We start from the raw sequence: 277,333 nt of genomic DNA, 5'->3' as shown, positions 1-277,333 counted from the left end.
AACTAGGCCCCTTAGGAACATTCGATGTCATCTTGGTTAGCAACTCCAGTGTAGATTTGGCCCTGACGGACCTTTGAGATAATTGTATGTGTGGGGTACAGAGATGAGGTAGTCATTCGAATGTTAAACACTATTATATACACATACATGCAACTTATTATGTGACTTGTTAAGCACATTTTTACTCCTGAACTTATTTATGCTTGCCATAAGAAAAGGGGTTGAATACCTGTTGACTTAAGACATTTCAGCTTTTCATTTTTGAATTTGTAAACATGTTTAAAACATGTAATTCCACTTTGACATTATGGGGTAGTGTGTAGGCCAGTGACACAAAATCTCAATGTAATCCTTTTTAAATTCAGGCTGTAACACAACAAAATGTGGAAAAAGTCAAGAAGTGTGAATACTTTCTGAAGGCATTGTATACCCATCTCCATCCCAGAAGACAGGCCAGAAAAAAGCTAAAAACGTGGGGAATGGGGAGAACTTAGAGCGAGAAAGACTGACGAAATAAGCTGGGTGATTAGTCGTTTTATTGGGTTATCCTTCCTGATGAAAGGCCTGATGGAAGATGTTAAATACACAGACTTAACGCAGAGCCATTCATGAATCCTGTTGTAATTAGTTGCTACGATCCAGACCTGAGCCAACGGTCGTGGACAACCACCTTAACGGGCCAAGTATGTGAACATGATAGAAAATGTCTCACTGTCACTTGGAGACAAACCCCCCTTGAGACAATGACAGCGGAGTGACTGATGTCCTTTGAGCTAGAACTACACATAGGCCCATATAGTAGGGAATGGGGACAGTCCAGTGGTAGGAGGGATTTGGGGAAAGGAAGAGAACCCATGGTAATGTACAGGCAGTTAGCGAAGCAGGGCATGCCAAGCGGTCGAAGAGACACAGTGAACCCTGAGAAGTCAGGTCACGTTCAAATGTGGTTACTTAGTGAGGTCGGTTGTCAGTCATGGTACACTGTGTCTGTGAAAGCACACCGTGCTCTCCGCTCTCTCCTCGCTCCCATGCCGCCTCTCTGCTAAGGCTACTTACTCGGCGGGAGAGCGGCCCGTCTCCGTTGGCTTGGCTGGATGAGTACAGATTGACATACTCTCCCTCCCCACCTTCCTTGTTAGCGCTTTCGCTCTACGGGGGAAAGAGGACAGCAAAGAGAATGACAAATGCTAGGAAAAAGCAATAAATGTGGTTCCTTTTTTTGTATACTCCGAAAACTTCTCGAAACTAGCTGGACAAAACAAACAAGTACCTATATAATCTCAAATGAAACAACTAAAAACCAATTGTTCCGATCACCACAGCATACACAGGGCTACAGACTTGTTTTTTTTACCTAGGGTTTGGCCTTTTTTCAAGGATAAGAACATCACGTTCCCCACATTGAAACAGCCCTTTGCTAACAATGTTTATACCCTACTCCAGATCTGTACTCTTCTTCAATAGCAAACACCCCCCCTCCCCACCATCAAACGCAATCCCATTTTATTTTCGCACAGTGCCTAACGCTTGTCACGACACACAGCTAGGGCTCACCAAAGAGGTTTGATGAGTGTCAGAGAAAGAAGAGTCAGTGGGAAGACAGATGGCAAGAGAGCCACCAGAGCTGTCCAGCGAGCCGTTGGCCACCAGCACAGGGTCAGGGCTGCCACTGCCCGGGGCCGCTAGGTCCATGCTCTGTGATTGGTGGACAATTGGAGAGTGGGAAGAGACAGATGAGAGAAGATATGTAATGGAAGATTGACAGAGAGGCGCAAAGTCCTGAGAATAGGACCGGAGAACTGTCTTATGCTGAGAGAGCAAGGGTGAGAAAAGAGAAGGAAGGAGAAAGAGCTACTTGAGAGATCTACAAGGGCAAATAATTGAGAGAGAAAAAAAGAATTGAGAGAGAAGCATTGGCATACTTGCCATCAGAGAACAATATGACTATCTGACTGGTCAGGTAGTGACTAGCATTCCTAATCCAACTCAGTCTCTTCAAAATTACATTTTCACAAAATGTGCTTGTTGTAACTTGTAACAGATCTGTTGAATATGCCATGCATTTGGGTTTAATTGAAACCAAGTCAAAATGGTGCAACAAGGATCAATGGTTCTTCAGCTAGAACAAGTCAATTGTCCTCATCATTGCTCCAAAACTAGAAAGATTAGACAAAGAAGAATACTGAACATTAATTTGATACGGTTGTATCATAATGGTTCTGGATTGTGTTCAAGCCCCAGTTTTAAAGGAATGATATCCGCTGATTCAAATAACACATTTCACAAACTCTGGACGAAAACACACATTTTCAACGGCATGCTTTCTCTCTGACAGAGATTGTCATTTGGAGTGTGTAAACATTAAGGGGTCAGGCAGAGAGTGAAGAATGAAAGTGTGTTTGCCAGTGTGTGTGTTTTTTGCCCAATATACTCCATTATCAGTAGCTGAACACGTCTACAATGGCTAATAAAATAACTTTTTGTATTGGTGTCATTACTTCTAAAGCAGAAGCATAGTCAAGGGTTCAACTAGTATTGGTTTTCTTTTCAAATACTTCCGATGCACTTGATCGAGCTTGCCTGACACTGTGGGACCAATGAAATAGTCCCCAAAGTGCAAAACACCCATCTGGCTTTCCAGGCAGCATACTGTAGATACAGATTAAGTCAACATAGTCTCATCTCTATGCCAGACAGGCTTAATGAAAAGCTCAATTAAAATGTAACTTTTATTTGATTTAGCACCGCATTTTGCCCCCAACTTTCCAGGTTAAATAAAACGTTTTAGAAAGAAAACAAATAATATTTAAAGCCAAGTCTGCTGTAGAGAGTGAGAAAAGCAGAGAATCAGACAGGCACTCACCATGGGGGTGGTCAGGGAGGCCTGGCGGCTCAGGAAGGAGTTAGAGACTGACATGCTGAGAGCAGCCCCCGTCTCCTCCTCCACCACCGCAGCCTGCGACTGCTGAAGGTGGCAGGAGAGAGAGGACGAGGACGAGGAGGAGGAAGAGGCAGAGTGGGAGGCCTGGAAGGGGGGAAAAGGAGAGCGTGAGGGAAGAAGAAAGTAGAGAGAGAGGAGCAGAGAGAAAGTGCAGTGGGAGATGTTAGTTAGTCTACGCAGATAGTTAAGCCCAAACTAGAAGAAGCAGAAAACAATAGGCTTGATGGACTAAAAGAATGCTACGGCAGACAAAGCATTAACATAGAGACACACCAAGCCTTTCTAATGTTCTACTGTTACCTCTGTGTTATGAATCGCTCTGATGGAGGGTGGGCTTTCCAGAAAGAAAAAAGAATGAGATATGATGAGTGCAATGGAAAATGAAGCAAAAAAACCCCTGAAGAGATTGGACAGTAAATCAAATGCAAATGTAAACACTTAATATCATGACAAAAGGGGAAAAGCCATAGAGAACGTTCTCTATCTCAGTCATGGCAATTGCAGTGAGTAGGGAGGGAATGGAAATGTCAGACCCGAGACCACATGTAGCCGACAGTGAGCAACAACACAAGCTGTACCAGAGAGAGCTACACCCAAATTAAGATTTATCGACCACACAATGTATTGTACTGTATATACTACCAAAGAACTACTGTTGCCGTGCAACAAGCTGTGCAGCCTGGCCTCAGAGCCATATGAAACATCCTATGTATTTCTGAGCAGCTCCAAGATGTACGATACCTACTAATGGTCTAGTTACTTTAGACGGAAACAAAAGTAGGGAAGTTGGTTGGGGAGGATGGGTGGACGTAATTCGTGACCATCTAGCAATCCAAAGGTTGTGTGCGTGTTCGAGTCGTGACGGGGACAACTGTAGCATTTTAGCTAACCCTTATTCAAAACTTAAGGGAAATTCCACTCAAAAGTATTTTGGTATTTTATTCATTAGTCCACTGTTGATACAGTCCCAAAATGTTCTGCATGCCAGCAGTCAAGTTTTTAAGATATTGGACTTTCAAGAAGCAAAGTGTCACCGGCCACATCATCATGATGATGCATATTTTTTTTTTTATGCATCTTATGATGCAAAACGCATCATCATGATGATGTGGCCAGTGACAATGCTGGAAACTACTTCACATCCTAGTCGGGAACTCAGACATTTCCGACTTGCTGATTTGTTGAACGTGGCACGTGTATAACTACAACCAGTTACCATGTCGGAAATGTCAGAGTTTCCTAGTTCCGACTAGCGCATGAAGGTGGCATGTATCAACAGTGGACTAAAGGAAAAAATACTAAAATATAATTTTGGAGTGGAGTTTCCCTTTAACCCATTTCACCTAAGGTTTTACATAAATTATCCTAACCTTTGTCGTTAGTTCCCCTAAACGCCTACATACATTCTCCCCATAATTCTCCTTTATTGTTAAGGCGCAACAAGCAACCTGGTCTCAGAGAAATAGTATAATACTATACGTGCTCCAAGACAAATTATAAGGTACATCATTAAATTCGTATGCTATTGTAAGACCAGCTAAGACGCTTGATACGTCCTATAATTCATATGATATTTTATGATCGCTATTCCATTCATAATGCAACCTAACGTAATATATCATACTAAATAGTGTTACAGATTTACGTACAGAATAATATGAATTGCCCAGAGACCACGTTGAACTATGCCTACATACAGTGCAAAGCACATGACTGGCCTAAATGGAAATAACTAGCTACTGTATCAGCTTTGTACCAGAAGTAGGTGGACTTTCTGCTCAGGTAGAAGTGTATTAATTCTGGCAATCAGAAAGTACAGTCGTGGTCAAAAGTTTTGAGAATGACACAAATATAAATTTTCACAAAGTCTGCTGCCTCAGTTTTTATGATGGCAATTTGCATATACTCCAGAATGTTATGAAGAGTGATCAGATGAATTGCAATTAATTGCAAAGTCCCTCTTTGCCATGAAAATGAACTTAATCCCCAAAAAACATTTCCACTGCATTTCAGCCCTGCCACAAAAGGACCAGCTGACATCATGTCAGTGATTCTCTCGTTAACACAGGTGAGTGTTGACGAGGACAAGGCTGGAGATCACTCCGTCATGCTGATTGAGTTAGAATAACAGACTGGAAGCTTTAAAAGGAGGGTGGTGCTTGAAATCACTGTTCTTCCTCTGTTAACCATGGTTACCTGCAAGGAAACACGTGCCGTCATCATTACTTTGAACAAAAAGGGCTTCACAGGCAAGGATATTGCTGCTAGTAAGATTGCACCTAAATCAACCATTTATCGGATCATCAAGAACTTCAAGGAGAGCTTGCTCAGGAATGGCAGCAGGCAGGTGTGAGTGCATCTGCACGCACAGTGAGGCGAAGACTTTTGGAAGATGGCCGGTGTCAAGAAGGGCAGCGAGGAAGCCACTTCTCTCCAGGAAAAACATCAGGGACAGACTGATATTCTGCAAAAGGTACAGGGATTGGACTGCTGAGGACTGGGGTAAAGTCATTTTCTCTGATGAATCCCCTTTCCGATTGTTTGGGGCATCCGGGAAAAAGCTTGTCCGGAGAAGACAAGGTGAGCGCTACCATCAGTCCTGTGTCATGCCAACAGTAAAGCATCCTGAGACCATTCATGTGTGGTGTTGTTCTCAGCCAAAGGAGTAGGCTCACTCACAATTTTGCCTAAGAACACAGCCATGAATAAAGAATGGTACTAACACATCCTCTGAGAGAAACTTCTCCCAACCATCCAAGAACAGTTTGGTGACAACCAATGCCTTTTCCAGCATGATGGAGCACCTTGCCATAAGGCAAAAGTGACAACTAAGTGGCTCGGGGAACAAAACATCGACATTTTGGGTCCATGGCCAGGAAACTCCCCAGACCTTAAACCCATTGAGAACTTGTGGTCAATCCTCAAGAGGCAGGTGGACAAACAAAAACCCACAAATTCTGACAAACTCCAATCATTGATTATGCAAGAATGGGCTGCCATCAGTCAGGATGTGGCCCAGAAGTTAATTGACAGCATGCCAGGGCGGATTGCAGAGGTCTTGAAAAAGAAGGGTCAACACTGCAAATATTGACTCTTTGCATAAACGTAATGTAATTGTCAATAAAAGCCTTTGACACTTTTGGAATGCTTGTAATTATACTTCAGTATACCATAGTAACATCTGACAAAAATATCTAAAAACACTGAAGCAGCAAACTTTGTGAAGACCAATACTTGTGTCATTCTCAAAACTTTTGACCACGACTGTACACAATGTGGACATGACTGTTAACAACAGCCAGCACAGAAACACAAACACCCTTTTCTCTCCCTCCCTACATCCAGGGGCGCAACCCCCCCAGTTTTATCATTGGAATGTGATACAGAACGAGGCAACGGTGTGCTTTAGGACCATGCAGACGCCTCCGAGTGGTCGGGTAGGCTGTTTGGAGTGTTTATCAGACTGGATACATTTTTTATTTTTGTCCCCCCCCCCCCACTTCTAAAACCAAAGTTGCACCCCTGCCTATATCTATAGCTTAAGTTCAAACCAATCCTTGTTTATTTCCCTGCTCCCCAGAGGATTCTGTGATTCGTCTTAATCCTCATCCAATATGAACTTGGCATGCAGTAATGCACAAGGCCAAATATCAGGAAAAAATGTTACATTTTCGTTTCTCACATTTTGATCAGCTTTAGATATGTTTAAAAATATCCGTAATCATGGATAAACCTTGAGCATAGATTGACTCATTTATATCGGGTTCATATTTTTTATTCTGGCAGAGCAAATTACTTTTTCCAACCATGAATGTCTGGTAGGGAGATTATGGCATTGACTTTAATCTGGGAAGTGAACTTCTACAGCCTTGCAGAGGCCTGAAATAAACATAACAATGGCCAAACTGATGAAAACAAAGTTAAGTACTGTGGTGGGATGTAAGATGAGACATCATGGAGGACAAGTCTGTACAAAAGGACAATCGTCTTCTGCCATCGGGGTAAAAAAAACATGTGACTGAGAAATTGTAGTAATTTGTACCATTGCACTGATTGTATTTGTTGTTAAATATGTTTTTTTTTTCCTGATGCAGAAGGTAGCCTACCGGTTAGAGCGTTGGGCCAGTAACCGAAAGGTCGCTGGTTCGAATACCCGAGCCGACAAGGTGATAAATCGGCTAAAGTGCACTAGTTTGCTCCAGGGGCGCCGTACTACTATGGCTGATCCTGTAAAGCAACACATTTCACTGCACCTATCTGGTGTATGTGACAATAAAACATATTTTTTTCCTCTGTATTGAAGTAGGGTTTGGAGATGTGTTACCACTAGAGTCTGCTTGTCATTTGGATGTTCAGGACTTTCAACACCCTGCTTTTCTTCATCTATTGTTATTGGATGGGCTAAAACATAATGGACTCACTCACCACTCAATCCTACACACTTGGTGCAATATATGATAAGAAAATTAGTTTCCTGAAATGTATATGTATTGGGCCAAAATCCATGGATGTGGGTGAACAGGATGTGTGGATGGGCTGGTGTACTGTATGCTGTAACACTGGTGAGTGTGAGGCCTCAGGGTGTCTTCAGTGTGTGAGGTGAGGGGCTGTAGCTTACCAGCTGCCTCTGTTTGGGTGGCAGTGCCGGGGGTGGGAGGGGCTCGTGAACAGAGTCGCTGCTGCTAAACGAGTCGTTGAAGCCATATACTTCCTGGAAGCGCTTGTTGCGTTGCTCATAGATGCTCTCGCTCTGCGGCATCTGGTAGAAAACCGAGGGCTGGGGCTCCGAGTAGTCCTCCACAAACTGCATGTACTTCAGTACTGTGTGGGTGAGAAGTACGCATATGCACACACAGACACAGACCCCCCAAAAATCAGGGCATATTACAATGACAATGCGCTTGCAGATGATAATGACAGTGTTCTTCAGAGTATCCCAAACAGTATAAAACATTGTTATGGTGCTTAGATGAGGAGCGGTTTTTAATCTACATGTCAAACTTTGGTTTAAACGGAGCACTTCACTTCCAATCCTGTAAATTATAACATTGTAAAAAATGAATGTTGAATGAACAATGGTCACGGTGTGTATAAAATACAATTTTAAAACAAGAAAATCGTATTTTGGGGGAGATGACAATGCTAGCCCTGTAGAAACCCTGACCATTTAGTCATTAGAACAGTGCTCAGCTGTTGGAAATCTAAATAAACAGGCCAGGGGAGGCACAAGTGCAGCCAAACCTGCTGGTCCTGGCTTTAAGCTCTTTATAAAGCTACTGAACATATCGAATGTGCTGATTACTACATAGTTATGGCCACCCATCCCCTGAGAGGGACATTCAGCACAAGCTCATTTCCTGCACGGCCACTCCTCTTTTCACTGACATATTCCATCAACAAAGGCATTATTTCATGTGAGCTCACAGGGCTGGCATAAGTGAAACCTCCAGGCCTCCATGTGTGTGTGTCTGTGTGTCCACAGCTAGGAGCCCTGCCATCAGTGTGCACACACCCACACCCACCACACACGCACAGGGCCAGTTCTATTTAATTCTGTGGTTTTATCATTCTAGCACAGCAGTAGGCCTCCATGTGCTTTACAGACATACCTAAGGGGCCTAGTCCGCTGTGCCTCTACATCTGCATTGCTTGCTGTTTGGGTTTTTAGGGTGGGTTTCTGTATAGCACTTTGTGACATCTGCTGATGTAAAAAGGGCTTTATAAATACATTTGATTGAATTTGATTGATATTTGGAGCTTGAATTTGAAAACCCTAAGTTTCTAAATCCTGGTAACAGTAGAGTTTGTATAAGGCTTTTTATGAATCCTCTCTCTCTCCCCCTGACATCAGATACTCACTGTGACGGCTCTTCTTCTCTGGGAGTGGCGGTGGACTCTGAGGTACGTCTGTCGTCTCGCTGGCGCTGAACTCGGACACAAACCCCCCGGCGGCATTGCACAGGGGCGAGATGTTGGACGTGAACAGGGGGAAGGGGGGCACAGGCGGTAGGTCCTCCTCCATGAGGTTGTCGTACTGGGATGGGTGGCGCTCAAAGGAGACGCGCCAGGAGGAGCCCGAGTAGGAGCTTTCGGAAAAGCCCGAGCAGGCGCCACCTCGCCGCTTCTTTTCCGGCAGGGCAGGGGGTGGCGGGGCGGGAGTCATGCGGGAGTAGAGGGGGGACACGGAGGAGCCCTGGAAGGATGGCTGGGGGGAGGGGAGGCTGAAGTGGGGCTGTGCCAGCGGCGGGCCGGGGCCAGGGCAGGGGGAGGAAGACTCACTGTGGAACTCGGGCAGGGGGCTGAGGCACCCCCCCACCGGCACAGGAGTCATGTGCTCCAGGCTGGACAGGTCCTGGTGCAGGAAGTCGTAGTCCGGGTCGTAGTGGTCTGTGGTGTCTGTGGAGGGGAGTAGGGGGAGAGAGAAAGAGACAGGGGGGGACAGGTGAGTCACCACACAGAGCATTGAAAACAAAGCCACACTGTCACTTTGGCATAAAGGGCACTTTTCTCTACAAACCCCACTCTGAACAACAGGAGCACAACAAACACATTGGCAGAATCTATTTTGATTGGGGGGGAATTGGGATTTCATTCCCAATTCCCCCCCATCTTATCGCCCTGACAACCCTCACTCTCTTGTCCCCGGTCCCAGAAGGTGTCAGCTGTGGTATTACAGCTTAAGACTTTTTGAGGCTGCATCTCAATACCGTCGCATGGCTTCCTCTCCTCAACAAATTCCCAGTAGGCATCCACCATATTGCTCTCCTCCCTGCTATCCTGTTTCAAGACTGATGCAGATGAAGGAGAGGAGGCCGCTTAAAAGACTATTGAGATGCAGCCTCTGTGAAGTCTTGTCTCTTTGCTCACAGGATGGTGGTCACAGCTCGTAAGCAAAGCTCTGTGCTGTTGGAGGTGGCAGGAACAGGAAGCTCCTGCCTGCGTGTGTCGACTCATTACACGCATCAGCAGCAGGCTTGTTTCCACACACTGTGGCTGCCACATCAAGACAACCTATGGTGATCCCGTGGTGACAGCGGTGCTCCTAATCAAAGAGACAGGCCTCTCCTGCTGGGATCATAGTGGCTCCTCTCGAACCAGGCCTCTGTGAAGCCAGTGCAGGAACATGTAACTCATATGTGTTTGTGTTGTGTGTGAGTTTCATGTGTGTCTGTGTTAGGGATGGGCATTTGAAATGTTTTGACTGTTCGAGTACTTGCATGAAAAAAATAAAAATAATTACAACACAAGGCCCGCACTGGATGTTTTTTTGTGCATTTATCTATATGTCATAAGATCACAACAAAGCGTAATTTATCATAACCATAACAGATAACAAATCCTAATTGCCTCAATAAAAAAGCAAGTGCCATGTAAGATTAATTTATTGAAACCGTAATATCAACTTGTTATTGTATTATATCGTGGAACACAATCTTCAAAAAGGCTGTAACCTCAGCAGTGGCGCTTGCTTGTAGAAACCTATGGCTGTGCAATGGCATAGCCTTGTTTTGTTAATTTAGCAGACAGACGCTCTTATTTCCAGAGCCCTTATCACAGTCAAGACACACCTATTTTATAGTTTTAAAAAACATGACGTAATCTAACAGAATAAAATAGAAACACACTATTTTTCCAAGTGAATAAAGGTATTAGTTTGAAGTGATGAGCATCTCATGCCTGGAGCAGTTACAGTATTCTCAGAGTGACATTTGAAACGGGGCTCAATTTGGTTGAGTTGAAAGAAGAAAATAAATCTGGGTTACAAACCAACATTTGTCTTCTTTTCGATATACAGACGTTCGATTTAGTTTATTCTGCCTCTTCTTTGGAATTTTCAAAATGAACAATTCCACATTGAACACTGCATGTGATGAATTACGGCCACGAAATCTGTTTGGTGAGTAGGCATATGCTTAATGATTCTGATGAAAATACGCTCTTTATCAAACTAATGTTTTTGCATATTGTCAGTGTGGAACCTGTCTATGTTTAGGGGGGTTATAGTCTAGGCTAACCAACTCTAAATGGCATTAGCAGTTCGCAAAGTAGCTTAAGCGTAAAATAGACGCGACGCAATTATTCAAAAACTGTAGCTCGGTGTTGGAACACATATTTTCCTACTTCAATCAACCAGTCCATTTTGGATTTGTGATGAAACTGTCATCATTTGGCAAGGAATGTAGATTATGTAACCCATCAGTTAGATATATTTTTTATAGGCATTTACAGTGGGGGAAAAAAATATTTAGTCAGCCACCAATTGTGCAAGTTCTCCCACTTAAAAAGATGTGAGAGGCCTGTAATTTTCATCATAGGTACACGTCAACTATGACAGACAAATTGAGGAAAGAAATTCCAGAAAATCACATTGTAGGATTTTTAATGAATTTATTAGCAAATTATGGTGGAAAATAAGTATTTGGTCACCTACAAACAAGCAAGATTTCTGGCTCTCACAGACCTGTAACTTCTTCTTTAAGAGGCTCCTCTGTCCTCCACTCGTTACCTGTATTAATGGCACCTGTTGAACTTGTTATCAGTATAAAAGACACCTGTCCACAACCTCAAACAGTCACACTCCAAACTCCACTATGGCCAAGACCAAAGAGCTGTCAAAGGACACCAGAAACAAAATTGTAGACCTGCACCAGGCTGGGAAGACTGAATCTGCAATAGGTAAGCAGCTTGGTTTGAAGAAATCAACTGTGGGAGCAATTATTAGGAAATGGAAGACATACAAGACCACTGATAATCTCCCTCGATCTTGGGCTCCACGCAAGATCTCACCCCGTGGGGTCAAAATGATCACAAGAACGGTGAGCAAAAATCCCAGAACCACACGGGGGGACCTAGTGAATGACCTGCAGAGAGCTGGGACCAAAGTAACAAAGCCTACCATCAGTAACACACTACGCCACCAGGGACTCAAATCCTGCAGTGCCAGATGTGTCCCCCTGCTTAAGCCAGTACATGTCCAGGCCCGTCTGAAGTTTGCTAGAGTGCATTTGGATGATCCAGAAGAGGATTGGGAGAATGTCATATGGTCAGATGAAACCAAAATATAACTTTTTGGTAAAAACTAAACTCGTCGTGTTTGGAGGACAAAGAATGCTGAGTTGCATCCAAAGAACACCATACCTACTGTGAAGCATGGGGGTGGAAACATCATGCTTTGGGGCTGTTTTTCTGCAAAGGGACCAGGACGACTGATCCGTGTAAAGGAAAGAATGAATGGGGCCATGTATCGTGAGATTTTGAGTGAAAACCTCCTTCCATCAGCAAGGGCATTGAAGATAATAATATAATATGTAATAATATGCCATTTAGCAGACGCTTTTATCCAAAGCGACTTACAGTCATGCGTGCATACATTTTTGTGTATGGGTGGTCCCGGGGATCGAACCCACTACCTTGGCGTTACAAGCGCCGTGCTCTACCAGCTGAGCTACAGAGGACCACCCATACATGAAGATGAAACGTGGCTGGGTCTTTCAGCATGACAATGATCCCAAACACACCGCCCGGGCAACGAAGGAGTGGCTTTGTAAGAAGCATTTCAAGGTCCTGGAGTGGCCTAGCCAGTCTCCAGATCTCAACCCCATAGAAAATCTTTGGAGGGAGTTGAAAGTCTGTGTTGCCCAGCGACAGCCCCAAAACATCACCGCTCTAGAGGAGATCTGCATGGAGGAATAGGCCAAAATACCAGCAACAGTGTGTGAAAACCTTGTGAAGACTTACAGAAAACGTTTGACCTGTGTCATTGCCAACAAAGGGTATATAACAAAGTATTGAGAAACTTTTGTTATTGACCAAATACTTATTTTCCACCATAATTTGCAAATAAATTCATTAAAAATCCTACAATGTGATTTTCTGGAATGTTTTTCCTCAATTTGTCTGTCATAGTTGACGTGTACCTATGATGAAAATTACAGGCCTCTCTCATCTTTTGAAGTGGGAGAACTTGCACAATTGGTGGCTGACTAAATACTTTTTTCCCCCACTGTATTTCAATAGGCCTAGCGGGAGCTTGTGTGCGCACTCAGCACGCATGTGTGGAGGGAGCGGTTGGAATGCAATTGAGTGAATGAGACACGAAATGCACATGTACAAATGGAACACGAGTCAAAGCAAATTAACGTTGTCTTAAAGACAACATTTTACTTGCCCGGGCAGCCACAAAGCACCTTCCACTAAATAGTTGTACAGTATTTGAAGGAAAAAAATTGATCTCTGGTTAAAGATCGAGCTTTGACGTCCGTTTGAGTACTCATGCCCAACCGTAGTCTGTGTGTGTCAGGCTCTCACCCAGAGTCTCACTGCTGGTGTTGCGTGAGCACTGCCCACTGTCCACTGTCCAGGACAGCTGCTCGTCGGACTTGCTCAGCTTGCCCATGCTATTGCAGGGGGATAGGCGCGGCGACTCCCCTCCGTAGTAATGGCTGCCCCCAGAGAAGCGCCGCTGCAGTGCATCCACCTCGTACTCCTGCCAACCAGAGAGCGGTGACCAGACCCGTTTTATTAGCATTTGTTGAAAAATACATAATAGCCCCCAAAAAAGAAAGAGTGCAAGAAATGGCTGATATATGTCTCACGACGGTGTAAAACATAGCACAATCCAAAATGGCACCTTATTCCCTATGGGGCCTGGTCAAAAGTAGTGCACTATATTGAATATGGTGCCATTACTGACACAGCCCCAGCGTGTGTGTGCAGCTGCTCCTTCCTGGAGCCACTGTACCTGTTTGTGGAGGCCGACAGCCATGGGAGGACTGGAGCCACTGTACCGGTTTGTGGAGGCCGAAACCCATGGGAGGACTGGAGCCACTGTACCTGTTTGTGGAGGCCGAAACCCATGGGAGGACTGGAGCCACTGTACCTGTTTGTGGAGGCCGATGTCCATGGAAGTCTGGAGCCACTGTACCTGTTTGTGGAGGCCGATGTCCATGGAAGTCTGGAGCCACTGTACCTGTTTGTGGAGGCCGATGCCCATGGAAGTCTGGAGCCACTGTACCTGTTTGTGGAGGCCGATGCCCATGGGAAGACTGGAGCCACTGTACCTGTTTGTGGAGGCCGATGCCCATGGGAAGACTGGAGCCACTGTACCTGTTTGTGGAGGCCGATGCCCATGGGAAGACTGGAGCCACTGGTGGCGCGGCTCATGGGGGCCACTACTGCCACCCGGGTGGGGGAGGGGGCAGACTGGCGCTTCTTTGGAGGGAGAGCAGGAGGACTGGAGGGGGAGAAGAAGGGGACATCATTTAAATGAGGCAGGGTACAATGTCCAGTGTTCAATGTCCATCAATGCCAAGTATTCCAAAAGCCAAGCATGCAGTCCTAGCCGCAGTACACTGACTGATCCACTTCTTCTGTGTGTCCTGTGTAGTATGTACTGTGTAGTATGTCTGGTGAAGGAAAATACTGCACTGACACTGGCCTGGGTGGGTTGAGAGATAATATACAATATCTGACACTTTCCGAGAGCCTTCTGAAGTAGCATCACTATGGAAAAACGTGTAGTGCACGGGTCACTGCCTGGCTGCTTTTTCCCCCTCCACAAACAGATAGCGGTGGAGAGAGCAGCAGCTACTTAACTGTTTCCACACCGCAGTGCACACAGATGGCCCAATGACAAGATGGAATGTGCAGGGCAGGCAGCCGTGGTGGTGAGGAGGTGGAGGATATCCTCTCTGCCATTTAGGGAGTAGGGTGGGGGTGAGGGGGGCAAGGAAAGCCCCCAGGGAAGAGAAAAAATAATAATAATTAAGACAAAAATAGAACAAGGACAAAATCTGCAGTGTGCCCTTGCGTAAGACACACAGACTGCTGCCGATAGCTACCCGCACCTGCTGCTGGCAAGGTGAAATTCAGAGCGCTACCCGCACCTGCTGCTGGCAAGGTGAAATTCAGAGAGCTACCCGCACCTGCTGCTGGCAAGGTGAAATTCAGAGAGCTACCCGCAACTGCTGCTGGCAAGGTGAAATTCAGAGAGCTACCCGCACCTGCTGCTGGCCAGGTGAAATTCAGAGAGCTACCTGCAACTGCTGCTGGCCAGGTGAAATTCAGAGAGCTACCCGCACCTGCTGCTGGCCAGGTGAAATTCAGAGAGCTACCTGCAACTGCTGCTGGCAAGGTGAAATTCAGAGAGCTACCCGCACCTGCTGCTGGCCAGGTGAAATTCAGAGAGCTACCTGCAACTGCTGCTGGCAAGGTGAAATTCAGAGAGCTACCCGCTCCTGCTGCTGGCAAGGTAAAATTCAGAGAGCTACTGTTCGGAGCACAAGGAAAGACAGAGAGCCTTTTAGAATTTATAAGTGTCTGGATGTGCTGCTTTCCAGTGTGTTTGTGGTGGGCTCTGGAATCTGGTCCATTTCCATTCCTTGTCGTCATTCTCTGGCTGTAAACTCGCAAGCCTCTGCCGAGCCCAGTTTCTCCCAAAAGAAAAGCGCCTCAGAGACGGTGCCGTGACAGTTCTCTCACCAGAGGAAGTCTAATTTCTGACACCTCCCTTTATTACACCCTTCAAAGACATTAAAGCTTTCTAAAGAATCAAGACTACTTATAACACACTGTTTCCCAGCTACTGTACTTCTGTCTTCTTGTAAAGAGACAAGCGGCAAGCACATTGGCCTGTAATCCAAGGACATTCAACGTGATGAGTGGTATACAATGAGCGTTTCTTTTGTTGATAAATTGGTGTGGGCTAAGGCTTCAACAGAGCTGTGTGCTGCGCTATTGGCAGGCCTAACAAGTATACTAGTACAGCAGCGGTATGGATTTGTTTAAAGTTCCCTCCTCATTCTAATTGAGTAGGTTGATGAATGTTCAAGGTAATGTTGTTGGAGTAATACTCGGGCAGATATTAATGTCCCACACTCTTGTTGTCCCATCATGCTTTGCGGCCTCCCTGCCTCCCATGTTGTGGCTCATCCTGTTTGTCAATTTGTAAGTCGCTCTGGATAAGAGCGTCTGCTAAATGATGTAAATGTAAATGTATACAGAGTTGGGGACTTGAGTCAGTGGCTAAACAGTGATTTGCGACTTGGCTACTGCATTTACTTCAGTTCAGACTTGACCCTGACTTGTGCTGTGACTGAGAGCAGTCAATGAAAATATGATCTTATGAAGGGTTAACTTTTCCCATTCCGAAGCAGTTTATTAAGTCTGAATGCAATGGTGTCCTGTGTGGATCATGATATTGATATGCAGCTCTGACTCTGTGCCATTTAACATTGTGCCATCTGAAGAAAGAGAGGAGAGATACTTGAGACTTGACTTGGACTTGCCTGAAGCGACTTATTGACATGTCTGGGCCAGTGATAGAGGGGGGCTCCATTGATGAACTACTGTATTGTATTGAAGCTATGAAACTGACACTATCTCCATGAAATGAGCTCTTACTTGTGTTCAGCCATCTTGAGACCAGGGAGAGGGGGTTTTGGCGGGGCAACCACCTCTTCCTCCTCTCCAGTGGGTTCAGTCAGGACTTCCGTAGATTGGGCCGTGGCTGAGCTCTTGTCCAGACTCTCTTTCTCATTGGCAGGCGGGTCGGCAGCACTGTGGGTATGGAAGTTGTTTACTGATGTTGTTTACATCTTGTACAATTACCATCAAATCACAAGTATCTGATATGTTCAGTACATATATATGAGAGAATGAGGTTAGTGGAGGAGTGTATTGATGTCCTCCGTGGCTCACTCACCTCTCGGGTGGGGTGGCCGGTGGCACTGGTTTGACAGGAGACGTGGGGGAAGGATGCTCCTGTTTCTCTATGGTCAGTTTCACCAGCTCCTGTGGACAATCACCGTGTGCAGTTAATAAATGCTAGCCAACTTCACAGCCATTTTCACCATCTCTTACCCAGAGTACTAAGTACTCGGCTAGCTACTGTTTCCCCAAAAAACATAAGGTGCATTAAATGGTACACATCCTTTGTGACGTCTCACATTTCATGTTTACTTGTTTTCTGGTATGCTAACGTTACCTTAACACCGCCGAGCACTGCCTTGATCACAGTGGTGACGGTCTGGTATGCTAACATTACCTTAACACCGTCAAGCACTGCCTTGATCACAGTGGTGACGGTCTGGTAAGCTAACGTTACCTTAACACCGTCAAGCACTGCCTTGATCACAGTGGTGACGGTCTGGTATGCTAACGTTACCTTAACACCGTCAAGCACTGCCTTGATCACAGTGGTGACGGTAACGATGGTTTCTTTATCTTCCAGGTTGACCCCCTCCAGCATGACTTGGTCAGACCAACGGATGAGATTGCCCAGACTCTGGTACACACGGTTCAGACAGGAGGACACCGCTGAGCTGTGAACACCCAAGAGGAAAGATGAGGCTAACAGACTGACAAAAACACTCCATGGTTGGTTGGCGATTCTGTATCAGTCTTTGAAGGTTCCTTTATCATTTCAACCTTAAAACTAATATAATCAGCAACCTTAAATTACATTTGGCTGGACCTCATCTCGTGACAGTTGAAGCGTTGTCTAAAAACCCTCAATGGGCCAGCAAGCTCCAGATACAGTGCATTCGGAGAGTATTCAGACCCCTTCCCTTTTTCCACATTTTGTTACGTTACAGCCTTCTTCTAAAATGGATTAAAAAAAGAAAAATCCCATCAATCTACACACAATACCCTATAATGACAAAGCAAAAACATTTGTTTTTAGACATTTTTGCAAATGTATTAAAAATAAAAACAGAAATACCCTGTTTACATAAGTATTCAGACCCTTTGCTATGAGACTCGAAATTGAGCTCAGGTGCATCCTGTTTCCATTGATCATCCTTGAGATGTTTCTACAACTTGATTGGAGTCCACCTGTGGTAAATTCAATTGATTGGACATGATTTGGAAAGGCACACACCTGTCTATATAAGGTCCCACAATTGACAGTGCATGTTAGAGCAAAAACCAAGCCATGAGGTCAAAGGAATTGTCTCTAGAGCTCTGAGACAGGATTGCATCGAGGCACAGATCTGGGGAAGGGTACCAAAAAATGTCTGCAGGATTGAAGGTCCCCAAGAACACAGTGGCCTCCATCATTCTTAAATGGAAGAAGTTTGGATCCACCAAGACTCTTCCTAGAGCTGGCCGCCCGGCCAAACTGAGCAATCGGGGAGAAGGGCCTTGGTCAGGGAGGTGACCAAGAACCCGATGGTCACTCTGACAGAGCTCCAGAGTTCCTCTGTGGAGATGGAAGAACCTTCCAGAAGGCCAACCATCTCTGCAGCACCATCAATCAGGCCTTTATGGTAGTGGTCAGACGGAAGTCACTCCTCAGTAAAAGGCATGACAGCCCGCTTGGAGTTTGCCAAAAGGCACCTAAAGGACTCTCAGACCATGAGAAACAAGATTCTCTTGTCTGATGAAACCAAGATTTAACTCTTTGGCCTAAACGCCAAGCGTCACGTCTGGAGGAAACCTGGCACCATCCCTACGGTGAAGAATGGTGGTGGCAGCATCATACTGTGGGGATGTTTTTCAGTGGCAGGGACTGGGAGACTAGTCAGGATCGAGGGAAAGATGAACGGAGCAAAGTACAGAGAGATCCCTTGATGAAAACCTGCTCCAGAGTGCTCAGGAACTCACACTGGGGCGAAGGTTCACCTACCAACAAGACAACGACCCTAAGCACACAGCCAAGACAATGCAGGAGTGGCTTCAGGACAAGTCTCTGAATTTCCTTGAGTGGCCCAGCCAGAGCCCGGACTTGAACCCGATCTAACATCTCTGGAGAGACCTGAAAATAGCTGTGCAGCGACGCTCCCCATCCAACCTGACAGAGCTTGAGAGGATCTGCAGAGAAGAATGGGAGAAACTTCCCAAATACAGGTGTGCTAAGCTTGTAGTGTCATACCAAAAAAGACTCAAGGCTGTAATCGCTGCCAAAGGTGCTTCAACAAAGTACTGAGTAAAGGGTCTGAATACTTATGTAAATGTGATATTTCCGTTTTTAATTTTTAATACATTTGCTAAAATTTCTAAAAACTTGATTTTGCATTGTCATTATGTGGTATTGTGTGTAGATTGATGATGGGGAAAAAACAATTTAATCAATTTTAGAATAAGGCTGTAACGTAACAAAACGTGGAAAAAGTCAAGGGGTCTGAATACTTTCAGAATGCACTGTATATCTCCTGGGCCAGACTCACCTGTGCTGGATCCTTGGGTCCACTTGGACTAAAGGCAGGACGGCCTCCAGGACCTTACTGGCAGAGCCTGGTAACATCTCCAGCACCTTCTTGTCCACCGCCATCTTGTCAATGATGGTCTTGAAGTAACGCAAGGCACTGACCACATCTTTCTCGTGCTCCTCTAACCGACTCAGACTCTGCAAAAGTAAGCCAACGTGAGAGCAATCGTGAACTTGGTGGCATGGCATTACTTTCATTAATGGCATCTTGGTCGTGTGATTATTGCATAATATGAGGCTTTGTTTGTCACTCTGCCTTCACAGTCTCACTCTGTTTCTTGTAGGATATAAATCAACAACTAATTGCAATTTATGAGATGGGCACAGCAAAAGCTTGAGGCCTATGTAGAGGGAGAAATACAGACATTAAACACACCTTGTTAGCAGATTTCTCCGCAGTCTTGACGCCATGTTCTAAAGGCGGCTTACTGACTTTCTTTGAGGGTGTCCTTTTGATTTTGGGAGAGAGGAACTTGTCCATAAGCTTCATGGTGAAGGAAGACAAATGGGAGCGTTGGGAGTCTGCGGATGAGAATGGGAAAGAGAAAGAGGCAGAGTTAAGAGAAGAACCTCTAATCTTCATAATCTACAGAGAGCGTGAATTGAGAGAACCCTAGATAGAAAGTCACTTTTGGAGACACCACACGTCAAACTATGGAAGTTTCATTTAATGTTACATGATAGCTGATACTTAAACACAACCTCTCACAACTGCATTTGTTCAGAACTTAGGCCTATAAGAAATAATAAGCATGTAAATTCTGAAGAACAATCAATATAAGAGATCCTCTGAATTAGTAAAAAATAATGTGGGCATTAGTGTTCCTAAAAAGTGCATTTTTGTCAGAGTGAGATAGATAGCCCTACCTCACCAACAAACTACACATACAGTGGGGAGAACAAGTATTTGATACACTGCCGATTTTGCAGGTTTTCCTACTTACAAAGCATGTAGAGGTCTGTAATTTTTTTCATAGGTACACTTCAACTGTGAGAGACGGAATCTAAAACAAAAATCCAGAAAATCACATTGTATGATTTTTAAGTCATTCATTTGCATTTTATTGCATGACATAAGTATTTGATCACCTACCAACCAGTAAGAATTCCGGCTCTCACAGACCTGTTAGTTTTTAAGAAGCCCTCCTGTTCTCCACTCATTACCTGTATTAACTGCACCTGTTTGAACTCGTTACCTGTATAAAAGACACCTGTCCACACACTCAATCAAACAGACTCCAACCTCTCCACAATGGCCAAGACTGAGTAAGGACATCAGGGATAAAATTGTAGACCTGCACAAGGCTGGGATGGGCTACAGGACAATAGGCAAGCAGCTTGGTGAGAAGGCAACAACTGTTGGCGCAATTATTAGAAAATGGAAGAAGTTCAAGATGACGGTCAATCACCCTCGGTCTGGGGCTCCATGCAAGATCTCACCTCGTGGGGCATCAATGATCATGAGGAAGGTGAGGGATCAGCCCAGAACTACACGGCAGGACCTGGTCAATGACCTGAAGAGAGCTGGGACCACAGTCTCAAAGAAAACCATTAGTAACACACTACGCCGTCATGGATTAAAATCCTGCAGCGCACGCAAGGTCCCCCTGCTCAAGCCAGCGCATGTCTAGGCCCGTCTGAAGTTTGCCAATGACCATCTGGATGATCCAGAGGAGGAATGGGAGAAGGTCATGTGGTCTGATGAGACAAAAATATAGCTTTTTGGTCTAAACTCCACTCGCCATGTTTGGAGGAAGAAGAAGGATGAGTACAACCCCAAGAACACCATCCCAACCGTGAAGCATGGAGGTGGAAACATCATTCTTTGGGGATGCTTTTCTGCAAAGGGGACAGGACGACTGCACCGTATTGAGGGGAGGATGGATGGGGCCATGTATCGCGATATCTTGGCCAACAACCTCCTTCCCTCAGTAAGAGCATTGAAGATGGGTCGTGGCTGGGTCTTCCAGCATGACAACGACCCGAAACACACAGCCAGGGCAACTAAGGAGTGGCTCCTTAAGAAGCATCTCATGGTCCTGGAGTGGCCTAGCCAGTCTCCAGACCTGAACCCAATAGAAAATCTTTGGAGGGAGCTGAAAGTCCGTATTGCCCAGCGACAGCCCCGAAACCTGAAGGATCTGGAGAAGGTCTGTATGGAGGAGTGGGCCAAAATCCCTGCTGCAGTGTGTGCAAACCTGGTCAAGACCTACAGGAAACGTATGATCTCTGTAATTGCAAACAAAGGTTTCTGTACCAAATATTAAGTTCTGCTTTTCTGATGTATCAAATCCTTATGTCATGCAATAAAATGCAAATTAATTACTTAAAAATCATACAATGTGATTTTCTGGATGCTTTTCTGATGTATCAAATCCTTATGTCATGCAATAAAATGCAAATTAATTACTTAAAAATCATACAATGTGATTTTCTGGATTTTGTCTCTCGCAGTTGAAGTGTACCTATGATAAAAATTACAGACCTCTACATGCTTTGTAGGTAGGAAAACCTGAAAAATCGGCAGTGTATCAAATACTTGTTCTCCCCACTGTATTAGCCTTAACTGCATAATGAGTGAGAGCATTGTAATCTGTCCTCATAAAAAACAAAAAAAACATGTACTGTACTTCAACTGTAGATAAATAATGGTTACCCATAAAACCTAAAATAGAGTACATTAAATAAATCTGCCCGTTTTTCATTGGCAACTGCATCAAGGCCATGGCCCAAATGAATCATTTAGCAACCTGTACAGACAAAGGCGCTGGGACACATCAGCTTTATGAGAGAACCTTCTGCGGAATGATGTGTTGCACATGGGACTCTTTATTAGCGAGTGTTTAAGTGGTGACTTAACACACTACATGACAAAAGGCGTACCCTCAGTCTTGCTCACTGTTATGAGAGCAGCGATTCCCCACACCCCCAACACCCCAGAAGCTGGATAGACCACTGCTATGGCAACTAGCAGTTTATTTACTGTACCACATGTTTTCTCATGATCTCCAAACAATCTGGCTCCCATCACGGCCCTCTAAGGGTTGACTGCAGGCGGTGCTGCACTGTGCATGCCTGTGTGACCGATTGTGTTCAAAACCCGCCAACCCGGACTTCTGTGTGCCACAAGACTGTTAGCCCGCTGACCTTAAAGGGATACTTCAGGGTTATGGCAATGAAGCCATTTATCTACTTCCCCAGAGTCCGATGAACTCGTGGATACCATTTTTATGTCTCTGCGTGCAGTTTGAAGGAAGTTGCTAACTACAGTTAGTGGATTGTGGCAGTGGCTACGTAAACAAACCCAAAAATGTGGATTATAGTCTCTCCTTTTCCATAGACTGCTAACAAGGTAAGGAAATAAATACACTGACCAAATATAAACGTAACATGTAAAGTGTTGGTCCCATATTTCATGAGCTGAAATAAAATATCCCCGAAAATGTCCATACACACAAAAAAACGTATTTCTCTCAGATTTGGTCCACAAATCTCTTTACATCCCTGTTAGTGAGCATTTCTCCTTTACCAAGATAATCCATCCACCTGACAGGTGTAGCATATCAAGAAGTTGATTAAACAGCATGATCATTACACAGGTGCACCTTGTGCTGGGGACAATAAAAGGACACTCAAAAATGTGCAGTTTTGTCACACAACACAATGCCACAGATGTATCAAGTTGAGGGATCGTGCAATTGGCATGCTGACTGCAGGAATGTCAACCAGAACTGTTGCCAGAGAATTTAATGTTCATTTTTCTACCATAAGCCGCCTCCAACATCATTTTAGAGAATTTGGCAGTGCGTCCAACCGGCCTCACAACCGCAGACCACGTGTAACCGTGCCAGCCCAGGACCTCCACATCCGGCTTCTTCACCTGCGGGATCGCTGAGACCAGCCACCAGCTAATGAAACTGTGGGTTTGCACAACCGAAGAATTTCTGCACAAACTGTCAGAAACCGTCTCAGGGAAGCTCACCTGCGTGCTCGTCATCCTCACCTGACTGTAATTTGGCGTCGTAACTGACTTCAGTGGGCAAATGCTCACCTTCGATGGCCACTGGCATGCTGGAGAAGTGTGCTCTTCACAGATGAATCTCGGTTTCAACTGTACCGGACAGATGGCAGACCAAGTGTATGGCGTCGTGTGGGCGAGCGGTTTGCTGATGTCAACATGGTGAACAGACTGCCCCATGGTGGCGGTGGGGTTATGGTATGGGCAGGCAGGCATAAGCAACGGACAACAAACACAATTGCATTTTATCGATGGCTATTCAATGCACAGAGATACCGTGACGAGATCCTGAGGCCCATTGTCGTGCCATTCATCCGCCGCCATCACCTCATGTTTCAGCATGATAATGCACAGCCCCATATCGCAAGGCTCTGTACACATTTCCTGGAAGCTGAAAATGTCACCGTTCTTCTATGGCCTGCATACTCACCAGACGTCACCCATTGAGCATGTTTGGGATGCCAATATCCAGCAACTTCACACAGCCATTGAAGAGGAGTGGGACATTCCACAGGCCACAATCAACAGCCTGATCAACTCTATGCGAAGGAGATGTGTCACGCTGCATGAGGCAAATGGTGGTCACACCAGATACTGACTGGTTTTCTTATCCATGCCCCTACCTTTTAAAAAAGGTATCTGTGACCAACAGATGCATATCTGTATTCCCAGTCATGGGAAATGTGTAGATTAGGGCCTAATACATTTATTTAGATTGACTGATTTTCAGTAAAATCTTTTAAATTGTTGCATGTTGCATTTATACTGTATTTTTGTTCAGTGTATGTTGCCTAAGTTTGTAATTTAAGTGAGCTTTCCCTATAAAACCAGCCTATTAAACAGAACTGAAATATGATTTGACTAAAAACTAAAGTGAACAGAGGGGCTTAATGCGCTAAGCCACATTATGCATTAGTGAAGCTAATTCGGAAGGCACTAGTTGTACACAGCACAGCATTCAAAACACCTCAGGTAGCCTATACAGGATACAGCCCATTTCCCCTTCTCTGCAAGGTAGTGAAGATTTGCAGAGAAACTGAAAACAAAAGCTTGATGCTGCTGGCATACCCATTTAAAATGGTTGAAAGAGGGGGGTTGAAACTGGATATTGAGTACATAAACAAACACCAATTATTGCTCTTCCGTTGTGTACAGAAGCATGGGACTCTTGCCAGGGATAGGAGCTGTCAATGGCTTTAGAGAGAGGATCAGCAGGCTTCACAACTGGGGGTGAAACACTGCCAATAGAGTCAATGAGGAGGAATGCTGTCTGGATGTCCATTCACTGCTCATCTCATCCACTGTTTGCTGTGAATTCCTGGCTGTGCCCATCAGTCTCTGGGGATGTGCCACCCTTCCGCTAAAACAGGCAGGTTGTTGTGATTGTGACTGCCTGCTGCCAGCAGTGAACAAAATGAATGAGTTTCCAGAATAGAGTCACAACCAGTCATTGTCTGACTAACTAGGTTGCAGACCTGAGGACAGACGGTGTGGAGTGCTGCACACCACACACCGCAACAGTCTGCCCTTGGAGACGCCCGTGGCAACAGCTTGTCTGCTCAACTCAAGTCTTGCCTGAGCAGCAGCGGCCTTACATTCACCGGAGTTCGGACACACGTGTCCAATGGTAGACAGGCATCATGCGGAAAGGAGGACAACGCAGTGAACCTTGCTAATGCACACTAGGCCTCCAGAAGAAATCAATCAAATCTATTGCTGTCATATCATTTCTCCATTCAGCAATAAGAGTGATCATCAGGACAGGGGGACACAAATGTGGGTGTGAATAAAGACTGTACTCCCAGTCCCACTGCAATAACTGTACACTATTATTTCAGTCAAGACTTATAAACAGCTTATACACTGGCAGGTAGCCTAGCGGTTAGCACGTTGGGCCAGTAAACAAAAGGTTGGTAGTTCGAATCCCTGAGCCGACTAGATGAAAAGTCTATCGATCAGCCCTTGAGCACTTAACCCTATTTAACCCTAATTGCTCTAGGGTCGCGGTCAGTAATGGCTGATCTACCTATCTGGCTGGCCGGACCTAACTATCTGGCCAGCCGCCCTTGAGCACTTAACTCTAATTGCTCCAGGGTAGCCGTCAATAATGGCTGATCCCATGCCGTGACCCCACTCTCTGAGGGTGTCTCAGGGGGAGGGGGATATGCAAAAAACACATTTCCATTTCACACCACACACTTGTACAGGTTACACATGTGTGAAACAGGTCAAATATAAGCACCCCCTATTTTACCTAGCCTAAACATTGAGTTGCTCATTGATTTAAGCGGTGTAGACGGATTGAAGCAATACAAAAAGGTCTATGTTTGCTACTCACATCTACTGCCAGCAACATCTACGGCACACCCTGTCATCAAGTAGGCTAATACACAGAGTTGTAAGAAACAAAAACAATTGAGCAGTGCTTGAGTTACTAAGAAAATGTATACATTGATCGTGAGCGACAGAATTGATCCATCTATGGACATTCAACAACAAATGAGGTCAAGATAAAATAGAAAAACAACTAGGGAACAATAAAGAGGAAGTAGAAAATGGTGCCTTCATGTCAGCGTTAACTTAAACAGAACAGGCAGATGGCCAAATTCAGGACCAATGTTTTGGTCTCCTCTGTATAACACAACATTTTGCTCCTACTTTACACAAACACCATGACATTGAAATGCCAAAAGGAGCCTGTGTGTATATGTGTGTGTTCTGACTGCTCTCCTTGCCCGAAGCTGTCTGGTGTTGTTGAATGTGGTGTTAACAGCTGGCTACTGTGGATGACAGGCTATTCCTCTCAGCAACACTCAATAAAACCCACTTCCTTGACATGTCCCACTGCTCCACAAGCTATAAAGGGTCACTTTGCTCTCAGGTCATCAAGCACCCTGACTATTAAACCAAAAGATAACCTAGCATATATGGCCAAGGCATCAGTCCTCAACATTGTTAGGGCTGAACCATTTCCCTTCCTGTAACAGATACATTTAGACATTAGCCTACTTAGCCTGTTTTAGAACGTACCCCTCCTACTCATTACTTCCTCTTCTATTTCAAAACTAATTTAACTAAAACACAATGCTACTGGAACTTGGGTTAGTTCTTCAATTACTAATTTGAGTATAGAGAATTACTGTTCCTAACTACTTTTAACAACATGGTATGACTGCTATGCATCCATCTGCAACAGCCAGTCCAGCTAGCTTGAGAATAACATTTACATGAGCAAGAGGGTACAGTAACCACTCCCCTGTTTGCTCGGTCTCTGTGTAAGGGTGGTTCTCCACCATGGTTGTAAAGAAAGGCAAGGCCAGAACAGGCATGGTGGTAGCCAACAAATCCGACCCGCTTGCTTACAGCTGCACTAGGGTCGGACAGCATTCCTGTGTATATTAAGACACCGTGGAGGCGGCGCCAGATATTGCTCGGAAAAAAACATATGAGAAATGCGTTGTACTCCGAATTGTCCCATTATCCCAACTGCTACACAAATCAATCAATCAAATCAAATTTGATTTGTCACATGCTTCATAAACAACAGGTGTAGACTAACAGTGGAATGCTTACTTACGGGGCCATCCCAACAATGCAGAGAGAAAAATAGAGAAATAATAGAAAGATAAGAACACAAGGAATAAATACCCAATGAGTAACGATAACTTGGCTTTATACACAAGGTACCAGTACCGAGTAGATGTGCGGGGGTACGAGGTAAATGACGTAAATATGTACATATGGGTAGGGGTGAAGTGACTAGGCAACAGGATAGATAATAAGCAGTAGCAGCAGCGTATGTGATGAGTCAAAAGAGTTAGTGTAAATAGACGATAGTCTGGGTAGCTATTTGGTTAACTATTTAGCAGTCTTTAACCATTTTTAGGGCCTTCCTCTGACACCGCCTATTATAGAGGTCTTAGGTGGCAGGGAGCTCGGCCCCAGTGATGTACTGGGCCACACGCACTTCCCTTTGTAGTGCCTCTGTCAGATGCCATGCAGTTGCCATACCAAGCGGTGATGCAGCCAGTCAATGTTTTGAGGATCTGAGGGCCCATGACAAATCTTTTCAGCCTCCTGTGTGTGGACAATGTTAATTCCTTAGACTTGACGCTCTCGACCCGCTCCACTACAGCCCCGTTGATGTGGATGGCGGCATACTCTGCCCTCCGTTTCCTACACCAAGAAGATTGAACGACTGCTAGTTTTTAACAACTGCTATTCTAGCATTCATCATCATGCTAGACCCTACATCTAGACCGTTCTGGGAGGGAGAGGAGGACATGATGTAGGGCCAGCGGTTAGAGTATTGGGCAAGTAACCAAAATATCGCTGGTTCGAATACCCGAGCCAACAAGGGGAAGTTGAAGTGCCATTGAGCAAGACACTTAACCCTTATTTACTCCAGGGGTGCCGTACTACTATGGCTGACCCTGTAAAACAACACATTTCACTGCACCTATCTGGTGGTGTATGTGACAATAAAGCATTTTTATTTTATTTTTAATTGCTTGCAGTAGCAACAGCAGCCATTATCGAATGGCACGTCGCGTTGAACAACAAAGGAGCTGATTGGCTGACACTGCCATTCCAAAATGGCTGCTGTGGCTTCTGCTACCTAGCATGAGGACGAAAAGGACAGTTATCAGGAAAACATAGCAGTCGTTCAATCTTCTCAGTGTGACAGTTGGGATAATGGGACAATTCGGAGTACAACACATTTCTCATCCCTGGATTGAGGTATGTTTTCCGAGCCATATCTTCCGCCGGTTCCGTGGTGTCTTAATATACACAGGAATGCTGTCCGACCCTAGCGCAGCTGTAAGCAAGCAGGTCAGATTTGCTGTCTAGCATGACTGAGTCAGTGTTCTCACTGTGTTAGTAGGTCTCAGCCCAAAACAACCACAAATATAGGTCACGCATAATGATGCATCAGAGGTTATCAGGACCCATATCCACAAAGCGTCTCAGAGTAGGCGGTCTGATCTGGCCTTTAGTTCATAATTAATATAAGTGTATGGACAGGTCCTAGATCAGCAATCCTACTCTGAGACACTTTGTGGATACGGCCCTTGACCAAGAGGAACTGCAGAGAACTAGTGGGAGGGATACTGAAGATGAAGGTAAATTGTAAAAAAATCTGCCACAACAAAGACATAGCCTCTATAGTTTTCTCTCCGTGGGAGGATGTGTCTGCCTGAAATAAGCCTACGACTAGTATCAAGCATCATTGCTACAAGAGAAAACACATATACAATAGGGCCTCAGACTGTTCCAAACTGATCTGCCGGCTCTGGTAACATTTAGCCTGCAAAACATAAAAATGACATCATTTAAAATAAAACAGTACAGCAAATCTAATTCCCCCCATCTGTGTAGCCTAGCCCATTTGGAATCGCTAGCTAGTTGGGCGGTATGCTAGTAGCTTCCCTTGTGCAAGTGATGAAACTCCCCCTGAGACTTGAAGTAAGCTAGTTGTTTCCCTTGTGCCGCAAGGGCCAAGGCTTTTTTGGAGTGATAGGTAACGCTGCTTTGTGAGTGCATAGTGTTGATGTGCAGAAGGTCCCTGGTTCGAGCCCAGAGGGTCAGGATCTACTCTGTATGGCAGCCAGTAGGCCTACCTCTGACAACCACTACTGGGAAGCTCTTAATATGCACTCCTTGATAGCCAACACTAATTTTGTATCAATCTAAAAGGAATGTGTTGCCAATGGCCTCATTTGAACACCACTGTAATTACAGATCCAATGAGTCCACAGTCATTCAACCAACACCAACCAGCTACCACAGATCAGAACAACAGCACACACTCCACAATGACATCCTGATCCTACCACTTCTAGTTCACCATGAACCAGTAGTGGACAACACCTCCTGAGATTAGTGCTGGCCCTGCCATTTAGAATTCCAGATGTTTTGAGATTTTCATTTCTAAACCCGCAACAACCCAACAGAGAGCAAAATCAATAGGCCTGAAGAATTCTCTCTGAAACATTATAAACTTTAATCTGATCATTCCTGAATCGCAAGGCAGGTATGAGTAACACAGTTTCTCATAAACACACCCAACTCATTTGAAGGTGGCAAAAAAGATGGGTTGACTAGACTCTGGTCCTTAGCAGTCTCAACTAGCTCTAGTGTCAACTCACTAAAGAACACATACATATTGGCAACAAATGGGGACACTTGACTGAAGTAGGTTGAAGTGACTCTCTTCAGCCAAAGAGGGTGTAGGGAGGTTTTCAGTGAACTATGACTCACACTAGTTCTCAGAACCCATGAGAAGGGCAAGACTCACACACTGTGAATGAGACAAAGTACTTGGTAATAACCAACCATGACAGCTATTGGCTGTTTATCATAGGGATGGAGAAAACTCTACTACATTGCTAGCCAGACCCTATGTATCAGGTAGCCTAGACTGAATGACGGCTACTGTCACTGTTTGTGTATTTTAAAAGTAACAGTGACTAGCACACTAGATTATGAGGTAGATATAATTAGCTAGCTACCTTGTTAACCTGCCCGAAGTAGCTAGCTAACTTTACTGTCAATACTGTCAAAACAATATTCTATTCGGTCTCCAGCGGACTGTACTATAGCTAACATTACTTAGCTCGATAGCTAGCTATCTTAGCTAGCTAGTTCGCTAGACATTCTATAAATTCGCCACCAGCTCTTTTCAGAATAAAAAAAAAGCTAGCTAGTAGGTAGCTAGATAACTAATTAAATGCGAATATATATATATATATATATATATATATATATATATATATATATATATATATATATATATATATATTGCAACATTGGAACAAAATACGAAAGTTGTGTTTTTTCATTTCAACAACGTTAGATAGCCAGGCTAGCATGTAGCTAGGTAATCTAGCCAATGCTTGCTAGCTAGCAATCTAACGTTGTCTGGCTAATGTTAGGTAGTTAAACACTGACTGAATGTTAAGCCAATATTGACTAGGTAGTAGCTAACGTTGCGACAAAAGGTGAACGTTTGGTGGGTGATGCGGCCGTATTTCTAGTTAGAACAAGACAGGCAGACAAATCCCAGACTAGCATGTAGCTAGAGGTTGTCACTAGTTAACATAGCCAAAAAGTCATAATTATGGCTAAACCCCGCCCATTTATACAATTTCTCTTCTTAAAATCAGATTTTCAACCTAACCGTAATAACCCTAACCTTAACCACACTGCTACCCTTATGCCTAACCTTGAATTAAGACCAAAATGTAATTTTGTTGTGGCCAATTTTGACTTTGTGGCTGTGGAATCTGAATTTGTAGCTGTATTATTTAGTGGAAACCCTAGCTCGCTGGCGTTAGCTATGTAGTCCAGTCTAGCCGAGCTTACCTGGTTTACTCTCTATTTTCCCCGACATTTCGAAGCAGAGACGGTATCTTCGAACAAATGAAATCCAGGGAGGTATTTTGTCCTTTTATTCTCTTTTAATCCCACATCCTTTAGCCAAAGCAATTGATCTCGGACCGTTCCGATGCAAATACAACAACCAGCAATTCCGCTATCCCAGCCAGCCAGACCCGGACGATGAGAGAATGATGATGATGGGCAGACTAGCAGCCAGCATCAAACAACTCGGTTCGGTATCATAATCAATACCTCCCCCTTGTGGCTGGAATGAAAAACTGTTAGTGCACGCGACGAAAAGTGTGCCCTCCGGTGATGGATTTAGTAGAACAGTCAGATTCATGAGAGAGAGGGAGAGAGACGTTATTGACTGTGTTTTTAATCATAATACAATTGGGTTGATGCATGTTTTAGTATAGGAAATAGGAGAGAAAATAGAAATATTACATATTATTATGGATTTAGTGGAGTATGCAGCTCATGTTATTTCGTATTTAAAGTAAAAACTGTCAGATCCCCCCACTAATCCCCAACATTTTCCATCAGAAAACATTTTTTAATTTCAGGATACAAGACCTATCAGTAAAGGCAAAATATGGGCTATTTCCTGCTATTCAACAGTAATTTCAATTGATTATATTGTTGTGACCTTTGTACAGCTAGCGACCTTGTCCAGATGTTCAGACCTGTAAATGTTAAGCGGTTGGGCTAACAGCAGCAGTGACCTTAAACTCCTGGCCGGACCTATCCCTGAACTTGTACATTGGTGTCAGAAGTGGGATGGCACCCTGGTGAGGCCATCGAGAGTCTGTCCCAAAGGTATGGGCGCGAGGGTCTCGAGTGTGGAACGCACTCTCCGAAGGAAGCAGGTAGAGTAGCGACCTTGGTAGAAAACCTAGCAACCTCATCAAGAGGTTAGGACCTCTTGGGTTAGCTGAAAGCCACAGGGACATTTAACATATTGTATTGTATTTGTGCTACTATTTTTGCTGTGGCTACTTGGCAGGATGAAACTATGAGAAAAGGAACTCCATTCCATTGTAGCCCTTTTCTTTATCATTCAATTCCTATAGGTCCTCCAGAAGAGGTGACTGATGTAGCTCAGTTGGTAGAGCTGGTAGCTCAGGGATGTAGCTCAGTTGGTAGAGCATGGTGTTTGCAACGCCAGGGTTGTGGGTTTGATTCCCACGGGGGGCCAGTATGAAAAAAATAAAAAAATAAAAAAAGAATGTATGTAAGTGGCTCTGGATAGGAGCGTCTGCTAAATGACTAAAATGTAAATGTAAATGATAAGTCTAGAAATGATTTTGGTTTATGAAAAGGCAAAATATTCCTCATTCCTCATAAAAATCAATGGGTATACCATTAAATTAAATCACATTTTATTTGTCACATGCGCTGAATACAACAGGTAGTGCTTACTTACAAGCCATTAACCAACAATTAAGAAAATAAGAGTTAAGAAAATCTTTACTAAAGTAAAAATAATACATATTATTTTTTAAATGAAATCTCTTTTTGCACAAAGTGTTTTTTTAAATCATCACATACACTGCCGCTACTGTTTATTATCTATCCTGTTGCCTAGTCACTTTATTCCTAGTTATACACTGAGTGTAGAAAACATTATGAACACCTGCTCTTTCCATGACAGTCTGACCAGGTGAATCCTGGTGAAAGCTATGATTCCTTATTGATATCACTTGTTAAATCCACTTAAATCAGTGTAGATGAAGTGGAGGAGACAGGTTAAATAAGGAGTTTTAATCCTTGAGACAACTGAGACTGCTGGGTTTTTCACGCTCAACAGTTTCCCGTGTGCTCAATTACCTTGTACCCCTGCACATCAACTTGGTACTGGTACCCCGTGTATATAGCCAAGTTATTGTTACTCATTGTGTATTTATTATTACTTTTGTTACAACTTTTCTATAATTTCTCTATTTTCTTTTTCTTTGCATTGTTGGGAAGGGCCCGTAAGCAAGCATTTCACTGTTAGTCTACACCTGTTGTTTACGAAGCATGTGACGAATAGAATTTGATTTGAAATCAGCAGGAAATCTGACAGATCAATCAAGTCCATTCTTGAAGAGATTGCAGGATGGTTGGGCAGGGATGCACTACCTCTGCTCAGGGAAACAGATATATCCTATAGCCTATTATGTCAATTTGAAGTGATCTCCAAAAGCAACTCTATACCACAAGCTGAGAATATTCCTTTTGTTAAACCCAGTTGTTCAGTGGACATTGGTGGCCACTAGATGGCCATCTATCTCTATCGTCAACTAGTTGCTCAACAAGATGATTGAATTGACGCACAGGAGCAGGTGAGTTTCCTTCTACAACATATTTGTTTTTATGTATATTTTATTGAACCAGGAAAGTTGCATCAAGACTGACATCTCTTTAAGTGAACCCTTCAAGAAAAGCAGCATATAAATACACAATATTTTTAAAGTCCTCAGATTGTACTCCCATTCTGTACATCGTAGAATGTGACCAATAATGACCTCACTTAAAGATATGGCTACCTATCTGATTATTGAGATTTGAGTTAAGAGAAAATGATTACTTGATGGTTGAGGTGAGGGTGAGGAAGTGTTCCGTTGAGACAACACACAACTTTCATCTTTATGTTTGTTGGGGTGTGTTAAAAACATTGACAGCCACACTAACTGCCAGAGAGCAGACAGGCAGACACACACACACACACACACACACACACACACACACACACACACACACACACACACACACACACACACACACACACACACACACGTGAGGACTTTCCTTTTTCAATGATTAATATTACAATACCTATTAACACTGCTGTTTCTGAGTATTCCTTCCCATGTGTTTTGTTGACCTTATATTTCTGCTGTAACGATCACAACTACAATTTGGTAGATGGGTTCTGAACAACATTCCTACATACTGTAGAGAAGGCTTGTTTAATAAATGTATTGATCTGTTTTAGAGGGAGGTACTGTATCTGCCATATGGTGTAGTTGCTAATTAGGTCCTACTGCTGGCAATGAGTTATTGGACGGGGTGAAACACAAAACCTAAAGACCCAGACATCAAAGTGGGTTTACTGTGGGTTTAACATGGCTCATAGCCATCTCATCAATAAAACTACAACAGTATCATCATTTGTTCAGGAGCCAAGTAGGTTTGATAACATATTAGTAATTCATTATTCATAAAAAAAAGGTTTTCAGTTGCAGATTTATTTGCTGTTATCCTTATTTTTTTTAAATGAAAAGTCCCCTGGTTGCCTTAAAGTCTATGGGCATCTAGTTAACAGCAAGAAGGACAAAACAAACAATACCCAGTGTTGAGCGAGTGGTCCAATTCATTAACAGTTTCACTAACAGCTCTGTGAATAACAAACACACTATCCTCCCCTCTCCAAGGAACCCATACAAACGGCATCAGGAGCTCAGTATGGGCTGCATGTGTTCAGCTGAAATATAAATTATAGTACAGTCGTGGTCAAAAGTTTTGAGAATGACACAAGTATTGGTCTTCACAAAGTTCGCTGCTTCAGTGTTATGAGATATTTTTGTCAGATGTTACTATGGTATACTGAAGTATAATTACAAGCATTCCATAAGTGTCAAAGGTTTTTATTGACAATTACATTAAGTTTATGCAAAGAGTCAATATTTGCAGTGTTGACCCTTCTTTTTCAAGACCTCTGCAATCCGCCCTGGCATGCTGTCAATTAACTTCTGGGCCACATCCTGACTGATAGCAGCCCATTCTTGCATAATCAATGCTTGGAGTTTGTCAGAATTTGTGGGGTTTTGTTTGTCCACCCGCCTCTTGAGGATCGACCACAAGTTCTCAATGGGATTAAGGTCTGGGGAGTTTCCTGGCCATGGACCCAAAATGTCGATGTTTTGTTCCCCGAGCCACTTAGTTATCACTTTTGCCTTATGGCAAGGTGCTCCATCATGCTGGAAAAGGCATTGGTCATCACCAAACTGTTCTTGGATGGTTGGGAGAAGTTGCTCTCGGAGGATGTGTTGGTACCATTCTTTATTCATGGCTGTGTTCTTAGGCAAAATTGTGAGTGAGCCCACTCCCTTGGCTGAGAAGCAACCCCACACATGAATGGTCTCAGGATGCTTTACTGTTGGCATGACACAGGACTGATGGTAGCGCTCACCTTGTCTTCTCCGGACAAGGTGTTTTCTGGATGCCCCAAACAATCAGAAAGGGGATTCATCAGAGAAAATGGCTTTACCCCAGTCCTCAGCAGTCCAATCCCTGTACCTTTCGCAGAATATCAGTCTGTCCCTAATGTTTTTCCTGGAGAGAAGTGGCTTCTTTGCTGCCCTTCTTGACACCAGGCCATCCTCCAAAAGTATTTGCCTCACTGTGGGTGCAGATGCACTCACACCTGCCTGCTGCCATTCCTGAGCAAGCTCTGCACTGGTGGTGCCCCGATCCCGCAGCTGAATCAACTTTAGGAGACGGTCCTGGCGCTTGCTGGACTTTCTTGGGTGCCCTGACGCCTTCTTCACAACAATTGAACCTCTCTCCTTGAAGTTCTTGATGATCTGAAAAATGGTTGATTTAGGTGCAATCTTACTAGCAGCAATATCCTTGCCTATGAAGCCCTTTTTGTGCAAAGCAATGATGACGGCACGTGTTTCCTTGCAGGTAACCATGGTTAACAGAGGAAGAACAATGATTTCAAGCACCGCCCTCTTTTTAAAGCTTCCAGTCTGTTATTCTAACTCAATCAGCATGACAGAGTGATCTCCAGCCTTGTCCTCGTCAACACTCTCACCTGTGTTATCGAGAGAATCACTGACATGATGGCAGCTGGTCCTTTTGTGGCAGGGCTGAAATGCAGTGGAAATGTTTTTTGGGGATTAAGTTCATTTTCATGGCAAAGGGGGACTTTGCAATTAATTGCAATTAATCTGATCACTCTTCATGACATTCTGGAGTATATGCAAATTGCCATCATCAAAACTGAGGCAGCAAACTTTGTGAAAATTAGTATTTGAGTCATTCTCAAAACTTTTGACCACGACTGTATACTTTATTTGTTATTTTTATTTATTTTTTTGTCATTTAGCAGACGCTCTTATCCAGAGCGACTTACAGGAGCAATTAGGGTTAAGTGCCTTGGGGATTAGAACCAGCGACCTTTCGCTTACTGGCACAACGCTCTTAACCACTAAGCTACCTACTCAGTCTGTACATTTCTCACTGCCTCAGTCTATTTATTATCAAAGACCAAATGTACATTCCTGAGAGAGAGGGAGGGAAGGAGGGAGAGAAGTGTGTGTGTGGGTGTGGGGGGGGGGGGGGGGGGCATGCATTTATGAAAAGTGAGAATCATGCTTTTCCATTTTGTGTGGGGTAAAAATGTGACATGCAGAGCAATCTGTCCAGAAAGACTTCCTAAATCAACACCTTCTGACAGGCCATGTTTAATGTATACCCAACCCACTACACCACTGGGTGGGCAACAAAGGTGTGTTTGCGGCTTTACACAAACACGACTTGAGGTTTACACACCCATTCAATCAAATCAATCAATCAAATGTATTTATAAAGCCCTTTTTACAGCAGCAGATGTCACAAAGTGCTATATAGAAACCCAGCCTAAAACCCCAAACAGCAAGTAATGAAGATGGAGAAGCACGGTGGCTAGGAAAAACTCCCTAGAAAGGAAGGAACCTTAGAAGAAACCTAGATAGGGACCAGGCTCTGAGGGGTGGCCAGTCCTCTTCTGGCTGTGCCGGTGGAGATTATAAGAGTACATGGCCATTAAGGCCAGATTGTTCTTCAAGATGTTCAAATGTTAATAGATGACCAACAGGGTCAAATAATAATCACAGTGGTTGTAGAGGATGCAACAGGTCAGTACCTCAGGAGTATATGTCAGTTACAGTGCCTTGCAAAAGTATTCATCCCCCTTGGCGTTTTTCCTATTTTGTTGCATTACAACCTGTAATTTAAATGGATTTTTATTTGGATTTCATGTCATGGACATTCACAAAATAGTCAAAATTGGTGAAGTGAAATGAAAAAAATAACTTGTTTCAAAAAAGTCTAAAAAATAAATAACGGAAAAGTGGTGTGTGCATATGTATTCACCTCCTTTGCTATGAAGCCCCTAAATAAGATCTGGTGCAACCAATTACCTTCAGAAGTCACATAATTAGTTAAATAAAGTCCACCTGTGTGCAATCTAAGTGCCACATGATCTGTCACATGATCTCAGTATTTATACACCTGTTCTGAAAGGCCCCAGAGTCTGCAACACCACTAAGCAAGGGGCACAACCAAGCAAGCGGCACCATGAAGACCAAGGAGGTCTCCAAACAGGTCAGGGACAAAGTTGTGGAGAAGTACAGATCAGGGTTGGGTTATAAAAAAATATCAGAAACTTTGAACATCCCACGGACCACTTTAAGCCGTACACTCCACAGAGCTGGACTTTACGGAAGAGTGGCCAGAAAAAAAGCCATTGCTTAAAGAAAAAAATAAGCAAACATGTTTGATGTTCGCCAAAAGGCATGTGGGAGACTCTCCAAACATATGGAAGAAGGTTCTCTGGTCAGATGAGACTAAAATTGAGCTTTTTGGCCATCAAGGAAAACGCTATGTCTGGCGCAAACCCAACACCTCTCATCACTCCGAAAACACAATCCCCACAGTGAAGCATGGTGGTGGCAGCATCATGCTGTGGGGATGTTTTTCATCGGCAGGGACTGGGAAACTGGTCAGAATTGAAGGAATGATGGATGGCGCTAAATACAGGGCAATTCTTGAGGGAAACCTGTTTCAGTCTTCCAGAGATTTGAGACTGGGACGGAGGTTCACCTTCCAGCAGGACAATGACCCTAAGCATACTGCTAAAGCAACACTTGAGTGGTTTAAGGGGAAACATTTAAATGTCTTGGAATGGCATAGTCAAAGCCCAGACCTCAATCCAATTGAGAATCTGTGGTATGACTTAAAGATTGCTGTACACCAGCGGAACCCATCCAACTTGAAGGAGCTGGAGCAGTTTTGCCTTGAAGAATGGGCAAAAATCCCAGTGGCTAGATGTGCCAAGCTTATAGAGACATTCCCCAAGAGACTTGCAGCTGTAATTGCTGCAAAAGGTGTCTCTACAAAATATTGACTTTGGGGGGGTGAATAGTTATGCACGCTCAAGTTTTTTTTTATTTTATTTTTTTAACTTATTTCTTGTTTGTTTCACAAAAAATCTTCAAAGTGGTAGGCATGTGTAAATCAAATGATACAAACCCCCCAAAAATCAATTTTAATTCCAGGTTGTAAGGCAACAAAATAGGAAAAATGCCAAGGGGGGTGAATACTTTTGCAAGCCACTGTAGCTTTTCATAGCTGAGCATCAGAGGTCGAGACAGCAGGTGCGGTAGAGAGAGAGAGAGAGAGAGTCGAAAACAGCAGGTCTGGGACAAGGTAGCACGTCTGGTGAACAGGTCAGGGTTCCATAGCCGCAGGTAGAACAGTTGAAACGAGCAGCAGCACGGCCAGGTGGACTGGGGACAGCCAGGAGTGATCAGGCCAGGTAGTCCTGAGGAGGGGAGGGAGAGAGAGAGAATTAGAAGGGGCATACTTAAATTCACACAGGACACCAGATAAGATAGGATAATTACACCAGATATAACAGACTGACCCTAGCCCCCCGGCACATAGACTATTGCAGCATAGATACTGGAGGCTGAGACGGGGGGGGGGGGGGGTCAGGGGACACTGTGGCCCCGTCCAACGATACCCCCGGACAGGGCCAACCAGGCAGGATATAACCCCACCTACTTTGCCAAAGCACAGCCTCCACACCACTAGAGGGATATCAACAGACCACCAACTTACTACCCTGAGACAAGGCTGAGTATATCCCACGAAGATCTCCTCCACCGCACAAGTCTGAGGGGCGCAAAACCGGACAGGAAGATCATGTCAGTGACTCAAACCACTCAAGTGATGCACCCCTCCTAGGGACGGCATGGAAGAGCACTAGTAAGCCAGTGACTCAGCCCCCGTAATAGGGTCAGAGGCAGAGAATCCCAGTGGAGAGAGGGGAGCCAGCCAGGCAGAGACAGCAAGGGTGGTTCATCGCGCCAGTGCCTTGCCGTTCACCTTCGCACCCCTGGGACAGACTACACTCAATCATAGCACCTACTGAAGAGACGAGTCTTCATGGATAGGCAGACCATTCCATGAAAATTGAGCTCTATAGGAGAAAGCCCTGCCTCCAGCTGTTTGCTTAGAAATTCTAGGGACAAAAAGGAGGCCTGCGTCTTGTGACCGTAGCGTACGTGTAGGTATGTACAGCAGGACCAAATTGGAGAGATAGGTAGGAGCAAGCACATCTAATGCTTTGTTAGCAGTAAAACCTTGAAATCAGCCCTAGCCTTAACAGGAACAGAGGCTAGCACTGGAGTATTATGATCAAATTTGTTGGTTCTAGACAACATTCTAGCAGCCATGTTTAGCACTAACTGAAGCTTATTTAGTGCTTTATCCGGGTAGCCGGAGAGTAGAGCATTGCAGTAGTCTAATCTAGAAGTGACAAAAGCATTGTTTAGCTTTGCTGCATCATTTTTGGACAAAAAGTTTCAAATATTTTGCAATGTTACGAAGATGGAAAGAAGCTGTCCTTGAAATATTCTTGATATGTTCGTCAAAAGAGAGATCAGGGTCCAGAGTAACTCAGCGGTCCTTCACAGTTTTATTTGAGACAACTGTATAACCATCAATATTAATTGTCAGATCCAACAGCAGATCTCTTTGTTTCTTGGGACCTAGAACTAGCATCTCTGTTTTGTCCGAGTTTAAAAGTAAAAAATGTGCCGCTATCCACTTCCTTATGTCTGAAACACAGGCTTCCAGGGTAGGCAATTTTGGGGCTTCACCATGTTTCATCGAAATGTACAGCTGTGTGTCGTCCGCATAGCAGTGAAAGTTTACATTGTGAATGACATCACCAAGAGGTAGAATATATAGTGAAAAGAATAGTGGTCCTAAAACGGAACCTTGAGGAACACCAAAAGTTACAATTGATTTGTCAGAGGACAAACCACCCACAGAGACGAACTTATATATTTCTGACAGATAAAGATCTAAACCAGGCAAGAACTTGTCTGTGTAGACCAATTAGGGTTTCCAATCTCTCCAAAAGAATGTGGTGATTGATGGTGTCAAAAGCAGTACTAAGCTCAAGGAGCACGAGAACAGATGCAGAGCCTTGGTCTGACGCCATTAAAAGGTCATTTACCACCTTCATGACTGCAGTCTCAGTGCTATGATGGGGTCTTAAACCAGACTGAAGCGTTTCGTATACATGAATTGTCTTCAGGAAGGCAGTGACAGCTTTTTCAGATTTTTTTGAGAGGAATGGGAGATTCGATATAGGCCGATAGTTTTTTTTTTTTATATCCGGGGCAAGGTTTTGCTTTTTCAAGAGAGGCTTTATTACTCAAAGATGTAATAAGAGAAACACTGTCAGCCATTCCCATATAAATGACATGACGATAAGGTACTGTAATGTATCTTCATGTTACCTATACATTGACACATTACCCGCCAATATCCTCTGTCATACCACATGAACGATCTCAGTTGGATCATTTAGGCTGTGGTTACTGTGTTCAAGTTGTTCTATGGAAAAGTGACATCAACGACAGTAACTATAGGAGCTGTGCTCTAATCTGCATTTTAAATGGAAGAGGTTTGAAAAAGATGCCCACTCTTCCAACCTTGGCAAAGGTCACTTCTAACACTGAAGTGGGACTATGGCTGTCAAAGTACATAGACAGCTGGGCCAAACCACTCATCCATCACGAGCTACCACGTCTACTTTGCACACCCCGATAACAGGGGAATTAGGAACAAGTCCAGAGATCAATACATTATTTAAGAGGCAGCATGCAGATTAGTGATAAAAATGTATGAGTATCCCCCACCCCTCCCCATCCCCCCACCTCTCTCTCATTCTCTGTCTCACTCTCTCTCTTTCTGCCCCTCTCCCCTCAAAATTCTGTAAAATGTTAAATCCGCCCCAGGCCTGAGAGATGCACCGTTCCCATCTATTATTGACACAGACCTTGACAAGTCTTCCATGAAAGAGCAGAGAAAAGAAGAAGGCATCTCATCCCAGGCCCCTGTCAGCGGGTCACGCGGTTTTATTTCAGGTGACAGGCCTTGTGATTCAATAAAAACGTATTGATGGTGAGCTACTATCCCCTCCACATCTATGCTCTGACCCCCTCCCCCCTCTCTGTTTGCTGGTCCATTCCCAATACTATTCTTTGCCCATCGCCTACCCTTGCTTGATGCTTCAATCTGTATGCACTTTGACTGTGTATCCTTGAGGAAATGCAGTCTATCCTGGAACAAGAAGAACACATCCCTCATTAATGTAGTCTACAGGAAGGGCGTGCAGCGGTAGTGTCTCTAGGACCATGACCAAGCACACAGCAGAGGCCACAGTCCTAAACAGGCTTTTCCCCCCCGAGGTAAAGGAAAAGATACAAGACAACATGCTTAAAGAGTGATTACATGGGATCTGATACGGGAAGCGGAGTGGGTCCTTTCAGCGATGCAGGAGAAAGATGGAAGCAGTTAGACTAGGGCAGGGGAGTAGCACATCTGCAATGCATCGCGTTTAGAGCAAGCCATGTGGAGCAGGACAGAGGCGTGGTGTTTAAAGACATGCTCTTTAACTTTCTGGCTCCTGATAAATTGAGGATAATTAAGACCTTGGAGAGTGGCCCCTCAAAGATCCATTATTTATCCATGTCCATATTACAAGCAGAATGTATCGCTACACACAAAAAAAAAAACGTCTTACATCATACATCATTAAGATTGGTGCACTGGTAGAGCAGACTTATTTTAAGAGCCAAGTGCTCGATGAGACATGATCTGATGAGAGGTGAGGGATGTCTCTACATTACAGCACAGGCAGCTGGTGATTTAAACAGTTGTGGAGGATGATGGAGACACTGATGCAACAAGGGATAAAGGAGCTATTTAGAGGCTGAAAAGCAATGGGTTTATGTTGCTCGGTCAATTCTCTCAGCAGTAGCTAATACAACATAATAATAAGTTAATATGCTACTTATGACAACATACTTATGAAAGAACAGAGATACTTGAAGTGTATGCTACTTGCAGTAATGACCAGCCATACATGGCTGACAAAGTGTGCACTCACAGTCATAGAATTCTATGAATTGCAGGAGTACTGATGTAAAAAATACATTTGTATGATGTATCTTTAAAGGAAAACAGCTTGAAAGATATTCAAATAGATTTCCCATCAAAAGGAATTTCTAATATCCCTCCCTCATTGGAATGCATGGTGTAGTGCGCTCTATTTTCTTTCTGCTTACATATTTAGTGGGAATATGACAGCTAGCATATCGCTCCCAAAGTAATGAGGAAAGCCGGGATAAATATTCACACATTAATAAAAGAATGATGAAGCATTTTCTTCCAAATGAATTTAGATGCAGTATGTTCTTACATAAACTGAAATCAACTGGGTGTTGGGTGGTATCTGATTACAGAAATTAGCAGTGTTGACATTTCTTTCATCCCTGTAGTTTAAGTGGTTTCTTACCTCAAGGTATGAATTTATTAATGATTCAAATGTATATACTTTTTCTTGTAAGAAGAAAGTATTTTAAAGTAGTGCTTAATGATGCTCAAACCTTCAGGACATCACAACTTCCTTGACAAATAGTATTCCACATTCCATGATAATCTTGCTCCTCTTTGAATAGAGGTCAATCAATTTATTTTGTGAACAGGCACATACAGTAGGTTAGTATCCTGGCCATGCACTTCCCCCACTCTAAGTAGGGGCCTTCAAACAGCAGAGAAATCTAAAATCAAACGCATTTAGGCATCATTTAAGAACGGCCCCTGGAGTGATCTGCTCATCTCTAATGAAGGTTAGACTTTCATGCAAATTAAAGAAGCTATGCTCCTGTTAGAGAAGTTAGATCAGAAATGAATCTACACGTTTCCCGCTGAGTTCAAATTGCAGAATGCAACAGTGTAAAAGCGCATGTTTGTAATTGGTTGCCCATCTGTTGTATGGTAATTAGCTGCCTCTTATTACTGACCGTCTGTGTATAATGACAGTATATAGTAAAATTATAGTAATACAACAATGTTGAATGATAATTAACTGCTACGTCCAAACAAGGGTGTGATCATGTGATTTGTGCTTTACATTAGATTTGTTTCAGAAACCAAAAGCATTCTTAAGATGACATTGGTTGATTGAAATTGTGTCTGTATTCCAAAGCCAATAAAAAATAAATGCTGCATATTACATAACGGTATACAAGGTTTTCTGAACACACTTAATGTAATAATTGGTAATCACCTCTTACTTGATGATGTTGATAGATTAAATCATTTTGATTTGCAATTTCTAGTCATTGTAAAATGTCTGTTAGTAAAGATGCCTTTTGTCCAATGTCTTTGTGAACATGGTCTCTATGAAGCTGACACAAATCAAAGAGAAATCAAGTCTCTGGTCTGTCACTGAGAAAAAAGATAATACAGCGAAAAAGTAATAGAATTTGATAATGAGCCTCAAATAAACATTGAATGCATTATTCATTTTGAGTGAAGGTTATATATGATCATGCTCAACTAAATACGATTTCATCAAGTAAAATTATTGAATTCCATGAAATCTATCAGACCATCATATCCATTCCATTCCATGAGAGCTGGCTGAGTAGGGTAGAGCAGGGCTACCTTGCCCATTGAAACTGTATACATTAGGTGCATGTCGCCTTTGGGGTAGGGGGGATCAGAAGTGTCATGCACCAATTAAGCGATGGCCAAATTAGATCTTTGAATATATACGCAAAACAAACAATATCTTCTATAAGTGGATACAATTGAGGAGGCCTTTGGCCCTCAGTTTCAAAAGACATCATGCCCCTGTGAAGACAAGTCTATGTGCTACAGCGTAGGCACTGCATCTGTGGATCTCATCCCCAATCCATTTCATCCCCAATCCATTTCATCCCCAATCCACACAGCGTCTGAGGATCTGATCTGAGGGTTTATATGTGGCAAATTTAACGTGAGCTGAGCTCCACCTTTTCTGCAGGAATGTCTTTGTGTAGAAGAACAGACGTTCTCTGCATGTGTTTGAAGAGTCTACACCCCCCTGGCCCTGCGAGACACAGATGGTCGTAGGGATACTGATTAGTCCGGAATGTGGATTGAGCGGCCCTCTCTCCCCGGCTATGATTTTATCCAACAGGGTCTCACGATTTTCATTTAAAAAGAGAATGTGTGGGGTACAGTTGCCTGGCAGCCAGCGCTGGTTATTCCTCGGCTGTTTTTATTTGGGATCTGATATAACGTCTTTTGGTACAGTATTGGTTAATGTCCTTGATCTCATATAGAGAGGACAAAGACATGCCATGTAATATAATAAATATAATATAATATGCCACTTAGCAGACGCTTTTATCCAAAGCGACTTACAGTCATGCGTGCATATATTTTTGTGTATGGGTGGTCCCGGGGATCGAACCCACTACCCTGGCGTTACAAGCGCCGTGCTCTACCAGCTGAGCTATGTGTTATTGATGTCACGGGTGAGTGACAGAAGGTCTGCGTGCAAAGATAGATTGGGGGCCACTGTTGCTAATCTTAGAAGGGTATGTGAAGGTATGGCCTGGCTAGGGTGCCACACGATACCAAGTATGTGGATCCTATGGTAGTAGATGAGTGACACTCAATAATGGTTGGCAACTGTGGGACAGAAGTAGCTCGGAGAGCATAATATAAACTGAGAGATTTTCTATGGAAGTCATTCAGATGACAAGAGTATACGCCCGTACCGCCTGTCATTGAATCCTGTACTGTAAACATTAACTAATGACTGAATCAACTCTCCACGTGAGTGGTCGAATACTCTCTTGCATCCTGAACTTCTCGATACCAGAAACTCATCATAACAGGATCTTTCTCCAAGATTAATTCCTCGCTTTCCTCTTCCTGCCTGTCAGTTCAGGGATTAAAGTAAAACATTTTAACAGAGCTGTGCTCTCTGGGAGCAGGCCGTGTTGTGGAAAAGATTGAGTAACACCATTCCTCTGAGAGTTTAAAAAAAGGACTAATGTATTGCCCCCAAACTATCAGTGCATGTCTGAGAGTAATGCACTTGGCAAACCCAAAAGCCACTGTCTACAGTATATCCCTTGATTTTGCAACATGTAATTTAGTGGCATGGTACATTTTACCACATGGCAAGTGGTCAATGAAACCTGCTTGAAACCCCCAAATAATTTGTAAGTATCATGTATCTCAGATTTTTTTATATAAATTCAACTGTCTATAGTAAAACAAATTATTTACTTTGTTGGAATTGGAAAATGAAAACACCAAACCCTCTGAAGGAACAGAAATATAGGCCCAGAGTTGGAGGGTGGGTGACTGGGAGGTTTTGAACTTGGGGCCAGTTTCTCACGGCACTGCTAGCTTCCCGGGCTATAGCCGGCTGCCAGCTGCAGCATGCATTGATTGGCTGATAAAGCACAAATGTATTAGCCGGCCCTCATTAGCATCCTGTTAGGGATGACCTATACCTACTGAGCCCTACCACGATCTGACTCCAATGGATTAACAAGCAGCACAATTCTGCCAGGGACAGAAAATCCGTTAACACTTGTCAGAGAGCCCAACATTAATACAATTCACATCATTAACCCTCTATGGACCCCACAGTAGCACTTTCAAACTGCAACTCAGATGCAAACATCTATTTTAATATTAGCATTTAATTACATTATCAATCAGTCTTCTGACCTCAGTGACCTGCTAATCTCCAATCCAGATTTCAAGGTGTGTTTACCACCGGGGGCTGTAGCTGCCCTGACTGTGCTGCCTTTAATGCTCTGCCAGGCTATTGATATACTGTAGCTGAATTCACTTTAGAGGCTTCAACCAGCCAGGAAATGCTTGTTCCCAGAAGGAAGAGAATGGAGGAATATATTGTACATCGATTATAGTACTTTTTCGATGCTATTCTAGTTTCCTTGTTTTGTTTAGTAGGAACTAGGGACAACAAATAGTATTCAATTGTCACAATAGGGCCCAATTTCCAGTCCTCCAAATCTGTAAGCCTATGTGTTTTTGCCGTAGTTTAATGAACTGATAGGGACTCTAATTTAAACACAATTATCAATTAATTAGAAGACTGCTGCCCGGTGCCCACTGAAAACTTCTAGGAATAAAGCATTCTTCAAATTCAATTCTGTAAAATATCACACTAAAGCACTGTTTCCAAATATAGAAACTGACATTACAGCACTTATTCATAACTGTACATTTGCATAGATATATTAAAATGACAGCGTTGAAGGTACAATGCCCTGGAGATTATATTTCATTGGATGACTATAATGAATATTTTAATACGTGGGGTTCATCAGGGCAGTACATCTCTCGCTGTTTATTGCAAACGTATTCTGTGATTATCCTGTCCAATCATATCGTTATGCTTTTCTTCTTTATTTCTCTCCCAGCCCTACAACTTAATCATAGGCATAACATTTACACAGTATAAAGTTTAAGAACTTCATCATAAATCTATATACTGCATATTTACCATTACAAACACGTATTGGTGAGTTCCAACTACTGGGCAATGTACCAACGGTATCAATGATATGGCATGTACATTAGTGAATGTCATTTGATTTGATTTGTTTAGCCAGGAAAGTCCACTCAGTAACAATTCCCACTGTTTTCCAGGGAATCCTGGGTTGCACATAAAAGTGAATGTGATTGTAAGACCACCTGCGGCCAACTGCTGGGCTAGATTTGCCTCAGCAGAACTACTGTTGAGTAGAAACACTTTCCCTTTCTCCCTAATCCTGTGCATCTTGTACTTTACTTTTGTTTCTCTCTATGAAAGATTCACCATCTGTTATGGAATGGGATACAATTCTATTTATATCCAGGAGCCAGTAGAGCATCTGATTCAGAGAGCTTTCAGGGCTGTTGTATCACCAGCTTTGGTGCCTCGCTATTCCCCAGCCAAGAGCACGACCCATAACAAAGGGGTTGAATAATTGACTCAAGACATTTCAGCTTTTCATTTTTAATTAACTTGTAAAGATTTCTAAAAACATAATTCCACTTTGACATTATGGGGTATTGCGTGTAGGCCAATGACACAAAATCTCAATTTAATCAATTTAAAATTCAGGCTGTAACACAACAAAATGTGGAAAAAGTCAAGGGGTGTGAATACTTTCTGAAGGCACTGTATGAAGTTTGTATGTGAAAACCATTCCTAAGATGCATACTTTCCGTTTTTCAAAACTCACTTCACCCGCGCATGAGGGAGGCTTGCGCTGCTGGTGCACGTGCATATCAAATACACCGCTGGAACTCCGATTAAGCTGTTTACATGTCCTAATAATTCGAAACATTTCTCAGAAAACCAGGTGTTTTAATCTGCGTATGCTTACTTTGATTATGACCTTATGCTGAAGATAAGCAGAGTAAGGTGTTTACATGACCAATGCCATACTCTGCCTACTGCCATAATCAGTTTAATATCAGATTATTAGTAAGCATGCAAACATACGGAGGGCCAGTGATATGTACTGCTTGCTTAGGTTCTTCAGACTGTTGCATCACAATTTTAAATGCCATTCAAATGTGTCACTGTATCTTTCTATTCAAACATGCTGATATACAATCATTACTGTGGTGTGGTTTGGACAGGTTCACAGTTCGTGAGCTTTCCGTGACCAGAGAGGGCAGGACTCAAGTGGTGGAGTGCTGCTGATAACACAGTGCTAGTTGGGGATATGGTGGTGGAGCCGAAGAACAGATGGGAGGTGGATGTGGCCTCCACTGCTGAGGCCGATCCTGGTGTACGCACCTCCTACATACGCCTAGGGCTGTGAGAATGGAGCCTGTCCAGACAACTCCTGGCATCGAGAGGAACTCATCACCATCTGTCTCCCGGGACAACGACTGACCTCCCTTACACAGACCTCCTTCCACCTCCCCTCTCTCTCTACTCAGTAATGCAGGCAGAATGGGAGACCATGGGAAAAAAGTCTCCACTGTAATTAAGAAATGTCAGGGTGTCTGTTCAATAGGTTTTTGACAACCTTTACATCGACTTAGCCTCTTTTATCATGCTGTCAGTTTCCATTTTCATGACAAGGGGAAACTTGATTAAACGAGGGAACACGTCTTGTCTGTGTACAATGTCAACATTTTCTTCCTTAACACACATTATAGTGTGTATTTGGATAGTGAATCCTGTGAGGATAATTGAGTAGTCTTAACGACTAGCGTGCGCCCTGAAAACTGTGCAGGCCCCTAACTAACTTTGCATCCACCCAGAGGAGGCTTACGGCACAGGGCACAGTTGGCTCTGCAGACACCAGTCATTCAGCAGCGTTGCTATACACCTTACACCCCGCTCTCTTGGTCTTCTTTCACACTCCCGACACCAGCACTCGTTATCAATCATAAGCAAGGAAACAGGGGGAGGCTAATGGAAATATAGTGGTGGGATAAAACAAGAATTATAATATATTGTGGAAAAAATTCATTAGGTACCCAAGAAGTGTCTATCCATTATGAAGTTAAGCTCTGGATGTTTGAGTAAAGAAAAAAGCTAGAATCTATGAATGTAGCTCTTTATACCAGCTGTGGCTTGAGGAGTTTCAAGAGCACACCTTGGTGGTAGGAGGGATTCATACAGGCATCAGTCAACCCCACAGGAATACTGGATGTGTGAGAGAATGTAATATTAATCATAAATGGTTACCCGTGTGAGAACCTCCTTTAGCCAGCTGCATACATCTTTGGGGCAAAACAGACAGGGTTGGCTTTGAATCATAGGATTATTGATAACATGTAAACTACATCTCCAAATGTTTATTGAAAACATAAATACATTTACACAATAAGCACTTGTCTCTCAAATACACTGTATATACAAAAGTATGCAGACACCCCTTCAAATTAGTGGATTTGGCTATTTCAGCCACACCCGTTGCTGACAGGTGTCCAAAATCGAGCACACAGCCATGCAATCTCCATAGACAAACATTGTCAGTAGAATGGCCTTACTGAAGAGCTCAGTGACTTCCAACGTGGCACCGTCATAGGATGCCACCTTTCTAAGAACAGAGCTTCATGAAATGGGTTTCCATGGCCGAGCAGCCGCACACAAGCCTAAGATCACCATGCGCAATGCCAAGCGTCGGCTGGAGTGGTGTAAAGCTCGCTGCCATTAGACTCTGGAGCAGTGGAAATGTGTCCTCTGGAGTAATGAATCATGCTTCACCATCTGGCAGTCCGATGGATGAATCTGGGTTTGGCGGATGCCAGGAGAATGCTACCTGCCCCAATGCATAGTGCCAACTGTAAAGTTAGGTGGAGGAGGAATAATGGTCTGGGGCTGTTTTTCATGGTTCAGGCTTGGCGCCTTAGTTCCAGTGAAGGGAAATCTTAACGCTACAGCATACAATTACATTCTAGACGATTCTGTACTTACAACTTTGTGGCAACAGTTTGAGGAAGGCCCTTTCCTGGTTCAGCATGACAATGCCCCTGTGCACAAGGCGAGGTCCATAAAGAAATGGTTTGTCCAGATAAGTGTAGAAGAACTTGACTGGCCTGCACAGAGCCCTGACCTTTACCCCATCGAACACCTTTGGGATGAAATGGAACGCCGACTGCGAGCCAGGCCTAATCGTCAAACATCAGTGGCCAACCTCACTAACACTCGTGGCTGAATGGAAGCAAGTCCCCGCAGCAATGTTCCAACATCTAGCGGAAAGCCCCAGAAGGGTGGAGGCTGTTATAGCAGCAAAGGGGGGACCAACTCCATATTAATGCCCATGATGTTGGAATGAGATGTTGGTCATGTAGTGTACATCGTTAAAGTTGTTAGTTTGCTAGCTAATGAATTTGAGCCATATTATCATAGCGTTGCATAAGTCAAAACACCTCAAAACAAGAACATTAAACTAGGCGTAATTGGCAGAGAGGTTTGGAACTCTTATTGGTCTATTAAAGGGAAACTTCACCGCTAGACACTATTTGGGGTCTTTTTCCCCAGTCTCCCTACATAATTCTCAGTGATGATCGGGTTTTTCAGACATAACTATGCACTATAGCTGTATTTTTTTTATTTTAGTGCAGGGAGAGTTCAACCAACGACGTTATTGGTTGATTGAGCCTGCTGTCTGATATAAAAATGAATGTAGTCATGTTTTGTAGCAATTGTTGTGGCCTTTCTGTTTCGCCGATTGCACGATCACGCTAGCAGTGAGTAGATATGGTTGTCCTTGTTCAATAGAGCCATTGGACTTGTCTCATCGATGTTCCCATCTGCCAGGACATTACAGGATATCTAGGTTCATTTCCCCTTGCTTTGGAAAGACTACAGGTGGACAGGAGCCCTACTTCTTTGTTCCCACCAGGCTTTTCAAAATGGGGGTGGTACTAGTTTACAGGTTCTATCCGAGATTGCTAAATAATTAGCTACAATGGCTGCTTCTGATGATTCCTCTTACCAAGAAGAGCTGGATGACCTTTTATTTATTTGTTATGTTCTTTTACATAGGAACATACAACCCTATTTATTTGAAACGGAATACACTGAAGAGGAGTTGAGACAGCAAGAAAAAGTAATTGCGAGACCAGCAAGCAGCGGCGGTAGCCTAGAGCAGCGGTTCCCTTTTTTAACAGGATTACCTAAAATATTCCAGCTTCACTAGAGAAGTATTCTTCTGGTGTTCAGTCAGACAAACGTTAGATGCAACACTAGCTAGTGCAAACTATCATATACTGTACCATTTCATGTTTTCATTATCAGAGTGAGTCTGTTTTCCAAACATAAAATGACATTCACATACTCATACTCAAGTGTAGCTACCCAGTGTTCCAGCGTCTGGTCTAATGGTAACGTGACGAGTCCAGACTAAACAATGCCCCCAGAGGCAGGGGTTCCATCCCCAGGTCCACCACTTGCCACTTTCTTCAGTGTATCCCACTCATCTCTCCATCGTGTTCCGGTATATCCTAATAAAACAACAAAACAGTGTAGCTGCCCAGGAGGACATAGAGCGGGCCTTTTCTTCAAAACCTCTGATTAGGGCCCGGTGGCTATTTTACACAGCCAAATAAACTGGAGGGAAGGGGTGTGTGGAGCTTCTCTGAACGGAGCACTGACCGCTTCCCGTGGACGGACAGACACACAGTCCTGCCCTATGGAGGAGACGGGCACTAACACTTATGCTGTTACCACCATCATCATTATTATTCATTTTCTGCTTCATCCGACTGGCTCTTCCGGTGGCTGATTCTACATCGTAAACATAAACAAAATCAATAATTCAGAGCTGGAAAGCCAGAAAGAGACATGTACAGAGGTGACAAAGCACGATGCCCGTACTGTACTGGGGAGGTTACTAAACAATGGCCCATTCCACCTTCACGCTTCATGCAATCTCAACCTCTCACGTAAACTCATTGTTTTTTCAAAAGTGTGCAACAAAGTTTTTAGTTTGGAGAGAGTGTTGTGTGCAGCCTCTTCATGACTTAAAATACCTTGGTTCAGTATTTCAGTTTTGCATATGGTGTAAAACATTTACACTACATTTGACTGTGAACTGTATGTCTTTGAGAATGAGCCAAGGATCCTTGATAACAACTGCTGTTCAGTCACAAAGAGCCCCACGAATGATGAAATGAATGGGTAATGTCTAATCTGAAAGTTGACAAGACCTTTTCCTCCATCCTCCAGAAGCTTGAGATAACGGCTACAATTTAACAAATTCTGTACTTTATTTAGACAATGGTTATAAAAAATAAAAAAAAGATTATTTTGAAAGTGTACAAAAAGGCAGGCGCCTAATTCTACAGATTTAGCATCTTAATTTGAGCCAGTTTGCAACAGCAGGAAAATAATCCTGCAGCAACAGGAAACTGAAATTATGTGTTTTATAATTTATGGAAATGTTTGTCAAACTTCTAAATGGAAATTACAAACTTCAGAAGCCTTTTTAAACCTCAAATACAAAGTGTTGCAGTAGGTGATGAAACTAAGATATTACATCTGTACAAAATTAGCAATTCCCTTCGCTTGCCATCTAAATACATATGGGTCATGACCTACTTACAGAAGTCGACTTTTTAACTCCCATCTCACAAAAAAGCCTTTTTCCTCCACATATCCACAGCATAGATCATGAAATACGAAACCCAGCTCCTGTATAAAAGGGACCAATTACAACACAATGCCAAAAACCTGCACAAGATTTGGGGCATAAATATGTTCGCTCTACCTTTGATGCAAAATAACCTTTTATTTTGTTATTTGGAGAGTGGGTGGAACAGAAAAAAAAAGGTTCCGCACAACCAGGGGACTGGAGTAGGAGGACTGAACCATTTCCTATATGGCAAACATTTGGACAGCTGTGTGAGATTGAGTAACAGGTAGACTCATTCATATGACATCATCATACACAACGGTGGCAGTCTTGGCAGATTTGAATTCTGATGTTGATGTCTGTAAACTGGAATTCCCCCTACTTACTGGATCCATCTCCATCCCAGTTGGCTGCCTAATGCCTATTCAACCAGGAGGAGGACTACCAGGCATGACAGTCTATAAATCACTGTGTTGTTGCTCTACATGCACAATGTAGACAGAGGTTGAAGAGAAGGTGAAGTCTTGCCATGCTCTTATCTTATCAGATGAGTTGTCAGAGCAGCTTCCAATGGAACCTTTCCCCACCGTTTCCTCATTGCCTACACGTGTCGTGGAAGGCCTCCAGGGTACGAAAGTCTCTCCAGGTTGGGGGAAGTCCTTCCTGCAGGAACTTTCCACAGCGCTGACACGGGGTCTGGAACAGCTTGATGTAGCTTCTTAGCCAGGTCTGCCGAGGAGAGGACAAAAGGGACATTCAGGCAGGAGGACAGGGACATTAAGGCAGCAGGACAGTGATATACAGTACCAGTCAAAAGTTTGGACTCATTCAAGGGTTCTTTATTTTCACAATATTTTACATTGTAGAATAATAGTGAAGACATCAAAACTATGAAATAACACATATGGAATCATGTGGTAACCCAAAAAGTGTTAAACAAATGAAAATATATTTTATATTTGAGATTCTTCAAATAGCCACCCTTTTCCTTGATGACAGCTTTGCACACTCTTGGCATTCACTCCTCCAGCTTCACCTGGAATGCTTTTCCAACAGTCTTGAAGGAGTTCCCACATATGCTGAGCACTTGATGGCTGCTTTTCCTTCACTCTGCCGTCCGACTCATCCCAAACCATCTCAATTGGGTTGAGGTTGGGGGATTGTGGAGGCCAGGTCATCTGATGCAGCACTCCATCACTCTCCTTCTTGCTCAAATAGCCCTTACACAGCCTGGAGGTGTGTTGGGTCATTGTCCTGTTGAAAAACAAATGATAGTCCCACTAAGCCCAAATCAGATGGGATGATGTATCGCTGCAGAATGCTGTTGTAGCTATGCTGGTTAAGTGTGCCTTGAATTCTAAATAAATCACAGACAGACAGTGTCACTAGCAAAGCACCCCCACACCATAACACCTCCTCCGCCATGCTTTACGGTGGGAATTACACATGCAGAGATCACCCGTTCACCCACACAGCGTCTCACAAAGCCATGGCAGTTTGAACCAAAAATCTCTAATTTGGACTCCAGACCAAAGGACAAATTTCCACCGGTCTAATGTTCATTGCTCGTGTTTCTTGGCCCAAGCAGGTCTCTTCTTCTTATTGGTGTCCTTTAGTAGTGGTTTCTTTGCAGAAATTCGACCATGAAGGACTGATTCACACATTCCCCTCTGAACAGTTGATGTTGAGATGTGTCTGTTACTTGAACTCTGTGAAGCATTTATTTGGGCTGCAATTTCTGATTCTGGTAACTCTAATGAACTTATCCTCTGCAGCAGAGGTAACTCTGGGTCTTCCATTCCTGTGGCGGTCCTCATGAGAGCCAGTTTCATCATAACACTTGACGGTTTTTGCGACTGCACTTGAAGAAACGTTCAAAGTTCTTGAAATGTCCCGTATTGACTGACCTTCATGTCTTAAAGTAATGATGGACTGTCGTTTCTCTTTGCTTATTTGAGCTGTTCATCCCATAATATGGACTTGGTCTTTTACCAAATAGGGCTATCTTCTGTATACCATCCCTACCTTGTCACAACACAACTGATTGGCTCAAACGCATTAAGAAGGAAATAAATTCCACAAATTAACTTTTAAGAAGGCACACCTGTGAATTTAAATGCATTCCAGGTGAATACCTCATGAACCTGGTTGAGAGAATGCCAAGAGTGTGCAAAGCTGTCATCAAGGAAAAGGGTGGCTATTTAAAGAATCTCAAATAAAAAATATATTTTGATTTAACACTTTTTTGGTTACTACATGATTCCATGTGTTATTTCATAGTTTTGATGTCTTCACTATTATTCTACAATGTAAAACATAAAAATTAAATAAAAATATTACCATTGAATGAGTAGGTGTCCAAACTTTTGACTGGTAGTGTTTTTGTCAGGAGGTTCACCAATAGACTGATTCTAGTAAAACATCACATTTTGAATCAAAACTCAATGATGGGCCACTACAATGAGCATATGTGCTGACAATGGTGAGAGACAGAGTGAGAGAGACCCAATGTGGGACCTGCGGTTGATCCACCCAGGGGGGTGATATTTGGGCCCCCGCTCTCTCTCCCAGCTCGACAGTGTGCTCCAGCCAGCCACACAGCCAGACCTCCCTCTCAGTCACACACCTAGCAGAACCATCAATCTACAGGATTAAAACCCAGCTCCTCGATTCATCACCAGCCAGGGTAATGATCACCACCCTCACTGGGCAGCGTGAGAAAATACCCATTACAACAATCTCATGTTAGCTCTGCAACCAGAAGGCTACAGTTATGCGTAAGTAGAGAGAACTGTATCTGCAAAGCCTATGGAATAGCAACTGAGAAACAGGTGCAGAAAAGCCATATTTGTTTGACTGATTTAGTGGCTACTTAAGACGGGACTTAGGCCAACTGTTCCTTTAAACAGGATTGATTGCAGACATACAGTACCTTCAGAAAGTACTCACACCCCTTTACTTTTTCCACTTTGCTCAGCTGTGAAGTGGTAGGCTGCACAAGCTCAGAGAATGGGACCGCCGAATGCTGAAGCGTGTAAAAATCGTCTGTCCTCGGTTGCAACACTCACTACCGAGTTCCAAACTGCCTCTGGAAGCAACAGAGGCAGACTGTTCATCGGGAGCACAACAACTGTTCAGCACAACAACTGTTCATCGGGAGCTTCATGAAATGGGTTTCCATGGCCGAGCAGCCGCACACAAGACTAAGATCAAGCGTCGGCTGGAGTGGTGTAAAGCTCGCCGCCATTAGACTCTGGAGCAGTGGAAACACATTCTCTGTAGTGATGAACAACGCTTCACCATCTGGCAGTCCGATGGATTAATCTGGGTTTGGCGGATGCCAGGAGAATGGTACCTGCCCAAATGCATAGTGCCAACTCTAACGTTTGGTGGAGGCTGTTTTTCATGGTTCGGGCTAGACCGTAAGTTCCAGTGAAGGGAAATCTTAACGCTACAGCATACAATAACATTCTAGACGATTGTGTGCTTCCAACTTTGTGGCAACAGCTTGGGGAAGGCCCTTTCCTGTTCCAGCATGACAATGCCCCCGTGCACAAAGCGAGGTCCATACAGAAATGGTTTGTCGAGATCGGTGTGGAAGAACTTAACTGGCCTGCACAGAGCCCTGACCTCAACCCCATCGAACAAATGTGGGATAAATTAGAATGCCGACTGCGAGCCAGGCCTAATCGCCCAACATCAGTGCCCTACTTCACTAATGCTCTTGCGGCTGAATGGAAGCAAGTCCCAGCAGCAATGTTCCAACATCTAGTGGGAAGAAAAAAAAAAATAGTGGAAAACCTTCCCAGAAGAGTGGAGAATGTTATAGCAGCAAAGGGGGGACCAACTCCATATTAATGCCCATGATTTTGGAATGAGATGTTTGACGAGCAGGTGTCCACATACTTTTGGTCATTTTGTGTATTTATGCTTGCCATAACAAAATGGTTGAATATTTGACTCAAGACATCTCAGCTTTTCATTTTTAATTAATGTATAAACATTCCTAAAAATAATTCCACTTTGACATTATGGGGTATTGTGTGTAGATCAGGGACACAAAATCTAAATTTAATCCATTTTAAATTCAGGCTGCAACACAACCAAATGTGGAAAAAGTCAAGAGCTGTGGATACTTTCTGAAGGCAGGTGTGAGTGCATCTGCACGCACAGTGAGGCGAAGACATTTGGAGGATGGCCTGGTGTCAAGAAGGGCAGCAAAGAAGCCACTTCTCTCCAGGAAAAACATCAGGTACAGACTGATATTCTGCAAAAAGGTACAGGCATTGGACTGCCGAGGACTGGGGTAAAGTCATTTTCTCTGATGAATCCCCTTTCCGATTGTTTGGGGCATCTGGAAAACACCTTGTCCGGAGAAGACAAGGTGAGCGCTACCATCAGTCCTGTGTCATGCCAACAGTAAAGCATCCTGAGACCATTAATGTGTGGGGTTGTTCTCAGCCAAGGGAGTGGGCTCACTCACAATTTTGCCTAAGAACACAGCCATGAATAAAGAATGATACCAACACATCCTCCGAGAGCAACTTTTCCAACCATCCAAGAACAGTTTGGTGACGACCAATGCCTTTTCCAGCATGATGGAGAACCTTGCCATAAGGCAAAAGTGATAACTAAGTGGCTCGGGGAACAAAACATCGACATTTTGGGTCCATGGTCAGGAAACTCCCCAGACCTTAATCCCATTGAGAACTTGTGGTCGATCCTCAAGAGGCGGGTGGACAAACAAAAACCCACAAATTCTGACAAACTCCAAGCATTGATTATGCAAGAATGGGCTGCCATCAGTCAGGATGTTGCCCAGAAGTTAATTGACAGCATGCCAAGGTGGATTGCAGAGGTCTTGAAAAAGAAGGGTCAACACTGCAAATATTGACTCTTTGCATAAACTTACTGTAATTGTCAATAAAAGCCATTGACACTTATGGAATGCTTGTAATTATATTTAAGTATACCATAGTAACAACAAAAATATCTCATAACACTGAAGCAGCTAACTTTGTGAAGACCAATACTTGTGTAATTCTCAACTTTTGACCACGACTGTACATACCCAGCCATCACCTGTGTCTCAAGATGTCTTGAGACATTGCTGTTTTGAAGATGTGTCTTAGGATGTCTTAAGACACATTTCTAAGACGTCTGTTGAGACGCAACTTGTCTCTCAAGATGTCTCAAAACACGACTTGTGTCTCAAGACATCTCAAAACACCCAATGCCATTTTGTGGCATGTCTTGAAGACATGCAATGCTATGTCTCAAGACACTATCGTAATTTAATACCATGCTTTGAGACACCACTTAGACAGCACCTGACATTTCATGTACTGTATACTGAACAATAATATAAACGTAACATGCAACAATTTCAAAGATTTTACTGAGTTACAGTTCATATATGGAAATCAGTCAATTGAAATAAATTAATTAGGCCCTAATCTATGGATTTCACATGACTTGGAATACAGATATGCATCTGTTGGTCACAGATACCTTAAAAAAAAAAAAAGGGGAGTGGATCAGAAAACCCAGTCAGTATCTGGTGTGACCACCATTTGCCTCATGCAGCGCGACACATTTGTATTTGTATTTATTATGGATCCCCATTAGCTGCTGCCAAGGCAGCAGCTACTCTTCCTGGGGTCCAGCAAAATTAAGGCAGTTTTACATTTGAAAAACATTACAATACATTCATAACAGATTTCACAACATTAAGTGTGCCCCCTCAGGCCTCTACTCTACTACCACATATCTATAACACAAAATCCATGTGTACATGTGTGTATAGTGCATATGTTATTGTGTGTTTGTATGCATGTGTCTATATTTGTGTTGCTTCACAGTCCCCGCTGTTCCATAAGGTGTATTTCTATCTGTTTTTTTAAATCTAATTTTACTGCTGGCATTAGTTACTTGATGTGGAATAGAGTTCCATTTAGTCATGGCTCTATATAGTACTGTGCGCCTCCCATAGTCTGTTCTGGACTTGGGGACTGTGAAGGGACCTCTGGTGGCATGTCTTGTGGGGTATGCATGGGTGTCTGAGTACTGTGTGCCAGTAGTTCAAACAGACAGCTCGGTGCATTCAACATGTCAATACCTCTCAAAAATAAAAGTAGTGATGAAGTCAACATCTCCTTCGCATACAGTTGATCAGGCTGTTGATTGTGGCCTGTGGAATGTTGTCCCACTCCTCTTCAATGGCTGTGCAAAGGTGCTGGATATTGGCGGGAACTGGAACACACGGTTGTACACGTCGATCAAGAGCATCCCAAACATGCTCAATGGGTGACATGTCTGGTGAGTATGCAGGCCATGGAAGAACTGGGACATTTTCAGCTTCCAGGAATTGTGTACAGCTCCTTATGACATTGGGCTGTGCATTATCATGCTGTAACATGAGGTGATGGCGGCGGATGAATGGCACGACATTGGCCTTCGGATCTCAGCACGGTATCTCTGTGCATTCAAATTGCCATCAATAAAATAACATTGTTTTCATTGTCAATAGCTTATGCCTACTCATACCATAACCCCACCTCCACCATGGGGCACTCTGTTCACAACGTTGACATCAGAAAAACGCTCGCCCACACGACGCCATACACGTGGTCTGCGGTTGTGAGGCCGGTTGAAACGTATGGCCAAATTCTCTAAAACGACGTTGGAGGTGGCTTATGGTAGAGAAATGAACATTACATTCTCTGGCAAACAGCTCTGGTGGACATTCCTGCAGTCAGCATGCCAATTACACGCTCCCTCAAAACTTGAGACATCTGTGACATTGTGTTGTGTGACAAAACTGCACATTTTAGAGGGGCCTATTATTGTCCCCAGCACAAGGTGCACCTGTGTAATGATCATGCGGTTTAATCATCTTCTTGATATGCCACACCTGTCAGGTGGATGGATTATCTTGGCAAAGGTGAAATACTCACTAACAGGGATGTAAACAAATTTGTGCACAACATTTGAGAGAAATAAGCTTTTTGTGCGTATGGAACATTTCTGGGATCTTTTATTTCAGCTCAAGAAACATGGGACCAACACTTTACATGTTGCATTTATATTTTTGTTCAGTGTACATATATTATTGAATAATAAATGGTGTCTCAAAGCATGGTATTAAATTGCACAAAATGGCATTGGGTGTCTTGAGACGTCTTGAGAGACAAGTCGTGTCTCAAGACACCTAATGTCATTTTGTGCCATGTCTTGAAGACATGCAATGCTATGTCTCAAGACACTTACGCAATTTAATACCATGCTTTGAGACACCATTTAGACAGCACCTGACATTTCATGTACAGCGCATTCGGAAAGTATTCAGACCCCTTGACTTTTTCCACATTGTATTACGTTACAGCCTTATTAAAAAATGGATTAAATTTTTATTTTTTTCTCCTCATCAATCTACACACAATACCCCATAATGACGAGGCAGAAAAAGGTTTTAAGAAACTTTTGCAAATGAATATATATATATATATACAGTACCAGTCAAAAGTTTGGACACACGTACTCATTCAAGGGTTTTTCTTTATTTGTACTATTTTTTACATTGTAGAATAATAGAGAAGACATCAAAACTATGAAATAACACATATGGAATCATGTAGTAACCAAAAAAAGTGTTAAACAAATCAAAATACATTTTATATTTGAGATTCTTCAAATAGCCACCCTTTGCCTTGATGACAGCTTTGCACACTCTTGGCATTCTCTCAACCAGCTTCACCTGGAATGCTTTTTCAACAGTCTTGAAGGAGTTCCCACATATGCTGAGCACTTGATGGCTGCTTTTCCTTCACTCTGCCGTCCGACTCATCCCAAACCATCTCAATTGGGTTGAGGTCAAGGGATTGTGGAGGCCAGGTCATCTGATGCAGCACTCCATCACTCTCCTTCTTGGTCAAATAGCCCTTACACAGCCTGGAGTTGTGTTGGGTCATTGTCCTGTTGAAAAACAAATGATAGTCCCACTTAGCCCAAACCAGATGGGACAGCAAACCAAAAATCTCCAATTTGGACTCTAGACAAAAGGACATATTTCCACCGGTCTAATGTCCATTGCTCTTTTTTCTTGGCCCAAGCATGTCTCTTCTTCTTATTGGTGTCCTTTAGTAGTGGTTTCTTAGCAGCAATTCGATCATGAAGGCCTGATTCACACAGTCCCCTCTGAACAGCTGATGTTGAGATGTGTCTATGAATTGAACTCTGCAATTTCTGAGGCTGGTAACTCTGATGAACTTATCCTCTGCAGCAGAGGTAACTCTGGGTCTTCCATTCCTGTGGCAGTCCTCATGAGAGCCAGTTTCATCATTGCGCTTGATAGTTTTTGCGACTGCACTTGAAGAAACGGTCAAAGTTCTTGAAAGTTTCTGTATTGACTGACCTTCATGTCTTAAAGTAATGATGGACTGTCGTTTCTCTTTGCTTATTTGAGCTGTTCTTGCCATAATATGGACTTGGTCTTTTACCAAATAGGGCTATCCTCTGTATACCCCCCTACCTTGTCACAACACAACTGATTGGCTCAAACGCATTAAGAAGGAAAGAAATTCCACAAATTAACTTTTAAGAAGGCACACCTGTTAATTGAAATGCATTCCAGGTGAATACCTTATGAAGCTGGTTGAGAGAATGCCAAGTGTGCAAAGCTGTCATCAAGGCAAAGGGTGGCTATTTGAAGAATCTCAAATATATTTTGATTTGTTTAACACTTTTTTGGTTACTACATGATTCCATGTGTTATTTCATAGTTTTGATGTCTTCACTATTATTCTACAATGTAAAAAATAGTAAAAATAAAGAAAAAACCTTGAATGAGTAGGTGTGTCTAAACTTTTGACTGGTACTGTGTGTGTGTGTATATACAGTGGGGAGAACAAGTATTTGATACACTGTCGATTTTGCAGGTTTTCCTACTTACAAAGCACGTAGAGGTCTGTAATTTCTATCATAGGTACACTTCAACTGTGAGAGACGGAATCTAAAACAAAAATCCAGAAAATCACATTGTATGATTTTTAAGTAATTAATTTGCATTTTATTGCATGACATAAGTATTTGATACATCAGAAAAGCAGAACTTGGTACAGAAACCTTTGTTTGCAAATACAGAGATCATACGTTTCCTGTAGGTCTTGACCAGGTTTGCACACACTGCAGCAGGGATTTTGGCCCACTCCTCCATACAGACCTTCTCCAGATCCTTCAGGTTTCGGGGCTGTCGCTGGGCAATACGGACTTTCAGCTCCCTCCAAAGATTTTCTATTGGGTTCAGGTCTGGAGACTGGCTAGGCCACTCCAGGACCTTGAGATGCTTCTTACGGAGCCACTCCTTAGTTGCCCTGGCTGTGTGTTTCGGGTCGTTGTCATGCTGGAAGACCCAGCCACGACCCATCTTCAATGCACTTACTGAGGGAAGGAGGTTGTTGGCCAAGATCTCGCGATACATGGCCCCATCCATCCTCCCCTCAATACGGTGCAGTCGTCCTGTCCCCTTTGCAGAAAAGCATACCCAAAGAATGATGTTTCCACCTCCATGCTTCACGGTTGGGATGCTGTTCTTGGGGTTGTACTCATCCTTCTTCTTCCTCCAAACACGGCAAGTGGAGTTTAGACCAAAAAGCTCTATTTTTGTCTCATCAGACCACATGACCTTCTCCCATTCCTCCACTGGATCATCCAGATGGTCATTGGCAAACTTCAGACGGGCCTGGACATGCGCTGGCTTGAGCAGGGGGACCTTGCGTGCGCTGCAGGATTTTAATCCATGACGTCTTGGTGTGTTACTAATGGTTTTCTTTGAGACTGTGGTCCCAGCTCTCTTCAGGTCATTGACCAGGTCCTGCCGTGTAGTTCTGGGCTGATCCCTTACCTTCCTCATGATCATTGATGCCCCACGAGGTGAGATCTTGCATGGAGCCCCAGACCGAGGGTGATTGACCGTCATCTTGAACTTCTTCCATTTTCTAATAATTGTGCCAACAGTTGTTGCCTTCTCACCAAGCTGCTTGCCTACTGTCCTGTAGCCCATCCCAGCCTTGTGTAGGTCTACAATTTTATCCCTGATGTCCTTACACAGCTCTCTGGTCTTGGCCATTGTGGAGAGGTTGGAGTCTGTTTGATTGAGAGTGTGGACAGGTGTCTTTTATACAGGTAACGAGTTCAAACAGGTGCAGTTAATACAGGTAATGAGTGGAGAACAGGAGGGCTTCTTAAAGAAAAAAGAACAGGTCTGTGAGAGCCGGAATTCATACTGGTTGGTAGGTGATCAAATACTTATGTCATGCAATAAAATGCAAATGAATTACTTAAAAATCATACAATGTGATTTTCTGGATTTTTGTTTTAGATTCTGTCTCTCACAGTTGAAGTGTACCTATGATAAAAAATTACAGACCTCTACATGCTTTGTAAGTAGGAAAACCTGCAAAATCGGCAGTGTATCAAATACTTTTTCTCCCCACTGTGTGTGTATATATATATATATATATATATATATATATATATATATATATATATATATATATATATATAAAAAATCTAATAACATTTACATTAGTATTCAGACCCTTTACTCAGTAATTTGTTGAAGCACCTTTGGCAGCGATTACAGCCTTGAGTCTTCTTGGGTATGACGCTACAAGCTTGGCATAACTGTATTTGGGGAGTTTCTCCCATTCTTCTCTGCAGATCCTCTCAAGCTCTGTAAGGTTGGATGGGGAGCGTCGCTGCACAGCTATTTTCAGGTCTCTACAGAGATGTTTGATTGGGTTCAAATCCGGGCTCTGGCTCGGCCAGTCAAGGGCATTCAGGGACTTGTCCCAAAGCCACTCCTGCGTTGTCTTGGCTGTATTTACCTGATTTGTTGGATATTTAACAATTATTTACTTAACAGTAAGACATTTCTGTTCTACTAATGCTGTGTTTCATGGTCTCCACTCTAACTCCCTGCAGCTAATCTGGGCGTATGGTCACTAGAGATAGCTTGAGCTTGAGCTGACAATTGATTCACAGCCTGCATTCCATAAGAAATATGTGGTGTATGTTTAACCAGATAGAGATAGCTTGGAGGAACAGAACAAAGGCCTCAGTATTCCTAATTATCCTGGCATCTGGGAAACTAAGACGAGGTGGGGTTAAAAATAACACCAGAGGCAGACGACCAGGAGATGAACCCAAAGTGGATAATGGTGCCCCCAATCTGCATGGAAGGGGTGGAACCAGCCATAAGAATTTTGAGGTCTCCTATATCAGACCTGTTTTTTCATTATTAGTTAAGCCTCTGCAACACATTTTAGAGTGTGGGGTCGACAGCTTAATTATTGCAATAATTAATCGATGTTAAATAAAGATGATTGCTTGAATAGTTGTCTAAGTCTCTCTCAGTACTAACATTTCCACGCCAACCTTCGCCCCAGTCTGAGGTCCTGAGCGCTCTGGAGCAGGTTTTCATCAAGGGTCTCTATGTACTTTGCGCCGTTCATCTTTCCCTCGACTCTGACTAGTCTCCAAGTCCCTGCCGCTGAAAAACAACCCCACAGCATGATGCTGCCACTACCATGCTTCACCGTAGGGATGGTGCCAGTTTTCCTCCAGACGTGATGCTTGGCATTCAGGCCAAAGAGTTCAATCTTGGTTTCATCAGACCAAAGAATCTTGTTTCTCATGGTCTGAGAGTCCTTTAGGTGCCTTTTGGCAAACTCCAAGAGGGCTGTCATGCGAATTTTCCTGGCCACTCTACCATAAAGACCTGATTGGTGGAGTTCTGCAGATATGGTTGTCCTTCTGGATGGTTCTCCCATCTCCACAGAGGAACTCTGGAGCTCTGTCAGTGACCATCGGGCTTCTTGGTCACCACCCTGACCAAGGCCCTTCTCCCCCGATTGCTCAGTTTGGCCGGGCGGCCAGCTCTAGGAAGAGTCTTGGTGGTTTCAAATTTCTTCCATTTAATAATGATGGAGGCCACTGTGTTCTTGGTGCACACATTTTTTTTCGTACCCTTCCCCAGATCTGTGCCTCAACACAATCCAGTCTCGGAGCTCTACAGACAATTCCTTCGACCTCATGGCTTGGTTTTTGCTCTGACATGCACTGTCAACTGTGAGACCTTATATAAACAGGTGTGTGCCTTTCCAAATAATGTCCAATCATTTGATTTTACCACAGGTGGTCTCCAATCAAGTTGTAGAAACATCTCAAGGATGATCAATGGAAACAGGATGCACCTGAGCTCAATTTTGAGTCTCATAGCAAAGGGTCTGAATACTTACATAAATAAAATCAGTTTAACTTTTTTTAAATACATTTGCTAAATTTCCAAAAACCTGTTTTGGCTTTGTCATTATGGGGTATTGATGAGATATATATATTTTGGTATCAATTTTTGAATAAGTCTGTAACGTAACTAAATGTGGAAAAAGGGAAGGGGTCTGAATACTTTCCGAATGCACTGTACATATATTACTGAATAATGATGATAATAATAATACTTTTAAAAAAAAATACATTTTTCATCAAAAATAATTATAATGAAAACCACTGAGAATTTGTATATTGATATTCAATAGAATGAGAGAGTGAGAGGAGAGAGAGAGAAAGAGAAGGCTACCTACTGCCTAGAGAGATATCTCTCTGGTTGGACAGTCTCATGAACAGCCTTCTCAGTGTCCAGGCCACTCTTTTACAATTTAATTCAAAGCACAAAAGGCAAACAAAACATAATTAAAATATATGTTAGGATCACTCTGACCTGCACTCCTATTCCTGTTCATAAGAGGTTGGAATTTTGGAATGTTCAACATTACAAATTCATGGAACATTCTTCAGTCAACTGACAGTTGACGGAAGACCAGTGTTGCCAACTTAGCGACTTTGTCGCTATATTTAGCGAGTATTCATACCCCTCTAGCGACACATTTTCAAAAAAATCAACTTGCGACAAATCTAGCGACTTTTTCTGGTGTTATTGGAGACTCTGACGTGAAAGCACATATCGTTCTTACTCTTCTCAACGAGCAGCGGGTGCTGCCGTGGGCCCCACCCCCGTCCCAAAGCACTCACAGGCGGCCCAGTCCTCGCGCAGCAGTCCCTCCCAGCTGCAGTCAGAGCAGATGTTCACCCCTCCGCATCCAGACTGCAAATGAATCGCGTATGCGGGAAGCCGCCGCTGGCTAATCCCGCCTTGGCTTATGTTAAATTGCGTCATTCGAATCTGGTATCAGAACAGAATTTAACCATTCAGGGCGGGATGTAAATGTAAAATGTTCTTTGTCTAAAATAAATCACTGCATTTGACTCACACAGCCTCAGTCACTTACTCACCTCGTCCACTGTGCGTGTGCCTCTCTGTGACATAAGCTAAACATCTAGCTGGCTAGCTCATCATGTCTCAGTCTAAACTGTACACTCAAAAATAAAGAAAGGAGTGGGAATCAAACCCTGAATTCAAAGGCTGGTTGAAGCCGTTTATTGGCAATGATACACGGGCATACTGCCTGTATTGTAAGGCTGATTTCTACGCCAAACTTAGTGATGTAAAAAACACATGAAAACTCAAAAACATACTCAAAAGGCAAAGCCTTATAACAGTTCCACCCAAAACAAGCTGCCATTTATGGTTAAAAAAATTGACTCTGCAAAAAAAGCTGAGGCCCCCATGGCATTAGCTATCGCTGAACACTGGTCCATGCTGGCATGTGATCACATTGGAGAAGCATGTAGACCTGCTTTCTCAGACGCCACTGCTGCTACCCACTTCAAAGTGCACAGAAATGATTAATGGTGTTCTAGCACCATACTTTCTGAAAAAGTTGGTCACAGATGTGGGTGACAAGCGTTTCAGCCTCCTCCTCAATGAGTCCACGGATGTAAGTGTTTCTAAGTACCTGGGGGTTGTGATAAGGTACTTTAGTGACACCAAGCTGACAATTGTATCAACATTTCTGGGGCTTGTTGAGTTGGAAGGAAGAGATGCCAAATCTATAATAAATAATAATAATATGTCATTTAGCAGACGCTTTTATCCATAATGTGTGCATATATATTTTACGTATGGGTGGTCCCGGGGATCGAACCCATTACCCTGGCGTTACAAGCGCCATGCTCTACCAATTGAGCTACAGAGGCCTTGCTGTTGTGGCTTTCCTCGAGAAGTGTTGTCTTAAAAAATAGAAACTCCTGGGGATATGGACTGACAATGCCTCTTTTATGACGGGGATTAATAATGGGGTCCATAAAGTGCTGAAGGAGGAATATGGCCTCAAAGATCTGGTTCTTATTCGCTGTGTGTGCCACTCTCTGCAGCTTGCTGTAAGTCATGCTTCCAATGACACCATCCCCCGTAGTGTGGAGTACTTGGTACGAGAGACTTATAGCTGGTTTTCAGTGTCTCCAAAGCGCAGGGAGGCCTATAAGGCCATATATGAGACCATCAACTGTGGGGAGTAACCTTTACTGATAACCAAGGTGTGTGCCACACATTGGCTCTCCATTGAACCCGCGGTTTCACGCATTTTGGACCAGTGGGAGGAGCTTAGGCTGCATTTCGCAGTCACCAAGTCCAGTGAACACTGCTACATGGCTGAGGTTTTATACTCCATGTACAGTGATCCTCAAAACATACAGTGGGGGAAAAAAGTATTTAGTCAGCCACCAATTGTGCAAGTTCTCCCACTTAAAAAGATGAGAGAGGCCTGTAATTTTCATCATAGGTACACATCAACTATGACAGACAAAATGAGAAAAAAAAATCCAGAAAATCACATTGTAGGATTTTTAATGAATTTATTTGCAAATTATGGTGGAAAATAAGTATTTGGTCACCTTCAAACAAGCAAGATTTCTGGCTCTCACAGACCTGTAACCATCAAGGCTTTTGAGGGAGAGCAAGTAGATCCTCTTAAGCTACTTGACAGCTTGGTTAGCCTGATCAAGACTGTGAGCAGAGGGTGATGAATCCACTGGCAAATGTTGATGTACTCAAAGGGTCAATAGATGGATACATCAGTCCCAAACCGTACCTTGGTTACCTTTTTGAGTCAAAGGAAGCTGAGCGCCACCTTGCGCCTGAGGATGAAAACAATGTCCGAAAGCGGTGTGTAGACTTCACCATCTCCCTCACTAATGAGTTGAGGGTGAGACTGCCGGACAACATTGAAGCATTGCAGTACGTGTCAGTTTTCAATGTTGAGGAAACTCTAAAGCACAATAAGAGCCCTGGAGAAATAGAAAAAATAGCCAAGCTCCTTGGCTACTCCCCTGCAGAGATAGACAAGATTGTCCAGCAATGGCGTGCCATCCATCTTAGTAAATGGAATGAGACAAAACACACACTGGGCTTCTGGAGTGAGATTTGGAAGTTCAGGGATGCAGCTGATATCAACCCGTTTCAAGAACTTGCCATGGCTGCTGTGTCTGTGTTGTCCTTGCCACACTCGAATGCTGAAGTCGAGAGAGTATTCAGCCAGATGAGTGTGGTAAAAAGCAAACTTAGAAATCGGATGTCCTTGCAGACCCTTAACTCCATCCTGTACATTCTATATGGACTCAAGCTGTCTTGTGAGGCTTGCTATGAGCACCAGCTGCCTGATAATGTTTTGCAGCTTTTTGCCACATCAGCTGCTTACTCATTTAAGTCAACTCCCTCAGTTGCTGAACCTGCCATAGAGAGCCTTGACCAAAATGATGATGACCCACTCTTTCTGTGAACCAGCACAGCCTGTGTGTGTGTGGAGGGGTGTCTGAAAAAACAACAACGAACCTGAATTAGGGCCAGACTAGTTACCATCATTTTCTCACATTGCCATTGACAGTTTTTTCTATTGTCTCTTTTTGGTCCATTTAGATTGTTAATGCAGATTGTTTACACTTTTTTTATTTTTTATGTTATGGTTAAAAATGTTCATGTTTTACTGTGACTTGTTGTAGGCTCCTAAATGGACCATAAGATTAAAAACCAAACCAAACTTAAGAAAACTAAACTAAAAATGTTTTTTAAATTAAAATAAAATAAAAAATAAGTAACTCCGCCAGTGTCTCTCTTGGGTCACTTTTGCAGGTCCCAAGCCCGGATAAAGGAGGAGGGTTGGAATTGTGACATAAAAAAAAACCAAGAATCGACAGAAGAAAGTTCATTTGTAGTTCTAAACATATTTAGGGTGTTTTTTACTCACTTTGTCTCTCCCACGACATTATTCCTCTCTCCTACAGCATCCATCACAATTACATGCACATGGCACATAATGCAAATTAGGCAATGACGTCATTTAGCGACTTCTAGCGACTTTTCGGACAGCCAATAGCTACTTTCCTTATTGAGGAGTTGGCAACACTGCGCAAGACTCAAAGCAACAGTCTGTCAAACCTGGAGGATTTACAAACTGTTTTTCAACTTGAGGTAAGCAAGCAAAGCATTTGAATGTATGTTAGTCCAGAATAATATTTTGTCAATATGAAGAAATATGTTATTGACATCTTGTTTTAGCACTACCAACATTTTATATTGAAGACTCTGCTTAGCTAGCTAACAACTGCCATTAACTATCTTAGCTAAATTAGCTAGCAAGTAGGCCTCCAGTTTAAAAATAACTCAAAATGCAGGTTGTTTCAGTTGACTATATAGTCCATGGCGATCAGAGAGAGGGGAAGGGATCATGTCAAATGTTTCAACTTCAATGATATCTCAGCCCCATCAACACCTTTATCTTAAGAGGTCTCATCTTTATTATGCAGTGTTATTAAATATAGACAGTACATGTTATGTAAAATATATCCCCAACATAAATTATAGAGAAATGTCTGGAGCATTTATAGATTTTTTTGTGTTGTCTTATTGATCAGGGATGTCAACTACACATGCTGCAGAGTAGATTGGATTTATTTCGATTTGATGAGGTAATTTATGACTATGTATGTATCTAAAACAAATTAAACATGAGGTTTGATAGTTATTGTGTAATGAACGCAGCCCATTTTTCTTTTGTCAGGATACGAGGATTCGAGACAGCATGTCAGCAAATAGCAAAGTCAGAACACTGCATTGCAAAAAAGAACATACACATTTCTTCCCATGAGAACAGACATAGTGCTTAACTGATTCATTCTATTTTCACACTGGATAAAGTCCTATCTGGTGTCAAACATTAAGCCCTCATGGACGGTAGGGCTTTCTGCTTAAGGTGAGCTATTTATAATTGAAGTACAAGAAAATAGCAGGATAGATGTGATTTTGTTATTGATGTTACTGTATTTATTACATGATAGCTAATGCATTTTTTATTTCCTGTTATCATTTCATAATGAAGCTTTGTATGTTTGTTCTTTAGCATCATGATGAATAGACAGTGATTTACTTTTGTAGTTTGTCTGCAGATTTGACATCAAAACAATAAAGATGGGGTCCTACCTCGCCACCAATATTGAGCCGTACCCCACAGCAAGCCTGAAGGTGAGCTATTTTATACTCTGTGATACAGTGGTGCTGGTGAACTGTGGTGGAACTGTTCTCCATGTTTTACTGCAATGTTATACATTAGTGTATATACAGCAAACTCGATGGTGTTTATTTTTCCTACAGAGAACCCCAGGTTTACTTGGAGGGGAAACCTCAGACTCCTTAACAGATGGGGTCCTCTGTCAGGGTGTGAAGAGCTCATCCAAGAAGACCAGGTCCTTGTGTTGTCCCCCACTGGCATCATGGAAACAAAGACCTTTTGGGAATTGGAACTAGATCTACAGGTACACATTGGCACTTCTGTGAACTTTGTGACAACAAGACTGCCCACCAGCATGCAAACATGGTGTTCCTCAGGAACTTACATTCTCATGAAGAGTAGTATCACTGTAGTATCAATCTGTACATTTTGCTTCCTATCATGACCATCTATTTCTATGAATCTGTACATTTTGCGATTGCCCATCTATTCTATCTGCACATTTACATAATGAGAAATAATCCCATACTTAAATGTACTATTGTATTTCACTGTTCTTAAGTCCTTACTCTAGCACATCAGAGGTATGCTGCAAGTGTTGAAGTTCTGTAAATAAATATATTTAACAGTTTTAAACAGTTTTTTTGTCAAGTTTGTGCTAGGAATGAGTAAGTGATTGCCAAATCACTACAAGACAAACATGGAATCAATAAGTAAACACCTAAACCATATAAATACTATTTATAGTGCCTTGAAACATCTCATTCATTCTAAGATTGTCTTAAGACGTCTTGAGACCGTCTATAGACGCACCTTAAACATGTCTTGACTTTTTAAGACATGTCTTAAGACGTCTCAGGACATGGTGATGGCTGGGTATGTAGTGATAATCTCTTTCTGGACAGAGTCAAGCTGTAAATGAGGACAGGTCAGTAACGGAGGCGCCCCGTTGTTGGCCCTGAAGCCGAGCCGTTGATCTGTCTGATTGAAACCCCTCCCTAAAGGACAGCGGTGCCACCCAGCCCCCACACCCCGGCCGGGCCAGATCAGAATAGTCTCCCATTGATTTCCAGCACCGGAGAGGAGCAGCTAATCAATCTCCCTCACTTCAGCACTAAGAGCATGGGTCTGCAGAGTGGACAGTCAGGCTATTTAAAGACTAAAACATCAAGATACTAATACATAACCCTGCCCCGCACTCCGGGAAGCCAGGAGTAAGAACATCCGATGGTAGCTGATACATCACGCAGTAACATTGACAAGTCTTTTGTATGCTTCCTGAGGTACCTCCTCTATAGGACTCTTTATGTGGGGACTGGCTACAAGCTTCAGTGGGAGAGGGAAGCTTTGTCCGACTCTCAACCAGTAATCCAGTAATAGGCGGACAATTTTCAACCCCCTCCTCCCCTTATCAAAAATTAGTCTCAGAGCTTTAAATCAAATGAGGCACTGTTACAGTACTGTGTGATAAGATGCCTGGACTGATTAGCAATGCCAGCGCAATCCATCGGCTATGTGTACATGGTGAAGATATAGGACAAAAGACAGAGTGGATTATCAAGTAGAGGCGCTCAGACACAGGGTGGGAGAGGGTTATGTAGAGGTTTTGCTGTGTGAATGTGCTCACCATGAAGGATCGTACCACCACGTCAGGCATCTGGGGGAGTTGGTAGTGCAGCAGAGCAGTGGTGGCGTGATCCGTAACCTTAGAGAGAAAACAGGGCTTGTAAAAACACATGAACATTTGAGAACATTCCAATTGTCTCTGCTTTTAATTCAAGATGGTTTCACGAGCAAGTAAGTATTACATAACATAATCAATACAAGCGATCAAGTAAAACAACATGTTTTCAAAGACAGAGTACTTATTACTCAACTTTTAACATAAGTAAAATAGGTCTGCTAGACTGGTGCAGGGTTGTCATTGGAGCAATACTAATCATAGCGTATACTGTATCAATCTCTCCATCAAATATTCATCCCACATGCAATTATTACGTAACTTTGATAAAGTAAGTTATTCTGTCGATGTAGCTAGTATAGTTTTATTCTGTGTCCAGTCAATATGTGCATTGCTATTACATTTTTACCATCTGGCGAAGCATGAGGGATACGGCTATTACCAGCACCTGGCAGGCATACAGTACACTACATGCACAGGGAAAACATATCAAAACAGGTGGGCGAAAAAGTATTCTCCTCAAAGATGATGTAAGGATATGACTGGGTGGTTAACAAAGATAGGCTTTGGTGACAAGTCAGACCTTGGCAGTGCAGTGACAGATGGGAGGGGAAGCTGAGGTGTGCTGCCATTCTCTCTCTCTCTCCCTCTCTCTCACTCTCACTCTCACTCACTCTCACTCTCACTCAGGGTCTGTTTGACTTAGCATTAGGATGAGATCAAGAAATAAACATACTGTGCTTTGATCAGCCAGGGGGCACAAGTGAGAATTCACTATGAAAAGAAAATTGGGTGCTCTCTTTCTATTAATGCTGGCTCCATCCCAGTCACTGGTGTGTGTGTGTGTGTGGCTTTCTGGCTGCCCATATGCTGCCATGGCGATGACGCCGCCTGATTTGGTGAGGGAGGATGAGAGGGAAGTGAGGACGACTCATAACCCCCATATGTTCGCCAGAAAGGACTGTTGCAAAGTGGTTTTAGTTTTAAATGAAATCCGACCGGAAACAGAGTACATTTTGCTATGACAGGGCTTGATTAGTGGGAGAGAAGAACACACAGCAACAGGTGGCCAAACGGGAGACACACAGAGGGTTCCACAATACGGAGACCTATATGACTACTCATGAGTTCCTCAGGTTGGGCATTGCATCCACGTCTGGGGTAAACATGGAGATAGGGTCTCACCTTTTGAAATACCTGATAGTTTGACTTCGACCAGATATCCAGCTGAGGAGAGAAAATGATAATTATTATCATATCTATGTAATTAATCGTACATTTTCAAACCCACACACATTATTTTCTTCAGTTGTATGCGATACAAATCACAGCAAAAGTGTTCATTTGGAGCATTTAGAACAATGGGATTGGAGTACACGTGTAGTCGTCATCAAGACTGACTACACCCCTCAAACTCAACTCTGGACTTCGAAGCCATTTCCACTGCATTTTTTCAATGTTCCCCTCTAATCAGGGACTGATTTAGACCTGGGACACCAGGTGTGTGCAATTAATTATCAGGTAGAAAAGAAAACTAGCACACTCTGGACCTCATAGTGTAAAAGTTGAATACCCCTGGACTACACCATCAACTTTCATTTAAGTCTATTATCTTTGTAATACCACTCACTAGCATTGTATTGATAATTTGATCAGGTCTATATTTTAAGTTCAAATGACTCCTCTCTTCTTGCTCCCCTGTTGTCCTGTGGCTTGCATCGTCCTTCAGTAAACCGGGAGAGAAGGGCAGGAGATTGTGCGAAGGTCGTCTGAACAGTTTCAAAGACAATAACAAATCAAAACACTACCCTGAATCTAATATCAAACAGGCCCGGTGTCAGCATTTATTAGAGAAATCGGATTCAATCCCCCTCTGTCCCTTTACCCACTACCGACACACAGAGACCCTTTGAAGGGAAACTAATACAGGATCGCAAATTACCCAAGAGATGCCTTCGATAGTCTTTGAAGCCCTCCTTTGATAGTGCAGTGTTCCTTTTCTTTTCCCCACTCTCTCTCTCTCTCTCTCTCTCTCTGTATGCTAGAAGGCTCAGCTTGCTGCTCCTGCCGCTTCTTACCGTATGATAATTAGTGGAGAAAATGGCAGAAATGGGGCTGTTGGAGCCTGAGGGGTGGGGATGGGAGACATCCTAAACAAAACCCTGGCTGCTGCTGTTGTGTCTGTCTAACTCATCCTAGGTGGAGCTTTGGGAATGTCTGGACTTCAAAACATTTTCCATGGAGCACATTATCTCTATAAAGTACCCTGAGTAGTTGTGGCAGTTACATATATGTGAGAGCTCGATTTGAAACACTAAATGTGTGCATGCACACGCGCGCGCGCACACACACAGTTGAGTACATCAGACAGCATTGTTCTGGCAGGAGGTCTACCATTCATTGGCATAATTAATGGTGATCAAGGTTCTCTGTGGCTTTGATGGCCTCCTAATATTGATGTCAGTTCAAAGAGTCCCCACACTCTGGCTGAGTGAGGGCGAAACACCAACACAGAGCCATGTTCCAAATTAATTAGGGATTAATGTTGAATCTGACTGAGTGGAAATTGTAGAGGAAAGCCAATGTCACCCATCCTTTACAAGCTTTTCATGTGAGAGTGCGAGAGAGGAAGCGGTCACGTAAATTATTCAGCGGTCCAACAGAAAACTGACAATGAGGAATGGAGGTCCAGACCCTGGATTGCATGGTCTTACGTTAGCAGCTGGAGACCATCAGCCCTCTAACAACATTGTTGTATAGAAGGCTATATGAGGTCATTTTGAATACATAGCCCAGAGGGACCCTTCATGGTAGCCAGGACAGTCTCAAGAAGACTGAAGTAGAGGTCTTCACAGGTCCAAGCAGTTCCTAAATCCAGACTTTAGTCTCGGATCTGGGTCGAGTCTGACACACTACATGACCAAAAGTATGTGGATCTCGACAAACTATTTCTGTATAGACCTCACTTTGTGCACAGGGGCAATTGTTATGCTGAAACAGGAAAGGGCCTTCCCCAAACTGTTGCCACAAAGTTGGAAGCACAGAATCGTCTAGAATGTCATTGTATGCTGTAGCGTTAAGATTTCCCTTCACTGGGACTAAGGGGCCTAGTCAGACTGCCAGATGGTGAAGCATGATTCATCACGCCAGAGAACGCGTTTCCACTGCTCCAAAGTGCGCGTGGTGATCTTAGGCTTGTGTGCAGCTGCTCGGCCATGGAAGCTCATTTCATGAAGCTCCCCACGAACAGTTCTTGTGCTGACGTTGCTTCCAGAGGCAATTTGGAACTCGGTAGTGAGTGTTGCAACCGAGGACAGACGGTTTTTACGCGCTACGCGCTTCAGCATTCGGCGGTCCCGTTCTGTGAGCTTGTGTAGCCTACCAATTCGCAGCTGAGCCGTTGTTGCCCCTAGATGTTTCCACTTCACAATAACAGCACTTACAGTTGACCGGGGCAGCTCTAGCAGGGCAGAAATTTGACGAATTGGCTTCTTGGAAAGGTGGCATCTTATGACGGTGCCACGTTGAAAGTCACTGAGCTCTTCAGTAAGGCCATTCTACTGCCAATGTTTGTCTATAGAGATTGCATGGATGTGTGCTCGATTTTATACACCTGTCAGCAACGGGTGTGGCTGAAATAGCCAAATCCACTAATTTGAAGGGATGTCCACATACTTTTGTATATATAGTGTCAGGCCACAGGTCTCGGGTATGTGCAATTAAAATTGATTTACTGACTGGACCCGCCCTCTGTTAATTTAATGTGAGGTGATGAGAACTGTGTGAGCTTGTTATCTGTTTCAGCCAATAGCAACTCAATAAAACGTATAGCTTATGTCCAGCTGAAACTGGTTCCGGCCACTCACCTCACGCGCGTCTGCTGCTGAGGGTGGAGAGAGAGAGTGAAAGGAGCTTTGGCCTAGGCTACTGTTGATTGCGAAGATGGAGGACATTTTTATTGAAGTAAAACAAAAGTTAGAGGAGGAAGAGTATAGTGAAAAGAAGCCAACAAGGGGAATCTCTCCCGTCAGTGGACAAAGATGAGAAGAACGTTGGCGCGGCCAAATGGACTGTATGCAACTCGCTATTCAGGTTTGATGCAATTTTCTAACTTATATTTATTATCATTTGTTTTCTCATTATTATTATTATTATTATTATTATTATTATTGTAGGCCTATTTAAGAATCTAAGCCAGTTATTTAAATATGCAAAAAGTGTTTTCATTTGTCATTTTGTTGAGACATTTTTGTTGGCTAAATTAAGTTTGAACAGTTTTTAAAAAAATTGAGTTTAAGATTAAAAGTAAGCCTGTTGTAAAATAAATATATTTAGCCTATTGCAGTCATTTGTTGGGTAGGCCTGCGGTAAGAACTCACCTTAGTTGGTAATTGCTGCAATATAAGCCTGTTAACTTTTGTGAAGGTTTAAACCAGTTCTTTAAATATGCAAAAAAAAAATGTTTCATTCTGTTGAGGCATTTTTTTTGGCCAAATTGAGTTCCAACTGTAATGTTGTGTTTGCCGGTAGGCCTACTATAGGGCTACTCGCACTCAAACCATGAAAAGGAGGGCGAAATGCAAAACTTTATTTAATGCCGCAATATAATAACCTGTTCGTATTTTCCCTATAAACAATGACGACTTACTTTTGATATTACCCTAATAAAATGAAGAACCTTTTGTAAAGGTTTGGTGTGGTATGGCTATTATTAGGCCTAGCTGACTCCGACAGTTGAACTTGAGGTGAGGAAGGATGTTTTAGGCCTACCAGAGTTACTCCTTTAATCTAACAATATAATGTTTATCTTTCAAAAAAATATTCTGATCGAAAAATATAAAAAGTATAAATTAGCTTTCTATAGGCCTATCTGTATAGCAGTGGTAGCCTATCAGACAAGGATAAAGAATGTCGGGAACATGGCGCCGGCATATCTCTTTCTTTCTCTCGGTCTCTCTAGGGCTAGGCCCAAGCTTCTCTTCCTTTATATATATATAAAAAAAAATGTAAAGTGTATATCATACAGTGGACGCCTAGGCCTATATGCATGCAATGTCCTGATGCATTTAGCGCTAAAATCTCCGACAGCTGAACCATGAGGTGGACAATTATTGTTTTAAGAAAGAAAAAAACATAAAACAATAGGCTATAAAGTTTTGAATATGCTACACATCTAAACACAACAAATATTTTTTGTATAATTTGTTATAGGCCGTTTTTAAGGACACGTAACTGTGGATCATTTGGCCAATATCGCTTGTTTATTGATGACACTAGCATGTTTTTCTCTTTTTCTACTCTCGGAACTAAACAGGTCTCTCTGATCCGAACCGGCACGGGTCTGTTTTTCCACAGGCCTTTTTTGGAACGGGTCTGACTGTCCTCGGGTCTATTCGGAAAGGGTCTCTGTTTTAAAAAGAAAATGAATTTCTGCATTTTAATTTTTTTACATTTTAGTAATTAAGCAGACGCTCTTATTCAGAGCAACTTAAAGCGGCAATTAGCGTTAAGTGCCCTTGCTCAAGGGCACATCGACAGATTTTTCACCCAGTCGGCTCCGGGATGCATATTGGGTCGGGTGGGAAAGCCACGGATCCATTTCGGAATGGATCAACATTTTTGGGACCCGTGAAGACCTCTAGACTGAAGTCCTCGTGGAAGTGTACAGATAATATGCCTAGTATGACATCTCTTGACCTGAGTGTAAAAGTAATACCTTATGTAAAGTAATACGTAATGTAAACTAATACCTTATGTAAAGTAATACCTTATGTAAAGTAATACGTAATGTAAACTAATACATTATGTAAAGTAATACCTTATGTAAAGTAATACGTAATGTAAACGAATACCTTATGTAAAGTAATACCTTACGTAAAGTAATACCTTATGTGTATTTTTGCAATGGAGAGAGGGTCGCACCTCACCATCTCATGCAGTACTTCTTAATCCAGCTGTTTGGGCACAAACCTCCCTTTTAACCCTGAACACAATACCTTGCCATCCTCGGAATACACATTTTCGTTGAATCCTCTCACGATGGTCCGGTCTATGAACAGGCTTCTCATCACCACGATGGCTTTCAACACCTTCCCCAACGTCACCTAAAGGAAGAGACAGCAGAGATGAAAAGACAATGACAAATGAAGCCCTGTTCAGTCCTCTTCTAACCAACCGCCATGCCAAAGAAATGTGCTTAGCCTTCTCTCCCCCCTTGAGTCGAAGGTTAACCTACAACCTACAGTGCTCTCCACTGGATGGCCCAATAGGCTTGTTGTACTCAACCTTTCCAGTGAATTAACCTTGGAAAAGAGCAGATACCTCTTTTCATCCGACACATGCTTGACAAACAGAATTACTGAGTTGCAAAGTCTGCCCTGTTAGATATTGACCTTGATCTTTCAAGGCTGAGCAAAGCTTACAAAGGGCTTTGACTTGAGGTCTTAGGCTATCTCTGTGTAAGAGCGGGGAGATAAGAAAAAGACAGCAGAAATTGACCTCTTTAGGTACCAGAGAGAGAGAGAGGGAGAGAGAGAGAGGGAGATAGAGAGAGAGGGAGGGAGAGAGAGGGAGAGAGAGAGATGGAAAGAGAGAGAGGGAGAGAGCGATGGAGAGAGCGAGCGATGGAAAGAGAGAGAGGGAGAGAGCGATGGAGAGAGCGAGAGAGAGCGAGAGAGAGAGCGAGAGAGAGAGAGCGAGAGAGAGAGAGAGCGAGCGAGCGAGAGAGAGAGAGAGAGAGAGAGAGCGAGCGAGAGAGAGCGAGCGAGAGAGAGAGACAGATAGAGAGAGCGAGAGAGAGAGACAGAGAGAGAGCGAGCGAGCGATGGAGAGAGAGCGAGAGAGAGAAAGGGGAAGAGGGGGAGCATGATAAGATAAAAAAAACGTGCTTTATTTGTTAAACCTGTTCCAACAACAGCAGCGTACCCAGAACAAAACAGCGGTGCTTATCGCCTGCTCTACCCAATCGGAATTATTCATCCAAGGCAGCGCTCCGGCTCAGTTGGCAAATGGGAGGGAAGACCGTCCCAGACTGACAAGGAAAGCACAGTATTTGGGAGGGCTTTTCATGACTCCACTCAAACATGAGAAAGAGGGGGTGACTGAGAAACCCCTTCGTTTTAAACAACACAGGTGGATTCAATGGCAGACTTAGCAGAATGACTTTGCATGAACTGAGCAACAACAACTTAGAGAGACAAGAAAGAAGTGGCAAAATAGGTCGCAGGTTACAAAATACACTAAATAGGCCTACACATTTTGAAATTCATTTTTCAATAAAATAAAGACCTAAATAATCGGTGGCAGGCTTTTTTTAACGTATGTTACTAGCTATTTGCCTCGATATTAGGCTATATCTACAAATAACCTATTTTCATAAATATACTATAGTGTTCACAACTCTAAATGATCTTCATCAGGCTTGGAGTCTGTTGAAAGCTTGTATGGTGGCTAGGCCTAAATGGTAACATGTTAATTACACAGTAATAGGCTAACCAATGAATTACTTACAGTTTCTTTGGTACAATTTAGTACCAGTTATAGTAGTTACCAATTGTGTTGAATTCTAACCTATCCATTTGTTGCCACATCATTTCCTGTTAATATCGTACAAACATTGTGGAAACAGTAGTGCTCCCAAGACATCGGCAATGGCCATTTCAGATGGCTCATTAAATCATTTCTTATTAAATAGCTGACCAGTTAGATGTTTTTCTAGCACTAAGTCCAATGGAAACTGATCAGAGTTTCAGTTCATAGAGGATTAGTAAGCTCTAAGCTATGGGAGAAAATGGTCATCTTACTAAGTGGTTGGTCCCTGAATTTGTGCAGTGAGGAAAATCCCCCAGCATTGTCGAACACTTCAAAAGCATTTGACTTGATGGATTGTTCTGCACACCAAAACAAGAAACAAAAGGACACTTTTTAAGTCCGGTGACAGAGAATCTAACGACCCTCCATGCATAAATGAATAAATCCCTTATAAGAAAATATCACCATTGAAAATGATTCGTTTCCCCACAGAAGACAGCCTGTTAGATGGCCTAAGAGGATCCTGTAAAAGGCTTGTCACTTCCACAGCTCTTGTAAGCCTGCTAATTGGAGAGGTGATAGGCAAACACATTTCAAGGAGCGCCTGAACCCATCGAGTGCACTTACAGTGTAGAAAGGAGAGAAACGTACTCCTGTTAAGTGTGTTAGCACAGACTAGTAAAAGATAGTGATGGTTACAAAACAGTACAAGGCTAACTAAATAATCCAAGATGGCGTAGCAGTGCGGTCGTGTACTCTAGTGTGTCCGTGTAAATAGCCTTTTTTTTTTTGTTGTTGTCTTTTTCGTATATATTTTCACTATCACACTTTTCATCCTTCTACTAAATATACTTTCCTGCAACCCGCCTCACTCAATGTGGAACGGATTCTATTATTTACTTACCTTTTATCTAGAATCACCAGTTGAAACTAGCTAGCCAGCTAACTAGCTACTTGCTATTAGCCATCGTTAGCAGTTTTCACCCAGAACATCGGATTTTCTGCCGGAATAACTGAATCACTGGACATTTAACACCGGATCATCGCAACTAGCTAGTTGCAACCGAATGGATGTTGTTGTTGGCTAATCACCACTGCCCCCGAAGCAAGCACCAGTTAGCCTTGAGCTAGCCTCGAGTCAGGCCCATCTCCCGGCTATCTACCTCTCTGTCAACCGGACGGGACCTCCTAGTGTCGACACAGAGCCTGCCGATCCATCACGACTGGTCTGCCGACGTAATCGTCTGTGGTTTCAACAGGCTTCCCGTTGCGACGACCACGAAGATCCATCTGCTAGCCCAGGCCCGCTAGCACACGCAATCAATCAGCCATGCTTCCTTCTCGCCTGTGGTGTAGCACCAATTCAACTGCTCTCGGACTCACATATTGATGTTCACTGGACCTTATGATCACTCAGCTGCACAGCTGATGCCTGCTGGACTGTTCCTTTACATGGTACCCTGTCCTGTTTATCTGTTTAGCCTCAGCCCAAACTTTCATCGCCATTACCAGTTGTTGTCTTAGCTCTCTCGAATAACACCTGTGATTGCTTTATGCCTCTCTCCCATGTCAATATGCCTTGCCTGTTGCTGCAATTGGTGCCTCCAGTGATGCTATCTCTTTCATTGTTACCCAACGCTTAGGTTTACCTCCACTGTACTCATATCCTTGTCTGTACATAATGCCCTGAATCTATTCTACAACGCCCGGAAATCTGCCCCTTTTATTCTCTGTACCCAACGCACTAGAAGACCAGTTCTTAAAGCCTTTAGCCGTATCCTTATTCTAGTCCTCCTCTGTTCCTCTGGTGATGTAGAGGTTAACCCAGGCCGTGCAGCCCCCAGTATCACTCCTACTCCCCAGGCGCTATCATTTGTTGACTTCTGTAACCGTAAAAGCCTTGGTTTTTTGCATGTTAACATCAGAAGCCTCCTCCCTAAGTTTGAGTTATTCACTGCGTTAGCACATTCCGCCAACCCTGATGTTCTAGCAGTGTCTGAATCATGGCTTAGGAAGGCCACCAAAAATTCAGAAATGTTTCCATCCCCAACTACAACATTTTCCATCTAGATAGAACTGCCAAAGGTGGTGGAGTTGCAATCTACTGTAGAGAGCCTGCAGAGCTCTATCATACTATCCAGGTCTGTGCCCAAACAGTTTGAGCTCCTACTTCTAAAAATCCACCTTTCCAGAAATAAGTCTCTCACTGTTGCTGCTTGCTACAGACCCCCCTCAGCCCCCAGCTGCGCCCTGGACACCACATGTGAATTGATTGCGCCCCATCTATCCTCAGAGTTTGTACTGCTTGGTGACCTAAACTGGGATATGCTTAACACCCCGGCCATCCTACAATCCAAACTAGATGCCCTCAATCTCACACAAATCATCAAGGAACCTACCAGGTACAACCCTAAATCCGTAAACATGGGCACCCTCATAGATATCATCCTGACTAACTTACCCTCTAAATACACCTCCGCTGTCTTCAACCAGGATCTCAGCGATCACTGCCTTATTGCCTGCGTCCGTAACGGGTCCGCGGTCAAACGATTTATTGCCTTACCTCCATAACTTGCTACATTTGCACACACTGTATATATATTTTCTGTTGTATTTTTTGTATATGTAACTATGTGTTGTTGTTTTTATCGCACTGCTTTGCTTTATCTTGGCCAGGTCGCAGTTGTAAATGAGAACTTGTTCTCAACTGGCTTACCTGGTTAAATAAAGGTTAAATAAAAATAAAAAATAAATAAAAATAACTAGGTAAAGCGACTCTTATTCATGCAGTATGATGAAAGGAGGAAAGTCTTGCTGCATGGCCAGCCAAAGTAGGATATCCCTTCTAGTCAGGTTAAACTGTGGATCAACCCAGAACCACTACTGAGAGAAGTACACACACACGTCTCTCAAAAAGTCCTTCAGAGAGATGACACACCAAAATACATTTTGAAACACTTGAATATTGCAGACATTGACGGCCCCTTTAAGTTCAACAGAGGAGCATGGATTAGAAAATCATCTGACGTGATTAAACATGTCTAGAAAATTCAGGAACATCCATTCATATTTCATGAGGGTGCCTCAGCAACACACATTTCCCCTTCCTCTCCGGTGGCCCGCTCGCTCCTCGCCAAGACAGGTGCTCAAAGGGAGAATACATTACTGACGACATGCCTTTTATAAAGGCAGGGCACTGGCTCTCTGCTCTGCTCTACCCTGGCCAGGCCCTGGACCTGAGGCTCGAGTCCACATTGACCGACTGACTGAGTACTGACTGACTAAAGCACACTGGATGGGCTACCATCTCCCATGCCTGAGAGTCACCAACCTCACTTTAGCTACAACAAATCAATCCTCCATTTTAGTAGCCTTTTCAGTAGTTTTAGTAGCCTTTTCAGTATTTATCAATTATTCTGCAAAAAGTTTGTAATTGACAACAACAAATCAATCATCATTACAGGGACGGTTCACACCGAATCAAAGTTTTGTCAGATGTTCTTGTACCTCACAAGTCAATGTGGAGCCGAGAAAAACATTTTACTTCGTCAACACTTCAATTAACTGGCTCTGTACTACGGACCGTGGGAGTACAGACTGATGTGGTGCAGCTAAAACAAAAATCGTTCCCATTGTCCGGTTTATGAGCGAATCAAGTTTCTAATCGTAAACAGATAAAATTACAGTTGACTAGAGGATGAAGAACCTGGCATGTAGATTGTAACGGTACTGTAAACAATTGGATTCCTCTAGGTTTTCTTTTCCAAGGTGAATTGACATCAACTATATTTAAATAAAGTGCTACTTACTTATTATATTAATGTAATAAAGAAATATTTCATTTGAGACCTGCAGAAGGAATATAACGGTTTCAATAGAACAGATGGCAGAGAATGTAGACCTGGCTCCACTTTAGACAACTTGTTGCAGCAATTGTCATACCTAAAAGCCTCAGTTGATACATTTGGGGGAGCAGATTGTGAATCACCTTTCACATAGTGCCTTGTTCTACTCCTAGATGCTTTGTCTCTCTGTGGAGGTCCAAACAGAGAGGGTGTGTGGAGCTCTAAAATACTACCTAGCCTACATGAACGTGGCGCTAAAATACAGACCATCTGCTAAAGGCTGTGTCTACCCAATGAAAATGGGACAGACAAAAGCCTAGCAGTGCGCTCACACACAGACGCACGTACGCTTATTTGAGCAATTGATCTGGGTCTCCTTCCCGAACAAATGTTGACAGATTATGTCGGACATATTCCCAACCACAATGGTCAGCACAAGCATAGAGTCTGAGACTTCTCTCTACACCGAGGTACTCTCCACTGAATACTTTCCTGAATGTTTCAAACGTCTTTGAAATGACTGACAAACTACTATTAAATATTTTACAAATGAGACTACCTACCTAGGCAGCTATACTTCATAAGTTTACAAAGTGCTATCCTAATGCCCAGACTAAAAGTATGACCCAGTGGGAAGAACAGAGCTCCACCTTGGACCCAGATGAGCTGGCCTAGTGTGGTTAATTAGGAAAAGGGAAAGTGCATTTCTGTCCGTGGCTGCAGCATAGGCTCACAGATGGTGGGCCGTTTTATTTAACGAGAGAGTGGGCAGCCGATCGCACACTGTAGACAGCAGAGCACACAACAAATTGGAGACGCAATTTTAAAAAAGTAACCGTTTCCAAGCAACAAGTGGGTCTGGATGAGACTGACGTCCTCCATGGTCCTGAGAGTAAAAAAAGAAAGCTGACAAGCTGAGATGGAGAACAAAACAAGATAGTGAGAGAAAGAGGGAAGTCAGCCTTGCAATAAAAGGCTCTGCTGTTTTCACATACTATAGCCTATCCGCAGCAAACATGTCAAAGACACGTAGAGGCTCATAATTCAACATCCCAAACTATTAGCCCACTGATATGTCACCACAAGGAATGATATCAAGTTTAATGATTTTGTGTGGCTCTGGGCAACACATGGTAGAAAAAACAACAATAACCTTTCCTCTTGACAGTTAATAATTTGTTCTGAAGAAAAAGTCCATTAAATCCAACGATGCCGCTGTGTGACACTAGGGGGAGTGAATTGTTGACATTGAATCTCTGTTTCTTCTTTGAACTGGTAAAAAAAAAACAGAAGTGTGAGAGGGATCACTGACTTATTTAATCACCAAAACAGGACTTATTTGCCAACCTGGCTGCCAGTCAGTCAGCTACCTGATCCTGCTTGTTGAGGGCTTGCTGAGGCTGGTTATATATTTTGATGACGACAATGTTTGTTGGTCTCCCTGTCCTGACCTCAGCGCCTGGTTCTCTCCTCCTCAGAATTAAGCCAGTCAGAGGATATCCGGTCAATATTCCACACATGGAGCGCTGCCTGCCCGCCCCGCTCCCCTTACATATCGCCCTTGGCCCAGGTGTTCAGTTCCACTCCTGCTGTAGCGACCTTGATGTGGGATTTTGTAATTTTTAATTTAGATCGATACCCCAACAAGGTCACTTTAAAATTCAATTAATGAGCCCCATGTACAGCACGCCCTGCTCCTCTCAAATGTATCAAAAGAAGCAACAACAAACAACTAGGAGCATCAAACGTGACTATCAAGATGCAGTATTCATACCCCTGAGTCAATACAGGTTAGAATCACCTTTGGTAGCGATTACAGCTGTGAGTCTTTCTGGGTGAGTCTAAAGAGATTTGCACCTCGATTGTTGGTTGTTGATCATTACTAGACAGCCATTTTCAAGTCTTGCCATTGATTTTCAAGCCAATTTAAGTCAAAACTGTAACTAGGCCACTCAGGACCATTCAATGCCATCTTGCTAAGCAACTCTAGTGTATATTTGGCCTTGTGTTTTACTTTATTGTCCTGCTGAAAGGTGAATTTGTCTCCCAGTGTCTGTCGGAAAGCAGACTGAATCAGGTTTCCCTCTAGGATTTTGCATGTGCTTAGCTCTATTCCGTTTCTTTTTATCCCAAAAAACTCCCTAGTCCTTGCCGATGACAAGCATACTCATAACATGATGCAGCCATCACCATGCTTGAAAATATGAAGTGGTACTCAGTGATGTGTTGTGTTGGTTTTGCCCCAATCATAATGCTTTGTATTCAAGACAAATGTAATTTCTTTGCCACGTTTTTTGCAGTTTTACTTTATTGTCTTATTGCAAACATGTTTTGGAATACCATTCAAAAAATCCGAGTCCGTGATGCAAAAATATTATAATTAATTGAATACATGCTCGAAAGAATACAAAAAGTGAAAGTGCAAGGTGCTAAATAAAATGAAAAGGGAACGGAGCATACGTTTCGGCCTTATGCCTTCACCAGTGCTGTACAAACAAATTAAGAAGAGAAGTCCCCACTCTAAGTCCATGCAACTTATTATGTGACTTGTTAAGCACATTTTCACTCCTGAACTTATTTAGGCTTGTCATAAAAAAAATTTAGTCGAGAAGTGGCAAATTCATTTTTTTAATGATGGTACATTAGACACCTGTCTGATTCACACCTGTCTGAGTGGATTAATCCAATGGGATGGTACACCAGTATCACCAGTAACACATTTACCGTAAATTCCCATCATTTGTAATTTACTATGTTTGTTTGGTTACGGTAATTATGTTAATGCAATATATTATTGTTACAGTTTTACCGTTGTCATTATAGGAGTGGACACGTTGTTTGCAGAGCGCACAACCTAGGCTACAAAAAGTTCTCTCTCCATTCCATTTACGAGTTGTCAATTTATTAATTGTCTTTTGTTTGGAGCGCTCCTGTCAATCTTGAGTAAGGACACACACTTTATTACGCATATACAGTGAGGGAAAAAAGTATTTGATCCCCTGCTGATTTTGTACGTTTGACCACTGACAAAGACATGATCAGTCTATAATTTGAATGGTAGGTTTATTTGAACAGTGAGAGACAGAATAACAACAACAAAATCTAGAAAAACGCATGTCAAAAATGTTATAAATTGATTTGCATTTTAATGAGGGAAATAAGTATTTGACCCCTCTGCAAAACATGACTTAGTACTTGGTGGCAAAACCCTTGTTGGCAATCACAGAGGTCAGACGTTTCTTGTAGTTGGCCACCAGCTTTGCACACATCTCAGGAGGGATTTTGTCCGACTCCTCTTTGCAGATCTTCTCCAAGTCATTAAGGTTTCGAGGCTGACGTTTGGCAACTCGAACGTTCAGCTCCCTCCACAGATTTTCTATGGGATTAAGGTCTGGAGACTGGCTAGGCCACTCCAGGACCTTAATGTGCTTCTTCTTGAGCCACCCCTTTGTTGCCTTGGCCGTGTGTTTTGGGTCATTGTCATGCTGGAATACCCATCCACGACCCATTTTCAATGCCCTGGCTGAGGGAAGGAGGTTCTCACCCAAGATTTGACAGTACATGGCCCCGTCCATCGTCCCTTTGATGCGGTGAAGTTGTCCTGTCCCCTTAGCAGAAAAACACCCCCAAAGCATAATGTTTCCACCTCCATGTTTGACGGTGGGGATGGTGTTCTTGGGGTCATAGGTACCATTCCTCCTCCTCCAAACACGGCGAGTTGAGTTGATCCCAAAGAGCTCGATTTTGGTCTCATCTGACCACAACACTTTCACCCAGTTCTCCTCTGAATCATTCAGATGTTCATTGGCAAACTTCAGGCGGCCCTGTATATGTGGTCCTCTGTAGCTCAGCTGGTAGAGCACGGCGCTTGTAATGCCAAGGTAGTGGGTTCGATCCCCGGGACCACCCATACACAAAAATGTATGCACGCATGACTGTAAGTCGCTTTGGATAAAAGCGTCTGCTAAATGGCATATTATTATATGTGCTTTCTTGAGCAGGGGGACCTTGCGGGCGCTGCAGGATTTCAGTCCTTCATGGTGTAGTGTGTTACCAATTGTTTTCTTGGTGACTATGGTCCCAGCTGCCTTGAGATCATTGACAAGATCCTCCCGTGTAGTTCTGGGCTGATTCCTCACCGTTCTCATGATCATTGCAACTCCACGAGGTGAGATCTTGCATGGAGCCCCAGGCCGAGGGAGATTGACAGTTATTTTGTGTTTCTTCCATTTGCGAATAATCGCACCAACTGTTGTCACCTTCTCACCAAGCTGCTTGGCGATGGTCTTGTAGCTCATTCCAGCCTTGTGTAGGTCTACAATCTTGTCCCTGACATCCTTGGAGAGCTCTTTGGCCTTGGTGGAGAGTTTGGAATCTGGAATTTATGCAGTAATTTTTCAGTGTAACTGCCGTTAGAGTGCAGTATAACTGCAGTACACTGCAGTTATTCTGCAATTACTGCATCCAAAATACCAGTCTACTGCAGTTTCAAAACTGTAATAGGGTTTCATTTAGATATAATTTTGATTAACCACATGACATCGATTTTGAGATATAAAGACTTTATTATAAATTAAATTAAACTGTTCCACGAAAATGTGTATATGAAAATCATTACTGGCACGCAGATCAGTAGAAATGGTACGATAACTTGGCACTCCAAATGGAAAACGTTGCCGACCGATGGTGTAGCCAATTACCGGCAACTTCTGGAGCTTAACGGCAGAATCTGTGAAGGCCAGCAGCAGCGGGAGTAGGGAACTGTTTTTTTTTTTCTGGTTAGGCTATATTGATCTCTGGCACCCTCTTTAGTAATTTTTGTTTCTTCATTTTTCATCGCATTGCTGAAAGCATCAGACAAGCTCAGCAGCCTACATATAGTTGATTTTATTCAAACACACGTTTTAAAATATCGACCAATCGATTGGTCGAAAGAACAGATGACTCTCGGTCGACTAAGATTTTTTTTTAGTTGGGGACAGCCCTATTTTGTGTAGGTCAGTGTCAGGAAATCTCAATTTAATACATTTCTAATTCAGGCTGTAACAAAATGTGGAAAAAGTCAAGGGGTGTGAATACTTTCTGAAGGCACTGTAACTAAGATGTTCGGTGTAGTATTTTTCAAGTGAAAAAAATTCCATAAACACGAGTCATCTATCGTTGAATGACAACACTTCATTGAAGAATCCCTACTGTTGACCAATTACCGACGAAGGGGCGTAGACTTCGGCTACCGAAATTAATCTTGCCTTGAGAAAATATGTTATGTGCACGAACAGCCGAAAAAGCCCTTGCCCGATACCAAAACGAACAAAAATGTCACAAAATGTCGTCATAATATATGCACGAACTGTTCCGAACGGTTTCGAATGGGAAGCCTGTGGACGCCTTTAACCTTTGCCTGCCACTGGAGGGGATTACACGCGCTGGTCCTTTCCTCTGACCTAAATAAAAATAAATAAATAAATTGGTCATTTAGCAGACACTCTTATCCAGAGCGACTTACAGGAGCAATTAGGGTTAAGTGCCTTGCTCAAGGGCACATCGACAGATTTTTCACCTAGTCGGCTTGGGGATTAGAACCAGCGACCTTTCGGTTACTGGTACAACGCTCTTAACCACTAAGCTACCTGCCGCCCGACCTCAATTAACCGCCCCAATTAACGCTGCAGTCCCTCTCGCTGCTGACGCCGTTTACAAACACAGAACGTGAGGAAGGGGGAGAGAGAGAGAAGGGGAGAACGAGAGAGAGAGGGTGGATGGGGAGAGAGAGAGTAACAACACATGCAGGGCCTTTCATTTTCTATTACAGGTTACCAGACAAGACCCATGGTGGCCTGGTAGACTTTGTTCCTCTATGCTATTGATATCCATTAGAAGAACATACGCTTGTCAGTTGTCAGTCATGTTTTACAACAGTGCACCACTCTTCTAGGATCATATAATATGAAGAAAAACAAAGGCTGATGTAGAAAGTGTAGTAGAGCATCACTAAATTCCTTCAAGGACACGCCACCCCCAACCCAAAAGGTAAGACCTTCAGTTGTGTCAATCGTAAATTCGGTGCTTTTCGAAAGCTAACCACTCTTTAAAATCGCCTGACAATGAAGTACATTGTATTCCGATGGGCGACGCAAAAATGATCGATTCCAACCAACAAAACTGTTCAAATGATCAATAACCCACTGTAAGGGATGGACATGTTATTACAACACTAACAGTCCATTAACAAATGCATCTGCAAGAAACCGACATTCGGGTTGCATGTATTTAAATGACAATGCGCTGTGCTCTTTGGAGCTCTGCTGTGCCAGTGACGGTGAGGTAATGAGGCCTGGGTGTTCTATGGAGGACAGGGCTGGGAGTTGAGCTGGATCTGGCTGGGCTGCCAGCCTGCCAACTGGGCCATCTGTGAGCCCCTGCCGGTGGGGATGGAGCAATGATTTATTTACACACTAGATGACTGACAGTGGGCGCTGTTTTAAAGCCACCGCGCCTCCATCTTGGCACTCCCACATTATTGTACAAAATATTTTGGAAGCTATAGAAATGCATTTATTAATGTCTAGATTTGTTTTTGCCATGTTTATTATATTACAGACAATGCATACTTTTATAAACATTTTTAAAAATAATACATTTCTGGGATCTTTTATTTCAGCTCATGAAACATGGGTCCAACACTTTACATGTTGCGTTTATATTTTTGCTGGAAAAACGTATGTGTTATGGCTTTACATTCCCTGCTATATCGTGGATCGAGAGTTACCTGTCTAACAGAACACTTAGGGTGTTCTATAATGGAATCCTCTGCAACATAATCCAGGTAGAGTCAGGCATTACCCAGGCCAGCTGTCTAGGCCCCTTAATTTTTTTAAATTATTTTTTTTACTAATGACCTGTAAAGCCTGTGTGTCTATGTATGCTGATGACTCAACACTATACACATCATCAACCACAACAAGTGACATCACTGCAACACTTAAAATATCAATCAAATTGTATTGTTACATGCACCGAATACAACAGGTGTAGACTTTACAATGAAATGCTAAATAATATTTGCTAAATAAAAAAGGAAATAGTAACAAAAACAATAATGAGGCTATATACAAGGAGTACTGAGTCAATGTACAGGGGTACGAGGTAGTTGAGGTAATTGAGGTAATTGAGGTTTTTTATGGCGGTTTTGGAGCAATGGCTTCTTCCTTGCTGAGCGGACTTTCAGGTTATGTCGATATATAGGACTTGTTTTACTGATATAGATACTTTTGTACCCGTTTCCTCCAGCATCTTCACAAGGTCCTTTGCTGTTGTTCTGGGATTGATTTGCACTTTTCGCACCAAAGTACGTTCATCTCTAGGAGACAGAAAGCGTCTCCTTCCGGAGCGGTATGACGGCTGCGTGGTCCCATGGTGTTTATACTTGCGTACTATTGTTTGTACAGATGAACGTGGTACCTTCAGGCGTTTGGAAATTGCTCCCGAGGATGAACCAGACTTGTGGAGTCCAACGATTTCTTTTCTGAGGTCTTGGCTGATTTCTTTTGATTTTCCCATGATGTCAAGCAAAGAGGCACTGAGTTTGAAGGTAGGCCTTGAAATACATCCACACGTACACCTACCATTGACTCAAATGATGTCAATTAGCCTATCAGAAGCTTCTAAAGCCATGACATCATTTTCTGGAATTTTCCAAGCTGTTTAAAGGCACAGTCAACTTAGTGTATGTAAACGTCTGACCCACTGGAATTGTGATACAGTGAATTATAAGTGAAATAATCTGTCTATAAACAATTGCTGGAAAGATGACTTGTGTCATGCACAAAATAGATGTCCTAACCGACTTGCCAAAACTATAGGTTTGTTAACAAACATTTGTGGAGGGGTTGAAAAACGAGTTTTAATGACTCCAACCTAGTGGCGCAGCGGTCTAAGGCACTGCATCTCAGTGCTTGAGGCGTCACTACAGACCCCCTGGTTCGATTCCAGGCTGTATCACAACCAGCCGTGATTGGGAGTCCCATAGGGCGGCACACAATTAGCCCAGCGTCGTCTGGGTTTGGCCGGTGTAGGCCGTCATTGTAAATAAGAATTTGTTCTTAACTGACTTGCCTAGTTAAATAAAGGTAAAATAAAAAAATAAAAAATAAAAACCTAAGTGTATGTAAACTTCCGACTTCAACTGTATGTGTGTGGCGTCAATATGCACGTGCGTGTGTGTGTGTGTTGGAGTGTCAGTGTAGTATGTGTGAGTGTGTGTTGGAGTGTCAGTGTAGTATGTGTGAGTGTGTGGGTAGAGTCTAGTGAGTGCATATAGCCAGTGCAAGGCAGTCAGTGGAAACCAATTAAGATAATTAAAGAAATAATAAAGGGGGTCAATGTAAATTGTCCGGGAGGCCCTTTGATTAACTGTTCAGCAGTCTTATGAATTTACAAAGAGCTGCAGTCAGTTTTAGAATTGGTGGCAAGACATGAGTTAGTCCTAAATATTTAAACAACGAATAGCATTGTATTTGTGACTAATCATTCACTAAACCGTAAACCTCAACTGAATCTTGTAATGAATAATGTGGCAATTGAGCAAGTTGAGGAGACTAAACTGCTTGGTGTAACCCTGGATTGTAAACTGTCATGGTCAAAACATATTGATGCAAAGGTAGCTTAGACGGGGAGACCTGTTCATAATAAAGCGTTGCTCTGCTTTCTTGACATCGCTATCAACAAAACAAGTCCTACAGGCCCTAGTTTTGTCACACCTGGACTACTGCCCAGTCATATGTTCAAGTGCCACAAAGAGGCACAGGCAAATTACAGTTGGCCCAGAACAGAGCAGCACGGCTGGCCCTTAAATGTACACGAAGAGCTAACATCAATAACATGCCTGTCAATCGCTCCTGGCTCAAAGTAGAGAAGAGATTTACTGCATCACTACTTGTCTTTGTGAGAGGTATTGACATGTTAAAAGTACCGAGCTGTCTGCTTAAATGACTAGCACACAGCTCAGACACCCATGCATACCCCACAAGACATGCCACCAGAGGTCTCTACACAGTCCCCAAGTCCAGAACAGACTATGGGAAACGCACAGTACTACATAGAGCCATGACTACATGGAACTCTATTCCACATCAAGTACAGTGCCTTCAGAAAGTATTCATACCCCTTGACTTATTCCACATTTTGTTGTGTTTTCTCACCCATCTACATACAATACCCCATAATGACAAAGTGAAAACATGCAATGTAGGCCTGCACTGAACACCACATAAAGGCTACTGTAGGCTATATCATAGAAATCTACATCTATTTCCATGTGAAAATGTTATGGGATTTGCTCTATTGGTTTTATTGGTAGGCCTTCATTATGCTCAAATGCTCCCCCTGGGACACCACACAGAGCGCAGAAGAACTGTCAGCCCACAGAGAGAAGCACGAGACTGAACTTCACTCAACTTTCTAGAGTTTTCCCTGTTAGTTAAATGCTATCAACTGTAATACTGTGGCAATTGTGATCGAATCAACGCAATATTAGCCACTTTCAACGCAACACAGCGAAACAAAATGTTCTATTGCGCACGACTCAGCCTGTACTCTACACAACGTTCAAGTTTGAGCTCAGCAAACCTGAAATTTCCTCAGTGTCGAAAATTTTTTGAGGGAACATTGGCCACAAGGCTACTGTCTAAAACTGTAAGGGTACAGCCTCAGTGTTCACTGTAAATGCGTACCTGAAGTTGCACAGAATTCTCACAATGTTCAAGTTTCTGCTCACAAGACCTAAAATTTGATCAGTGCCCCAAAATATTATTGGGAACATTGGTACTCAGTAATGTGTTGTATTGGATTTGCCCCAAACATAACACTTTGTATTCAGGACAAAAAGTGAATTGCTTTGCCACATTTTTTGCAGTGTTAATTTAGTAAATGTGTTGCAAACAGGATGCATGTTCTGCACAGGCTCCCTTCCTGTCAGTCTGTCAATTAGGTTAGTATTGTGGAGTAACTACAATGTTGTTGAACCATTGGCCTCATGGAGAAATCCATGAGCATTTTCCTTCCTCTCCGGCAACTGAGTTAGGAAGGACACCTGTATCTTTGTAGTGACTGGGAGTATTGATACACCATCCAAAGAGTAATTAATAACTTCACCATGCTCAAAGGGATATTCGATGTCTGCTTTTTTTTTAACCCATCTACCAATAGGTGCCCTTCTTTGCGAGGCATTTGAAAACATCCCTGGTCTTTGTGGTTGAATCTGTGTTTGAAATTCACTGCTCGACCAAGGGACCTTACAGATAATTGTATGTGGGGTACAGAGATGAGGTAGTCATTAGAGTATAGTACTGTGTAATAACGTGTTGTATTGTATATATGTTGTGGTAGTGTGCAATAATGTGTTGTATAGCAGATATGTTGTGGTAGATTATTGTGTAATAATGTGTTGTATTGTAGATATGTTGTGGTAGAGTAGCGTGTAATAATGTGTTGTATTGTAGATATATTGTGGTAGAGTAGTGTATAATAATGCGTTGTATTGTAGATATGTTGTGGTAGAGTAGTGTGTAATAATGTGTTGTATTGTAGATATGTTGTGGTAGAGTAGCGTGTAATAATGTGTTGTATTGTAGATATATTGTGGTAGAGTAGTGTATAATAATGCGTTGTATTGTAGATATGTTATGGTAGAGTAGCGTGTAATAATGTGTTGTATTGTAGATATATTGTGGTAGAGTAGTGTGTAATAATGTGTTGTATTGTAGATATATTGTGGTAGAGTAGTGTATAATAATGCGTTGTATTGTAGATATGTTGTGGTAGAGTAGTGTGTAATAATGTGTTGTATTGTAGATATATTGTGGTAGAGTAGTGTATAATAATGCGTTGTATTGTAGATATGTTGTGGTAGAGTAGTGTGTAATAATGTGTTGTATTGTAGATATGTTGTGGTAGAGTAGCGTGTAATAATGTGTTGTATTGTAGATATATTGTGGTAGAGTAGTGTATAATAATGCGTTGTATTGTAGATATGTTATGGTAGAGTAGCGTGTAATAATGTGTTGTATTGTAAAGATGTTGTGGTAGAGTAGTGTGTAATAATGTGTTGTATTGTAAAGATGTTGTGGTAGAGTAGTGTGTAATAATGTGTTGTATTGTAAAGATGTTGTGGTAGAGTAGTGTGTAATAATGTGTTGTGTGATGTACTGTTTTATTTTGTATGTAATTGCCTTAATCTTGTTTGGACCCCAGGAAGAGAAGCCTTTGCAACAGCTAATGGGGATCCATAATAAAACACAGAAATGTTGTATTTGCGAAGGCCAAAGTGCACCAGAGAGCTGACGAACTGGCGGTCATGATTAAAATGGCAAGATTGAACAGAGTGTTTTTCCTCACATCACTAAGTCAGAGAGGCACCGACCTGGTTGGGTCCTTTTTGTGGTAAGAGACGGTAAAGAACAGTAGTTGTGTAGTTCAGCAGTATGTAAGCAGCTGTAGAGCAGAGCTCCACCACACATCCCAGGGAACCATGTTAATAATTACAGGTAGTATTAATATTTAACACTTCAAGTCTTCTTTGAATCCTTAAGCATTTAGTTAAAATAAAACTCAGAGAAAAAGCAGAGCTGGGGGAGAACCTAGTGTTGGTAGGAGGACTGAAGATGTTTCTCTATAATCTACCTCTTGCATGAACAGTCGGATGTACAATACCCTTTCAACTGCACTGTACTGTACATGACAATCATTAGTCAAGGAACTTAACTGTGTTCCTCTATCATGGTTTTCTTGTCACAGAATGCACACACCATAATAGCTCCTTGGTTCTGTATTTTTGGACAGCAGTCATGGTCAGGAAGCAGCACTTGGGCAGGGCACCCTTCCTCCTGCTTTCCGATGCAGGAAAAACTGAGGACTGCGTGCATAGCTTGCATTTCAGTGTTCTTTTGTGGATATTGCTGACACCATGCAAATATCATCTTGGTCAGCATGTTTATATATTTATATTGGGAGTGGCCCTCCAAACTTAAATAATTGGTCAGATGTTGAATGTGTGAGAAGCAGTTTTGGACCAGAGGAGCGTTGGATTCCCGGTGGTGAGGAGGAATCTTACCAGAAGTACTGCTGACGTCCCGTTAGGTCGGAAGAGTTCAATCGACATGTCTGGAAACATCCTGCCGATCCTTGATATCACGTCGTCCACATACCTGGAGGAGGAGATAGAGTACATTTTTACGGTTTGAAGAAAAATAACAAAATGTTTCAAACTATATACAGATGAAGTCGGAAGTTTACATACACATAGGTTGGAGTCATTAAAACTCATTTTTCAACCACTCCACACATTTCTTGTTAACAAACTATAGTTTTGGCAAATCGGTTTGGACATCTACTTTGTGCATGGCACAAGTAATTTTCCCAACAATTGTTTACAGACAGATTATTTCACTTATAATTCACTGTATCACAATTCAAGTGGGTCAGACGTTTACATACACTAAATTGACTGTGCCTTTAAACAGCTTGGAAAATTCCAGAAAATGATGTCATGGCTTTAGAAGCTTCTGATAGGCTAATTGACATCATTTGAGTCAATTGGAGGTGTACCTGTGGATGTATTTCAAGGCCTACCTTCAAACTCAGTGCCTCTTTGCTTGACATCATGGGAAAATCAAAAGAAATCAGCCAAGACCTCAGAAAAGAAATCGTTGGACTCCACAAGTCTGGTTCATCCTTGGGAGCAATTTCCAAATGCCTGAAGGTACCACGTTCATCTGTACAAACAATAGTACGCAAGTATAAACACCATGGGACCACGCAGCTGTCATACCGCTCAGGAAGGAGACGCGTTCTGTCTCCTAGAGATGAACGTACTTTGGTGCGAAAAGTGCAAATCAATCCCAGAACAACAGCAAAGGACCTTGTGAAGATGCTGGAGGAAACAGGTACAAAAGTATCTATATCCACAGTAAAACGAGTCCTATATCGACATAACCTGAAAGGCCGCTCAGCAAGGAAGAAGCGACTGCTCCAAAACCGCCATAAAAAAGCCAGACTACGGTTTGCAACTGCACATGGGGACAAAGATTGTACTTTTTGGAGAAATGTCCTCTGGTCTGATGCAACAAAAATATAACTGTTTGGCCATAATGACCATTGTTATGTTTGGAGGAAAAAGGGGAGCGCTTGCAAGCCGAAGAACACCATCCCAACCGTGAAGCACGGGGGTGGCAGCATCATGCTGTGGGGGTGCTTTGCTGCAGGAGGGACTGGTGCACTTCAAAAAATAGATGGCATCATGAGGAAGGACAATTATGTGGATATATTGAAGCAACATCTCGAGAAATCAGTCAGGAAGTTAAAGCTTGGTCGCAAATGGGTCTTCCAAATGGACAATGACCCCAAGCATACTTCCAAAGTTGTGTCAAAATGGCTTAAGGACAACAAAGTCAAGGTATTGGAGTGGCCATCACAAAGCCCTGACCTCAATCCTATAGAAAACGTGTGGGCAGAACTGAAAAAGCGTGTGCGAGCAAGGAGGCCTACAAACCTGACTCAGTTACAAACACTAATTGAGTATACGTAAACTTCTGACCCACTGGGAATGTGATGAAAGAAATAAAAAGCTGAAATAAATCACTCTCTACTATTATTCTGACATTTCACATTCTTAAAATAAAGTGGTGATCCTAACTGACCTAAGACAGGGAATATTTACTAGGATTAAATGTCAGGAATTGTGAAAAACAGAGTTTAAATGTATTTGGCTAAGGTGTATGTACACTTCCGACTTCAACTGTATTTGAGTAACACAGATAGCATAAGAACACGGTATAATCCATGGCAAAATGTGTAGAATTGCAGGAAACTACCTTTAAAACTGTAAAATGTTCTCTCAGCCCCATAGCAAAATGTGTAGAATTGCAGGAAATGTTCTTTAAACCAACAAAATAGTGTCTCTGTGGCCTCGAAATCCGCACCATTGGCACCTACCGCTACCCCCTTAACTTTTTATTTATTTATATTTTTTATTTAACCTTTATTTAAACAGGGAGTCACATTGAGCCCTGTATACATTACAATAACAACAGAATAATAACACAACATACACGTGTATAAAACAATATCATTCAACACACAATAACAAAATAAACATATTTAATAAAAGCAAATCACATTCAACTACATAGAGGTCCTCAATCAATCATTTAAACTGCCTAAGTGGCACCAGCACATCTAACTGCAGTGAACTCTGCAGATTGTTCCACAAATTTGGAGCAAAAGAAAAAAAACACAGATTTTCCTAAATCTGTGGAGACTGAAGGTTATCTCTAGTGTTATCCATTCCTGAGAACGGGTTTGGTAATTTATGATTCTTAACTTAATTAATGAAGTTACATATGAATGGAGTTTCTGTAAGATTGCTTTGTAAATAAAAAAAAGAGAATACAGCTATCTTCTTACAGACAAAGAGGTCCATCCCATATTTTAATACAGACTAAAATGATGAGTCCTAAAATTGTTCCCTGTGATAAAACGTAATGCGGAATGGTAGACTGCGTCCAAGGGTTTCAAAACAGAGGTCGCTGCATGCACGTAAACAATATCACCAAAATCCAATACAGGGAGAAGTGTTGTTTGAACAATCTTTCTCTTATTTTCAATACTGAGGCATGATTTATTTCGATATAAAAAACCAATCTTGGATCTTAGCTTCTTCATCAGATTTTCTATATGCGTTACGAAGAACAACTAATCATCAATCCAGACACCCAGGTGCTTATATTGAGAAACAAGCTCAATTTGGGCTCCATTTGTAGTGCAAATACGCAGGTCCTCAGGGTCAACATTTCGTGACCAAGAGAACAGCATGAGCTTGGTTTTACTTGTATTTAACACTAAGATCTGTAAGTGATTTCTGAAATGAATCAAAGTCAACTTTACCGCCACTGCTGAAACAAATCATAGGGGAAACAATGGAAACCATTGATTACCATCATGAAAACATTGATTCAACTGCGCTTCAGATGTTGAATAATTTCAAGTGTAGATTTTCCAAAAGATTTGTTGAGAATAGAAAAATCAACATGTCAATAACACAGCAGTATGTTTGTCCTCCTAGGACTCTGGATTGATATACAGTTGAAGTCTGAAGTTTACATACACCTTAGCCAAATACATTTAAACTTAGTTTTTCACAATTCCTGACATTTAATCCTAGTAAAAATTCCCTGTCTTAGGTCAGTTAGGATCACCACTTTATTTTAAGAATGTGAAATGTCAGAATAATAGAGAGAATGATTTATTTCAGCTTTTATTTCTTTCATCACATTCCCAGTGTGTCAGAAGATTACGTACACCCAATTAGTATTTGGTAGCATTGCCTTTAAATTGTTTAACTTGGGTCAAACGTTTCGGGTAGCCTTCCACAAGCTTCCCACAATAAGGTGGGTGAATTTTGGCTCATTACTCCTGACAGAGCTGGTGTAACTGAGTCAGGTTTGTAGGCCTCCTTGCTCGCACCCACTTTTTCAGTTCTGCCCACAAATGTTCGATAGGATTGAGGCCAGGGCTTTGTGATGGCCACTCCAATTCCTTGACTTTGTTGTCCTTAAGCCATTTTGCCACAACTTTGGAAGTATGCTTGGAGTCATTGTCCATTTGGAAGACCCATTTGCGACCAAGCTTTAACTTCCTGACTGATGTCTCGAGATGTTGCTTCAATATATCCACATAATTGTCCTTCCTCATGATGCCATCTATTTTTTGAAGTGCACCAGTCCCTCCTGCAGCAAAGCACCCCCACAGCATGATGCTGCCACCCCCATGCTTCACGGTTGGGATGGTGTTCTTTGGCTTGCAAGCCCTTTTTCCTCCAAACATAACGATGGTCATTATGGACAAACAGTTCTATTTTTGTTTCATCAGATCAGAGGACATTTCTCCAAAAAGTACGATCTTTGTCCCCATGTGCAGTTACAAACCATAGTCGGGCTTTTTTATGGCGGTTTTGGAGCAGTCGCTTCTTCCTTGCTGAGCGGCCTTTCAGGTTATGTCGATATAGGACTCGTTTTACTGTGGATATAGATACTTTTGTACCTGTTTCCTCCAGCATCTTCACAAGGTCCTTTGCTGTTGTTCTGGGATTGATTTGCACTTTTCGCACCAAAGTACGTTCATCTCTAGGAGACAGAACGCGTCTCCTTCCTGAGCGGTATGACGGCTGCGTGGTCCCATGGTGTTTATACTTGCGTACTATTGTTTGTACAGATGAACGTGGTACCTTCAGCCATTTGGAAATTGCTCCCAAGGATGAACCACACTTGTGGAGGTCTACAATTTTTTTTCTGAGGTCTTGGCTGATTTCTTTTGATTTTCCCATGATGTCAAGCAAAGAGGCACTGAGTTTGAAGGTAGGCCTTGAAATACATCCACAGGTACACCTCAAATTGACTCAAATTATGTCAATTAGCTTATCAGAAGCTTCTAAAGCCATGACATCATTTTCTGGAATTTTCCAAGCTGTTTAAAGGCACAGTCAACTTCGTGTATGTAAACTTCTGACCCACTGGAATTGTAATACAGTGAATTATAAGTGAAATATTCTGTCTGTAAACAATTGTTGGAAAAATTACTTGTGTCATGCACAAAGTAGATGTCCTAACCGACTTACCAAAACTAGTTTGTTAACAATACATTTGTGGAGTGGTTGAAAAACTAGTTTTAATGACTCCAACCTAAATGTATGTAAACTTCCGACTTCAACTGTATTATAACAAAATCAATGGGTCCCATGCCATCTTTTGAAGTTTTGCTTCTCCCGGACTGTCCAGTTTTTATTTTGGTGAATATTAGTTCTGAAATAATATCTTATTGAAATATATAGCTCCATTATCAGCTGGTATAGCCTACAGTACATTATCATTCCATTTCATTATTTCGTTTACCTTCATTTGCTTCCACTGTAAACGCCGTCACGGCCATGTGGTTGTTACTGAGGATCATTAGTAACAGTTGATAATATTTATTTGATCATATTTGATAATATATATACATCAAATTGATCAGAAATACAGTGTAGACATTGTTAATGTTGTAAATGGCTATTGTAGCTGGAAACAGCTGATTTTTAATGGAATATCTACATAGGCGGACAGAGGCCCATTATCAGCAACCATCAGTCCTGTGTTCCAATGGCACGTTGTGTTTGCTAATCCAAGTTTATCATTTTAAAAGGCTAATAATTGATCATTAGAAAACCCTTTTGCAATTATGTTAGCACAGCTGAAAATGGTTGTGCTGATTAAAGAAGCAATAAAACTGGCCTTCTTGAGACTAGTTGATTATCTGGAGCATCAGCAATTGTGGGTTCGATTACAGGCTCAAAATGGCCAGAAACAAATAACTTTCTTCTGAAACTCGTCAGTCTATTCTTGTTCTGAGAAATTAAGGCTATTCCATGCGAGAAATTGCCAAGAAACTGAAGATCTCGTACAACGCTGTGTACTACTCCCTTCACAGAACAGCGCAAACTGGCTCTAACCAGAATAGAAAGAGGAGTGGGAGGCCCCGGTGCACAACTGAGCAAGGGGACAAATACATGAGAGTGTCTAATTTGAGAAACAGACGCCTCACAGGTCCTCAACTGGCAGCTTCATTAAATAGTACCTGCAAAACACCAGTCTCAACGTCAACAGTGAAGAGGCGACTCCGGGATGCTGACCTTCTAGGCAGAGTTGCAAAGAAAAAGCCATATCTCAGACTGGCCAATAAAAAGAAAAGATTAAGATGGGCAGTCTGAGATATGGCTTTTTCTTTGCAACTCTGCCTAGATGGTCAGCATCCCGGAGTCGCCTCTTCACTGTTAACGTTGAGAGTGGTGTTTTGCGGGTACTATTTAATGAAGCTGTGCTAACATACTTGCAAAATATTTTTCTAATGATCAATTAGCCTTTTAAAATGATAAACTTGGATTAGCAAACACAATGCGCCATTGGAACACAGGACTGATGGTTGCTGATAATGGGTCTCTGTACGACTATGTAGATATTCCATTAAAAATCACCAATCTCCAGCTACAATAGCCATTTACAACATTAACATTTATATTTTTTTCGAAAACAAGGACATTTCTAAGTGACCCAAACTTTTGAACGGTAGTGTATATATATCAAAATTATATGTAGGCTAATTAAATCGTTAAGGAGCGGAGCGCAGACCAAGCCGTAACAGTTTGAACCCGACGCATGGCACAATACTTGGCTGTGTCATCACAGTTCCATGGTTAGTGCAGGCAACAGACAAGGGTATAGCCTACTATTGTACACTATTCTCCCTATTATAATTATATGTACACTAATCTTCCAACATTACCATGGGTTAAAGAACTGAATGTGGCAATTTTCAGAATGAAAAAAACCACAGTTCTTTCTTTTGTGTTTAAAGTCTCTCCTAACCTGTTTCTTTTGCATTATGCATAAATACTTTCCTAACCCTAAATAATGTACAAGATCAGAGTATTTTTAAATCTACCAATTGGTGCTGAAACGGAGACAAATATGGATATATTTAGATGCTTTCTTTCATTGATCTCTAATATTCTGAACCCTTTCTCTCCATATATTTTAGTGAGTCTGTGGACAAAATTCCAACTAAAAGGTACACCGTATTTAAAGGGATGGCTTAAGATAAATGTACTGAAAAGCCTATTGAATGAAAACTTCCAGAGAAAATCTGTTGGCCAGCAAGTGGGAGTGTTTTCAGCAGTTGAATTACATTTATTTAGTGCGCACAAGGGAACCATGCCTGCAAAGCCTGTTACGCACCTGCACAAGCTAAGTCTGAATACCAACTACTGAGAAGTGAGTAGGAAAGGCATGTGTAAGAAAGGTGTAATTTCCTAAGTCGGAATCGGGCCCTATGTGCATTGGGTTGAACATAGGCAGTAGAGCTGTTTAATAAAGATGCAGAACCACGTCAATTGGCAGCATTGTAGGGTGCAGGCTGCCAGCCAGTTACAAGACAAGACTTGTTCTTACATCTAGCTGCTTAATAATTCATCTAGGGAGTGAAACTCATTTAACCACAACACAAAACAACACATTTTCACTGATTCAAATCAGTATTGTAAATTAACATCTCCCTAGGCGTTGGATACTTGCCATTCTGGGCTAGGAGTTCCAAGTTCCACTTTCAACCAAACCAAGTTATTTGAGCCTGACCCCCCAAAAAATCCCTAAAAAAACAGCTGCCTCCATTTCTTACCCTTGCAAGAAGAACACTTGGATCGCAGGATGTCTCCAGTCTCCATGTAAAGTCCACTTCCCTAAAACAAACCCTGCACCATGGGGACACTCAATTAGCATAGCCCTAATTACTTATTATTGAGCTGCTCCCTAAATACAAAACGAGGATGGGTTTGAGAGAGTCAAATATTTGCCTCTGTGCGTAGAAGTGGCTGCCATATCATCCTTTTGTCCTAATGAGGGCTAGGAATTGTCAGGAACTCTATTATCACAATACTTACGTTCCGATATGATATGTATTGCGATTCTGCTGCAGAGAAACAAGAGAGAGCCATGAGAAAACAAGTTTTGGAGATAAAAGTGCTGAAAACATGTTGGCACAACATTTTAAAGATTTAAAAAGAAGATGGCGTACAAGCTATAGGATGAGAAATACCAGAGTTTTGGCGCAGCTACAACTGACTAACACTAGCTAGCGTTAACTACCTAACAAAAAATAAGAAAATATATATATACTTTTTTTTACAAATCGATACTTGGAGTCACAGTATTAATATAAAATTGGTAAAAATAATATTGCGATACTCTACTGTATCAATTCCCCCCCTCTATCCCTAGTCCTAATAGGCTACTTGTAATCCTTCGGTTTCCTCTTAATCCCAATGAATACTGGGCTACACATAGAAGGGCACTGGTCTGTAGGCAAAATTAGGATATGGCATAGGGGACGTGGATGGCGGTTAGTTGAGAGAATGGGTGATATTTTTTGTCCACAAAGCAGCACTAAAGACAATAAAATTAAATAATGTATTAATTTACAATGTTTGACGCAGATATTATCTCATAACTTTTCTTAAACAATTTTGGAGATAATTATTTATGTATTCGGAATCTTTGAGCTCTGCCATGTCTGTTGTGCAGACAGCAAATGTGGCCCAGATGAGAGACAATAGTCTAAAGATGGTTCGGAGGGTTAAAGATTAAAACACAATGGCACAAAAACCAAGCTCGCTGTGGACTGTGTAGCCGAAATGTACTTACATTTTCTTGTGGGGAGAGCACCCCTGTGTTCTGATTGGCTTAAGTTGGGAAGCCATTATCAACAGCCGACGAATATTCTAAATGTTGAATTGAATTGGGAAAGTCAAACACCCCTTGCCACCTGGTCTTCAATGGTGCGGGCAGCAGGTGATTCTGGGACATCATCATGTAGCTTAGTGATCACATTGAGCAATCAAAACCAAGCAATCAAATTCAAATGCTCCAAATAGATTTTGATCAAATGCAGGGAATTTAGGCCTAACTCTATGCGAGAGCTGATTGTACATATGGATAAAAATAAAGGACTTGACTAAAAGAAAACACATGAAGATTGGATTGTCTGTGTAGCAGCTAGTCTTTTTGAAGCTACAGTATGAATACTGTATTTATCCTTCCTCTGACTACACTACCTTATGCACTCTGCTCAATATTCCTCCACTGAATAATCTTCCCATTAGTGTTCATGAGAGATGCTTTATTGAAAAATGAACGGGGCATTATATTGGTAATATAGAGAGATGAACATGGGGACCCACAGTTATCTGGACTAGTAGGGCCTGACTTAAAGGAATAGCCCCCAGAATATCTTGGTCTACAAGTCATTAAGGCTTTTTTAAATGCAAAGTTAATGAATTCTCAAAGGAAATATAGACATAGGGGAGGTTACGTTACACAGTTTAAGAATCCACTGTGAAGAGTGTCTTGAATGTTAACGCTCCAGATTACCATTAGGTGCAGCTGAGCAGGTGAAAACCTTACTCCGTCCAAAATGTATTTGAAAAGTGATCCGCGAGTACCAAGACAAAGCGGATCTAGAGACGTTTCACGACAGAAAATGATTACCAAGAAACAAAGCCTGACATTAGCCTGCCAGAGTGTTTGGAGATGGAACCAAGCATTTATTTTATATCTGCAAACAGTGCGGTTGACTATGAGGAGTGGTCAGATATTCCCTTGCTTGTGAACGCATTGCTTACTGAGATGAAAACTGATAAATCAGAGCTGTCTTACTTGCTGTTCAGTCTAATCAGGGATCACTGATGACTGAAATGTTAATACCCCTCAACTCTACTGTGCCGCAGTGCAGCAGTGGAAACAGGATGTGCCTGGCCTGACCAGCCTCTGTGTGCCATTCATTTGGCCCACAGTATGCTCGCAAATTCAAGCATCATTTAAATATTGCCCAAATAAAAAAATGTGGGCGGTGTGTGACCAAGCTTGTTATGGAAAATGTGAAGAACCATGTGACGACCCGAGCTTCATCGACAAGACAAACCATCTGGAAATGATCACCCCAGTTACAATGTGATGTCACATTTAAGATCAATGTGAAAAATAGCTTCTACATGTTTCGGAAATGTTCCTCCTCCTGTTTTGTAACCGTGTTAATATGTGAGTGGACATGGGGCCTAAGAGAGCAGTGCAGTGGGGAAGGGGATGGGGTTGGCTCCTAATAGACCTGCTTAGCCTCTATGCTGATAGGAATAGGCAAGCCCAAGCTGCCAACGACACTTTGAATCAATGCTCCAAGGACAAAGGTCTGTGTCCCAGGAGTGACAAACTGATCATCGTTGACCAACAGACGACAACCCCAGCACGAGTCCCACCAAAGTGACCTTGCATGGCTCACAGTTCGCAGGTGACCTTCCAGAAGCAGAGGCAATATCACCATATTACTACACTGAGTGTACAAAACATTAGGAACACCTTCCTACTATTGAGTTGCACCCCCTTTTGCCCTCAGAACAGCCTCAATTCGTCGGGGCATGGACTCTACAAGATGTCGAAAGCATTCCACAGGGATGCTGCCCCTGTTGTCGCCAATGCTTCCCACAGTTGTGTCAAGTTGGCTGGATGTCCTTTGGGTGGTGGACCATTCTTGATACACACGGGAAACTGTTGAGCATGAAAAACCCAGCAGCGTTACAGTTCTTGACACACTCAAACCGGTGCGCCTGGCACCTACTACCATACACCTCCCGAGTGGCGCAGTGGTCTAAGGCTGTGCCACTAGAGATCCTGGTTCGAATCCAGGCTCTGTCGTAGCCGGCCGCGACCGGGAGACCCATGGGGCGGCGCACAATTGGCCCAGCGTCGTCCAGGGTAGGGGAGGGAATGGCCGGCAGGGATGTAGCTCAGTTGGTAGAGCATGGCGTTTGCAACGCCAGGGTTGTGGGTTCGTTTCCCACGGGGGGCCAGTATAAAAAATGATGTATGCACTCACTAACTGTAAGTCGCTCTGGATAAGAGCGTCTGCTAAATGACTAAAATGTACAAATGTAATACACCGTTCAAAGGCACTTAAATCTTTTGTCTTGCCCATTCATCCTATGAATGGCACACATACACAATCCATGTCTCAAGACTTAAAAATCCTTCTTTAACCTGTCTCCTACCCTTCAACTACACTGATTGAAGTGGATTTAACAAGTGACATCAATAAGGTATCACCCCTGGATTCACCTGGTCAGTCTATGTCATTGAAAGAGCAGGTGTTCCTAATATTTTGTACACTCAGTGTATAGTGGTACCCTTCTGAATCTGATATCAGTCAGTCAGTTGGAATCACTATCAAGGTTAGTTTGACTTTAACCATACATTTGTCTTTACTTTGCTTTTAACAAAGAGAGCACAATTGCTCTAATTCGGTCACTGCGTCTCTGGATTAAACACAGACCAGCAACTCTAGCAGCTCAAAGAGATGCATGATTAACCTAAATGTGTTAACCACTTAACAATAATAATCCAGACAGGGAGGGCTAGCTAGCTGTCTAAGGGAGGGTGACTTATGCATGAGAGGAGTCAGTCAATATGTGCCAGTTTAGCTGATTACATTCAGCATGACTCCATTTAGAGGATTAATCTTCTTCACACATATGCATGACAGTGATCTGCCTCATTGATAGTGTTCTGACCGTTCAGTATTTTATTAGGATCCCCATTAGCTGTTGCAAAACATGACATAATACAGAACATGAATAGACAAGAACAGCTCAAGGACAGAAATACATCAATTTTAAAATGGTGCACATAGCTACATATCAATACATACACACAAAATATCTAGGTCAAATAGGGGAGAGGTGTTGTGCTGTGAGGTGTTGCTTTATCTGTTTTTTTAAACCAGGTTTGCTGTTCAGGTTTGATTGTGTCTGCAAATTCAGCCAAATAGAATTTTGCCTCTTCGCTTCTCTCATATGCGTCTGGAAACCCCCTTTCATACCAAAGCCACATCCCAGACAATGTCCTAGCATGAGGCCCAGCGTCGTCCAGGGTAGGGGAGGGAATGGCAGGCAGGGAGGTAGCTCAGTTGATAGAGCATGGTGTTTGCAACGCCAGGGTTGTGGGTTCGTTTCCCACGGGGGGCCAGTATGAAAATAATAATGTAAGTCGCTCTGGATAAGAGAGTCAGCTAAATGACGTAAATGTAATGAGGCATGCTAGTGAGCAGTCAGATGTATTCTATTACCTGTTAAACTCTTCAGCATCCAGTCTTGACTCCTGTATGCTAAACTCTTCTTGTGACTTGTCGGACTAATAGGCTATAAGATTGTATAACCTGGTTTCTCCATACATTGACCAGGATTGTTTTCAAGGATTAGCTCACATGACAAAGCAGATTCGACTTGAACAATCACCCTGGCCAGTCTCTAATTGCCTGCCATTGATCTAATCGCCAACAGAAATATGTCTGTTCAGGACTTGGTAGCCAGAGTGTCTGCATAAACCCAATATTATAAAATATTCTATATTCATTCACTACCATCAACATTTCTTTGGAACACTGTAATTACACAGTGCACTTTCTGGGGCATTTATGTAGCTACATACAGAAGAAACAATGCCGGAGGGTGGATGCAAAAAAAACGTAAAGGTTGTGCTGCATAATTCATGCGCTGGCTGCTCCTTTTAGAAACGGCAAATTCATCAGAACAATGACGTTTGACAGAGGAGCCGCTGGTTGGCTTCACCTTGACCCACTCTTCATCAGCTCTCTTCCTGTGCTGCACGGAGGCATTAGAGTTCCCCAAAGCTCAGAGTCACCCCGGCACAACGCAGGAAACCGGACAGCGAGAAACTGCTCAGAGAAGATATAGGCCTACAGTGACAGCCGTGCTTTCACTGTTGCCCACTATTGATATTTCCTTTTACATCCAGAGTGCAGACACTTTACTGAGCAAAGCCGGCCCTACCTCCCAAGCCAAAAACTGCTAAAGTGCCAGATGGGAAATATGGGGGGAAAATGTCACCCAAACCCAGTGAATCTGACATTTTGTGAGGATCTTTCTTTTGTTGACAAGGGGTGTGAGGGTGAACAGAAGAGAGCACCAGGTGCCATTTCCACACATTCTGTAAACCTGATCCACCAGAAGGTTGCATTGTAATAACATTATGAAAACCGAAGCCTATATCTATCAAAAGGCACTGATTAAAAAGGTGGGTGATTTCAAAAGACCAGGGTACAAAGATTATTAAGGGTACAATGCCACACTGATCAAGGACTATCCATAAGAGCCCAACACACAATGGATTTCTGTTTTTGTAGCAGCTATACCAGCTGGGGACCACGCTCTATGCCCGTGGGGGACCACTCTTTTCTCTCTCCTTCAACCACTTTCATCAACCACTGGGGACGTCGTCCCTCAGTCCATCCAACTAGACCTCCTGCATGCCCTTCCCCCACTCTCATCACTCTCCTATCAAAGCAAGAGGTCTACAGCCCCAAGATGTCCAAGACAACAAAATAAGACATTGCACAATTTTTATTAGTCACGTGATCCCTCTGGACTATGACAACTCTAAACAGAAAGAAAAATGACTGGAGGGAGATGATTCATCTCTTTCCCAACCATCAGGGAAATGTGTGAGCAGGAAGAGGAGCTATACTCACTGTGGTGGCAGAACCAGGGTACTGGGCTGGACTTTGGGTCTTCTCTTGGCAGATGCCCCCATTTGGTTAGCTGAGCGCTTGAGTGACTGCTGGTTAAGAAGACTGGACGCCAAGCCAGCATGGTACTGCAACTATATGGGGAGAAAATATCAGAAAATAATAAAAAACATGCCATGTTTTAGAACAATAACTAGGCCTAACAGGAAACATGCGGCATTAGGGAGTAAGACATGTTCAGAATATATGGTCAATGCTGAAATCCAACAGCACCATACCTTTAACAACCCACAGAACCATTGGAACCATGTGGTAGGATATGTATCTACTGTGCGCATCCTGTTAGTGGTGAGGAGGACAAGGCACTTCAGACGACACTCTATTACAGGGTGGAGATCATCCTGTGCAGCTCTAAACCACATCACATCAAGCATACATAGTGAATAGCCAAAAGCTGAGTTAGTCTGGGTCTGTGATGTCACAGCTATTAGCAACGGTAGCAACTAGATACAATATCCTTTTAGCCAGCTACATTTGTTCGCAGCGCCGCCGTTTTTCAAACAAAGTCAACACAGCAGCCATTGCTAGCTAGCCAACACGACCAGCTAGCTGTACTGTAGCAGCTAAATACAATATATTTGTGCTAGCTAGCCAACGTTTAATTATTGCTGCGTTATGAAAGGAACTAGACACGGACACGAATTATCTGTTTAGTGTGTTAACACACTATTGGTAGTTTGTTGTAACCAAGTATTGGTGCTAAACTGTGTGTTATTGGATGCTAGCATGCTAGTTAGCTATGGCGTCATAGTTAGCTAGCTGAATAAAGTAAGTTGAGTCTATTCCTTGAAACATTGAACCGCTGTAGTTCACAACAATTCTAATTTCTAAAGTGGAAGTTGGGAGAGTTTTTATTCGGGTGGTTCAGTGAAACAATTATAGTTTCTGAGGTGGAAGTTGGGTGAGTTATATTTGGGAGTTTTGGTGAGGGAGGCCCTACTCTCTCCTTTCCCAGATGTTTAGTTCATTTCATTCCGATCTCCTCTGCATTATTGTAGCCATTTGCTACAGCCTGTCAACTATGCCTCTGCCTATCCCTGTTCTCTCCTCTCCGCACAGGCTACACAAACGCCTCACACCGCGTGGCTGCTGCCTCTCTAACCTGGTGGTCCCTGCACGCACCCCACACCTGGAGTTCCAGGTCTCAGGCAGCCTCTGGAACTGCCGTTCTGCTGCCAACAAGGCTGACTTCATCCCAGCCTATGCTACCCTCCAGTCCCTCGACTTCCTGGCGCTGACGGAAACATGGATTACCACTGAAAACACTGCTACTCCTACTGCTCTCTCCTCGTCTGACCATGTGTTCTCGCATACCCCGAGAGCATCTGGTCAGAGGGGTGGTGGCACAGGAATCCTCATCTCTCCCAAGTGGACATTCTCAATTTTTCCCCTAACCCATCTGTCTATCTCCTCATTTGAATTCCATGCTGTCACAGTCACTAGCCCATTTAAGCTTAATGTCCTTGTCATCTATCGCCCTCCAAGTTCCCTTGGAGAGTTCATCAATGAGCTTGACGCCTTGATAAGTTCCTTTCCTGAGGATGGCTCACCCCTCACAGTTTTGGGGGATTTCAACCTCCCTACGTCTACATTTGACTCATTTCTCTCTGCCTCCTTCTTTCCACTCCTCTCCTCTTTTGACCTCACCCTCTCACCGTCCCCCCCTACTCACAAGGCAGGCAATACGCTTGACCTCATCTTTACTAGATGCTGCTCTTCTACTAATCTCACTGCAACTCCCCTCCATGTCTCCGACCACTACTTTGTATCCTTTTCTCTCTCGCTCTCCTCCAACACTACTCACTCTGCCCCTACACAGATGGTAATGCGCCGCCGCAACCTTCGCTCTCTCTCTCCCACTACTCTCTCCTCTTCCATCCTATCATCTCTTCCCTCTGCTCAATCCTTCTCCCTCCAATCTCCTGATTCTGCCTCCTCAACCCTCCTCTCCTCCCTTTCTGCATCCTTTGACTCTCTGTGTCCCCTATCCTCCCGGCCGGCTCGGTCCTCCCCTCCAGCTCCGTGGCTTGATGACTCATTGCGAGCTCACAGAACAGAGCTCCGGGCAGCGGAGCGGAAATGGAAGAAAACTAAACTCCCTGCCGACCTGGCATCTTTTCACTCCCTCCTCTCCATCTGTTTCTGCTGCTAAGGCCACTTTCTACCACTCTAAATTCCAAGCATCTGCCTCTAACCCTAGGAAGCTCTTTGCCACATTCTCCTCCCTGCTGAATCCCCCCCCCCCCCCACTGATGTCAACAACTACAGACCAGTATCCCTTCTTTCTTTTCTTTCCAAAACTATTGAGCGTGCCGTCTTTAGCCAACTCTCTTGCTATCTCTCTCAGAATGACCTTCTTGATCCAAACCAGTCAGGTTTCAGGACTGGTCATTCAACTGAGACTGCTCTTCTCTGTGTCACGGAGGCTCTCCGCACTGCTAAAGCTAACTCTCTCTCCTCTGCTCTTGTCCTTCTAGACCTGTCTGCTGCCTTTGATACTGTGAACCATCAGATCCTCCTCTCCACCCTCTCCGAGCTGGGCATCTCCGGCGCGGCTCACTCCTGGATTGCGTCCTACCTGACCGGTCGCTCCTACCAAGTGGCGTGGCGAGAAGCTGTCTCCGCACCACGTGCTCTCACCACTGGTGTCCCCCAGGGCTCAGTTCTAGGCCCTCTCCTATTCTCCCTATACACCAAGTCACTTGGCTCTGTCATATCCTCACATGGCCTCTCCTATCATTGCTACGCTGACGATACACAACTAATCTTCTCCTTTCCCCCTTCTGATAACCAGGTGGCGAATCGCATCTCTGCATGTCTGGCAGACATATCAGTATGGATGACGGATCACCACCTCAAGCTGAACCTTGGCAAGACGGAGCTGCTCTTCCTCCCGGGGAAGGACTGCCCGTTCCATGATCTCGCCATCACGGTTGACAACTCCGTTGTGTCCTCCTCCCAGAGTGCGAAGAGCCTTGGCGTGACCCTGGACAACACCCTGTCGTTCTCCGCTAACATCAAGACGGTGACCCGATCCTGCAGGTTCATGCTCTACAACATTCGGAGAGTACGACCCTGCCTTACACAGGAAGCGGCACAGGTCCTAATCCAGGCACTTGTCATCTCCCGTCTGGATTACTGCAACTCGCTGTTGGCTGGGCTCCCTGCCTGTGCCATTAAACCCCTACAACTCATCCAGAATGCCGCAGCCCGTCTGGTGTTCAACCTTCCCAAGTTCTCTCACGTCACCCCGCTCCTCCGCACACTCCACTGGCTTCCAGTTGAAGCTCGCATCTGTTACAAGACCATGGTGCTTGCCTATGGAGCTGTGAGGGGATCGGCACCTCTGTACCTTCAGGCTCTGATCAGTCCCTACACCCAAACGAGGGCATTGCGTTCATCCACCTCTGGCCTGCTGGCTCCCCTTCCTCTGCGGAAGCATAGTTCCCGCTCAGCCCAGTCAAAACTGTTCGCTGCTCTGGCACCCCAATGGTGGAACAAGCTCCCTCACGACGCCAGGACAGCGGAGTCACTCACCACCTTCCGGAGACATTTGAAACCCCACCTCTAAGGAATACCTGGGATAGGATAAAATAATCCTTCTACCCCCCCACCCCCCCCTAAAAAAAAAAAAAAAAAAAACATATTGTAAAGTGGTTATCCCACTGGCTATAGGGTGAATGCACCAATTTGTAAGTCGCTCTGGATAAGAGCGTCTGCTAAATGACGTAAATGTAAATGTAAATGTTATGTCACCAAACCTTGAGATACTTAAACACAGCGCCAAGGCCAACGATGTGACAGTAATGTGACAGCCGTCAGATTAAAGTTAATAAAGGTAGAAATCTGACCTTGAGTTAAGTGACACATGACAAGTTGAAAGCGGTACTGTTACTACCAGAAACACCATGTATTATAATTTGTCCTCTGTTCTAGCCTGGAGCAGCACACACAAAATCGGAAAATTCACAAGAAAACATTATTGGCAGCAGAGCAGAGAAAAATAAGAACACAAGTGAGTCATCATCAAGTTTAATTGAGACACTGTAGCCGACTGTTTTCCCAAAGCTAAAACCCAAGCCTGACAACAATCTGCTCACTTAAAAAGGAGAAATATTTGGTTTGGTAGCCCAACTATATCCTCCACTCCTGCCCACACTGCCTCCCCCTCTCCTCCTGTCGTTGGTTTGGGAGCCATGAGTGGCAAGTAAAGCAGCTCTCACTTTGATGTAGAAGCGACAGAAGCCTGTCGGCAGCGCCACTCCACGTCTGATGAAACGGCGTGAAAGAGATGGAATCTATGCAGAATACACAGGTGTTAAAATCAGCGTCCGTCCTACAGCCCAACGGCTGGTGTCAAATGTGACAGTAAAGCCTAAAGAGACCAGCAATACCTCTATTTGATATTCCCCAAAAATTTAACTCAACGGTGTCTATTTTGATCAATCTGGATTTATATAATACGGTATGTACAAGCCTGATAAACACATTACTAATTTGGTAAGAATGTACAGGTATAATTAGCATTCTTTTTTATAAGAATGCACAACAAGTATGAAAAATGTACTCACTAACTAAGTCGCTTTGGATAAGAGCGTCTACTAAATGACTAAACTGTAAAATAAGCATGTATACTGAGTGTACAAAACATTAGGAACACCTTCCTAATATTGAGTTGCACCCACTTTTGCCCTCAGAAAAGCCAACATTCGTTGGGGCGTGGACTCTACAAGGTGTCGAAAGCGTTCCACAGGGATGCTGGCCCATGTTGACTCCAATGCTTCCCACCAGTTGGCTGGTAGTGGATCTCTACTCCGAGTAGCTCGTTCCATCTCGTCCCACTGATGCTCAATTGGATTGAGATCTGGTGACTGGAAAGGCCACTGCAGTAAGCAGAATTAACTGTCATGTTCGTGGAACCATTCATGGACAATCCTAGCCTTGTGGCATGGGGCATTATCCTGCTGAAAATCTATTTGCAGATGGATACACTGCTGTCATGAAGGGATGCACCTGATTTGCGATGTTGTTCAGATATCCTGTGGCATTTAAAGGTTGCTCCACTTTTATCATGGGGCCTAATGTGTGCCATGAAAACACACCCCACACCATCAGACCACCAGCCTGTTGACACGCGGCATGATGGATGCATGTACTCATGTGGTTTTCTCCATACCCTAGTCCTCCCATCAGCGTGAAACAGCAGGAACTGGGATTCATCAGACCAGGCAATGTTTTCCAATTCTCCAGTGTCCAGTGTTTCCGTTCCTTAACCCACTGCAACAACAGTTTTTTGCTGAAAGAAGTGGAACTCTGTAAGGTCGGCGGCTGCCATACCCCATTTGTGTCAAGGTATGACAAGTTGTGCATTCTTTTATGGGTCTTTGGGCACCAATGTTGTACTGGACTGTCAGCTGACTAACTGTAGCCCGTCTGTTGCTCTATACAATTCGTGTCAACCTCCTTTGTCCTCTTCCACAAATGACCCGTTTTCGACCACATGCCCGTTGGCTGGATGTCCTTTGGGTGGTGGACCATTCTTGATACACACGGGTAAATGTTGAGTGTGAAAAACCCAGCAGCATTGCAGCTCTTGACACACTCAAACCGGTGCGCCTGGCACCTACTACCATACACCGTTCAAAGGCCCTTCAATCTTTTGTCTTGCCCATTCACCCTCTGAATGGCACACATACACAATCCATGTCTCAATTGTCTCAAGGCTTAAAAATCCTTCTTAAACCTGTCTCCTCCCCTTCATCTACACTGATTGAAGTGGATTTAACAGGTGACATCAATAAGGAATCATAGCTTTCACCTGGATTCACCTGGTCAGACTGTGTCATGGAAAGAGCAGGTGTTCATAATGTTTTTTACACTCAGTATATAATAAATGTTTTATTAGTCAACTTATACTGAACAAAAATATAAATGCAACATGTAAAGTGTTGGTCCCATGTTTCGTTTCATGAACTGAAATAAAAGATCCCAGAAATGTTCCATACGCACAAAAAGCTTATTTCTCTCAAGTTGTGCACAAATTTGTTTACATCCCTGTTAGTGAGCATTTCTCCTTTGCACGATAATCCATCCACCTGACAGGTGTGGCATATCAAGAAGCTGATTAAACAGCATGATCATTACACAGGTGACCTTGTACTGGGGACAATAAAAGGTCACTCTAAAATGTACAGTTTTGTCACACAACACAATGCCACAGATGTCTCAAGTTTTGAGGGAGCGTGCAATTGGCATACTGACTGCAGGAATGTCCACCAGAGCTGTTGCCAAGGAATTGAATTATCATTTCTATACCATAAGCTGCCTCCAACGTCGTTTTAGAGAATTTGGCAGTACGTCCAACCGGCCTCACAACCGCAGACCACGTGTGACCACGCCAGCCCAGGACCTCCACATCCGGCTTCTTCACCTGCGGGATCGTCTGAGACCAGCCACCAGCTAATGAAACGGTGGGTTTGTACAACCGAAGAATTTCGGCACAAACTGTTAGAAACAGTCTCAGGGAAGCTCATCTGCGTGCTTGTCGCCCTCACCAGGGTCTGGACTTGACTGCAGTTCAGCATTGTAACCGACTTCAGTGGGCAAATGCTCAGCTTCGATGGCCACTGGCACACTGGAGAAGTGTGCTCTTCACGGATGAATCCCGGTTTCAACTGTACCGGGCAGATATCAGGCAACGTGTATGGCATCGTGTGGTCGAGCGGTTTGCTGATGTCAATGTTGTGAACAGAGTGCCCAATGGTGGAGGTGGGGTTATGGTATGGGCAGGCAGGCAGGCATAAGCTACGGACAATGAACACAATTGCATTTTATCGATGGCAATTTTAAGAGATACCGTGAGGAGATCCTGAGGCACATTATCGTGCCATTCCTCCACCGCCATCACCTCATGTTACAGCATGATAATGCACGGCCCTATGTCGCAAGGATCTGTACACAATTCCTGGAAGCTGAAAATGTCCCAGTTCTTCTATGGCCTGCATACTCACCAGACATGTCACCCATTGAGCATGTTTGGGATGCTCTGGATCGACGTGTACGACAGCGTTTTCCAGTTCCCGCTATTATCCAGCAACTTCGCACAGCCATTGAAGAGTGGGACAGCATTCCACAGGCCACAATCAACAGCCTGATCAACTCTATGCGAAAGAGATGTGTCGTGCTGCATGAGGTAAATGGTGTTCACACCAGATACTGACTGGTCTTCTGATCCACACCCCTACTTTTTTTTATTAAGGTAGCTGTGACCAACAGATGCATATCTGAAATCCATAGATTAGGGCCTAATGAATTTATTTCAATTGACATTTCCTTATATGAACTTTAACTCAGTAAAATATTTGAAATTGTCATATGTTGCATTTATATTTTTGTTCAGTGTATAATGTTATGGGTTTCTATGCAGCAATTTCTCAACAGGTTGAAAACTGTTGATATGACAAAGCCACACTTATGATACGTTTTAATGTATCCTGCATCATAATGCAGTAGGCCTATACCAGTATGCCACAAATAATTACAGGAGGCAGGAGCCAGGAGACAATAGATCAAATCAACAGCTAGAGAGCACCATTTCTCAGGTTCTCCTGGCTGCAGTGCAAACAGGTAGCAGGTCTCACCTGGACTGATTCCGCCAGCTATCCTCCGTTACATCACCTCACTTCTTTGGGGATTCGCCACAGGGCTCATGCACAGACAGAGCACTTAAATTGGGGCTCATATAATCCCGCAGCTCATTAATTGTTATTAAAATATTCCTCCTCTTAAACTAATTAGCCAAGATGTGCAGCTATGGAGAGCAGTTCACTACGCGAGAGGCAGACTACACAGCGCTCCCCTAGCTAAGTTTAACTGACCAAAGCAGCTGTGCTAACAGGGAATTATTTTAATTGACCAAGCCTCCTCTTCGTGGCTAATGAGGCTAGTTTGTTAGGCCTGGATCGTGAAGCAGCCCGGTGTTTCAGGAGCCCAGTGAAGCTCACCTTGAATGCCAAACACACTAAATCAAATGGATAGAAATAAATAAACAACATAAAAGCTGCAGAGCAGGTAGCGTTGCTTTAGCCCAGGGCTGTTCAAATACGGTCCTCGAGGGCCGAAACACTTCTGGTTTCTGTTTCTTTTGTTGTTGTTGACAATTTGTTGTTTTTATATATTGTTTTTCTACTTCAAAAACACAAAACGCCCACTATACAAAACATGCTCCAAGGTGATGTCCTCCAAATTCTGTCAAATCTCTCAGTTGTTTGTTTAACTTTATAATATACCATATCTAAAGGGATGTAACTAGATAGTTCTGTCCTCCAGTTTATTATTGAGGGTGAATACGAAGCTTTCCAATTGATGGCTATACATTTCTCTGATATTGATCACCAATATTTACATTTCCCAACAGACATAATCGTGGAGAAGGACGAATATAAATTTCTAGACACAATGAAATGATGACACATACATTATCCCAAAATTGTGTCAGTTTGTCACAGGACATGTAATAGGGTTCCTTTGTGCTTTTTGCATCTCCAACAGAGAAGTGACATTTCTGGGTGAATTACATCCATTCTGGCAGGATTGTAGTAAGTCCTATGAATTATTAACAGTAGTTTATTTCTTAGGTTGTAGGAGCAGGTATTAGCATTTTCACATATCTGTGACCAATGGTGCTCCTCAATTTCTTCATTTAGATCCGTTTCAATTTTTTCCTTATAGGTTCTGAACCATCAAGTAGAGTTTCAATCAACCCTTGATATAACTTGGCAACCAGCTCCTTTGGCGTAGCAGCTTCTTTCAGAATGTTTTCTGCGCTAGATGTCTTAGGTTCATCCAGATTATGTTGAAGCAATTGAATACGATTTCTGAGATATAAGAACTTAAAGGAAATCAGCCTTAGATAATCCAAATCTTTCTTGTAATTAATTGAATGACAGTTGAGATCCATTATAGGAAACATGTCCAAAATGTATGATGCCACTTTGGAACCAGGACTTAAAGGTGCTGTCACTAAACACTGGAGGTAAGGTGGGGTTATTCCAAATAAGGGTGCCTGGCGATTGGTTCTTTCCACCTCATGAATGCATGTACATTTTCCCAAATACAAATGGAATTGAGAATCATTTGATTGTCTGATTTTTTTCCTTCAACACCTTGGACCCGAAGTAGTGAATATATTTTACATCACAATGTATTACTTTTGTGGCTTTGATACTCCTCTATGCACAAGGATAGCCTGCTGTCCATTGTTTAAGTGAATGGAATTGTGCATCTCAGTAACACATCTTCGTAAGAGATAGTCCAAGAACTCCAGCTTTATAGGGGAAGTGTAAAACAGTAAGTTTGACTCGAGTTCTTTCCAATCCAAATGAAGTTGGAGAGCAGGCAATTTATTTTACTTAAAAGGTTACATGGAATTGAAACTGGCAGGGCGTGGAATAAATACATCAACCTTGGTAATATATTCATTTTGATTATGCTGACCCTACCTAACATATAAATAGGGTGAGATCTCTGAAGACATCCCGCTCCGTATAAATCCTGTTCTATCTGAGTGAATCAACTTTCGTATTTCCGTTTCTATGCAACAAGCAAAATACCTTACCAATGATTTTGTAATCCACATTCAAGAGTGACACTGGGCAGACGGATTCGCATGACAATGGATCCTTATTTATTTTTAAATAGGGTGATTGTAGCCAAACATAGTGAATGGGGAAGTGAATTTCTCTCTAGAGCTGCTGTGAGCATAAGTAGCATAGGCTTTAGCAATTTGGGACGAAAGTGTCTATAACATTGTACTTGGATTTCCCATTTTGTAGATTATTGATGGCTTCCAACAAGGTGAAGATGGGTGAAAAAACAAAATAATTTAATCAATTTTGAATTCAGGCTGTATAACTGGTAAGATGGCCTTAAGGAAATTGTCTATTTCCTCCTTTGAACATTTGTTTTCGGATTAATATAGGTGTGATAAAATGTTTTAAAGACTGGATTATTCTGAAATCAATTAATTGTTATGCTACCACCTGCACTTTTACCTTGCTCAACATATTGTTGCTTGGATTTAATGGCAGCAATCTTTGCGGGTGTTTATTGCGTTATATTTGAGCTTCAAAGTGTTCAACTGTTGAAGGATGTCAGCATTTCTATCTAAACAGTTTTCTTTCTAAGTCGTGGATTTTCAGTTCTAGTATTTCTAATTCTTTATGAGTCTTATTTTTTTATGTGAAGAGTAAGACTGATTTGAGAGCTTCCCAGACAACAGTTGGGCATACTTCATTATCTACATTTATTTCCAAAAACATGTCTATCTGTGTGTTGAGATATGAGGTAAACTCCTTATCTGCAAGTAACATTGTGTTGAATCACCAGGTCTTTTTTATTGGCATAGGAGGTTTGAGCTTAAATGTGAAGGACAATGGGCTTTAGTCCATAATTATTCTAAGAAGGCATTACACACAGTCAATTTAAGAAACGTTTACACATTTTTTTAAAGTCAATTCTTGAATATGAGTTGTGGACATGAGAGTAATATGAGTATTCTCTTTCAGTTGGATGTTTATATCTCCACAGTTCACATATCAACGAGATGGGTCTGTTGTGGTTTAATACCTTAGACATGTTAGGAAGAGTATACAGTTTAGTTGATGATTTGTCTAGAGTTGCATCCTGCACACAAATAAAATCACCCCCCCATATAATATTGCCTTACATTCAGTATAAGGTCATTAATGAACTTTGGGTCATCTTCACTTGGGCAATAACAATTCAGTAAAGTGACTTTTTCTTGTGCCAGATTTCCTTTTACCATTATAAAACGTCCATTTGGGTATGTAGTAATTTATGTTTTATAAATGAGAATTTATAGTCCTCTGGATCATGAGGAGTAGGTGGAGGACAATGTCAACCTATCCCAAGCTCGCCCAAACCTTTCACTTTCTATTGCCGATAGGTGAGTTTCTTGTAAAAAACAGTTGGCATTATTATTTTTCAAATAAGAAAATAACTTAATTATTTTGGCTGGTTGAACAATTCCATTGACATTCCATCTTAAGTATTATCCACAACACGTGATACTGAGACGGGTCTTCACATATTATTTTTGGTCTCATATTGACTCCATACATTATGTAAGGCGCTGATTCACTACATAAACGGCACTAATGAAAATAGTGTTGATCAAGCCTCAAGCTTCTTAGTGGGCATGTATTCACAAGACATACAAAAATAAACAAAACAATAAATCCTTCATGTTCCTCTTTCCCCTGGTCCCTGTTGATGATTCCCGCAGGAATCTGTCCTGTACTGTTGTAGAGGTGAGAGAGCGACCTTATTGGTGCCTGTAGTGGCTATTACCTTTAAGTGTTGGTCCCATGTTTCATGAGCTGAAATAAAAGATCCAAGACATTTTCCATACGCACATCAAGCTTATTTCTCTCAAATGTTGTGCACAAATTTGTTTACATCCATGTTAGTGAGCATTTCTCCTTTGCCAAGATAATCAATCCACCTGACAGGTGTGGCATATCAAGAAGCAAATTAAACAGCATGATTATTACACAGGTGCACCTTGTGCTGGGGACAATAAAAGGCCATCCTAAAATGTGCAGTTTCACACCACTTTATATCAACTTATGTATATGCCACTTATGTCTCAAGTTTTGAGGGAGCGTGCAATTGACATGCTGAATGCAGGAATGTCCACCAGAGCTGTTGCCAGAGAAGTGAATGATACTTTCTCTACCATAAGCCACCTCCAACATCATTTTAGATAATTTGACAGTACGTCCAACCGTCCTCACTACTGCAGAACACGTGTATGGCATCGTGCGGGCGAGTGGTTTGCTGATGTCAACGTTGTGAACAAAGTGCCCCATGGTGGTAATGGGGTTATGGTACGGGCAGGAATATGCTACGGACAATGAACACAATTGCATTTTATCTATGGTAATTTGAATGCTCAAAAACAGCGTGACTAGATTCTGATGTCCATTGTGAGGCCTATTTTTTTTTAAGGTATCTATGACCAACAGATGCATATCTGTATTCCCAGTCATGTGAAATCCATAGATTAGAGCCTAATTAATTTGTTTCAATTGACTGATTTCCTCATATGAACTGTAACTCGTTAAAAATCAATGAAATTGTTGCATGTTGCGTTTATATATATTTTTTTACATCTCATTCCAAAATCATTGGCATTAATATGGAGTTGGTTCCCTTTTGCTGCTATAACAGCCTCCACTCTTCTGGGAAGGCTTTCCACTAGATGTTGGAACATTGCTGTGGGGACTTGCTTCCACTCAGCCACAAGAGCATTAGTGAGGTCGGGCACTAATGTTGGGCGATTAGGCCTGGCTCGCAGTCTGCGTTTCAATTCATCACAAAGGTGTTTGATGGGGTTGTGGTCAGGGCTCTGTGCAGGCCAGTCAAGTTCTTCTACACCGATCAACAAACCATTTCTGTATGGACCTCGCTTTGCACAGGGGCATTGTCATGCTGAAACATGTAGGAAAGGGCCTTCCCCAACAGTTGCCACAAAATTGGAAGCACAGAATCGTCTAGAATGACATTGTATGCTGTAGCGTTAAGATGTCCCTTCACTGGAACTAAGGGGCCTAGCCTGAACCATGAAAAACAGCCCCAGACCATTATTCCTCCTCCACCAAACTTTACAGTTGGCACTATGCATTCAGGCAGGTAGCATTCTCCTGGCATCCGCCAAACTCAGATTTGTCCATCAGACTGCCAGATGGTGAAGAGTGATTCATCACTCCAGAGAATGTGTTTCCACTACTCCAGAGTCCAATGGCAGCGGGCTTGACACCACTCTAGCTGACGCTTGGCATTGCGCATGGTGATCTTAGGCTTGTGTGAGGCTGCTCGGCCATGGAAACCCATTTCATCTCTTTGATATAATGCGTGTGAAACATTGTTGCATTTTAACTTTAAATTGCCGGTTATTTTGTGTGCTGAAAGTGATAAAATATGTTTGCAATTGGAAGTAATAGCTGGCTTGTTTGTTTCTTGTTGGAACTACTAAATGGTTGTTTTTCTATTGTTATGATTGGGGTCTACTGGCTTATTATTTATTTGAGTGAATGGGCAGCTTATTCTTTAACATTATTTGATGCTGTGTTTGACTGCTGTTTCTATTGGCGCTCTCTTTCAGTATGCTGAAATAGTGGAGGCAGCACGCCTGTTTTCTTTGCTCTGACTCGCAGTAACTGTCCTGAATCAATAGTTAGTCCTATGTTTGACTGTTGTCTTCTGGAACTGTTTCTGTGAAACGATGTATGGCTTTTCCGCCTTCTATCACGGTGGCGTATGAAAGCATTTCTAACGGTTTATAGATTAGCCTAAACGATGCAATTATCCCAACAAGTTGTAATATGGCTTTTCCTGGCTTGGTTCCCCCGTGATTTACACACACCACTACTGTTAGTGTCACTGTTGTGTCCATGTGCTGTCTCTGTGTGAGTTGCAGCCCAAAGCACGGCTCAGTCCGGTTTGATTTTGTCATTTTAAAAAGCATTGCTTCTCCTGCACTAGAGTCTGCCCTAGTATAGTCTGACTACACAATATAATGTTGGACGCATTAAGTGCTGCTCTGTTTCTGTTCTTTTCTTGAGTTTTGAATTTGATTTGATGTATTGGAAATGTTTTCCCCAACTGAAGGCCTAGGTCCAATAGTCACGGTTCGCCACTGGGAGGAGATGCAGGGAGTTGTGGAGGTTGGGGACCTGGACAGGCAAGGAGACAGCTGGCTCTAATTGAATGGAATGGGTAGCAGGAGACTAGAGCTTGTGTCAGAGCTGAATGGAGATAATGACCGGTTGGGTTCACACAGCTCCCTGCTGTTCCCGCTCTCTCCCACATGTGAGGCTTTTGGGATCGCTCTATAACTTGACTGAAAAAAGGGAAGAAAGGCTGTCAGAACGATAGAAAATGACATGTTTATTCAGTATTATCTTCTTTGTGAAAGAGTTCCCAAAAGATATTCACCATAATTTGCAAATAAATTCATTAAAAATCCTACAATGTGATTTTCTGGATTTTTTCCCCTCAATTTGTCTGTCATAGTCGACGTGTACCTATGATGAAAATTACAGGCCTCTCATCTTTTTAAGTGGAAGAACTTGCACAATTGGTGGCTGACTAAATACTTTTTTCCCCCACTGTGTATATATAGATATATATATATATATAGATATAGATATATATATATATATATTTAAACAAGTTCTACTGTCTCTGATTAAACAAGGAGAAGAAGCGGTGTGACAGCGCAGTCCTGTTTTAATAAAAGCCTAACCGCCAATGACTGAACAAAATGTTCCTGTTTTTTGAATCAGTAATCTTTTCACTAATAAAAAACTGGAACCTCTTATGCTGGTTATACACTACATGAAAATCTAAAATCTTAACAACTTGGACGTGCTCACATTTCGCGATTTCCTTGTCCCAAATCTTTCATTCTGTCCATCCTCAACCCCAGGACGTGGGTGCTCACATTACTCGATGATTCCCAAGTTGATCCAGCCCTGCGTTTCTCGGTTGTCGTTGGACTTTTCTTTTGCACATTATTAAGTACAGAAACATACAAAAATAAATGGAGGCGCAGAATATGGACTTAATATGAAATAATGATAACATGAAAATATATTTTTGGTTTCTGTCATGGTAGGACGCGGATGTAATATTGGTGGAGTTCATTTTGCATGGCCTGGTGCCTCGTATGATGCATTTTGCATCATATGATGCAAAACACATCATATGATGCAAAATGAAACATCATATGATGCAAATGCAACATACGGGGATGATTTTCGTAACTTCACTCTAAAAATAAAAGGTTCCTGGAGTATCCTTTAGCGGTTCTTCAAATTGAAACTGTGGGGGAACCCCTATAAGTTCTTCGAAGAACCCCTTTTAATGGGTCCTTGAATAACCTTTTGGGGTTAATTTCTGAACTACCCCCCCTCCCCTATTATTATTATTAATAATAACACGCATAACAATAACACAGTATTTTAGTTCTCAGTGTTTATTATGATTTTAGTGGCAAAGCAGAATTTAAAAAAATCGAAATATGAGGTCAACTCCCAGCAGAGCCCCAAGTCCAATAGGTATATCCTCTGGCGTGATGATGTTAATGTGTTGATGTTCTCCGTATCCATAGCCAGAATGATTTTGCAGTGCATGGTGATCAAACCGGTTTACTGTTATATTCATCAGAGGTGTAGGGAGGGTCTGTGAATCCCCAAAATAGTAATTATACAGATGATTAACAAAACATGTACACGACAGAATTCATACCTTGGATTTTGTGGTGAATGTGAATGAAAAAGACTGTTTTGATAATGGTTTTCATTCACATACCTTGTCCATAATGTAGAGGTCTATGGGATTTTCATTGAAGAGGTAAGGGAGGAGGATGGTAAATGTGATCAGCATAGCATACCAATACCAATTGACATACCTTTGCATGCCTCCTCGTCTGTATACCTGCAGACACAGACACAAAAGTGAGCAGTTCAGTCATCATCCATTTTCTGTTTTAGAAAGATTTGCACAAATATGAAAAGATAGATGGTATCATCATAAAATAATATTAATTTAGATCATACAAGGGACAAACCTTACCTTCAATTGAGGAGGTCTTTACATTTTTCAGTTAAGTGCTTGCACCTGCTGTCCTTTCAAATCGAAATGTTTCAGTTGGGCAGTTAGGTTACTGCAAAAAGAAAACCACCAACTAAGGAGGTTCCTCGATGAACCCCACCTCCTATGGGGTTCTTGGAAGAACCTTTTGGGGGACACTTTCAGTGCCAAGAACCCTAAGGTTCTCCAAAGAACTTTGAGGATCTTAGAAGAACCCTTGTTGAACCCCAGATTTTTAGAGTGTTGAAAGTTACATATCTTAAACTTGATTGCTGACAAGCAAAACATTTTGGGACTGTGTCAACAATGGACTAATGAAATAAACACCAAAATATAGTTTTTGGGTGGAGTTTTCCTTTAAGGACCAATGGAATGGTCTAAAATAATCAAACTCCACCCAACCGGGGCACCGGGCCATGTAAAAGGAACTCACCCATTGAAAAGGCAGCAGCGTTCTCTCCACAGCTCCACATTTACATTTTAGTCATTTAGCAGACGCTCTTATCCAGAGCGACTTTCCTCTACGCCATCATTGTTTTGGTTTCACATGCTGAATGCTCATTGGTTATTGGCAGCAGTCCTTACCCAATCGCGTTGTAGCACTGCTCATACTACGAGATGCATGGCCAAAATTTCTGACGTCACAAAATTATTGAGACATCCGACAGGGGTCTGGAGAATGGAACAGCCATCATCAGTGCGCCCTTGACCCGTTCAAACTACGCGAGTCCCAACGTACTGATCATAGCCCAAATTCATAGGACTTCACCCCAATCATGAAAATGTGTCTTGGACGGCAAAAACGTGACGAATTCGTGGCAAAATCGTGTAGTGTCTGTCTGGTATTACCTACAGCAACCTCTTACCAACAGCACAGAAACAACATGGGGTCGTGCACATTGGCGAGGCAACCGCTACAGGCACAGGCTAATGCAATTGACAAAGTGTGCTGTGAAAGATTATGTAATATTCCAAATTATTGGATTGCTCAAAGAAGATCGGCTGAAAATCATCATGTCCACAGGGTTCAACGCAACGTGTATGCTAGTTTTGGAAGAAAATACAATGCAAATAATAAAATAAATCCAAGATGAAAAGGTCCTTCTGAAAGCATCAGACATGAGCAGTTACAGATGAATCTGTGGTATTCAGAAAACAAATATTAGGAATCGGTTATCAAAAGGTCCCCTGCAGTCCTGAACTTTTTTAATGAGGAATTAGCAGGCGAAAGCAAACACAGGCGACTGTTCTCTAAGCTTTATAGTCCCATGTCTGAGAACTAATAAGGGATCCAAGCCAGCAAAGTTTGAACATCAAACATCTTTTCTCTGAGCAGCATATTTTCAAAAGGTCGCTGCTTTTTAAAAGTTGATTCCCCCTCCCCCCTCACAGTCCAGATCTTCCAAACTGACCAGCCATTAGTTGTGCCTTTCGCAGCAATCTGCAGACATGTGCTCCATCATTCCCGGCAGAGCAGAGCCATGGTGCGTGGAGGCAAGCTTTCTGCTCTCTGATCATAACGTGGGTAAGGGGCTGAGCCCCGTCATTCGTCTGTTTTGACAGCCTTGTTCAACAGATGATTAAGACTTACAACCTGCTGGTGGAATATCGGGACTGTGCAGAGAACACAATCATCAGCTTATTCTATTGCCATCAGGGTTTTTTGATTAGACTCGTTTACCAAGAAAGAAACTGATATAAGTAATGACATTGGGAGAGAAATGCTACACACGACACCAGTCACAAGGATCTTTACCCGTAGCAAGTGAGGTTGTTCAAAAGCCACATTACTGCATTCTAGCATTGAATTCGAATGCATGAAACTGTGTATTGAATTGAATTTCACACCAGCATTATGGAAAAGCAAGAACCTTCTCACTAATTAAACGGAATGCAAGTGAATGGAGTGTACATCTAGAGAGGGATTTTTAAAAGATAATATCAATGCGTAATTTGCTATTAGACCAATTATCAGAACGGTAGGACTAATTGTGGCTTCTTAATCTCTGAGATCATTAGCTGTCTGGGTTTGTGGCCGCTGGCCTCTTGCTTTTTAAGTGGGTAATGTAGGACTGCCGCTGTAAATGTGACCTTGAAGAAGCAAACAGGGCTGGAAGGTTTGAGGTGAAATGTAGCAATGCAGTCCGCAGGATACAGCTTAGCACTATACATCAGTAGCCTCGCCACATCTGCAGTGCCTTCAGAAAGTATTTGTAGACCTTGATTTATTCCATATTTTGTTGTTACAGCCTGAATTCAAAATTGATTAAATCGATTTTCTCACCCATCTACACAAAATACCACATAATGACAAAGTGAAAACACGTTTTTAGACATTTTTGCAAATGTATTGAAAATAAAATACAGAAATATCTCATTTACCAAAGTATTCACACCACTGAGTTAATACATGTTAGAATCACATTTGGCAGCGATTACAGCTGTGAGTTTTCTGGTTAAGTCTAAGAGCTTGCACACCTGGATTGTACAATACTTGCACATTATTATTTTTAAAATTCTTCAAGCTCTGTCAAGTTGGTTGTTGATCATTGCTAGACAGCCATTTTCAAGTCTTCCCATAGATTTCCAAGCAGATTTAAGTCGAAACTGTAAATAAGCCACTCAGGAACATTCCATGTCTTCTTGGTAAGCAACTCCATTGTATATTTGGCCTTGTGTTTTACGTTATTGTCCTGCAGAAAGGTGAATTTGTCTGTTGGAAAGCAGACAACCAGGTTTTCCTCTTCAATTTTGCCTGTGCTTAGCTCAATGCCATTTATTTTTTATCCTAAACATCTCCCTAGTCCTTGCCGATGACAAGCATACCCATAACATGATGCAGCCACCCCCATGCTTGAAAATATGAAGTGGTACTCAGTGATGCGTTGTGTTGGATTTGCCCCAAACATAACGCTTTGTATTCAGGACATAAAGCTAATTTCTTTGCCACATTTTTTGCAGTTTTACTTTAGTGCCTTGTTGCAAACAGGATGCATGTTTTGGAATATTTTTATTCTCTACAGGCTTCCTTCTTTTCACTCTGTCATTTAGGTAAGTATTATGGAGTAACTACAATGTTGTTGGGCACGTTTATTTCTTATGGCTAAATCCCCTTTAAGTAACATCAAACTAAATATGGAATTGATTAGAGGTGATTTGGACATAATTTTTCTAAACATGCTCACATGCCCCATCACTTTCAATGATTTTAAGCTAGCCGTAGCTAAAGTTAGCTGAAGTTTGTAATGGCTGTTTAAATAAAACAACCATGGATTACAGTTTTTCCTGGTCCATAGACTACTTTCAGGGTGAGAAACCATCTAACATCAAGTTGTAAAATAGTGAACTAGTCCTTTAAGTTAATTTTCTTCTGTACATTTTGTCTGTAAATCAGCCTAAACAATTGTCTCATTACAATACCATAAGACATAAAAAAAAAATTATATATATATGTATTTATATAAAGACATTGCAAACCATCTGAGCTTTACATAATCAGTCTTCCTAAAGCTGTTGTACATAATCATTGGGAATTTAATTGTGGGCAGTGATCAACACAGTTGGTTAAGAAGACAAAACAAACATTAAGAGGTATGGAGAAAGAAAAAACATCCATTGAGGCAGTTCTGAAAAGGACAACAGATAGCAGGAGACCAAATGTTTGCCATCTGTCTTTGTCTGATGAATATGCATAACCATGGGGGACAGATGTCATCAGTGAGATTGTTATCCAATTTGATTCTGATTAAGTGAATTAAGAGTTAAGAGTTACCCATTAGGAAATCCCCCCCTCTGCCCAAAATATATATTTCCCCTCACTATTCTCTACCTAATGTATACACACCTATTACTTGCACGCAAACTTAGAAATGTGTGACCTTCAGTAGTTGATACTTTACTGCAATTTGTCCACTTTCCATTTCCACTGGAAATGCCGATGGTGTATCATTTTGCATATTGTCTTTACAGGGACAACCCTAATCTCTCGTGACAGACTATTTAAATGTTAACATTTGTCAGCGACACTTTCTGAATTTGATAGGGGAAAAGTCACCAGTAAGGAAGATCACAGCGTCACTGAGTATTTTGACAAAGCATGATATAGCCTAGTGCTGACGAATCAAGGTGGTGCTTGAAGTGGAGGGGATTGTAACTGGAATTTTTGTAGTGGTTCTGTAGTGGGGAGGGGCTGAATCTGCCGGTACTGCTAAATTCAGACTAGGATAAACCCCAACCCAGATTTTCCAGGTAAATCATGACGGAAGCCACAGTAAATATTCTGCTGGAGTGGGTTTACCACTGTCAGGGGCCGATAAGCAACCGCTTAAGGCGTCAGCATGCTTCAGTTCGGCTGGCGGATAGCCGAAGTCGGCTAGGCAAACCGAACGAGTGTGCTCGCATACTCCCTTAAAAAGACCTTCACTTGAAAAATGAGAAAAATGCGGCAATAGTACTGTTTGTCCATTTTGAGACGCTGTAGTTAAATGTTGATTTCCTCAAAATAGTCAGAATTAAATCTAAGATAACTCAAGACATTTGGATGTTTTTGCCGAGATGTTAGTCGCACAATTTTACATCTAACTGAGACGTTTGGTGCAGTATTTCTCAATGAAAAAACTAATTGTCTCTTGTTGAATGACAGACATAAATGAAGAATCCCTAGGGTTGACCAATCATGGACGAAGGGGCGTACACTTCGGCTCCCGAACTTCGGCTGGCCTTGAGAAAAATGTGTGTGCCCGAAAAGCCCCCCCAAAACTTACCAAAGTCCAAAATGAACACAAACGTCACAAAACGTTGTCATAATATATGCACTAACTCTTCCAAACTGTTTCTGCTGGGAAGCATGCAGACGCCTTACCACGTCTCAGTGCTCCCTGGCTGCAGGCAGAAACCGGGGCGTGTTAATCACATTGTTATCTGTCATTAAACAGAGATGAAGTCAAGGGCCCAACAGCCAGGAGATAATTGACAATGATCTAGTGACTTCTGTGTCATGATGGAGGTAAGGAATTCCATTGATAGAGAATTTGAGAGGAAGAAAAATAAGCAAAAAAGACATCAGGGAGTAAATAAGTAACATTTTATTTTAAATGCATTTATATTATTATTACAGCAACTTTGTTGATATCCCCACAATAGCATAGGCATTGATTGAAGTTCAATATTAAATTCAAATCTCCCTACCATCATATCGAAGCCAACATGACACCAAAGTCGATGAAAATTCGCAAATCAACTTGATTGGAGGTACACAACACACTCCCTGTCGTATTGTCGTTAACCGAGAACCACATACCAGATTTTTAACTGGGACATTAGCATTAGGAAAAAAAGAAAACATTTTGGGCCGACCCAACTCAATATCTAGGCATCAGATAAGAACGAGACTACAACAGTGTCCATAAAGTGACCATTAGACTAAATAAGTTCGTAGGGGCAACAGTTTTGGTTAAATTTATGATTGAACGCTCTCACATGCTAATTTCTGTCCAAAACAACCAACAATTTGCTACCTTTTTGTAGCATTTCTGACAATGCTAACATATTTTTTAGCCAAAGCTCAGAGTTTTAACAAGGGTCGGTTGCTCAGCAACAACACAGCTGCTTGCACCAGGCTTCCCGTCATAAGAAGTATAAGTGAACAAACCTAGGCTACTGTAGATAGCTAGCTATATGGTGGTATTCAAGCTGAGGTTAACCAAAAAATGCAAATATATATTTTGATTGGCTAGGTAGCTAAAGTTAGCTTGATTGTTTAAAGTCTAGCATCTAGCATTTGTAGCTGTAACACCAGCCAGTTACAGTGAGGGAAAAAAAAGTATTTGATCCCCTGCTGATTTTGTACGTTTGCCCACTGACAAAGAAATGATCAGTCTATAATTTTAATGGTAGGTTTATTTGAACAGTGAGAGACAGAATAACAACAAAAACATCCAGAAAAAAAAAGTGTAAACATTTAATGAGGGAAATAAGTATTTGATTTCTGGCTCCCAGGTGTCTTTTATACAGGTAACGAGCTGAGATTAGGAGTACACTCTTAAAGGGAATCTCAGCTTGTTACCTGTATAAAAAAGACACCTGTCCACAGAAGCAATAAATCAATCAGATTCCAAACTCTCCACCATGGCCAAGACCAAAGAGCTACACAAGGCTGGAATGGGCTACAAGACCATCGCCAAGCAGCTTGGTGAGAAGGTGACAACAGTTGGTGCGATTATTCGCAAATGGAAGAAACACAAAATAACTGTCAATCTCCCTCGGCCTGGGGCTCCATGCAAGATCTCACCTCGTGGAGTTGCAATGATCATGAGAACGGTGAGGAATCAGCCCAGAACTACACGGGAGGATCTTGTCAATGATCTCAAGGCAGCTGGGACCATAGTCACCAAGAAAACAATTGGTAACACACTACGCCGTGAAGGACTGAAATCCTGCAGCGCCCGCAAGGTCACCCTGCTCAAGAAAGCACATATACAGGCCCGTCTGAAGTTTGCCAATGAACATCTGAATGATTCAGAGGAGAACTGGGTGAAAGTGTTGTGGTCAGATGAGACCAAAATCGAGCTCTTTGGCATCAACTCAACTCGCGTGTTTGGAGGAGGAGGAATGCTGCCTATGACCCCAAGAACACCATCCCCACCGTCAAACATGGAGGTGGAAACATTATGCTTGGGGGTGTTTTTCTGCTAAGGGGACAGGACAACTTCACCGCATCAAAGGGACGATGGACGGGGCCATGTACCGTCAAATCTTGGGTGAGAACCTCCTTCCCTCAGCCAGGGCATTGAAAATGGGTCGTGGATGGGTATTCCAGCATGACAATGATCCAAAACACACGGCAAGGCAACAAAGGAGTGGCTCAAGAAGAAGCACATTAAGGTCCTGGAGTGGCCTAGTCAGTCTCCAGACCTTAATCCCATAGAAAATCTGTGGAGGGAGCTGAAGGTTCGAGTTGCCAAATGTCAGCCTCGAAACCTTGATGACTTGGAGAAGATCTGCAAAGAGGAGTGGGAAAAATTCCCTCCTGAGATGTGTGCAAACCTGGTGGCCAACTACAAGAAACGTCTGACCTCTGTGATTGCCAACAAGGGTTTTGCCACCAAGTACTAAGTCATGTTTTGCAGAGGGGTCAAATACTTATTTCCCTCATTAAAATGCAAATCAATTTATAACATCATTTTAGACATGCGTTTTTTCTGGATTTTTTTGTCTCTCACTGTTCAAATAAACCTACCATTAAAATTATAGACTGATCATGTCTTTGTCAGTGGGCAAACGTACAAAATCAGCAGGGGATCAAATACTTATTTCCCTCTCTGTAGCTAACAAATAGGCAAAGAAAGGTGGCTAGCTATATTTAGTTATTTAAGGTTTTTACACAAATTATTTCAGCCATTAGCTAGCTAACTAGCTAGTGCCAGACAACAACAGCTGACATCGACACAGAAGCTAGCTAATGTTAGTTAGCTCATGTCCAAATGCCAGTCCTAAATATTTACGGATTAACTCAATGTTGACAATATCTCCCACAAAGCATAGCTAGCTAAGTAAAGTTCATAGTCAACACCAAACTTTGGGAAACTGCCACTCTGCTAATGTAATACATCCATACACTAGTCAACCTGGCTTGCTTAGCAATGTAGCTAACGTTACAGCCCTTACCTTATGCAATGAATCAGTCATCTGTCAATGCAATTTTCTTCTTGTCATTATAATCCAATTTGTCATTACTGTGTATTTTTACTTTACTTTTATTGGTATGTTATTATAATGTATAATAATGTTGCATAGTCACCTTCTGGTGTAAAAACCATGGAAATTTACTCAGTACTTTGTTGAAGCACCTTTGGCAGCGATTACAGCATTGAGTCTTCATGGCACACCTGTATTTGGGGCGTTTCTCCCATTCTTCTCTGCAGATCCTCTCAAATTGTTATCCAAGATGGCGTAGTAGTGCAGTTCTGTTTTTGTCGTGTGTCTGTAAATAGCCTGTAAATACCCAGTTTTTTTTGTATTTTTCGTACATATTTCCCTATCAGACTTTTCATCCTTCTACAAAATATACTTTCCTGCAACCCGCCTCACTCAATGTGGAACGGATTCTATTATTGACTTACCTTTTATCTAGAACCTCCAGTTGAAACTAGCTAGCCAGCTAACAAGCTACTTGCTATTAGCCACAGTTAGCGGTATTTCACCCAGAACATTGGATTTTTGGACATTAATCACCGGATCGCAACTAGCTAGCCGCAACCGAATGGATGTTGCTGTCTGGCTAATCACCACTGCCCCCGATGCAAGCACCAGTTAGCCTCGAGCTAGCCTAGATCCAGGCTCATATCTACCTCTAGGTCTAACGGACGGGAGTAGCCAGCTAACTAGCTACTTGCTATCAGCTACCGTTAGCGGTTTTTCACCATTGTCCGTGGCCTGCACCACTCACCAGCCAGCTCTAGTCTTGACTATTATTCGGCCAGTCTGCACAGCGCGTTATCGACCCAGAACATATCAGTTTTTCTGCAGGAATCACTGAATCACTGGACCTTTAACTCCGGATTCATCGCTACCAGCTAGCTGCAACAAAATGGACGCTGTGGTCTGGCTAATCATCCTGAGCTAGGTCCATCTCCGGGCTATCTACCTCTCTGTCAACCGGACGGGACCACCTAGTGTTGACACGGAGCCCCGCCGATCCTACACGACTGGTCTGCCGACGAAATCGCCTGATGTGGTTACGACGTCGACCACGAAGATTCCATCTGCTAGCCCCGGCCCGCTAGCACACGCTAGCCTCTTACTCGCTAGTGCTTTAGCAGCCTCCGAACTATCCTATTGCTGTTCACCGGACCTTATGATAACTCAGCTATACAGCTGATGTCTGCTGGACTGTTCCTTTTTACGGTACTACATCCTGTTTATGTTTAGCCTCAGCCCAAACATGGTTAGCTTATTGTTGTTTCGGTTATTTCTAATTGTACTATTTCACTGTAGATCCCCCAGCCCAGCTAAACCTGCCTTAGATAGCTCCTTTGTCCCACCCCCCATACACGCGGAGACCGACTCAATTGGTGCCTCCAGTGATGCTATCTCTTTCATTGTTACCCAACGCTTAGGTTTACCTCCACTTTACTCATATCCTTCCATATCCTTGTCTGTACATAATGCCCTGAATCTTTTCTACAACACCCGGAAATCTGCCCCCTTTATTCTATGTACCCAACGCACTAGAAGACCAGTTCTTAAAGCCTTTAGCCGTATCCTTATTCTAGTCCTCCTCTGTTCCTCTGGTGATGTAGAGGCTAACCCAGGCCCTGCAGCCCTCAGTATCACTCATACTCCCCAGGCGCTATCATTTGCTGACTTCTGTAATCGCAAAAGTCTTGGTTTCTTGCACGTAAATATCAGAAGTCTACTTCCTAAGTTTGAGTTATTCACTGCGTTAGCACACTCCGCCAACCCTGATGTTCTAGCAGTGTCTGAATCCTGGCTCAGGAAGGCCACCAAAAATTCTGAAATTTCCATCCCCAACTATAACATTTTCCGTCTAGATAGAACTGCCAAAGGGGATGGAGTTGCAATCTACTGTAGAGATAGCCTGCAGAGCTCTATCATACTATCCAGGTCTGTGCCCAAACAGTTTGAGCTTCTACTTCTAAAAATCCACCTTTCCAGAAATAAGTCTCTCACTGTTGCCGCTTGCTACAGACCCCCCTCAGCCCCCAGCTGTGCCCTGGACACCATATGTGAATTGATTGCCCCCCATTTATCCTCAGAGTTCGTACTGCTTGGTGACCTAAATTGGGATATGCTTAATACCCCGGCCATCCTACAATCCAAACTAGATGCCCTCAATCTCACGCAAATTATCAACGAAACTACCAGGTACAACCCTAAATCCGTAAACATGGGTACCCTCATAGATATCATCCTGACTAACATACCCTCTAAATACACCTCAGCTGTCTTCAACCAGGATCTCAGCGATCACTGCCTTATTGCCTGCGTCCGTAACGGGTCCGCGGTCAAACGACCACCCCTCATCACTGTCAAACGCTCCCTAAAACACTTTAGCGAGCAGGCCTTCCTAATTGACCTGGCCCAGGTATCCTGGATGGATATAGATCTCATTCCGTCAGTAGAGGATGCCTGGTTGTTCCTTAAAAGTAATTTCCTCTCAATCTTAAATAAACATGCCCCATTCAAAAAATATAGAACTAAGAACCGATATAGCCCCTGGTTCTCCTCAGACTTGACTGCCCTTGACCAGCACAAAAACATCCTGTGGCGTACTGCATTAGCATCAAATAGCCCCCGTGATATGCAACTTTTCAGGGAAGTTAGGAACCAATATACACAAGCAGTCAGGAAAGCAAATGCTAACTTTTTCAAACAGAAATTTGCATCCTGTAGCACTAACTCCAAAAAGTTTTGGGACACTGTAAAGTCCATGGAGAATAAGAGCACTTCCTCCCAGTTGCCCACTGCACTGAGGCTAGAAAACACTATCACCACCGATAAATCTACAATAATCGAGAATTTCAACAAGCATTTTGCTACGGCTGGCCATGCTTTCCATCTGGCTACCACTACCCCGGCCACCAACTCTGCACCCTCCGCTGCAACTTGCCCATGCCCCCCCCCCCCGCTTCTCCTTCACACAAATTCAGACAGCTGATGTTCTGAAAGAGCTGCAAAATCTGGACCCCTACAAATCAGCTGGGCTAGACAATCTGGACCCTTTCTTTCTAAAACTAGCCGCCGAAATTGTCGCAACCCCTATTACTAGTCTGTTCAACCTCTCTTTCATAACGTCTGAGATCCCCAGAGATTGGAAAGCTGCCGCGGTCATCCCCCTCTTCAAAGGGGGTGACACTCTAGATCCAAACTGCTACAGACATATATCCATCCTGCCCTGCCTTTCGAAAGTATTTGAAAGCCAAGTTAACAAACAGATCACCGACCATTTCGAATACCACCGTACCTTCTCCGCTATGCAATCCGGTTTCCGAGCTGGTCATGGGTGCACTTCAGCCACGCTCAAGGTCCTAAACGATATTATAACCGCGATTGATAATAGACAGTACTGTGCAGCCGTCTTCACCGACCTGGCCAAGGCTTTCGACTCTGTCAACCACCGCATTCTTATTGGCAGACTAAATAGCCTTGGTTTCTCAAATGACTGCCTCGCCTGGTTCACCAACTACTTCTCAGATAGAGTTCAGTGTGTCAAATCGGAGGGCCTGTTGTCTGGACCTATGGCAGTCTCTATGGGGGTGCCACAGGGTTCAATTCTTGGGCCGACACTTTTCTCTGTGTATATCAATGATGTCGCTCTTGCTGCTGGTGACTCTCAGATCCACCTCTACGCAGACAACACCATTTTGTATACATCTGGCCCTTCATTGGACACTGTGTTAACAAACCTCCAAACGAGCTTCAATGCCATACAACACTCCTTCAGTAGCCTCCAACTGCTCTTAAACACTAGTAAAACTAAATGCATGCTTTTCAATCGAACGCTGCTGGCACCCGCCCACCCGACTAGAATCACCACTCTCGACGGGTCTGACCTAGAGTATGTGGACAACTACAAATACCTAGGTGTCTGGTTAGACTGTAAACTCTCCTTCCAGACTCACATTAAGCATCTCCAATCCAAAGTTAAATCTAGAATCGGCTTCCTATTTCGGAACAAAGCCTCCTTCACTCATGCTGCCAAACATGCCCTCGTAAAACTGACTATCCTACCGATCCTTGACTTCGGCGATGTCATTTACAAAATAGCCTCCAACACTCTACTCAGCAAATTGGATGTAGTCTATCACAGTGTCATCCGTTTTGTCTCCAAAGCCCCATACACTACCCACCACTGTGACCTGTACGCTCTTGTTGGCTGGTCCTCACTACATGTTCGTCGTCAAACCCACTGGCTCCAGGCCATCTATAAATCACTGCTAGGCAAATCCCCGCCTTATCTTAGCTCATTGGTCACCATAGCAGCACCCACCCGTAGTCTGCGCTCCAGCAGGTATATCTCACTGGTCATTCCCAAAGCCAACACCTCCTTTGGCCGCCATTCCTTCCAGTTCTCTGCTGCCAATGACTGGAACGAATTGCAAAAATCTCTGAAGCTGGAGACTCTTATCTCCCTCACTAACTTTAAGCATCAGTTGTCAGAGCACCTTACCGATCACTGCACCTGTACACAGCCCATCTGAAATTAGCCCACCCAACTACCTCATCCCTATATTGTTATTTATTTTGCACCCCAGTATCTCTATTTGCACATAATCTCTTGCACATCTAGCATTCCAGTGTTAATACTATTGTAATTATTTTGCACTATAGCCTATTTATTGCCTTACCTCCATAACTTGCTACATTTGCACACACTGTATATATATTTTCTGTTGTATTTTTGACTTTATGTTTTTTTACCCCATATGTAACTCTGTGTTGTTTTTATCGCACTGCTTTGCTTTATCTTGGCCAGGTCGCAGTTGTAAATGAGAACTTGTTCTCAACTGGCTTACCTGGTTAAATAAAGGTGAAATAAAATAAATAAATGAAAAACTCAGTCAGGTTGGATGGGGAGCGTTGCTGCACAGCTATTTTCAGGTCTCTCCAGAGATGTTTGATCGGGTTCAAGTCCGGGCTCTGGCTGGGCCACTCAAGGACATTCAGAGACTTGTCCCGAAGCCACTGCTGCGTTGTCTTGGCTGTGTGCTTACGGTCGTTGTCCTGTTGGACAGTGAACCCTCGCCCCAGTCTGAGGTCCTGAGCGCTCTGGAGCAGGGTTTCCATCAAGGATCTCTCTGTACTTTGCTCCGTTCATCTTTGACTCGATCCTGTCTAGTATCCCAGTACCTGTTGCTGAAAAACATCCCCACCGCATGATGCTGCCAACACCACGCTTCACTGTAGGGATGGTGCCAGGTTTCCTCCAGACGTAACGCCTGGCATTCATGCCAAGGACTTTAATCTTGGTTTCATCAGACCAGAGAATCTTGTTTCTCAAGGTCTGAGTCTTTATGTGCCTTTTGGGAAACTACAAGTGGGCTGTCATGTGCTTTTTACTGAGCAGTGGCTTCGGTCTGGCCACTCTACCATAAAAGCCTGATTGGTGGAGTGCTGCAGAGATGGTTGTCCTTCTGGAAGGTTCTCCCATCTCCACAGAGGAACTCTAGAGCTATGTCAGAGTGACCATCGCGTTCTTGGTCACCTCCCTGACCAAGGCCTTTCTCCCACGATTGCTCAGTTTGGCCGGGCGGCCAGCTCTATGAAGAGTCTTCGTTGTTCCAAACTTCTGCCATTTAAGAATGATGGAGGCCACTGTTTTCTTGGGGACCTGCAATGCTGCAGACATTTTTTGGTACCCTTCCCCAGATCTGTGTCTCGACACAATCCTGTCTCGGAGCTCTACGGACAGTTCCTTCGACCTCATGGTTTGGTTTTTGCTCTGACATGCACTGTCAACTGTGGGACCTTCTATAGACAGGTGTGTGCCTTTCCAAATCATGTCCAATCAATTAAATTTACCACAGGTGGACTCCAATCAAGTTGTAGAAACATCTCAAGGATTATCAATGGAAACAAGATGCATCTGAGCTAAATTTCGAGTCTCATAGCAAAGGGTCTGAATACGTAAATAAGGTATCGTTTTTATTTTTTAATAAATTTGCAAAAAACTCTAAAAACCTGTTTTCAATTTGTCATTACGGGGTATTGTGTGTAGATTGAATAGTATTTTTATTTATTTAATCCACTTTAGAATAAGGCTGTAACGTAACAAAATGTGGAAAAAGTCAAGGGGTCTGAATACTTTCCGAAAGCACTGTGAGTGTACAAAACATGCTCTTTCCATGACATAGACTGACCAGGTGAATCCAAATGAAAGCTATGACCCCTTATTGATGACACCTGCCACACAAGACATTCCAGCCCTTTTAGAGCACAACAGCGGCAATATATGATATTCAGCACCACGGATAGATCACAATCAAATTACCATGAAATCTGACGTCCAGGGCCACAGAGCAGTGGACACAGTGGCTGTCTGGTGAAGTTGCAGGGAGAATCGAAACTCGTGAACATACAGTAAATATGCTACAGGAGTGATGTTACTTTTTGGATTTAAAAACCTACCAACAAAGGAAATATTGTTCTCCAGTGATTACTTGAAATACCCACATCAACACCCACATGGAATTGCATAATAAAACACAGATACACAAGTATTATAATGCAAACAGGTTTGATTGTAATTTATATTTATTATACTGCTTTAACTAAAAACAAGAGCCACAGGTTGCCGACCACTGACCTAAGAGAAAGAGGTGTGATAGAACCACTATTCAACTAAGGACTAAAATAATGTAGGCTAATGCATTGATTTAGCAGGCAATTATGATTAAGCAGTCAATAGTGATGTAGTTAACAAACCAATATATTATTTTCACTGGCATGTAGTCTTAGACACCGAAAAGTCTTTGTCACAAGCATTTTGGATTTGGATCAGAATGCTGCTTATAATACTAATAATAATACTGATTATTATCTTTCCTGTTGCTTAGTCACTTTACCCCTACCTATATGTACATAATTACCTAAATTACCTCGTACCCCTGCACATCGACTTTGTACTGGTACCCCATGTATACACTGAGTGTCCAAAACATTAGGAACACCAGCTCTATCCATGACAGACTGACCAGGTGAAAGCTATGATCCCTTTTTGAGGTCACTTGTTAAATCCACTTCAATCAGTGTAGATGAAGGGGAGGAGACAGGTTAAAGAAGGATTTTTAAGCCTTGAGACAATTGAGACATGGATTGTGTATGTGTACCATTCAGAGGGTGAATGGGCAAGACAAAAGTACCTTTGAACTGAGTATGGTAGTAGGTGCCAGGCACACCGGTTTGTGTCAAGAACTGCAACGCTGCTGGGTTTTTCACGCTCAACAGTTTCCCGTGTGTATCAAAAATGGTCCACCACCCAAAGGACATCCAGCCAACTTGACACAACTGTGGGAAGCATTGGAGTCAAGATGGGCCAGCATCCCTGTGGAACGCTTTCGACACCCTTGTAGATTGTCCATGCCCCAACAAATTGAAGCTGTTCTGAGGGCAAAAGGGAGGGGGTTGAAACTCAATATTAGGAAGCCAAGTTATCGTTACTCACTGTGTATTCCTCATGTTATTATCTTTCTATAATTGTTCTACTTTTCTCTGCATTGTTGGGGCCCATAAGTAAGCATTTCACCGTTAGTCTACACCTGTGACAAATACAATTAGATTTGGATTTTAATGTAATAGGTTTAGAAAACGTTTTATTATGTATTAATGTAGGAGCTTGTGTGCATTTTCACACAGAGAGACAGCGGTCAGAGGAGTTGGCTAATATGTAATTCACCTTGACTGGGCAAACAGGCTACCAAGTGAGATACATGGTCACCTTACATTAGAGAAATAGGAAGAAAAATATGTTTTTATTAAACATAATAGTCTAGGCCCCAGGACAAAATGGACCTTGAGCTTTCTTAAATTGAACATATCTAAAGTTGGTCTATGGTGAGTGACAAGTAGTAGCCGTGGGCTGAACATGTTTCCCTTTAATTAAATGTTTGTTTACTCATTCTTGCATATATCCTGTCTCGAAACCAGGCTGTATCATGTTTCACACTTTGTTATCATTTTATGTTTTTGAATATCCTGGAAAGCAATTCATGGAAAAACTAAAAAGAACCTGAGATTAATGACAATTCCAGAAGCATCATGTACCCTTGTTAATGACCTTGGTTTACCACTAGCTTGGGTATAGCCTACCATTTGTGCACACATGAGTCACAGCACAACTGTGCCAACTTTTTTTGTTGTTGCTTCCTCTATATTTGCGGAACTGGTAATTCTCTAATCGATTGTGTTTACATTAACATAGAGACCGCAGGAGAAAGGGTCAGCGCTGCAGTCTTGGGCCAAGTGCACGGGGAGCGTCGATACCCCTGCACCAGAGCCCCGGCCCTTCTCTGGGCCCCCTCTGGAGGCATGGGGGAGACAGAGCTAATCTCTCTCCAGACACCTCCCGCCCTTCACCAACCACACAAAACGCTATATTTTTGTTCAGTGTACATCCAAAAAGCAGTTCAACAACATCCGGAGTTCCACATGCACTGGTAATGACAAGGGAAAGTACTGTTGATGTGAGACAAACTACCATAAGAAATGAAACTTCAGAGTGGATTTGGGTGGGTGCCCTCTGCCCATGACCGTGAGGAATTAAGTTGGCGAGCAAGTCGGATACAGACATGGGAAAAGACAGCAGTGGTATGCAGCCTTAGCCGACTGATCAATAGCTGGAAAACTGCTATTGATCAACTGCTTTTATCCTCCCTTTGGGCAAAGAAAGAAACACACTGGAATGGGAGATTACATGTATTTTTTAAATTAACTTAGCAGATACTAACCGTTGATCAAGTTCGGGTGGTCACGGACCTAAAGAGGCAACGGTTCAGATAATGTATGGAATGCAGTTTTAAAATATATTCATACAAATTTTTATATCAATAATTGTATTTCTTGATATCAACAATATTATTTTCGATATCAACAATTAGATTTTTTTATATCAATAAATAGCATTTTTTATATACAAAATTGAATTATCGATATCATATATTCAACTGTTTTTATATTAAACACTGAATTATTTATATCAATAATTAGAATTATTGATATAAAAAATAGGATGATATCAAACATTCAAAATTATTGATAGATCATTCAATTTCTTATATAAAATAGCAGAATTCTGGATATATTCGCATATATTTATCATCATCACTGAAAACAAATCAGCTTTGACTGACCACTTTTTCACTGAAATGATATAACTTGCAGGCGGCAGAAGCCACTAACGTGCTGCGCTAGTTTATGCTAACTTGCTAGCTAGCAGCTTCACTACCAGTAAATGCTCGCCAGCTAGCTAGTTAGCATAAGCTGCTAGGAGTGCTAGCTACCAACCTTACTACCAGATCGTCTGAGGTAAAATACATTAAAAACATAACGTAACTTAATTGCAGTTGTAAATGTTTCCACTAGTAGCTTTAGAGTTAATGTTACTTTATAGCCTCTTAGGTCTTTTACACAGCATTTTCTGTCATATAGCTAGCTCTATTTTTAAGAGAGAGCTTTTCAATTGGCATCTCTCCCCCTGTTTTCAGTCACAGGTGGGGACTGGATTAGGTGTGAGCAGTGCAGGAGGTGGGCTCATGAGTTGGGATCCAATTTTACTGGGGATAGCTTTATTTGCAACTTATGTACAAATTAGAATTGTGCAATAGCAGAGCATAAGAGTGTTACCCCATGGGGGGGAGGGGGGGCAGTTACCCCGGTACTTTTAAAAAACACACCTTTTCTAATTTCATGAAATAACTAAAAAAGTGTCAACTGTAGCCCTTTATTTCCCTTTATAGTTTATTCGCCTAAGCATGACCTTCATCCACATACCATCAAAAAAAATTCTCTCGAAACGTTGCTTTTTTTGTGTCAGCAATTAGACATTGTTCTTAGGGTGGGGCTAGTTACCCCCTAGTACCCTATAGCCAGTGGTGGAAAAAGTACTCAGTTTTCATACAGTGGGGGAAAAAAGTATTTAGTCAGCCACCAATTGTGCAAGTTCTCCCACTTAAAAAGATGAGAGAGGCCTGTAATTTTCATCATAGGTACACGTCAACTATGACAGACAAAATGAGAAAAAATAATCCAGAAAATCACATTGTAGAATTTTTTATGAATTTATTTGCAAATTATGGTGGAAAATAAGTATTTGGTCAATAACAAAAGTTTCTCAATACTTTGTTATATACCCTTTGTTGGCAATGACACAGGTCAAACGTTTTCTGTAAGTCTTCACAAGGTTTTCACACACTGTTGCTGTTATTTTGGCCCATTCCTCCATGCAGATCTCCTCTAGAGCAGTGATGTTTTGGGGCTGTCGCTGGGCAACACGGACTTTCAACACCCTCCAAAGATTTTCTATGGGGTTGAGATCTGGAGACTGGCTGGGCCACTCCAGGACCTTGAAATGCTTCTTACGAAGCCACTCCTTCGTTGCCCGGGCGGTGTGTTTGGGATCATTGTCATGCTGAAAGACCCAGCCACGTTTCATCTTCAATGCCCTTGCTGATGGAAGGAGGTTTTCACTCAAAATCTCACGATACATGGCCCCATTCATTCTTTCCTTTACACGGATCAGTCGTCCTGGTCCCTTTGCAGAAAAACAGCCCCAAAGCATGATGTTTCCACCCCCATGCTTCACAGTAGGTATGGTGTTCTTTGGATGCAACTCAGCAATCTTTGTCCTCCAAACACGACGAGTTGAGTTTTTACCAAAAAGTTATATTTTGGTTTCATCTGACCATATGACATTCTCCCAATCCTCTTCTGGATCATCCAAATGCACTCTAGCAAACTTCAGACGGGCCTGGACATGTACTGGCTTAAGCAGGGGGACACGTCTGGCACTGCAGGATTTGAGTCCCTGGCGGCGTAGTGTGTTACTGATGGTAGTCTTTGTTACTTTGGTCCCAGCTCTGCAGGTCATTCACTAGGTCCCCCCGTGTGGTTCTGGGATTTTTGCTCACCGTTCTTGTGATCATTTTGACCCCACGGGGTGAGATCTTGCGTGGAGCCCCAGATCGAGGGAGATTATCAGTGGTCTTGTATGTCTTCCATTTCCTAATAATTGCTCCCACAGTTGATTTCTTCAAACCAAGTTGCTTACCTATTGCAGATTCAGTCTTCCCAGCCTGGTGCAGGTCTACAATTTTGTTTCTGGTGTCCTTTGACAGCTCTTTGGTCTTGGCCATAGTGGAGTTTGGAGTGTGACTGTTTGAGGTTGTGGACAGGTGTCTTTTATACTGATAAGTTCAAACAGGTGCCATTAATACAGGTAACGAGTGGAGGACAGAGGAGCCTCTTAAAGAAGAAGTTACAGGTCTGTGAGAGCCAGAAATTTTGCTTGTTTGTAGGTGACCAAATACTTATTTTCCACCATAATTTGCAAATAAATTCATTAAATATCCTACAATGTGATTTTCTGGAGAAAAAAAATCTCATTTTGTCTGTCATAGTTGACGTGTACCTATGATGAAAATTACAGGCCTCTCATCTTTTTAAGTGGGAGAACTTGCACAATTGTTGGCTGACTAAATACTTTTTTCCCCCACTGTACTTGAGTAAAAGTAAAGATACCTTAATAGAAAATGACTCAAGTAAAAGTGAAAGTCAGCCAGTAAAATTCTACTTGAGTAAAAGTCTAAAAGTATCTGGTTTTAAATATACTTAAGTACAGTGGTGGGAAAAGTACTCAATTGTCATACTTGAGTAAAAGTACAAAGTAAAAGTAAATACTACACATAGAATTCCTTATATTAAGCAAACCAGACAGCACGATAATTAAAAAATATATAAATAACAGTCAGCCAGGGGCACGCTCCAACACTCAGACATCATTTACAAACACAGTATTTGTGTTTAGTGAATCCGCCAGATCAGAGGCAGTAGGGATGACAACGTGTTATATTGATAGGTGTGTGAATTGGACCATATTGCTGTCCTGCCTGAGCATTTGAAAAGTAACAAGTACTTTTTGGTATCTGAGAAAATGTATGGAGTAAAAAGTACATTATTTTCTTTAGGAATGTAGTGGAGTAAAAGTTGTCAAAAATTTAAGTACAGATACTCCAAAAAACGACTTAAGTAGTACTTCAAAGTATTTTTCCTTAAGTACTTTACACCACTGCCTATAGCCTACCACCATTGCGTGTTCGCTCTTCTTTCAAACTACCCGTGAGTTCTATTGGCTGCTGTATTTAACATTAATCAAAAAAGAGCTTGCGCCCCTCTTCAAATTGTCTATTGGTATAAGAAATGCAACAAACAAAAAAATGTCCTGCAAGCTATTCTAGTCTAGCTTTTCCTGCATGGGCCTCGAAGAGCTAAGGAGCATTTTTTAAGGAGAGGCCAGTGGAGCACAGGTGCTTGCGTATTGTGCAAGAGACAGAAGCTATAAGTTAGAAGCGTATTATGCATAACCCATAATTATTTAGCTAAATATAAGGCTAATACTGCATTGAATGTATTACCTGAAAGAGCTAGGCTAGACATCTATATACAGGCCACTCTAAAATGTGCAGTTTGACACTGCCACCACCATGCTTAGCTGTGGGGATGTTTTTCCATCGGCAGGGACTAGGAAACTGGTCAGAATTGAAGGAATGATGGATGGCGCTAAATACAGGGAAATTCTTGAGGGAAACCTGTTTCAGTCTTCCAGAGATTTGAGACTGGGACGGAGGTTCACCTACCAGCAGGACAATGACCCTAAGCATACTACTAAAGCAACACTCGAGTGGTTTAAGGGGAAACATTTAAATGTCTTGGAATGGCCTAGTCAAAGCCCAGACCTCAATCCAATTGAGAATCTGTGTTATGACTTAAAGATTGCTGTACACCAGCGGAACCCATCCAACTTGAAGGAGCTGGAGAAGTTTTGCTTTGAAGAATGGGCAAAAATCCCAGTGGCTAGATGTGCCAAGCTTATAGAGACATACCTCAAGAGACTTGCAGCTGTAATTGCTGCAAAAGGTGGCTCTACAAAGTATTGACTTTGGGGGGGTGAAGTTATGCACGCTCAAGTTCATTTTATTGGTCTTATTTCTTGTTTGTTTCACACACAAAAAAATTGCATCTTCAAAGTGGTAGGCATGTTGTGTAAATCAAATGATACAAACCCCCCCAAAATCCATTTAAATTCCAGGTTGTAAGGCAACAAAATAGGAAAAATGCCAAGGAGGGTGAATACTTTCGCAAGCCACTGTAAGAGCAATCCACTATAAGAGCACTAGGAGGGAGTCTTGTATGCAAGGGCAATAACATTCATTGAGTTATTTTCTTCTGAAAGCCAAGTGATCAAAGGAAGCCAAAGTACCCCATGAAAATGGACATTGAACATGGGGTTCAAGATCACTTCAGGCACAAGTGTATCAGCTACTGGAGTGGGTGCCATCTGTGCATTCTCAACAGGAGAGCCCTGGACTTTTATATTAGGCTACATCAAACATTGTGACTGGCTCCATCACATGCAATCCAAAACATGGTCAGAAAACTGTCTCAGTGATACATAATAATCTTATTTCTAAAACAATATTATTACACTATGGTGACTAGGTGAGCACCCTTTTCGGAGCGAGATGTAAAGGCAACAGTCACCCTGAAATAAAAATAAGACACTGGGGACATAATATTCACGTAAGGAATGCAGTCTGTCATTGTAGGTTTTTAGCTAATACACTGGAAGCGTATCACGGATGAAACGGGAGCTACATTATCAAGTGTTTACAATGCGTTAATTGGGATAATAGTGGGGATTCAAACAAATATTTTTAAGGATGGGAGTGGCTTCACATTGACATCAAAAGGAAATACTCCACAAGATCTTTGACACAACATGAGGGAAACTGCATTGCAGAAAACCCAGTACGTACTACGATTGAATACTGGCCTTGTAGTATTTTGTCGTTTGTAGCCCAGTAGAAAAGCTTAGCCTACCTTGTTAGACCACTTGTAAGCCTGAAGGAGCTGACTGTACAGCGGAGTCTTGTCCTGAACTGGGTCCAGACTCAACAGGCCACTGTTGTGAAGGGGATGACTCTCTGAAGGTCTGCCAACCAGGGTACTGAGGCGTTCCAATTCACTACATAAGTACATAGAATAGCAGCTGTTAGAATAGGCTTGTTTTTCACTTTAACACATCCATAAAAAGACAACCGTATAGATTCACTACAAAGGAGCCATCACAATACAGAATCTGTATCCATACACATGTATCTTAATCATCTAAGATTTACTAGACTATCCAAAGAAAACATGCACATAGCAAATGCCCAATATTTTCAATTAAGAGTGCTTTTCTGTTCATATTTCACAAAACTGATGTTATTAATACTTTTGCAACAGTTCCTCGTATTTTTAAACCAGTTTTTTGTTTTAGAGGTGCACGGTTCTACAGCATTGCTAAATATGCAAAGTAGTGCACAAAACATAATCTAGATTTTACAGCATTGCTGCATATTACAGCATATTCCTTTGTGGGAGATTAACATTTATCTTAGAGTCCTTCATATCAATAGTACCTAGCTAGCGCAACAAATGGTTAAAAAAAAACAGGTTTCCATCCACCCTTTTATGTGAGTAAAGTAAGTCGGATACAAAATTTCATTTCATTTTCATTTCAGTCATTTTAGCAGACGCTCTTATCCAGAGCGACTTACAGGAGCAATCAGGGTTAAGTGCCTTGCTCAAGGGCACATCGACAGATTTTTCACCTAGTCGACTCGGGGATTAGAACCAGTGACCTTTCGGTTACTGGCACAACGCTCTTAACCACTAAGCTACCTGCCGCCCCAAAATGTCATGACAGGCCTGATGGAAACATAATTTTTGTTGGTAAACTTTCCAAATGTCTACAAAAAATAATATGCTAGACAAGGTGATATATTTTTGTGTCTGTAAAATGAATTATGCGAGAAATGTTGGTGGAAAGCTTTTATGCGCAAATATTGATATAATAACCATCATATCAAAGTAAACTTGGAGTCACGTGATGACATGTGTGGTCCTCCCACTAGACTCGTTGGGAAAGCATGCAGTTTATTAGCATGCAGTTGGTAGAGCATGGCGTTTGCAACGCCAGGGTTGTGGGTTCGATTCCCACGGGGGGGTATGAAAAAAAATAAAAAAAATAAGTATTTTTTTTATTTCACCTTTATTTAACCAGGTAAACCAGTTGAGAACAAGTTCTCATTTACAACTGCGACCTGGCCAAGATAAAGCAAAGCAGTGCGATAAAAACAACAACACAGAGTTACATATGGGGTAACAATAATGTATGCACTCACTAACTGTAAATCGCTCTGGATAAGAGCGTCTGCTAAATGACGTAAATGTAAATGTTATTAGGCTACAGACTGAATCAATTATGATGAACTTCACAGTGTGGTGAAAGTGCACGGTGATGAGCTTGATGCTACTTTCCAATAAATATTGAGGGTCTTATTCTGGTGACATGATGATCGATGCTTGCTGCCGTTTGACAAATACAAATAATCCCACTCCTTTGTCCATAATAATCTCATCATGTAGGCTATATGGCGCTGTTGGCTACAGCGCACGTGCCAATAGCAGAGTGGGCACTCACTATATAATGTAACATTCATCAATAGAGTTGAAAATGCGATGGAAACCCATTTAACTTGTATTTTTTGTAATCAGTAGATGGGAATTTAACCACAAATGTTTTTTTTACGTACACTACATCATCACGCACAGCCTTTTATTATCTTTGTAATGAAAAGCGCTATATAAATAAATATTATTATTATTAATTGCGCTTGCGCTCACACAAGCTAGGCTAACGTTACATATACACACACCATTTATATTTCAACAAGTAATGTATACTAGCTAACGTTAGCTGGACATAACTTTTTAGTAATACATTCATTCCTCACGGACTATAACTAAATAGCACGCTATCTTGTCTATTTACAGCAAATATTTCGCATATTCCTCTGTTTACAGCTAACGTTAGCTACGGCTAACGAACGTTACTCACTTCAAGTCGCGATTTACAGACTGCAGGTTATCTTGAAACTCGGTAATAAAAACCTTTTCGCGTCCTTCAAGGGTTTCTTTGTTTTTCATCCCATCTTTCAGAGAGTCAAAAACCCTTGTTACACTCGAACGAAGTGCCTGAATAGCATTTATTGCTTGAGAAAATGCTTCTAAATTCACACCGACGTTCATTGCGTCCGCCATTTTCCCCACACGCTGGAAATGTACGTCGCATAAACAACGTCAATAACTTGGAGTGCATGTAGCAAGGGAATTGTAGTTCTCTCTTCCCGTGCCCACACATGTGCTCTCGTTTGCCAACAGGTATAACATTTCCCCCTTAATCCATTTTTTTTTTAAATCATTGCTAAGTTTGCTGTCTACAAACATTGTGCATTGTGTCACTGTCTGCCTGTGACAATAATTTGGCTTCATATGACCCTGTAGAAATGTGTAGGCTCTACACCCATTGCTTTGTGTGGCCATCAGGACCATGGACAGCTCAACTTAGTGTTCCCTAAGTAAGAAGCTCCCCTAGGCTTGATGCTGTTACTTGAATTACACCCATATCCAAAAGTCGCACATTTAGGGTTAGGCTACTTTTTCGTTTTACTATCCATCTTAATTATACATTAATGCAATTGTCAACAAGGAAAAAGCATTAGCTAGCCTACATATTTTGCTAGACTTTTAGTCTACAGGCCTAGACTGTATAGCATGCATAGGCTATGCTTTTCAAGAGCCATAAAGGAACGTCAAGTTGTTTAACTGTAAACCAGTTTGCGTTAGCCTATTGGTGAGTGAAAACCAGATATCCATATCTGCCTTGAGTGACTCTTATGAGCTGTTCCTTTAAGCAGGACTGGTAGCCTGATCGACTCATGGGATCGTTATATTACTGGGCGGTAGATGAAGTTGCATACCCTCTTCACACACACGTAGTTTGCAGATCAGATTCTGATAGCCAAATATGCAGACGAAAAGAGCGCAGGAGAACAAGGGCAGTGGGGAATTTACGAAATAAGACAGTGTGTTTATGCATGGTGAAAGTGAGGTCGAGAGAGAGACAGAGAGAGAGAGAGAGAGAGAGAGAGAGAGAGGGAGAGAGAGAGAGAGAGAGAGAGAGAGAGAGACATTAAGCTATTTCCTTCTGCCCTTTGAGCGCGTAGGACAAAACTGAAATCGTAAAAAGTAGGGGAACATGAATAGACGCAGTACCACTCCTGAAAAAGTATTGAAATATAATATATTTAGAAGAAGTCGTCTGTTGCGCGTACGGGATGTATTTGGTACCATCCTAACAACGCACTGCTTTCCTCAAAAGTACCAAACAGAAGAGAAACAAACAGAAGGGGAGAGCATCTCATCTAATCCTCTTACTGAAGGGAAATACAGTTAAATACAGTAACGTTAAGCTTCTTTTTAACGACGAACCAAGGTGCAACTGCAGGCTTAGGAATGCTGAGAACACTTTTGCAAAGGGATGCACCCATGACAGAATATGAACATGCCTACCTTCTCGGAGCAATTTGGTAAGTGCCGTGCTATTCGAGTTCTTCCGTGAACATGAGGAATTGATAGTGCTTTATTTATTTATCTGTTAAAGACTAATTGCACCGTCAAAAATGTATAATGCTTATAATCTTGCAACCATGCAGTAATGACTAGCCACATATATGTATTTTTACCTTTATACATTTGGAGACAGAAATACACGTCAGAGAGCTTTAGAGGTTTGACATAGGCTGTAGTGTCAAAGTTGAGAACATCTGTCCCCCACCTATGGGAGTCCAAACATTTTCAAAGTATATAGAATTAGTCACAATGCGACATTTCTAGCGTACTTATTTGCAAATTGTAGCCTATGTTTGTCACCATCTGCCTGGGATAAATTGTCGACAGTTCCGTGACCTCTGATGGCAGAGTAAAATAGTTCAATAGTCATCCGTCTGTGGGGACATTGGATAACTTTTTCAACTTGCATTTGAGTTAGGAAAATGCATCAATTAGTGTAGTCTTATGAATATAAATTGGTTGTGAAAACAAAGTGAAGGGCTACAATATTTCAGATTTAGGCTTACACCGACATGTATTATAAAGGGTTTCAAATGCGTTCAAGTTTCTCTAATTAAAGATTGATGTTTAATTGTTAGTTGTCGTAAAAAATAAAATAAAAATAAATAATAAAAGAAGTAGCAGTAGCCTACAGTAGAGTTTTAGTGTGCCCTATTTAGTTGAAAATCTGAATGGCAATTCACCCCCCAAAAAAGCTGCCCACTGGGCACAGACATCGATTCAACGTCTATTTCACGTGGAAACCACGTTTATCATCCAGTGTGTGTTAAATAAATGATTGTCTTTTCTCCTTCTCGATATAGCCAAAGATGGAGCATGAAAACCCATTCTTTGAATGACATTAAACTCAACAAAATTTCATCAAGAGAGAGCTTCTGAGTGGACAGTGGAATATTCTAAATGGTCTAGGCTACTCATGGACATGTGACTGCTTTTATTGTGACTTACCTGGAGTGCCAAAGGTGTTTGATCTGAGCAAGATTTGCAGGTCATCAATTTCTAGCACAACAGGCACCTTTAAAGTGCCACTGTAACTATAATTTAAAGGAATGCTTTCATTGATGTAATTTCAACGTAGGACAACACATATTTCGAAACTTAAGTAAATGTAACTTATTTGGGCAGGTATAGGCTTACATTTGTTTAGACATCCAGCAGAGTTGTTAGGTTGTATCCTGCACGTGGCAGGTGTCCCAACATGAAAACAAAACGGATTCGAAGCTGATCCTCTCTGTGTGTGGACCGACTGTGGCACATCTTGCCTCCCTCCGGACACTCGGTCTTGGACCATGGATGTGGTCTCTACGAGTGCCATGCTCTCACAGGTGTTCTTTTTTCTGCACTTTGTTACTTTGACACTTGGCCAGTATGACATATGCAAGTCGCTGGTTAGTATGGATGATGGACAAACATGGGAGTTTTACGCATGCCAGCCCAAACCCATGGCTATGAAGGAGTTCATGCAAATTACGGTGGATCCCCCTGGCATCACTTGCGGCAATCCCCCGGAGAGGTTCTGTACTCTGGTAAGTTTCAGTTTTATGATTTTTACAATAGGCCTAAACTTTGTTGAAGTGTTGTCTCTATAACAGAAAACTGACATGGAAGTAGTTGTTAATTAGGATTTGGGTATGGTATCTGATCCTTTTACCTCAAGCTAATGGCAGGACAATGTTGGCATGACAATGTATCTTTTCTATGAGACAACTCAGGACAGAAGAGTTGAAACCTACTTTTAGTACTTTTTATTATAGTGAAAAATGTAAACAAAAGACTTAAAGACAATTCAAATTGAGTGTGGAATCCCAATCACTGTCTCAATAAATACACCAATATATAATATAATATAATATAATAACTTAATTATATAAAATAAACATACTCTATATTTTATATAAATATTAAATATGATTTGAATTTAATATCACTATATGAAAAATATCTAGCAGCAGCAATATACTTTGACACATTTTTTTTGCTCTGATCTGCTGTTTTCAGGGTGTAACAGAAAATCAGAAAACACTTTTTATCTTCAAAGTCGTCTGGTAATTAAATATTAGTACATTGTACACAATGTTACACAGGTTTATGAATCAATACAGTAATGTATTACCTGACGGATGCATACTAAAACACACTGAGTCTATCTCTGGTTATTTAACTAAGTAAAAATGTGTTTGATTCTCAAACAATATTATTAGATTAGGTTTGTTTTGTGTTTGTGGAACTGTGCCTTCCTACGGGACTCCCGCCTGGAGTGATACTACCCTAATTTATAATAGGGCTGGGAATTGCCAGGGACCTCATGATATGATATTATCACGATACTTAAGTGCTGATATGATATGTATTACGATTCTCACGATTCTATACATTGCAACCTGATACTGTGTTTTGATGTTCCAAACATATTGTTCACTATACTGTCTGTCTGCTGCAGAGAGACGAGAGAGAGCATGAGAAAATTAGCTTTGATCAGTCATGGAAATAGAAGTGCTAAAAATATGTTGGCTCACTATTTAAAAAGAAGATAGAGAAGAAGCTATAGGATGAAAAATACCAGAGTTTTGGCACAGGTACAGCTGACTATATATTATTTTTATTTTTAACTAATCGATACTTGGAGTCAAGAATCGTTATCGTCCCAAAATAATATTGCCATATGTAACTGTAGCGATCCCCCCCCCCCCCCCCCCCATCACTAATTTATAACAAACATTGTTTAACAGGACACACTACACTATGGGACTATGAGAGCGGCACTATCATGAGCTCATGTGAATGGTATAGGGCTACATGTACATTTATTTGTAGTATTTTGTGTTCTGTAAAGCTATAAGCTTGTATATAGAGTACCAGTCAAAAGTTTGGACACACCTACTCATTCAAGGGTTTTTCTATATTTTTACTATTTTCTACATTGTAGAATAATAGTGAAGACATCAAAACTATGAAATAACACATATGGAATCATGTAGTAACCAAAAAAGTGTTAAACAAATCAAAATATGGGGGCGCTGTTGGAAGCCAAGGATGTAGCACGCGTCTCCCTATCGCTCCTGAGTTAGTGACCAAATTTATATATTTAACTTTGCAAAACTGCATACATTTCTGTTTGCCCGGGCGTCTGAAGAGACCCATAAACAACTCAGTTCAAGTTTAATAAATTTAAATTCGTAATGACATCAACCCGACCAAAAACAGAGTCTGCAAGAGCAGGCCGCAACAAGCCTGCAACTTCTCCCGACTCACCCCCGCCACCGAACGCTGCCAATGCCGGCCCCACGGAAACACTGACTGTGGAGATGCTGCAATCCGTGATAGGCACCCTCAAAGCCGACATTTTCGGAAAAATTGACTGTCTCTCTACCAATCTCAGGTCAGAGATATCAACGATCAAAGACGAGCTTAAAAAATCTATCGAGAGTATACAGAATAAGCTCGACGCACATGGGGTGACTTTATCGGATTTGGAGCGAGGTGCTACAGACCACAGCACTCGCATTAGCGAGCTAGAGGCTAACGTCGGCTCATTGACAACTAGGGTGGCATTCCTCGATAATAGATGCGAAGATATGGAAAGTAGAATGCGGAGGAACAACATTCGTCTACTGGGAATACCGGAGGGAGTGGAGGGCCCAAGGCCCACGGAGTACATGGCCCAGCTACTTCAGGAGCTGCTCGGGCTAGAGGAGAAGCCATTGCTAGACCGGGCTCACCGCACTCTGCGTAGCCGACCCAGGGATGGAGAACCCCCACGACCATTTGTCATCAGGGTGCATTTCTTTCACGTCCGCAACGACATACTGAGAAGATCGGGAGAAGCATCCCCTCTTCTACATAAGGGTAAAAGAGTCTCGATATTTGCGGACTACACAACAGCTGTGGCTAAGAGGCGGGCTAGCTTTGGAGCTGTGAAACGCCAACTACACGCCTGCCCGGGCGTGAAGTTCGGCCTCATCTACCCTGCGGTTTTGAGACTGACTTTACCGGACGGCTCCATGCACAGATTCGAGGACCCGGCTATAGCGGCAGATTTCATCAACAAGAACGTGAAAGCGGCTGTTGTACCGCATGGTGTGTAACAAATGGTTGGCTAGCTGGTCTTCCTAGCAGGCTAGTTAGCAGGCCGAATGGGTGACTAACGAAGCCATCTTTGCTGGGTTCATCGACATATGAATGTCATTCTCTTTTTTATCTCTTTATTTCCAGCCCAGGTTTGCCGCCTCTAATGCCAATATCTGGGGGTCTGCATGGCTGTTTCAGTTTGATCATTTACCATCTGCGTCGAGGTTAAACCTCTCTTAATCGAGGATAGTTTTCCTTAGACTCTATTGGGGACCATTCTATCCATGTTTGGCTTACTCTAGTTAAATGGTCACTAATCTTAGGTAGCACAGAGTAAGAGTTATCATGCTTAGCTCTAAACTTTCTTCGTATTTAGGGTTTTGCTTGCATCTCATTTGGGGAGATGCTTCGGCAAGGGCGGGTGTGAGGGAAGGGTTTGTTCACTCTCTATTTGTATATAGTTTGTATATGTTTTTTGTGCCTCTTCGTTTGTCTTTGTTTTTTTACATTTGCGCTTTTAGGTTCAACTAAGATCTTCAGTTTACATTGTACCTTGTCCTTTACACATCCTCTCTCTCTCTTAAGATATGACTCAGCCTAGTGTAGCCCATACTGCTGGAGGGAATGGCTTTAATTTTCTTACTTGGAACTGCAGGGGCATAAATAACCCAGTTAAACGTAGTAAGGTGCTACACCATCTTCATCATTTGAAAGCTCACATCATCTTTCTCCAAGAAACTCATCTGAAGGTATCACAACACTCAAGTCTTAGGTGCAGATGGGTGGGTCAGGTGTTCCATTCCTCATTTCAGAGTAAGGCGAGAGGGGTGGCTATTTTACTTCACAGATCGGTACCTTTTACATGTTCTAAGGTGATCGCAGATCCCCATGGTAGATATATAATTGTCAGTGGTAGGCTGCTCAATACAAAGGTTCTTCTTGTTAATATCTATGCTCCTAATTGGGACAATGGTGATTTTTTCAAATCGGTTTTCTCAACACTCCCAGATATGTCCACCCATATGTTGATTTTAGGAGGTGACTTTAACTGTTGGTTAGACCCACAATTGGATCGATCCTCCACTAAACCTACCACCTTATCAACCTCAGCTAGAGTTGTTCGAACCTTTATGTCTGAATTCGCAGTCTCAGATCCTTGGAGAATGGTTAATCCAGCTGGGAAAGCATACTCTTTTTTCTCATCGGTTCACCACACTTTTATGCGCATAGACTACTTCCTTGTTGATGACCGGCTCCTCCACTCCATAACTTCATGTTCATATAACCCAATTGTTGTATCTGACCACGCCCCTGTTACTATGGAAGTAGCTTTTCAAAATGTTGACAATCAGTGACCGCCTTGGCGACTAAAAACTCAACTGCTCAGTAATGAACACTTTGTCAATTTTGTTTTGAGTCAAATCGACTTTTTCATGATTACAAATAGAACCCCAAACATCTCTGCGTCTACTCTCTGGGAAACTTTGAAAGCTTATATCAGAGGTGAAATTATCTCCTACACCGCACATGAGAACAAATTGAAAAGGAATAGGTTATCTATGCTAACACGCTGTATTGCCCAATTAGATGACATTTATGCCGTTTCACCATCCCCGGATATTTATAAGGAACGTTTAACTCTGCAAGCAGAATTTGACACACTATTAACAGACCAGGTTACTGAAATGCTTGTCAAGTCTAGGAGCACTTACTATGAACAAGGAGATAAAGCCAGTAAATTATTAGCTCACAAGTTACGTCAACAATCATCATCATCTCAGATTACAAAAATTCGTACATCATCTGGGATATCATTAGATCCTGGGGGGATCAATGAGGAGTTCAAGAGCTTTTACCAGTCTCTATATACCTCTGAAAGTAAAGCGGATACACTGGAATTGGATGATTTCTTCCACTCACTATCTGTGCCTTCGGTCAGCCGGGACTTGGTTAAAAAATTAGAGCAGCCGATCACTGTTGAAGAACTGTCTAACGCTGTCAAATCCCTTCAATCTGGGAGAAGCCCAGGGCCTGATGGCTACCCGACAGAGTTTTATAAAAAGTTTATCACCAAAATAGCCCCTATTCTAATTGAAATGTACAATGATGCATTTGTAAATGGTGCTCTCCCACATACTCTCACTCAAGCAACCATTTGTGTTATTCTTAAAAAAAACAAAGACCCTCTTGACTGTGCATCATACCGTCCAATTAGCCTGCTAAATGTGGACTATAAAATTCTAGCCAAAATTCTGGCAACGCGGCTAGAAACAGTCCTCCCATCAATTATCTCTCCGGATCAAACAGGATTTATAAAAAATAGACACTCATTCTTCAATCTCCGAAGATTATTTAATATTATATACAATCCTTCTGTCGACAATACCTCTGAAGCCATTATATCCCTGGACGCGGAGAAAGCGTTTGATCGGGTGGAATGGAAATACCTTTTTTACACTCTAAATAAATTTGGCTTTGGCTCCAAATTCATGACCTGGATAAAACTTCTGTACTCATCCCCCCAAGCCTCTGTCAGGACTAATAACACTCAATCAGATCGCTTCCCTTTGCAAAGATCGACACGTCAGGGTTGCCCTTTAAGTCCCTTACTGTTTGCCCTCGCCATAGAGCCACTTGCAATAGCACTTCGCTCCAACCCCCTCATCAAAGGCATAGTCAGATACGGGCACGAACACAAACTGTCTTTATATGCAGATGATTTATTAATATACACATCCAATCTTTCTGTCTCTGTCCCTGCTGCCCTTGCCACTTTCGCATCCTTCGGTCACTTATCAGGGTATAAACTAAATCTCAGTAAAAGTGAATTGATGCCACTTAACATGGCTGCAAAAAAAATCCCCTTTACATAACTTGCCATTTAAAATAGCTCACAGTAGTTTTATTTATCTCGGGGTACATGTCACAATTAGGTTTGAAAACCTTTTTCAAGCCAGCTTTGCTCCTCTCTTAACCCGTACTAAGGACGATTTGGAACGGTGGTCTTTGCTACACCTCTCCTTAGTTGCTAGAATTAACTCTATTAAAATGAATACTCTCCCTAAATTCTTATACCTCTATCAGTGCCTTCCAATATTTCTACCCAATACATTTTTCAAAAAGATCGACGGCCTAATTCTACCCTTTATATGGGACAAAAAGCCTCCTAGGATGCGAAAACAGCTCTTGCAGAGGCCCAAACCAGACGGCGGTCTAGCTCTACCAGATTTCAGATTCTATTATTGGGCCGCTAACCTTAGGATCATTCAGTACTGGTTGCAGAGCAGAGTGATATTCCCACCCCCAACTTGGCTGGAGATGGAGGCTGCCTCGTCTACACCGGCATCACTGTCTTCCCTCGCTCACTCCTCTATTACAGGCCCTTACTCCTCCTTCACCAATAATACATGTGTCAAAACAACATTGAAGATCTGGAATCAATTTAGGCGCCACTTTGGGTTTCAAACAACCTCTTCCTTGGCTCCGGTAGCCTCAAACCCAGCTTTTCCCCCATCTATGATTGATGGTGCTTTCTCAACATGGTCTAATCTCGGTATTAAAAGATTCAGAGATCTGTATACTAACAATACATTTAGTACGTTTCAACAATTATCAGCTAAATTTGGTCTCCCCAGACATCATTTTTTTAGGTTCTTACAAGTCCGGAGTTACGTCCGCAGCATAGATCCAGGATTCCCCAACCTTTCTGGTGGAACACAGTTCGACACATTTCTCACCCCACTTCCTAATCAGAAAGGCACATTGTCAAAAATCTATAGTCAAATTTGCTCACTACAAGCCATCTCATTAAACAATATCAAATCCTCTTGGGAGGAGGAACTGGGTGAGGAAATATCTGATGAACTATGGGAAGGGGCACTCAAAAGGGTACATAGCTCTTCTATTTGCGCTCGACACGGCCTCATCCAATGCAAACTCATTCATAGGGCCCACTGGACCAAAGCAAGACTATCAAAAATTTACAAGGATGTGAACCCTAATTGTGTTCGATGTAACCAGTCCCCTGCTAATCATGTGCACATGTTTTGGTGCTGCCCATCTCTTGTTGGTTTCTGGAAAGACATCTTTAACACACTCTCAGAATTAAGCGGCACACAGATCGAGCCAGACCCTCTCATTGCATTATTTGGAGTTTCCTTACCCACAATACAATTGACCAAAATGAATAAGGATGTAATTGCCTTTGTCACGTTGTTAGCGAGACGATTAATTTTACTTAGATGGAAATCCTCTGCAGCCCCTTCTCATGCTCTTTGGTTTAAATCTATTTTGAATTACATAAAGTTGGAGAAAATAAAACAGACACTCAATGGGTCTGTAGACAAATTCTATGCAAAGTGGGCTCCCTTCTTTTCTTATGTTAAAAGAATACATTTCCCTGCAGTTCCAGAGTGATGTATATTTATATATTGGTGATGTAAGAAGCCTGGTATGTGCATATACGACATCTCGGATGTTAAGGACGGTAATAACTGTGCTAGCTGACCTATAACAACTGGATCAAAACAGATATTTTTCCTTTTTTTTTTTTTTTTTTTTTGTGTGTTTTATCTTACTTATGTATTTAATGTCTATTTTTTCTTTCATGTCTGTCTCTCTATGTTTTGCTGTATCGTTGTCTTCAAATTGTTGTTCCATATTCATACCAAATAACTTTCAAGTGCAATTATTTACTAAATGCTGGTACTGAAAATTCAATAAACAAAGTATATAAAAAATTTTTTAAAAATAAAAGAAATATATATATATTTTATATTCTTCAAAGTAGCCACCCTTTGCCTTAATGACAGCTTTGCACACGCTTGACATTCTCTCAACCAGCTTCATGAGGTAGTCACCTGGAATGCATTTCAATTAACAGGTGTGCCTTGTTAAAAGTTCATTTGTGGAATTTCTTTCCTTCTTAATGTGTTTGAGCCAATCAGTTGTGTTGTGACAAGGTAGGGATGGTATACAGAAGATAGCCCTATTTGGTAAAAGACCAAGTCCATATTATGGCAAGAACAGCTCAAATAAGCAAAGAGAAACGACAGTTCATCATTACTTTAAGACATGAACTTTGAACGTTTCTTCAAGTGCAGTCGCAAAAACCATCAAGCGCTATGATGAAACTGGCTCTCATGAGGACCGCCCCAGGAAAGGAAGACCCAGAGTTTGCTGCAGAGGATAAGTTCATTAGAGTTAACTGCACCTCAGATTGCAGCCCAAATAAATGCTTCACAGAGTTCAAGTAACAGACACATCTCAACATCAACTGTCCAGAGGAGACTGCGTGAATCAGGCATTCATGGTCGAATTGTTGCAAAGAAACCACTACTAAAGGACACCAATAATAAGAAGAGACTTGCTTGGGCCAAGAAACACGAGCAATTAGATCGGTGGAAATCTGTCCTTTGGTCTGATAAGTCCAAATGTGAGATTCTTGGTTCCAACCGCCGTGTCTTTGTGAGACACAGAGTAGGTGAACGGATTATCTCCGCATGTGTGGTTCCCACCGTGAAGCTCGGAGGAGGAGGTGTGATGGTGTGGGGGTGCTTTGCTGGTGACACTGTCGGTTATTTATTTAGAATTCAAGGCACACTTAACCAGCATGGCTACCACAGCATTCTGCAACGATATGCCATCCCATCTGGTTTGTGCTTAGTGGGACTATCATTTGTTTTTCAACAGGACAATGACCCAAACACCTCCAGGCTGTGTAAGGGCTATTTGACCAAGAAGGAGAGTGATGGAGTGCTGCATTAGTTGACCTGGCCTCCACAATCCCCCGACCTCAACCCAATTGAGATGGTTTGGGATGAGTTGGACCGCAGAGAGAAGGAAAAGCAGCCAACAAGTGCTCAGCATATGTGGGAACTCCTTCAAGACTGTTGGAAAAGTATTCCAGGTGAATCTGGTTGAGAGAATGCCAAGAGTGTGCAAAGCTGTCATCAAGGCAAAGGGTGGCAAAGGGTGAATCTCAAATATAAAATATATTTTGATTTGTTTAACACTTTTTTGGTTACTAGATGATTCCATATGTGTTATTTATTCTACAGTGTAGAAAATAGTAAACATAAAGAAAAACCCTTGAAGGAGAAGGTGTGTCCAAACTTTTGGCTGGTACTGTATGTGTAAGCTCAGTTTTTTGGGGATGGTGCTGACAAGGGTCTAAGAGAGGCTGACAATGTTGCTGTGGGCAGCTAGTTGGCTTGATTGTAGAATAAACAGATGTATAATTTCTCCAGTTGGGCTGTACTACATGGGGACACTGTGAACTGTAGGACTACAACAAAAGGACAAATCATATTTGGAACCCATGAAGAGAGGAGGTCACAGGTCAAATAATGATCACACAGCATAACATGTACACTTTGATACTATGTTATCTGCAACTTCTGGTGATCAATTGTTATATAGCCATATACTCACTCACTCTGATTTGAGCATCTGTCTTTGTGTTTAGTGACAAGTCACTAACACTAATACAATATGTAGCATCCACCTGGTTAATGCTCACAGCAGCTTTCTTTGTGCCAGATTGCAAACCCAGGATTGGCTGTGGTAGTGGAGAGGTTTGGATGGATTGTGCCAAATTGAAAGGGGGATAATTAGAGATAGCCATGAAAACATGAGCCAGGTTGCAACATCGAGCCTAACACCCTGTCTCTTAACATGATTGATACAGGATCTTTAGAGGCCACAGGGAGTCCAGACAGACAGTCAGATTTTAAGTGTCATCCAAAGGAAGGCACCTTTTGCAGGGTTGGTAGTATTCTCATCACTACCCCGCGGGGCAATTGGATCTCCTTACACCCCCCAACAGGCCCTCTAACATCAACTCCAGCAGCAACTTGATTTTGAGGCAGTCTCTCTTCCAAGCCCTATCCAGGCCCAACCCTGCTTAGCTTCAAACGGAAGCCAGAGATGCGGCAGGGTGGTGTGGTTGTTGCCATAAGCCTACTACCGGTAGCACCAATCTGATTGTTAATGAACATTGACTAAAGTGAAAGACTTCTTAGCTTCTCTTTAGCCCCAAAGTAGTCATGAACATTTTATGAGACGTAAAGTGGACTGCTGTTGACTGTGCTGTTGAAGAATGAAGACTTAGCGTCAGTGTGCTTCTATGGCAAGAAGCCCGTTGGTAAATGACCGTTCCTCCAGTGGTCTGACCACTGACCATTTAACTTATGGAAAGGTAAACATCCCATACAGCTAGGCTACATTTACACAGGCAGCCCAATTCAGATCTTTTGCCAATTATTTGCATATCTGATACCTATCTGATCTGTTCCCTAATGTGTAAAGAGCAAAAAAACACATGGAATCAGATCTTTTGACTTCGATTTATACCACTTCCATATGTGGATCTGAATCCTGATGCAAACCCGATCCTCCATATGTGACCTCTGTCTGGACATTCAGATCAGATTTTTTGGCTCTGACGTGTTTAAAAAAATATGTGCACATGACCTGCCGTTACACACATGACCTGCCATGACAACCACCCCAAAATGTTAAGGAACAGCGACAGGAAATGAGCATTGCATCTGTGTGCTACTGCAGAGGCTACATCAGTGTGAATGAGAATATGTGTCACTTGTAAAACTGAGTGTGGACAGTCAGAAAAAAATATTGGATATACAAGATTCCAGAAATGTTCCATATGCACAAAAAGCTTATTTCTCTAAAATGTTGTGCACAAATCTGTTTACATCCCTGTAAGTGAGAATTTCTCCTTTGCCAAGATAATCCATCCACCTGACAGGTGTGGCATATCAAGAAGCTGATTGAACACCATGATCATTACACAGGTGCACCTTGTGCTGGGGACAATAAAAGGCCAATCTAAAATGTGCAGTTTTGTCACTCAACACAATGCCACAGATGTCTCAAATTTGAGGGAGCGTGCGATTGGCATGCTGACTGCAGGAATGTCCACCAGAGCTGTTGCCTGAGAATTTAATGTTCATTTCTCTACCATAAGCCGCCTCCAACGTCATTTGAGAGAATTTGGCAGTACGTCCAACCGGCCTCACAACCGCAGACCACGTGTAACCACGCTAAGCCAGGACCTCCACATCCGGCTTCTTCACCTGCGGGATCGTCTGAGACGAGCCACCCGGATAGCTGATAAAACTGTGGGTTTGCACAACTGAAGAATTTCTGCACAAACTGTCAGAAACCGTCTCAGGGAAGCTCACCTGCGTGCTCGTCCTCCTCACCTGGGTCTTGACTTGACTGCAGTTCGGCGTCGTAGCCGACTTCAGTGGGCAAATGCTCACCTTCGATGGCCATTGGCACGCTTGAGAAGTGTGCTCTTCACAGATGAACTCCGGTTTCAACTGTACCGGGCAGATGGCAGACAGTGTCGTGAGGGCGAGCGGTTTGCTGATGTCAATGTTGTGAACAGACTGCCCCATGGTGGAGTTATGGTATGGGCAGGCACATCTCTGTGGCTCAGAGGCGCCTGCAATTAAAGGGACAGTTAACAAAAAAGTTACATTAAAGGGACAGTTAACTAAAATGTTACGTTAAAGGGACAGTTAACTAAAAATTGTCTGAAACATGAGCCTTTTCTACAGTATCTGTGACCAACAGATTCTTATCTGTATTCCCAGTCATATGAAATCTATAGATTAGGGCCTAATTAATTCATTTCAATTGACTGATTTCATTATATGAACTGTCACTCAGTAAAATCTTTGAAATTGTTGCATGTTGCGTTTATATTTTAGTTTAGTTTAGAAAGAAAATCAGATCTGGGTTTTCAGGGTGGCTGTGTGAAGCGAAAGGGAAAGGGGGATATCTAGTCAGTTGTACAACTGAATGCATTCAATTGAAATGTGTCTTCCGCATTTAACCCAACTCCTCTGAATCAACACAGCCTATGCGTTGCAGATTGTAGCCTACATAAATGACATATTATGTACTTTAGATATTGAGTGCACTCAATTGACAACCTTTTGGAAAGCAACTTCATTGATTAGAATAAGCCATCCCCCTATTGAGTATGTTGGCTTTCCTTGGAAAAGTTTCCCAGCCCATGAATGATTTAGAGCAAACACTGTATCTGTCAATGTAGGCCCACAGGAGATGCCGTTGCATTTTTACTCAGTGCTTTGCCCCCCCCCCCCCCCCCCCCCCATGCATGATGTTAGCTGATGCTGGGAAGAGAACAGACTCTGTATGTAGCATTGCTTAATGAGAGGAGGAAAGAGGTAAAGTAATACTGAGAGAGGGAGGGAGGGAGGGAATTAGAATGGAGGGAATGAGGGAGGGAGGGAGCTAAGCAAAACACCAAAATCCGACCCACTTCTGATGTAATTATACACACATTGAAAGACAAAGAGAGGAGACAGACAGTGTCCATATGTGAAGTGAAGCATCACTGCCACTCTCAATCCTATGAGCTCAAATTATTATTTATCAACAGAAATGCCCTAGATTGCAGTTGTACATTTTAGAATGCAAAAACATCCGTAACTAAAAATAGCATTGCAGGTTACAACACAGCAGTGGAGTGCACTATAGAAAGGAATTCAATTTGGTACACTATTTGCAGTGTGTAATGAGAACTGTTCAGATTAGATATGTCAACACAGTGTATTTATCCTACCGGTAGAGAGGTACTGTAATGTCACAAACGTGCAGCTTTGGCCAGTTTTGTCCTAGCAGCTTCAGCCCCCCTCCTGTGCTCCCAAAGGGGAAAGATTTCATCCCATTTGGCTATGACCACATGCAATAATCTCCATCTGCCTGTTTTCATGCCACTGGAGGTCTTGGGGGATTCTCAAATTAAGTTGTTAGTGTGGTAATCATCTACTTTCACCTTTCAGGGGATTACAAGATTTTTAGGAAACCAACATGAAAAAAATATGGTTTTTAATTGATTACATTCCGATTTTGAACAGCCCTTTTACAGTGCTGTGAACATTATACAGTGTGTGTGTGTGTGTGTGTGTGTGTGTGTGTGTGTGTGTGTGAGTGCGTAGATTAAAAGACAGTAGGCTGTGGTCCATTCTGGGAAGGGTGAGGGTCTTTTCTCTCTGGTATAATTAGGCTGCTGTTTCCCAGCTGTTATATCAGCAGCCCTCTTGTGGGAGCTTCCTTCACTGTAATTAAGTCAAGCAAGAGAAGAGTGGTGACACATCTCTCCAGGTGGGTAAATAGCAGTGCTAAACACTAGCATCCCATACAGTACATGGCTCTCCATCCACACCAATGTAGTTGGGCATGTTTGTGGACTGTGGTCCTGTCCAAATCTCTGGGCTCTCCTCTCCTCTCCTCTCCTCTTCTCTTCTCTTCTCTTCTCTTCTCTTCTATTTCGGTCAGTGCAGTTCCACAGATGTCCCTCGGATTGGACTTAAAGACCATTTCTTAACAATGTCTTAACAATGTCGACTGGCTGACTGTGATTGGACTTAACAATGTCGACTGGCTGACTGTGATTGGACTTAACAATGTCGACTGGCTGACTGTGATTGGGCTTAATAATGTCGACTGGCCTCTGACTGTGTAAACAAACTGATGAGGTAATCTTCAGGGTAGGTCAGAGGTCAGTGATCCTTGGTCACACACAGTCTGAACCTCATCAACGGAGCTGCCGTAGTGCCTTACCAATGCTATTAGACTACAGCTTAAAGGGGGGATCAGTGGAGGGCTTCCACTCTAGCAGAGAGAGAAACCCCTCTGTTATCAGAATAGATAGAACGTTGGATTGTCTCAAAAACACGAGACCCGTTGGTCATTGAAAGGGGATTGAGGTGCACGATCATCTCCAGTTTGTGTGTGTGTGTGTGTGTGAGAGAGAGAGCGATCCATTCTGGGTTTGTTGACAGAATTCCCCACGGCTGTCACTGAGAAGTGGGCGAACAGTCTGCTTAGCGCTGAGCTTCTCTTTAACTGTGACAGGAATCCTGTGTGGATAATTGCTGGAGCGGTTTAGTGGAGAAAGCTACCTGGTGTAGCAGTTGGACTGGATTTGTGTGCTCTTCAGAGGGAGGCTAGCATTGTGGGCTGAAGGTAGAGGAAGCTGTGCACCTGTTGTGTGTGGTTCTCATAACGCCATGAACATACAGGGGGAAGAATGTAGCACTATCCTGTGTAAGCAGGCAATAATCCTATAAACTGGCATGCATACAACGACGCAAACACACATGCACTTTCATACTCACACACGCATTCAAAAAAGCTGTGGTTGAGGTTTTACAGTACTCTAGCCACATCACTTGAAGCCATCAGACCTAGGTTGAAATACTACACTGAACAAAAATATAAACCAGTCAGTATCTGGTATGACCACCATTTGCCTCATGCAAAGCGACACATCTCCTTCGCATAGAGTTGATCATGCTGTTGATTGTGGCCTGTGAAACGTTGTCCCACTCCTCTTCAATGGCTGTGCAAAGTTGCTGGATATTGGTGGGAACTGGAACACGCTGTCGTACACGTCGATCCAGAGCATCCCAAACATGCTCAATGGGTGATATGTCTGGTGAGTATGCAGGCCATTGAAGAACTGGGACATTTTTAGCTTACAGGAATTGTGTACAGATCCTTGCGACATGGGGATTAATCTGTGAAGAGCACACTTCTCCAGCGTGCCAGTGGCCACCAAAGGTGAGCTTTTGCTTACTGAAGTCGGTTACGACGCTGAACTGCAGTCAAGTCAAGACCCAGGTGAGCTTCCCTGAGACGGTTTCTGACAGTTTGCGCAGAAATTCTTTAGTTTGCAAACCCATAGTTTCATCAGCTGTCCGGGTGGCTCATCTCAGACGATCCCGCAGGTGAAGAAGCCGGATGTGGAGGTCCTGGGCTGGTGTGGTTACACGTGGTCTGCGGTTGTGAGGCCGGTTGGACACACTGCCAAATTCTGTAAAATGACGTTGGAGGCGGCATATGGTAGAGAAATGAACATTAAATTATCTGGCAACAGCTCTGGTGCACATTCCTGCAGTCAGCATGCCAATTGCACGCTCCCTCAAATCTTGAGACATCTGTGGCATTGTGTTGTGTGACAAAACTGCACATTTTAGAGTGGCCTTTTATTGTCCCCAGCACAAGGTGCACCTGTGTAATTATCATGATGTTTAATCAGTTTCTTGATATGCCACACCTGTCAGATGGATGGATTATCTTGGCAAAGGATAAATGCTCACTAACAGGGATGTAAACAAATTTGTGCACAAAATTTGAGAGAAATACGTTTTTTGTGCGTATGGAAAATTTCTGGGATCTTTTATTTCAGCTCATGAAACATGGGACCAACACTTTACATGTTGCGTTTATATTTTTGTTCAGTATATTTGAAATCTATCTAATACAAACTTTTTTGAGTTTTTTTGCCTGTGTGAGAGAAACATTTGTATTAGCATTACTTTAAGTTTAATATAAATGAAAGGTGCGTACAATCCTGTTACTCTGGTTGTGTAAGTTGCTGTTTTCACACAACTCTTTACCTAATTCACCACGGCTGTGCACATCTCGTGTTCTTACCCCCACCCTCTGTACTCTGAAACTCTCGTTATCCTCTATTCTAAAAACAAACAGTTCTTAGAACTTGTAGGAGAACACAGAGGACTCCGAATATTTGGCCACCTCATCCATTAGATATCTGTTGGTTAGACACATTGAGACAGTTGTGGTGGAACCAGCCATGACTAAGCATTTATAGGTCTACTATATAAGACCTCTGTTTGTTTCTGTATGTCAGAGCTCTCTGCCCAACACTCAAGAGTGTGGGGTCGACCAGCCTCATTATTGCAGGGCTCTCAACGATATCAAATAAAGATTGATTGTTTGAAGAAATGACAAAGTCTCTCACTTGATTAGAATTTCCACGACACCTGCCTGCCTGGAGTTCGAGGAAGCTGGGGTTTAGGATTTTTTTTGAATGTTCTATTGGTTCAATTGCAACAGGCAAGCTCAATCAAGCACAAATACAGTATTTGAGATGATTTGCACACACTTAATGTATTGTGAAACCTGTTGTAAAATGTATTTTAATGTTTAACATTTTTATTATAATGTATATTACTGCCTTAATTTTTGCTGGCAGCAGCTAATGGGGATCCATAATAAATACAAATACAAATTCAAATAGTATTTGAACCCAGGCCTGGAAGCCGTGTGGGTGAGGATGACTGTTGGTGACAAGAGTGTGACAGTTTGCACTCAGGCAGACCTATGTGACGTATTGACACTGGGATTTAGAGGTCAGGGATGACCATATAGCAGGCAACCCCCCTTGTTAATCCATTCAGTGTGTAATCCATCTGTGTCAGTCGAACAGTGTTACACCTCAACACTGTTGAAGCTATATCTTTTCGGACATTTAGGTATGCAACGCATCTCATTAGTCTTTCTGATGTTTTTTTGAGTGATGATGTCATTTTATTAAATGGAAACACTATGAGTACCGTTAAAACCAGAGGCAATGATTGCCCTGTATGCAGGAATCCCCAGATGGATATCCACCAAACAGAGCCCACAAAGTGTTTAATGGAGACATATGCTGAGCGTGTTAACATGTTGGGACAAGCACACAAACATGGTCTCTGGGGGATCTATTAAAAAGGTTGGCCAGATTGTTTTGGAAAATCTGTTGTTTCCAGGTTGTTTCGGTTTATTTGTTGGGGGGAAGTAGCCTGTATAAGATAATACAAATGTTACTTTTATTTTATCTGACTTGTTTCTCATTAGCAAAGGCTTCCAAAGAACCAATAAATACTACAAAAACATCATTTGCGTACTTTGAGCTGGTGGGAACCTTTAGGGAGTAATTCCTACACTCTTAAAAAAAAGGTGCTATCTAGAACCTAAAAGGGTTCTTCGGCTGTCCCCATAGGAAAACCCTTTGAAGAACCCTATTTGGTTACAGGTAGAACAATTTTGGTTCAAGGTAGAACCCTTTTTGGTTCCATGTAGAAGCCTTTCCACAGACGGTTCTACATGGAACCCAAAAGGTTTCTACTTGGGGCCAAAAAGGGTTATCCTATGGGGACAGCTGAAGAATGCTTTTGGAACCCTTTTTTCTCAGTGTATAATTCATAGACTCTATGCTGAATTAACTAAAAACTCACTCAGTATGGATTTAGAATGTTATAAAATGGTGAGATAGTAAATGTGTACTATATTCTAAAGGGGAAGGGAGTAGAACAGTGTTGTCCAACACTGACCAGTTGTCTTTTCCCCCGTCCCTCTTTCAGGAGAACCCGTACCTGTGTAGTGACGAGTGTGACGCCTCCAACCCGGACCTGGCTCACCCTCCCCAGCTGATGCAGGACCGTGAGACCAGCGGCCTCATCACCTACTGGCAGACGGTGACGTGGAGACGCTTCCCGGAGCCCCTGCTGGCCAACATCTCCCTGGCCTGGAACAAGAGCCTGGAGCTGACCGACGACATCCAGGTCACCTTTGAGTATGGCCGCCCCACCATCATGGTGCTGGACAAGTCCCTGGACAAAGGGCGCACCTGGCAGCCCTACCAGTTCTACGCTGACGACTGCATGGACGCCTTCGGCATGCCCGCCAAGCGGGTGCAGGACCTGTCAGCAACAAATGTGACTCGGGTCATCTGTACCGAGCAGTACTCTCGCTGGGTGGGCTCCAAGAACGAGAAGGTGCTGCGCTTTGAGGTGATGGCACGCTTTGCTATCTTCGCAGGGCCCAAGCTGCTCAACATGGACAGCCTGTACACACGCATGGAGAGTATGAAGGGCCTGAGGGACTTCTTCACCTTCACCAACCTGAGACTGAGGCTGCTGAGGCCGGCCCTGGGGGGAACCTACTTCCAGAGAGACAACCTCCTCAAATACTTCTACGCTGTCTCCAACATAGATGTACCAGCCAGGTAAATACACACACCCCTACTTTTCTTTGCCTTATTGGACAATATCTCTTGCAAATATATTTGAGTCAGGGTCTTTTTTTGCAGTCAAATTACAAAATGCACAGTCCTAATGTTATACTGTACAGTGTACACTGTATACAATAGTCCAGAAGGAAAGAGTGGCCAAGGTTTTGGTTTCTGATGAGGAGCTGTGCAGGAAATTGTCTGAAACACAAACCGGCTTGATACTGCCAAAGAAACGGTCACTCTTTCTGCTGACAGTCAGATCTATAGCAATCCAATCTTGGTGCTAAATTCAGTAACCTTCGCTAATATAAATATTGATAAAAATGAATGAATTAGCCCCTCCAGGCATCATTGCATTGCCCAAACCTCCGGTAATACAAGCCGTCAATCAATAGTTATTCCTGTACGTAAAAGAGCAAATTGTTTTTAAAGCGGGTTGGGGATGGGGGTAGGAGAAGTTGAGCGGTCAAATGGACACATAGAGATAAGGTAAAGAGCCCATGACTGATGTTCACTGGTTTATAATGATCAGGGAATAGGGAAATGTTAAGCTAATACCCACCGGAAAATCCTTCTTGGATATTTTGTTCATCCCTCAGTATTGAGAAGTGCTTGCAGTGTTTAAATGAAAGGGATTGGACGGCCTCCCTGATGGCCCGTGTGTGTGTGTGCCTCCCTAAATGGACTGCACACAGAGATGGAGGAGGCCCAGGGCTCTGTAATGACATCAGGCCCATCAGCACAGGGACGGAACTGCCTCCTTCTCCTCCTCCTCCTACTCCCCCTTTTCTCTACTCGTCTCCCTCTTCTCCTCCTCCTCCACCTCCTCTTCCCCTTCTCTCCTCCCCGTCCTCCTACTCCACCCCCTCCCCCTCCTCCTCCTCCTCCTCCTCCTCCTCCTCCTCCTCCTCACATTCCCCTTCCTCCTCTCCTCCACCTGCTCCTTCTCCTTCTCCACTCCCTCTTCCTCCTCCTCCTCCTCCTCCTCCTCACATTCCCCTTCCTCCTCTCCTCTCCTGCTCCTTCTCCTTCTCCACCCCCTCTTCCTCCTCCTCCTCCTCTTCTTCCTCCTCCTCCTCCTCCTCCTCCTCCTCCTCCTCACATTCCCCTTCCTACTCTCCTTCCCCTGCTCCTGCTCCTTCTCCTTCTCCACCCCCTCTTCCTCCTCCTCCTCCTCCTCCTCCTCCTCCTCCTCCTCCTCCTCACATTCCCCTTCCTCCTCTCCTCCCCCTGCTCCTGCTCCTGCTCCTTCTCCTTCTCCACCCCCTCTTCCTCCTCTTCCTCCTCCTCCTCCTCTCATTCCCCTTCCTCCTCTCCTCCCCCTGCCCCTGCTCCTTCTCCTTCTCCACCCCCTCTTCCTCCTCTTCCTCCTCCTCCTCCTCCTCACATTCCCCTTCCTCCTCTCCTCCCCCTGCTCCTCCTCCTTCTCCTTCTCCACCCCCTCTTCCTCCTCCTCCTCCTCCTCACATTCCCCTTCCTCCTCTCCTCCCCCTGCTCCTTCTCCTTCTCCACCCCCTCTTCCTCCTCTTCCTCCTCCTCCTCCTCCTCCTCCTCTCCTCCCCCTGCCCCTGCTCCTCCCTCCTTCCTCCTTCCTCTCCTCCAAGTGCTAGTTTGAAGCGGCCTCAAGGAGGAAGGACCGTAGCTTGCCTGTCCCTTCCCTGGCACAAATTATTTTGAGAAACAGCAGACTAGAGAAAACCAGATGCATCTGTTCTCCCATTCTGTCTGTGAACCTGTTAAAAGAAGGATAGAACAAGAAGAAAATAAGGAGACCATTCTCGGACCTTCACTCTGGTCACTCAGCGTGCGTGGGATCATTATTTCCCACAGCCTGAAGTGAATCTGTCTGCTTAGAAAACGACTAAACCGCACACACACAAGCCTGATATGGCAACATCTAAATAATCACCAGCTGGTGTGGATGAAGTTGAGTTGGCCGGGTACAAAATCATTATGGTGGGAAGCCTATTTGTGTCCAGAAGGCATTTGAAAACCCTTGGTTTGTATTATATAAACACTGTCTAAATTAATCATATTTTGACAATCAGGAAAAAATTAAATAAGGGGTGAAAATAGGGAAGCTGTGATGAGTGTGATGAAAGGAGTCAGGCGCAGGAGGGTAATCACCGAATACAGAGTTTATTCCTTCGTTGACACACATATGCGCTCAAATAGCGATCAACGAAACAGGCACAGGGGAAACTCTCATCCCCGGCAAATACACTGTAATGGTAGAATCCAATAATACATAGGCACAGGGGAAAATCTACCCTGGCAACAAAATGTACGAGTAGCTCCACCGAGCTATACTACTCTCACAACTAACAATCACCCACAAGGACAAGGGGGCAGAGGGAACACTTATACACAGACTAATGAGGGGATTAGAACCAGGTGTGTGTGATTGACAAGACAAGACAAATGTGATGATGATTGGGGCGGCAGTGGTTAGTAAGCCGGTGACGACGAACGCCGAAGCCTGCCCGAACAAGGAGGGGAGGCAGCCTCGGCCGAAGTCGTGACAGTACCCCCCCTTGACGTGCAGCTCCAGCAGCGCACCAACCCCGGCTTCGGGACGGCCAGGAGGACGCGGAGCAGGGCGAGCCGGATGGTGACGGTGGAAATCCCTCAGGGAGGGATCGAGGATATCCCTCACCGGGACCCAGCACCGTTCCACCGGACCGTACCCCTCCCACTCCACAAGGTACTGAAGGCCCCCCACCCGACACCTCGAATCCAGGATGGAGCGGACAGAGTTCTGCTCCGCCGGGCTGAGCTTCTTAGAGAAGAAGGCACAGGGGCGGAGCTTGGGTGGCGTGCCCGAGCATTGGGACAGGACAGTGCCTATCCCTAGCTCGGACGCATCCACCTCCACCACGAACGGTAGTGATGGATCGGGGTGGGCCAGTACCGGAGCTGAGGTGAACAGACCCTGCAGTCTCCTGAAGGCCAGGTCAGCCTCAGCAGACCAGCGGAGCCGGGACGGCCCACCCTTCAACAGGGATGTAATGGGAGCTGTGACCTTGCCAAAGCCCCGGATAAACCTCCGATAGTAGTTGGCAAAGCCAAGGAAGCACTGCACCTCCTTAACCGTGGTTGGAGTCGGCCAATTACTCACGGCTGAAATGCGATCTCCCTCCATCTCCACACCTGAGGTGGTAATGTGGTATCCGAGGAAGGAGACAGACTGCTGGAAAAACATACACTTCTCTGCCTTGGCATAAAGGTCATTTTCCAACAGTCGGGCCAGCACTTTGTGAACCAGGGACACATGCTTGGCACGAGTAGCGGAATACACCAGGATGTCATCGATGTAGACCACTACACCGCGACCAAGCATGTCCCGAAACACCTCGTTCACAAAGGACTGGAAGACGGATGGAGCATTCATCAAACTGTAGGGCATCACCAGGTATTCATAATGCCCCGTGGTTGTGCTGAATGCTGTCGTCCACTCATCCACCTCCCGAACACGCACCAGGTTGTGTGCACTCCTGAGATCTAGCTTAGTGAAGAAGCGCGCCCCATGCATTGACTCAATCACTGAAGTAATGAGGGGGAGAGGATAACTAAATCTAATCTTCTCCTTGTTCAGTGATCGATAATCAATGCACGGGCGCAGACCGCCGTCTTTCTTCTTCACAAAGAAGAAACTCGAGGAGGCGGGTGAAGTGGAGGGATGTATATACCCCTGGCCCAGGGACTCGGAGACGTATGTTTCCATAGCCTCCGTTTCAGCCTGCGACAGGGGGTACACATGACTCCTGGGAGGTACAGCGTCTACCCGAAGGTTTATTGCGCAATCCCCCGCCCGATGAGGTGGTAATTTAGTCGCACGCGTCTTAGAAAACACGTGCGCCAAATCGAGGTATTCGGGGGGAATGCGCACGGTGGAGGTACCGTCTGGACTTTCCACCGTGGTTGCACCAACGGAAACATTTAGACACCTACCCTGACACTCTCGCGACCACCCCGTGAGAGCCCTGTGCGGCCATGAGAAGGTGGGGTTGTGGAGTGCTAGCCAATGGATACCTAATACCACAGGGAAAGCAGGAGACTCAATAATCGAAAAAATAACCTGCTCACAACGTGTCTCCTGGGTGATCATGGTGACTGGTATAGTGACTTCCGTAACAAACCCGGACCCTAATGGTCGACAATCGAGTGCTCTGATGGGGAGTGGAATGGATAGGGGAACCAATGAAATGCCTTGACGGCGTGCGAATGCCCTGTCCATAAAGTTCCCAGCTGCGCCTGAATCGACTAGCGCCTTACACTGGGGGAACTACCATGTGATCGGGAAAGTGGATACGTAGGGTACAGTGCGCAGCAGAGGGCTCTGAACAAGTGTAGGTGTTCGATACCTGGGGTGATGCGTGAGTGCCCTGCCTGCCGCCTCCAGGCCCAAAAGAACGTTGACTACGACGTGTGGTGTACTGTCCCTTCGTGCCACCAGAGTGGCACTGTCGCTGTCCTCCTCCGCTCTCTCGGCCGGCGGCTCCACCCAGCTCCATCGGGTCGGGATCCGAGTCGTCCGGGGTGGAAACGGGCAGACCCCTACCAGGACGTCTTCAGGCTGCCACCAGGTTGTCCAAACGAATGGCCATGTCCACCAGTTTATTGAAGGTCAACATGGTGTCCCGGCAGGCTAGCTCCCGTCGGACGTCCTCCCACAGATGGCACCAGAAATGGTCGATCAGGGCCTGCTTGTTCCACCCAGACCCCGCTGCCAGCGTCTGAAACTCCAAAGCGAAGTCCTGCGCGGTCCTCGTCCCCTGCCTCAGGTGGACCAGCCGCTCGCCCGCCTCTCGAACCTCAGGCGGGTGATCGAAGACCGCCCGAAAGAGGCGAACGAACTCCCCGTAGTCCTCCAACACGGCTCCTCCTTCGTTCCACACCGCGTTGGCCCACTCCAGGGCTTTCCCACAGAGGCAGGAAACGAGGACGGACACCTTCTCCCGCTCCGATGGCGCCGGCCTGATGCTGGAGAAGTACAGCTCCATTTGGAGGAGGAATCCCTGGCACAGCGCCGCTGTCCCATCAAACGCCCGTGGTCGGGATATCTGGATCCCTCCGGGTGCTGGGGTGTAGGTGGCTGGATCCGGTTGGCCAGCTGGTCTCGACAGATCGGGTCCTCTCCTCTCCAGGCATTGGACGACCTGAAGAACCTGATCCATCGCTTCCCCCAAACTGGCCAGCATCGTGGAATGCTCTTCGACCCGTGCCACGACTCCAGGCATGCGCCCTTCTCCTGCTGAGTCCATGACGGGTGGGTGATTCTGTGATGAGTGTGATGAAAGGAGTCAGGCACAGGAGGGTAATCACCAAATACAGAGTTTATTCCTTTGTTGACACACAAATGCGCTCAAATAGCGATCAACGAAACAGGCACAGGGGAAACTCTCATCCCTGGCAAATACACTGTAACGGTAGAATCCAATAATACATAGGCACAGGGGAAAATCTACCCTGGCAACAAAATGTACGAGTTGCTCCACCGAGCTATACTACTCTCACAACTAACAATCACCCACAAGGACAAGGGGGCAGAGGGAACACTTATACACAGACTAATGAGGGGATTAGAACCAGGTGTGTGTGATTGACAAGACAAGACAAATGTGATGATGATTGGGGCGGCAGTGGTTAGTAAGCCGGTGATGACGAACGCCGAAGCCTGCCCGAACAAGGAGGGGAGGCAGCCTCGGCCGAAGTCGTGACAGAAGCTGTCATTGATAGGTGGATTGGGGTGAGAGTGACCACTGTCCAGTCCCTAACAACTGGATGTTCCGGTTTTCAGGGGAAATGGAAAGAGAGCATGTGACACGACTTCCACTTTTGGACGTTAACAAGGCGACTCTCCATCTTAACTCCTCCCACATTTACTGGATTGGTTGAACAGTGCGGAAGATAACCTCCCCCGACATTTTTTTAAAATTCTGGTCAAGAATAGGGGGATCTAGTTTCAGGCGTTTATTTTACGCCTGCTACGTTAGGTTAGTGTGAGAGTGACCCTGGTGCCTACAGTATTATCAGATGGCTCCAGTTGTTGGGTGTAATTTATTGGCATAGCCATCATTCGTCTGACCTTCCTCTATTACACAATGATAGGAGACGTCAAGCTGTCAGCAGAGACCACAGTGTCAGACAGACAGAGGCCCCACTAATGCTGTCTTCATCTGCCTGGGCTATGTGTAAACTTTGGTCTTGTTTCGGCACCCTTCACAGTGGGGAAAAGGACCTTGACACTAACAATTATTATTATATTGAACCATTTTCCACAAAAGTTTGAGTTTCACAGGCTTTTCTCAAGTTAGGGTTCCAGGCACCAACGTTTGCCTGCTGGGTTTCTGTTCATTTTTTTCTCCAAAACCTGGGTAGTGAGAATGTCCTATAGTATGATGTTAGGCCTGATCATCCTTCCACACAGTCTAACTAAGTGACTGTGGAACAGGGGATTTCCTTGGGCTGGGACTAGGGAGACACATGGGCAACCTGATTATATAAGTGTGGCGGAATACCTCTGCGTGCTAACATGATAAATCTTTTCCACAATAAGGATCCTGTGGGCAGAGCTGACAGTGACATTTTGACCTCTCTCCCTTTAAATCGCCTGCTTCCTCTCCCGTTGGAAAACAGCTCCATGTAAAAAAATATATACAATTATCCAGATGGTAAGTTCGTAGGAAGTAAGTGGATTATGGGAGAGACCAATAGGACAGACAGAGAAGGCACTATATTTCTCTCCAGCTCCTCCCGATCCAACCACCTCTAAACATGCACCACCCCAGCCCACAATGGCTGTTAATAATATAGTAATATATAGAACACATGCATGACTTTGTTAACTGTGTTTAGCAGTGTTGGAATGAGAACTCTACCATTGGAGAGAGTTTTCCAGTCTATCATTCATATCCACACAGACAGTCCAGTTGGCATCACATCCAGACAGTGTCAAACAGTGTCCTCTCAGGCTCGTGTACAGTATGGAGCTCAGAGAGGCTTTTCTCCATTGCTGGTGTTGCTGCGCTGTGTTGTGACTGTGGAGGGATTTGAGCTGTGAAGGAGACAGGGTGGGTAAAGTTACGAGGAGCCCAGAGAGAGTCTGTCCCTAAGACGACAGTCTGTCACACCTGACAGTGACAGCAGTGACCCTCCCAGCCTTAGGGGCCTGTCCAATCACAGATGTGAAAAGTATTATGGGATATATCCTTTCACTGTCACTGTGACAAGGGGCTGGTCTCTGAGACCATTATTTTACCTGCCTATGCCTTTGTAAGGTCATTATTTGAGCGGGGTAAAAAGGACACGTGTATCTGGAACTGACTCAACTGAGGGCACACTCTGGATAGATTGCGTTCTTCCACCTCTGGCCTGCTGGTCCCCCTACCTCTGCGGAAGCACAGTTCCCGCTCAGCCCAGTCAAAACTGTTCGCTGCTCTGGCACCCCAATGGTGGAACAAGCTCCCTCACGACGCCAGGACAGCGGAGTCACTGACCACCTTCCGGAGACACTTGAAACCCTACCTCTTTAAGGACAAAATCCCTCCTGAGATGTGTGCAAACCTGGTGGCCAACTACAAGAAACGTCTGACCTCTGTGATTGCCAACAAGGGTTTTGCCACCGTGTACTAAGTCATGTTTTGCAGAGGGGTCAAATACTTATTTCCATCATTAAAATGCAAATCAATTTATAACATTTTTGACATGCGTTTTTCTTGATTTTTTTGTTGTTATTCTGTCTCTCACTGTTCAAATAAACCTACCATTAAAATTATAGACTGATAATTTCTTTGTCAGTGGGAAAACGTACAAAATCAGCAGGGGATCAAATACTTTTTTCCCTCACTGTATATATAAAACAAATGAAAATTAAAAATATAGTCTAAAAATTAAAAATTAAGTGGTTGTCCCACTGGCTATCATAAGGTGAATGCACCAATTTGTAAGTCGCTCTGGATAAGAGCGTCTGCTAAATGACGTAAATGTAATATGACGTAAATCTCTGTAGAGCACGGAAGAACAAATGTCAGTATGACCTCAGCACAACTCTCTTGTCTTGGGTAAGGCAAGGGTAGATATTAAGTTAATGCACTGCTGCTACTGTGTCTATAGGCTACAGTCTTTCTGTTCGTTTTTGCTTTGGTCTGCAATTCCTTGTGCATGATGTAGGATTTGGCCTAGTTTTGGGAGCAGCTCGTGCTTCTAGAGCGGAATCGTGTGCTGTGGAGCAGTAGCATGAGGAAAGGCATTATGAATGTAAGGGTTGCAGGGTGGGAGTGAGGGTAGAAGGCCACTTAAACAACTCTCATGAGACTTGTGAGTTTGCTTCTAAAAAAAAACGTATGCCATCACAATCAGAGCTGTCTGTCAAACATCCAGCAATGGGCCTTAGCTTCAGTGAGAGCGAGGTCAAATGATCAGTCGCGCCCTGTCTGGAGTCAGCAAACTACAAGGGAATGGATGCCTGCCCTTGCATTGTACAAGTAATTATATACAGTACATCATATATCATTACTGGTATGTTTCAGTATGTGTTGTTGGTAGCACTGAATCAAAACCCACAGGACTGTTAATTGAGTGGGAAGTCCTCTTCATCAGATTCTTCTGTTTTCTGGTCTTCCTCATCTTTCTGCTAAGTCCTGCAGCAATTAATGAGGGGATGAGTGTAGTCAGTATTCAGCCAGTACATTACATTACTTTTCATGATGTTCTGATTCAGCTCTTTCTTTCTTTCTCTCTCGATAGCATCCTCTTCTACCTGCCATCCAATCCTGTACCTGTATGTTGAGAAAAGGTTTCTTTTGAAAAGATTATCAAGAATGATATGCTTCTGGAGGAAACTGCAAGGCGTCACTTAGTTAGTGCACATACAGTATGTTTGTCTGAGGGATACTGCCAATAGAGCCGAAACCTGGCTGGCATGATGACACCTGTGCACGACACAAAATAGCACACACTCACACAGTGGCACGGAGTGTAGTAACATTTTGTGGAATCACGCTGACTCAGCACTTGATTTTGCCTGTGAACTTTGTGTTGCTTTGTCAATCAGTATTTTCCATCGAGCCACATGCTCTTGTCATTAATCTTTTCCTTGGTATTCCTAACATTTTCAAGACTGTCTGCAGAAACGGACCGTTCTAGAAAATGTATGTGAAATGCATTATGTGTTATTATGTCTGTGTATAACTTTCATTTGAAAGCCTTTTAAGGAATTGATGTCTGCTCCCACTGAATGTATAGTTGGCCAACAGTATATCAGGACAGTGTGCCTGTTCACAAGGCATACTGTACTGAACCATAGTTTTCCACCAGTTATTTTCTCTCTGTGTTTCCCTGTAGGGGAGTAGCTTATTGTATGACTAATGATGCTCTGCCCAGGCTTAGGATGATAACAGAGTTAACCCGTCCATGCTTTCTGCCCTGTCGGTCTCAGCTTTGGGTTGCAGATGAATTATGAAAATAGAAAACACTGCTCGCCGTCTGGCACTCCAACACTTACAGTACAACCCTAATGCCGCTAATGAAATTAACATTTCAGGGGGTTGGAACATGAGGAATTAATGCTGTCATCTCAGGAAGTAAGCTCTGTATGAGTGGAGAACAGCATCCTCCCTCCCTCGCTCCCTCTCCCCAGTCCCCCTGCTCTGCTATATTTTTTTTTGGGGGGGGGGGTCTATTACTGTAGGATCGTCATTACCCAATGAGAGGAAACAGCCATTTTACACTGTGAGCTTCTAGTGTGTCAATTTGTGAATAAAAAAAGTAATCCTCTGACTAGCTTTTGCATTGTCACTCAGCAGGTTACGGATAATTTTAGGTATTTTATCGTCATAGTTCACTGTCAGAAACTCTATCCTCCAGATTGCTGAAGATGCAAAGCAAGAGGAAGATAAAAAAGGTTTCTATTTGTAGAGGGAAATATTGAAATGTACATTTACAAGGGCTTAATTGAGGGAGTAAAACATCATTTGAAGTGAAGAGCGGTTTGTTTCCCCAATGATGCCAGTATTTTCAAAGGTTACTGAGCGGACAATTTGTCTCTTAGGAAAAGGCTGGAATATCTGGGTTTTATGCAGCGAGCAATGTTTGTAGAGATGGGATCTTTGAAAGGCTTCTAAGTGTTGGATCCTACTGCCAGCAGCACCTCAGGCGTAAATATCATGGCAGCCTACATGGATCCCATGCCCCCAGGGGCCCAAACAAAAGAGGGTGTCCTTATGAAGGCAAACAGAATATTTCAGCAGCACGCTGTCCCTCATCAAATTTTCATCTGCCCAATTCTATGATGAGGAGGACTATTTTTGGTGCAGCTCCATCACAGTAGGAGAACCCTGGCCAGCCAACCTGTCCATCCGTCCTCTAATGATCGAGAGCATACGGTTCATTATCATTACCCAGCTAGCACATTTGGTTCTTTGGAAGTTATGGGAATCCACGTTTTTGGTTTCCCATTGGTTCTGGGAATGAAGCCATACGTTTCCTGAATAGTAAAACTGAACGTTTTTAAAACGTTCTGAGAAAGTAAGTGAACATTTGACCTGTTCTGGGAACATACATTTTTAGGTTGCAGGGAGGTTCTGAGAACATTTTACTATGGTTCCCTGAACGTTTTACTGGGAGTTTTTTTTAACGCTCTGAGAACGGAAATTATTGTTTATTTTGAGTTTTTTTAATAACTTCCTTAAAACCTTCACTGAATGTTTCAATAAGACTTTTGATAACACTGCTAGATTAGGCTAATTTTATTTATTTATTGTGGCACGGCTTCAGTGATATTCAAACCTATGATCTTCGGTTCTCTATCCATTAGTCCACTGCACATCAGGATGGAGCTAGCATGCCATGTTTTTTTAACTCATACAAAGCTGATCCTTTTAGTCTATTCAAACAGACCTAATTTCATTAAGATCAGGTGTGGCCAATTAGTGGGTGCAGCCAAAACACCTGAACACACTTAACAAGATAGAGGATAGAGTGAATTTTGTTGATGCTGAGAATGGAATGTATATGTTTATAAAAAAACATTATTAGAACATTCTTTGAATGTTACTAATGTTTTCTTGTGGTTTTTATGGAAAGTTTTCTTAATGTTCTGAGAACACTATTTTAAATAGAACCATGAGGAAATCTGCAAAAAATGTTATGCTGAAGTTGTGAAATTCCCACAAAAGAACGTTGTTTCTTAACGGTCTCTGAACATTCTGAGAACAGGACTTTAAATAGGACCATGAGGAAACCTGTAAGAAACGTTATTCTGAAGTACTGAAATTCCCACAGAAGAACGTTGTTTCTTAACGTTCTCAGAACTATTTGAGAACATTTCCAATGTCAAACCAGTTGGAGAACGTTCCTAGAACATTACCAAAAATTTAATTAAATGTAACATGTTTGAACTTTTAGGATAGTGTTCTGTTAAAGTAATGAAATACCAAGACAATAACGTCCCTTAAATGTACTGTGAATGTTCCAAAGCCAAGCAACTATCCTGTACCATTGTTCAGCGTTTTTGACACAAATGTCAACTGTACTAGTTGTTCAGGCTCTGATCTTGTCCCATCTTGATTACTGTCCGGTAATATGGTCAGGTGCAGGAAAGAAAGACCTAGCAAATCTGAAGCTGTCTCAAAACAAAGCAGCACGCCTTGCCCTTAACTGCATACACAGAACTAACATCAACAACATGTATGATAGTCTTTCATGGTTGTGGGTTGAGGAGAAATTGACTACTTCTCTTCTAGTGTTTTTAAGAAACATTTGTGTGATGAAAATGCCTAAACACTTAAATAATCTATTTGCATACACTTCAATCAGACATACAGTACATACCCCACCAGACACGCCACTATGGGTTTCTTCGCGGTACCCAATCCAAAAAACAGATTTAATGCGTCGCTCAGTTATGTATAGAGCCATGCCATCGTGGAATGCTCTGCCACCAGAGGTTACTCAGGCAAAAAGCAAGTTTAGCTTTAAAAAACAGATTTAAAAAACATATTGTATCACAGCGCCTCTCGTCTTTCTAAAGATCAAATGTAACTGTACTGTATATAAGAATATGAATATGTATACAGTACCAGTCCAAAGTTTGGACACACCTACTCATTCAAGGGTTTTTCTTATTTTTTAAAAACTATTTTCAACATTGTATAATAATAGTGAAGACATCAAAACTATGAAATAACACATATGGAATCATGTAGTAACCAAAGCAGTGTTAAACAAATCGAAATATATTTTATATTTGAGATTCTTCAAAGTAGCCACCCTTTGCCTTGATGACAGCTTTGCACACTCTTGGCATTCTCTCAACCAGCTTCATGAGGTAGTCACCTGGAATGTATTTCAATTAACAGGTGTGCCTTGTTAAAAGTTAAATTGTGTAATTTCTTTCCTTCTTAATGCGTTTGAGCCAATCAGTTGTGTTGTGACAAGGTAGGGGGGGTATACAGAAGATAGCCCTATTTGGTAAAAGACCAAGTCCATATTATGGCAAGAACAGCTCAAATAAGCAAAGAGAAACGACAGTCCATCATTACTTTAAGACATGAAGGTCAGTCAATCCGGAAAATGTCAAGCACTTTGAAAGTTTCTTCAAGTGCAGTCGCAAAAACCATCAAGCTCTATGATGAAACTGGCTCTCATGAGGACCGCCACAGGAATGGAAGACCATGAGTTACCTCTGCTGCAGAGGATAAGTTCATTAGAGTTACCAGCCTCAGAAGTTGCAGCCCAAATAAATGCTTCACAGAGTTCAAGTAACAGACACATCTCAACATCAATTGTTCAGAGGAGACTATGTGAATCAGGCCTTCATGGTCGAATTGCTGCAAAGAAACACTACTAAAGGACACCCATAAGAAGAAGATACTTGCCTGGGCCAAGAAACATGAGCAATGGACATTAGACCGGTGGAAGATTTTTGGTTCCAACCGCTGTGTCTATGTGAGACGCGGTGTGGGTGAACGGATGATCTCCACATGTGTATTTTCCACCGTAAAGCATGGAGGAGGAGGTGTTATGGTGTGGGGGTGCTTTGCTGGTGACACTGTCTGTGATATATTTAGAATTCAAGGCACATTTAACCAGCATGGCTACCACAGCATTCTGCAGCGATACGCCATCCCATCTGGTTTGGGCTTAGTGGGACTGTCATTTGTTTTTCAACAGGACAATGACCCAACACACCTCCAGGCGGTGTAAGGGCTATTTTACCAAGAAGGAAAGTGATGGAGTGCTGCATCAGATGACCTGGCCTCCACAATCCCCCGACCTCAACCAAATTGAGATGGTTTGGGATGAGTCGGACCACAGAGTGAAGGAAAAGTAGCCATCAAGTGCTCAGCATATGTGGAAACTCCTTCAAGAATGTTGGAAAAGCATTCCAGGTGAAGCTGGTTGAGAGAATACCAAGAGTGTGCAAAGCTGTCATCAAGGCAAAGGGTGGCTATTTGAAGAATCTCAAATATAAAATATATTTTGATTTATTTAACACTTTTTTGGTTACTACATGATTCCATATGTGTTATTTCATAGTTTTGATGTCTTCACTATTATTCTACAATGTAGAAAATAGTAAAAATAAAGAAAAACCCTTGAATGAGTAGGTGTGTCCAAACTTTTGACTGGTAGTGTGTGAATAGTGTGTAAATAGTATTTATGTTGTCTTTTGGTGTCTTTCCAATACACAACTTAATATAACTTATTTTTATGTTATTTTTATTTAGAATTTAATGTAATATCTTATGTTGTTCTTGTCTATATCTGTTCTGTACTTTGTCATGTCTTTGTACTTTATATGTGGACCCCAGGAAGAGTAGCTGCTGCAAGTGCAGTAGCTAATGGGATCCTAATAAACTAAACTAAATTAAACCATTCCCAGAAAGTTGTGGAAAGGTTGTATGCAAAATAACCACAGGACAACCACGCTCTCACCAAACTCTAAGAAACATATGGTTCTCAGAATGTTATGTGCTAGCTGGGTACTATTAGCCTTAATGCCAGGATGTACAGCTCTAAGCAGTGATAGGCCACATCCTGAACTTTCCAGGGACCTTATAGGATTGTGATGGAAGTTGTGACCGGGTAATGTTTTGGCTGTCCTTGTGTCACATGGAGAGGGTACAGACAGTGTGTGTCAAATCAGTTAGAATGACAATAATGACTTTGTCATATAGCGTTTTACTCTTCACTTACTGTAGATATGAATGACACAGATACAGATACACCTGGTCAGAAGCGTCTCTGCCTATATGCAGACTACGCACTGTGCGTGTTGTAGCCTGCTATCTAAACCTTGTAGTAATTATTTACATTACATTTACATTTTACATTTACGTCATTTAGCAGACGCTCTTATCCAGAGCGACTTACAAATTGGTGCATTCACCTTATGATAGCCAGTGGGACAACACATTTGTTTATTTTTAGAGTATATTTTTATTTTCATTTGTTTTATATATATATATATATATATTTTTTTTGTGGGGGTGGGGTTGGGGGGTGGGGTAGAAGGATTACTTTTATACTATCCCAGGTATTCCTTAAAGAGGTAGGGTTTCAAGTGTCTCCGGAAGGTGGTCAGTGACACCAAATTACTGACCAGGCACGCAGGGCATGTGCCCAGTAGCCCTGATATCATTTGAACATGGCATAAGTCATGGCAAAATGTGTAGAATTGCAGGAAATTAGCTTTAAAATTGCAAAAGTTTCTCACCAATCCATGGCAAAATCTGTAGAATGGCACAAAATTAGCTTCAAAACAGCAACATTTTCTCTCCACCCCATGGCAGAATGAGTAGAATTGCATGAAATTAGTTTAAAAACTGTAACATTTTTTCTACACCCCAAAATGTTTTACTCACAAGGTGTGGGACCCCCTAACCAAATCTCGCTTAGGGCCCCCAAAAGGCTAGAGGTGCTTCTGCACACAATGTATAATGGGAGAAGTGCAGGGGATCCAGTCCCTAACAGTCCCTGCTGTGGACAGTTGCACTGCGGGTGCTTTCACAACATTCTGGTCATAATTGGCAGAATCCCACCGAGACCCACAAATGAATTATGCAAGGACGAACCCTTTTATTTTCCCAGTGTGCTTTAACTATTTCGATGTGCTCTGGGAAATTTGAAACCAACTCCCTTTCTACATCTCCACTTTGTCTCCACATCTCACTTACACTAATGTATCTACAGTATATCTCTTCCTATCTGCATATCCCATGAAAAGGAGCTGCGCTTGCATTTGACTTCCTCCCTTGGTTGGGAGTGCAGGAGAAGTCGTTTTTTTCTGCATCCTGTGTGAATAATTTACAGGAGCTGTCCGTGCCAAAGCTTTCAAGGTCGTTGGCGATTGGTATTAAAAGAGCCAGCAGCTTGATATTGTAGAAGGGCTGCTGCTCCCCTCATGGGGTGGTGTCTCCCTGGGCCTTGCTGGCGCTCACCAACACTTAAATCGCAAAATTCTCCAGTAGGGGCAAGAGTGAAACATTTGTAGAAAAGGTCTCCTGTAGATGCCCATCCCTCCGGGTTGCATTGGGGATCCAGCGCTCTCGCGGGTATTGGAGGCAAACAGCAGGGTTTTGTTTTCTTCTCATATCATACGTTCCTCAGAGCACAGTGAACGAGAAAAGAGAGAAAATACAAAAAGCATGTGGAGCAATGAACTCTGTGTGACTGCCTCTCTCAGACATATTCCCTGTCAAGGAGCTAGCAGCGTTCTACAGCAGCTGCGCCGCAGAACCTCTATGAGAATGTACAGGGGCTGTTAGTTTCATTGTTAGTCAGATGAAATGTTACCTCCAGTGGAGAGCTGTTGTGAAAACCCTGAGCAGGTTATCATTAGCGGAGGTCAGAGTCCTTCTGGTCCCAGACACAGATCAGAACCAAAGCAGAAAAGGCTGTTTGAAGCCAATTATACATATCCTCTTCAAGGCCCATGGAGACAACCTGTATTACTGAAAATCAATACCAGGAGCAGTACAATGTTCCTCCTAAACAACCAATACTGGTATACAGAATGAAGTCATGCAATCTTTTTATCCTCTCAGATTCACCGACCATCCCAATAGTCAGGTGAAGCCCACTCTATAAATGGTGTCTTTCCATCACGGTGGTTATGAGCCTAGCCTATCTTTAACTCTGCATTGTTGAAAAATGACCCGTAAGTAAGCATTTAACTGTTAGTTTACCTGTTGTTTACGAAGCATGTGACAAATACAATTTGATTTGAAAAAGTGATTGTACGTTTGTACGTTTGAGTGTTTCTGTCAATCAATCAATCAATCAATCAAATGTATTTATAAAGCGCTTTTTACATCAGCAGATGTCACAAAGTGCTATACAGAAACCCAGCCTAAAACCCCACACAGCACGCAATGCAGATGTAGAAGCATGTCCTTCTCTCTATTGTCCTCATCTTCCTATGCATGTACAGCCCCACTCAGAAGAAGTGAGTGTTAACAGCTGTAATAATGATGGTTGTGGCCTCCTCTGTGTCTCCTCGCTATCCATTCTTATTTGGGATTAAGCAAGTCATCATGAGGCAGTGGCAGTGGACGCCCGGCAATTCTCACGAGAGAAGTTGAGGAAATAAATAAAGCTCCCATTAACGGCAGCTCCCAGCTGTGAGCGAGCGGGGCACCCGATTCTACACCAGCCTTTGATCTGTCTATCCATATTTGTTTAGCACTTGCTGTTATTTACTCACCTAAATGTTGCATTTCTCATTTCCGGCAGATGCAAACCTTTTTTTGCATGTATCTTATTGAAAGGGGAGCTGGTGGCTCAGGCTCACCAACGGTAATAAACATTCAGCTGTTTAGAGGCTGTGATTATGTCTTTATATTAGGCGGATTAAAAACATAGTTTCTAAGTCTGTGTTTGCAATTGCAACTCACTTCATATGACTTCAACCTGTCCGGTGCGTGGTAGCAGTAGTGTGGCCTGGCCGGGGCCACCTCTCCCCTCCCATCTCACCCACCCTTCCCATCCAACCAACCACCTTCCCATCCCGAATAAAGGCGCAAGGACGCTTTATGAGGAGCTGGTGGATGCCGCAGTTATTGATCCTGCATCCAAGGGCTGCTGCTGTCGTGGTGCATGTGGGATCAAATGATATCAAAAACGGTAAATCAGAGTTAATGGAACAGGATTTTATTGAGCTGATCAACACCCTGAAAGGCTCTGAAAATCAACCGATTATCTCTGGTCCCATGCTGTTGCTGGGTCGTGGCTACAAAAGGTTCAGCAGGCTCTTAACACTTCATATCTGGCTTAAAGACTACTGCCACTCTGTTGGCATAACTTTTATTGAGAATTTCGACACTTTTTGGAAACAAAAGATGCACTACAGAGATGATGGACTCCACCCAAACCATCTAGCAGCCTAGACCCTCTCCTCACCTTTCAAGGCCGTGTTAAGATATTGACTCAGCGACAGACCCCGCTCATGTAATACCTCCCATCCTTTCTAAGCGTTATCGTCGTACTGTTGTCTATACTGCCAGGGGTGTTGTCAGTTGTAATCTTGTACCCATTCATTTGAACTCCACTCTTTGATCTGCTATTGTTAGCTCAAAAGAGGAGCCCACTGTGGTCTGCTCACCCTGTGCTTTTAGTTCAAATGTGAATTCCATATACTTGAATACCCTCTCGGTTTTCAAATCACGTAGAGGGCTTGGGCTGTTGCATGATAGCAACCAAAGCCCATTTAAGTCAGTTTATAACATTCCAGCATTGGGTACTCTGAGAAATCCTTATGAATGAATGAATGACATTTTATTTTCGTGTCAAATCGCCAATTGGCAACCCATCCCTTATGGGATTAATTGACACATAAACAAACATTACAATAATTCACTGTGGTAATTAAATTATAATTCTTCTTCCGGTGTCCTCTGCATTGCGCATCGCATAAAGAGTGAACAAAATGTAAGGTAAAAATCAATACATAATAGTAAATAAGGTTATCCAAACAATAATTATATCCCTAGAGCAGTAAAAGAATATACATACAGTTGAAGTCGGATGTTTACATACACTTAGGTTGGAGTCATTAAAACTAGTTTTTCAACCACTCCACAAATTTCTTGTTAACAAACTATAGTTTTGGCAAGTCGGTTAGGACATCTACTACAAGTAATTTTTCCAACAATTGTTTACAGACAGATTATTTCACTTATAATTCACTGTATCACAATTCCAGTGGGTCAGAAGTTTACATACACTAAGTTGACTGTGCCTTTAAACAGCTTGGAAAATTGCAGAAAATGATGTAATGGCTTTAGAAGCTTCTGATAGGCTAATTGAGTCAATTGGAGGTGTACCTGTGGATGTATTTCAAGGCCTACCTTCAAACTCAGTGCCTCTTTGCTTGACATCATGGGAAAATCAAAAGAAATCAGCCAAGACCTCAGAAAAAAAATTGTAGACCTCCACAAGTCTGGTTCATCCTTGGGAGCAATTTCCAAACGCCTGAAGGTACCATGTTCATCTGTACAAACAATAGTACGCAAGTATAAACACCATGGGATCACGCAGCCGTCATACCGCTCAGGAAGGAGACGCGTTCTGTCTCCTAGAGATGAACGTATTTTGGTGCGAAAAGTGCAAATCAATCCCAGAACAACAGCAAAGGACCTTGTGAAGATGCTGGAGGAAACAGGTACAAAAGTATCTATATCCACAGTAAAACGAGTCCTACATCAACATAACCTGAAAGGCCGCTCAGCAAGGAAGAAGCCACTGCTCCAAAACCTCCATAAAAAAGCCAGACTACGGTTTGCAACTGCACATGGGGACAAAGATTGTACTTTTTGGAGAAATGTCAAAAATATAACTGTTTGGCCATAATGACCACGTTATGTTTGGAGGAAAAAGGGGAAGGCTTGCAAGCCGAAGAACACCATCCCATCCGTGAAGCACGGGGGTGGCAGCATCATGCTGTGGGGGTGCTTTGCTGCAGGAGGGACTGGTGCACTTCACAAAATAGATGGCATCATGAGGAAGGAAAATTATGTGGATATATTGAAGCAACATCTCAAGACATCAGTCAGGAAGTTAAAGCTTGGTGGCAAATGGGTCTTCCAAATGGACAATGACCCCAAGCATACTTCCAAAGTTGTGGCAAAATGGCTTAAGGACAACAAAGTCAAGGTATTGGAGTGGCCATCACAAAGCCCTGACCTCAATCCTATAGAAAATGTGTGGGCAGAACTGAAAAAGCGTGTGCAAGCAAGGAGGCCTACAAACCTGACTCAGTTACACCAGCTCTGTCAGGAGGAATGGACCAAAATTCACCCAACTTATTGTGGGAAGCTTGTGGAAAGCTACCCGAAACGTTTGACCCAAGTTAAACAATTTAAAGGCAATGCTACCAAATACTAATTGAGTGTATGCAAACTTCTGACCCACTGGGAATGTGATTAAATAAATAAAGCTGAAATAAATCATTCTCTCTACTATTATTCTGACATTTCACATTCTTAAAATAAAGTGGTGATCCTAACTGACCTAAGACAGGGAATTTTTACTAGGATTAAATGTCAGGAATTGTGAAAAACTGAGTTTAAATGCATTTGGCTAAGGTGTATGTAAACTTCCGACTTCAACTGTACATACAGTGAGGGAAAAAAGTATTTGATACCCTGCTGATTTTGTACGTTTGCCCACTGACAAAGAAATGATCAGTCTATAATTTTAATGGTAGGTTTATTTGAACAGTGAGAGACAGAATAACAACAACCAAAACCAGAAAAACGCATGTCAAAAATGTTATAAATTGATTTGCATTTTAATGAGGGAAATAAGTATTTGACCCCCTCTCAATCAGAAAGATTTATGGCTCCCAGGTGTCTTTTATACAGGTAACGAGCTGAGATTAGGAGCACACTCTTAAAGCGAGTGCTCCTAATCTCAGCTTGTTACCTGTATAAAAGATACCTGTCCACAGAAGCAATCAATCAATCAGATTCCAAACTCTCCACCATGGCCAAGACCAAAGAGCTCTCAAAGGATGTCAGGGACAAGATTGTAGACCTACACAAGGCTGGAATGGGCTACAAGACCATCGCCAAGTAGCTTGGTGAGAAGGTGACAACAGTTGGTGCGATTATTCGCAAATGGAAGAAACACAAAATAACTGTCAATCTCCCTCGGCCTGGGGCTCCCTGCAAGATCTCACATCGTGGAGTTGCAATGATCATGAGAACGGTGAGGAATCAGCCCAGAACTACACGGGAGGATCTTGTCAATGATCTCAAGGCAGCTGGGACCATAGTCACCAAGAAAACAAATGGTAACACACTACGCCGTGAAGGACTGAAATCCTGCAGCGCCCGCAAGGTCCCCCTGCTCAAGAAAGCACATATACAGGGCCATCTGAAGTTTGCCAATGAACATCTGAATGATTCAGAGGAGAACTGGGTGAAAGTGTTGTGGTCAGATGAGACCAAAATCGAGCTCTTTGGCATCAACTCAACTCGCCGTGTTTGGAGGAGGTGGAATGCTGCCTATGACCCCAAGAACACCATTCCCACCGTCAAACATGGAGGTGGAAACATTATGCTTTGGGGGTGTTTTTCTGCTAAGGGGACAGGACAACTTCACCGCATCAAAGGGACGATGGACAGGGCCATGTACCGTCAAATCTTGGGTGAGAACCTCCTTCCCTCAGCCAGGGCATTGAAAATGGGTCGTGGATGGGTATTCCAGCATGACAATGACCCAAAACACATGGCCAAGGCAACAAAGGAGTGGCTCAAGAAGAAGCACATTAAGGTCCTGGAGTGGCCTAGCCAGTCTCCAGACCTTAATCCCATAGAAAATATGTGGAGGGAGCTGAAGATTCGAGTTGCCAAACGTCAGCCTCGAAACCTTAATGACTTGGAGAAGATCTGCAAAGAGGAGTGGAACAAAATCCCTCCTGAGATGTGTGCAAACCTGGTGGCCAACTACAAGAAACGTCTGACCTCTGTGATTGCCAACAAGGGTTTTGCCACCAAGTACTAAGTCATGTTTTGCAGAGGGGTCAAATACTTATTTCCCTCATTAAAATGCAAATACATTTATAACATTTATTACATGCGTTTTTCTGCATTTTTTTTATTTTATTCTGTCTCTCACTGTTCAAAATCAGCAGAGGATCAAATACTTTTTTCCCTCACTGTACATACATACATACAGTGAGGGAAAAAAGTATTTGATCCCCTGCTGATTTTGTACGTTTGCCCACTGACAAAGAAATTATCAGTCTATAATGTTAATGGTAGGTTTATTTGAACAGTGAGAGACAGAATAACAACAACAAAATCCAGAAAAACCCATGTCAAAAATGGTATAAATTAATTTGCATTTTAATGAGGGAAATAAGTATTTGACCCCCTCTCAATCAGAAAGATTTCTGGCTCCCAGGTGTCTTTTATACAGGTAACGAGCTGAGATTAGGAGCACACTCTTAAAGGGAGTGCTCCTAATCTCAGTTTGTTACCGGTATAAAAGACACCTGTCTACAGAAGCAATCAATCAATCAGATACCAAACTCTCCACCATGGCCAAGACCAAATAGCTCTCCAAGGATGTCAGGGACAAGATTGTAGACCTACACAAGGCTGGAATGGGCTACAAGACCATCGCCAAGCAGTTTGGTGAGAAGGTGACAACAGTTGGTGCGATTATTCGCAAATGGAAGAAACACAAAAGAACTGTCAATCTCCCTTGGCCTGGGGCTCCATGCAAGATCTCACCTCGTGGAGTTGCAATGATCATGAGAACGGTGAGGAATCAGCCCAGAACTACACGGGAGGATCTTGTCAATGATCTCAAGGCAGCTGGGACCATAGTCACCAAGAAAACAATCGGTAACAGACTACGCCGTGAAGGACTGAAATCCTGCAGCGCCCGCAAGGTCCCCCTGCTCAAGAAAGCACAAATACAGGCCCGTCTGAAGTTTGCCAATGAACATCTGAATGATTCAGAGGAGAACTGGGTGAAAGTGTTGTGGTCAGATGAGACCAAAATCGAGCTCTTTGGCATCAACTCAACTCGCCATGTTTGGAGGAGGAGGAATGCTGCCTATGACCCCAAGAACACCATCCCCACCGTCAAACATGGAGGTGGAACCATTATGCTTTGGGGGTGTTTTTCTGCTAAGGGAACAGGACAACTTCACCGCATCAAAGGGACGATGGACGGGGCCATGTACCGTCAAATCTTGGGTGAGAACCTCCTTCCCTCAGCCAGGGCATTGAAAATGGGTCGTGGGATGGGTATTCCAGCATGACAATGACCCAAAACACACGGCCAAGGCAACAAAGGAGTGGCTCAAGAAGAGGCACATTAAGGTCCTGGAGTGGCCTAACCAGTCTCCAGACCTTAATCCCATAGAAGATCTGTGGAGGGAGCTGAAGGTTCGAGTTGACAAATGTCAGGCTCGAAACCACAATGACTTGGAGAAGATCTGCAAAGAGAAGTGGGACAAAATCCCTCCTGAGATGTGTGCAAACCTGGTGGCCAATTACAAGAAACGTCTGACCTCTGTGATTGCCAACAAGGGTTTTGCCACTACACTAGTACTAAGTCATGTTTTGCAGAGGGGTCAAATACTTATTTCCCTCATTAAAATGCAAATCAATTCATAATATTTTTGACATGCGTTTTTCTGGATTTTTGTTGTTGTTATTCTGTCTCTCACGGTTCAAATAAACCTACCATTAAAATGAAAAACTGATCATGTCTTTGTCAGTGGGCAAACGTACAAAATCAGCAGGGGATCAAATACTTTTTTCCCTCACTGTACATACATCCACACTGTATATACAGTGAGGGAAAAAAGTATTTGATCCCCTGCTGATTTTGTACGTTTGCCCACTGACAAAGACATGATCAGTCTATCATTTTAATGGTAGGTTTATTTGAACCGTGAGAGACAGAATAACAACAACAAAAATCCAGAAAAATGCATGTCAAAAATGTTATAAATTGATTTGCATTTTAATGAGGGAAATAAGTATTTGACCCTTCTGCAAAACATGACTTAGTACTTGGTGGTAAAACCCTTGCTGGCAATCACAGAGGTCAGATGTTTCTTGTAGTTGGCCACCAGGTTTGCACACATCTCAGGAGGGATTTTGTCCCACTCCTCTTTGCAGATCTTCTCCAAGTCATTAAGGTTTCGAGGCTGATGTTTGGCAACTCGAACCTTCAGCTCCCTCCACAGATTTTCTATGGGATTAAGGTCTGGAGACTGGCTAGGCCACTCCAGGACCTTAATGTGCTTCTTCTTGAGCCACTCCTTTGTTGCCTTGGCCGTGTGTTTTGGGTCATTGTCATGCTGGAATACCCATTACCGACCCATTTTCAATGCCCTGGCTGAGGGAAGGAGGTTCTCACCCAAGATTTGACGGTACATGGCCCCGTCCATCGTCCCTTTGATGCGGTGAAGTTGTCCTGTCCCCTTAGCAGAAAAACACCCCCAAAGCATAATGTTTCCACCTCCATGTTTGACGGTGGGGATGGTGTTCTTGGGGTCATAGGCAGCATTCCTCCTCCTCCAAACACGGCGAGTTGAGTTGATGGCAAAGAGCTCGATTTTGGTCTCATCTGACCACAACACTTTCACCCAGTTCTCCTCTGAATCATTCAGATGTTCATTGGCAAACTTCAGATGGCCCTGTATATGTGCTTTCTTGAGCAGGGGGACCTTGCGGGCGCTGCAGGATTTCAGTCCTTCGCGGCGTTGTGTGTTACCAATTGTTTTCTTGGTGACTATGGTCCCAGCTGCCTTGAGATCATTGACAAGATCGTCCTGTGTAGTTCTGGGCTGATTCCTCACCGTTCTCATGATCATTGCAACTCCACGATGTGAGATATTGCATGGAGCCCCAGGCCAAGGGAGATTGACAGTTATTTTGTGTTTCTTCCATTTGCGAATAATCGCACCAACTGTTGTCACCTTCTCACCAAGCTGCTTGGCGATGGTCTTGTAGCCCATTCCAGCCTTGTGTAGGTCTACAATCTTGTCCCTGACATCCTTGGAGAGCTCTTTGGTCTTGGCCATTGTGGAGAGTTTGGAATCTGATTGATTGATTGCTTCTGTGGACAGGTGTCTTTTATACAGGTAACAAGCTGAGATTAGGAGCACTCCCTTTAAGAGTGTGCTCCTAATCTCAGCTCGTTACCTGTATAAAAGACACCTGGGAGCCAGAAATCTTTCTGATTGAGAGGGGGTCAAATAGTTATTTCCCTCATTAAAATGCAAATCAATTTATTACATTTTTGACATGCGTTTTTCTGGATTTTGTTGTTGTTATTCTGTCTCTCACTGTTCAAATAAACCTACCATTAAAATTATAGACTGATCATGTCTTTGTCAGTGGGCAAACGTACAAAATCAGCAGGGGATCAAATACTTTTTTTCCTCACTGTATACACGTACATACATAACATATACAGATAAATAAATACAGAAAAAAAAGAAACAGAAGGCAATTGAACCCAGTCTGGCACAAAGAGATGATTCACATTGACATTGGCTGCAGCCTCAGGCCCTATGGTGCTGACCTTGGAAAATTAATTCACATTTCTTCTCCATCCTCTAATACTAACAGGGATAGACCAAATGGTGCTGTTCTTTGCAATCTTATAGCCATACCAACTATATCAATATCAACCATCAAACAGGGCCTGCAACCGCCTATTGAACGTACAGTAGCTTGATTGAGTTGGAGACTCCATGTGACTTTAGAAATCGTAAAGGACTTGGGTTGATGCATCTGAACATTAGGAGCTTACTTCCTAAACTGGATTACATCAAGATCTGGGCTTTGAAGAAAAATTCGGACATTCTGGTATTTACTGAAACTTGGATGTCTAGGGACATTTTGGACTCTGATATTAATATTGAGGGTTATAATGTGTTTAGAGCTGACAGACAGGGTAGAGGTGGTAGACTGACCATTCTTATTTTTAAAAAAATGTGCTGTCTCTTTACTGAAATCCATTTCCCTTACTATTTGTTGCTACTATATTTAAGCCTTTTGTCTGGGGAAAATGTATCCATAACAGTTATAGAGGTCTATTGTCCTTCCTTGGCTAACCTTTGTGCACTCGAGGAGTTAACTAGTTTGTTGTCTTCTTTTACTAAATCAGAAATTATCCTGGGTGACTTAAATTATGATTTGGAAATGCAGGCTTCAGACAATCTAAAAGACGTGTTATGATCTAAACCTAACGCAGCTGGTGACTAAGCCTACACGGCCCAAGCCTAAAGATCCTTCAATGTAAACTCTGATTGACCTTATTGTCACGGTTTCGGCCGAGGCTGCTCCTCCTCCTGGTTCGGGCAGGCTTCGGCGGTCGTCGTCCCCGGAGTACTAGCTGCCACCGATCTATGTTTCATGTTCGTTTGGTTTTGTCTTGATGTTGTACACCTGTGTCTTGTTAGTCCTCGTTAGTGTCCTATTTAGTTCTCGTTGTGTGTGTTTGTCTTTGTGTGTGATTGCTCTTCTGTTTTGTGTTGGAGCTACGTACTTCCCTCCAGTGTTTTGGAGAGGTTTTTCGCACATGTTAGTGCGCCGTTTGTTTGACGCCTGTGTGCGCCGTTATTTCGCCTTCGGGCTTATTGTGCTTATTTTCTACGTGAATATTGCACTAAAGTCTTTTGGACTGAGCTTCTGCGTCCTGCGCTTGATTCATGCACCACACCCACCTTCAGCACCCCTTGACAGAATCACACACCAAAAAGGAATCAGCAGGATCTGCAGTTACGCCTGAGTCGCTCGAGGAGCATGTTCGCGGCCAAGATGACCAGATACGACAACTGGGGACCGCTCTACAGGACGTCATCAACACCCTGCACCGATGGGAGGCCAGCGGGGTACCCACACCTCCACCTACCCTGCCAACCCCATCGGCCGGCCCACCAGTCCCAGGTCCGGAACCCAGGGGGATTCGGCTCTCGCTCCCGAGGGCGTATGACGGAACAGCTGCCGGGTGTCAGGGGTTCCTCCTGCAGGTGGAGCTCTACCTGGCCACTGTACACCCGGTGCCCTCGGGACACGAGAGCGTTTCCGCCCTCATCTCCTGTCTCACGGGCAAGGCGTTGGAGTGGGCTAACGCCGAGTGGAGGAAGATGGACGCCAACACCATCTCCTACGCCGAGTTCTCCCGCCGCTTCAAGGCCGTGTTCGACCATCCACCTGAGGGCAAAGCGGCGGGGGAGCGTCTAGTCCACCTGAGACATGGGAGGAGGAGCGCACAGGCGTTTGCTCTAGAGTTCCGGACTCTAGCGGCGGACGCAGGGTGGAATGAACGGGCCCTCATCGACCATATTCGATGTAGCCTACGGGAGGACGTTCAACGTGAGTTGGCCTGCAGGGATACCCATCTCACCTTCGACCAGTTGGTCGATATGTCCATCCGTCTGGACACCCTGCTGGCCACCCGTGGACGTCCCGAGGGGGGTCCGTCCATTCCGCCCTCCGGCACCTCCGAGCCGAGCCCTATGGAGCTCGGGGGTGCCGGCGCTAGAGAAAGGAGGAGGAGGAACCCGAGGGGGCCTGTCTCCTGCACCAAGTGCAGTCGTGGAGGGCACACTGCGGCCAGGTGCTGGGGAGGGTTCTCCGGGGGAGAAGACAACAGGCCACGCACTGGGGGGGCCTCCCAGGTGAGTAGACGTCCCACTTACCCAGAGCTTTCTGTTGCGCACTTTTGTATACCTGTGTGTTTTCCACAGGTTGCACCTCATTCCCAGCATAAGGCGCTAGCAGATTCAGGCGCAGCTGGGAATTTTGTTGATCGGAAGTTTTGTTTAGATTTAGGGATCCCTCTCTTACCTGTTGACAAACCTTTTCCCGTTCATGCCTTAGATAGCCGCCCGTTGGGGTCGGGGTTGATTAGGGAGATCACAGCACCACTTAGGATGTGTGCGCAGGGGGGTCATGAAGAGACTATACAGCTGTATCTGATCGACTCTCCTGCGTACCCAGTGGTGCTGGGAATTCCCTGGTTAAGCACCCATAACCCTGCTATTTCGTGGCAACAGAGGGCTCTCGATGGGTGGTCTGCTCAGTGCGAGGGGCGATGTCTGGGTGTTTCCGTGGGGGCGACTTCGGTGGAAAGTCCAAACCAAGTGCCCGCACTGCACATTCCGCCTGAATATGGGGATTTAGCTCTCGTGTTTAGTAAAACTAGGGCGACGCAGTTGCCTCCTCATAGACAGGGGGATTGTGCGATTGATCTCCAGGCAGGAGCAGCGCTCCCACGGAGCCATGTGTATCCTTTGTCTCAAGAGGAGAGAAAAGCTATGGAGACTTACATAGCCGAATCTTTGAGACAGGGATACATTCGGCCCTCCACTTCTCCCGCCTCCTCGAGTTTCTTTTTTGTGAAGAAGAAAGATGGAGGGTTGCGCCCATGCATTGATTACCGTAGTCTCAATCAGATTACTGTGAAATACAGTTATCCACTCCCTCTGATTGCGACCATGACAGAGTAATTGCATGGAGCGCGGTTTTTCACAAAATTGGATCTCAGGAGCGCGTATAACTTGGTGCGCATTAGGGAGGGCGACGAATGGAAGACAGCGTTTAGTACCACGTCAGGTCATTTCGAATATCTTGTCATGCCATATGGGTTGATGAATGCTCCATCAGTCTTCCAATCCTTCGTATATGACATTTTCCGGGATATGCAGGGACAAGGGGTGGTCGTGTACATTGATGACATTCTGGTGTACTCGTCTACCCAAGCCGAGCATATAACCCTGGTGCGTCGTGTATTGAGGAGGCTGTTGGAGCACGACTTATATGTCAAGGCAGAGAAATGTCTGTTTTTCCAGGAGTCGGTCTCCTTTTTGGGTTATCGGTTGTCCGCGTCAGGGGTGAGAATGGAGGTGGATCGTGTGTCCGCTGTGCGTAATTGGCAAACTCCAACCACTGTAAAAGAGGTGCAGCAGTTCTTGGGCTTTGCGAATTACTACCGGAGGTTTATCCGGGGTTTTGGACAGGTGGCAGCTCCCATCACGTCCCTTCTGAAAGGGGGTCCGGTGCGCCTGCAGTGGTCAGCTGATGCGGACAGGGCCTTTAGGAGACTGAAGGACCTGTTTACGTCGGCTCCGGTGCTGGCGCATCCGGATCCCGCATTACCCTTTCAGGTTGAGGTAGACGCGTCTGAGGCTGGTATAGGGGCCGTTCTCTCTCAACGGTCCGGCACGCCACCTAAACTCCGCCCCTGTGCTTTTTACTCAAAAAAAGCTCAGCCCGGCGGAGCGTAACTATGATGTTGGGGACAGGGAGCTGTTAGCTGTAGTTCAAGCCCTTAAGGTGTGGAGGCATTGGCTTGAGGGGGCTCAACACCCTTTCCTCATTTTGACTGACCATCGGAACCTGGAGTACATCCGGGCAGCGAGGAGACTGAACCCTCGCCAGGCTCGATGGAGTATGTTTCTCACCAGGTTCGTATTTAAAATCACGTACATCCCTGGGTCCCAGAATGGTAAGGCAGATGCGCTGTCCCGGCGGTATGACACGGAGGAGAGGTCCGTTGAGCCTACTCCCATACTACCGGAGTCTTGCCTTGTGGCACCGGTGGTGTGGGAGGTCGATGCCGAAATCGAGCGAGCGTTGCGTACCGACCCCAGCCCTCCACAGTGTCCTGAGGGTCGGAAGTACGTTCCGCTCGAGATTCGGGATCGACTCATTTACTGGGCTCACACGTCACCCTCCTCTGGACATCCGGGTATTGGCCGGACAGTGCATTGCCTTAGCACTAAATACTGGTGGCCCACTTTGGCTAGGGATGTGAGGGTTTATGTCTCCTCCTGCTCGGTGTGCGCCCAGTGTAAGGCGCCCCGACATCTGCCCAGGGGTAAGTTACAACCCCTGCCCGTTCCACAACGACCATGGTCCCACCTCTCGGTGGATTTTGTGACAGACCTTCCCCTCTCTCAGGGGAATACCACCATCCTGGTCATTGTGGACCGGTTCTCTAAGGCCTGTCGTCTTCTCCCTATGTCGGGTCTTCCTACTGCCCTACAGACCGCTGAGGCCCTATTTACCCACGTCTTCCGGCATTACGGGGTACCCGAGGATATAGTGTCTGATCGAGGCCCCCAGTTTACCTCCCGTGTTTGGAGAGCGTTCATGGAGCGTTTGGGGGTCTCGGTTAGCCTTACCTCAGGGTACCACCCGGAGAGTAACGGGCAGGTAGAACGTGTCAACCAGGATGTGGGTAGGTTTCAGAGGTCGTATTGCCAGGGCCGGCCGGAGGAGTGGGCACGGTACATTCCCTGGGCCGAGATGGCCCAGAACTCTCTCCGCCACTCCTCTACCAACCTAACCCCCTTCCAATGTGTGTTAGGTTACCAGCCGGTTCTGGCACCTTGGCAGCAGAGCCAGATCGAGGCCCCTGCGGTGGATGATTGGATGAGGCGCTCGGAAGAGACGTGGAACGCTGCCCACGTCCACCTGCAGCGGGCCGTCCTTCGTCACAAGGCGAGCGCCGATCTCCACCGCAGTGAGGGGCCGGTGTACGCACCCGGAGATCGAGTCTGGCTCTCTACCAGAAACCTACCCCTCCGCCTGCCCTGCCGGAAGCTGGGTCGGCGGTTTGTGGGGCCCTTTAAAGTCCTGAGAAGATTGAACGAGGTGTGTTATAGGTTACATCTACCTGTTGAGTATAAGAATATTAACCCCTCGTTCCATGTGTCTCTTCTCAGGCCGGTGGTAGCTGGTCCACTCCAGGACAATGAGATAGGGGAGACTCCTCCGCCCCCACTGGACATCGAGGGGGCTCCGGCGTACACCATTCGGTCCATCTTGGACTCTAGACGCCGGATGGGGGGTCTCCAGTATCTCGTGGAGTGGGAGGGGTACGGCCCGGAGGAGCGGTGCTGGGTGCCGCGGAGGGACATCCTAGACCCATCTCTCCTGTCGGAGTTCCACCGGGACCATCCCGCGCGCCCTGCTCCGCGTCCTCCTGGTCGTCCCCGAGGCCGGGGTCGGCGCACGGCTGGAGCCGCGCGTCAAGGGGGGGGGGTACTGTCACGGTTTCGGCCGAGGCTGCTCCTCCTCCTGGTTCGGGCAGGCTTCGGCGGTCGTCGTCCCCGGAGTACTAGCTGCCACCGATCTATGTTTCATGTTCGTTTGGTTTTGTCTTGATGTTGTACATCTGTGTCTTGTTAGTCCTCGTTAGTGTCCTATTTAGTTATCGTTGTGTGTGTTTGTCTTTGTGTGTGATTGCTCTTCTGTTTTGTGTTGGAGCTACGTACTTCCCTCCAGTGTTTTGGAGAGGTTTTTCGCACATGTTAGTGCGCCGTTTGTTTGACGCCTGTGTGCGCCGTTATTTCGCCTTCGGGCTTATTGTGCTTATTTTCTACGTGAATATTGCACTAAAGTCTTTTGGACTGAGCTTCTGCGTCCTGCGCTTGATTCATGCACCACACCCACCTTCAGCACCCCTTGACACTTATTTTAACGAATAGACCAGAGAAATATGTTTCTACTGGTGTCTTTGCCCAAGACATTAGTGACCATTTCCCAGTTGTTTGTGTTAGAGATGTGAGAATACAAAAATCTAAGCCTCGTGTCATCACAAAGATGAACTTTAAAAACGTAAGTGAACAGGCTTTTTTTCATATGATCTTGTGAGGTCATGTGACCTTTATTGTATTTCAGCGATCCTTGAACCTGATTTAGCTTTGAGCCTCTTTGCAGATGTCTTCAATACTATTGTGGATAATCATGCTCCCTTCATAAAATTAAGGGTTAAAGGTAGATCGAATGCCTGGTACGCATTGTGTAAGAGAAATCAGAAAGGCTAAATCTGATTATTATGTAACCGCTCTTTCGGATTGTAATGGGAACCCGGCTAAATTCAGGAAAACGGTCAAATCCCTGACGGGTCTGGTTCCTCCTCTCTGCCACAACAAATTAATTCAGATGCTGGTCTCATTACGGGAAAAAATGACATCACTGATGCATTTAATCACCATTTTATTTCAGCGGTCTATCTCTTTGAAATAACTTCTAAGCCTATTCACAATGATATTGGGCTGGATGCTGATAGGGGAAACTTGGTGAATGTTCAGAAAAATGATAGTCAAAGCTTTTCTTTTAGGCTATTTACAGAAAGAAAAGTCCTGAATGCTTTGATAGCAATAGACAACAAGAAATCCACAGGGGCCAACCAATTGGATCCTGGTCTGCTTAAGTACCCAAATGTTTTATTTAACATTGTTATCAGGAATATTCCAAAAGTATGGAAATCAGCTCTTATGCTGCCACTCCATAAGGGAGGGGATAGTAGTGATCTTAATAATTATCGCCCCATTTCAAGGCTTCCTTGTCTAGCTAAGATTCATGAATCCTTGGTAAATGTACTTTGCTCTTTTTTTGTTGAGAAATGTATTTTGAATGTAAACCAATCAGGGTTTAGGCCTGAGCATAGCACTATTACAACAACCAATTTAGTTGTTAATGATCTTGTCCATGCTTTAGACACTAAAATTAAATGTGCTGCTTTGTTTGTTGGCCTATCAAACGCTTTTGATACTGTTGATCAATGCTATTTTATTGAATAAGTTGTCCTTGATAGGCCTGAGCTCTGACGCCTGTTCGTGGTTTCATGATTATCTTAGTGACAGAACTCAGGCCATCATGATTAATGGGGTTAAATCTGAATTTCTTGAAGTACATAAAGGTGTACCGCAGGGGTCGATTTTGGGACCTGTTCTCTTCACTATTCATATAAACACCATTGGTCAATCTGTAAAAATTGGTCAACTTAATCTATATGCGGATACTATTATGTATGCTATTGCCCCAACTGTTGATCTGGCTGTGTCAAACCTACTGTCAGATTTTATAGCTATGCAGGAATCCCTTGCTGATTTAAAACTTATGCTTAATAGGGGCAAAACCTCATACATGTTGTTTTAAAACTCTCTTGTAAGAATGTTTCAGATGAACTACATGTTCACTCATTAGATGGTTCTCCAATCGAACGTGTTCCCGCATATAAATACTTAGGCATTTGGATTGTTATGGATTTGACGTTTAAAAAACATATAAATGAGTTGGTTAAGAAGCTAAGATTTAAAGTAGTCTTTTTCTACAGAAACAGATCGTGCCTTTCTCTAAGCAGGAAGCAGATTTTCAGTCAACCTTTTTATTTATTCTTGATTATGGTGATATTATTTATCAAAGTGCAGCTGCTACTGCTCTTAATCCGTTGGATGCAATCTACCATAGTACCCTTCGTTTTGTTACAGGTGACAGTTTTGATACTCATTACTGCATCCTGTATCAAAAGGTTGGCTGGACTTCGCTAAAGACCCGTAGATCTCTACATTACTCCCTTTGTGTTTACAAGGCCCTACTTCATAAACTTCCGTCTTATCTAACTTTGCTGTTGAAGTATATACTTCTGAGTTGCCTAACCCGTTCACAGGATTGGTTAACTCTTGAGGTTCCTAGGGTCTCCACCGAGCTAGGTATATCTGCTTTTAGTTTTAATGCACCGTATTGCTGGAACAAAATTCTAAATACATTTCATCTTGATGTTCTGGTGCCATTCGGGCAATTTAAAGTATTGATTGGGGACTTATTTGTGGAGGAATGCAACTGTTTTTCTGGGTGATTTGTGATGTTTTATTTGTGCTTCCTTTGACTGTGTTTTTCTATTTTAATGTGTGTATATATACATATATATTTTGTATATAATGTGTATATGTCACGCCCTGACTTAGGGGACGCTTATATGTTGAGTCAGGGTGTGTATATTCCTTGATGTGCTTTTTCTATGTGCCTCGTCTAGTATGTATAGTTCTATGTTGGCCGGTGTGGTTCCCAATCAGAGGCAGCTGTCGCTCGTTGTCTCTGATTGGGGCCCATATTTAGGCAGCCTATTGGCACTGTCTAGTTGTGGGATCTTGTTCCTTGTAAGGTATGTTGTGTGTTCTACCTTGGACTTCACGTTTCGTTTCCTTTGTTGTTTTGTCGTGTGTTTAATAGTTAAAATAAACATGTACGCATATCACGCTGCGCCTTGGTCTGACCCGTCATTCAACGAACGTGACAGAAGATCCCACCAAACAAGGACCAAGCAGCGTGCCGAGAAGGAGCAAACGCCTGGGACTCAACAGGAGGTACGTTAGTAGATGTCCTCCTCGGTTGGGGGAGAATTACAGAGGAGGAGGCCGTCCGTTATCGGAGGGCGATGAAGGAGGATGCCCAGGTAGGAGAGGAGAAATGGCACCAACAGTGCCGACAACGGAGACCCGAGAGGCAACCCCAAGAAAATGTTTTGGGGGGGCACACGGTGTGGACGACGAGGCAGCAGGAGGCCATGAAAGGGCGGATCTGCAGGTTAGGAGAGGAGGCCACCATGTTACGGGGGCTGTTGGCTCAGAGGGAGCAGGAGTTATTCGGTCAGAGGGAGGCGCTACAGGAGGCTAAAAGGGAGAAGGAAAAAGTAGAGGCACGGCGAGAGGAGCTGGTTAGGCAGCAGAAGGAGCGGGGGTTAAGAAAGGAACCCAGTCCTGCCCCTCGCACCAAGCAAGTGGTGCGCGTCGCCAGTCCGGCCCGGCCTGTTCCTGCTCCTCGCACCAAGCCAGTGGTGCGGGTCGCCAGTCCGGCCCGGCCTGTTCCTGCTCCTCGCACCAAGCCAGTGGTGCGCGTCGCCAGCCCGGCCCGGCATGTTCCTGCTCCTCGCACCAGGCCAGTGGTGCGCGTCGCCAGTCCGGCCCGGCCCGTTCCTGCTCCTCGCACCAAGCCAGTGGTGCACGTCGCCAGCCCGGTCCAGCCCGTTCCTGCTCCTCGCACCAAGCCAGTGGTGTGCGTTGCCAGTCCGGCCTGTTCCTGCTCCTCGCACCAAGCCAGTGGTGCGCGTCGCCAGCCCGGCCCGTTACTGCTCCTCGCACCAAGCCAGTGGTGCGCGTCGCCAGCCCGGCCTGTTCCTGCTCCTCGCACCAAGCCAGTGGTGCGCGTCGCCAGCCCAGCCCGGCCTGTTCCTGCACCTCGCACCAAGCAAGTGGTGCGCGTCGCCAGCCCGGCCCGGCCTGTTCCTGCTCCTCGCACCAAGCCAGTGGTGCGCGTCGCCAGTCAGGCCCGGCCTGTTCCTGCTCCTCGCACCAAGCCAGTGGTGCGCGTCGCCAGCCCGGCCTGTTCCTGCACCTCGCACCAAGCCAGTGGTGCGCGTTGCCAGCCCGGCCCAGCCTGTTCCTGCTCCTCGCACCAAGCCAGTGGTGCGCGTCGCCAGCCCGGCCCGGCCTGTTCCTGCTCCTCGCACCAAGCCAGTGGTGCGCGTCGCCAGTCCGGCCCGGCCTGTTCCTGCTCCTCGCACCAAGCCAGTGGTGCGCGTCGCCAGTCCGGCCCGGCCCGTTCCTGCTCCCCGCACCAAGCCAATGGGGCGTGTTCCCAGTCCGGCCCGGCCCGTTCCTGCTCCTCGCACCAAGCCTGTGGTGTGCTTCATCAGCCCGGCCCGGCCTGTTCCTGCTCCTCGCACCAAGCCAGTGGTGCGCGTCGCCAGTCCGGCCCGGCCCGTTCCTGCCCCTCGCACCAAGCCAGTGGTGCGTTTGTCCAGTCCAGCACGGCCCGTGCCCGTTCCACCGGTGCCTGGTCCGGCACCGGTCAGCTGCTCCACTCCGGAGCCAGAGCAGTCCGCTCCACCGGTGCCTGATCCAGTTCCGGTCAGCTGCGCCACTCCGGAGCCAGAGCAGTCCGCTCCACCGAGGTCAAGTCCAGCTCCGGTCAGCGGCTCCACTCCGGAGCCAGAGCAGTCCGCTCCACTGGTGCCCAGTCCAGCTCCGGTCAGCGGCTCCAGTCCAGACCATGACGTCAGCCCCTCTCCAGGTTCGGGGTCTCCCACACCAGGGTCCAGACAGGGTCTGGCATATCGTGGGAGGAAGGAGAGGGGAAGCAGCGCGCCGAGGTCCAGACCAGACCAGGGGCGCAACAGGGAGGCGGAGAGTGAGAGGTCGGAGTCCGCACCTTTGGGAGGGGGGTACTGTCACGCCCTGACTCAGGGGACGCTTATATGTTGAGTCAGGGTGTGTATATTCCTTGTTGTGCTTTTTCTATGTGGCTTGTCTAGTATGTATAGTTCTATGTTGGCCGTTGTGGTTCCCAATCAGAGGCAGCTGTCGCCATACTTAGGCAGCCTTTTGGCACTGTCTAGTTGTGGGATCTTGTTCCTTGTAAGGTATGTTGTGTGTTCTACCTTGGACTTCACGTTTCGTTTCCTTTGTTGTTTTGTCGTGTGTTTAATAGTTAAAATAAACATGTACGCATATCACGCTGCGCCTTGGTCTGACCCGTCATTCAATGAACGTGACAGTATATTTATGTTGTATTATACAGGGCGCATTTGAAATAGAGACTTAGGTTTCAATATGTCTTCCCTGTTAAACTAAAGTTTTAAATAAAAATAAAAAATATATAGAAAATATGTAGAACGTATGGTCATGTTCCTTCTTCCTCTCCAGATGGCCGGATGGGGGTTTGATCCTGGCCCAATAGCACGGCCTGGCTGGCGCTGGCCCTTAACATGAGCTCATGAGCCCAGGCAGCGGGGGTGTTGCCCTGCAGCAGCCGGATATAGCTGCCCTGGTTCTGGGAAGGAAGGAGAGCACAGGAGAGAGGCTCCATCCACAATCATAACGGGGGGTTCCGATGGCACTTTGAAAATCCAATGTACACATCCTCACACCTTGACAAAAGCACAATTTCCGCACACTGTTTTTGCTCTTCAAAATCTAACATGGTCTCGGTAATGAATGACTGTGCTTGTGTGTGTGTGTGTGTGTTACTGTGTGTACGTGTGTGTGTGACAGCCACTGCGTGAAGGCAGGATACTTCCTGAATGTAGAGCGTAGTGTGTGAGGGTCCGTTCTCTTTTCCGCAGCCACCCCATGCTTCAGTGACTTCTCAAAGGAGAAGGGAAAACAATATTTTTGTTGTCAAAGACAGAGCGACCTTGTCCATATTGTCCTTTACAGTGTAACAAATGATTCATCCCGTCCTTGGCTCGCTCTCCGTTTTTAATCATGGAGCTTTACTGTCCACTTTGCACTTTTGTGAGGTGTCAATAATTTGTAATATTCATGTTGATGGTGATGCATACCAATCTGCCTACTAGTGTGTGAGCAGTCCATAACTAAGCACATTTAGAATATGCCAGCAGGCATTTATTCTGCCATCAGACAAGACAGATCTCTTTTGCATCAGATGTTTTTTTGTTTAGAGATTGCACTTTCTCCTGGAAGCGTTACAGTCAGGGATAGGGGTAGCGTCTCTGTCATTAAATAAGGCACAGTGGCTTTGTTGCAGTAAAAAGGGACCTGCCAGTGGATGCAAATGTATTGTACATTAACATGTTTGTATGTTCATGCAGTATTTGTAAGCATAAATGGCAGAGGAGGATAGAAAATGTTCCTGTGAAAGCCAGAAATAGTTTGGGAAAGACTGTATTAATTCAATGTCTAGAGCTTTCTTGCAAAATAGTTGATGATCAAGTTCCATGAGCATGTTACGGAGTGAAGAAGATTATCTTTGTTCATAGATGTTTGGTGGGAGATTGCTAACTGCCTAAAGAGTTCTGTAATTGATTAATAGTGGAGCTAAAGTGGAGGACCTAGTGATAAGCTGGAGCACCGGGGGTTTTCACAGAAGGCACTGAGACAAAATGGGCCGCTGATTTATTTTTCATGAAGATGGGAGTTCTGTCTCCAGGAGCCCTGGGATGAAAAAGCCCTGCAATTGTCGCTAAGTTTTTAATTATGGCTTAAAGGTCTCGAGAGGGTGGGAGAAATTCCAACAGTTTCCAAGGGGTCTTTTGGAAACAGACTTAATTGAAGTCAATCAGTTTGGAATGAAACTGGGCTCTGTCTGTCAATTATCCTCCTCATTGTGCTGAGTCTGAAATGAGAAAGAGCCACATCCTCATATGATCCCCCTTGTATCTATCTTTACCAGGAGCGTATATCTAACCTTTAAAATCAAAATTGAAGAAAGTGTGATGACATATTCACTGATTAAAACACACCCGAAAAGGTGATATCCTACCGTACATCTTCATGGTATCAGAGTGGCAGTATTTGGATATGCTAAGTCCCAAATTCCTCTTTGATTTGATTGTATTTTCACTCAGAATTGATTGATAAGATTAAAAATAAAAATGTTTTGTATGCCAATAACAGTATGGTTTGTGGTTGGACACAATGTTGAAACAATGTTGTTGTGTTTGCTGGACATCTACAGACAAAAAGCAAGCCTTTGGAGAGTTCAGGAAATTCACTGTAATCTCAATCCGATTTTTCAATGGAGATCTAGCTAGCTATAGGGTACAGTAAGTCTATATCAGAGGAGATGAGTAGGCAAAGAGAGGTGAGGAGAGGAGAGGAAGAGAGGAAAGGAGGAGAGGAGAGGAGAGGAGAGGAGAGGAGAGGAGAGGAGAGGAGAGGAGAGGAGAGGAGAGGAGAGGAGAGGAGAGGAGAGGAGAGGAGAGGAGAGGAGAGGAGAGGAGAGGAGAGGAGAGGAGAGGAGAGGAGAGGAGAGCGGAGGAGAGGAGGAGAGGAGACGAGAGGAGAGAAGACATCCGCTACCCAAGAATAGCAAAGCACCCTTTACTGGCTCAAACAGCCGACCAATTAGCCTGTTACCAACCCTTAGTAAACTTTTGGAAAAATTGGGTTTGACGAGATACAATGCTATTTCACAGTAAACAAATTACAACAGACTTTCAGCACGCTTATAAGGAAGGGCACTCAACATGTATGGCACTTATACAAATGACTGATCATTGGCTGAAAGAAATTGATAATAAGAAGATTGTGGGAGCTGTTTTGTTAGCTTTTGACATTATCAATCATCATCTGCTGCTGGAAGAACATACGTGTTATGGCTTTACATCTCCTGCTATATCGTGGATCGAGAGTTTCCTGTCTAACAGAACACAGAGGGTGTTCTTTGATGGAAGCTTCTCCAACATAATCCAGGTAGAGTCAGCCATTCCCCAGGGCAGCTGTCTAAGCCCCTTACTTTTTTCAATCTTTACTAATGACCTGCCACTGGCAGTGAGTAAGGCCTGTGTGTCTATGTCTGCTGATGACTCGACACTATACACGTAATCTACCAAAGCAAGTGAAATCACTGCAACACTTAACAAAGAGCTGCAGTCAGTTTTAGAATGGGTGGCAAGAAATAAGCTACACCCTTAGAAAAAAAGGTGCTATCTAGGAGAACCCTTTGAAGAACCATTTTTGGTTCCAGGTAGAACCTATTTGGTTCCAGGTAGAACCCTTTTGGATTCCATGTAGAATCCGTTCCACATAGGGTTCTACATGGAACCCAAAATGGTTCTACCTGGAACCAAAAAGAGTTATCCTATGGGGACAGCTGAAGAACCCTTCAGGAACCCTTTTTTCTAAGAGTGTAGTCCTACATATTTCAAAAACTAAAAGCATTGTATTTGGGACAAATCATTCACTAAACCCTAAACCTCAACTAAATCTTGTAATGAATCATTTGGAAATGTAGCAAGTTGAGGAGACTAAACTGTTTGGTTCAACCCTGTTGTGTAAACTGTTATGGTCAAAACATATTGATGCAACGGTAGCTTAGATGGGAAGACCACTGTCCGTAATAAAGTGCTACTCTGCTTTCTTGACATCGCTATCAACAAAACAAGTCCTACAGGCCCTAGTTTTGTCTCAACTGGACTACTGCCCAGTCATATGGTTAAGTGCCACAAAGAGGAACATTAATTACAGTGGCCCCAGAACAAAGCAGCACGGCTGGCCCTTAAATGTATACCAAGAGCTAACACCAATAACATGCATGTCAATCTCTCCTGGCTCAAAGTAGAGAAGAGATTGACTGCATCACTACTTGTCTTTGTGAGAGGTATTGACATGTTGAAAGTACAGAGCTGTCTGTTTAAATGACTAGCACACAGCTCAGACACCCATGCATACCCCATAAGACATGCCACCAGAGGTCTCTACACAGTGTCCAAGCCCAGAACAGACTCCGGGAAACGCACAGTACTACACAGAGCCATGACTATATGGAACTCTATTCCACATCATGTAATTCATGCAAGCAGTAAAATCAGATTAAAAAAACAGATAAAACTACACCTTATGGAACAGTGCGGACTGTGAAGAGGCACACACACAGTCACAGACACACACACTCTACACACACCTACATTGTAATATTGTTATATTGCTGTATTATGGATTTTGTATTGTAGATATGTTGTGGTAGAGTAGTGTGTAATAATTTGTTGTGTTGTAGATATGTTATGGTAGAGTAGTGTGTAATAATGTGTTGTATTGTAGATATGTTATGGTAGAGTAGTGTGTAATAATGTGTTGTATTGTAGATATGTTGTGGTAGAGTAGTGTGTAATAATGTGTTGTATTGTAGATATGTTGTGGTAGAGTAGTGTGTAATAATGTGTTGTATTGTAGATATGTTGTGGTAGAGTAGTGTGTAATAATGTGTTGTATTGTAGATATGTTGTGGTAGAGTAGTGTGTAATAATTTGTTGTATTGTAGATATGTTATGGTAGAGTAGTGTGTAATAATGTGTTGTATTGTAGATATGTTGTGGTAGAGTAGTGTGTAATAATGTGTTGTATTGTAGATATGTTGTGGTAGAGTAGTGTGTAATAATGTGTTGTATTGTAGATATGTTGTGGTAGAGTAGTGTGTAATAATGTGTTGTATTGTAAAGATGTTGTGGTAGAGTAGTGTGTAATAATGTGTTGTGTGATGTACTGTTTTATTTTGTATGTAATTGCCTTAATCTTGTTTGGAACCCAGGAAGAGTTGCTGCTGCAGGGCAGCAGCTAATGGGGAACCGCAATAAAATACAAAAATACAAATCCTTGTGGAGATGTGGAGGTCCGTCCTATGAATATTTCATGCAAACGAAGGGTGGGCGGCTCACCAGAGTGGAACACTGTGTTTTGGAAGTCACTCCCACATCTGATTATGATTGTTATTCAAATGTCACCATTACCATGCTATCCTGCTTGCCACCTCTCTCGCCACCTCAATCTTACCCCTTCGAAAAATTATTTTGATGGAAATGGCCTGGGGTAATTTCTCGAGATCAGGAAATGTTTGACCTGGGAGTTTACATTTTCTTATCTATTTATTTAATTATGTTTCCCTGAAAGATTTAGCTCTGGCCACTTTTAAAACATGCAAATGCATACTGCCGATTGTCAATCACGATCTTCAAGAATGTTTTATCTCTTGTGCTCTCTCTCTCTCTCTATTGTCATACTCAGCTTTGAGCTCGCAATAAATGAACAATGTGCTATAAATCTATAAATCTATAAATCTTACTCTTTAGTCTTACTCTTTAACACCACAATTTATTCAGGAAAACAATTGATTTAAAATAAAATTGATCAAAAACTATTGTCAATAACCGCAAGGTGTACTTGATCATGCATGATTAGCGCAGCAGTTGTTCAAGTTCAAGTGAGGCCATAACAGTGACATGTTGTGGATTGACATTGCTTCTACCTCCCCCCTCCTCCCCCCATTTTGCCATAGGTGTAAATGTAACCTCCATGCTGGCCAGTGCACCTTTCGAGAGGGCAGCCTGCAGTGTGACTGTGAACACAATACGACGGGCCAGGACTGCACTCGCTGTGAGAGGGGCTTCAAAGCCAAGTCATGGAAACCTGGATCCTACCTACCCACCCCCAACGGATCCCCCAATACCTGTACGTAGCCTACAGCTATACACTTCAAACATAATATTATACCAACCATACTATACCAGGCACGTTACTTGACGGATGAAGTAATGGCTGAAAAATAATTAGGGTCATCTGCTCTATACAGCCACAGAGTGGTGCAGCTGAAGCTGTCACATTTCACAGGAGAGAAGTCTGTTAGCTTGAGGAATCCTACAGATGTACACTGATACTGTATGCAGAAGCACCCTATTCTATACTCGCAAACTACAGAGGGAATGGGGGCTTGCCGCTTCCAATGGCAGATGTGGTGCCTGATGTTCTGTACATTAAGCATTGAAAGCTGAAAAGCCTTCATCTCTCTTTTTTTAGATATAAATATAAATAAAGAGACTGATTCTAAAAAAAAATGAGTAAACCTCCATTTGTCTCTCTCTCTCTCTCTCTCTCTCTCTCTCTCTCTCTCTCTCTCTCTCTCTCTCTCTCTGTCTGTCTGTCAGGTGAGGCTGCTGGGACTCTTGGCAGTAAGTAACGTCCTAATCAAACGCGATAGAGCTTGTTATAATTTCTTTTTCATTCTCTGGTTGTATGCCATCATTTTTTCTCTTATTTATTGTCCATCATATTAAATAATTTATGTCCCTCCCCTCTGGTGTTGTGGTGGGTCCCTTCATTGTAATCACGATGATCACACTCACAATACATTTTTCCACAGTTTTATATCCCTCAGTGCCGGTCTATAATTCAAATGGGAGGAGGGGATTAAAAGTGTTTCAGTGTAACAGGGTTTGTAGATGAGGGCTAGCCCAAGGACATGGTGTGAGAGGGACAGTGAGTGTATTGGGGTTCTGTGCAGACCTACAGATGTAAGATCTTAATTTGAGCCAGTAGGAAAATAATCCTGCAGCAACAGGAAATTTGAATTATTATATGGATTATAATTCATGGACATTTTTGTAGGGATTGATAAATTTTTCGTAAGGGAAAATCAAGTCTGAAATTTCAAAGTGGAAATAACAAACCTTTTTAAACCTCAAATGCACTAGAAGTTTTACATTTCCAAATGAAGATGGTCCATCTGTATAGGAGATGCTGCACAGGCACAGCCACAGTTGTGGTTGAGTAACCATATTGTTGAAAGCAAGGGGTTCTCCACAACTGCTAAACAAGTGATGGGTCTGTACATGTGCCTGTGGCAAGAGCAATCACATAATGGGTTGATTTGATGGTATATCCATGATCTGGATATTCCCATGTTAGTGCATCTGTTGATATCATTTGACTGTTTCTCTGTACCTTCTTGGTGTTGTGCCCTCTCAGCGCCCACAACAGTCCAGCCCCCGCCAACAACCACACCTGCGTTGGCGACTACAGCCAATCCACCCACAGACCAACTGCCCACAGTTACTACTAGTATAGAAGGTGGGAGAGCAACTACGGTTGGAGTGTCTGACAGCCAGGCAGAGTGCCCGTCTAAGAGGAACACAGGCTGCGTCTGAAATGGCACCCTATTCCCTATATTGCCTATATAGTGCGCTACTCCTACAGAGCCATATGGGCCCTGGTCAAAAGTAGTGCATTATGGGCCCGATTCCAATTTAGGAAATGTACGCCTTTCCTACGCACTTATCAGTAGGTGGTATTCAGACTTACCTTATGCAGGTGCGTAACAGGCCTTGCGCACGCTGAATGAATTGAATTCAACTGCTGAAAACCCTCCCACTTGCTGGCCAACATAATTTATTGTGGCGTTTTCAGTAAGGTTTTCAGTACATTTATCTAAAGCAATCCCTTTACATTAGGTGTAGCCTACCTTTAGTTTGAATTTTCTAGACAGACTTACTAGAATTCGGAAAGTATTCAGACCCCTTGACGTTTTCCACATTTTGTTACGTTACAGCCTTATTCTAAAATTGATTGAATTGTTTTTTCCCCCTCATCAATCGACACACAATACCCCATAATGACAAAGCAAAAACCGGTTATTATAATTTTTTGCTACTAAATCAAAAAATAAATAAATGAAATAGCACATTTACATAAGTATTCAGACCCTTTACTCAGTAATTTGTTGAAACACCTTTGGCAGCGATTACAGCTTCAAGGCTTCTTGGGTATGACGCTACAAGCTTGGCACATCTGTATTTGGGGAGTTTCTCCCATTCTTCTCTGCAGATCCTCTCAAGCTCTGTCAGGTTGGATGGGGAGCGTCGCTGCATAGCTATTTTCAGGTCTCTCCAGAGATGTTTGATCGGGTTCAAGTCCGGGCTCTGGCTGGGCCACTCAAGGACATTCAGAAACTTGTCCCGAAGCCACTCCTGCGTGGTCTTGGCTGTGTGCTTAGGATTGTTGTTTTCATCAAGGATCTCTCTGTACTTTGCTCCGTTCATCTGTGCCTTGATCCTGACTAGTCTCCCAGTCCCTGCCGCTGAAAAACATCCCCACGGCATGATGCTGCCACCACCATGCTTCACCGTAGGGATGGTGCCAGGTTTCCTCCAGACATGAGCCTTGGCATTCAGTCCAAAGAGTTCAATCTTGGTTTCATCAGACCAGAGAATCTTGATTCTCATGGTCTGAGAGTCTTTGGGTGCCTTTTCGCAAACTCCAAGCGGGCTGTCATGTGACTTTTACTGAGGAGTGGCTTCCGTCTGGCCACTCTACCATAAAGGCCTGATTGGTGGAGTGCTGCAGAGATGGTTGTCCTTCTGGAAGGTTCTCCCATCTCCACAGAGGAACTCTAGAGCTCTGTCAGAGTGACCATCGGGTTTTTGGTCACCTTCCTGACCAAGGCCCTTCTCCCCTGATTGCTCAGTCAGGCCGGGCGGCCAGCTCTAGGAAGAGTCTTGGTGGTTCCAAACTTCTTCCATTTAAGAATGATGGAGGCCACTGTGTTCTTTGGGATGTTCAATCCTGCAGGCATTTTTTGGTACTCTTCCCCAGATCTGTGCCTCGACACAATCCTGTCTCGGAGCTCTACTAACAATTCCTTTGACCTCATGGCTTGGTTTTTGCTCTGACATGCACAGTCAACTGTGGGACCTTATATAGACAGGTGTGTGCCTTTCCAAATCATGTCCAATCAATTGAATTTACGACAGGTGGACTCCAATCAAGTTGTAGAAACATATCAAAGATGATCAATGGAAACAGAATGCACCTGAGCTCAATATCGAGTCTCATAGCAAAGTCTTTGAATAAATACGTTTTGTTTATTTGTTGCAAAAATGTCTAAGAAACATTTTTTGTTTTGTCATTATGGGGTATTGTGTGTAGATTGATGAGGAAATGTTATTATTTAATCAATTTTAGAATAAGGCTGTAACGTAACAAAATGTGGAAAAAGTCAAGGGGTCTGAATACTTTCCGAAGGCATTGAATAGGAGAACGGTTCAGAATATTAGGGATCAATGAAAGAAAGCCATGCAGGCCTAAATACACACATATTCGTCTCCTTTTCAGAACCAATTGGTAGATTTAAAAGTACTCTGATCTTGTATATTATTTAGGGTTAGGAAAGTATTTATTAATAATTAAAAAAAACATGTTTGTAGAGCCTTTACGCACTAAATATATTAGTAAATAAAAAACACAGTAGTTTGATTCATCCTGAAAGTTACCATATTCAATTGTTCAATCCATTAATTATTGGAAGATGAGAAAAGTGTACTATAGGGGTTGAACAGTAGTCCTATAAATCTACCCTAATAATCCTCACTAATCTTGGAACTGTGATGACAGCGGTCCAGTCATGGTGAACCGTGCGCCAGGCTCCACGTTTAAACTGCTATGTATGGTCTGCATTCCATAATGATTCAAATAGGTTACATGTTCCATATTATTGCACAACTTGTAATACATTAGCCACTATTGCTAGCGATCTTCAGGAACAACCACACGAATGTGACAGAGGAAAGAAAGGTAAACTAACAATTTAATGGAATAATGCAAAATGTAAAGAAACTAACACTAAAGTGACAGTTATAAATGTATGTTGGTATAACTGACGGTGGCTACCGATAATGGCTTTTTTTCTTTTTCAATACAGGGAAAAGTCTGGGATTATAATTAAAACATTCTAGAAACCATAAATCAACTCTCTAGGTTTGACGCTACACAGTCATTTGCGCATGGCTACAAAAGCCTATAGCTTGGGTCTCCACATTTCAAATCTGCAAGTTACAAGGCCAGCATTTCATAAACTTCACTGTGGAAAAGGTGCTATGTTGATATGCTTCAGTTTGCCGCCATGTGAAAGGTTTCACATTAGTCCAGCGATCGTAAGGTAAAATAGATCTAAAACAACTGTCATGTGTATTTACAATCCCCTTATCCAAACTGCTTACTCATTTGTCTAGCTCTTATCAATAGCTCTAATCAATTTGTAAAATACAGTGCATGGAGAATGGTTTCATTTCTATCAGAAATAATTATGTAGATGATGTTCCACTTGGAACCAACAGGTTGCTCGACCTTATTCACCATTTTATCGTGCGTAAAGGTAGTGGAATTACGAGGGAATTGAGTCAAGGTCAGAATACGGTGTATCTGTAGACACACCTTCGTTTATTTTATCTCCACCCCCAACGAATAGCAAGGTGAATAGCTATTCTCATGCCTAAATTCAAGATCAGAATACGCGTAGAGAGAAAAGCCCATGAAAAAAGCAATTACAGAGCCTTGCAAAAGTATTCATCCCCTTTAGCGTTTTTCCTATTTTGTTTTATTACAACCTGTAATTTAAATGGATTTTTATTTGGATTTCATGTTATGGACATACACAAAATAGTCCAAACTGTTTAAGTGAAATGAAAAAGTGAAAAATCTAAGTGTCTCATGATATCAGTATATATACACCTGTTCTGAAAGGCCCCAGAGTCTGCAACACCACTAAGCAAGGTGCACCACCAAGCAAGCGGCACCATGAAGACCAAGGAGCTCTCCAAACAGGTCAGGGACAAAGTTGTGATGAAGTACAGATCAGGGTTGGGTTATAAAAAAATATCAGAAACTTTGAACATCCCACGGAGCACCATTAAATCCATTATTAAAAAATAGAAAGAATATGGCACCACAACAAACCTGCCAAGAGAGGGCCGCTCACCAAAACTCATGGACCAGGCAAGGAGGGCATTAATCAGAGAGGCAACAAAGAGACCAAAGATAACCCTGAAGGAGCTGCAAAGCTCCACAGCAGAGATTGGAGTATCTGTCTATAGGACCACTTTAAGCCGTACACTCCACAGAGCTGGGCTTTATGGAAGAGTGGCCAGAAAAAAGCCATTGCTTAAAGAAAAAAATAAGCAAACATGTTTGGTGTTCGCCAAAAGGCATGTGGGAGACTCCCCAAACATATGGAAGAAGGTTCTCTGGTCAGATGAGACTAAAATTGAGCTTTTTGGCCATCAAGGAAAACGCTATGTCTGGCACAAACCCAACACCTCTCATCACCCCGAGAACACCATCCCCACAGTGAAGCATGGTGGTGGCAGCATCATGCTGTGGGGATGTTTTTCATCGGCAGGGACTGGGAAACTGGTCAGAATTGAAGGAATGATGGATGCCGCTAAATACAGGGAAATTCTTGAGGGAAACCTGTTTCAGTCTTCCAGAGATTTGAGACTGGGACGGAGGTTCATCTTCCAGCAGGACAATGACCCTAAGCATACTGCTAAAGCAACACTTGAGTGGTTTAAGATGAAACATTTAAATGTCTTGGAATGGCCTAGTCAAAGCCCAGACCTCATCCAATTGAGAATCTGTGGTATGACTTAAAGATTGTTGTACACCGGCGGAACCCATCCCAGCTGGAGCAGTTTTGCCTTGAAGAATGGGAAAGAAATCCCAGTGGCTAGATGTGCCAAGCTTTACGAGACATACCCCAAGAGACTTGCAGCTGTAATTGCTGCAAAAGGTGGCTCTACAAAGTATTGACTTAGGGGGGGGGTGAATAGTTATGCATGCTCAAGTGTTCTGTTTTTTTGTCTTATTTCTTGTTTGTTTCACAATAAAAAATATTTTGCATCTTCAAAGTGGTAGGCATGTTGTGTAAATCAAATGATACAACCCCCCCCCCAAAATCAATTTTAATTCCAGGTTGTAAGGCAACAAAATAGGAAAAATGCCAAGTGGGGTGAATACTTTCGAAAGCCACTGTACGTTCCATTTAAGCGCACTTACTGTAACTCGGGTCGGAATCCTCCCTATATGACAGATACATGGTGCCATTTCAGACGCAGACATAGTCTGAGAGCTCATCAACCTCCTGCCTCCTATTGACTTTTAAACCAGAGTACATTTACTAAAGCAGCACATACAGTATAATGTGTCCCCTGTGCATTCCTGATGACCAGGAAATGTGTAGTGCCGCAAAGCTGAAAGGGAAGGCTATAATGTTGATGAAGCACAAAGGAGAAGAGAGGAGTTGATTCATCTTTGTCTCAGAAAGCTTGGTCATTTAGTGTGTAGTAGTAAAGTGGCTGGTTGAGTATGAGTGTTGTATAGCTCACCCACATAGTTTTTACCAACCCCCACCCCTACAGTAGTTTGTGATGCATAGCATACTGGAAAGAATAGAACATATTCATATCTGCATGTGTGTTATCAGAGAAGTAGAGATATCATAATTTTTTGTAAACATTTGCTTTCCGTGTGTTTTGGTATGAGTCTCCCATGGCCTAGTGATTTCTGACCTGTGTATATGTGTGTGTGGCTCAGTAGAGGCAGGCATGCGCTCCTCTCCCGCTGACTCCATAGCGGGTGGGTGATTCTGTGATGAGTGTGATTAGAAGGAGTCAGGCGCAGGAGGGTAAATCACCGAATACAGAGTTTATTCCGTCGTACACAGTTGCGCTGGATAGCGACAACAAAATACAGGCACAGGGGAACAATCTACCCCAGCAAATACAAGGTACGGGTAGCTCCAACAAAATACAGGCACAGGGGAACAATCTACAAGGTACGAATAGCTCCACCGAGCTACACTCAACTCACATAAAACAATCACCCACAAGGACAAGGGGGCAGAGGGAGCACTTCTACACGGACTAATGAGGGGATATGAACCAGGTGTGTGTAATTGATAAGACAAGACAAATGGAATGATGATATATGGAGCGGTAGTGGCTAGTAAGCCGGTGACGACGAATGCCGAAGCCTGCCCGAACAAGGAGGGGAGGCAGCCTCGGCGGAAGTCGTGACAGTATCCCCCTCCCCCCTTGACGCGCAGCTCCAGCAGCACGCCGTCCGGAGGAACGGTGCTGGGTCCCGGTGAGGGATATCCTCGATCCCTCCCTGTTGCGGGATTTCCTCCGTCGCCATCCGGCTCGCCCTGCTCCGCGTCCACCTGGCCGTCCCGAGGCCAGGGTCGGCACGCTGCTGGAGCTGTGCGTCAAGGGGGGGGAGGTACTGTCACGACTTCCGCCGAGGCTGCCTCCACTCCTTGTTCGGGCAGGTTTCGGCATTCGTCGTCACCGGCTTACTAGCCACTACCGCTCCATATATCATCATTCCATTTGTCTTGTCTTGTCAATTACACACACCTGGTTCTTATCCCCTCATTAGTCCGTGTAGAAGTGTTCCCTCTGCCCCCTTGTCCTTGTGGGTGATTGTTTTATGTGAGTTGAGTGTAGCTCGGTGGAGCTATTCGTACCTTATATTGCCGGGGTAGATTGTTCCCCTGTGCCTCTATTTTGTTGGAGCTACACTTACCTTGTATTGCCGGGGTAGATTGTTCCCCTGTGCCTGTATTTTGTTTTCACTATCCAGCGCAACTGTGTACGACGGAATAAACTCTGCATTCTGTGATTTACCCTCCTGCGCCTGACTCCTTCTAATCACACTCATCACACTAACCTCTTACCCTGGCAATTAAACTTATGAGTACACTAGCAATGGATGCCAGTCCTAACTTGAATGGGAACTGCCATCTATGGATTATATTTCTATGGTTGGTTGCGGCTGTTGGTTTGCCTTTTGCAGATTTCGAAATACAATCGAGGGAAAAACACACAGTTTGGTGGGTTGGGGCTATAAAAAAAACAAAGCCTTGGGGCCTATGATTTCTAAATCCGTCCCTGGACATGTCACCCCCCATTTGTCCTGATGAATTATGGAATATGCTCAATATCAATACTTAAGAGGAAAGGTCATCCATGTTTATTTTTAAGCACCTTGCTCTGATATCTTTCTCTGTCATGTCACGAGCATCGGAATGGAGAGTTCATATGGTTTGAGACAGTTTGCTACAGCAGGAAATAATCCTGCAACAACAGGAAATGTGAATTATTATGTGGATTATAATGGACATTTTTTGTAGGGGTTGATAAATACACTACAAGTTTGCATTTCTTGCTGTGCAGGAAAATTCTCAGCAACAAAAGAGTGATCAAATTAAGATCCTACATCTGTACTGAGTAGACAATTATGAATTAGCTCAAAATGAATGGTATGAGATTAGATTCTACCCTACATCCACCTACGATGCTTGGCAGTCAAACATTTTTTTCTCCAAATTAATTCTGCTTGCTTGTTAAAGTACAAAGGCAGCCTTTTCTCGACTTGGAAGGCTGATCTAAGAACAGTATGAAATATTTGTATTATAAAATCCCCCTAGAGTCGATTGCGTGTAAGTAACATAATTAAAGAAATCCCCATTAAAATCTGTCAGTTTAAACTTTTTTTTGCACTCAATCCAAGCGTCCACCGATATCGCACTTCTGCGTCTGCGGTGAAAGGTGGCAGAGCTAGAGCGGTGTTTTGTCATACCATGAGACATCACGAAAATCTGTCTTCTCACAAAAACGTCTGTAGCATCCGAACGGTTTCACCTAAAAACTATTATGACCACTCTATGGAAAGGGGAGATTCTGTTGGTTTCCGCTTTCCACAAATCAGAGTGCTGGAGGGGAGCAACGGGAGGAGACGTGACAGTACCCCCCCTTGGACGCGCGGCTCCAGCCGGTGGAAGACCCAAATTAGGTTGGGGTCCAGAACGTCCCCAGCCGGAACCCAGCTCTTCTCCTCAGGACCATACCCCTCCCAGTCCACCAGGTAATGGAGCCGTCCCCCACGGAACCTGGAGTCCAGCAGGTCCCTCACCCCATACGCTGGACTCCCGTCAATGTCCAGGGGCGGAGGAGGCATACCCCGGGGGACTGCTTCCGCCAGAGGACCAGGAATCACCGGCCTGAGGAGAGACACATGAAAAGTGGGTGAGACACAGTAGTGAGGAGGAAGGAGCAGCCGGTATGATACCTCATTTATCCACCGGAGGACCTTAAATGGCCCCACAAACCAGGGGCTCAGTTTCTTGCAGGGCAGGCGGAGAGGGAGGTTCTTTGTGGACAGCCAGACACGATCCCCAGGCTGGAATACAGAGGCCTCACTGCAGTGGTGATCGGCTTGGTCCTTCTGCTGACGAATGGCCCTCTGGACATGGGCGGCATCCCAGACCTGCCTGGCCCTGTGGAACCACTCGTCGACAGCGGGCGCATCGGTCTGGCTGGGTGTCCAAGGGGCCAGAGCCGGCTGGTACCCCAGGACGCACTGGAAGGGAGTGAGACCCATGGAGGAGTGAACGAGGGAGTTCTGGGCATATTCTGCCCAGGGAAGAAACCTCGCCCACTCACCCTGCTGGTCCTGACAGTGGCAACGAAGAAACCTACCCAGCTCCTGATTCATGTGCTCCACCTGCCCATTTGACTGAGGCCTATACCCGGAAGTGAGGCTGGCCGTGGCCCCAATCTTCTCCAGGAAAGCCTTCTACACTCGGGAGGTGAATTGGGGGCCACGGTCCAAGACGATGTCCTCCGGAAGTCCATAATGCCGGAAGACCTGTTGGAACAGGACCTCAGCAACCTGGAGAGCAGAAGGAAGACCAGTTAGTGGCAAAAAATGGCATGATTTGGAGAACCGATCTATGACCACCATGACTGTGGTGAAGCCATCAGAACGTGGAAGGTCGGTGAGAAAGTCTATGGACAGGTGTGACCAAGGTCGCTGAGGCACTGGAAGAGGAACTAGTTTGCCTGCCGGGGCGTTCCGAGGTGACATACGGAAAAGGAGTTGACATAGCGGGAGACATCAGGAACCAAGGTGGGCCACCAGTATTTTTGGGCTAGAGAATGCAGGGTGTGCGTAATACCAGAGTGCCCTGCCATAAGGGTAGTGTGCGCCCAGATCAGCAGGCAGTCACGGACACTGGTGGGTACATACACGCGCCCCGGAGGGCCGTTGGCAGGCATTGGGTCCTCCTGAGCCGCCAGGCGGATGTCTTCGTCCACATCCCAAACGACAGGTGCAATGATGAGAGACGAGGGCAGGATAGGATCCCCCAGATCCTTCCTTTCTCCGGTATGGTGCATCCTGGAGAGTGCGTCGGCCTTCACATTCTGGGATCCTGGGCAGTAGGACAGAATTAATTGGAAGCGAGTGAGGAATTGGGCCCACCTCGCTTGACGAGAGTTCATCCGTTTCGCTGCCCATATGTGCTCCAAATTCCGGTGGTCAGTAAGAATCCAGAATGGATGGACTGCGCCCTCCAGCCAGTGTCTCCATTCCTTCAGAGTGAGGACCACCGCCAACAGCTCCCTGTCTCCAACTCCATAGTTCCTCTCTGCGGGGGTACGTTTTTTAGAGAAAAAGGCACAGGGATATATTTTCTCAGGCTTACCGTGCCGCTGGGTGAGGACCGCACCCACCTCCAGGATAAAAGGACGAGATGGATCTGGGTGTTTTAGGATGGGCGCTGTTGTGAACCTCTCCTTCAGCCTCTTGAAGGCAGTGTCAGCATCAGAGTTCCAGGCCAGCTTCTGAGGCCCACCCTTAAGGAGAGAGGTGAGCGGGGTGGCTATGGAGCTGAAGGACCTGATGAAACGCCGGTAGAAATTAGCGAAGGCCAGGAAGCTCTGTAGGCCCTTCATGGTGGTGGGAACTGGCCATGACCTGATGGCGTCCGTCTTCACTCCTTCCATGAACACCCCCTGAGGACTGATCTGGTATCCCAGGAAGGAGATGGCCTGTTGGTGGAATTCGCATTTCTCCCCCTTCACCAACAGGCTGTGTTCCCGGAGGCGGAGTAGGACAGCTCGGACGTCCCTGATGTGCTCCTCGAACGTAGCCGAGTAGATCAGGATATTGTCGATGTACACCACCACCTGTCTACTCAGCATGTCCTGGAACAAGTCATTGACGAAGGACTGGAACACAGAAGGTGCATTGGCGAGGCCGTAGGGCATGACACAGTATTCATAGTGGCCTGAGGTAGTGCTAAATGCCGTCTTCCACTCGTCTCCTTCCCGGATTCGGATCAGGTTGTAGGCACTCCTCAGATCCAACTTGGTAATGTATCGGGTCCCTCGTAGCTGCTTGATGGCCAACGGAACCAGAGGGAGGGGGTACCGGTACTTGGTGGTGACTGCGTTCAGCCCCCTGTAGTCAATGCATGGTCTCAGTCGTCCGTCTTTTTTGGCCATGAAGAAGAAGCTGGCGGAGGCAGGAGAGGTAGAGCGTCTGATGAACCCCTGTTTCAGGGTCTCCACCACATACTTCTCCATGGTCTCAGTCTCCACCATGGAAAGGGGGTAAATGCGACTCTTCGGGGGGTGTTGTCCCTCCAGCAGGTCAATGGCGCAGTCCCAGGGCCTGTGAGGAGGGAGACACGTAGCCTTTAATGAAGACAAGACATCAGAGAGATCTGGATACTCACGTGGAATGTTGGGCTGGAGGGCGGACTCCTGACTCTCCACTGACGTGGAACAACAAACCACCGGCAGGCACGATCCCCAGGCAGGTCTTCTGGCATGAGGTAGACGATCCGGTGAAGGGGTGACGTGACGATGTGGAATGACAGCTCCTCGTGGTGCTCCGGTAGTGTGGGATTGGTGATGATGATGGGGAGAGTGACGTGCGTAATGGTGCCTGGTCCAAGGGGTTTATTGTCCAGTGAGGTGACATGTAGCGGAAATGGCAGTGGCACAGTGGGCAACCCCCATTCAGAGACCAGCTCCCTATCTATAAGGTTCCCCGCTGATCCGGAATCTATCTTAGCAGTAGAAATGGAAGAGAAGGAATAACCAGTCATCGTTATGGGAACTAAAAACAATGGTTTTGTGATAGGAGCTGACGTAGCACTCACAGAGCGGCGACGGGAGTCATACCGCCTAGATAGGGAGCCGCCAGGAGATCTGTGGTCCGTGGTGGTGTAGGGGGTGCTGCCCACCTCCATGGGTGATGACTCGGAAGCAGGGCGGCTTCCATAGCTCAGATGGGGTGAGCGTCGAGGCTCCGGGAGGTGTTGGAAACGGCATCTCTCTCTCATCATGTCGTCAAGACCGATGGACGTGGTGATGAGGGTATCAAGGTCCATCTCGTCGTCCCGACATTCCATCTTGATGTCCTCCCGTAAGCCTCTCCTGATGGCCGTGCACAGAGCACGCTCATTCCAGCTGGAAGATGCCGCCACCGTGCGAAAGCTCAGAGCGTACTCGGACGCGGGCCCCTCTCTCTGTTGTAGATGGAGGAGACACTCACCCCCGTCCTTTCCCTCCATTGGATGATCAAACACCGCCCTGAACCGAGCGAGGAAGGTGGGGTAGGGTAGTGCCACTCCCTCCTCTCCATCCCAGACTGCCGTGGCCCAATCCAGCGCCTTTCCTTTAAGTAGTGAGTAGATACCTACATAGCCAAATAGCTAAATGATCCATAGTATGACCACCCCCAACGGCTTAGACTTAATAATGAATATGATTATGAACAGGGGAGTTCTTGATCCTAGATCAGCAGTCCTGCTCTGAGACGCTTTATGAATACAGGTCTTGGTGGGGTTCCTATCAATTCCAGGTTTGTAGTCAGTCCCTACCATAAGATTATAGGTGATTAAAGATTGATTATAACAGAGGATGGCTGTATCATTCTATTTCATATTCATTTCACACATGATCCCTGTATCACAGCGGCATGGTTCTCCAAGGTGAGATTCCTTGCGGTGACAGAACCTTTCCCTGTCTCTGGGAGGGAGGAGGGAGAAAGGTTGGAATGATGGAGGGATGAGTGATTCATATTTATATCCCTCCATTCTCACCAGAAATAGCGCATACTGTACAATAGATTCCCACCAAGGGCAATCTTTTTAGACATTAATACTATAAAGCATTCACAATACAGTTGTGATAGCATTTACTATACCATATGTACGAGGTGAAATTCATTGCATTTATGGATGACCGATGACAAATCCAAGCACTGGCACATTGTAGTAGAGTTTGTTTACATCACCTTCAAACACACACACACAGAACACACACACACACACACACACACACACACACACACACACACACACACACACACACACACACACACACACACACACACACACAAACACACACATATACACACAGACACATCAGTGTAACTCCACCATCAAGAGGCTGAGAGTGATATATGATCTAGGGATATCATTCAGGGAACATATCTTCTCTGGTAAAGATTATTCTCTAAACTGGTTGGTCATTGTGGCAGATGGTAAGTGGGGGGAGAGGGAAGGGGTTAGGGGAAAGCTGTCCCAATCTCCCAACCTTCATGGAACCCCACAGCTGCAGTACATGTGAATTGTGACTTGCCTCAGTGCCTACCTCTGCTCTACATACGTGTGGGTCCCATGTAGCCCAGATAGTTTACCACAGGTAAATTCACCTCCAGCAGACATGTGGTTTCAGCACGGCCATTTGTCACTAATACCCCACCCTAACGAAGCCATGATGTTACTTCTGGCACATAGTATTCAGATATGTAAATACAGAACAGAATTTAATTCCCCACATTGATGCCACTAAGATATGCTCCAGCAGTTGTCCCAAAGTACATGCACAAGCATTTCCTTAATGATATGCGCTTGTGCCTGGTGCCCAGCATGTAAAAACTTGTCCCGGCTGATAATTAGGCCTCTTTTTAAGTAAAGATTGAATTGAGAGTGTGTCCCTTTGGCCATGTGCTAATGATCAACCACCAGGGAGGGATGCTGCTTTAATAAAACATCAGCATGCCAGACAGCAGGAATGCTCCCACTGTTCCGAGTGCGCCCCACTGAATCCCAATTCACCCATCCACAGGAGGAGGGCGAGTCGCTCCTCTCTGCCACGCCTGATTACGCTATAGGGAGACTCCACGCTTAGTGCTACACCTGAACCATGTTGACGTTGATGCATAATATTAGTATGATTGAAATATTGGACATACAGGATAATGAAAACATGATTTGGTTATAGGCCAAGCGCAAAGAAACCAATATTATGTGTGTGTGTATGTGTTGGCATGTTTGCATGCGTGCACGTGTGTGTGTGTGTGTTTGTGTGTTTATGTGTGCGTGCATTCATTTGTGTGTGCCTGTATTTCTGTCTCTCAGCCAATGTACCTTTAGTTAGAAGCATAGCATTCATTGTTAGAATACTTCAAAATGTCAGACCCTTACGAGACACTATATGACCCCCATCATTTCTGTGCCAAATAGACACCACCAGCTTCACTGACACAGTGACAGCTGTGGTGGGTCCCACATCCAGCGCATCCAGCACGCAGCTCAGTGACTCCCTCACTGACACACCAGGTGGGAAACTAGTGAGATGAACACAAGGCTCTAGGCATTAGTAGGTACCCTAGTTGTACAGTAGTAGTAGTAGTAGTAGTTGTAGTAGTAGTAATAGTAGTAGTAGTAGTAGTAGTAGTAGTAGTAGTAGTAGTAGTAGTAGTAGTAGTAGTAGTAGTAGTAGTAGTAGTAGTAGTAATAGTAGTAGTAGTAGTAGTATAGAGTATGATCAACTCAAACTGTATATGAATTCAAAGTATTTTAGTTGGGGTACTTTTAGTCTTACTAGGCACACACTAGGATTGCAGTTGTAATATGATGCTAGACAACATCGGGAGAGCATTGGTGTGTAGCTGTTGAAGTTAATGAAAGAATAACTGCCTTATGAAAACACAATAAACCTCTCAATCTAACTACCTCATTACTGGCTCAGTAAATGCTCTCCAATTGCTTCCTCAAGTGCTGCTTGTGGCAACTGACCAAACCTCAACTATACCAGCCACTGTACCAGTCTCTGCCTGGCCCGACCAGACAGATAGTCCATCCTTAAACACAGTGACCTCGCCCCCCCTGGAGGTAATGCCCCCCACAACCACAGTGGAAGCGCAGCCGAAAGGTAAGTACCCAGATACACCGGAAGAATCCCTGACCTCTGACCTCTTACCCTTACACTACATGAGCTTTGACACCTCAAATAATATTTTTTTCTCTAAATGTCTTTTGATATTGTTTAGAGATTTTGACTATTCTTGAAATGCATCCACTTTGGACATACCGATAGTCACATAGATCTTTCTGTGACCTATCATTTAGTACATTTTACAAACATTTGGGACTATAAGGATAGCGAAACAAGCCTTACTTGAAACAGATGTGTAAGAGTGACAGGCAGGAGAAGCAGAAATCCTCACTGTTTGGCAGAGAAAACTCAAAGAAGCCAGTAGACCCCCTATTTACCCCCATTAACCTCTTCCAGTGTGGATCACGACTGCTGGAGGCCATAGAGTGCCTTAATCTCCCCGGAGGTTGCACTGGGGTAAAGAGATTAAACATGATTACTGGGCTAAAGTAGTCCTTAAGGCACGGTACGGTATATGGGCCATGATGCTGCCCTGTTAACATCTCCATGTGCTAGGCTATTTACATTTGAGGGTTTCCTGTCCGGTGTCAGCTACTAGCTTACACTTAGTAGCGTCCCCCAGAGCCTGGGTGAGTATTAGAACAGAGCCTTGTTGTTCTACTCACTGTACAGAGCCCACATTTGTAACCCCCAGATATATAGAGACAGTGACAGTGGGAGTGAATAGGGGAGTTTTGAGAGTATGGAATGCATACTTTGACAGGACCAATGTTGATAAGGTAAATCTATCATTCTATGCTGTTTTTTGGGGGTCTATTTTGACAGAGACAGTTTGCAAATACTGAAGGTGAGAAGTTGGCCAGGTGTTTTCTACTCTCTTGTTTGGAAGATTAAATTCCCAGCAGGCTCACTATTTCTCAGGAACTGGCAGCATGTTGATCTTATCCCAGGGATTTCTAGAACACAGATGAATGCAGCTACTTTGATTCCCTTGGGAATGTTTGATAGGAAAAGGAATGCAACAGGACATTTCCTATCACCTGCAATAAAAATGACCCCAAAGTGCTTTGTGGCATTTGACATTTGAATCAAATGACCATTCTGTTTGTTGCCCCCTTACCACCTTCCTCCTGCTTAGCAAGGGTCTGATTATATCCACCGGTGTATTGTGTGCTGCCCGCCCAGCCGGTGCTATACCTCACACCGTACAGGGAAAGTGCTGCCACTGGACACAGTCAGCAGCCAGGGGCGATAAATCATTAAATACGCTATCATTGTGTAACATCATCTCTTTCTGGAGCACAAGGTTGAGCTAGCATTAATGTGCTGGGGACCAAAGCTCAAGCATTTCTTATCTATTTCTGAATACCAATTGAATGAAGAGCTGCTAAATATTTCACAAGCCGAGGGAAGACAGGTCGTGGTAAGGGAGAGCAAAACAGGCAAAATTATGGAGCCCGTGGAGATAGATAGATAGATACATGAAACCATAACAGGATGGAGGCACAGAACACTGTCCTTGAGGATGGGCCACAGGGCAGATGCAATGGAAGTGATGATATCAGGGCATGGGGTATCCCATTTCTACTGATACAGACTGAAATGGGGGAAACTTGAATCCTGTAAATATCACAGGACAATGCCAGCGAGCCAACATCAACATATTATAGATATACAGTTGAAGTCAAAAGTTTACATACACTTAGGTTGGAGTCATTAAAACTGGTTTTTCAAACACTCCACAATTTTCTTGTTAACAAACTATAGTTTTGGCAAGTCGGTTAGGACATCTACTGACACAAGTAATTTTTCCAACAATTGTTTACAGACAGATTATTTCACTTATAATTCACTGTATCACAATTCCAGTGGGTCAGAAGTTTACATACACTAAGTTGACTGTGCCTTTAAACACCTTAGAAAATTCCAGAAAATGATGACATGGCTTTAGAAGCTTCTGCTAATTGACATCATTTGAGTCAATTGGAGGTGTACCTGTGGATGTATTTCAAGGCCTAACTTCAAACTCAGTGCCTCTTTGCTTGACATCATGGGAAAATCAAATGAAATCAGCCAAGACCTCAGAAAGAAAATTCTCCACAAGTCTGGTTCATCCTTGGGAGCAATTTCCAAACGCCTGAAAGTACCACGTTCATCTGTACAAACAATAGTACGCAAGTATAAACACCATGGGACCACGCAGCCGTCATACCGCTCAGGAAGGAGACGCGTTCTGTCTCCTAGAGATTAACGTACTTTGGTGCGAAAAGTGCAAATTAATCCCAGAACAACAGCAAAGGACCTTGTGAAGATGCTGGACGAAACAGGTACAAAAGTATCTATATCCACAGTAAAACGAGTCCTATATCGACATAACCTGAAAGGCCGCTCAGCAAGGAAGAAGTCACTGCTCCAAAACCTCCATAAAAAAGCCAGACTACAGTTTGCAACTGCACATGGGGACAAAGATCGTACTTTTTGGAGAATATCCTCTGGTCTAATGAACCAAAAATAGAACTGTTTGGCCATAATAACCATCGTTATGTTTGGAGAAAAAAGGGGGAGGAAGCTTGCAAGCCGAAGAACACCATCCCAACCGTGAAGCACGGGGGTGGCAGCATCATGCTATGGAGGTGCTTTGCTACAGAAGGGACTGGTGCACTTCACAAAATAGATGGCATCATGAAGAAGGAAAATTATGTGGATATATTGAAGCAACATCTCAAGACATCAGTCAGGAAGTTATAGCTTGGTTGCAAATGGGTCTTCCAAATGGACAATGACCCCAAGCATACTTCCAAAGTTGTGGCAAAATGGCTTAAGGACAACAAAGTCAAGGTATTGGAGTGGCCATCACAAAGCCTTGACCTCAATCCTATAGAAAATGTGTGGGCAGAACTGAAAAAGTGTGTGCGAGGAAGGAGGCCTACAAATCTGACCAGTTACACCAGCTCTGTCAGGAGGAATGGGCTAAAATTCACTCAACATATTGTGGGAAGCTTGTGGAAGGCTACCTGAAACGTTTGACCCAAGTTAAACAATTTAAAGGCAATGCTACCAAATACTAATTGAGTGTATGTAAACTTCTGACCCACTGGGAATGTGATTAAAGAAATAAAAGCTGAAATAAAAAATTCTCTCTACTATTATTCTGACATTTCACATTCTTAAAATAAAGTGGTGATCCTAACTGACCTAAGACAGGGAATTTTTACTAGGATTAAATGTCAGGAATTGTGAAAAACTGAGTTTAAATGTATTTGGCTAAGGTGTATGTAAACTTCTGACTTCAACTGTAAGTGGTTAATATGCCATCTTGACAACTCATGATTTTTCTGTACACAATTGCAGTTACTCAATCATCTGAAGCAGCTGACGCCACATCTGACTCAGTCATACCATCATTTGATGCAACCATTCCAACATCAGATGGATTTACTCAAACACTAGACAGCACAACGACAACTTCTTACACAGTGACTTCTGACACCAGTACCACATCACCTGACACCAGTACCACATCATCTGACACCAGTACCACATTACCTGACACCAGTATCACATCATCTGACACCAGTACCACATCACCTGACACCAGTACCACATCATCTGACACCAGTACCACATCATCTGACACCAGTACCACATCACCTGACACAAGTACTACAATATCTGACACCAGTACCACAGCATCTGACACCAGTACTACAACATCTGACACAAGTACCTCATTTGACACAAGTTCTACAGCAACTGACACAAGTTCTACATTTGACACAAGCACTACATTTGGCAGAACTACTACAAAATCTGACACAAATGCTACAACATTTTACACAAGTACTACATTTGGCACAAGTTCTACAACATTTTACACAGTGACTCCAACATCTGACATATTTACCACAACTTTTGGCACTGTTACCTCAGCATCTGCTGTATTCACTTCAACATCAGGTGTGCCCTTTCTGGCATCGGACACAGTTACTCCAGCATCTGATGTAGTAACACCACTAATAAATGGATTTACCGCAGCACCTGATGGATCTACTTCAATACCGGGAGTAGTTCCTCCACCTCCCGACACAGTTACTTCAGCACCTGAACCTCTTTCCCGGGCACTGGGTGGAGATACCGCCCAAGCACCAGACACATCTACACCAGATGCAGCTGCTCCATCCCCTGACACAGATACCTCAACATCTGATGCTACTACCCAGGCACCTGATGTAGTTACTACAGCTCCAGACTCATCTTCCGCAGATCCAGATCCTGCTACCCCATCTCCTGACACAGGTGATCCAGCTCCTGATTCAGTTGATCCAGCTTCTGATTCAGGTGATCCAGCTCCTGATTCAGTTGATCCAGCTCCTGATTCAGTTGATCCAGTTCCTGATTCTGGTGATCCAGCTCCTGATTCAGTTGATCCAATTCCCGATTCAGGTGATCCAGCTCCTGATTCAGGTGATTGTGCTATAGCAACAATACCCTTTTATTTTTCCATTTAGAAGTTTACGCATATTCTATCAGTAAACTATGGTAACACTGCAAATATTGAAGGAACCACATTTAGAATGAACAATGTTATCCTCTACTATGCAGTTGTGTAGGCAGTCTGTATCTGCTAATATGCAGTCCTGTCAGGAAGGTGTTATGACCTTCATACGAGGTGTTGCCTTAATGGCTTCATCAAATGGTTGGGACAATACCTAAAAGGTTCATTCGACACTAATAAAGAATGAGTAAACAGTTTGAAGTTGCTCTTTTTTTCTGATCTCTCACATTCTCTCTGGTGTACACAGTTGCCCCCATAACTGAAGCCAAATGGGAAAGCAAAGAGGAGGAGAATAAGAAAGAGAGAAAAAAAGGTATATTGATCAACGGTAGTCTAGTAGTGTTTGTACTGTATGCTAACTTTGTTATCATTAGCATGTAAATTTGTAGCGGTGTCGGTAACCATCCATTTTGAATTACCTGAACCCACTCACGGTGACTCAGCAATGGGGTTGAAGTTGACGTGTTAGTCGCCTGGTTGCTATAGGAAAACATCCCCACTGGGGGTTCAGAGTGCAAATAGATAATTGATGGACAAAATAGGAGCGGAAAAGCCTTGAGACATTTCTTGGATGAGCCCATGTCCCAGTAACATACCTGATCCATGGTTTCATGAGTCTATTGACTCAAAGCACCAGGCTGCTAACATGCATTAGGAGTGGTTTTTTTGTGTGTGTGTGAAACCTAGCGCAGCTAATGTATTTTTGTTGTTGACAAGGACCATGCGTTACAGAATGGGCCACATAGTATTGTGCGGGTGACTCTGTCACCACTCAGACTCCACTCAGCAGCTGTAGATTAACCAGTATTGAAAACTAGCTTTGGACGGTGATTACTATCACTTCAGGGTTGTGTTCATTAGGCACTAAAACGGAAGAAAACAGACTGAAGCTCATTTGGTTTTCTGTTGTAAAAACATTATAAGACTTTTTCCATTGCGTTCCCTAATAAACACATCCCAAGTAAGGCCTCTTACTGCTGGTGAGATGGATTGTCTGATTAGGAATGAGATGTTGTTCTGGTAGAGGAGTAAATATCTATACTTTGTTAATTACTAAACGTTGTAATGCACAATGCTGTGTGTTAATGGGTAGATTTACATGGTTGATAACTATTTATGGATTGTATGCTGTCTTTATCTTCGACTCATGCAAGATGTCTGACAGTGACTCACTATTAGCTGTTGGTAACCTCTTGTGTTTCAGGGTTCCTTTGGCATATGTTTTTTTATTTTAGTGGCCCCTTTATTTTAGCGACTGTGTAGTAGAGGCGTGTACACATTGGCATGTTCGTTTTAGCTATAACTCAGTTAAATAGATGCTTTATTTCCCAAGCGGTTGTCAAACTGTTGATTCCTGGTGGGTCTAAATACAGCCAGTCTAAGGTTGCATACGTCCAGTTTCAAGGTAAGAAATTATTTCCCACACTGAAGCATTAGATCTGTTTGGACAAGACAACTGTGGAAAAATGGCCAGTTTGTCCATTATTTTCCTTCATTCATTCATCTTTTGTTGTTTCCATGCGTTTCTTTGTTGCATTTTGGTGTTCTGTTCGCTTCATAAGGTAAGCAACTAATTTCTGTTCCATTTTAGTAATACTGTTGTTACCTTTTATTGTGAACTTAATGAAATCTCACAACCTATAGAGTTTGTGTTTCCACTGATTGTATAATGTCATCAGTGTCTGTTTGAACTGTGGATTCATTTGTGAGGCAGTGGCCAATGGCCCATTCATATTTGATAAGCTGTTCTTGCCCCCCGTCCCACTGCTCTGCTCTGTGGCACAGTAGGTCTTCATATTGCACCAGCAGCATCTTCAAAATAATGTGTCAATAATTAATCCCCTCTAAACAAAGAGATGTAACATGATGCCTGATTAAACAACTAAACTGTCATCTAAATCTCCTTGTAAATTAGCATTATTCAGCTTCTTGTGGTATAAATAATAAATAATAATAATATGCCATTTAGCAGACGCTTTTATCCAAAGCGACTTACAGTCATGCGTGCATACATTTTTGTGTATGGGTGGTCCCGGGGATCGAACCCACTACCTTGGCGTTACAAGCGCCGTGCTCTACCAGCTGAGCTAATGGAACAAACTGCTAAAGCATAATAAGCTCCATTATGACATCCATATGTCACGACTTCCGCCGAGGCTGCCTCCCCTCCTTGTTCGGGTAGGTTTCGGCGTTCGGCGTCACTGGCTTACTAGCTACTGCCGATCCATTTATCATCACTCTATTTGTCTTTTCTTCTATCACACACACCTGGTCCTTATTCCCTCATTAGTTATGGTATAAGTGTTCCCTCTGCTTCCTTGTCTGTGTGGGTGATTGTTTGTTTGTGGAGGTTAGTGAAGCTCAGTGGAGCTCGTGTATTGTGTATCGACGGGAGTATTTTTCCCGTGTGCCTTGTAATGATAATAATAATATGCCATTTAGCAGATGCTTTTATCCAAAGCGACTTACAGTCATGCGTGCATACATTTTTGTGTATGGGTGGTCCCAGGGATCGAACCCACTACCTTGGCGTTACAAGCGCCGTGCTCTACCAGCTGAGCTACAGAGGACCACTTGTATTTTCCAGTGCGCCTGTTTTGTGCCCTGGAGTGTGTTTGACGCATTTCTGCGTAAACCTGTATTTTGCGGATTAAAGCCTGTTATTCTGTGATTTACCCTCCTGCGCCTGACTCCTTCATCACCACCTCATCACACCATATAAACAATTTGCCATTTGAGCTGTAAATCAATTAATCAATTGATCAAGACTGTAATGCAAACAAAATTGAAACAACTTATTTGGTGTATTTGCTCTACCATTAATTACATGTTACCCCTCTGTAAATCAATGTACAGTATTCAGAGGCCGGATCGTTAGCTGGTTAAATAATGCAGATTTTGACTTATTGAGGTCAAGTGATTTCCCATGGGGCCACAAAGTCAGGAACTGGTTTCTGAACTCAGAATAATTCAGGTCTATGGAGCCTGCTATGTCTTGCCTATTTGGCTTTTGTATGATGAGTGAAACAGTTTGGTGGTACACTCTTAGAGAAAAAGAACCCTTTGAATAACCTTTTTTGGTTGCAGATAGAACCCTTTTGGTTCCACGTAGAACCCTTTTGGGTTGCATGTAGAACCCTTTCTACAGAGAGTTCTACATGGAACCCAAAAGGGTTCTACCTGGAACCAAAAATGGTTCTATCTGGAACCAAAAAGGGTTCTCCTAAGGGGGCAGCCGAATAACCCTTCTGCAAACGTTTTTTCTAAGAGTGTAGAGTAAATAACTTTGAGTGCTACCTCTGAGTTTGAATTGTTTGAATAGGACCATTCCTCCTCCTCCTCCTCCTCCTCCTCCTCCTCCTCCTCCTCCTCCTCCTCCTCCACTAACCGTACTCCGCTCTTTCCCCTTGCCAGACTGTGAGTGCTATGGCCACTCGAACCGTTGCAGTTATATTGACTTTATCAACATCGTGACATGTGTCAGCTGCAAACACAACACTAGGGGGCAGAACTGTCAGCACTGTCGACTGGGATACTTCCGGAATATCTCTGCCGAGCTGGACGATGACAACGTTTGTATAGGTCAGGACCTCTCCTCAGTTCCTTCATGTACATTACACAATGATATGCACAGTGGAAAATGTTTGATAAAGTTGATCAAGACAAGACAGATGTAGCATTGTGTTAAGCCTTCAATCCCTACTAATCACCTGAAAATCTGTGATGTCTCCTGTATGACCCCTTGCAGGTCAAGAGGATTAAAGCATAATCCTTTGACCCTATAACAGCTAAAGAGAATCATTATAGCTAGCTAATAATTTATTCAGAAAGGGTTACCATAGTAGCCTAAAATGCTAAGGAATTACAATTACACCTGCAGGATCTAAATGAATCAGCATACAATGTTTGTTAAACAGCATATGTAACAATCATTAAGGTACCCTTTCTAAAGATGTTAACTGTTAAGTTGTTAAATATACTTTAACTGCTCTTTTCACATCCATATTAGAATTGTGTTTGGTGGAGCCCAATGCCATGCATCCTATTCTACTCCCAATTTATCATTGGGTAAGGTGAAAAAATAACTGTAACTAAAGAATACAGCCAGTGCCTAAATTAAATGTAACTGTCAACAATTTTAAACAGCATGCAACATTCAGGTGTATTTATAAACAAATTATTTGTAAACCAAGAAAATTACAATTACACAATTCCAACCAATGAGGTTTAATGATTTATTACTGATTGATATATACTTATAATAAATAGTCTATGAACTTATACACTTTTCAGCCCCTTTATAAACCCTTGATTATATTTACTTTAAAGTAACATCAGAGTCATTCATCAATCTAGGAACATTTTACTACACAAATAGCACTACACATATTACTGAACAGTGCCTAGCAAGAATGACACACTGCCACCTACTGGAGGATCTATCACACACAACAGCAACACTGTTAGTACTGTTAGTACTGGGTCGTGGTCATTTGGACATGCAACGTTTTGCAATGGAAACAAAAATCTGGAAGTTTCTTACTTGGCAAGTTCCCCAGTTTCAGTCCATTTCCTTCTGTTTGGTGGCGAAGGAATACGACCCTGTCCTACCTTGAGAAAAAGCTGAACGTTTGAACAATGAAGTCAGCTGAGCTCTTATCAATGATAAACACTATGTTTATGACATTTTATCCAAATAAGTTTGTCACAGAATCCAGTGTCAGTGTTATAAGATACAGCTGTGAAGTGTGCCTAATGTTTTTAGGCAAAGGACAAGACATGTACTAAAGTAATATGATATTACAGAGAAATGGTAAAGCAATGCTTCAGGCTGTCAAGGTTTCCTAAGGCTGAGAGAGACGCCTTAGGGAGTAAAAAAGTAAAACAACACCTACAATGTTCCTTCATGTAAAGTCATTAAACGTGCATAGAATCATCAGTATAATACCAATACCACTGACCTGTTTATGTTGATGTATGTACATCTTTGCAAAAATGTCTAAAAACCTGTTTTCACTTTGTCATTATGGGGTATTGTGTGAAGATTGATGAGGATTTTTAAAAAAAAATCAATTTTAGAATAAGGCTGTAACGTAACAAAATGTGAAATAAGTCAAGGGATCTGAATACTTTCCGAATGCACTGTATGTGACCTGGGCTAGTGACACTGCTGTTTCAACTAGATTGATGAGCACTGAGCTTAGTTAGATGTGCTGTATTGTATTTATACCCTCACTGAAACAGCAATGCCTTGTTCATCCCTTTGTGCAGAGTGTAACTGTAACCAGCTGGGGTCCTTCCACGCCCGCTGCAACGAGACAGGGTACTGCCAGTGTAGGGATGGCTCCACTGGGCCGAAGTGCGAGGACTGCCTGCCTGGGTACATCTGGAGACAAGGCTGCTCCCGTAAGTAGGGGTGTAGGTGTGTGTTTGTGTGTGTGTCGGGGGGTGTCTGTGTGTGGGGGTGGGTGGCTGTGGGGGTGGCTGTGGGTGTGTACGTGTGAAGGGGTGGTAAAATGAAGGGGAAGTAAAATGGAGGGTAGTGTTCTGAAGAGTAGCCTAAAGTTGAGTCGTTTGCCAATGAAATGGTAATCAATGCTCAATGAGCGCTATGAGTCCTTCGCAAGGAAGTGTAACAATCTGGCAAGCTTTACTGTATAATCACTAATTCAAGAGAAAATTAGAACTGTACAGGTAAGGTCAGAACAGGTGTCTTGTTAATGTACAGTAACTGTTGCCAAAACCAGAACTTTTCTCAGAGTATCCTGTATTGTTTCTAGGCTTGAGGCATTCAGTGGGCCACAGTGATCCTACTCACTTTGTTTCCTCCCTCCTTATTCTCCGTCTCCTCCCTGTCTCCCCTTGTAGCCAACGTCTGCGACGACGACATGCTGCTGTGCCAGAATGGAGGCACCTGCTTCCAGAACCAGAAGTGTCTGTGTCTGCCGGAGTACAAGGGCCTGCTGTGTGAGCAGCTGCTCTGCGAGGGAGAGAGGGGCTGCAGCGGTGCCTTTGCCTCCTACCTTAGCCTGGTCGCCATGCTGAGCTGCCTTCTAGCCAACGCCCTGCTTAGAGTAGTCACTGCTTGCTGAGCTACACCCGGGACAGCTGGAGTACACCTGGCTGAATTTTTGGGACCTGCCGTTCACAGCGCTAAGCTCAGTCTCACTGTGCTGTTGCATTCTGGGAGAGTGTTTGAGGGCTCCAGGCCTCCCATCGCCTTCGCCACGATGAGACAAAGAGAGAGTTCCTCTCTCTCTCTGACTCTATGAAAGCCAGTGCTGAAAGAACTTATACCAAAAAAACAAAATCACTATCTAAGAAAAGTTTAAAGAGCGAAGAGGATTCTTTATGAACGTTTATTTTCTTATTGTCATACATCTAAGTTTGTTCTCACTGAAATACTGCACTTAGCCATCCAACTTGTTTTCTGAACAGAGATGGTTGTAATCACTGCTGAGGCCTACTAATGCCAAGTTTATCTTACTCTCAAATTCACGTTTCCTTACTTTGCTGCATCGTTTATTTGTTTCCTGGCAACCATCATTGAATTGAAAAGTGGAGAAATATAAGTAAACCATTTTTTTTTTACCAGAGTTGATGTTTCAATAGCTTGTGGTGGAGAATCAATTGTCGCATGGAAATCATGAAGCAAAGAGTATAACCTACCCAAATCCAACAAATCTATGTATGAATATTTTTTGGTAGAAATTGTTATATTTGTTCAAGTAAACGTTATCATTCTGAAGAAAATGACCCATGATTAGCTTTTTATTACTGTAAACCTTCCTGCGAATGTGACTGTTAGATGATGTTCCTGATGCCATTGCATACAGACAGTTGAAGGAATAAAGCCTGAAGGTCTGAAAGTTGAAGATTTCAAGTCCAAGGTTTTATCCCACACACACACACTCACTCTCTCTCTAATAGGTGAATATAATATTTCTGGACATTTCTGTAACCTAGTTTTAGATACCTATTACATTACACGTTGAGATCACAAACAAGAGCATTATCACGTATGTCTCTAACAAAACATGTACAGTGCTAGAGCTACAACATGAAACCATGACATTGATACTACAGTATTATGATTTTATATGTGTCCTTATCCTGAGCATCAGAAACCTGATATGCAAGGGATATCATATCTGGATATTTGACATGAAATTATGTTTTGAAACATGTGCATATGAAATGTGAGAGCCCATATCCAAACTTAACAAGATCCCAGCTCTGGATTTTAGCAGCCAAGGATTTGTTGGATGACAGTTGTAGAGCACAAAATAAGATTGATACACTACAAATCCTCAATAGAAGAAGAGCACCACAGTCAGAAAATAAGGTATGCAAAATCTTCTATTTTGTGTTTGTGATGTTCTAGAAATCAATCTTGGTTTAATAAAATTGATATGATAGAGAGCTTCTTAATTAAAATGTACGTTTGTACTCATTCATAGAAGCATGACACGTGTTAGGTCTTCCCAGTTAGCCATCGGGACAACAGGGATTTTTGGGTAAGAGCACACTGATCTTGCACTTAAGGGAATAGCAGTCTACTGATACTGAATGATAAGTGGTGAGGGACAACATTCATTTTAAATTGAATTATCCCTCTGCTTAACTTTGTGGGATCCTCTGCATGTGCTGTATGTTTGTTTGGTAGACTTTTAGGTATGGCTCTTAATATTCAACATGAATAAATAATTTAATTTGGAATTAACAATACTAACTTTGCTATGTGGTTATCTGGCCAACTCTAAAACAGATAATGCATCTTCATCATGCACAATTCTACTCTCTCTTATAGTACAATAGCATCAGTCTCACTTGAAATCTCTTCAACTACTACAACAAGGGGGCAAGTGTGCACTCCTATGGGCAGTGCTTGACTTGGGCAGGAGCTCACCGGAGCTGAGTACCGGCACCCAGAATGTTCTACTGCTTGAGCTCCTGTTCCTCTTATAGAATACTAGCTCAAAAGTATTGTGGAGCTCCTGCACCTAAATATAATTTCAGTCCAAGTCAAGCACTGCCTATGGGACATACTATTAACCCTGAGTGTCCAGTTCCCTTCTCAAATGTCTCTTCCACTCAATTATATGTTTAATATTCAAGCACTATGGCCATCATTGACATTTTTCAGAGTCAGGGATCAATCGATCATTGGGCAAGGAAAGAAAATGGATGTCAAAGAAACCTGGAGAAATAAAAGTAGAGGTCACCTCTCCTGATGGGTGAGTCATTCAATGTCATTTCAGTAATGTAAAATCTAATTTCCATTCTTGGAATTAAATCAATTGTTTTCTTTTTAGACGTGTCTACACACAGCCCAAATGTAGGAATCCAAGGTAACAGTTAATTCACTATGTTTGCAAACATAAAATTATGAATTCCTTAAAATGAATAGAAAAAGAAAAGCAATAGGCCAAATGTAGAATATAGTGTTTTCTATTATCATGATTCTCTGTATGTGACTTCCTCATACACTGCAGGGGAGCAGACGTTCTGACAGTGTTGCCGTGGTTGGCACCTGTCATCTGGGAGAGCACCTTCAATTCAGACATAATTGACAACATGTATCAAAAACCTCACTATAGCAACTATGGTTTTCGCTGTTGGAAAGTAAATAGATACTAATGAATTAAACCAAATGTGAGTTGTTTTCAAGGTTTTGCTTTATTATAATACCCATTTTTCTTTTTATAACTTTATTTACATTTTATTTGATCTGATTGGCAGGTACATTCGCTTCCTTGGGACATTTTTGGCGATGGCAGAGTATAACTATTTGGTTGGGTTCAGAGTCCACTATTATATATTCAGTGACCAACCCCAGGAGGTTCCAGCCATACCCCTGGCCTCTGGGATGTCCCTTAACCTGATCCTGGTACCCAGGTTTATACGCTAGCAGGAGGATAGAATTCATTAAGAAAACCATATAAGAAGAGAGGATTCGAAAAGAGGCCCACTTCCTGTTTTGTCTGGACGTGGACATGAAGTTTCACCAGCGCTGGGAAGCTGAGGCGCTCGGCTTGTCGCTGCAGTTCACCTATCTTACTACTATGAGAGCCGGGACAAGTTCCCCTACGAATGCAGTCCTGCCTCATTATCCTTTGTGCCCCTGAATGAGAGGGACTTCTACTATGCCGGAGCAGTGTTTGGAGGTACTGTGGAGGAGGTCCACAAGCTGACTAGGACATGCCAGGAGCACCTGGACAGAGACAGGGTTAATGGCATAGAGGCAGCGTGGCAAGAGGAGCGCCATCTCAACCGCTACCTTATCTACAACAAACCCACCAGGCTGCTCTCCCCTGAGTACATATATGGGACTACAGAAGGGGTCATGATGCACCTGAGATCAAGGTCATAAGGCTGGCCTCTGTCATTAAGAATAACGCAGAAATTCAACATCATGTAAAAATGTAGAGGGTGAAAAACCTGTTTTGGATTTAATAAAACGTAAAATACCAATCATTTTCAACACAGGTTGTTCTGCTTTGCTCTTACACCCAATATTATTTGCAACTTTGTTTTGTAAGTTCGCTTTTTTCAATACAATTTTTTGTTTAAGGCCACAAAAGGCAACAGGCAGAAATGTTATACCAACTGAATTGATTAATTAAAGATGATCTACCACCACCAATGTATTTTGTCAAACTGAATGCGTTTATCACATTTTGTTGGTATAGTCAGAGCCATACAAGTTTACAGTGCCTTCAGAAAGTATTCATACCCCTTGACTTATTCCACATTTTGTTGTGTTTCCTCACCCATCTACACACAATACCCCATAATGACAACGTGAAAACATGTTTTTAGAAATGTTTGCAAATTTATTGAAAATAACATACAGAAATATCTCATTTACATAAGTATTCACACCCTGTTGTTATGCCACTCCAAATTGAGTTCAAGTGCATTAAATTTCCTTTGATCATCCTTGAGACGTCACTACAACTTGATTGGAGTCCACCTGTGGCCAATTCAATTGTTTGGACATGATGTAGAAAGAAACACACCTGTCTATACAAGGTCCCACAGTTGACAGTGCATGTCAGAGCAGAAACTATACCATGAAGTCCAAGGAACTGTCCGTAGATCTTCGAGATAGAATAGTGATGAGGCACATATCTGGGGAAGGGTATGAAATAATTTCTAGTGTTGAAAGTTTCCAAGAGCACAGTGGTCTCCATCATTGGGAAATTGAAAGAATATGGAACTACCCAGACTCTGCCTAGAGCTGGCCGTCCGACCAAACTGAGCCACCGGGCAAAAAGGACCTTGGTCAGGGAGGTGACCAAGAACCCAATGACCACTCTAATAGAACTACAGTGTTCCTTGGCTGAGATGGGAGAACCTGCCAGAAGGACAACAGTCTCTACAGCACTTCACCAATCTGGGCTTTATGGGATAGTGGAGAAAAAGGCCCATGATGGCATGCCTGGAGTTTGCAAAAAGGCATGTGAAAGACTCAGAGCATAAGGCAAAAGATTCTGTGGTCTGATGAGACAAAAATTTAACTCTTTAGCCTGGATGCAAAGCGCTATGTCTGGAGAAAACCATGCACAACTCTGCACCCGTCTAACACCATCCCTCCCATGAAGCATCATGCTATGGGGATACTTCAGCGGCAGGGGAGACTAGTAAGGATAAAGGGAACAATGATTGGAGCCAAATACAGGCAAATCCTTGATGAGAACCTGATTGAGAGTGCAAACGACCTTAGACTAGGGAGAAGATTTACGTTCCAACAGGACAATGACCCCAAGCATACAGCCAAAGCAACGCTGGAATGGCTTCAGAACAAGAATGTGAAAGCCCTTGAGTGGCCCAACCAAAGCCCAGACTTGATTCCTATTGAAAATCTGTGGAAAGACTTGTAGATTGCTGTTCACCGCCACTCCCCATTTAACTTAACAGAGAAATCTGCAAGGAAGAATGGGAGAATATCCCCAAATCCAGATGTGCAAAGCTGATACAGATACCCAAGATGACTCAATGCTGTAATCACAGCCAAAGGTGCTTCTACAAAGTATTGACTCATGGGGGTGAATACTTATGTAAATGTGATATTTCTGTATTTCATTTTCAATACATTTGCTAAAATTTCTAAACATTTTCACTTTGTCAATAAGGGGTATTGTGTGTAGATGGGTGAGGAAAACAAATATATTTAATCAAGTTTGAATTCAGGCTGTAACAAAAGAATGTGGAATAAGTCAAGGGATAGAAATACTTTCTGAAGCCACCGTAGCTCAGGCTGTACTAGAGCCTACTAAATTCTGTATTGTACCTTTAAGAATTATGTACTGTACCTTTAAGACGTAGCTACTGCAATCGTCATAGCCATGCGCCCATTGTCCATTCAATAACAGCGACGAATAGGGAGTATTGAAGAATAAATGAGCATGTGTAAATATGTGATATGAAATGAACTTTTTATGTAGCTAATTGTTGTAAAAGCGGTAAAGACTTGGTAATAGTTTGTGGTAATTATTCCGATGCATAAAATGTATCGTGTTATCTGTTCTAAGTGGTTTGTCTCCGGCGTGTCCTTGACTGTGGGAGCAGCCATTGGTGCGTCTCTGAAGGTAGATTCGACCGATAGAACCACAAGTCTGAGCCATGGATTACTCAATCGAGTACCCGTTATTCCTATTCCAAGTGTGGACGCAGCAACCGACCTTACCACGTACCAAGGAGGGGGTCAAATGGTAGGTTCCCGATCAACAGCTGCAATGAAGTACGGCTTCCCATCTCTCACCAATATCAAGACGAGGGAGTCCTACGTGACTTCTTATGATCCCAGAAACAGGACTGCTGCATGGGTTATAGAGCAACTCAGTCCTGATGGCTTGAATGGACCTTCAGACAGGAAATTTTGCGACTTTAAAGAGGATGATACGGTGCACGTATACCACAGGGCTACCAATGCAGACTACAGAGGCAGTGGATTTGACAGGGGGCATTTGGCAGCAGCTGCCAATCATAAATGGAATCAAAAGGCAATGGATGACACGTTCTACCTCAGTAATGTCTCACCACAGGTAAGTCATGTATTGTGGGGAAACATGGCATATTTGTCAATGTGAAGATGAATAAGTGTGTTACACAGTGTGCGAGTGGTTAAGGTGGCAATATAAGTGTGCCCTTGCAGTTTAAAACCCTAAAAAAAATAATGATGAGTCAAAAAGGCTTCTGAATCCCATGTAGCTACACTTCCAGAGCAAAGAGCAGGAATCAATGAATGGCTGTTCAAGATAATCAAGTTTCTTTCATTTACCTCGTCTTCCCCTAGAACCCAAACTTAAATCAAAATGCATGGAACAACTTGGAGAAGTACTGCCGTTCACTTACCAAGCACTACATGAATGTGTTTGTGTGCACTGGACCACTTTACCTGCCCAGGTGAGTGTTATCTGAAACAGAGATTTCCATAAGAAACATAATGGTATTTTTCAGTGTTGCCATCTTAAACGCCATTCACACAGTGATCTGCTTTAGCAAACAGGCATTATGCAAGCATCAGGATCTGTGTGAATGGGGTCCATGGTGAGAATGATACAGAAGTTGTAACTGTTCCTTCTCTCTGCCTATAGACTGGAACCAGATGGGAAAATGTATGTGAAGTACCAGGTGATGGGGAGGAACAATGTGGCGGTCCCCACCCATTTCTTCAAAGTGGTGATCCTGGAGAAGCAGAGGGGAGAGGTGGAGCTGCGCTCGTATGTGATGCCCAACACACCTGTGGATAACAAGATTCCTCTGGAGCGCTTTCTTGTGCCCATTGAGAGCATCGAGAGAGCCTCAGGACTGCTCTTTGTACCCAACATTATGAAGAGGACAAACAGCTTGCTGGCTATTACTGCTGGAGGCAAATGAGTTTGGTGGGTGAACAGGACCCACCAAAAGTTTGGTGGGTCCTGTTCATTAGGGCACACTGTAGCAACATTTTTTTTTTCGAATTTTAAACGAAAACAAACATTTTCATTGGACAGTACTGACCCGTATTACTCTTTCTTCCATTTTCTCTGCTGAACACGACCTTGGTCATTTAGCTCTGTGTAGATTAGTGATCATACTCTGTAAGGATTTACATATGACTGTACCAAACCCATCTGCTATGTCATTGTAGTGCTTTTATCACATTAAATTCAACAAAAGGGAAACAATCCAAATATTGTCCAGTAGGTTGTGATGCTAATAAATATTTAGGAGCATTAGACTAGTTCTGAATTATTCTTGCTTATTCTTTTTGACTATCCAAAGGGGACACACATCTTCACATTAAATAAGCTGTTCCATCTTTGAAGAGTGTGGCTGGCCCTGATACAGAAATACTAGAAAAGGACAAAGCTGAAACGGCATACTGTAGAAATGCTGAAGGCACGGCTTACACTTTCTAAAGTACAGCTAATTTTTCATCCAGGACAGGTGAAGACATTTTATTTATTTATATTAGTCTCTCTTGACCTTATTACTGTACCACTCTAGTGATGATTGATGAAAACATGTCAACCCTGATCAAAGCAAACAGAAAACATTCATATTTTGGTGTGGCATAGCCACAGAACATTCAGATACAGGCGTAGAACAGATATGTTTAATAGGGAATCATATCAGCCCTACTTGTAACATATCTGCACCATTCTGGATGATTATATTCATGTCAGGTGTTCTTTACTCTCCGTCCTCTTTTTGCTACACACATTGAACCACAGAAAATAGTATGCACAGAGAATTCTGAGAAGCAGCGCTCCTAGTGGCTGGGGACATTAATGCAGGGAAACTTAAATCCGTTCTACCTAATTTCTACCAGCATGTTAAATGTGCAACCAGAGGAAAAAAAACTCTAGACCACCTTTACTCCACACACAGAGACGCATACAAAGCTCTCCCTCGCCCTCCATTTGGCAAATCTGGCAAATCTGACCATAACTCTATCCTCCTGATTCCTGTTTATAAGCAAAAACTTAAGCAGGAAGCACCAGTGACTCGGTTAATAAAAAAAGTGGTCAGATGACGCAGATGCTAAGCCACATGACTGTTTTGCTAGCACAGACTGGAACATGTTCCGGGATTCTTCAGATAGCATTGAGGAGTACACCACATCAGTCACTGGCTTCATCAATAAGTGCATCGATGATGTCATCCCCACAGTGACCATACGTACATACCCCAACCAGAAGCCATGGATTACAGGAAACATCCGCACTGAGCTAAAGGGTAGAGCTGCCGCTTTCAAGGAGCGGGACCCTAACCCGGACGCTTATAAGAGATCCCGCTATGCCCTCCGACGAACCATCAAACAGGCAAAGAGTCAATACAGGACTAAGATTAAATCGTACTACACCGGCTCTGACGCTCGTCGGATGTGGCAGGGCTTGAAAACTATTACAGACTACAAAGGGAAGCACAGCCGCGAGCTGCCCAGTGACACAAGACTTCCAGACGAGCTAAACCACTTCTATGCTCGCTTCGAGGCAAGCAACACTGAAGCATGCATGAGAGCACCAGCTGTTCCGGATGACTATGTGATCACGCTCTCCGTAGCCGATGTGAGTAAGACTTTTAAGCAGGACAACATTCACAAGGCCGCAGGGCCAGACGGATTACCAGGAAGTGTACTCTGAGCATGTGCTGACCAACTGGCAAGTGTCTTCACTGACATTTTCAACATGTCCCTGACTGAGTCTGTAATACCAACATGTTTCAAGCAGACCACCATAGTCCCCGTGCCCAAGGACTCTAAGATAACCTGCCTAAATGACTACCGACCCGTAGCACTCACGTCTGTAGCCATGAAGTGCTTTGAAAGGCTGGTCATGGCTCACATCAACACCATTATCCCAGAAACCCTAGACCCACTCCAATTTGCATACCGCCCCAACAGATCCACAGATGATGCAATCTCTATTGCACTCCACACTGCCCTTTCCCACCTGGACAAGAGGAACACCTACGTGAGAATGCTATTCATTGACTACAGCTCAGCATTCAACACCATAGTGCCCTCAAAGCTCATCACTAAGCTAAGGATCCTGGGACTAAACACCTCCCTCTGCAACTGGATCCTGGACTTCCTGACGGGCCGCCCCCAGGTGGTAAGGGTAGGTAACAACACATCTGCCACACTAATCCTCAACACGGGGGCCCCTCAGGGGTGCGTGCTCAGTCCCCTCCTGTACTCCCTGTTCACCCATGACTGCATGGCCAGGCACGACTCCAACACCATCATTAAGTTTGCAGACGACACAACAGTGGTAGGCCTGATCACCGACAACGATGAGACAGCCTATAGGGAGGAGGTCGTGTGGTGCCAGGATAACAACCTCTCCCTCAACGTGACCAAGACAAAGGAGATTATTGTGGACTACAGGAAAAAAAAAGAGGACTGAGCACGCCCCCATTCTCATCGACGGGGCTGTAGTGGAACAGGTTAAGAGCTTCAAGTTCCTTGGTGTCCACATCACCAACAAACTATCATGGTCTAAACACATCAAGACAGTCGTGAAGAGGGCACGACAAAGCCTATTCCCCCTCAGGAGACTGAAAAGATTTGGCATGGGTCCTCAGATCCTCAAAAAATTATACAGCTGCACCATCGAGAGCATCCTGACTGGTTGCATCACGCCTGGTATGGCAACTGCTTGGCCTCCGACCGCAAGGCACTACAGAGGGTAGTGCGTACGGCCCAGTACATCACTGGGGCCAAGCTTCCTGCCATCCAGGACCTCTATACCAGGCGGTGTCAGAGGAAGGCCCTCAAAATTGTCAAAGACTCCAGCCACCCTAGTCATAGACTGTTCTTTCTGCTACCGCATGGCAAGCGGTACCGGAGTGCCAAGTCTAGGTCCAAAAGACTTCTCAACAGCTTCTACCCCCAAGCCATAAGACTCCTGAACAGCTAATCATGGCTACCCGGACTATTTGCACTGCCCCCCCCACCCCATCTTTTTATGCTGCTGCTACTTTTAATTATTTATGCATAGTCACTTTAACTCTACCCACATGTACATATTACTTCAACTACCTCAACTAGCCGGTGCCCCCACACATTGACTCTGCACCGGTACCCCCCTGTATATATAGCCTCCCTACTGTTATTTTATTTTACTTTTGCTCTTTTTTTCTCAACACTTTTTTGTTGTTTTATTCTACTTTTTTTATTAAAAATAAATGCACTGTTGGTTAAGGGCTGTAAGTAAGCATTTCACTGTAATGTCTGCACCTGTTGTATTCGGCGCATGTGGCCAATAAAATTTTATTTGATTTCACCAAACATTTTACATTTTAGTCATTTAGCAGACGTTCTTATCCAGAGCGACTTACAGTTAGTGAGTGCATACATTTTTTCATACTGGCCCCCCGTGGGAATCGAACCCACGACCCTGGCGTTGCAAGCGCCATGCTCTACCAACTGAGCTACACGGACCAAACATCTGCAATCCCCATTGCACATGGCTTATGTAAGATTCTATAAAAAGTTTATAATGAGTCCAAGTTTATGTATGTAAGTCCTTGTATGCACATAAGTCCCAATATGTAAGTTCCTAAACATGTACGGTAAATCCCCTCTACCTTCCACTGTATTTACTTGAGGGCAATTCCACGATAATGAAATTACAGTGAGACTTTAAAATATATGCCAAACTAAAACCATTGATTTCAAAGTTTAACAAACCATACAACAAACCTAAAAAAAAACTGTGGAGATGCTAAGTTTGGTAACAGAATTACAGTAAAATCTTCCTCACTTTTATTCTGTTACCAAACGTTGTATCTATACAGTTCTTCCTGTAAATGTGTTTTTGGAAAAATGTAAATGTAAACTGTTAAAAGTAGTTCTTGAACAAAGATTTTGTTCTATCGTTTGTTAAACTTTGAAATCAATGTTTTTTGTTTGGTATGCATTTTAAAGTGAAGAATCAGAGTATCAGAGTAATTCCGTTACCATGGAATTGCCCTTGAGCTGCTTTTTGTCATGCCGGGTTATGTTCTGTGTGCGTCGCTCAGGCTGGCTTCTCAAACCCCTTGAGACTGTAGTGTCTTTTAGAAGGGACAGAGCTGGAATGCTCCAGAAAATCAGGAGGATTAACTTATACTAAACAGATAATTACGCAAGACATGCTTAGGAGCACAAGACATCGCAGCACAAGGAGTAGGCCTATCATTCAATATGATGGATGTGCAGCTTTTGGAACTACTGCCATTTCTCCAGCAAAATGCAACCTGAAGGTACGTTTTATTGTGATATTTTCAGTTTAGAGACTGACCGACCTGCAGTGACACACTATTATGGTAACTGGGGTTGGTGGCATAACATACAGTGGGGAGAACAAGTATTTGATACACTGCCGATTTTGCAGGTTTTCCTACTTACAAAGCATGTAGAGGTCTGTAATTTTTAACATAGGTACACTTCAACTGTGAGAGACGGAATCTAAAACAAAAATCCAGAAAATCACATTGTATGATTTTTAAGTAATTAATTTGCATTTTATTGCATGACATAAGTATTTGATCACCTACCAACCAGTAAGAATTCCAGCTCTCACAGACCTGTTAGTTTTTCTTTAAGAAGCCCTCCTGTTCTCCACTCATTACCTGTACTAACTGCACCTGTTTGAACTCGTTACCTGTATAAAAGACACCTGTCCACACACTCAATCAAACAGACTCCAACCTCTCCACAATGGCCAAGACCAGAGAGCTGTGTAAGGACATCAGGGATAAAATTGTAGACCTTCACAAGGCTGGGATGGGCTACAGGACAATAGGCAAGCAGCTTGGTGAGAAGGCAACAACTGTTGGCGCAATTATTAGAAAATGGAAGAAGTTCAAGATGACGGTCAATCACCCTCGGTCTGGGGCTCCATGCAAGATCTCACCTCGTGGGGCATCAATGATCATGAGGAAGGTGAGGGATCAGCCCAGAACTACACGGCAGGACCTGGTCAATGACCTGAAGAGAGCTGGGACCACAGTCTCAAAGAAAACCATTAGTAACACACTACGCCGTCATGGATTAAAATCCTGCAGCGCACGCAAGGTCCCCCTGCTCAAGCCAGCGCATGTCCAGGCCCGTCTGAAGTTTGCCAATGACCATCTGGATGATCCAGAGGAGGAATGGGAGAAGGTCATGTGGTCTGATGAGACAAAAATAGAGCTTTTTGGTCTAAACTCCACTCGCCGTGTTTGGAGGAAGAAGAAGGATGAGTACAACCCCAAGAACACCATCCCAACCGTGAAGTATGGAGGTGGAAACATCATTCTTTGGGGATGCTTTTCTGCAAATGGGACAGGACGACAGCACCGTATTGAGGGGAGGATGGATGGGGCCATGTATCGCGAGATCTTGGCCAACAACCTCCTTCCCTCAGTAAGAACATTGAAGATGGGTCGTGGCTGGGTCTTCCAGCATGACAACGACCCGAAACCCACAGCCAGTGCAACTAAGGAGTTGCTCCGTAAGAAGCATCTCAAGGTCCTGGAGTGGCCTAGCCAGTCTCCAGACCTGAACCCACAAGAAAATCTATGGAGGGAGCTGAAAGTCCGTATTGCCCAGCGACAGCCCCGAAACCTGAAGGATCTGGAGAAGGTCTGTATGGAGGAGTGGGCCAAAATCCCTGCTGCAGTGTGTGCAAACCTGGTCAAGACCTACAGGAAACGTATGATCTCTGTAATTGCAAACAAAGGTTTCTGTACCAAATATTAAGTTCTGCTTTTCTGATGTATCAAATACTTATGTCATGCAATAAAATGCAAATGAATTACTTAAAAATCATACAATGTGATTTTCTGGATTTTCTGGATTTAGCTAAGGGAATCGAATGCAATATGACATGATTCAGAATACAGTAATGATTGTTGTTTAAGATGAGTCCTGGGATTGCAAACAGTGAGATACTGTTTTCATATTTTCCTGTCTTAACACTTCTTTTACAACAGATTAATTAGCTCTAATATACAGACAGAATTGATTTGACTTCACAACCTATCCTTATATGTCTCATGTTATCATTTCTCCTTAGGGTAACTGAACAAAATACATCTTGGGGCAAGGGAAGTACATCTGCTTGACAACATACTAGGCAGAGACCCCAAACTCTCCTTGAAAATGAAAATACTGACCTTAATAAGACATGTAAGGGATTTATCATTGAAAGCCGTGTCCTGAATGTTCAAACTGATTGAGATCAGAGACCTTCGGCGGTAGAAGTAGCAGAACTATAAAAGGTGTTTGCTCTCTGTCAGAGTGTGTGCTGAGGTAGGTGTGTGATGTGTACCCCACTGGATGACATGTGCAATGTGTCTGCTGCTGCGGAGAAGGAAGAGGCCAGTTGAACTGTCGGAGTTCCCACAGGCTGCATATGAGGGCTATCAGAAATATTCTGGACTATATTACCCTCCACCCCCCTGGGATGATGTCTGGTCAACAGCCCACCTTCCAGACAGGGATCAGAGCAATAACAGTCTAGATGAGAATCTGGAGTCTCTTTCAATGATCTAAGTGTGTTTTGGTCAATGGGTGTTTATATTTGTCCTATTTCACATATGAATTGGAATGTCGTTTTTTTGCATATCCCACTGAGACCCTTGGAGAGTGGGGCCACAGCCAGGGATCAGCCATTATTGACGGCGACCCTGGAGCAATTAGGGTTAAGTGCCTTGCTCAACGGCCCAGACAGACTATCACCTTGTCGGCTCGGTTACTGGCCCAATGCTCTTAACCTGCCGGTGGTACCTACAAGTGTGTATTAATATGAATGCTTTTTTTTTTTTCATATCATTTTACATTTTAGTCATTTAGCAGACGCTCTTATCCAGAGCGACTTACAGGAGCAATTAGGGTTAAGTGCCTTGCTTAAGGGCACATCGACAGATTTTTCACCTAGGAGGCTCGGGGATTAGAACCAGCGACCTTTCGGTTACTGGCACAACGCTCTTACCCACTACGCTACCTGCCGCCCAACTCTCCTTGAGACACACTAGGAGAGTGGGATCTGTATTATTTCTAGATTAATCCCAGAGGACAAGTGATGTCATTAGTTTCTGGTTTCTTGTTGACATCCTTTCAACCAAGTTTGCCTGCTGCTTGTTTTGTGCATACTAATTATTTAATAACTGTACTTGCTTTATACCACTGGGTGGTGATATTTATATAAATGTCACTGATCAATGACAGCATTTCAGAATGTTTGTTAAAATAAACACCACATGAGAAACACTACATGATTAAAATAGCAAAATCTTTAATTGTAGTTGCATTTCTACATAAATTACATACATGTTTTTATATTTTACGATGATAGGCCTGTTCTTGTTACCATGTACACACATCAAATTATTATTTTAACATTCATAGAAAAGTTTCTAGGAGTTTGCAGTAACATGACAAAATATTGTTCAGTATTATATAGGGCATTGAAAAGGGAAAGATAATAGTTTTGGTCACTCTCTGGCAAATCATTGGCAAAACCTTCCTAAAAGACCTGGGAGACAATGAAGATGCACTATACTGTGAATTGATCTATGGTTTCTATGGCAGTGCAGTATATAGGATGTCCTTTCAATAAAAGAACACCAAAGCAGGAAGATGCACCTTTCGCTTTGAAAGAGAAAATCTATTGAAACCCTCCAAAGAGATTTTCTCATGAGTGTGCAGGTTGACTGCAGCAAGACCACTTCAGGGAAATAGGAGCACATTCTATCAGAATGCAGGTGTTCTATAACACAATCCATTATACTCTCACAAATACTATTCAGCATTTTATTAAAACAAAAAACAAAGATATTCAATAAATAATGTTGAACTGATTGGAACAAACATAATTTAGAGCATAACATAAATACCATTTCACACATAATTTTAAAAATAATAATCTAGTTGATAAAAAACACAAAAAACATTTAAGCTTAACATTTCCACAGACCAGAACACAGGTCAACACAGTGATTCAGGTGCCTCTAATTTCCTGAAAGCAGACCACTGGTGTTTTCAGATGAGAATTAGCGGAAGTCAGAATTGAGAAGTCATGCAAAGCCACTTGTTGAGACCACCTTTGAAGGTTGCTAAAGTTAGCTACCTGCATCTTAAATAAGACTACACAAAAGGCCTTAAGTCCACTCCATGTTTATAGCTTCAATCAACACTAGAGGGAACTGGAACTGACAATGAATCTGGTATATACCTCAATTACAGCCTAAAACCCCATGTGGACGTACTGTCCGGAAGCGACTTTCATGCTTCACTTTGGATAGAAGGTATTCTAAATTAAGGAGCGTTGTGTAGGGCCGTTAGCTAAGTTCCAGAAGCGCAAGGGTAGAGGAGTAGCCAGGTATTTGAGTTCAGTCTTATTCCATTCAGCACTGTCAAACTGCAAACAGTGAAGGTTTGGCCTACACATAACCATTTAGATACACAGAGGACAAAACAGTAAACTATGTTAAATTGCATTTTTAACAAAGAACCCACATAAGAAAAGGGGATAATGGATGAAATGGTGTGAACTGTCTACTGAAGTAGAACCAAAATTACAATCAGAAACGTACTATTGTCTTGCAATATTAGCACAGCCGTTTAACACAATGAACACTTACAGTACAAAATACTATTCCCCTTCCAAACAATCAATACAAATACTGTGAACATTTTATATACATCTACGAGGCATGTAAACCTCTAAATATACTCATATTTAAGCACATACAAAGTATGCAAAAAATTATATAGTTGAGCTCTTTCCTTACCATTAGCAATTTAAAATACAGCAAGCTTGTTGTGCTACTGTAGTCCTGATGAGGTAAGAAAAGCAGAGGATACCTAAAATATACAGGTAGAATATAGAAACACTTGCTATTGGGACGTGCTTTCAGGAAAAGTCTAACCAAAGCGGTTTTCAAAAGCTTGTCAACATGAGAGGAGGCTTTCACTGATAGAGGTGTTCACTTGGCAACATATACTGTGTGCTTTTGAAGTTTGAAACAAAAACAGTGGGGTAAAAAAAAACAGCCATTGAGTAAAATCAAAGATTGATGCTACAATGTACTATACACTTGTGCTATACTATACTGTTGCTGGAAGAAACAGGCTGGCTTTGAGTATTATAGTATTTATTCTGTTTACTAAAGGTCAGTGGAATATAGAGCATTCTGAAAACGTAGGGTCCATAAAAGAGCGTCCTCTTTTAGCACCCTGTGCTATATCAACGCAGTGACTGAAAATGATACGTGTAGATGAGAAATCAGAAACATTCTGAAGCTTATAATGGTTCAAATCACTTCAAAACAGGCTCTTTGTTAAATAACAGCACAACCTTAAATAGATAAAATGTTGTTTTATGTACTGGGATACAGAGTTTAGGATGTCTTGCAGTCAGGTGTAGACGTTATAGCTTTCTCTAAAGTCAATCTGATCAAGTCCTTTATATTTTTCAGCAACAGCTTCAGTCAGTCTGCCTTCTTTCTGTGATCCTGACCTCATCCATTGAAAATAATGGATTTGTACAGTATAATTCTGTTTCTCTGGAGAGTGGCTGGGTGTGGCTAGTTCCTCCTCCCTCCTCCTGCCCAAGCGTCATTGAGTTGGGCTTGGCCCCCTCTCCTCTCCCTAGCAGTTGCTGCTGTTCCTGAACTCTCCGTTCTCCGTGATCTGGAGCTTGGTGGGGTTGGTAGGGGAGATGCCGTTACGGGTCTGCATGCTGTAGCGCTCCTTCAGCTGGGTCAGAGCGCTCATCAGGCGGGCGTTGGCCGCGTCCAGAGACGCGATGTGTTTCTCCTGCAAAGTGAGGAGGAATACAGAAGGATGGAGGAAGAGAAGGAAGGAGGGAGGTAGAGAAGGAAGGAGGGAGGTAGAGAAGGAAGGAGGGAGGTAGAGAAGGAAGGAGGAAGGTAGAGAAGGAAGGAGGGAGGTAGAGAAGGAAGGAGGGAGGTAGAGAAGGAAGGAGAGAGGTAGAGAAGGAAGGAGGGAGGTAGAGAAGGAAGGAGGGAGGTAGAGAAGGAAGGAGGGAGGTAGAGAAGAGGAGGGTTGTCGCCACACAATCCAATGAATCCTTCATAACATGGCTCTGATGGACTGTACTACAGCTTCTCAGCAAACCAACATGACTTAAACAAAACAAGCAGCCACTATTGTAAACAGAAAGGGAATGTTGCTGAAGTAAAAACGTAGAATGTCCACATACAGTACATTCTGTACTTGTTACAGTAATTCCAGTGGCTGGATTGTTTGCAGTGAGTGACACCTATCATTTTCAATCTGAGTAGGTTGTTAACATTTATAACGCCAGAGGGCGCTGTTCTCTTCAAGTCTGTAGTCTGACATGTTACAGTAAATCTGTGAATACAATATTTGAGTAAATACTTTCTATTTACAGTTGTGGAAAAAACATATCTTGCCAGGCAAAACATCTCGTGTGGACACTAAGCACTCACCTGGGCTTCAATGATCTTCTGTTTTGAGTCCACTATCGACTGCATATCTGAATGATCTTTCTTCAGTTCCTCCTCAACAGACATCAGCCTGAAAGAGTAACAAAGATATGTCTGTACTGATGGCTGGAGTTGTTGATTGATTGACTGGTCCCGTGTAGCTCAGTTGGTAGAGCATGGCACTTGCAACGCCAGGGTTGTGGGTTCGATTCCCACGGTGACCAGTACAAAAAAAGTATGAAAATGTATGCACTCACTACTTTTTAAATTTTTTACAGTGATGTTAAAAAGATCACATTTATCTTCTCGATGCATAGCACAGACAACAGAACAAATAAATGTGAGACATTAAAAACACAGTTGTACACAAAACCAGGACCAAATGACAAAGTCCATAGTTGACAGTTCATCCGTTTTGTCACCAAAGCCCCATATACTACCCACCACTGTGACCTGTACGCTCTTGTTGGCTGGTCCTTACTACATATTCGTCGCCAAACCCACTGGCTCCAGGCCATCTATAAATCACTGCTAGGCAAATCCCCGCCTTATCTTAGCTCAATGGTCACCATAGCAACACCCATCCGTAGTATGCGCTCCAGCAAGTATATCTCACTGGTCATCCCCAAAGCCAACACCTCCTTTGGCCGCCATTCCTTCCAGTTCTCTGCTGCCAATGACTGGAACGAATTGCAAAAATCTCTGAAGCTGGAGACACTTATCTCCCTCACTAACTTTAAGCATCAGTTGTCAGAGCAGCTTACCGATCACTGCACCTGTACACAGCCCATCTGAAATTAGCCCACCCAACTACCTCATCCCCATATTGTTATTTATTTTGCTCATTTTCACCCCAGTATCTCTATTTGTACATCATCTTTTGCACATTAGATGATGTACACATCTTTTGCTCCAATTTAAAGTGACACCAGTCTCCACTGGTAGGTAGAGGACACCTCACCTGGTGATGATGCTCTTCATCTGGAGCTCCTTGTCGTCCTGCTGCCGGCGCAGGCGCTCCTCCGTGTCCTCCAGGCGCGCCTGGTACTCCAGCAGCATCGTCTGGGTCTGCTCGTCCTGGCCGTTAAGGTGACACTCATACTCCTCCAGCTTCTTGGCTGACTGACACAGCTTGTCCTGCAGGATGGCGATTTCCTGCTGGTACTGGGCACAGGACAGAGTGGCAGTTGGGAGTCAGTGACAGACCAGTGTCGCACGCACACACACTTGTCATTCCCAAAGCAGCTCCCATTCAGTGGGCTATGAGACAGTTTGTCGTTGGGTTTGATATGCTTCTGTTTTTCTTGGACTCAACTGCTGACAGAAGAGTAGTCTTACCATCCTCTGTGGAGTAACTACTGTAATGTACAGTGTATGCTAATGCAAGTGTATGGATGAAAACTCAGGTTCACAATCAAGTCAAAGCTCCTAGTCATGCTATGAAACGCCGGCCCGGGTTCAAATGTGGGATCCTGCAAAGCTTTCAGGTACATTTCTACTGTCTCTGCAAGCAAGTGAATCTCAAACAGATTGATGAAAATAATACATCCTACAGCGTTTAACAAGCTATTAAAAAAAGTAAAATGGGATTTAAGGGATGCAGGGATTTTATTTCTACTTAGAATGACATTCCCGACACTGCTGTTGCGTAATGTACTAACTAGGCTCCATAGAAACCATACAGTAGACAGTACCTGGTCTAAAACCATAGTGATTGAAATATGCCTAATTCTTCAAATATAATATTCTAGCACTGAGTACTGTATTCTGTCTGTTTAATACAAAGATTAAAGAGCCCTTCAACTAACTTCAACTAAGGACATTATAATGGGCATTTACGGGTAGTAATTGTCCAAAATAATTAACAGAAGTTGGATTTGTAAGAATCATCATTATCACTTAAAAAGGAAAGTGTTTGGTTCTCACTTTGGCAGAGGTGAAATGATCACTAAAACACCTTAAAAACATCTAGAAATTGAAAGCCATGAATTTGTGTGTGATGAAAACGTGTCCGTGTATGTTTCGCTGATAAGTGTGTTCGAGTGCAATATGTTGCTGGTGTATAATTAATTGGAGTAGCTAGGGAAATTGGCAGAGAGAGGGGAGGGCACACTCAGCCTATACCCATCTAGCAGATTGGCATTTATTGTCATGAATCCTGCCCTGGAGGCAGCTCTGCAGAGTGATCTAGCTGGCACAGCCACAAAATCTAACCCTAACCTTACCCACACTGCTAACCCTAACCACACTGCTAACCCTAACCTTAACCACACTGCTAACCCTAACCTTAACCACACTGCTAACCCTAACCTTAACCACACTGCTAACCCTAACCTTAACCACACTGCTAACCCTAACCTTAACCACACTGCTAACCCTAACCTTAAATTAAGACCAAAAGCACATTTTAGTTTTCATGAATATTTATAACATAGCCAATTTTGACTTTGCATCTGGCCCATCTAGCAGAAAATCACTCAGCTCTGCCTCCAGGGCAAGATTCATGACAATAAACGTCAACCTACACCTGGCAGTCTACCTATATTTCAACAATGTCAGAATAGAGAGGCTAATTCAACTCGTATACTGTAGTATAATTACACCACCAGTATACAGTATATCATGGTACTTCTCTCTGCACACAGTATCATTTTTCTTTCCACTTAAGCAGCAAATAACCCTTTAATATCCACAAATTCAAATCATGGAAGACCTGCTAGTAGGGAGAGATCCATTACCTCGGCCCGGTCTTTGCTTTCACTTCATCAATAACACCCCTGTAAAGAAGTAGAGTAGCTGTGCTGAATGGTGTTGTGATGTTGTAGCTGTGCTGAATGGTGTTGTGATGTTGTAGCTGTGCTGAATGGTGTTGTGATGTTGTAGCTGTGCTGAATGGTGTTGTGATGTTGTAGCTGTGCTGAATGGTGTTGTGATGTTGTAGCTGTGCTGAATGGTGTTGTGATGTTGCGCTAGACATTACCTTTTCAGTCTGGGTGAGCTCCTCTTTGTTTCGGAGGTCTTCCCTGTGCTTGGTATCTGGGTCAACTCCCTCTTGGTCTAAATACTGCACATTCATATTCAACAGCCAAGCAGCAGTGCGGTCCAGGGCATTGGGGTTCACAGGGGAGGGCACCTGGTGGAACACACACAAAAAGCACGCACGTGTACACACACACACACACACACACACACACACACACACACACACACACACACACACACACACACACACACACCCACCCCTTCTGGTAAGTAATGATTAGAAGAAGTGCGGCAGGGTAAATAAATGTTGCATGATGAAAATCACAAGCTACAATAGGACTCTTTTTCGAGTACTCGAACTGAAAATATGTGCGCATTTATCTATATGCCAACAATGCCTAATTTACCATTACTATTACAGATAACAAATCCTAATTGCTTAATTGCCTCAATAAAAAAGCAAGTGCCATTTAAGATTAATTTATTGAAACCGTAATATCAACTTGTTATTGTATTATATCGTGGAACACAATCTTCAAAAAGGCTGTAACCTCAGCAGTGGCGCTTGCTTGTAGAAACCTATGGCTGTGCAATGGCATAGCCTTGTTTTGTTAATTTAGCAGACAGACGCTCTTATTTCCCGAGCCCTTATCACAGTCAAGACACACCTATTTTATAGTTTTAAAAAACATGACGTAATCTAACAGAATAAAATAGAAACAGACTATTTTTCCAAATGAATAAAGTTACCAGTTTGAAGTGATGAGCATCTCATGCCTGGAGCAGTTACAGTATTCTCAGAGTGACAATTTGAAACGGGGCTCAATTTGGTTGAGTTGAAAGAAGAAAATACATCTGGGTTAGAAACCAACATTTGTCTTCTTTTCGATATACAGACGTTCGATTTAGTTTAATCTGCCTCTTCTTTGGAATTTTCAAAATGAACAATTCCACATTGAACACTGCATGTGATGAATTACGGCCACGAAATCTGTTTGGTGAGTAGGCATATGCTTAATGATTCTGATGAAAATACGCTCTTTATCAATCTAATGTTTTTGCATATTGTCAGTGTGGAACCTGTCTATGTTTAGGGGGGTTATAGTCTAGGCTAACCAACTCTAAAATGCATTAGCAGTTCGCAAAGTAGCTTAAGCGTAAAATAGATGCGACGCAATTATTCAAAAACTGTAGCTCGGTGTTAGAACACATATTTTCCTACTTCAATCAACCAGTCCATTTTGGATTTGTGATAAAACTGTCATCATTTGGCAAGGAATGTAGCTTGTGTTTCCCATCAGTTAGATATATTTTTATAGGCATTTATTTCAGTAGGCCTAGCGGGAGCTTGTGTGTGTGTGTGGAGGGAGCGGTTGGAATGCTGCAATTGAGTGAATAAGACACGGAGGGGAAAGGGAATTTAGGGAAAAGAACAGTGTGATGATTAGTTTCATTTTGTACAAATGGAACACTAGATTCAAAGCAAATGAAAAAAAATGGGTTAAAGATGGAGCTTTGACGTCTGTTCGAGTATTCGAGTACTCATTCCCATCCCTTCAATGGGAAGCCAGTGTCTACTGAGGAGTAGAGCAGAGCCTGTGTCTACTGTGGAGTAGAGCAGAGCCAGTGTATTCAGCTAGGGGGGGGATCAGAGGAACAAGGGTGAAGCAAGGGGAAGGCACAGGGTTGGTTGTTTTGCATTGGTGAATTGTCCATGTTCATCTTAGTAAGGAATCACGAGAGCTTGGTATCAAGTCTCTAAAACCTTGATAAAGAAGATTTTAATAATTGAAGGAATTTATTTGTTTAATAGCGAAATGGTTCAGTTAGTCTATATGTTAAACCCGTCTTTTCACCTGCCCCCTGGTGCGTTCCCTAAAAAAACCCTCCTACTCTGGCTGGGACCTGGCGACCACCACAAACCCACAGAGAGAGAGACCCAAATACAGCGTGGAACTTGTTTTGATCCTAAATATTACCAAGGAGAGGGGTGCAGTTGTGTTTAGCTGGTAAATGCTCCATCTGTTAATAATGAGGGTTTATTCAGACCACAGACAAAACTGATTTAGTTGAGTGGAACAGGCATTTAATAACCACTACGTCCATAGTCACAATTAATTCTGCCTGTCTAGTCCATTCGCAGGCATCAGCACAGAGGCCTGTAGGGTACCGCCTCTGGACTCACTGCCCTGGGTGATTTGCTATTGGCTTAGTGAGGCTGAGTGTTATTAATGCTTATTGAGGCCAATTGGGCATTAAATCCATACTGTCTCCACCAACCACAGTGACTGTGAGCTGGAGACCTCCACCGAGGTCATATCCTGCCTGGCTCATCCCTCAAGGCCACAGATGAAGTTAAGCTAGCAATGCTAATGGGCTTGGCTGTGTGTATTATTATTCTGAAGTTCAGCCATTGGTTATGGAGAGTTACTCCTCATCAGAATCTAATTTCCTACCTGCAGCACCTAGTACAATGCAATCCAAACTCTGGCCAGATAGATATTAAGTGGTTACTCAACCAAGAGCTTATCAAATCTAGTGTTGCACGGTATACCGAAACTTCGGTACTTATTCAATACTAGAACATGAAAAACGGTTTGGTACTTTCAATACTTCTGTCAAATGTGTCTCACTTCATATACGGATTGAGAGGATCGAGTCTGTCTAGTAATCTGTCTGAATCTTCTCAAGGGGGCAGTAGCTAGCCAGGCAGCCGACACAGTGCAAGCAAGAGAGAGAAAATGCAGACAGTATGGCTTCTTCAAACGAAAACATCATACCTCCACGCCCACAGCTTGTTGAAAACACTGGCTGCAGAAGCGAACTATGGGAATATAAGGGCCAGCCCACCTAAACTACTAAGCAAAAGGTGTTGCAAAGCAGTGCAAGGGAGGTTTCGATTCAAAACCACATAAAAAACACTATTTTACACATGCCATTTGCATTGTAATGTTGTCGTTATTCTACTAAATTTGAATGATTTTTGACTGACAATGACATGAACATACACTGAGTGTACAAAACATTAAGGACAAATGCTCTTTCCATGACAGACTGACCAGGTGAATCCAGGTGAAAGCTATTGATGTCACTTGCTAAATCCACTTCAACCAGGGTAGGAGAAGGAGACAAGTTAAAGAAGGATTTTAAACCTTGAGACAATTGTGATATGGATTGTGTATGTGTGCCATTCAGAGGGTGAATGGGCAAGACAAAAATATTTAAGTGCCTTTGAACAGGGTATGGTAGTAGGTGCCAGGCGCACCGGTTTGTGTCAAGAACTGCAACGCTGCTGGGTTTTTCACGCTCAACATTTTCCCGTGTGAATCAAGAATGGTCCACCACCCAAAGGATATCCAGCCAACTTCACACAACTGTGGGAAGCATTGGAGTCAACATGGGTCAGCATCCCTGTGGAACGCTTTCGACACCTCGTAGAGTTCATGTCCCAACGAATTGAGGCTGTTCTGAGGGCAAAAGAAGGGGTGCAACTCAATATTAGTAAGGTGTTCTTAATGTTTTGTACACTCAGTGTATATTCAGCATGACATTCATGTGAGGATTATAATATGATTACACAACCCAAAAGTAAGGTGAAATGCACTCATAACTTGATAGCAATATATTTAGACTACTTTGCGTTTGTCTGCGCTTGCTAGCAGTGGCCAGTAGCCACTAGCCAGCCAGTCCTGGGCAGAGCATTGCAGCCTGGGAAGTGAAATGCACTCTACAAATCGTAGTATATTGTGTAAATTCCATTGTATTTCTATGGCGTGTAGACTATTGTAATATAGAAGCTTCAGAAATGAGTTTCAAAGTGTTTTTCATGTCATTTTGTAACTAAACTACTCATTTACTACATCCAATTATTTAACTGTAATGAATTATGAGTCTAATGAATGTCATTTGACCCAATATTTTGGCAAATTAACTCTGATATGTATCGAATTACATTTTAAAACAATTTAGATGTAATTGTACAATTATTTTGTCTGCTCTGAGTCTCCGATATGGTTTGAAGGAATTCTTCCGTTTTTTAATATGGTGTTTTATTTTTGCAACATAATTTAATATAGAATAGAAGATATTCTATTTGTTCTACAAGTTATCAACATTTTGTTTAATGTTTAAACAAAATAAAGCCCAGTGGTTATTCTGTGACTTTAGCTAATAATATTAAATTTTTTTTGCCATGGTATCGTTTTGGTATTGAGTATCGTTTTGTAATTGAATATCGTTTCAGTATCGAGTATTATGATACTCAACCTGGTATCGAAGTAAAAAAATCTGGTATCGTGACAACACTAATCAAATCAAAGTTTATTGGTCCCGTACACAGTTTAGCAAATGTTATAGCGAGTGCAGCTAAATGCTTATGTTACTAGTTCCTAACAATGCAGTAAAATGTCAAACAAGTACACCAACATTTTTTTATTTATTATGTCGGAACGAATCCAATTAACAACCCAAATAGCACTAACAGTAAACCAAATGCAATCTCTACGTATATACACTGGATTAATTGACACAAGATATACTAAGAATGATATGTACAGCAGTAGATACAGTGGGGAGAACAAGTATTTGATACACTGCCGATTTTGCAGGGATTTTGGCCCACTCCTCCATACCTTCTCCAGATCCTTCAGGTTTCGGGGCTGTCGCTGGGCAATACAGACTTTCAGCTCCCTCCAAAGATTTTCTATTGGGTTCAGGTCTGGAGACTGGCTAGGCCACTCCAGGACCTTAAGATGCTTCTTACGGAGCCACTCCTTAGTTGCCCTGGCTGTGTGTTTCGGGTCGTTGTCATGATGGAAGACCCAGCCACGACCCATCTTCAATGCTCTTACTGAGGGAAGGAGGTTGTTGGCCAAGATCTCGCGATACATGGCCCAATCCATCCTCCCCTCAATACGGTGCAGTCGTCCTGTCCCCTTTTCAGAAAAGCATCCCCAAAGAATGATGTTTCCACCTCCATGCTTCACGGTTGGGATGGTGTTCTTGGGGTTGTACTCATCCTTCTTCTTCCTCCAAACACGGCGAGTGGAGTTTAGACCAAAAAGCTCTATTTTTGTCTCATCAGACCACATGACCTTCTCCCATTCCTCCTCTGGATCAAGCAAACTTCAGACGGGCCTGGACATGCGCTGGCTTGAGCAGGGGGACCTTGCGTGCGCTGCAGGATTTTAATCCATGACGGCGTAGTGTGTTACTAATGGTTTTCTTTGAGACTGTGGTCCCAGCTCTCTTCAGGTCATTGACCAGGTCCTGCCGTGTAGTTCTGGGCTGATCCCTCACCTTCCTCATGATCATTGATGCCCCACGAGGTGAGATCTTGCATGGAGCCCCAGACCGAGGGTGATTGACCGTCATCTTGAACTTCTTCCATTTTCTAATAATTGCGCCAACAGTTGTTGCCTTCTCACCAAGCTGCTTGCCTATTGTCCTGTAGCCCATCCCAGCCTTGTGCAGGTCTACAATTTTATCCCTGATGTGCTTACACAGCTCTCTGGTCTTGGCCAATATGGAGAGGTTGGAGTCTGTTTGATTGAGTGTGTGTACAGGTGTCTTTTATACAGGTAACGAGTTCAAACAGGTGCAGTTAATACAGGTAATGAGTGGAGAACAGGAGGGCTTCTTAAAGAAAAACTAACAGGTCTGTGAGAGCCGGAATTCTTACTGGTTGGTAGGTGATCAAATACTTATGTCATGCAATAAAATGCAAATTAATTACTTAAAAATCATACAATGTGATTTTCTGGATTTTTGTTTTAGATTCCGTCTCTCACAGTTGAAGTGTACCTATGATAAAAATTACAGACCTCTACATGCTTTGTAAGTAGGAAAACCTGCAAAATCGGCAGTGTATCAAATACTTGTTCTCCCCACTGTATATTAGAGTGACCTACATTCCTAATACAAGCCTGCAGACACAGTGTCTGTCCAGGATAACAGTGATTCCCCCCCCCCAACCACACCACATGATGTTACATGCTCTACTCACTTTGTGCAGGGTGCGCTGCTTGGTCTCAGGACTGTCCCCTTTGGAAAAGGACGACTGCTGTCTCAGACGGTTGCCGCCACTGGGCCCCCAGTCGGGGGATGATGACATAATGCTGCCGCTGGAGGGCCGCGGCCCAGGGTAGGCTGTCTGGAGCATGTTGGGCGGCGTCCTGCCCCTGGTGACGGGCGTAGGGGGCTGGTCTATCCTGCGCTGGGGGCCGGCGCTGTTCTGCCGCGGCACGTTGGGCTGGTGCTCCCCGAGGGACAGCTGGCGGCGGGTGGTGAACTCACTGCTGCTGCCTCCTCCGCTACTGACCGCCACCCCCTGGGTGAGGAAGACCCCCGGGTGCTTGGGGGTGTCCTCTGTGTTGTTGCCCTGAGAGCTGACGGAGCTGTGGCCATCGGAGCCCGAGTCGGCCAGGGGACCCCGCGGGGAAACGCTTATGGTCATCCCCGTGGCCATCTGGTAAACAGGGTTCTGGAAGGAGAGTGGGGCCAGGAGCTGTGAGGGCCTCCCTGGGCCTGGGGTGCTGCTCTCTGTGCTGGGGGTGTTGGGGGTCTGGCCTGTCCTCCTCAGAGTGGGCCCGGGGCCGGGAGTGGGTATGATGCCCTGAGGGGTGCGGGCGGCCCAGCCCCCAGGCCCAGGGGTGACTGGGAACTGGCTGTCGTTGAAGAGCATGTCGCTGGGGGAGGCAGGGCCAGGGGTACTCTCCAGGCTGCGGCTGTCCTGCAGGTCTACCATGGACAGACTCTTGCTGCTGTTGGGGAGCTGTACCTCAGCCTCGTTGGCCTCCGAGTAGCTGGAGCTTCTGGCTGGAGACTGCTGGATGCCAGAGTTCCTCGTCACAAAGAATAAATCCTTGTTCTCTGGGGTTGGCGACGGCAGCCTCGTAAAATCAACCAACCTGCACCAAGACAACAGCATCAAATGAGATAAATGTTGTTTTAGACCGGAGACACTGTAAAGATAATACCCTTCCAAAGAACTGTCAAGAAATTGCTGAATTGTAAAATCAACATCTATTAAAAAGGCCCAGTGCAGTCAAAATTATGTTTTTCCAGTGTTTCATATCATATGGAAACAAGGCATATGTCGCACGTCACTACCTCACAGGAGAGGCATTTGAATGTAAACATTTTTTAAAATATTTGTTGTTGTTGTTGTTGTTGTTGTTGTTGCAGAAATGCCTTCTGGAATGTGACATTTCATGTGCCTTAATAACACATTTGAATGCCATCTGTAAATACGAATAAAATTGTTAAATTACGAGCCTAGTCGGTTTAGCCACGGAAAACACAGGAACCTTCCCGCTAGCCATGATTGGCTGAGACAATGGATGGGTTGGACATGCCGAGAGATTGGTCTGCCATGTAGCATGCGTCTGTCTATAACATGAGCTGCTCAGTATGTGTAGGTAATCCTTTCTAATGCTGCTTTTTTTTTAAGATATCATGAAGAATTGCAAAAAACACCTGTCTCCGGATTACATCTTCAAACTAAGGGCAACCATGGCATCCGTGACAGAGAGGGAGAAGCGTTCATCCATGTATACGGGTAAGAAAGTCTAGCTAGCTACATTTTCAGATATTATACGTTTTTAATTTAGTAAGAAAGTCATTTTCATTGCAAGTTAAAGCATACTGTTAGCTAGCTAGCTAACGTTAGCTGGCTGGCTAGCTAACGTTACGTGTATGATCTGTGTAGTAATATTATTCGTATCTCAGAGCCATTTGCATTGCTAGTTATAGCCTGATGTTAGCTAGCTAGCTAACATTGAACCTAGTTGGTTAGCTTTAGCTACCGGTAGATTAATGCAGGGTAGTAACGTTATGAGTTGGGATTATGGTTCATTGTTTAACTAGCTAGCTAGCTACATGTCTAAACAAAAGACTCCACTATGCAAGTAATAATTTCACTGTACCGTTTACACCTTCTGTATCCTGTGTTTGTGACAAATAAACATGGATTTTATTTGCTATAGTATGTGTTTACCAGAGACGGTAATGTGAAGAACAACATGGCCTGTACCAATGTCAAATTAGGATATAACTTTAGGTCAACAAGACAGTGTCCAAGTTCTAAAATTCTCAAGTAGAATGCCCTGCTTTTTTTTCGTCACACTCACAACTGTAAGCTATTTTCTGTAATTAGCTCGCCCTTAAATTGTAAATAATGATCTTCTTGTGAGTTTATTTTCCTGTAATAATGAATACAAATTAGCTAAAGTTAAGACGTGTCAGCTATATGATATGGTCATTATTTGAACTGGCTAGCCAGCTAGCTAACAAACTAGAAACGAACCAAAACATTGTTTAGAAAGTTGCTTTTAGTTTCCTGATTTGCTAGATTGATATATACTAAATTCTTTTTTTTAAACGGATGGGTTTCTTGTTGTATTTTTTAAATATTTTTTTTATTTTTTCCTCCTCTGGTTTATTGGTGTTAAAATACACCAGTTATGCTATTTTGGACCACCAGGCTGTCGTTTTTGTGTTTATACTTTTTCATAACGACAAGTTTGATGTCGGACGACAATAGAATGTTCATGATGTCACTGCAACAACTTTATAAAGACATGTCGATAGACGTAGTATAAACCAGCCTTTAGTCTTGAAATATTTGGTTGTTTAATACACTACCGTAGTCACCGTACAGTTCAGCACATGGCCGCACGTGAATCCTTAAAGAGATGGTTGGGCTAAGGCTTAAGAGGGTGTGAACGATGCTGAATGGGTATTGACAATGAAGAGCTCTCCAGTAAATGTACCAAAACATTCAAGGGCCATTTTCTCAAAAGTGGGGTTACAAGTTTATCAACTTTCAAAGCAGAATTACTTTCCCATTGTTCCTCAACTGTAGGGTATGATATACCATTTTCTAGCACTGAGTCTCTACTTTTATCTAATGTAAAAAACACCATTTCAAATTTTGCTACATAAAACCGAATCGAGCCGGTTGGTCACATATTGTACAATAGCTGATGAAACTGACACTGTAAAAGAGTTGTCTTTCCATTGCGACGTCACTATGCGGTAAATTGGTTAACAGACCAATAACAAAGAGAGTTCCAAACCGCTCTGCCAATAACAGCTAGTTTTCAGTTTCCCCCTCTCCACTCAGACCACTCCCAGACAGTCCATGCAACATTCTTGCTTGAGAAATAGTTTTTTTGCTAAAAAGCAATTTTTGCCAATTTTAATGGAAACCTATTACAGTAAGGTACTTAACTGTTACCCAGAAATTATTTGATAGCAATATAAAAACGACTGCATTGGGCCTTTAAGTTAAATGTTGAAATGCTGATAATGTAAACTCCCACATAGATCTCCAGATCTCTGCAGGTTGTGTGTGTCATACGAAGCATAAATAACACTGTCATTAGAATTCTGTGGCCCCCTTACCCAGAGAGCTCGCTGTCCATGACCATCTTGTGAAGAGGTAGGCCGGTGGAGAGGCTGCAGCTTGCCAATGGGAGGGGGAGGGGAAGGGGGGGAGAGCCCATGCGCTCTGTAGGGGTGGACACCTGTACCCCAGATGGGTTGGTCAGCGCTGAGTTCACGTCCCACAGTATACGGGCCAAGGGACCCAACTTAGAGGCTGTGCTCTGCAGGGAGACAAAATAATAATGCACACTAATATCTCCCATGCATATGTCTCATGCAATTCCTATGAACTCATTATTTAGTAACATGTCATTTTCACATATAACATCAGCATGTCCCCCTTTTGTCAAGCCCATTGAAAAGGACTAGTATCCGGTCGCTCGGTCGCTGAAAGTAGCGCGTAGTGCGAGTGTGTCATTACAGAGTAAATCCCAGTAGTGTGGTGAAATCCTGGTACCTGGTCCAGCTGAGAGACGTCCTCGGCCAGCAGGGAGTGCAGGGAGGAGAGCTCGTGGCCCAGGTCAATGTAACCCTCAAACCCTGCCGTGTTGGAGATGGTCTCTGGGTTGGAGATCTCCAGCAGGAAGCGCTGCATGTTGGTCCACTCGTGCTCCAGGAACTGGTTCATAAAGGACATGTACTCCTCCTTGTTACCAAACCTGGACAGATAAAGGAACAAAAACAGAAGGAATTATGCGGTTTTCAACAGATAAACACACCAACATGTATATTTTTTGGATGCGCACTAGTGGTGCGTGGGTCAGTTGTTTGTTCACCCGCACCTGCCCGCAATTGCTAATAACCCATCCGCAACCGCCCGACTATATGTGATAAAGTGAAAATATGAGGCCCGCACCCGACCCTAACCCGCTAATATAGAAAATGCGCTGTAGGCTACCGTCATAGATGGCTAAAATAATTTTGGACGGGGTGCAGGATTTTTTGGGGGCTGATTTAGATATGTTTTTGCTTATAATTTCTGATATTTCGACAGGCTATTTGTTAGTCTATAATTAGATACATGCAGCTTCTCGTCTGTCATTATATGTAGTCCTAGAAGACTAAATAAACCCCAGCTCACCAGAATGTCATAAATCGTTAGAATGAATGCTTCAATCTAGCTGACATTGGTAAAGTTCTCTGTCATCTCTGCTTCTTTCGTGGCGCAAAGACGTTAAGGGACTGGGGAGAAAATGCAATAACCCCCTCCAAAAAACTAAAGATTTTCTGTGCAAAATGTTGAAATGACATCAGTTTGGCCGGTTGTAAGGAAATAGAAGGCTGTGAAAACTACCCAACGTGTTTCTGATAAGATTTCAGTTCGGCTTGGATGCATATTTTATGTGGTTGAAATACTATTAGCTTTTATGATGCTGATAAAGATTGCACGTCTACAGATGGTATCCAACTAAGCATTCACATTCTCTCAAGATGCTGAAACAAAGAAATCATATTTCTCCAATCCTGTTCCAGAGTAAAAATGTTGCCTACATTTGCTGTATCATTTTACTGCAAGAAATGCTTTATTCTGCAGGAGTTAATATTACAGCTACAGTTGAAGTCAGAAGTTTACATACACCTTAGCCAAATACATTTAAACTCAGTTTTTCACAATTCCTGACATTTAATCCGAGTAAAAATTCCCTGTCTTAGGTCAGTTAGGATCACCACTTTATTTTAAGAATGTGAAATGTCAGAATAATAGTAGAGAGAATGATTTATTTCAGCTTTTATTTCTTTCATCACATTCCCAGTGGGTCAAAAGTTTACATACACTCAATTAGTATTTGGTAGCATTGCCTTTAAATTGTTTTACTTGGGTCAAACGTTTCTGGTAGCCTTCCACAAGCTTCCCACAATAAGTTGGGTGAATTTTGGCCCATTTCTCCTGACAGAGCTGGTGTAACTGAGTCAGGTTTGTAGGCCTCCTTGCTTGCACAAGCCTTTTCAGTTCTGCCCACTCATTTTCTATAGGATTGAGGTCAGGGCTTTGTGATGGCCATTCCAATACCTTGACTTTGTTGTCCTTAAGCCATTTTGCCACAACTTTGGAAGTATGCTTGGGGTCATTGTCCATTTGGAAGACCCATTTGCGACCAAGCTTTAACTTCCTGATTGATGTCTTGAGATGTTGCTTCAATATATCCACATCATTTTCCTTCCTCATGATGCCATCTATTTTGTGAAGTGCACCAGTCCCTCCTGCAGCAAAGCACCCCCACAGCATGATGCTGCCACCCCCGTGCTTCACGGTTGGGATGGTGTTCTTGGCCTTGCAAGATTCCTCCCTTTTTCCTCCAAACATAACGATGGTCATTATGGCCAAACAGTAATATTTTTGTTTCATCAGACCAGAGGACATTTCTCCAAAAAGTACGATCTTTGTCCCCATGTGCAGTTGCAAACCGTAGTCTGGCTTTTTTATGGCGGTTTTGGAGCAGTCGCTTCTTCCTTGCTGAGCGGCCTTTCAGGTTATGTCGATATAGGACTCGTTTTACTGTGGATATAGATACTTTTTTACCCGTTTCCTCCAGCATCTTCACAAGGTCCTTTGCTGTTGTTCTGGGATTGATTTGCACTTTTCACCCCAAAGTACGTTCATCTCTAGGAGACAGAACGCGTCTCCTTCCTGAGCAGTATGACAGCTGCATGGTCCCATGGTGTTTATACTTGCATACTATTGTTTGTACAGATGAACGTGGTACCTTCAGGCGTTTGGAAATTGCTCCCAAGGATGAACCAGACTTGTGGAGGTCTACAGTTTTTTGGGGGAGGTCTTGGCTGATTTATTTTGATTTTCCCATGATGTCAAGCAAAGTTTGAAGGTAGGCCTTGAAATACATCCACAGGTACACCTCCAATTGACTCAAATTATGTCAATTAGCCTATCAGAAGCTTCTAAAGCCATGACAATTTTCTGGAATTTTCCAAGCTGTTTAAAGGCACAGTCAACTTAGTGTATGTAAACTTCTTACCCACTGGAATTGTGATACAGTGAATTATAAGTGAAATAATCTGTCTGTAAACAATTGTTGGAAAGTGGTTGAAAAACAAGTTTTAATGACTCCAACCTAAGTGTATGTAAACTTCCGACTTCAACTGTATGTGATAGGTTATAGACCTACAGTCAGTGTCCAGATTTCAGTTTCCATTTAACCCATCTGACCAGTAGGCTACAGTTCCCTTGAGGTGCCATAGGCCTATTTGTAGTCCCCGTCTTGTGGCCGTTTAATTTGTATAGCGCCTCACAATCATCACACCAAATCTTTTCCAATGTAGCCTATAGATAGAAATTGCACAAGAATGATACATTTATGGATTTTTGAAGGTATTGTTTTCTCTTCACCCAACAGCTCTTCACCCACACAATATTTAAACCAGCCTGCCCTGCAGACATAACCGCGGGGACTGTGGGTTATGAGTCAACCCGTGCATCACTAACACACTCGTACACACACCCCCACTTACTTGGTGAAGTTGGCGAGGTTCTGCGTGACCTTGGCGATGAGCGTGAGGGTGCGTGCGGTGCGGTCGTCGGGGTACTCCTGCATCAGGTTGAAGAGTGACGGTGACATAACGGCTGGACACAGGAAGCGCAGGAACAGAGAGGCGCTGATCAGACGCTCGCTGATGTCCGGCCGGCCCCGACTGCTGCACTGCTGCCTCCACGAGGCAAACACCTCCTTCAGTTCCCGCGGGAAAACACTGCATGGAAACATTGGTAGGTACAATCATTTTTTTTTTGTACATCCTTTGCACAATTCAAGCTTTCATTAGACGATGGTGAAAGCTCTGAAAGCTTGGTAGTAGAATATGAGGGCTAATGCTAGCTACTTGTATTGGCAGAGAGGGGGAGGGATGTGTGTGTATTTACCGGTAGGAGTCGATGATCTTGCAGAAGGCCAGCTCACAGCACATCTTCAGGTTGCTCTGGTTCTCAGGGAGGTCTCCTGAGGAACACTTCCCCGGGTCTACCTCGCAGTTCTCGTCTGACTCGTACAGGGCTTTGATGAACTCTCCTGGGAGAGGGAGGGAGAACAGCACACAGGCCTGTTGTCACTACTCTGACTAGGACCACAATCTCCATTACAGTACATATAGGCCTACAGTTATGAAGATGCAATTTCTTTTGGCACTAAAATCATACAGTTCTGCTAGTTGGCACACGCTAATGTCATAAACACTGATAGAAAATCCACTTATTGTACTAGGTAAGGAAACTGCTGCTGTTATTTGCTATGACTGTTTATGGACTATTGGACTATTGGTGTTCAAAATATCTGGTGACGCATGACAAAACGTGGTAAAAAAACAGCACTGTTCCCTTTGTTGAATTGAGTTCCTCCTTCCATCGTACAAGTCCACGGACATCAGATGACAGACTCAAATCGCCACCCCACAGCTAGATTGATGAATCATTTTCTCACTGATTGTCTTGCACCAAGGTTTTACTTCGCTAGACAGCTAGTGAAAGAGCCCCGAGTTATTTTATTCCCTTTTCATTATCTTTGGTGATATACTTTTAAGAGGGCCAGTCAACCATCAAGGACAGATCGACGTTCTGAATCATTCAACACGGCTTCAAACAAAGTCACTTTCCAGAAAAACAATGAATTATTGATCTGAATAGTCACTTAAAAATGTACTGTGTGTGGAGAGTACAGGGAGTTTTTCTGAAGGCCAGATACTAGCCAGATGTATGATACTTAATGAACAATACATAGGCCTATTCCATGTGTTCATGGCTCCTCTTCTCTCCTATAATACTTTTGCTCTCTGCTGTAGTAGCAGCACTGTCTCCTTTAGTGTGTCTGGATGTCACGTACCTAGTGCGTCCTGCAGATACTTCTGCCCCACCAGTTTAAGGTACTCTTCAATGGCTTTGGTGGCCAGCGTGTTCTCCCTGAAGATCAGGTGCTCGTTCTCCCCACAACGATCCACTTCTGACATCATCAGGTCAGTCAGGAAGTCCTGAAAGCAAAATAGAACTGTGAGGCCCTGTTCCAAAACTTTGAAAATAAATGTCCTTCCTTCCTTCCTTCCTTCCTTCCTTCCTTCCTTCCTTCCTTCCTTCCTTCCTTCCTTCCTTCCTTCCTTCCTTCCTTCCTTCCTTCCTTCCTTCCTTCCACTGACCTCACCCAATTGGATAGGTAGGCTAACAGCAAGGTTTCCACAACATACTGTAGCTTTCACCAATCCTATCATGTCATCATAATTCTCAGAAGGGAGAAAGGAACGAAGCATACATTTTTAAAGTATTGGAACAGAGCATCGTGTCGCCTCGTCCCATATTCACCGCCAAGAACACACAAATACAACTTTGACAATAAGGTGAGTGAATGGGCACCGGCTGGGCAAAAACTGGTTGAATCAACGTTGTTTTCACGTCATTTCAACCCAAAAAATATACGTGATGACGTTGAATCAACATGGAAAACTGATTGGATTTGGAAAAAGTCACCAACGTAAGGGAATTTCATATTTTCTTTCACTCAACTTTTAACCTAAATCCAATGACATGGTGACATGTTCTGTTGATTTCACGTTGAATTCACGTTAGTTGACAGCTCAACCAAATGTAAATCAAAACTAGACGTTGAACTGACGTCTGTGCCCAGTGGGAAGGCAAAGGCTGATCAGACATGCATCATGGAACCAGGCAACCAGCGCCGCTGTTCTACCGAGGTGTGTGTTATGATGTGGTAGTGATCTCTGTAGATGAGTCCTGGGAACAGATCTTATTATTATTGCAATTGTTTTTTATTGGTTTTTAAAAGTAGCTAGAGACAGAACATAATGGACAGTAAAAACATAAATAGAGCAACAAGTTACATTGATACTATCCTATGCCCTGGGAACAGATCTAGATCGTGTGTATTGCAAGCAAATGAGCCTATCAATGTGATCTGAAATGCAGCACGTGAACAGTCTCTACATAAATAAATAACAGTGTACTGCTGCACAGCCCAAGCCTCATAATAAGCCTGATTGATACTGAGAGCAGTGAGTTTGGACAGAGAGAGAGAGACAGGCAGCTCAGACAAGTGATGACTCTTCCTCTCTTATCGATTCTGGGCTAATGGATCAAGTGGTTAGCCCCTCCACTCCCTTCCTTCCCCACTCCCAGTCCTTCTCAGGCCGTGTCCTTCTTAACCAGTCACACTCCCTCTTTATGAGCTCCTGTAGTCTGCTCTGGCTGACTGCAGTCACTTCTATGGGAGGCCTGGGGGTGCTATGCATGCTAATGAGCGTCAAAGGGAACATGCTATCGTAATCCCAAAGATTGTACCAGAGAGAGAGGTAGACATTTCAGCTACTGTACGCACAGTATCTACTGTATCAGCCAAATGTAGGCTAAATACCTGAATGCTCCTCGTCAATGTAACTGGTGCCTCCCATGTTGACACAAGCCGTGGTCCAGATCATCCAACCATTACACTATGGTATCTGGATGGTGCAGAGGATTATGACTATACGAGGTGCTGTGTATCCTAACAGACACTAACACAGTCACTCACAGCACACAGTCACTCACTGCACATCAGCCACACACACAGCCACGCACAAACACACACATACACACAGACTAAGCTATACCCGTCTCACACTACTGTGCTAAGCCGGGCCGGCATGGTTACGCATCCACCATAGTTGTTGGACCCATGTTGGGAAAGGGCAATATGAAAAGGAAATGATCCAAGTCTGCCCTAGCAGAGTACAATTCGGCACAATACTAGTGTGAAAATGGTTTTACTGTCCCACTCCCTACTGCTACCCCAAGACAGGCCTGGAGAACGGCTAGGGAAGTCTTTAACATGCACTGACTGCACTTACTAACACACTAAGCCAGGTGGGTAATACACTAACACACTATGCCAGGTGGGTAACACACTAACACGCTATGCCAGGTGGGTAACACACTAACACACTAAGCCAGGTGGGTAATACACTAACACGCTATGCCAGGTGGGTAACACACTAACAAGCTATGCCAGGTGGGTAATACACTAACACGCTATGCCAGGTGGGTAACACACTAACAAGCTATGCCAGGTGGGTAACACACTAACAAGCTATGCCAAGTGGGTAACACACTAACAAGCTATGCCAGGTGGATAACACACTAACAAGCTATGCCAGGTGGATAACACACTAACAAGCTATGCCAGGTGGGTAACACACTAACAAGCTATGCCAGGTGGGTAACACACTAACAAGCTATGCCAGGTGGGTAACACACTAACAAGCTATGCCAGGTGGGTAACACACTAACAAGCTATGCCAGGTGGGTAACACACTAACAAGCTATGCCAGGTGGGTAACACACTAACAAGCTATGCCAGGTGGGTAACACACTAACAAGCTATGCCAGGTGGGTAACACACTAACACACTAAGCCAGGTGGGTAACACACTTACTAACATGCTATGCCAGGTGGGTTTGTGAATAGATCACTAGGAGCAATATTGAAGCATATTTGAATCAATTGTGCCCTGGAAAGGGTGAGAAGCTGAACTTAAAGTGTTTGTCTCTTACAGTGTTTTGTCTTTTTGAAGTTGTAACCAATAGCAACAGTCATTTTAAAATGAAAGAGAGAGCCTCTAGACTAGCAGGAACCTGAGTGAAAGCATAGAGCCACAGATCCTTAGCTATCCATCTATTGGATTAGGGCTAAACAGGGAAATTAAATGAGAGGGAGGGGGTGTGAGCCACCACAGGGCAGTGGATAGATGCAAAATGAGGCAAAGCTCCACTTGTTTCTCAGAGCAGAACGTAGGCTAACATAATGAAGCTCCATCGCCCTATTGCTGTTCTAGCTAAGACTAATAGGCGTAAGCTTCTGTGGGGCATGGACATTATCACAGTGGTGTTACATAGCAGCAGCAAAGTTTGAGGGGCAAAGTCTAAAGAGAAGTTTCTGTGCTGAAACAGCACTCCGCAATAACAAGTGATGACCTTGTGCACATGAACACACACACACCAGCGTTAGCGTTCGGTCTCACTGCATGGTTTTATAGCAGGAGCTGAAGAGTGGATGGAGTGGAGCAGGAATTAATGAGGACGACTACGCTAATTACCACAGGAGGCTGACACTTCTCTCTCACCAGTCCCAGGAAGGAAAGCAGACAGCACAGTGGCCGTGTACCAGGTCACAACCACATTCATATTAGATATAGCATTGCTTGCTACTAGATAGATCACGTTCATGTAGCTCCTGAGAAGTGAAACACTTCTCCAGGCATGGTGAGATCTGATCATCTGCGCAGTTTGCAATAAAGACGGAACGTGGATAAAGACGGAATCTTAACATGACTTATATTGGTGGACATATTTACAAGAGATCTTAAAACACATTTTTAGCTTTGCTTTCCTAAGGGTGCTTTTTTTTTGGGGGGGGGGGGGGGGGGGGTAGATCAGCTTAATATTGCAGATAGATTGTAACTTCCATCAATGTAATTGTCTGCATCACTTCCAATCCCCCATGTTTTTATATATATATATATATACACACACATATATAAATACATATACATATGTATATATATACACATATATAAATACATACATACACACATACATACATACACACATACACATACATATACAGTGGGGGAAAAAAGTATTTAGTCAGCCACCAATTGTGCAAGTTCTCCCACTTAAAAAGATGAGAGAGGCCTGTAATTTTCATCATAGGTACACGTCAACTATGACAGACAAATTGAGAGAAAAAAATTCCAGAAAATCACATTGTAGGATTTTTAATGAAGTTATTTGCAAATTATGGTGGAAAATAAGTATTTGGTCACCTACAAACAAGCAAGATTTCTGGCTCTCACAGACCTGTAACTTCTTCTTTAAGAGGCTCCTCTGTCCTCCACTCGTTACCTGTATTAATGGCACCTGTTTGAACTTGTTATCAGTATAAAAGACACCTGTCCACAACCTCAAACAGTCACACTCCAAACTCCACTATGGCCAATACCAAAGAGCTGTCAAAGGACACCAGAAACAGGCTGGGAAGATTGAATCTGCAATAGGTAAGCAGCTTGGTTTGAAGAAATCAACTGTGGGAGCAATTATTAGGAAATGGAAGACATACAAGACCACTGATAATCTCCCTCGATCTGGGGCTCCACGCAAGATCTCACCCCGTGGGGTCAAAATGATCACAAGAACGGTGAGCAAAAATCCCAGAACCACACTGCAGAGAGCTGGGACCAAAGTAACAAAGCCTACCATCAGTAACACACTACGCCGCCAGGCCTGTAATTTTCATCATAGGTACACGTCAACTATGACAGACAAATTGAGATTTTTTTTTCCAGAAAATCACATTGTAGGATTTTAAATGAATTTATTTGCAAATTATGGTGGAAAATAAGTATTTGGTCAATAACAAAAGTTTCTCAATACTTTGTTATATACCCTTTGTTGGCAATGACACAGGTCAAACGTTTTCTGTAAGTCTTCACAAGGTTTTCACACACTGTTGCTGGTATTTTGGCCCATTCCTCCATGCAGATCTCCTCTAGAGCAGTGATGTTTTGGGGCTGTCGCTGGGCAACACGGACTTTCAACACCCTCCAAAGATTTTCTATGGGGTTGAGATCTGGAGACTGGCTAGGCCACTCCAGGACCTTGAAATGCTTCTTACGAAGCCACTCCTTCGTTGCCCGGGTGGTGTGTTTGAGATCATTGTCATGCTGAAAGACCCAGCCACGTTTCATCTTCAATGCCCTTGCTGATGGAAGGAGGTTTTCACTCAAAATCTCACGATACATGGCCCCATTCATTCTTTCCTTTACACGGATCAGTCGTCCTGGTCCCTTTGCAGAAAAACAGCCCCAAAGCATGATGTTTCCACCCCCATGGTGTTCTTTGGATGCAACTCAGCATTCTACGTCCTCCAAACACGACGAGTTGAGTTTTTACCAAAAAGTTATATTTTGGTTTCATCTGACCTTTTTTCCCCACTGTACATATATATATATATATATATATATATATATATACACACACATACACACATACATACATACATACATACATACATACATACATACACATACATATCCTTTAAAAATATATATATATATTCCCCTTTATTACTTTCCAACCCCGCCACCCTTTCCCCACTTGGAGTAAACTAGTGAACAACAACGCCTAGGCCTCTACTTCCAGCCCATACCCACTATCTACATTTTATGGACACAGTCAATTTTACAGTAATTACATTTTGTTTGTTCTTTCTCCTGAACTTCTTCTACTCTCAACCTCTCCGATCATTTTCATGATGTCCATCCGGTTTGCTTCTATAAGGGTGCTTTTTAGTTGTTCAGTTTGTGTCATTCTGTTGTTTTTTAACTTATGTTTATTGTGTAGTAAATATTTCAGCTTTTATTTTCATTGTGTTTTATTTGCTGCAATGTCTGAAATGTGCTGTATAAATAAAGCTTGATTTGATTTGATCTCTGTAGTAGGGGAGTTTTTCTTGTGTGGAGTTCGGCGACATTTCTCAATTCCATACAGTTCGATGTTACTGTTAGTTCAAAAACACCAAACAACAATCCCTCAATGGCATATATTGATTACCTAGATTAGAGAAGGACAGTTTACCACATAGCCTAACGTATGGCAAGTGGGGGAAAAAAGGGACAGAATTAAAATGATCTAGGCCTTTGTTTCAAATGAAACATAGTGACCACAGCCCATTGTCCTAAGTTGGAGGTATTACCAGAAGTTTGCTTTGTCCGTCAGTTAGTGTACACAAGTCCCCTTTCAGCTAGTCCTCATTAGAAAGTGCTAATACAATATATTCTTGTCATCACAGTACCCCAACCACCCACTAAGCACAGGTGGTTCCCATTCTCTTTCCACAGCAAGCTGGGTCGTGTTCATTAGGGAACACAACGGAAAACATTCCAAAGAGTTTTGCAACGGAAAACGAAAATGAGCCTTTTCTCACTGGACATGTCCCAGTAGTACGTCCCTGTTTCAGTTCACTTTCTTCTGTTTGACTCCTAATAAACACGACCCTCCCCAACCCAAACAGGAAGCATTCACATTCTTCTAGGTCTAGGAGACTGCTTACAGTAAGCATGTGGGAGGACTCCCAAAGACTAGAAATATGAGGCTAACTGGACTTTTAATCCCCAATCCTAGACTGAGACGAGATAACCTTATCTGGACTCCTTTTCAAACCCCAGACCCCTATTCTATCTAACCTAACCTTTTGCAGCTTAAGTGTGCAATATGCAGCTGAGATGATGTTGACTTATTATCCGAGACAATGGTATCACTGATTGTGACCAATCAAAGCCCTCACAGCTGTAATGACTACAATAGGAGAGCTGGCGAAGCTCTCCTTTACTATCAATTCGATCTGGGTTGTGTTTATATTTGACATTTTTTGGACTATCATTTGAAAATGGAAATGCAGAGAACACAACACACTATCGTTTGAGTGTAGGACAGCCTCTGTAGAGAGTAGGGGGCCTTACCTTAGCCTTGCCAGTGCTCTGTAGGATGTGCACCAGGGCACTGGCCATCTCCTCCTTGTTCTTCACACTGAGGCCAGGCTCCAGGATGGAGCACAGTAGCATGTAGTTATTGGTGATGTACTCTGCAAACTCCTTATATGACTCCATGGGCAGGATACTCATGCTCTGGTACCGCGACTTGAGCCGAATCATAGGTCCGGGAGTTTTCCCTTTGTTCGGGTTGGGCGTGCTCACAGAGTACCACTTCTCCACAAACTGGCGTCCCGTGACGGCGCCGGCGGGAATGTTGACCAGGCCCACATAGCTGTTCTTGTCCTTCTTTTTCTTTTTGTCCGTCTCCTTGTACAGGTGGACGGTGACACTTTTGATGGCAGGTAAGTTGTTGAACTCAAAGTGCTCTCCCCAGAACACATTGTCTGTTTTCAGTTTGCAGGTAGTCCGTGCGTAAAGCGTGTCATCCAGACACAACTCACAGAAATACCTTTTCTTGGCTGGAAGGTCCTTGGCCTCAATAATCCACAATTTTAGAAGGTTCTCCACACGCCGACTGTTGTCCTGTGAAAAACATCATGTGAGACTTTTCCTGGGTACTTTGACATGTATTCTATTGTATTATTATTTTCTTCCACAGAGGGCCCTATACGCTATATAGCATAGGGTTTACCTTGTTTGGATGTACAGCTCTCCTTAAGTTCTCCATCCATTTGTCCCTCTCGGCAGATGACCGGCACGAAAAGCATTTGGTTCCAGTGGAAGTGGTTACCTGTGAAAGTATGGCAGATGATTAAGCCCTTCCCTTTAGGTTATGGATCATGAAAAACACCCATAGGATGGCCTGTGTGTATCATCTAAAGCAGGGTTGGGTATCACACACACACACACATTCCAGCTGAGCTGCAGGGTCTGCACAGTGCACACTGATACCAGACTAAACAATGAGCCTGGACAGCCATTGAAATCCTCTTGCACTTGTTCACGAGAGAAACGCTTGTCGTTTTATGGCTGACCCCGTCAGACGTCCTCTCGGTCACAGAGCCATGGTCTGTCCAGCTGGCAGCGTGCTTTAGCATAATAGGCAGTAAATCCTTGTGATTGGGGACCCCTTGGCGCTCACCTCTCCGAGCAGATCCACAGAGAGCAGGAGCATGGAGATGCCAACAGATGGGTCAGGCAGACACACAGGCCCCTGCCGGGCAGAAAGCGGAGGGGCAGAGAGACCCTCCTCCCTAACAAATGCCCAGCCACACACTCACACTACCCAAAGGCACTGGCTGCTTGACAGACAGTCAGAGACCTGCTGGTTTTAAGACATATGTAATGGCGATGAAATGAAGAGTAGATTAAACACAATGCATTATATACAGAGGTTTAGGATCCTAAGAAATACTATTAAAAAGAGTCAGCGAGCCTTGAGCTGCGACAGTCATGAGAGGCAGTGGTGGTGGTGTGGGGTGGGCTCACCTCGAAGCAGTAGTCCTGGCCCAGGATGCTGCTGTGCACCGGTTTGATCAACACCTCATCCTCCATGCTGAGATCTAAAGCTTCTACTGCACTGCTGGGGCTGAGCAACGACTCGTGAGACCGCGATTCCTTCAGCCTCGGCATCAGATGGGATCTGAGGGAGAAGAGGAAGAGACACGGTCAGTCAGTCACACACATACAATGTTTCAACGCAGGCATCATGTGCCACACTGAGGGAGGAGGGCTGGGGGAGGCATGTGTTCCAAAACCAGATTGGTGTTGTGGGTACACCCTTTCGGATGCCATGGGCTCTGGCTCTACGGGGTTGGCATGACTGGGCTCTCTAGTATCTCCCAGCTGGTAGCTCTCCTGCTTGGACGGCTTTTTGATGGTCTGGCAGGTGGGGACGCTGCGCCAACACCATGCTTTAAAGGGCCTCTGGCAAATGGCAGAGCACAGCTGCAGAAACAGGGAGGTTGTAATCTTACTGGTCACTTAGTCACGGATAATAGGAGTGGGAGAAGAAGACCAACATCATGACTGTTAAAGGTGAACAGCAATAACACAGTTCAAGAGAACAATTGATATCCTTGAAGTGAAAGAAGCCAAGAAAGCCATGCTACCCCCAGTAAAACATACTGCCATACTACCCACAGTAAACCATACTACCCACTGTAAAACATACTACCCACAGTAAAACATACTACCATACTACCCACAGTAAAACACACTACCATCATACC

General features: G+C 43.4%; 5 protein-coding genes and 1 pseudogene across 9 annotated transcripts in view; 3 read left to right on the top strand and 3 right to left on the bottom strand.

Moving 5' to 3' along the window:
• LOC311141946 (rap guanine nucleotide exchange factor 1-like) overlaps positions 1-30,711 on the bottom strand; it is a 46,464-nt gene extending 15,753 nt beyond the window's left edge. Inside the window, exons 1-13 of the mRNA XM_084177464.1 lie at positions 30,535-30,711; positions 19,528-19,673; positions 19,111-19,289; positions 17,106-17,262; positions 16,644-16,732; positions 16,343-16,498; positions 14,048-14,174; positions 13,250-13,427; positions 8,801-9,337; positions 7,560-7,762; positions 2,864-3,025; positions 1,555-1,809; positions 1,057-1,149 (exon numbers count right to left, since the gene is read on the bottom strand). Coding sequence (XP_084033590.1) covers positions 1,057-1,149; positions 1,555-1,809; positions 2,864-3,025; positions 7,560-7,762; positions 8,801-9,337; positions 13,250-13,427; positions 14,048-14,174; positions 16,343-16,498; positions 16,644-16,732; positions 17,106-17,262; positions 19,111-19,289; positions 19,528-19,673; positions 30,535-30,562 — 2,310 coding nt within the window. The 5' untranslated portion in view covers positions 30,563-30,711. The remainder of the gene's footprint in view (positions 1-1,056; positions 1,150-1,554; positions 1,810-2,863; positions 3,026-7,559; positions 7,763-8,800; positions 9,338-13,249; positions 13,428-14,047; positions 14,175-16,342; positions 16,499-16,643; positions 16,733-17,105; positions 17,263-19,110; positions 19,290-19,527; positions 19,674-30,534) is intronic.
• A 2,529-nt stretch (positions 30,712-33,240) lies between these two features.
• Positions 33,241-147,105, bottom strand: med27 (mediator complex subunit 27). 3 transcript variants are annotated; one of them, XM_084176877.1, is made up of 8 exons: positions 146,889-147,105; positions 144,824-144,968; positions 107,477-107,607; positions 94,413-94,506; positions 76,925-77,032; positions 72,114-72,155; positions 70,875-70,952; positions 33,241-38,125 (listed from the first exon to the last, which is right to left on the bottom strand). In XM_084176877.1, exons 1-8 carry the CDS (start codon positions 147,089-147,091, stop codon positions 38,111-38,113), a joined length of 816 nt encoding a protein of 271 aa, XP_084033003.1. In that variant the 5' UTR covers positions 147,092-147,105; the 3' UTR covers positions 33,241-38,110. The 3 variants fall into 3 exon arrangements, with proteins under 3 accessions (XP_084033003.1, XP_084033002.1, XP_084033004.1); XM_084176876.1 differs by lacking the exon at positions 33,241-38,125 and adding an exon at positions 46,690-52,517 and having other exon boundaries at positions 146,889-147,099; XM_084176878.1 differs by lacking the exon at positions 33,241-38,125 and adding an exon at positions 68,521-69,545 and having other exon boundaries at positions 146,889-147,099.
• A 2,646-nt stretch (positions 147,106-149,751) lies between these two features.
• LOC311141271 (netrin-G2-like) lies at positions 149,752-233,915 on the top strand (the record flags this gene model as incomplete). Its single annotated transcript, XM_084176541.1, has 7 exons — positions 149,752-149,988; positions 166,741-167,384; positions 207,959-208,131; positions 208,605-208,628; positions 231,238-231,405; positions 233,095-233,229; positions 233,692-233,915. 7 exons carry the CDS (start codon positions 149,752-149,754, stop codon positions 233,913-233,915), a joined length of 1,605 nt encoding a protein of 534 aa, XP_084032667.1.
• A 2,141-nt stretch (positions 233,916-236,056) lies between these two features.
• Positions 236,057-237,196, top strand: LOC311140888 (globoside alpha-1,3-N-acetylgalactosaminyltransferase 1-like; annotated as a pseudogene). Its single transcript has 2 exons — positions 236,057-236,060; positions 236,773-237,196. The product of its transcript is annotated as a globoside alpha-1,3-N-acetylgalactosaminyltransferase 1-like (transcript).
• Positions 237,197-239,185: 1,989 nt separating this feature from the next.
• endog (endonuclease G) lies at positions 239,186-241,049 on the top strand. The gene is made up of 3 exons (XM_084176542.1): positions 239,186-239,873; positions 240,125-240,234; positions 240,426-241,049. Exons 1-3 carry the CDS (start codon positions 239,328-239,330, stop codon positions 240,706-240,708), a joined length of 939 nt encoding a protein of 312 aa, XP_084032668.1. The 5' UTR covers positions 239,186-239,327; the 3' UTR covers positions 240,709-241,049.
• A 9,389-nt stretch (positions 241,050-250,438) lies between these two features.
• dab2ipa (DAB2 interacting protein a) lies at positions 250,439-276,744 on the bottom strand (the record flags this gene model as incomplete). 2 transcript variants are annotated; one of them, XM_084176539.1, is made up of 14 exons in its annotated part: positions 276,591-276,744; positions 275,794-275,892; positions 275,130-275,684; positions 268,455-268,599; positions 267,503-267,647; positions 267,097-267,333; positions 264,086-264,287; positions 263,647-263,849; positions 260,220-261,149; positions 260,031-260,043; positions 254,240-254,392; positions 252,221-252,423; positions 251,263-251,350; positions 250,439-250,606 (listed from the first exon to the last, which is right to left on the bottom strand). In XM_084176539.1, exons 1-14 carry the CDS (start codon positions 276,732-276,734, stop codon positions 250,439-250,441), a joined length of 3,285 nt encoding a protein of 1,094 aa, XP_084032665.1. In that variant the 5' UTR covers positions 276,735-276,744. The 2 variants fall into 2 exon arrangements, with proteins under 2 accessions (XP_084032665.1, XP_084032664.1); XM_084176538.1 differs by lacking the exon at positions 260,031-260,043 and having other exon boundaries at positions 260,246-261,149.
• Positions 276,745-277,333: the final 589 nt, after the last annotated feature.

The sequence above is a fragment of the Coregonus lavaretus genome (genome assembly GCF_964263955.1).
Source record: "Coregonus lavaretus genome assembly, chromosome: 14".
Classification (NCBI taxonomy): domain Eukaryota; kingdom Metazoa; phylum Chordata; class Actinopteri; order Salmoniformes; family Salmonidae; genus Coregonus; species Coregonus lavaretus.
Note: the sequence above shows the minus strand (reverse complement) of the source record. Positions and strands in the feature narration are given on the sequence as shown.

What these genes read in the sequence shown, in the direction of transcription:
- med27 (XM_084176876.1), bottom strand. Translation starts at nt 147,091, where the DNA reads ATGGCGGACGCAATGAACGTCGGTGTGAATTTAGAAGCATTTTCTCAA. An exon ending in CTTACAAGTGGTCTAACAAG is followed by an intron (nt 107,608 to 144,823) that starts GTAGGCTAAGCT and finishes CTCCCCATATAG; the next exon opens with TTGCAGTACCATGCTGGCTT. An exon ending in GGACGTCAGCAGTACTTCTG is followed by an intron (nt 77,033 to 94,412) that starts GTAAGATTCCTC and finishes CTCTTCCTTTAG; the next exon opens with GTGACGTTGGGGAAGGTGTT.
- endog (XM_084176542.1), top strand. Translation starts at nt 239,328, where the DNA reads ATGCATAAAATGTATCGTGTTATCTGTTCTAAGTGGTTTGTCTCCGGC. An exon ending in TCAGTAATGTCTCACCACAG is followed by an intron (nt 239,874 to 240,124) that starts GTAAGTCATGTA and finishes GTCTTCCCCTAG; the next exon opens with AACCCAAACTTAAATCAAAA. An exon ending in GGACCACTTTACCTGCCCAG is followed by an intron (nt 240,235 to 240,425) that starts GTGAGTGTTATC and finishes CTCTGCCTATAG; the next exon opens with ACTGGAACCAGATGGGAAAA.